The sequence below is a fragment of the Hyperoodon ampullatus genome (genome assembly GCF_949752795.1).
Source record: "Hyperoodon ampullatus genome assembly, chromosome: 7".
Taxonomy (NCBI): domain Eukaryota; kingdom Metazoa; phylum Chordata; class Mammalia; order Artiodactyla; family Ziphiidae; genus Hyperoodon; species Hyperoodon ampullatus.
Window position 1 is genome coordinate 40,149,735 of NC_136920.1, and position 288,358 is coordinate 40,438,092.

At 41.4% G+C, this 288,358-nt stretch overlaps 6 protein-coding genes and 1 pseudogene across 8 annotated transcripts; 2 read left to right on the top strand and 5 right to left on the bottom strand.

Annotated features, from left to right (window-relative positions):
* Window positions 1–34,983: 34,983 nt before the first annotated feature.
* On the bottom strand, window positions 34,984–36,177 carry FUT4 (fucosyltransferase 4; the record flags this gene model as incomplete). Its single annotated transcript, XM_079707531.1, has 1 exon — window positions 34,984–36,177. One exon carries the CDS (start codon window positions 36,175–36,177, stop codon window positions 34,984–34,986), a length of 1,194 nt encoding a protein of 397 aa, XP_079563657.1.
* A 4,695-nt stretch (window positions 36,178–40,872) lies between these two features.
* LOC307055558 (uncharacterized protein C11orf97 homolog) lies at window positions 40,873–84,944 on the bottom strand (the record flags this gene model as incomplete). The annotated part of the gene is made up of 5 exons (XM_079707784.1): window positions 40,873–41,030; window positions 62,968–63,093; window positions 71,106–71,210; window positions 76,115–76,314; window positions 84,913–84,944. 5 exons carry the CDS (start codon window positions 84,942–84,944, stop codon window positions 40,873–40,875), a joined length of 621 nt encoding a protein of 206 aa, XP_079563910.1.
* A 5,271-nt stretch (window positions 84,945–90,215) lies between these two features.
* ANKRD49 (ankyrin repeat domain 49) lies at window positions 90,216–94,995 on the bottom strand (the record flags this gene model as incomplete). Of its 2 annotated transcripts, none has more annotated exons than XM_079709226.1 (3): window positions 94,932–94,995; window positions 92,085–92,439; window positions 90,216–90,677 (listed from the first exon to the last, which is right to left on the bottom strand). In XM_079709226.1, the coding sequence occupies exons 2-3, from the start codon at window positions 92,340–92,342 to the stop codon at window positions 90,216–90,218; spliced, it is 720 nt and encodes a 239-aa protein (XP_079565352.1). In that variant the 5' UTR covers window positions 92,343–92,439; window positions 94,932–94,995. The 2 variants fall into 2 exon arrangements, with proteins under 2 accessions (XP_079565352.1, XP_079565353.1); XM_079709227.1 differs by lacking the exon at window positions 94,932–94,995 and adding an exon at window positions 92,826–92,858.
* A 1,046-nt stretch (window positions 94,996–96,041) lies between these two features.
* On the top strand, window positions 96,042–164,262 carry MRE11 (MRE11 homolog, double strand break repair nuclease; the record flags this gene model as incomplete). Its single annotated transcript, XM_079708582.1, has 19 exons — window positions 96,042–96,061; window positions 98,854–98,986; window positions 103,785–103,945; window positions 111,216–111,303; window positions 112,626–112,767; window positions 115,644–115,758; window positions 119,853–120,038; window positions 120,523–120,694; window positions 122,307–122,387; window positions 126,406–126,532; window positions 129,105–129,205; window positions 130,430–130,603; window positions 136,758–136,814; window positions 147,938–148,157; window positions 149,071–149,154; window positions 155,413–155,471; window positions 157,335–157,402; window positions 162,025–162,103; window positions 164,206–164,262. The coding sequence occupies 19 exons, from the start codon at window positions 96,042–96,044 to the stop codon at window positions 164,260–164,262; spliced, it is 2,124 nt and encodes a 707-aa protein (XP_079564708.1).
* Window positions 164,263–174,761: 10,499 nt separating this feature from the next.
* LOC307056290 (nucleoside diphosphate kinase 6-like) lies at window positions 174,762–175,501 on the bottom strand (annotated as a pseudogene). Its single transcript has one exon. The product of its transcript is annotated as a nucleoside diphosphate kinase 6-like (transcript).
* An 18,707-nt stretch (window positions 175,502–194,208) lies between these two features.
* GPR83 (G protein-coupled receptor 83) lies at window positions 194,209–206,494 on the top strand (the record flags this gene model as incomplete). Its single annotated transcript, XM_079709232.1, has 4 exons — window positions 194,209–194,574; window positions 199,223–199,348; window positions 202,489–202,622; window positions 205,870–206,494. 4 exons carry the CDS (start codon window positions 194,209–194,211, stop codon window positions 206,492–206,494), a joined length of 1,251 nt encoding a protein of 416 aa, XP_079565358.1.
* Window positions 206,495–255,333: 48,839 nt separating this feature from the next.
* IZUMO1R (IZUMO1 receptor, JUNO) lies at window positions 255,334–257,357 on the bottom strand (the record flags this gene model as incomplete). Its single annotated transcript, XM_079707785.1, has 4 exons — window positions 255,334–255,602; window positions 255,737–255,872; window positions 256,309–256,497; window positions 257,220–257,357. 4 exons carry the CDS (start codon window positions 257,355–257,357, stop codon window positions 255,334–255,336), a joined length of 732 nt encoding a protein of 243 aa, XP_079563911.1.
* Window positions 257,358–288,358: the final 31,001 nt, after the last annotated feature.

The window sequence follows — 288,358 nt, forward strand, 5'->3', positions numbered from 1 at the left end:
GATGCAGGGGACACGGGTTCGTGCCCCGGTCTGGGAAGATCCCACATGCCACGGAGCGGCTGGGCCCATGAGCCATGGCCACTGAGCCTGCGCGTCTGGAGCCTGTGCTCCACTATGGGAGAGGCCACAACAGTGAGAGGCCCGCATATCACAAAAAAAAAAAAAAAAAGAATTCCTGTTCAATGATTTTATTCCTGGGTTCATTGAATTGCCTGAGTTTTCTTGTAGCTGGTTGAATTTCTTTATAAATTATGAATTTATTCATTATTTGTTTATCATTTAGAAAGCAATGTTCTGTGTCTTTGAATTTGGTTGCTGGAGAATTATCATTTTCTTTTTATGAAATCATATTTTCTTTATTTTTCATAGTGTTTGACAATATGCACTTCTGCTTTCACACTTGAAGTAGCGGACTCCGTCCTTAGTTAAGTATTTATTTACTTTGGTTTTTACAGTTCAATAGGCTGACAATTAGAAACCTTTCCTTTGTATTCCAGAAGGTGGCGAAGTTGCTCAAGTTTTTGATTTCTCTGACTGGAGCTGTTTCTCAGGGCTGCAGTCAAGGGCACACACAAGGAGCTGGCAGCAGACTGGGGAGAGGTGTGGGCTTAGCATCTGGGGCTTTGGGGGTGTCCGTAGCCCTCACAGGGGGATCCTTGAGTGGAGGACTCCAAGAGGTCCATAGTTGACAACCAGCTGAAGGCCCCAAGCATACAGCAGGAAATGTGTTCCTTCAATGCCCTTTGATATTCTTGTCTGCCTCCTTCCTCTTTCCTCTCCCTCCCCCAAGTCACAGAGGTCCCTCCTCAGAAATCTGGGTGCTGCTGGAGAGAAATGGGTCCCTCCAGCTGCAACCAGGGTAGCAGAGCAGTCTGTCACTCACCACTTTTGCTTTCCATCTCCTCTGCTGGAGAGGTAGCAGCTGCAACTGCTCAGTTGTCCAGTGTGTTGCAGTGTCACCCTCAGGAAGGGGGCTGCCTTGGCCATGTCCTCCCTCTCCTGTGCCTCCAAACTCATCCCTTTCCCACTCTGATAGCATGCCAGTTTCTCCCATCAGGCAGGCTGGACCTCTACAAATTCTCTGTCTCCTGTGGTGTCTGCCCAGCTTTGCACTCTCCAGGATCCCATTTTCCTAATCGTGGTAAGTGGGGTGGGGCAGGCTTACCGACTTTCTTGGATTCGCAGCCCCCTCTGAGGTCCTATCTACCCACTTTTGGATGTGCAGGTGGTGTCCTGCTTTACAATACAGACACACTTTTGTTCAGTTATAGATGCCCCATTAGTTGTAAATCAAAGGGGAGAGAAGAAGGGAACAAGTCAAACCATGTGATGCTGATGTCACTCCCCTCCCTATGCTTTAATAGGGCTTTAACAACCAAACAGGTATCTCTGTTAAAGACAAGTATGAACTAGACAAGGTTATATCATTTGCAGTTATTGAAAAATAAGTCCCAGGCACCAATTGAGATCCTAGATTGGCCTAGTCGCCCTGGAAGGGGTGATGAAAACCATGACTAATTGGAACCAGCTGTTTGTCTTCCACACTCTGACCATGACAGACCCATCTTTCCTTTAGAAGCATTGACCACTGGAGAAATACTCGTTACCTTGTGGCTAGAAATGAGAATTTAAAAGAGGCACATGACTACTGTAGAGGTGGTATCCCTTCTTCCCTTGAGTTAGCTCTCCCAGGCCAGCTAAGAACAGGTACATAAGGAAAGGAGCTAAGAGTTATGACATAATCATATTCAGATCTGCCCACAAACAACAGCCCAGGGGAGTAGGCCCTGCTCACCTGACTCACTATGACCATATAATACAGCCATAGCATCTGGTTTTTTGGGGGTTTTTTTGTGTGTGGTATGCAGGTCTCTCACTGTTGTGGCCTCTCCCGATGCGGAGCACAGGCTCCGGACGCGCAGGCTCAGCGGCCATGGCTCACAGGCCCAGCTGCTCCATGGCATGTGGGATCTTCCCGGACCGGGGCACGAACCCGTGTCCCCTGCATCGGCAGGCGGACTCTCAACCACTGTGCCACCAGGGAAGCCCAGCATCTGGTTTTGACATGGGTTCTTAAAGACTTTTGTAATTAGTTTCCCTGGCATGGGCTCTTTTTTCCAACCATACCCTAGACTTTGTCAGGGTAGTTAGGGCTAATTTATCTGTTGCCCTTTTCCCTGGTTTCCTGGTATCTAGGGCTGCTGTATGGCAGTGGGTTCCAGAGTCAAGAAAGCACAACCCCAGTGGTGGCCCAGAGGCAGTAAATGTCTTACTGGGCCAGTTTTGCATTATTCCAGGAGTCATGCCAGAAGGATATAGAACATACTGTTTCAGCATGTCCAACATTCCTGAATTAAATCCCTAATTAAAAATAATAAATTAAAAAATACACATACACACACACACACAAAAGATAAATCCCTTCCAGGGCTTCCCTGGTGGCGCAGTGGTTGAGAGTCCGCCTGCCGATGCAGAGGACACAGGTTCATGCCCCGGTCCGGGAAGATCCCACATGCCGCGGAGCGGCTGGTCCCGTGAGCCATGGCCGCTGAGCCTGCGTGTCCGGAGCCTGTGCTCCACAACGGGAGAGGCCACAGCAGTGAGAGGCCTGCGTAACGCAAAAAAAAAAAAAAAAAAAAAAAAAAAAAAAAAAAAAGATAAATCCCTTCCTAATTAAAATACATATAGTGGTACCTTATTTTTTCAAACCCAACTCAAATGTCTCTTACTTCTTGAAAGCTTCCTGCATATCCAAGAAAACATTTTTCATTCTTTGACTTCTTTAGCATTTTGTACCTTTCTTTCAGCACTGACCACAATAGTTATTGGTAAGCTTGTCTTTTCAAAGTTATTATTTATTTATGTATTTTTGGCTGTGTTGGGTCTTCATTGCTGCGTGCGGGCTTTCTCTAGTTGCCGCGAGCAGGGGCTACTCTTGGTTGCGGTGCACGGGCTCCTCATTGCGGTGGCTTCTCTTGTTGCGGAGCACGGGCTCTAGGCTCGCAGGCTTCAGTAGTTGTGGCACACGGGCTCAGCAGTGGCTCGCAGGCTCTAGAGAGCAGGCTCAGTAGTTGTGGCGCATGGGCTTAGTTGCTCTGCAGCATGTGGGATCTTTCCGGATCAGGGCTCGAGCCCATGTCCCCTGCATTGGCAGGTGGACTCAACCACTGTGCCACCAGGGAAGTCCCTCAAAGTTATTAAATCATGAGTTCCTTCAGCACAGGAACCAGCCTGGCCTCTAATCCCACCCTGAACTTAACACAATTCCTTGAACACAGTAAATGATCAATAAATATTTGTTGAAATACTTGAATTGGAGTGTGGCTTTTAAAACTTTGAAGATTTGTTACAGAAGAAAGCAGAAATATAAAATAAAGAAAACACAGTCTGCAAAAATGGCAATAGGTGACAAAGGGCATAACAAGCAGAAACAGAAAAACACTTGCCCTCATGGAACACAAATAATTATCCTTCTGTTCTCAACAAAAACAACAAAGAGATATTATCAAGACTATAGGTTCTGGTTCAAAATGACCACGTAGGTGGATCCTGAGCTCACCTCCTCGTATGGACACACCAAATCTACAGCTATATATGGAACAATTAACTCTGAAAAAACAACCACCAAAACACAAACTAGCTGCTGAGTGACTTCTATGCATCTGGCAAACTAGGAAATTCCCGCACTAAAGGAGTCAGGAGAGGCTGAGACACAACCTTGACGTTACCCCACCCCTAGCACGGCTACCCACAATCCGGAGGGGACTCTCACAAACCCAAGTCTCTCCCTGAGGAGTAAAGGCTTTGAACCCCACATCTGGTACCCCAATTTTTAAGAGCTAGACCTGAAAGACAAGCCCCTAAAACAGCTAGCTTTGAATACCATGAGACCTACAAGGCAATGGTGAACTGAGAAACAGTCTACAGGACTTGCTTATGCAGATTCACCCACCCCAGGGCCCAGCACAGAGGCAGCTGACTGAAAAGTGCCCAGCCTTTCTGTGAAAGACACTTATTTGCTTAACTTACACCGTTAGCCTGAGGGACAGTCATCTAATTTAACATACGTCTAGGGGCCTACTGAAACAGTCTCCAAAGACAGAGATTGGTGGGTGCCATCTTTGCGCTCTCCCTCTGCCCTGCTCCAGCTCACGGTACCTCCCAGAAAGGAGCCTGTACCCTTGTCTGTTGCCTGGGTTTCTGTGGCTGTGGCTCTTTGATGGGCTGGCTCTGGTGGCCAGTGGGGCTTCCGTTTGTGGGTCCCATGACACTGGTACAACAGAGGGACAGTTCTTAGCCAGCTACCACCAGCAGGGCATAGCACAGACAGCTTACTGAAACAGCCTCAGTCTTTCTGTGAAAGAGGCCTATTTGCTCATCCTGGAGCTTTGGCCTGAGGGGCAGGATTCTGGTTTGGCACACACCTAGAGGATACCGAAGGGTTATTCAGGGACAGAGGCTGCTGGATGCCATCTTTGTGCTCTCCCTCTGCCTCACTCCAGCCTGCTGGTATCTCCCAGAGAGGAGCTTGTCGCCTGGAGTCCCACTTTTGTGGCTGCTGCCCAGGGGACACTTCTAGATTGCCTGGTCCTGGTGGCCAGTGGGGCTTATGCTCATGGACCCCATAGGACTATAATAAATGGAGACAGTTCTTAGCCAGCTACCACCCCCAGGACTCAGCAGAGAGGCAACAGACTAAGGAGCCCATGGAAGAGCCCTGTTAGCTCATCTTCACAGCTGTGGCCAGTCTTCTAATTAAACACACATCTAAGGGCTGACTGTCATTCTATCCAGAGACCTCGGAGGGCAGGCCAGATCCTCACACTCTCCCTCTGCTGTGCTTCAGAGTGCCAGAATCTCTCAGAGGGGAACTTGTACATGTGTCTGGTGCCCAGTTTGGGGGGAGGGGCTGCTGTCCAAGGGATGTGCCTTGATTGCCTTCATCTGGTGACCAGTGGAGCTTGCGTTCATGAATTCAATGGGATGGTAGCAAAGAAAGAAACAGTTCCTAACCGGCTATCACTCCACGGCTCAGTACAGAAGGAGAAGACAGAAATGCCCAACTCCTGTTGCAAATAAATTCATTAAGAAGGAGCAGTGTTGTGACTTCCCTGGCGGTCAAGGCGTTAAGACTCCATGCTTCCACTTCAGGGGGCATGGGTTCGATCCCTGGTCAGGGAACTAAGATCCCAGCTGCTGTAGTGCAGCCAGAAGGTGAAAAAAAAAAAAAAAAAGAAGAAGGAGCCCCGTTGAGGAGTAGCCAAGATGCAAGGTGGTGGAGGAGGAAGACCTTGAGCTCACCTCCTCCCACAGGCACACCAAAATGACAACTATTTACAGAGAAACTGTTGATGAGAAAAAACCAGAAGACTAGCCGAAAAGATCTTCTACAACTAAAAATACAAAGAAGGAACCCCAACAAGACAGGTAGGCAGGGTAGAGTCATGATATAGTCAAGAACCATACCCACGGGTGGGTGACCCACAAATGGAAGGATAATTACAACTGCAGAGTTTCTCCCCAAGCAGGGACGGGTCCAGGCAACACATCAGGCTCCCCAGTCTGGGGGTCCTGAACTAGTAAGAGGAGCCCCAATAATGTTTGGCTTTAAGGCCAGCAGGGCTTATTTTAGGAGATCCGTAGGGCTGTGCGAAATAGGGAATCTACTCTTACAGAGCACACACCAAATCTCACAGCTCCTGGACCCAGTGCAGAAGCAGTAATTTGAAACGAACCTGGATCAGACCCACCTGCTGATCTTGGAAGGCCTCTCAGAAAGGCAAGAGGCAACTGGAGCTCACCCTGGGGACATAGACACTGGCAGCAGCCATTTTGGGGAGCGTGTTCTACCACGTGGACACTGGTGCCAGCAGGTGCCATTTTGGAATCCTCTCCCTAGCTTATTAGCACTGGGATCTACCCCGCAACCCTCACCAGCCTGTTGGCACCAGTACTAGGATCCCTCCAGCCAAGCAGCTAGCCAGGCAGGGACGCAGCCCCACCCATCAGCAGGCTTGCTGCTTTGAGACCCCCTGGGCCCACAGCTGCCCCAGACCCAACCCTTTAAGACAAACTGGCTCGCTTAGTGGAACAAAATGGACTTCAGGGTCAGGTAGAGCTGTTTTAGAGTTCATAAAGAACAATCTGAACTTAAGTTACTTAAACTTTAGAGCTTCAATTTCCAAAACTGAATGATGGAAAATTACAATCTACCTTGTGAGGACTAGAGATAATATATGCAAAACTCTAAGCAGACTATTTAACATACAATAGAAACATAAAATGTTTATCATTCACTTCAAAGCAAAAATGGCAAAATGATTTTTAATGATTGATTGTGGCTTCCTGGTACACTGTCATGAGAACAGTATGAGTTTGTGATTTGACTCAAGATCCATGGCCCAGGGTCACTGAGAAATCTCTGTCTTGGGCTCAGTTAGAGAAGCTGAGTCACATTTAATTGTCATCTTCAAATTAAAACTCCTATTTGAGGGAGGGAATGGTAAATGGAGAGAGTAAAGTATAGTTCCATTAACTCTCCTGAATCTGTGAATCAATCACTGAGTTAAATTCAAACAATTGACAACTGTTCAGCCAAAAAAAAAAGGTATTTTACAAAAATCTGGAACAGTGTTCACCACCCACAGGCAAAGACAGAAGGCAACTAGCTATGGAGAGGAGATGACAATCTTAAAAGAAATAGGAGGTTACTGCAAAAAAAAAAAAAAAATCAGTGTCAAAAGACTAAAGATGAATATTTACTGATGGTTTTGTAACTTGTTCCCACTGTAGTACCTGGGACATGCTTAAAGTAGTCAGAAAAATATTTACAGAAATACATTTTGGATCAACAGAGCAGCAAGTATCAAAGTGGACAGCTGACGCCAATTGCCTAATTAGCATACCTTTGCTTTTCCTTCAGAATAAATATGTTTATGGCAAATGTTCTCTACTCTTTTTGCCTGGCGTTCATAAGGGAGAAGCATAAACAGCAGTTCAACTAAGTCATTACAATTACACCATCAGTTAATATTACAAAAAGCAGTTAAGTCACATTTCCGTGTTAAATGCAATTATTTTTAAAGTACACCTTTATTTTATTTTTTGGCTGTGCCGTGTGGCATATGGGATCTTAGTTCCCCAACCAGAGATCGAACCCATGCCCCCTGCAATGGAAGAGTGGAGTCTTAACCACTGGCCCACCAGGGAAATCCCTGCAATTATGTGTTATTACAAATATTACAATAAAGGATAGATCTCTCAAAAAATCATGTAATAGGTTATTAATACCATTCTAAATAAATTGCAACAAAAAATTTAAAAACTGTTTTATTCCTAGTATGGTAAATACTGCTTGATAAAACCTACATAAACAAACTTATCCTTAGGGTACTACCATATGATCCAGCGATTCCACTCCTGGACATATATCCAGAGAAAACCATAATTAGAAAATGTATCTGCACCCCAATGTTCACTGCAGCACTATTTACAATAGCCGAGACATGGAAGCAACCTAAATGTCCATCAGCAGAGGAATGGATAAAAAACAAAAGATGTGGTACAGGGAATTCCCTGGCAGTCCAGTGGTTAGGGCTCTGCACTTCCACTGCAGGGAGCACGGGTCAATCCCTGGTCAGGGAACTAAATCCCACAAGTTGCACGCTGCAACAACAACAAAAAAGATGTGGTACATAAATACAATGAAATATTACTCAGTCATAAAAAAGAATGAAATAATGCCATTAGCAGCAACATGGATGGACCTAGAGATTATCATACTGAGTGAAGTAAGTCAGAGAAAGACAAATATCATATGATATCACTCATATGTGCAGTCTAATTTTTAAGAATGATACAAATGAACTTACAAAACAGAAACATACTTACAGATATTGAAAACAAACTTACGGTTACCAAAGGGGAAACGTGGGTGGGGAGGGCTAAATCCAGAGTTTGGGATTAACATACACACACTGCTATATATAAGATAGATCACCAACAAGGACCACTGTGTAGATCAGCGAACTCTACTCAATAGTCTGTGATAATCTATATGAGAAAATAATCTGAAAAAGAATTAATATATGTATATGTATAACTGGGTCACTTTGCTGTACACCTGAAACTAACACAACATTTTATTTTATTTTAATTAATTTATTTTTTAAACATCTTTATTGGAGTATAATTGCTTTACAATGGTGTGTTAGTTTCTGCTTTATAACAAAGTGAATCTGTTATACATATACTTATGTCCCCATATCTCTTCCCTCTTGCGTCTCACTCCCTCCCACCCTCCCTATCCCACCCCTCTAGGTGGTCACAAAGCACCAAGCTGATCTCCCTGTGCTATGCGGCTGCTTCCCACTAGCTATCTATTTTACGTTTGGTAGTGTATATATGTCCATGCCAGTCTCTCACTTTGTCCCAGCTTACCCTTCCCCCTCCCCGTATCCTCAAGTTCATTCTCTAGTAGGTCTGTAACACATTTTAAATCAATTATAATCCAATAAAAATTTAAAAAAAATTATCCTTAGGGTCCTCACTAATTCTAAGACTATGTACATATAATATTGAATCAAAATGTTTTGAGAATGGACGAGTCAGCTCCTGGGGCAGGACTAAGGGAAACAGTGTAACAAAGAATGCTCAAGGCAGGAGGAGAGAGGTCGGGGCAAAGCACCAGGTCCTGGGTGTGGCTCTCAGGGTCTCAGGACCCGAGAGCAGTGTTTCTGATACAGAAAGCTCAGTGTTGGAGCATCTCCATCTCCCAGGAGGTTCACTTCTTCCTCTCACAATCTGTGTCAGACCCTCCTGCTAGAGTACGCGATCTTGCCCCAGTTCGCACTCCCATAGCGGGTCCGATTTCTGGGGAAGTCAATCAGGGTCACCGAGATTCTCGGGTAAGAGTCCGCACGGGCCGGGACTGATTCTTCCCAGACGCCCTGGATCCAGATCACGGCGCTCTAACCCTTCCTCTTGCTGCTCTCGGGGACGGGGAGGGGGTGGACGGACCCGGGAGTGCGGGATCAAGAGGGAAACGGCATCTGTGGAGGAAGAGCTAAGGGACCGCCTGGCCGGAGCTGAGGACCCCGGGGAAAGCCTCTTCTGCTCCGACCCTTCCGCCACCTGGACCCGGGCCCGGCCCTCCCCCGTGTCCCGCCTCCTCCTCTCACCCACCCCTAAAGTCGGGGCCTCTCTCTTTCCCGCTGTCCCTCTCCCCTCTTCTCGACCCCCCTCACCCTCTCCTCCCCTCTCGGCCGCGTAGACCTCGGCCCCGGCACCAGTGCGGGGGTGGGGAGATGGGGGCTCTCAGCGAGTCCCACCGCCATGCTCTCACTCTCTGCAGTGTTTCAACACTGTGTCCCAGCCGGTGGCGGGGAGCCCTGGTATTTCACCAGGAGCCCGAACACCTGCGCGGCTACTACAACGAGAGCGAAGCCTGTGAGCGACCCGTGCCTGGTTCTAGGTCATGATCCCCATCCCCACAGATGGACCGCGGTCGCCCCGAGCTTCGCTGGGAGGCTGCGGCACCCGCCCGCCCCGCCCCTTCCACCCGGAAGGAGCCCTCGACTTCTTTCACCCGGTTGCATTTTCAGTTTAGGCCAGCAGTCCCCAGCTTTTTTGCACCAGGAACCGGTTTTGTGTAAGACAAATTTTCGTTGGGGTGCGGGGGAGCGCGGATGGTTCCGGTGGTAATGCGAGCGATGGGGAGCAGCAGATGAAGCTTCGCTAGCCCGCTGCTCACCTCCTGCTGAGTGGCCCTGTTGCTAACAAGCCGGGGACCGGGACCGGTCAGCGGCCCACGGGTTGCGGACCCCTGGTTTAGGCTATAATCACTGCCCGGAAGTCCGGGAGAGGCTGGCTTTGGGGCGGGGCTAAGTGGGCAGGGCTTAACGTGGGCGGGGTTGTGTGGGCGTGGCTGGTCGGGGCGGGGCCAGGGTCTCAGACACTTGAGTGGTTTGGTGGATGCGATCCGGCCCGTGTTGCGCGCCTCCTGCGCTCGGTGCAGTGAATAGGATGCCTCTGACTGCACCGGTTACCTCGCCCTGAACGACGGCGCGGTCTGGGCTCGCGGAGGGCAGGGCGGCTCACATCACCCTCGCGAGCGGGAGGCAGCCGGTGAGGCGGAGCGCCACAGGAACTACTTGGAGCGGGAGTGCGTGGAGTGGTACCCCAGACACCTGGAGAACCTGACAGGACGGGGACGCTGAAGCGGATCTCCCCGACCTCCCCTTGGGCTGGGGCTAGTTTCCCACAAGAGGGAAAAGTGGAATCAGCGTCAGAATACCGCCCCTCCTGCTGCTCTGTAGAAGGAGAAGTCCACCTAGATTTTCATTTTCTGTACTACAGAGTGACTGGCCCAGAGGGCCCGCCTTTCTTTCTTTCTTTCTTTCTTTTTCTATTTTTGTTTTTATTTTTAATTATCATACATTAAAATTGACTCTTTTTGATGTACAATTGCATAAATTTTAACACATGCATAGATTTGTACAACCATCACCATAATCCAATATATAAATAGAACCGTTTAGTCACCCCCAAAACACTCTCTGAGGCTTCCCTTTTGTATTCACATCCTCCCCCCACTCCAACTCCTGGCAAACACTAATCTGTTCTCCACCACTACGGTTCTGTCTTTTTGAGACTGCTACATAAACCAAATAATACAATATAATTTTTTTTTTTTTTGCGGTATGCGGGCCTCTCACTGCTGTGGCCTCTCCCGTTGCGGAGCACAGGCTCTGGACGCGCAGGCTCAGCGGCCATGGCTCACGGGCCCAGCCACTCCGCGGCATGTGGGATTTTCCCGGACCGGGGCACGAACCCGTGTCCCCTGCATCGGCAGGCGGACTCTCAACCACTGCACCACCAGGGAAGCCCTATAATATAATTTTTTTTTTTTTGCTTTATAACAAATTTAATCAGTTATACATATACATATGTTCCCATATCCCCTCCCTTTTGCGTCTCCGTCCCACCCTCCCTATCCCACCCCTCCAGGCGGTCACAAAGCACCGAGCTGATCTCCCTGTGCTATGCGGCTGCTTCCCACTAGCTATATACACTACAATATAATTTTTAACGTTGGTTTCCTTAAAGGACTGTTAAGGAACACAGTCTCTCGCAATGGAGGGGGAGACAATCCCTGAAACAACTGATCAGCGGTTCCCTTTGACCCTGGCAGCTGTCTTGTGAACCAGGACTTTCTCAAGCCCTTGTTCTTTGCCTGAGAACATCCTTGGAGGCCTGATTCCGGTATTTCTAAGTCAATCACCCTCTACCCAGGTCAGGAGCAGCAGTCTGTGTTCTCCTTCTTAGAGACTTGGAGCCTCCTACCACAGGCTCTCGCCCTGATTTTAGAACTTTCCAAGGAGTAGACGATTATCCCAGATTCCCGAGTCCAGGCTGATGTCTGGGGTTTCTGCTTCCTCCTTCTAAACCAATTGTCCTGTCCATTCTCAGGATGGGCACGAGTGCTGCTTCAGTGGCCTGTGAAGGTAACCCAAAGTGTGAATTTTCTGAGTCTTCCTCCTCAGAATCCCCAAAGATGCACGTAGCCCACCACCTCATCTCTGCCCATGAGGTCACCCTGAGGTGCTGGGCCCTGGGCTTCTACCCTGCAGATATCGCTCTGATCTGGCAGTGTGACAGGAAGGTTCAGATCCAGGACATGGAACTTGCAGAGACAAGGGCTTTCCAGAAGCGGGCGGCCACGGGCATGCCTTTAGGAGAGGAGCTGAGATACATCTGCTTAGTGCAACAAGCCCATCACCCTGAGATGGTATAAGGAGGGGGCTAAGAGGTGGAGCTTCTCAGAGAAAGCAGAAGCCCTTCTGGACACCTTCAGCAAGGTCAGGGCTCAAGCCTGAGGTCTGGGCCCCTCATCTCACCATCCCCACCATGGGCATCTTTGTTGGCCTGGTTCTGTTTGTGGTCCCTGCTGTGGTGACTAGAACTGTGATGGGAAGGAAGAAGCAGGTCAGGTAGGGAAGGGAGGGAGGGGATCTGAGTTTTCTTATCCCGTTGGAGGGTTTTAAGCCTTAGGTAGAAGTTGGCCCTGCCTCATTAATGGGAAGTATCATCCACACACAGATACTTGCCCAGTCTGCAGCTAATTGCTAACGCTTACTTTTTTGTAAAGCACTTGTGAGAATGAAAGACAAAATTTTCGCCTTGATAGTTCTGGTGTGCAGACCTGATTCCTGACACTCAAAGATCGGAGGAGAAGGTCCCTGCTGAGGACAGACGTCCAGGAGGGCATTTGGTCCAATTCTTCTACATCCCCTTTCTACATGTTTCTCCGTCCTGCCCTGAGTCTTTGGTCACTGTTCTAGGAACTTCTCTGTAGTTCAGGACTAGGGGGTTTGTCTAGGATCTCATCATGGTCCAGTCTTCTCCCTGGCCTCTCACGTGATGTTTTCTTCCCACAGCCAAAAAAAGGAGGGAGCTCTGCTCAGGCTGCACCTAAGTTTGGGTGGGGATGGGGGTTGATCTCTGAGAACCTTGGGAGAGTGTAGGCAGGAGCCCACGGCCAGGACCTCACCCAGCCCATAATTTCTCCCTTAGTCACATCTCTGGGCTTTGACCACATCCTGTTTTTGCTCTAACCCCAGTCCGTGAAAATGGTCAGTGCTCTGATGTGTTTTTCACGGATCCTAAAGGTGAGACCCTGGGGGCCTGGAGTGAGGGAGGGGCTGAGGGGACATAACAGGGTTACGGAGATTCTTTTTTTTTTTCTCTTTTCTCTTTTTTGCAGTACGCGGGCCTCTCACTGTTGTGGCGCACAGGCTCTGGGTGTGCAGGCTCCGGACCCGCAGGCCCAGCAGCCATGGCTCACGGGCCCAGCCGCTCTGCGGCACGTGGGATCTTCCCGGACCGGGGCACGAACCCGTGTCCCCTGCATCGGCAGGCGGACTCTCAACCACTGCGCCACCAGGGAAGCCCTACGGAGATTCTTTGATTGGGACATTTTGAGCATGCGTGGACTGCTGAGAATGTCAACAGTTAGTGACTGGCCTGAATTTGTTCGCGATTTTTTTCTTTTGTGGTGTGAGACAGCTGCCTCTGTGTGAGACTAGTGATGCAAAATTTGTTCACTCTCTTGCCATGTGACGTCAAGGTCCCCTGACCTCTTTTTTCGCAGCAGGTATCTGAATGTGTCTGTGTTCCTATTAGCATAACGTGAGGAGGTTGGGAGACTGGCCCACCCCTGCCCACCAGGACCCCGTCTCCACATGACCTGTGTTCTCTTCCCTGGTCAGCTTTCCTGTTCCATCAGAGGCAGGGCTGGGCCATCTCCATCCCTGAATTGACCCCATGCTGTACTGAGTAATAATGTTTTACTTCCTTATGGAAAATAAAAAACCGGATATGAATTTCTCATTTCTAATTTGTGTCCTGTGGGGTTGATGGGTTAATAAAGGAGAAGATTCCTAAAGTTTGAGGCGGGAAATAAATGGAAGCACTGAGAACCTTCCAGCATGCATGTGTTTGCTGTTGGGGGCCAGGGTGGGATGGGGAAGACTGAAGAGCGAGCGTGGATGGGGCGTGTGCCCAGTCAGTGCTCAGTGCATCCTGGGCTTGGGTGTGGTCACTCCTCAGCTGGGTCATCTTCTCTGCTCCTTTGTCCTTGTCCCTTTGGTAGAACCTTGTCCCACCAGCACCTGTGATCACAGGGACTCAGACATCACCTTGTTCCCGTCCTGTTTCTAGGACCATGGGCAGTGAGGGCTTCATGTAGCCGGGTCAGCCTAGGTTCAGGCCTGGGTCCAGCCCTCAGCTCCCATCTTCTGTGTGTTTATGTTTTACCTCTGTGGTGTTTTTTTGGATTATGCCTGTTCTTTTTCGTGTTTAGAGTTCTGGTCTCATTCTCCTCGGCGTGTCCCCTCTTTCTGACAGCAGCAGGAGTCATTTTGCCTGTCATTGTCCCCACAAGTCTCAGGGAAGCCCCTGCACACAGGAGTCTCTGTGGTATTGAGATGAATTTTCAGACTCATCCAGCTCTTGCCCTTTTTCTAGGGGTGTTTCTTGGATTATTTTTCCCATACTTTACCAATTTTTTTTTTTTAAAGAACCAGATCCTGGAATGAGCAGAGAAGAGGGATCTGGTAGTTTCTCATCTTAATTAAATTCCTGTTGGGTTTCTAGCTTCTCTGCAACCGGCCCCCTCTCTGCCCTTATCTCTCATAATCGGAGTGCTGGCTCCAATGCAAACTCGTGGATTTATAGAGTCTAATTCAACTCACAGTTGCTTAGAAAATGGGACCTACAAGACTAGGCTCATCGTTTCTGAAGAGAGAAACTGAATTGTGTGCTGTAGTATGCAGGAGGGTTGGTGTGAGAGGGGGAGCTTGGTGGAGGGAAGGGAAGGCAGTGCTTGTGAGGAAAGTACAGGTGGCAATGATGTCAGTGTGAGTGGCTGCTGTGCTGCAGCTGCCACGCAACAGCATTTGGCCTAAGGTTCCATTAATAAAGATACTGTCTCTAGAATAGGGAGGTGCTCTACATTGATCATTCACTCAATGATATTTGTTGTGTGTCAGATATATGACACAGTATTTTTAGATCTAGGAAACCTTGGTGAACTAAAAACAAGCAAACATTGCTGGCCCTGTGGAGCATATGTTCTGTTGGTAAGAGGGAGACTGTATACTATAAGCATAGTAAATGAGGGAAGTGTTTATGTTAGAGGTTGGTTAGAGCTTTGAGGAAAGTGATTCAGAGTATACATGTGAGGGGGAGGGCAGATGGCTATTTTACTGGTGTGGTCAATGCGGGCCTCATTGAGAAGGTGACCTTTGAGAAAAGATTTGAAGGACATGAGAATCGTCTAAGAGGATATCTGGGGGAAGTTCTTTCCAGACAAGAAAAGCCACCAGTGCAAATGCACTAGGCAGGAGTCTGCCTGTGTGTTCAAGGAAGAGTGAGGAGGCCGGTGTGGCCAGAGCAGAGAGGAATTGACATGAGGTCTGATCACGTCAGACCTGCCTAGATCATGTAAGGCCTCAAGGATACTGGAAAGAGTTTGACTTCTCTCTGAGTAAGATGTGAAGTTTTAAGATAGTTTTGAACAGAAGACAGACCTGGTACGACTTCTCTTTAAAAGCATTAGTCTGGCGGCTGTGCAGAATTGACAGGTAAAGGGCGAGTGGCCAGAGGAAACTGTAGGAAACTAATGCAGTGTCTAGGCTAGAGGTGTCAGTTGCTTGTCTGGGATGTGAGCAGGGAAAATAATAGAAAGTGACTGGACGCTGGATATATTTAAAGATGGACTCTACAGCATTTCCTAATGGATTAAATCTGGGTTATGAGAAAAAAGAATCAAGGAGGACACTCAAAATTTTAGACAGTGCAAGTAGAAATACAGAGGGACTTTGGTGGAAATGGGGATGACTCCGGAAGAAGCACGTTTGAGGAGGTGACATCACAGGCATCTAATTTAGGAAAGTTGAAACTGAGATATCTATTAGAAAAAACATGCGAGGTTAGCACTTGGATATATGAGTCTAGAGTTTAGGCAGACATCCTGGCTGGAGAAATGGGAGGTGATGCCATATAAATGACATTTAAAGCCTGGAGAACAGAAGGTTGCCAAGGGAGTGATGACTATAGAAGAGAAAGAAACAGACCTGAACCCTGGAACTCTTCCCCGCCACACGCCACCGCCCCCACTCCCCCAAGTGATCTGATCAGACCACACACCAAGAACAGACTACACAGTTCTGACATGGCATCTAGAGGGCATGATGACCGGCATCACGGGAGTCAGTGGTGTGAACAGTGGCATCTGGGCTGGACTCCCACATGGCTGTGCATCAGCCTCACACATAGGGCTTGTTAAGTGATCCTGACACATGCCCTACATTCTAAGCTCATGGGTCTGGGGAGAGGCCTGAGTATTTTGTAATAAACCCACACGCAATCCAGCCAGATTGGAACTACTGAGGTCAGAGATCAGAGAGCACTCAGGGCAGGGGAGGGGTCTTCAATCTACATTTAAATGTTTTTTCCTGGGAAGGAATAAAAGACAAGACATATGATAGGTGATACATGTTGTTTTCTCTACCATGGCGTAGAGGCAGGTGGAAGATTTAGGAAATGGTTATCAGCTCAGCATAAAGAAAACCTCTTGAGTTGCTAAGAGCTTAGATCTAAAATGTGCTCACCACACAAAGGAAATGGTAATAATGTAACGTGATGCAGGTGTTATCTAGTGCTATGGTGGTAATCATTTTGCAAAATATAAGTGTATCAAAGAAACAGGTTATACATCTTAAATTCACACAATGTTATATCTCAATAAAGCTGGGCAAAAAATTCTCTGAATCCTTGCTCTCTGAGACTATTCCCTACATGGATTTCTTACTTCTTGGTGTGAACAACGGATTCCAAATTGTTCTAATTGAAACACAAATGAATATATATGAATATTTGTATATGAATTTGAGCCTGTCCTTGTTTTATTTCAGGGAAAGCCATAGAACAGGCTTGAGGCTATACAGCTAAGAAGAGGATCCAAAATCCCACCCTAGGTCAGGTCCCACAAAGGCACCACTGCCCCTGCTGTTAGGCCTAGATGCCACTGTTCACACCACTGACTCCCATGATGTTGAACACTGGACCCTGGTGCTAGGACTGCTTTCTCTGCTCCTCCCAGCAACTGGATGATGCTACTGCCACTCATGCCGTCTGTGCCAAATGCATTCTGCACTGTCCCAATCTATCCGTCACCAAGTCCCGAGTCAGAGACTGGCATGTGGTCACCTGACCGGTAAAGCTTCATGTCCTGTCCACCTGTGAGAATGTTTGGGAAAGTGAGCTTTCCTCTCTTATGGAGGGCGGTACCTGGTAGGAGGTAGTCTGCCTCTTACCAAGACTCTTTAAGTATGGAATTCTAATGTGGGAAGAGGGTACAGGTTCTGGGGGTGAGAGATGGAAAATGAATGACAGATTTCAATTTTTGGATCAGTGGTCTGAGACTAGAACTTGATCTGGTATGCTGTAGTTACTCAGGTTTGGTTGGATGAATGAGTGACTAATAAATGGCACCTTTCAACTTATTCCCTTGATGGTCTGTTATGGGGGTCCCCCTTTGGCTTATCACAAATAAGTGGAAAGGCACTGTTGAATGATGAAATGATTACTCAAAATCTTCTCCTGCACTTTGTCTCTTGCTAGGATTAAAAAACTAAGATCTGCAAGACTTCAGAAGATCTACCTATCAATCTATCTATCTATCTATCTATCTATCTATCTATCTATCTATCTTATCTATCTATCTATCTACCTACCTACCTATCTACTGACATTTTATATAAAAATTTCTATTTCTTTTTACATGAACATATTTCTGGGGAGAATATAACATTTATCAACTTTTATGTGACCCCAGTAAAAGTATTAAAAAAATCCTAGTTTAGACACTATGCTGCTCAATCTCTGGTCCATGAAGAGCTAACGAACAACTTTTTTAGCAGATCCAATGACATGATATAAATGCTCATCTTTTTCTTGGCAGTTATCGATCTGGGACAAATAAGGTAGAGGTTTACTTGCTTACACTCACTTTCAATTTCTGTATGTATCTTATTGTGGGCAGATAATAAACAGTTCACAAACCAGCACTGGCTCAGAGAACACAGAGAGTAGCATTGGTTTAGATGGACTTGTATTCCAGCACCTATCCTGGTGCCAGATAAATAGCAGAAATGAAAAAAAAAAGTTAATGGGGTTCCATTTCCAATTACGTGATAGGTTTTAAAGTTGTCTCTTCTACTAAAAGTGACTAAAAGTAATAGATAACATATAAAAGCATCCAAAAGAATACTAAAACAATCAAGAGAATAATGATTTAGGCCAAAAATATCAATGTGGCAATAATCCAGAGAGAAAAGTTGTTTTTATCCTTAGAGCATTTGCCAAATCTGGAAAAACCTTAGCTTTGATTTTCTCAGCCTCATGAGCTGTAACAGACAGGAAATGATGCCCAGAGCTTAATCACATGGGGAACATATGAGACACCTCTCCCTGAAAATCGGGGGATCCAAGATTCATATCCTCAGAGTAAGGGTGAAACAAAACAAAATCTGGGGCTTCCCTGGTGGCGCAGTGGTTGAGAGTCTGCCTGCCGATGCAGGGGACATGGGTTTGTGCCCCGGCCCGGGAAGATCCCACATGCCGTGGAGTGGCTGGGCCCGTGAGCCATGAGCTTGCGCGTCCGGAGCCTGTGCTCTGCAACGGGAGAGGCCACAACAGTGAGAGGCCCGCGTACCGCAAAAAAAAAAAAAAAAAAAAAGAAAGAAAGAAAAAACAAAATAAAACAAAATCTGCTCTATCCTCTAATATAAGAGTATTCTTAAGGAAATTTGCCTTTGAGCCAGCAAAAAAAAAAAAAGGAGCAAATAACTGTTTTTGAGAATTCCAACCATGAGCAAGCCCTCCTATGATTTGCAGTCTAAATCTGCTTTACTGTTTTGGGCCAAATAACCTCAAACCTTGATTTTACATTATAATGGCCCTGGATTTGTGATGACCCCAAAATTGGAAGGAAGAAACAAAAATCTCTAGAGAAATCTATATTTAACCTAAGTGTCAAAGAATTTACACAAATAATTGCACCAGGAGAAAGAGCAACTCAGAGCAAGAAATGTATGGAGAATAAATGGAGAAAAAGACTGTGAGAACCAGTATGATGAAATGAAATTTATAATTTAAGGCAGGACAAGAAAAAAATTAAACATAAAATCCTCTCTATGTGTTTGTTTGGGCCTTCTCCCTCCCTAATATACAGTGTGCATCTGTGTTACACATTAACCAGAGCACCTCAAAGTTGGGAGTGTCTGCTCGGCGGTAAAGATCAATTTTTTTTTTTTTCTGACGCTAGCAATGTAACTTCTTAAAAGAATAGTGTTCTTTCCCAGCTCTGTATCATGGTGACTTGCTGTTCGCTTTGTACATGTTTACCTGAACTATGTATCCTTGGTGAACATTATGTAAAATATCACTATGTCATTTTTTTTTTTTTTTTTTTTTTTTTTTCCGTACGTGGGCCTCTCACCGCTGTGGCCTCTCTCGTTGCGGAGCACAGGCTCCGGACACGCTGGCTTAGCGGCCATGGCTCACGGGCCCAGCTGCTCCGCGGCATGTGGGATCTTCCCGGACCAGGGCACGAACCCGTGTCCCCTGCATCGGCAGGCGGACTCTCAACCACTGCGCCACCAGGGAAGCCCTCAGTATGTCATTTTGATGTATGATCCTTTGTCTCAAAAATGTATATGACTGTATCTTCGACTTCTAACAGGAAGAACAGTTCTCAGAGCTTTCTGAGAATCTGCTTCCCAGGTTATAATATTTATTTTGGCTCAAATAAAATTTCCTTTTTCTTCTTAATTTGATAGTTAATTGAATTTTCATTGACAAGTAGAAAGAATAGGTGGTAAAAAGAAGCTAATAAAACTTCAATATTGGAATTAGGAAACGTAGAACATAGCATAACCGGGATTTTATATAAATATATAAATATATTGTATAATGTAAATATATATTATACATGATACAAGGAAAAAAATCACAAAATTGAAAATGCCTGCAGGAAAGAAAATGACAAAAGCAAGAGCAACTGCTAAGAAACTAACTCAAACATATAGTGAAAAATCATTACATAAATAACTTAAAATTTATAGTAGAATATATCTACTTAATAAAAAGAATCAGTGAAAGAAAATTGGAGGAAATACATGAGAAACAGAAAACAAAAAGTAAAATGGCATCATAAATCCAACTGTATCAGTATAAACATTAAATGTAAATGCTTAAATAAGTCAATCAAAGTGCAGAAGGTTGACTGAAAACAAAACAAGATTCAACTATCCTGTCTACAGTAGACACACTTGAGATTCAATTAAAAATAAAATTAAAGGGATGGAAAAAGATACCTCAGGCAAAGGGCAACCATAAGAAAGTTGGGGTGGCCACACTAATACTGGACAAAAGAAACTTTAAAAAAATACTAGTAGAGATAAACAGAAAAATTTTAAAATGATACAAGATAAAACAAATGATAATGATCAAAAAGATAAAGCAATTATAAACATTTGCACCTAATAACTGAGCACCAAATATATGAAAACAAAAATGACATAAAATTTTGTTTGAAAATTAGATTCAGCCCCTAAAAAAAGAGGTATGAAAGCCACCCATACAGTCTTTTTCCTTACTATTGGGCAAGAAACTACCTAAACAATCCTTTACAGAAGCTTAAAAATTTAGAATGGCAATATTCCATCCACCTGCACTCAAGGTAGTGCTTAGTAGAAACAAGTGGTCTTGGAGTCCAAGAGAATCAACCCAAGCTCTGCGGTGATAAGCTGTGTGACCTTCAGCAAGTAACTCAGCCTCTTAGTTACCTATATAATGAGGATCATAAATGTTAACCCCCAGGGAGTGTTCTGATTGTAAAATGGGATAATGCCCGTGGGAAAGTATGTGGGCCAGCTTAGATGGCCACACAGCAGTGTCAGTAAAGCTCACCTTCTCTGTGCTCCCCTTCTCCTTAGGGCAACCCTACACATGAACTCTCCCTGTGAAAGGAACTTCTTTCCTACCTATGGTGCAAAACTCTTATTTGAGCCCCAGCAAAGATTTTAAAATGCTGTATATCATTCTGAACAATGAGCCCTCATGTATTATAGAAAGTTACTTTATCTATTTGGTTACTTATTTATTTTCTGTTCCCTCCATATGGTTCCACCATGAGGAATTAAACTTTGTATGTTGGCTTCTTTATCCCCAGCAACTAATCAGGGCTTAGCACTTGGCAAAATATTTGTTGGATGTCTGAAGATGCTTGAAGAGTATGAGAAAAATCCCCTTAGCTTTTTCTTCTCTGGTTTATATTGTTCCATCACTTCACACTTCTCCATAAAGAACTTTTATTCCAGCTCTTTGTCTTTAATCCTGTTTTCCAAATGACTCAGCAATTTTGGCAATTATGAAAGCAGAATACTAACATAAAACAAAATCATTTATTCTCATGCATTATAACACACAGGAATAAACTTGAATCTTGGGCTTCCCTGGTGGCACAGTGGTTGAGAATCTGCCTGCCAATGCAGAGGACACATGTTCGAGCCCTGGTCCAGGAAGATCCCACATGCCGTGGAGCAACTAAGCCCGTGCACCACAACTACTGAGCCTGTGCTCTAGAGCCCGTGAGTCACAACTACTGAACCCGCATACCACAACTACTGAAGCCCACACACCCAGAGCTCGTGCCCCTCAACAAGAGAAGCCACCGCAATGAGAAGCCCACGCACTGCAATGAGGAGTAGCCCCCGCTCACCGCAACTAGAGAAAGCCTGTGCGCAGCAACAAAGACCCAACACAGCCAAAAATAAATAAATAAAATAAATTTAAAAAAAAAACTGTAACTCAGAATTTATTGCAGACAATGTGTCTATACCCTGAAAACTCAAAGAGATACATGGCTAAGTGGAAATGAAAAGGAACTTTGTAGTCAGTCTTACTGATTTGCTTTACAGATTGAGAATTAGAGAACAAAGCTGCCTGTGCTACTATGAATTAATCACCTTAATATCACATGAATCCTTCTCAGTAAATAAATAGCAGGACTTGCCTGTTTATTTGTATGGGGTGGTCTACTTGAGGTTTCCTGTGTTCTGACCCAAACAGTAGTACTGACTTAAAACCAAAGATGGTGCCACATAGAGTTGGCACATTTGCCATTTTAGTCTCCTGGGTAAGAATACCTTGAACCATTTCCTTTCCAGTACTCAAGTAAAAGGACAGTATTGTCAGGCCTTTAAACAACAACGAAGAAGAATGTTGTGGTAGCAAGTATGGCAACAAAAAAATAATACTTTCTTCTTATTTCTTAGGACATAAAAACCTGAGAGAATGTGGATAAGTGGTAGTTCAAGGGATAAAATTAAATAAGCAAACTCTTACCATATGATCCAGCAATCAAGCTCTGTAGTATTTACCTAAAGAGTTGAAAACTTATATCCACACGAAAACCTGCACGTGGATATTTTTGGAAGATTTACTCATATTCATAATTGCCAAAACTTAGAAGCAGCCAAGATACCCTTCAGTAGGTGAATGGATAAATGAACTGCGGTACATCCAGACAGTGGAATATTATTCTGTGCTAAAAAGAAATCAAGCCATGAAAAGATATGGAGGAATCTTTTTTTTTTCTTCCTGATTCAGTATTTGTAGGCTGTATGTTTTTAGGAATTTATCCATTTTTTCCTAGGTCATCCAATTTGTTGGCATCTGTTTGTTCATAGTAGTCTTTCTTTTTATTTATAAATTTATTTATTATTTTATCTTTATTTTTGGTTGCATTGGGTCTTTGTTGCTGCGCACGGGCTTTCTCTAGCTGCGGTGAATGGGGATGACTGTTGTGGTGCGCGGGCTTCTCATTGCAGTGGTTTCTCTTGTTGTGGAGCATGGGCTCTAGGCACGCAGGCTCAGTAGTCATGGCTTGCAGGCTCTAGAGTGCAGGCTCAGTAGTTGTGGCACACGGGCTTAGTCACTCCGTGCCATGTGGGATCTTCCTGGACCAGGGCTCGAACCCGTGTCTCCTGAATTGGCAGGTGGATTCTTAACCACTGCACCACCAGGGAAGTCCCAACATGGAGGAATCTTAAATGCATATTACTAAGTGAAAGAAGCCAATCTGAAAAGGCTACATACTGTATGATTCCAACTATGTGACATTCTGGAAAAGAAAAAACTATAGGGACAATACAAAGATCAGTGATTGCCACAGGTTGGGAGTGGGTGTGGAGGGGTGGGGTGGAAGGGATGACTAGGTGGATCACAGAGAATTTTTATGGCAGTGACCCTACTCTGTATGAAACTACAATGGTGGATACACATCATTATACATTTGTCCAAACCCACAAAAGGTACAACACTAGGAGTGAACCCTAATGTAAACTGTGGACTCTGGGTGATTATGATGTGTCAGTGTAGGTTCATCAGTTGTAACAAATGTACCACTCTGACAGAGGATACTGATAATGGGGGAGGCTATGTATGTGTGAGGGCAGGGGAATATAGAAAATCTCTGTACCTTCCTCTCAATTTTGCCATGAACCTAAAACGGCTCTAAAATATAAAATCTATTTTAAAAAATAGACAACTTGTTTACAGAATGTACAAAGATTTAATGGATTACTACTGAGCAATAAAAAGGAACTACTGACACATGCAATAATACTGAAGAGTCTCAAATGCATTACATTACGGAAAAGGAGCCATATTGAAAGGCTACCTACTACTCAGTTTCATTTATGACATTTCAGAAAAGCAAACTATAGCAATAGAAAACAGATCAGTGGTTGTCAAGAGCTGGGACTGGTAGGAGAAGCTGTGTCCAAAGAGGCATGAGGAAAATTTTGGGAAAGATGGAACTTGACCACAAGACCTGGTTTCTAGATCCTGGAGTGGCATTGTCATTGCTGTACCACCAGAATCACTGAACTGAATTAACTGAACTAACTAAATTTCATTAGGCTTAAAAGGCATGCAAATGAACATGGTGAACTGAACACATAAGACTGCTATCTGCTCTGGGAGTTGTAAACATATGCCTGTATTTCTTGTGTATTAATAAATCTGACTGACTGACTGGCTTTGGATTTCTAGTTTTCACACCACCACTCTCTGTTTTCAGATACAAAATTTATACAGATTAAGTTAGATTATAATAGTGGTAGAAGATACCAGGTTGGAGGGGGCTCATATTTTAGCACTGATCACCTATATGGCAGCACCATTCAGGAAGTACTAGTCTCATGGCTTACACAATATCAAGATGACCAGACAAATAGACTATCCAAAGTTACTACATACTGTTCCAATTTGATCATGGTTCTATAGGCCCAGATTTAATCTCAAGTATAATGTCAAATAACTATATACTATATATATATTTATATAGTATATATATGTAGTATATATATATACTATATAACTATATATATACTAATATATACTAATATAATATATATTATATATTAATATATACTAATATTATATATATATTCTAATTAATATATATATATATATACTAATATAACTATAATACTTCCTGCTCTGCATTGAGCTGAAGGAGAAGTGACAGGGATGGGGAGAAGAAGACAATATACTTTACTTAGATAATTATTGGGGATGGAGCTAGGTTTAGATGAATGAGACAAAAATGAAAAAATAATTAACTACACATGAGGGAAAACCTAAAAATTCAAAAGTACTTTTCATTTGTAATTTTGGCATAACAATGGTTTCTTCCAAATATCTTTTAAATTTAATAAGTTGGCTACAATATAGAATTCAAGTAATATAAATGATAGCTATAAATATGCACATAATGTGGTATGAAAAGAAAAACAACCAATTATCAGGCTGGTATTATTAAAATAGTATTGAAAGTCAATGTAATAATTTTGAGTTGTGGTAACTGGAATAACTATGCTCAAATTAAAAAAATTTTTTTTTGTTTTGCCTGTGTTGGGTCTTGGTTGCGGCATGCTGGATCTTTTTCGTTGTGGTGCATGGGTTCTTCCTTGCGGTGCGTGGGCTTCTCTCTAGTTGCGGTGTGCGAGTTTTCTCTCTCTAGTTGTGGCGTGTGGGTTCCAGGGTGCATGGGCTCTGTAGTTTGCAACACGCGGGCTCTCTGGTTGAGATGCGTGAGCTCAGTAGTTGCGGCGTGCAGGCTTAGCTGCCCCGTGGCGTGCAGGATCTTAGTTCCCTGACCAGGGATCAAACCCGCGTCCCCTGCATTGGAAGGTGGATTCTTTACCACTGGACCACCAGGGAAGTCCCCTATTGCTCAAATTTTATTATAGCTTCTAGTTATTTCTGTTTGTCTGTAGCTTAAGTAATATAAATCTATTAATAACAGAAACATAATTCTAGAACAAAGATGCCTTTGATGTGAACATAATTCCAGAGTAATGACACCATAACAAGACAGGAGACAGCTCATATTTAAGAGGGGACAGATAGTTCTAGTGTTCCAGTTTTAGAGAAACCCTTATAAGGAGAAATCTACAAATCTACATTATGTCAATAACACTTAGATCAAAATGCTTTAGCTAGCTACCAAATTCCTTTGCAAAGCGCTTTTTTTTTTTTAGTGTTATTGGAATTCTTCAGCTTCAATCCAAGAGAGCATCTCTTGAATAAACTCTTTTTTAATCCCTAAACTTCTGATTCTCTAAAAGCAAAGAAATAATCAGAAGCCCCCAGTGGGCAGCTCAGCAGCATCTTCCTGGCCCCCCATCATGCACACACCTCCCCTCCCCGTTCACTCAGTCAAAAGTCAAAAGGAGTTTGTCCAGGTTGGATTACAGCATCCGCCACAGACGTCAGAAACCCTCAATCACCATGAGCAGGAAGGCTGATCGCCAAAGTTACGGTACCACATTTTTAAATGCAAAATTGAGAAACAGGGATAAATATGCATACATTACAAACATGCTATCAACTGAGGCATCTAAGAAAATCCAGGGCCATGGCTGCAATAAGTCGAGAGCTGAAATCAATGGCCAGGGCTCCATATTGCTCTGGAGTCAGCACTATTTCTTCATATTACCAGCATTCCCTGTTGTTCCTTCACTGAGAATGCAGAGAACTAGAAAGCTAGTGAAATAATGGGGAACCTGGCACCAGAGGGGCCCATCAAGAAGAGCAGTTATGTTTTCTAGTCTCCTTCCCCAGCCCTACTCAGAAGACTTAGAATCTTCTCTAGCTTTTGCTAACCGTATCCACCTAGGGACTGGACCACATTTCTGCACGCCTAGCCCCTTGCTGTGATCCTGCTTTAAACCTCATGGACTGACCACCTGAAACAGCAAGGTTGCTGCTACCCATCTGGCCCCAAGTCATGTCCACCTGGAGACCCTTGTACTCAATCCACAAGATCACAACTGCTATTAACTTGATACTGGCCCTTACCATGAGGTCTCCAGGCTCTTGTCAATACCATGGTAAGAGCTGCTGGCAACCACCCTAAGGCATTGCCTCTAGTGAGTCTGTTGACCTGGTCTAAGCCCTTTGCAGTTCTGGCTCCTGCTTCTTTCCAAATGTCCAGACACTGAAGTCCCAGAAAGCTTCGTGGTAAGCCAGTGCTAAATATGTGCCCCCATATTTTACAGATGAGAAAATCCAGATTCAGAGTAGTTGAGAAGATTACCCATATAAGCAGTGGAAGATTAAGCAAAACTTATGTAAATTAGGACAGAGGGGCACACATCACAGTTACTGCAAAAGTTGGACTTAATGAAAGAGTACTATAACAAAAGACTTGAAATTAAATGGACATACATTAGAATCCTGGCTCAGGTACTATCTGCAGTATTGTACATGCCTAACCTGTTTGTTTCTCAGTTTTCTTATCTCTAAAATGGGGGTAATACCTGCATTAGTTATCAAATACCCCAAACGAACCCTAAAACAACAAACATTTATTACCTCATAGATCCTGTGGGTCAGGAATCTGGGCTTGCCTCACCTTGCGGCCTCTGATTCAGGGTCTCTCAGGAGGTTGCAGTTAAGATGTCAGCCAGGACTGGAATCTCAGGCATCTGGGAGGCCAGACTCAGTTCCTGTTGAGCTGTTGGGCTGAGGGTTTCAGTTCCTCACTGGGTTAGCCAGAGGGCCTCCCTCTGTTTCCTGCCCCAGGGTAGCTCACAGCCAGTCAGAGCAAGCAAGCTAGAAAGCAGGAAAGGGCCCCGGAATGGAAAACCAGGCTTTTTATCTCCTAACCTCTAAAGTGTCAGTCTTTCACTTCTGCCATATTCTTCTCTTCTTTAGAAATGAGTCACTAAATCCAGAACAAACCCAAAAGGAGATAATTACACAATGGTGTGGACACAAGGAGGAGGAGCCAATGGGGGGTCATCTTAGGGGTGAATCTTAGATTCATCTTAGGGACTGACTACCACAATGACTTTAATGTAAAGACTTAAAAAATAGAAAAAAAATATGTAAAGCATCCCGCATACAGTAAGAGCTTAATAAATAACACATATTGGTGAACTACAATTTCTAGCAAAGAATCCTTGTTTAAAACCACAAATGTATACCTCCCAAAGAAGGAGGCTTTGGGCTTCCCTGGTGGCGCAGTGGTTGAGAGTCCACCTGCCGATGCAAGGGACACGAGTTCGTGCCCCGGTCCGGGAGGATCCCACATGCCGCGGAACAGCTGGGCCCGTGAGCCATGGCCGCTGAGCCTGTGCATCCGGAGCCTGTGCTCCACAACGGGAGAGGCCAGAACAGTGAGAGGCCTGCATACCGCAAAAAAAAAAAAAGAAGGAGGTTTGATAAGTCCTTAGATGAGACTCATTTTTATCAGAAGGTGTTTCTGTTTGATCAGTAAGATGGTTGTGCCTCATTGTATTTCAGAATAAGTGTCAGGAAGTGGAACAGAGATTTCTAAAATGTTTATCTGACATTATAAGAAGGAGAAAATCATAGGGTCAGGGTAGGTGTGCCTAGTTGCTAGGAGAGCAAAGTCCCTTTAGAGATTAGTCATTTTGAAGGTGATGCTTAATAATGACATTTATTTTTAACTGTGGTGTTAGTGAAAATAATCAGGTAGATAAATGTTGAGACTAGAGGCTGTAGCACTTGTATTCTTCATAAAGAACATTAGGAAGACTTAGCCTGTGATGAAGGAAGTTCATTCCTGACATGTGATCCTCAGACCCCTCTGAGGCTACTACTGACAGTTTGCTTTCTGTCCCCTTAAATTCTGTGATTCTGCACATGATCTAATACGTCTTTCTGTGACGTCTTTCTTATGACAGCACTTACGTGTTAGAATTGTTTGTCAAAATGTCTGTTTCTCCCACTAGAACATACACTTTTTGAGTGCAGAGTCCTTGCCTTACTTAGTTTTATTTACATCCCCAAGTCCTGGCATAGTGCCTGCAGAGAAGACACCCAAGAAATGTATGTAAAATGTTGCTGAATGACTATTCTTTGCAAAAATAATTCAGATTAAGATTTTAGCACTTGATCTAATAGGGCATCATTTTTTAGTATATTTAGGGAAGCTTCAGTAATTTTCAGAAACATTCATTTGACGATCTCAAAAAATCCAATTCTTTACAACTTACTTGAAATAGTTTTATAGTAGGGTTCCCCATGACACTAATAAGGTATCAAATGTTCTGAATCCCCTCCATATTTCCCTCCGACTCTTCTTCAAAGAGGTCAATTGATTACGGCTATCTTAAAAAATAATAAATTTCTCTAAAAGTAGATATTGAGGACAGTTCAAGTATGCTGACTGGAAATTTAAAGGGAAAAAAAAACCCTAAAAGAAAAAAAACCTGCAATGAAAGTGATTTTTCCAAGATGAAAAAGAAGCAATCAGAAGAATCTGTTGTAACCAATCACGGGACAGTTTTATATTTCTGCTGAAATGTCACTTTATTCCTTGTTAAGTTCCTGACTCCTTGTCATTTCACTCCCCATTTGCCAACAGATGCTGCATTTCAAGTTGGAACAAAGGTTTCTTTTGAGGAAAGTGGCATCGAATGGTAGATTTTACTCTCTTCTCTCATTCTCCGGGCACATGTTCCTCCTTTATCGTACTTCTTTGTCATTTCACCCTCATCTTCCCTCTCCTCTTTTTCCATCGAATCTTGTCACTTTCTCTTCAAGCACTTCTTACTCATTTACCCCAACGTCTTTCCTTTTTCCTCTTCACCCCCCACATATATTCACCACCCATTCTGCTTTATATCGCATTTTTTTAACTCTTTCATTATTGAGTCCTCTTTTCTTGTCACACCTGCTTCTACCCTCAGCTGGCTATCATCATTTTTCAAACTCTATACTTAAATGAGCACATCAGTGTGCATCTATTGGAGAAGGGAAAGTAGAGAAAATAGTGTTTTTCCAAGTTCATATTTTCTCCTTTTAATAATTTGAGCATAAGCTGTTAAGAAGAAAGATGCCTCTGCCCACCATCACATTCCTAGTCTTTATTCTACCTCTTTTTTAAAAAAATTTTTTAAATTTTTTGGCCGTGCCGTACAGCTTGTGAGATCTTAGTTCCCCGACCAGGGATCGAACCTGGGCTCTCAGCAGTGAGAGCAAGGAGTCCTTACCACTGGACCGCCAGGGAATTCCCATTATTCTACCTCTTTTAAAAATGGCATTATTTAATTTAGCGCACAGGAGCTAGAGACAGTACAGAGGGCATCAGAGCACTCAGTGAAGTAAACTGGAATGAGAGAAAAGAGTACACTACTTACACCCTTGGAGATGAGTCACTAAGTTAAAGGGAAGAAGCCAGGCAAGAAAGAGCAGAGGACGAGTTTAATGAGACCTTGTGTAATTCAGAAAAGGCAAAGCCATCACATTTCAGTCACCATTCTAGAACCAAAGAACTTACAGAAACCCCTTGACCAAGAAACATCCCATGTATCACTGTTGAATACATTAGTGCCTGGGAAATATACATTATAAACAAGGAGTCATTTTCCATCTTTAATCATTTTGTCAAAATAATCTGAACATGGGTACATAAATACTTTATTTGTTATAAGAATGTGTAGCATAAAAGTCCCTGAGACATATCCAAGAATGACTTGAACTGTATTCAGTGCAATTATTCACCATACTAATTACCAAGGACTTGGCTCCTTTCCCTGATATTTAAGGCATGTTATTAAAAAAAGACATATATCATATATACACACATATATAAAATATAATAATTACATATTATATGTTAATAGATATATATTTTATTAATGCTACATCAGAGTCTCCCTCTCTGGTGCCTGGATTTTCTGCCAGTTTACTGATGCTGTGTAGTAAGTCATTTCCAGACTGTAAGGAAGGCACTTAGGGAGGTAAATTAGTTCTTTAAGCCCTAGGGCGCCAGTTAGTAGAATGAGGGCAATGGAACTAGAAGGTCCCAAGAGAAGATGTTGTCCAACCCCCTCCTTTTGCAGTTCAAGTGACAGAGGCTCAAAGGAGTTGTGACTTGCACAAGCACGGCTGGTTCTGCCGCTATTACTGTAACCTTAGGTAAGTCCTTAACCAGGTCCCTCTTCTGTAAAATGGACTGGTGATCATCACAGCTAACATCTTCCAGGTGCTTCCTGTGTGCCCGACATCGTCCTGAGTACTTTAAGTGTCTTTTCTAATTCTCCCAACACCTCCATAAATTATATATGATTACCTTCAATTAGAGATGAGAATATCAATATGCAGAAAGCTTAAATAACTTACCCGAGATGAGACAATTAGGAAATGTTGCAAAGCTGGTCTAGTAACCCAGGAATAACTGCTTCCAAAATTCTCTAATTCCGATTCGTAAATCCCTTCTAAGAAAACCCCAGCAGGTAGGTTCTCAAATTCCTCCTATCTCTAAAAGTCTAGAGCAGAGTTAACAAACTATAGCCCACAGGCCAAATCCAGCCACCGCCTTTGTTTACAGATTGTCAGTGGCTGCTTTTGTACTACCAACAGCAGAGGTGAGTAGTGGCAGCAGAGACTGTATGGCCAGCAAAGCCTGAAATATCTACTCTCTGGCCCTTTACAGAAAAAGTGTGCTGATCCCTGCTCTAGAGCTTTGAAAATTTGGAGCATCCTGTAACTGTATAGTACTTTACAATGTACAAAGCACCCTGGCAAACACATTTAATCCTTGTTTTGCAGGGGCATTCATGCATTATAAAGGAGGATGCTAATTTAAGTAAGTCACCTAATCAGGGCCACACACCCAGGTTTTGACTCCAAATTGCGAGCTCTTTCCATGAAGCTACTCTGTCTCCTCTAAACTACTACTGAGGAAGGGTTTGGAAACTGGAAAGGACCTGTGAATACTGAAAGCAAGTCAGACTGTCTTCTTGATGCAAATATTTCAGGCATACTTGTGTAATTAAAGTCATCGAGCACTAAAAATATTAAAATAAATTTGCAATACATTTGAAAGAAAAGTTTGTGAAAGCCATTTTGAAATACATGTGATGCATCTCTATGTATTTTTATATTAGCATATGTGAAATTTTAACCTGCTCAATTTAGAATGACTTGAAAAATGAAATCACGTAAAATGAGCAATTGCCGCATTTCTCTGGCTGCTTCATGAAATTAGCCTAAAAATATATTGTTTGTTCCTTACCCCAAATTTGCACATAAAACTGCAATTATACCTTCCTCATGCTAAGTATTCAATAAATACATGGTTAGTTTTAAATAGAGTTAATACCAAGGAGAACATTAGTAAAATAATACTTATTTAACAATATAAATTAACCAAAACAAAAACAATTAAAAAAAATTTCACAGAAAGCATAGTGCTTCTTCCTAGTCTGCAAATTCAAGCTCAATCTAAATGGCAGTAATGACTCTTGAAATAGTATGGCTGAGCTTTAGGGATTCATTTGAAATACATGATATGAGGCCACTTCCTTTTTATTTCAGATATATCCTGTAACATACCCTGAGATTTAATTCTATAGTCCATATAAATGGATATGGAGGCACCCTGAAATCACTGCAAGAAGGGAAATAAACCTATTTCTCTGTCACCAATTGAGTCACCACTATGTGTTAGGCCCTTATTACTTTACTTCCTGAACAGCTCATAAGGAGCTGTGAAGTCATTTCTTGCCCCATTTTACAGTTAAGAAAGCTGAGGCTCAGGGTTATTACTAATTTGCTCAAGGTCACATGGCTGGAATTCAGAGTTAAGCCAGATTACCTTCAAACTATCCCCCACTGTCCCACATAGATTCCCAATAACACCAAGACCATTGACCAATAAATCATAAATATTTATTTTAAGAATAGAATCTTTCCTTCTTTATTGGGGGTTCTGTTTTGATATTGTAATTCTGCCCATACTATAATATTTTAATGAGGAAACTTTATCCAGGGATTTCAATTTCTCCTTTTAAGGAAAAGGGAGAATTGAAGCACCTAGACTTTAGTGAGCTTTTCAAACAAATGCATAGAGATAAAAGTTACTTTATGATTCAGCTAATTGTACTAATCAAATGCAAAATTACTGTTTACAGCAGAATTCTGTATAAACCTAATTAATCTTGGACCTTACCCACAACAGTCACTGAGGGTGCTTATTATAATAAATCAAGGAGAAAAAAACCCCATTATTTCAGGCTTTAAATCAACTGGCTTTAGGGCTTCCCTGGTGGCGCAGTGGTTGAGAATCTGCCTGCCGATGCAGGGGACACGGGTTCGTGCCCCGGTCCGGGAAGATCCCACATGCCACGGAGCGGCTGGGCCCGTGAGCCATGGCCGCTGACCCTGCACGTTCGGAGCCTGTGCTCCACAACAGGAGAGGCCACAACAGTGAGAGGCCCGCGTACCGCAAAAAAAATAAATAAATAAAATCAACTGGCTTTCTAATAATTGATTTATGGTATTATTAAGAATGTCACTTTACTCCTAATTTATCCCTGCCCCCCAAATTAGGAGTTTGGGATTAACAGATACACAATACTATATATAAAACAGATAAACAACAAGGATCCACTGTATAGCACAGGGAACTATATTCAATATCTTATAATAACCTATAGTGGAAAAGAATCCGAAAAAGAATACATATTATCTATAATATATATGTTATATAGAATATACATTATATATATACTACATATATAATATATATATTAACTGAATCACTTTGCTGTACACCTGAAACTAACACAACACTGTAAGTCAACCATATGTCAATCAAAAAAAAAAAAGGGGGGGCTTCCCTGGTAGCACAGTGGTTAAGAATCTGCCTGCCAATTCAGGGGACACGGGCAGCGCAACTAAGCCCGTGCACCATAACTACTGAGTCTGCACTCTAGAGCCCGCAAGCCACAACTGTTGAACCCGCATGCCACAACTACTGAAGCCCACGCGCCTAGAGCCCGTGCTCCGCAACAAGAGAAGCCACCACATTGAGAAGCCCACGCACCTCAACAAAGAGTAGCCTGGGGCTTCCCTGGTGGCACAGTGGTTGAGAATCCGCCTGCCAATGCAGGGGACATGGGTTCAAGCCCTGGTCCGGGAAGATCCCACATGGCGCGGCGCAACTAAGCCCGTGCACCACAGCTACTGAGCCTGTGCTCTAGAGCCCACGTGCCACAACTACTGAGCCCATGTGCTGCAACTACTGAAGCCTGGGCTCCTAAAGCACGTGCTCCGCAATGAGAAGCCCGCGCACTGCAACAGACCCAACACAGCCAAAAATAAAATAAATAAATTAAAACAAACAAAAAAAAAACCAAAGAGTAGCCCCCGCTTGCCGCAACTAGAGAAAGACTGCGCACAGCAACAAAGACCCAACGCAGCCAAAAATAAATTAATTTTTTTAAAAAAGAACGTTACTTTAAACAAATAAGTTCTGCCAATTGATTTATCAAAGTCCACTATTTACTTTTTGACAGTGGTAGATTGTAAGAGCCTTAAAGAGAGGAACCTAGCCTTACACATTTTTGTTTTTCCCAAGCTCAGTGTTTCACGTGGTGCAGGTACATGGTGACACCTAATATGCTGTTCATTCAACAACTTTTAAAGTCAATGCATATATTTTCAAAGTTGGTCCCACAGCACAGTCTCAAGGGCACTAGAAATGTACCCACTGTACTACTGGGATGTACCCACTGTACTACTGGGCAGACCAGGAGGGGAACCTGGTGGCCCCAGGGAGAATTGCAGATTTCTGTAACAAAAGATAAAGTTTTTACTGCAGGCACTGATTTAGTTCTATTCCCTAGCAACTAAACATTTAACTTAAAACTGACAGAATCAAAAACTGCCATTAACAGACACCAGGAAACTATTTTCCTTTTGCATGATCCCATAATACAGTGCAATCCCTTTCATTGTTCTGCAGACAGGTAATGCCAGGACCCCATGGAGGACTGACTTTCCAGCTTTAAATTTCAGCTCCAGTAAAGACACAAAATAAATAATTTTGTGGAAAGTGACACTGTGGCTTCCTTCTCTTCTGTTTGTAAACACAGGCTGGTTTTCTGGGAGGAAGGGAGAAGAAGGTTGCTTCTGCTTTATTTTCACATCTGTAATTTTAATATGCTTTTTAAAAGATCCAGGTTATAGAAAAACATAGACACAGAAAAAATCAGTTAGCAGATGATTATTCACATTATAAAGGGATTATCCATAGGGTTCCATTAAATATTGCACTCTTCTAAAACAGTGAATTTGATTTAAAAGCGGCTTTTCGAGAATACATTTGTGTAAAGTGAGGTACACCAAATATTCATCCTAACTCTTCTCCAAGGACAATCCAGCATCTTGTTTCCATTCATAAAGCAAGGGAACAAACAACAGCACTTGTTAAGGAAGTCAGTGGATTCTTGGACCACCCTTCTCACCTTTCTTAGGAGATGACGCTTTGAGAAATCCAGGCACAAAGAGAAAGACCCACCTGTGGCCACAGTCCTTTCACTATCCTGCAACAAGGCCCTTTCTGAAACCAGGGGTTTGCCGCATTTGGCCCAGTCACGTGAGTGGAGGAGCATTGTGTGAGATTTGGACTCAGCACAGGCCACAAATATGGCCTGTGGCAGATGAGGAAATTCAGAGCCACTGAAAATTGTTTCTTGTAGGTAAGCTGTTTCTTCACCTCTGCACTGGTTACAAGGGGAGGAAGGGCCCCCATCTTCACCCCAGAGCTCAGATGCCCTTGGACAGCAGAGGAAGCCCAACTGCTAGTTGTCCAAAAACCATGAGCACCCAGGACCCTTCCCACCCACTCTTTGTGCTGAATAATATTACTTGGTAAATCAACTTTAATCTATGGGAATAGATTTAAAATGCGTGTTTGGAAAATACAGTCCCGTGATTCGGCAGTTAAGGAGATGCACAGCGGAGGATCCGGAGGATCCAAAAGCCGACGACTTGGCCTCCCTGGGTTACAGCCAGGGGAGGGTGGCTTCACCGCTGAAACCAGCCAGCCAAGTTAGGGACGCTCTTGGGCTGGTCCCCAGCCATCTGCACAGCCTGGCAGGCCCGGCACCAAGGCTCGTCCCAGAAGGAGGTGACGTGCACGGCATAGCTCCGACGCCAGCTAAAGTATCCGCGGTAGGCAGCTGGGTTTCGATCGAGGAATTGCAGGTAGGCCGCCAGGGAGGAGGCATCAGGGAAGTCGTCCACGTGGATGAAGGCACGGCGGGGCACGAAGCGCTCATAATTGGCACGGTCTGGCCCCAGCACCACCGGCACCGCCCCAGCCAGGAAGGCGTTTCGCCACAGCTTCTCCGTGATATAATCCAGGTGCTGCGAGTTCTCGAAGGCCAGGTAGAACTTGTAGCGGGCCACCGTGTGCAGCAGCCCGACGTCAGGCAGCGGCTGCCCTGGCCCGCCCTTGCCGAAGAGGTCTACGGTCACGTACTGGCTCAGCTGGCGGTAGTAGCGGACCCGCGCCTGGCGCTCGTCCCAGTTGCTCACCACCCAGGCCACCAGCCCTTGTTTCCGGGCCAGCGGCGGGACCAGACCCGGCGGCTGCTCGTTGGGATGGGTCCTGGGGTAGAGGTAGCCATAAGGCACGAAGATGTCCGAGTCGGCCCGGTAGGAGAGCGTCCAGTTGAAGAGGTTACCTGCCAGGCTCTGCAGCCCCGGGGAGTGGGTGGGCGACTCGAAGTTCATCCACACCCAACGCTGGCCGGGGGGCCTGGGGCCCGAGGCAGCCAGGGCTAAGGCCTCCACGGCTTCCTCCTCGTCGTCCATCAGCACCTGCTGCTCCTCCGCCAGGCGCACGTGGACGCCCCAGGGCGGGGGCCAGTCCGGGGGTCCCTTCACCAGGTCTCGGTGGTGGAAAAGCACTGCCTGGGCCTCCCCGTAGGCCGCGCGATCGGTGAGCAGGCGGCAGCCGCTGATGTTGAAGCGCAGCCGGCAATCGGGGGGCGGCCTTTTGGCTCTGTGCCGGCCCCCGAAGGGCTCCCACCACAACAGCACGCTCACCCGCCGCGGCGGGACGGAGGAGGCCCAGGGCAGCGGCGGCAGCTGCTTCCAGCAAACATAGACGACCACGGCGCTGCACACCAGGCTGGCGGCCATCAGCGCCAACTGGGCCTCGGACAGCCTCAGGCCTCCACGCCGAGTGCGCCGCCGGCCCCACCGCGCGCCCATGGCGAGCGCCGGCAGAGCCGCCACCGCCCGCCGCGCGGCCGCAAGCCCGGAGCGGCGGCGCCCGCTCTCATGCTTCCACTGAGGATCCAGCCTTCGTTGCTGGTCGCCGCCCGACCTGGAGCGGGAAAGGGCGGTTCCAGGATCTAAAGGCCCGCAGGTCTTGCTCTCTTCCTCACCACTCGCCGCCCGGCGAGGGTCCAGGGCGAGGGACGTGGACTCGGCGGCCCAGCCCGGCGCAGCCCTGTCCCTCCCCTCCACTGCGCGCCCGACCAGACCAGCCCGGCCAAGCCCCGGGCGCCTCCTGCGGCACCTCCGCCCACTCCTCGGCCCCTCCAGGGTTCCCGGACTCCACGGCAGCGCCCCGCCCGCTTCTCCGGATGCCGTCGCCGTGATTCCGGACCTCTCCGCGCACCCCACGCCTTGGCCTGGCGCTGGCGCTGGAGCTCTCGCCCGCCGGGGATTCCCTCCCAGCTGCGCCCGAGCGGCCGCCCAGATCCTTGCCTTCCAGAGTGAGGGCCCAGTTCATCCCTGGGCGCCGGCAGGTGGCGCGAGACCCTCCAGAAGCCGCAGCGCCGCGAGCGCAGGCGGGCACGGGAGGTAGGCGGCCCAGGGGTGCCGAGCCTCCGGGCGGGATCGAAGATCCGCTTCCTTCCTCTCGCCCCATCAATGGCCAGCGACGCCTGCCGGAGGGAGGGAGCCCGCGAGGCCAAGGAAACGTGCAGCCGACGCGAAGCCGACCTTGACCTCGTGACCTGCCGCCGACGCAGGCAGGTAGTGCAGTCAGATCCCGCGGCGCGGCCCACAAAGGTGGTGCGTTTTGTGAAACCAAGTTTTCAAGGAAACCCTACTGTCAGGAGAACATTCGCTTTGCCTACAGCCCCAACAGAGGAAAGAGAAGAATCGAAAGTTTTCTGAGCAATGAAAACATGTTCTTCTTCTTCGGTCCCCCACTGAATGAACGCTTCTGCCTGCTGGCTCATAGCTTTCTTTGTACCAGAGCTATGAATTTCCTGCCTATTCAGTGAGATGAATGAATGAACAACACCATTAATTTTACTAAGCACTTAAGAAACAGCTTAATATCTACACTCATGAAGATCCAGCAAAACACTCTGAACTATAAAACGATGACTAAGATAAATATTATAGCATCCAAGTTTAGGGTATAAAGGGTAAGTATCACAGTGGCCTCTTCAGGTTTATCAATGAAGCAACTGAGGCATCTACTTCTACCGTGACTTAAGGAGTTTTTTTTCCCTGATGGCTTGAATTTTAATTTCTGGATTTTGGCCTTCATTTATGTAATTAAACTTTTATTCAGCAAAGTTCTAAATAGGGCATGGGTGGGCTGCTGACCTAAGGAGAGGAGGCAGTTTTGAGAGAATTTTTAGATCACAGCGGTGCATTGGTTGTGCCCCAGCCCAGTGCCATGTAAGTTACAAGACGTTAGGGAAGAAGTAGACTTGCTGGGAATGGGGCCAACCTGTCGGGTGTTTTTGATGTTATGCCATTTGGATTTACTGTGAAGAACTTTTTCATTTAAAACCAAGTACAGATTGTAAAAGCTTCTATAAAAATGGTTTTATTTAGGTAGTTTCAAGTGGCATTACCTGCCCACCCACAGTGACAATTTGGGAGCTGAATGGACAGCGTTAGGTGCTCTGGCTGTATCCATCAACCTAGTGATACTTTCTCCTACACACCAAAAGCTTTTATAATGTTTTTATAGAATCATTTTTCAAGCTAGTTAAGCGAATTGTCTTTGAAATTAGAAATTTCAGTGATTCTCCACTCTTATTTTTAATTAGAAAGAAAAAGCTATAAATGCATGAATAACTTTTTTCAACCAAAGGAAGGAAAGGACATATTGGCTTTTCTTTTTATGCAATTCAAAAATCTATACCTTTATGCCCATTCCTCCCCCACTTCAGTTAAATAAGACATCATACATAGAGCCTAACATTGTGTTTGGCATTTGGTAAATGTTAGCCTGCTTGCTTGTATCCTCCCCCCACTCCCAATTTTCCCTTAGATCCTTCAGATATTCCAATTAAAGCAATTTTTTACTGGCAGAATGGCTCAGATCTCATGAATATCAATGTCCATTGTGTCCACTTATCTTGGTAGGGTGCAGGACCACAAACTGTCCCTACTTCAGTCATATCTTGGTGTATGCGAGGGGATACCAAGCAGAAGGTTGTGGCTGGATCAGTGAAAAAGTCATGACTTACCTACAAACTATATGCGTTCATTCACCGGGCAATGGTTTGTTCTTGCTTAAAAGGGATGGAGGGGAGGAGGCAAGAGGAGGAAAGGCTTTAAGGGAAAGTAATAAAGCCAGGTGTTCTCATTTATTCATTTAGCCAACTGGGAAACTGGGATGAAAAACACTATTTCTACCTTTCAGAATCTATGAGAAGTGCAGACAATGGAGAGGAAGGGATCTTGTAAGGTTTTGAGAAGGTGGTTCCTGGAATAATTAGGAATGATTAAAATGGGGGAGGAAGAGGGCTGAGACATTAGTCTAAACAGAAGAAGCAGCATATGCAAAGTCCAGACAGTGAGAACCAGGATAGTAGGTTAGGAATTACAAGAGTTTAGTTTGGCTAAGGAGAGGGGTTTTATCCTGAAGCCTGTAGAGAGTCCTTGAAAGGCTGTAACAAAGCAAGAGAGCAATATAATGAGATTAGTATTCTTTTAAAAATTTATTTATGTTAGTTTTGGCTGCGTTGGGTCTTTGTTGCTGGGCACGGGCTTTCTCTAGTTGTGGTGAGTGGGGGCTACCCTTCATTGCGGTGCGCAGGTTTCTCATTGCAGTGGCTTCTCTTGTTGCGGAGCACGGGCTCTAGTTGCACAGGCTTCAGTAGTTGTGGCTCGCTGCTTCTAGAGCGCAGGCTCAGTAGTTGTGGCACACGGGCTTAATTGCTCTGCGGCATGTGGGATCTTCCCAGCCCATGGCTCAAACCTGTGTCCCCTGCATTGGCAGGCGGATTCTTAACCACTGTGCCACCAGGGAAGCCCTGAGATTAGTATTTTTAAAAACTCATTTGTGGGAGGAGGTGAGTATACAGAAGAGGACGTGAGATGGGCTTCTGGTGTGGTGGTCATGTTTATTGATGTGGGCACTGGTTAATGGGTGTGCTTGGTTGAGGAAATTCATCAAGCTGTATGCTTACACATGTAATTTCATGTATGTATATAATATGTCAGTAAAATGTTGCTAAGAAACAAATCATTCTGTCATCACTAAAGAATGAGTTGGATATTAGGGACCAGGATAAGAGTAGAAGTATCTAGTCCAGTTAGAAAGCTCTTGCTGTAATTCAGATGTGAAACAAAAAAAAGCCTGAACTAAGACAGTAGCTGTGAGAATGAGATTAAATTAAAATTCAAGGAGAATAGATTCAGAGGTACTTAGGAAGCCAGTGTCTTTCTCCAGGAACCCTTCCTAGACACCCATACGAACACATCCAGGGTAGGTTACGTGCCCCTCCTGTGTGTGCCCATATACACATCTTTCAGAACATCATTGGGCAGCAATCATGGCTGTTTCAGTCAAACTCCATCTCTTGCACAGAACCAGGCATCTAGTAGTATTCATCATCTCAATGAATACTTGAATGAATGAATGAATGCTCTTAATGTATTATTGAAATGATCTGTTGGTATCACTGTTGCCCAACTAGAAAGTGGGCCAGTATCAGGAGAAGCTGGCTATGTGAATGACTTGCTGTGACCTTAAGAAGCTCCTTAAGCTTTCCGTGTAAAATGCTACACATGTATTAATCAGGACCCCGGGGACAAGCTTCGGAAACTCCATCAAATTAGGCTGGGTCTCATTGGCCCAACATGGACAGGGTGCTCATTCTCGAAGCAATCACTGTGGTCAGGGGATGTGGACTCTCTTTAGACCCTCTTCTGGATCTAGGGGGTAGAATCAGTCCCATATAAACCTCGTGGACTAATAGTGGGGTGAAGGTAGTTGCCCAAAAGAAAAAGTGAAGTGCCGTTCCCTGAAGAAGAGGGAAGGGATCGTGGGCAGAGGCCAAAACAACGTGTCTACCAGCCTTGTGCAAGGAATTATTATTATTCTAAATGAGTTCTAAATCAATTTAGAACTTTAAACATTCTATGATTCTTTTTAATTTGGTAATAATAAACAAATGTTTCTTTTGTGTATTTAAAGGCCTCCCAGTTTCCACAAAATATTACACAGGAAGAACTGGATTTCAGTCGCAAGCATGATGACAAGGTCAGGTATCAAGAAGGGCTTTTGGCCCCTGAATTTGCTAAAGGTGTTTAGAGTGGGGCTCTAAAATTCAAGGCTCATTTTTTTTCTTTTTTTTAATTTCTTTTTTAAAAATATAGAACACTTCACAAATTTGCATGTCATCCTTGTTCAGGGGCCATGCTAATCTTCTCTGTATCGTTCCAATTTTAGTATATGTGCTGCCAAAGCGAGCATTCAAGGCTCATTTAATCAAGATAGATGAGGGCTCCACTCACAATGGGGCCAAGAATGGCCCATTCAGTTCCAAAATTTAATATAGGACAGGATTCTCTGGGGGCAAGAACCAGACCAACTGTGGTTCCTCAGAATCTAACTTGTGCTTTGTTCTTCCCCAGGGAAAGAATTCATTTTAAGCCTGTCCTGCTGCTCCTCACCAGAGATGGTTGCTGTTTTCCAGGGATGCCTCAGAACATGTTCTGACTGCCTTGAGTCTGCCTGCCGGCACCAAGCTCGGTCAGCTGCAGGTGCATGAGAAACAGGCTACCCTCAAACGGGTGGCTGTTTTTCGTTGAGATTTCTGTGACTGAACATTGACCTGCCAAGTATACTTCAAATTTTTTTCCTGAAGAGATAAAAGGGCAAAGTTCCTCCCAGTATTACGTACTTACCGGGAAATGGGGAGCAGCCAGTGAGCAGGTGCAGCTGGAAAAGCTAACACGTATGCAAAAAAAGGTGGAGATTATTTCTTTTGTCAGATACAAGTTTTTAACTGTGTATAACTGGGCAGATGATTATGGAATGATTGTTAGTTAAAAAGTATTAGGAATTGTGTAAATTCCCCAACAATCCACAAGTTATTGTTCATTGCCCTATTAATTCCTTGATAGAAAAAGAAAACTAACACCAACTTTTAAGGTCATTTCTTTTTATCTAAGTGCAAAAATTTACTGCCCCTAAAAGATATTGTTATGAATAGTCAATATGAGAATTTATTACATTTATTTTAGGGTTTTACTTGTATGCACTCAAGTTCTTCCTGTATTCTTACTTGACTGAACAGGTAGTGCAAGAATTTTGGATATTCAGAAAAAGGTACGTTGTGAAATTCTGATTAAAGTCAGAAATATTCGCACCATATTTAAAATATTTATAGGGCTTACTTCTGCATTCTTCTTGTTAAACTACTCTTTCCTAAAATAAAGTTTATTTGCAGTCACATGTAGAAGTTATGGAATACAAGACTTACACAAAAGAAAATTATTTTGACATTGCAATAAACATGTTAATATCACACAGTGCAATGCCTGGCACATACGAGGTGTTTAATAAATGTTTGTTAAATAAATGAATAGATGAGTGAATCAATGAACGCCACTGTTAATTTTACTTTTCATGAGGCACTTATGAAACAGTTCACTTTCTTCATTCATGGTGAGTATGCAAAAGACTTTGGACTAAAACGTAATGACTAAGATAAATAATATAGCACAAGTGTAGGGTGAAAATGGTAAGTATCATACTGGCCTCCCCATATCCTCTTCAGGTTCACCAGCATTATCTCTGTACCTCACCTGAAGTCTACTTGGGTCCTCAGTCAAATGAGTTAGCTCAAATTCCGTACAGTCTCAGAACTCAAACACATCTGATCTGGATTTACTATGGTACTGGCTCCACATCAGAACTTATGTGTGGCCATACTCAAGGCAATCAGACCCTAACTCAAGACAAGACCCTAACTCAGGCAGGCAGCCCAACTCTCTACAGTTGGAGGAAGGGATTGTGACTACCCTCCCCTCCCCCTGCCCTGACCCCACTTCTCACACAGACCCAGGGCACACCTCACTAAAGAAAATGGAGAGAAGATGCATTTTCCATAGAAGTCAGGGAATTCTGTCTTGACCAGCAAATTACCTCCAAGCAGCCACTGAGAACACAAAAGTGGTCAGACCGGGTTCCATCACACTTGTTCCTGTGATTCTTCTTCTAAAAGGGCTCTGAGGCACTTGAAACATTAAGAAATACTTGTTGGATTAAAGTCAACAAAATTAGTGACATACAAATGATTTTGGAAGAGTGTGAGAATGGAAGGGTAAATGCATGTTGCTTATGCATGGCAAGGAAAAACCATTCTTGAAGAAGTGGGACAGCCACTTTTTATAGTTCCACGACCAGCATACCATGGCCAAATAAACCACAGCCCAGAAATCTTGCAAAATTCACCAGGGTGAAATCACAATAAAAGTGTTGGTTATGTTATTTTCAACCACTCCAAAAAGAACCTTTTGTCTGTATTTACCCTTAGCAATGTTTAAGCCAATTCAACAAATATTTGGTCTTGGGAGAAAGAGAAAGACAGGTGAATAAACACTGCCCCAACTGTCTGACGGCACTGCAGGAACTACTTCTATGCTGGAAGCACCACTGGACTCTTCAATAAAAGGGAACTTCTTTGAGTGAGCTCACTGTTCAAAGACTTAATTTCCAGGATCATCCAAGACAGCAGGGGAATAACAGCCCCTCTGGAAGTCAGAGAAGAGAAATTAGATGTGAATAAAAGCTGTAGATGCTGCCTGACCACCATTCACACATTCTCATTGTTCATCACTGAAAATCTGCTGTGCCTCTTTCGTTCCCTTGACACTCTCAAGGGCCCATTTCCCTGTCCACAGTTTGAGAAAGAACTTTGGGGATTGTTGTTAGAAGATTTTGATATGATGACCCCAGGATTGGCTGTGTTCCTTTAAAAGATAAAATACTGCAGTTTTTCTTTATTTTAATATATTATGATGACTCCTTTGTCATTATCAGCTTGCAGAGCTATTTCTCAAGTGTTTTCCAAGCAATACGGGACTGAGAATTGTTCTATATTGATATTTGGAGGGCTACATTAGGGTCAGACCTGGTTTGGGCTTAAAAACTTGCAAAGGCTAAAACTTCATGCAGTAACACTTACTGGATGTCAATTATGTGCCAGACACATGAGGTATATTTGAACAAACAGACAAAAATTTCTGCCCTTGTGGGACATGCTAGCTATCACACTCAACCCACCCATGTAAATTATAGCTTTAGAGAAATTCCAGATCTGAAGAATCCAAAGGTAGACTTCAGAAGCTATGATGTGTTAGGCCTTTAGTAACCCTGCCTATTTGCTTCTTGAGGCAACATTTCCTTGATTGCCTTGGCACTTTGTCATTTGTCACTTCTGAACTGATCAAGTGTCATTATCAGAGTGGAAAGTTCTTTCAGACACCTATCTTTGCAACTTTCTCATATCCATTTATAAATAGTTAAGCAAGGTTTGTTCATATTATCAAAGACGTTTTTCAAGTTAAAGGGAAGCAATGTTTTTTTTAAGGGGTGGGGTGTACACCTGGGTCTCTCCACCCAAAAGTTTCCACTCTATCCCCTTTAGTTATAGAGACCTGGAATTATGAACCGGAAGGAAGCTATTTAACCCACACACGTGCTCCAAGCAGGTATTATAATTAAGCCAGATAAAACTAAAGGCAGTTGTACTACTAAGGATTCTTTTCGTTGCCATTACAGTGACTTACTAGAGACAGCTTTATGATGACTGTTTCTTTTTTTTTGACCACACCGCGCGGCGTGCGGGATCTTAGTTCCCTGACCAGGGATCAAACCCGTGCCCCCTGCAGTGGAAGTGCAGAGTCTTAACCACTGGACTGCCAGGGAAGTCCCAGCTTTAGACCAAAAAAAAAAAAAGGGCAGGGTGGGGGACAAAATTTACTGTCATGTAAGAAGTGAGTCTCATAGAGACCCACCTTTTTTTTTAATAGTTGAAAAGTTTTATTAAAAATAGTAAGAAAAAAAAAGCTAATGTAATTAAGTTAAAGAGTCATTAGGCAGAAATTTCCTTAAATGATGAGAGACTTAACCCTTCCGTGAGTCCAAAGGCTCCTCCACCGAGGGACAGTCTCCAGTGATGCCCTGCATGTCCACTGGTTTCCAGGCTCTCATCTGACCAACTCACTGGTAGGTAAGGCCTTGGTGTCCTGCACCCAAGGCTAGTCTGTGACAGAGAGCTCCCTTGAACAAAATTTAATGTCTTGTGAGAAGGGGTTCTTACAAAGCCCAAGAGGAGGACTACAGGGCAGAGAATGCTGTCAGAATGCTACATCTGCTTCCTTCCCTCCACCCCGCCACCCCCATCAGCTTTCTGTGTTTCTCCAGTTCACTGGGCAGAATATAGTTCTCCCTAGCTCCATAGTTCTCCAACAGCAGAGTCTGACAAGCAGATTTTGAATCTGTTTTAAGTCTTTGGCAGCAAAAATCTGACTGGGCTACCTTGGACCTAGTGTCCCTCTAGTGAAATTAGCTATGGTCTGGGTCCAGAGCAGTGGTGGTCAGTAGGTGGTTTGGGGCAGGGAGTGGGCGTACTAGTTCTCAGAGAAATGAACACCTTTGTGAGCTGAACAGTTCTGGAGAGGTGTCTGCCTCTTGTGTTTGTTTTGATTTTGAACAGATGACCAAGGAAGGAACTTTCTCAGTCTTTCTATTATTTCCATAAACAAATGCTTCCTTATGTCTAAAATAAATACGTGCAAACAACTTATTATGAAAAACTATAAACACAAAAGTAGAAAGAAAAGGGTGATGAACCCCCAATTCCCTTCAAGGTTCAGTGATTATTAAGACTGCCCACATATGCTCCACCTAACCATTTTTCTTTTATTTCTGTTTTCAAGTAAATCCCGTATATCATCTTTCATTCCTTCATGATTAAGTATGTCACCTACAAAGTCCACTTACCAAAAGAGCTGAACCTGAATCCAATCAAGCCACAGGTAACTTCACACAGGTGGCACTTGGTGTCCAATTGTTGCACTTGTGTGATGTTAAGATTAATCACAGGTTCTTGTGGTACCCAGCCTTCTCTCCCAATGAGGAATCTCCCATCAACATTTGTCTAGGGCTCCCCTGGTGGCACAGTGGTTAAGAATCCACCTGCCCATGCAGGGAACACGGGTTCGGGCCCTAGTCCGGGGAGATCCTACATGCCACAGAGCAACTAAGCCCATGTGCCACAACTACTGAGCCTGTGCTCTAGAGCCTGCAAGCCACCACAATGAGAAGCCCGCACGCCGGAACTACAGAAAAGCCCGCGCGTAGCAACAAAGACCCAGCACAGCCAAAAATAAAAACCAATAAATTAAAAAAGACGAAAAAACCACATTCGTCCAATGGTTTCACCCATTGATGAGCAGAGTCAGTTAATGCTTTGGGGATTATAAAATGGTAGCTTCACTAATCTATCATTCTTTCCACATTTATTAACTGAAATTCTGTAAAGAGGACTTCCCTTAATCTACTAGGGCTATTTGGTACCTAAATTACCGAATTGTTCAGGAAAGGTAAGATAATAGATAATTCTTTCTTTTCAGTTGCTGCCTTTGTAAGTAAGAATTAATGCCTGTGCGATTTCTTTCTTTCTTTTTTTTTTTTTTGCGGTACGCAGGCCTCTCAATGTTGTGGTTTCTCCCATTGTGGAGCACAGGCTCCGGACGCGCAGGCTCAGCGGCCATGGCTCGCGGGCCTAGCCACTCCGCGGCACGTGGGATCTTCCCAGACTGGGGCACGAACCCGTGTTTCCTGCATCGGCAGGCGGACTCTCAACCACCGCGCCACCAGGGAATTCCCCTTTGCAATTTCAGTTGGTGTTTAGTGAAGCTGGGTTTGTTTTTGTTGTTGCTGTTTGCCTTATTCTCTCTCATTTAAAAAATATCCTTATGAACTCATGGCTTTTTATATATTCAGTGAGTGCCAATTTTTTTATGCTCAAATTTCCCCATCTTTGGCCAGAGGATTACTTCATGGTGGCTCCTAAGTCCCTTGGATATGACCTATTAATTTTGGAAACTTCCCTGTTTTCTGTACAAGATGTTCCAAATTCATCCTGGAGATTTCCTGCCTCAGATCTGAAATCAGACATTCCTTCAAGGAGCCATGACTTCTTTTTTAATCTAAGTGTTCTTAAAAATCAACTTTATTGAGGTACCACGGGTTAGGATTTCCATATAAGAATTTTGGGGAGACATAATTCAACCTATATTCAACATGGGGAATTTTTTTAAATGTTATGAACAATATGAATTGTTTTTTTGTTTGTTTGTTTGTTTTTTTAATACAGTGTGACTAGATACATGTTACAGTGCTGGAAGTAGGGCCGAGTAGGAGAGCTCAGGGAAGTCTTTTTTTTATTTTTTTATTTTTATTTTTATTTTTTCCATATAATTTTTTTATTTAACAAATTTAATCAGTTATACATATACATATGTTCCCATATCCCCTCCCTTTTGCGTCTCCCTCCCACCCTCCCTATCCCACCCCTCCAGGTGGTCACAAAGCACCGAGCTGATCTCCCTGTGCTATGCGGCTGTTTCCCACTAGCTATCTACCTTACGTTTGGTAGTGTATATATGTCCATGCCGCTCTTTCACTTTGTCACAGCTTACCCTTCCCCCTCCCCATATCCTCAAGTCCATTCTCTAGTAGGTCTGTGTCTTTATTCCTGTCTTACCCCTATGTTCTTCATGACATTTTTTTTTCTTAAATTCCATATATATGTGTCAGCATACAGTATTTGTCTTTCTCTTTCTGACTTACTTCACTCTGTATGACAGGCTCTAGGTCCATCCACCTCATTACAAATAGCTCAATTTCATTTCTTTTTATGGCTGAGTAATATTCCATTGTATATATGTGCCACATCTTCTTTATCCATTCATCCGATGACGGACACTTAGGTTGTTTCCATCTCCGGGCTATTGTAAATAGGACTGCTATGAACATTTTGGTACATGACTCTTTTTGAATTATGGTTTTCTCAGTGAATATGCCCAGTAGTGGGATTGCTGGGTCATGTGGTAGTTCTATTTGTAGTTTTTTAAGGAACCTCCATACCGTTCTCCATAGTGGCTGTACCAATTCACATTCCCACCAGCAGTGCAAGAGTGTTCCCTTTTTTCCACACCCTCTCCAGCATTTATTGTTTCTAGATTTTTTGATGATGGCCATTCTGACTGGTGTGAGATGATATCTCATTGTAGTTTTGATTTGCATTTCTCTAATGAGTAAAGATGTTGAGCATCCTTTCATGTGTTTGTTGGCAGTCTGTATATCTTCTGTGGAGAAATGTCTATTTAGGTCTTCCACCCATTTTTGGATTGGGTTGTTTGTTTTTTTGTTATTGAGCTGCATGAGCTACTTATAAATTTTGGAGATTAATCCTTTGTCAGTTGCTTCATTTGCAAATATTTTCTCCCATTCTGAGGGTTGTCTTTTGGTCTTGTTTATGGTTTCCTTTGCTGTGCAAAAGCTTTGAAGTTTCATTAGGTCCCATGTGTTTATTTCTGTCTTTATTTCCATTACTCTAGGAGGTGGGTCAAAAAGGATCTTGCTGTGATTTATGTCATAGAGTGTTCTGCCTATGTTTTCCTCTAAGAGTTTGATAGTGTCTGGCCTTACATTTAGGCCTTTAATCTATTTTGAGATTATTTTTGTGTATGGTGTTAGGGAGTGATCTAGTCTCATACTTTTACATGTCTGTGTCCAGTTTTCCCAGCACCACTTATTGAAGAGACTGTCCTTTCTCCACTATACATTCCTGCCTCCTTTATCAAAGATAAGGTGACCATATGTCCGTGGGTTTATCTCTGGGCTTTCTATCCTGTTCCATTGATCTATCTTTCTGTTTTTGTGCCAGTACCACACTGTCTTGATTACTGTAGCTTTGTAGTATAGTCTGAAGTCAGGGAGCCTGATTCCTCCAGCTCCATTTTTCGTTCTCAAGATTGCTTTGGCTATTCGGGGTCTTTTGTGTTTCCATACAAATTGTGAAATTTTTTGTTCTAGTTCTGTGAAAAATGCCAGTGGTAGTTTGATAGGGATTGCATTGAATGTGTAGATTGCTTTGGGTAGTAGAGTCATTTTCACAATGTTGATTCTTCCAGTCCAAGAACATGGTACATCTCTCCATCTATTTGTATCATCTTTAATTTCTTTCATCAGTGTCTTTTAATTTTCTGCATACAGGTCTTTTGTCTCCTTAGGTAGGTTTATTCCTAGATATTTTATTCTTTTTGTTGCAATGGTAAATGGGAGTGTTTTCTTGATTTCACTTTCAGATTTTTCATCATTAGTATATAGGAATGCCAGAGATTTCTGTGCATTAATTTTGTATCCTGCAACTTTACCAAATTCATTGATTAGCTCTAGTAGTTTTCTGGTAGCATCTTTAGGATTCTCTATATATAGTATCATGTCATCTGCAAACAGTGACAGCTTTACTTCTTCTTTTCCGATTTGGATTCCTTTTATTTCCTTTTCTTCTCTGATTGCTGTGGCTAAAACTTCCAAAACTATGTTGAATAAGAGTGGTGAGAGTGGGCAACCTTGTCTTGTTCCTGATCTTAGTGGAAATGGTTTCAGTTTTTCACCATTGAGGACGATGCTGGCTGTGGGTTTGTCATATATGGCCTTTATTATGTTGAGGAAAGTTCCCTCTATGCCTACTTTCTGCAGGGTTTTTATCATAAATGGGTGTTGAATTTTGTCAAAAGCTTTCTCTGCATCTATTGAGATGATCATATGGTTTTTCTCCTTCAATTTGTTAATATGGTGTATCACGTTGATTGATTTGCGTATATTGAAGAATCCTTGCATTCCAGGAATAAACCCCACTTGATCATGGTGTATGATCCTTTTAATGTGCTGTTGGATTCTGTTTGCTAGTATTTTGTTGAGGATTTTTGCATCTATGTTCATCAGTGATATTGGCCTGTAGTTTTCTTTCTTTGTGACATCCTTGTCTGGTTTTGGTATCAAGGTGATGGTGGCCTCGTAGAATGAGTTTCGGAGTGTTCCTCCCTCTGCTATATTTTGGAAGAGTTTGAGAAGGATAGGTGTTAGCTCTTCTCTAAATGCTTGATAGAATTCGCCTGTGAAGCCATCTGGTCCTGGGCTTTTGTTTGTTGGAAGATTTTTTATCACAGTTTCAATTTCAGTGCTTGTGATTGGTCTGTTCATATTTTCTATTTCTTCCTGATTCAGTCTTGGCAGGTTGTGCATTTCTAAGAATTTGTCCATTTCTTCCAGGTTGTCCATTTTATTGGCATAGAGTTGCTTATAGTAATCTCTCATGATCTTTTGTATTTCTGCAGTGTCAGTTGTTACTTCTCCTTTTTCATTTCTAATTCTATTGATTTGAGTCTTCTCCCTTTTTTTCTGATGAGTCTGGCTAATGGTTTATCAATTTTGTTTATCTTCTCAATGAACCAGCTTTTTGTTTTATTGATCTTTGCTATCGTTTCCTTCATTTCTTTTTCATTTATTTCCGATCTGATTTTTATGATTTCTTTCCTTCTGCTAACTTTGGGATGTTTTTGTTCTTCTTTCTCTAATTGCTTTAGGTGCAAGGTTAGGTTGTTTATTCGAGATGTTTCCTGTTTCTTAAGGTAGGATTGTATTGCTATAAACTTCCCTCTTAGAACTGCTTTTGCTGCATCCCATAGGTTTTGGGTCGTCGTGTCTCCATTGTCATTTGTTTCTAGGTATTTTTTAATTTCCTCTTTGATTTCTTCAGTGATCACTTCGTTATTAAGTAGTGTATTGTTTAGCCTCCATGTGTTTGTATTTTTTACAGGTCTTTTCCTGTAATTGATATCTAGTCTCATAGCATTGTGGTCAGAAAAGATACTTGATACAATTTCAATTTTCTTAAATTTACCAAGGCTTGATTTGTGACCCAAGATATGATCTATCCTGGAGAATGTTCCATGAGCACTTGAGAAAAATGTGTATTCTGTTGTTTTTGGATGGAATGTCCTATAAATATCAATTAAGTCCATCTTGTTTAATGTATCATTTAAAGCTTGTGTTTCCTTATTTATTTTCATTTTGGATGATCTGTCCATTGGTGAAAGTGGGGTGTTAAAGTCCCCTACTATGATTGTGTTACTGTCGATTTCTCCTTTTATGGCTGTTAGTATTTGCCTTATGTATTGAGGTGCTCCTATGTTGGGTGCATAAATATTTACAATTGTTATATCTTCTTCTTGGATCGATCGCTTGATCATTATGTAGTGTCCTTCTTTGTCTCTTGTAATAGTCTTTATTTTAAAGTCTATTTTGTCTGATATGAGAATTGCTACTCCAGCTTTCTTTTGGTTTCCATTTGCATGGAATATCTTTTTCCATCCCCTTACTTTCAGTCTGTATGTGTCTCTAGGTCTGAAGTGGGTCTCTTGTAGACAGCATATATATGGGTCTTGTTTTTGTATCCATTCAGCCAATCTGTGTCTTTTGGTGGGAGCATTTTGTCCATTTACATTTAAGGTAATTATCGGTATGTATGTTCCTATTCCCATTTTCTTAATTGTTTTGGGTTCGTTATTGTAGGTCTTTTCCTTCTGTTGTGTTTCTTGCCTAGAGAAGTTCCTTTAGCATTTGTTGTAAAGCTGGTTTGGTGGTGCTGAACTCTCTCAGCTTTTGCTTGTCTGTAAACGTTTTAATTTCTCCATCTAATCTGAATGAGATCCTTGCTGGGTAGAGTAATCTTGGTTGCAGGTTTTTCTCCTTCATCACTTTAATTATGTCCTGCCACTCCCTTCTGGCTTGTAGAGTTTCTGCTGAGAGATCAGCTGTTATCCTGATGGTGATTCCCTTGTGTGTTATTTGTTGTTTTTGCCTTGCTGCTTTTAATATGATTTCTTTGTGTTTAATTTTTGACAGTTTGATTAATATGTGTCTTGGCGTATTTCTCCTTGGATTTATTATGTATGGGACTCTCTGTGCCTCCTGGGCTTGATTAACTATTTCCTTTCCCATATTAGGGAAGTTTTCAACTATAATCTCTTCAAATATTTTCTCAGTCCCTTTCTTTTTCTCTTCTTCTTCTGGAACCCCTATAATTCGAATGTTGGTGCGTTTAATGTTGTCCCAGAGGTCTCTGAGACTGTCCTGTGTTCTTTTCATTCTTTTTTCTTTATTTTGCTCTGCAGCAGTTATTTCCACTATTTTATCTTCCACCTCACTTATCCGTTCTTCTGCCTCAGTTATTCTGCTATTGATCCCATCTAGAGTATTTTTCATTTCATTTATTATGTTTTTAATCGATGCTTGATTCATCTTTAGTTCTTCTAGGTCCTTGTTAACTGTTTCTTGCATTTTGTCTATTCTATTTCCAAGATTTTGGATCTTGGAAATAGAATCTTGGATCATCTTTACCATCATTATTCTGAATTCTTTTTCAGGTAGACTGCCTATTACCTCTTCATTTGTTAGGTCTGGTGGGTTTTTATCTTGCTCCTTCTCCTGCTGTGTGTTTTTCTGTCTCCTAATTTTGCTTATCTTCCTGTGTTTGGGGTCTCCTTTTTGCAGGCTGCAGATTCGTAGTTCCCGTTGTTTTTGGTGTCTGTCCCTAGTGGCTAAGGTTGGTTTAGTGGGTTGTGTAGGCTTCCTGGTGGAGGGGACTAGTGCCTGTGTTCTGGTGGGTGAGGCTGGATCTTGTCTTTCTGGTGGGCAGGTCCATGTCTGGTGGTGTGTTTTGGGGTGTCTGTGGACTTTTTATGATTTTAGGCAGCCTCTCTGCTAATGGGTGACATTGTGTTCCTGTCTTGCTAGTTGTTTGGCATAGGGTGTCCAGCACTGTAGCTTGCTGGTCGTTGAGTGAAGCTGGGTGTTGGTGTTGAGATGGAGATCTGTGGGAGATTTTCGCCGTTTGATATTATGTGGAGCTGGGAGGTCTCTTGTGGACCCGTGTCCTGAAGTTGGCTCTCCCACCTCAGAGGCACAGCACTGACTCCTGGCTCCTCAATTTGGGATGATTTGTTGTCTATTCATGTATTCCACAGATGCAGGGTACATCAAGTTGATTGTGGAGCTTTAATCCGCTGCTTCTGAGGCTGCTGGGAGAGATTTCCCTTTCTCTTCTTTGTTCCCACAGCTCCCGCGTCTCAGCTTTGGATTTGGCCCCGCCTCTGCGTGTAGGTCGCCGGAGGGCGTCTGTTCTTCGCTCAGACAGGACAGGGTTAAAGGAGCAGCCGCTTCGGGGACTCTGGCTCACTCAGGCCGGGCGGGAGGGAGGGGCATGGAGTGCGGGACGAGCCTGCAGCGGCAGAGGCCGGCGTGACGTTGCACCAGCCCGAGGCGCGCCGTGCGTTCTCCCAGGGAAGCCGTCTCTGGATCCCGGGACCCCGGCAGTGACGGGCTGCACACGCTCCCGGAAGGGCAGCGTGGACAGTGACCTGCGCTCGCACACAGGCCTCTTGGTGGCGGCAGCAGCAGCCCCAGCGTCCCACGCCCGTCTCTGGGCTCCGCGCTTTCAGCCGCGACTTGCGCCCGTCTCTGGAGCTCCTTTAAGCAGCGCTCTTAATCCCCTCTCCTCGCGCACCAGGAAACCAAGAGGGAAGAAAAAGTCTCTTGCCTCTTCGGCAGCTCCAGAGTTTTCCCGGACTCCCTCCCGGCTAGCTGTGGCGCATTAGCCCCCTTCAGGCTGAGTTCTCGCCTCCAGCCCCAGTCCTCTCCCTGCCTGAATTGTTTAATTTACCAGGTTTTCCTTTCAATATTGGCTACCAGAATCAAACTTGATAAACTTTAAATTAGAACTTAAATGAAAGAATATAGTGAAGTAAAGATCAGGATCAGGGGGAAAAGACATAGCTTAATGATCTAGGCACACTTACAACAGAAGGACCAAAAATCTCATTGTTAAGGAATCTGAAGCTGTAAATCTTTTTTGAAACTCCCCAGCGTATAAAGAAATAAACGGTTGATGGGGAAGGAAGAAAGTAAGGCAGACAGGCAGTCAGAAAGAAAAGAACGAAGGAAGGAAGGAAAGATGAGAAGGAAGAGAGGAAAATGAGAGGGAGTAAGAGAAGGGTGGAGAAGAGAGAGAGAAACAGAGACAGAGAGAGAGAAAGAGAGAGATTAGGAGCTAATCCAAATCTACATTGTTGGGACACAACTAAATCTTAGGCCCAAAGACACTGCACCCTACCCATGTCTCTGGATAATTAGTTTGGGTATATTTTTCTTTTTCTTTTTCTCTTTACATATTGTAATATTATTTCTTAGGAAATAGGTAATACTATTAAATAAGAATATAGAAAGCCCAATTAGAGTTTCAACACAATCCCAGCTGTAGGGGAAATCCTAATCTCTTTGCTTTTTAGCATTCCGAGAAGCAGTCCTTTCTTTCCTGAGATAATTTTCCTATGTTTTGTTTTGTTTTGTTTTGTTTTGTTTTGAAGATATACATAAAGAACACAAAACTTGGGCTTCCCTGGTGGTGCAGTGGTTGAGTCCGCCTGCCGATTCAGGGGACACGGGTTTGTGCCCCGGTCCGGGAGGATCCCACGTGCCGCGGAGCGGTTGGGCCTGTGAGCCATGGCCACTGAGCCTGCGCGTCCGGAGCCTGTGCTCCACAACGGGAGAGGCCACAACAGTGAGAGGCCCGCGTACTGCAAAAAAAAAAAAAAAAAAAAAACCACAAAACTTAAGCACACAGCTCAGTGCTTTTTACATGCAACACACACATACTCTTACTTGTGTAACAACTACCCAGATAAAGATATAAAACACAAGAGGATCCTTCATGCTTGTTTCTAGTCAATAGTTCCCAAAGGAAACCACTATTTTTCATAGTTAAATTTATCATTTTTGTTGTTTCTGACTTTCATATCATACTTAGTAAATCATACTTCTCCACCCCAATATTTTCTTTAAAATCTGCCCATATTGTCTTCTGTTCTTTTATTGTTTTATTTTATTTTATTTATTTTTAAATTGAAGTATAGTTGATTTACAATGTTTCAGTTGTACAGCAAAGTGATTCAGTTATACAGATATGTGTGTGTATATATATATATATATATATGTATATATATATACATATATGTATTCTTTTTCAGGTTCTTTGGAAGCTACTATTTTGACTTCTGTCTCTCTAGGTTAGTTTTACCTGTTTTTCAAAATCTGTACATGGATTCCTCCAGTATATTCTCTTTTGTGCCTGGCTTCTTTTTGTCATCATAATAACTGTGAGAGTCATTGATCTCATATGGTTTATTCTTTTTTGTTTTCTTGTATCTTTCCACTGTATAAATATATTATAATTTATCTAGTCTCCTGTTGATAGACATTTGGGTTGTTTCCATTTTTAGGCTATTTTGAATAAAGCCATCATAAACATTTTTTACTGTCCTTTTAAGTGGCATCATCTATTGTACAGGCATCATAAAAAATATGGGTTTGTATTTAAGAGATATCATTACCATTTACCATCAAAAGGGTATCTAAAAAGTAAGAAAACAAGGCTAAAAGTAACTGAGACATGGCAAGAAATAAAACATATATAATTACCTTGGTGCAGTCAGGGAAGATTATTTCATAGCATTTATTGTGTTTGTCTCATATATACAGCACATATTTACTATCTAAAAATTTTTTTAATATAGAAAATATAAAGAAGAAGATAAAGAAATTATTGCTCCTCCCCCAACTCCATCCCCAGATAACCACTGTTTGTATTTGGATATTTAACGAATATACAGTATAATATAGTTTATATATATATAGTTTATATATTGTGATACTATTTGTAGTCATCTTTCCTCCTTTAACATCAGCTTTGTCCCATGTCTTTAAATGCACTTTGAAAATATGACTTTAATAGGTTTATCATATGACCAAGAAAAGAATCTGTAGTTACTGATGGTACAGGTGCTGGATGGACCACACCATGTACAGGGAAAACCATGAGTCAAAAGCCCTGCCTGTGCACACAGTTTTAATCAGCATTTAGTCCCTTACTTACTTAAAAAAAATTTTTTTTTATTTTACCGTAGTAAAAATACTTTACATGAGAACTATCCTCTGAACAGATTTTTTTTTTTTTTTAAAGAAGATGTTGGGGGTAGGAGTTTTTATTAATTAATTTGTTTATTTTTGCTGTGTTGCATCTTCATTTCTGTGCGAGGGCTTTCTCTAGTTGTGGCAAGCGGGGGCCACTCTTCATCGCCGTGCACGGGCCTCTCACTATCGCGGCCTCTTGTTGCGGAGCACAGGCTCCAGACGCGCAGGCTCAGTAGTCGTGGCTCACGGGCCTAGTTGCTCCGCGGCATGTGGGATCCTCCCAGACCAGGGCTCGAACCCGTGTCCCCTGCATTAGCAGGCAGATTCTCAACCACTGCGCCACCAGGGAAGCCCCTCTGAACAGATTTTTTAAGTGTAAAATACAGTCTTGTTATCTAGAGGCACAGTGGTGTATAGCAGATCTCTAGAACTTATTCACCTCCTATAACTGAAATTTTATACCCGTTGATTAGCAAACCCCCCATTCTCTCTCACCCTGGCCCCTGGCAGCCACCATTCTATTCTTTGCTTCTGTGAGTTTGACTAGTTTAGATTCCTCGTGTAAGTAGAATCATGCAGTATTTATTCTTCTGTGACTGGCTGATTTCACTTAGCATAAAGTCCTCCAGGTCCATCCCTGTTAATTTCCAATCTCCTGTCGTGTGTGTGTGTGTGTGTGTGTGTGTGTGCACACGTGTGCGTGTGTGTAGACAGGACTGTGACTCTGGCTGAAACATTCTGGGAACTAAGGGGATTTGGGCTCTTGAAATGGACAATGTTGACTCCCAACTTGATCACCCTATTTCATCCAAAGACCTTCTAGTTTATTCCATCTAGAGTGTAAACATGCAGATTTCTATCAGGATTTGGGAGTCATCTCAGCTATGAGGAAAATATAAAGCATTTCCTCTTTGTTGTATCAGTGGGAGGAGGTAGAAATATTTCTTAAAATGCCAAGTTTAGAAAAATCAGATGCAACATGAAGGTAAGTAAATTGTGGTACTGTCATATCAGGACATACTATATAGACTGTAAAATCATGATTTAGACAAATATATATGATAAAGGAAAATGGTCATAATGTCTGACTAAGTGAAAAAATTCAGCCTATAAAATAGGTGTAATAGTATTTTTATTTAAAGAAAAACATCCTCATTGTATGATTTCTATCTCTATAAATATTTTGGCTGTAAACAAAGGATATCTTAATAAGATAAACCAGAGGATAGATTTCTTTAAAAATAAGACTAAAACATTGTCTTTTCAAAAAAATTTTGGCCAATTGAAAGTGGGGGTCTGGCTGCTCATAGGTCTAAAGCCAGTAAAGAGGCACATGGGTGGAAAGGAAAGTTTGCTTTAATTTCGGAGGCCAACAAGCTGGGGGGAAGGGCAGACTCCTGTCCAAAGGCCAACTCCCCCCCACAGACAATCAGTGGGCAAGAGCTTATGGGGAGGGGAGGGGGCTACATGCAGAAACAGCACAGTCAGCTCTGACAGTCATCTTGAAACTGGTCATACAGTTTGATCACCGTCATCTTGATTGTTTTAAGTACAGTTAATCTTCAGTCCCAGGATCGGTTTGTTCCCATTTCTTTGAGGCCAGTTCTTGGAATTGTTGCAGCTTATGTCATGGCTACAGTCTGGTCATCAGGTAGTTAACTTCTTCCACCTGGTGAGGGTTTCAGTATCTACAAAACAGCTCAAAGGTTATGGTTCAGAATATTACCTATAGCCCTTGTGAAGGAACTAAATGTTCCTTTGACTTAGCTTAATGACTACACTATTATTATTTAGTCTTGTTGGACTGTTTTCCTTTTTCTCTGCATTTTCTCACTTCTCAGATTAAACTTATTCTTTGGCTACAGTTTTTCCACAGACGAAAGGCAGATTGAGGACGTGGGGCTCAAGGACCATGGGGTCCTGCTCTGTTTCAGCATCTCATGCACCTAAATAGTGTTCCCAATCAATTTGGTTTTTTTTTTTTTTTTTTTTTTTTACTTCTAATCTTTTAGTCTGTGTGGCTCACAGATACTTTTGCCATGACTATTTGGCCAAATCAGGAAGTGGGGTGCAAGCCCTATGACACAAGTGACCCAGCAACCCATGGCAACTGTCCCTGGCCTGAACCCAGGAAGTTCAAGGATTCCAGAGCTAGGAGAATATAAAATGAAGAAGGAAAGTGAGCAAGTTGTAAACATCTTTAGAAAAAAAGCATTTTAATTTTTTTTCTGACCTCAGAAAGAATGCTTCTGTCGTATTTCATCAATAATGAAAACAGCCATTGGTTTAAGATTGTTATAGATTTTTATCACTTTAAAGAAGTGTCCTTGTAATCCTAGCTTTCAAAAAGTTTTCATTTAAAGATGCTTTTTAGATGAAAAGAAACAAAACAGATGCATCCTATTACATAGTAATTTAAAAATCATCCTCTACATTATTCATTATTATAAATAATCCTGGGATGAAAAACCCTGTACATGAAGCCAGTTTGGAAGATGTGCAGTGGGGCAATAAAGAACAGACCTTAACCCCAAAAGGACCAGGGCCCCAAAGTGGAGAAAAGAGAGAAGCCCTAGCAAGGAAACCGTGCCATGAAATCTGTCCTGCAGTGGGGAGGGTGCAGTGTGTGTTATCGGTTGATCAGGAATAGAGAGGCTGACACAGAGTCCCCAGCCCGAGTGGCAAGGCTAAGAATAAACTGAGGGGAGCTTGTGTATTGGGCAGAAGTAGAGTGGAAATGAGGAAGGAAATCCTTGAGCACGTGTTTGTAAAGTAACCCTGAAAGCCCACGTGCAAACAGGGCATCGTTTATAATGGGTGAATAAAAGTCAATACTCCCCAGCCACTGCTCCTTTTGTGTGGCATCCTAATATACATGCAGAACGGTTGATGGTAAGAATCTGGGGGAGGTTAAGCATTTAGATTCCTAAGCATTGTAAATGTTTTACCCCATTTTCAGGTAGTTTGGGGTGTTATATTTCTTGACTAATTGAAGATGTAATCTCTCCAATTTTAGCCACTGGCTCACAACACTCTTTTTTAAGTAACTAATGATGAGAGAGTTCCATTAACATGGTGATGGCTGGAACTGGCTTACATGTAGTATCTCTTAATGTGTATTAACTAAATGGAAATTTTTGTATTAAATCTGGAAAAGTTTGGATTTTGACTCAAGAGATTATTGACTGTTTCACAGTGTAAATATTTTTAAGTAGGGAAGAGACATACCCAGTCAACAAATCTTTGTTGAGCTGACTTGATTTATTTCATTAAATCTGAGAAATAAACTTGAGAACCAGGAACTGGAGGAAGTTTCAAGATGAGCTTAAGAGAAGAAGGAGAATGAAACGTGTATAACCAGAATACTAGGAAAAAGAACTTTTTAAGTGGATGAGGGAGTGTAAGTAAATCACAACAGTTATGTATAAAATGAAAAATCTGAAAAATCCAAAGGTCCAAAACATAGAGTAATAAATGTAAAAAAAAAAGTACAAACATATAAAGATTTTTAATAAATTACTCAGTTATATTTTAATGAGTGGGAAATTATATGTTATATATATATGTTATATATACCATACAATGTGATTCAAATATTTCCTATGCGTGTAAAGTAAAACATGCATAGGAAAAAAGAATACAAATATATCAGCATGTTATCAGTGGTTATTTCTGGGAATTGAATTACAGCTGGGTTTTTTTCCTTTATTTTTCTTTATTTTCCAATTTTTCTATACGGTACATATGTTACTTTTGACAATTGGGGGGAAAGGAAGGTTAGGGTTTTTTTCTCCTTTTTAACCTCTTTTTAGCCCAGTAGTATTATAGTATTTGTAAAATGGCCCCCTCCCTTTAAAATCTCTTCATAAATTTCCTGGCTCCTTACAATTTAGTGGACAAATTCTAGAGAAAGGATGAGCTCTACCAAGGCTAGCGTTAAAATGGTTGTCTCTGAGTCAGAGACTTTTCATCTCTGCCATTCATTTACTAACCTTTACCTATACCTGTAATTTCTTTTTAATGGATGACCATAATTACAGTGAAAGGTTAACATTTATAATGTTTTCCTTGAAGTAGACTCAATAAACATGCCTTTGTTTTTATCATATTTGACATACTTAATAAAATAAGCTGAAATAGAAGCCCAGTGTATCCTACCTGTGACAACTAAAAATAAATATATTTTCCTCCATTGTTTTCAGGTGCTTAGCAAACTTTACCAATAGTCTTTCATTGCTTTGGATTAATTTATAGATAGGAACTAATAACAATAATAGGAATTACAGGTTAATATACATTTTTTAAAACACATCTAAACTGTGAAACACGCGTGGCTTTCTTCTGTTTTTTCAGACATCAGGAGAAAGAGGTTTCTTCTCAATGGAAAAATTGTTCATCTTATCCTAAAGAAATAAGTGAACAAACAAGTAAGTTTTTACTTTGGGGAAATGCTCTTTAATTCCAACCCTGTTTTAATCTAAAATTGATTTAATTTTCTTAACAGTGTTTCATTTCGTAGAGCAGAATATAAAAGCCATACCCATGTGATTCAAGTAACTGGAGAAACCTCCGTCTTCTAGACCCTCATTACTCGAGTATAGTGTCTGAACAAGCAGCATCAGCATCACCAGGGAGCTGGTTAGAAATGCAAAATCTCAAATCCCATCCCAGATCGACTGTATCAGAAACTGCTTTTTGATAAGATACCTATGTGATTTGTAGTCACAGCCTGAGAAGTGCTGGGCTGGACAACTTTGTTATTATTATTTTGTTGTTGTTACATGCCACAGAATAAGAAGAAAATGATCAAAGTAAATGACTCAATCTTGTTAGTATAATGAAAGCAGGAGATGCTTCATAGTCTCTAACCAAAAACTGTTTTAGAATTTAGAACTACAATTAGATGATCATGATTCTAAATTTAAATTTTAAATGACGTGTATTAAATGTTGGAGAAGTTACAACTACAATGATCGTGTTGTTCATGAGAAAAAGGAAAAAAAGCACAAGTGAATAGGAAAAAGATGACAGTGAGGATTGCCCAAATTATCCACCTAAAGTACACATTATAGGAGAGGTTTCTGGAAATATTATATTCCAAGGAAAACCTCTCTTTGAAAGCATCAGTGTGTATATAAGATATGCACAACTTTTCATGACTCACACACTAAAGTCAATGGGTTCCCTTGCTTTTCTTTCTATTGTTTACATTGTTTAATTTAGCACTTCAAAGAGGGAAAACCATATACTTTTGTGGAGGGGGAGACGTGTGGGGTAGCAGCAAGAAGGTTCCGAACATACAGGAGGCATTCAACATGTATGTATTTCCTGTTTCATCATTCGTGCGGTCATTCTTGTGACTGATAGCGATTGAGCACCTACCATGCCAGGTACCGTGCTAAGTGCCAGACCAACAGTGGTGAGCGAAAGAGACATGGGTCCTGCCTTCATTGGGTTTCTGACAGTGTTTGAATTAATACTGACCAATTTTTGAGACTTATCTGTGGGCTTTGTTCATCTGTGATATTGCTGTCTTGCATCTAACTTTCCTAATTGATAATGAGACACATCTAATTCTCAGTTATCAGTTATCAGTTAATTCTTATGGATTCATCAGTTGTGATTTGTATAGCAGATAGTAGCACTTTATATGGCAAAATGCAGTTGGTAACTTACAGAGATAAAGCTAAAACATACAACAATGTCAGTTACATACTATAACATGACCACTGTAAGGGCTTGATGTAGGCTGGAGATAGAGGGCTGGGGGCCGCTAGGAAGGTAGTGTGGATGAGTATCAATGAGCGGGAGGTGTGAATAAGTTTCTCCTAAATCGTATGGGTGAAAGTAATGTAATTATGGTCAAAATCAAACATGTATTTTTTATTATATGCCCCCAATTGATAAATCGGGTAATCTGTTGCACTTCTATGTCTTCAAATGAAGGTAATTTGTTCTTCAAACCAGTCTTATAATATGGCATTTAGAAAATCATCTTTAAAATAAATTGCTTTGTGAGTTTTCTTGGAATGATGGATTTGCCCACTAGAGTTAGGACCTGACAAATTGGGTGGAAAGCTGAAATAAACAGCCCCCACTGGGCAAGTGTCCCAGACTTGGGTGGAACAACCATTACTTCAGGTCACTCACATCTCTGTGGATTTTGCATGTAGTTGACTCCCAGGTTCCTAACCCTGAATTCCCATGGCCTTGGCATATGTGCCTGTTTAACCACTACTATTCCACCCTTGTTTTCTGATGAGCGAATTCTCTGCCATGATGGCCCAAAGGTTGAAGCATAGTCTTGGAGTCAGATGGAAACAGGTTTGTAGTTCTGGCCTCACTACCCACTAGACATAGTATCTTGGGTAATGTAATGTCTCCAAGCCTCAGTTTTCTCACATGAAAAATGAAGATTGAAACTCTCATCTCATGTGACCCTGTGGATTACATAACTATAAAAGACTGCCATGCCTGGCACATGATAAAAGGTGGCTACTACTACTTTATTATTATTAAACCCAGGTCTCTATTACTGGTTCCTTTTTGCTACATGAATCCCCTTAAGTAACAAGTTTTTTGTTTGTTTATTTTTTCACCTTGTGTCTCAGTCTTTAGTGGCTGTATTTTCCTCCTACTGAATCCATATTCTGGAGGCTTCCTCCCTGGGGACCCCTCCTCCTTTGTGGCACTTGGGCTGAGCCCTCACCCCATTCCAGATTCACCAGACAGCCCAGGTCCTGTGTACTGTTGGCTCACAGAGTTGGTGGTGCCTCGTGACTTCTACTCACTAGCTGAGTGACTTGGGTAAATTATTCAAACATTTCTGTGCCTCAGTTTCCTCATCTGTGAAATGAACTGTACTTGTTTCATGTGATTGTTGTAAAGATTTAATATATAATTATATATGAACAATCTAGAATATGAAGTGCTATATAGCATTTGCCAGTATGACTCATATCTTGGTTAAGAGGACCCAAGCTTGGCACTTACCCGCTTCTTTCCTCTCAGCCCAGGGCTCCCTCCTAATTGTAGAGCTGTTTTCAGGACTTAATAGACCCAGTTGTATGTCCGTACACTATCTGGACATTGCTTGTGCTTCCATGTCAGAACCCCTGCCTTCTCCACATCCTGCCACAAATACTGCTGGCAGACATCGGCTGGGACAGTGAAGAATGAGTAATAGCTTTTTCCCCAAACATAATGTCTGTGAGGAACAGTCTACTGGGGCCAGCCTGGTGGCCTCCTACCTAAAATAGGGTAAAACTAATGGAACCTAGCAAAGCAGTTGCCTTATTCTTCCTGAATTCCCTCGTCTCCCTTTCCTCATTTCCACTAGTAAACGCAGATCATCTGTCTAGAAGAAAGGACAGTGCAAGATTCCTCCCCACTGAGCCTGTGTGCTGGAAGGTCTTCTGTGGATAAAAAGGAAAGGAAAGAGTCAGGAGCATAACTCAAGAGTGTGAACTTCTATTGTATCCGCGGGGTAAATTGGTTACTTAAACTATTACTATTTAAGTTCCACAATGAGGCAATGTAGCTAAACTACAAGTAACCTGAGAGAAGGAAGTCAAAAGAAGATTGGATTTTGACTGAGAGCTGTAAATAAAGCACACACCACTGGTTTATAAACCACTCAGTATCCTCCATGCTTGGGGTGGAAGTCAAGGGTATCCAGGTCTTACTTCGTAGCCCTCTGTGCCTCGAATAGTACTTGGCTTGTGGCAGTAAACTGTTTCTGCTTGGCAGTCCTGGCTTCAAGCCTCCCACAGAAAGATTCCTTTTAATGCTCCAAATCCCTTCCAGGGCCACTGTCAATATTTGCAAAAGCAAGATAATGATTATTAGCTTCTTCTCTTTTCAGCACAAAATGTTCGTAAAGTATTTACTTGGTGACTATTTTCTTTAGCCATTTGGGTGGAGGTTTATTTGTTTTGATTGATTAAACCACCCAAGGTCTTTAGCCTTTGTTTAATCTGTAATTCTAGCTCATTCACTGAATTATTCCCTATGCAATTAAACCTCTACAGTGTTATTAATTTAACCTTTCCCTAAAGAAATAGATGAAAAGTCAATTAAGAAATACAAATAGCAAGATGCAGAGAAATCAGGAATATATAATCATTAATATATGGACTTCATCAGGCAATCTTATCTGATTCTGCTTTAACTCCTAGAAGCACAAATATTTCCAAAGATAACATAACCCAAATTTACCAGAGTAATTCATCCAATAGATCCAACAATCTTCTAAACTAGTTGTTGTTTAATCTCCTCCTTGAAAGAAACAGTAAACTCACTGGAAAACATCATAACAAAATATTTATAATGTGATGTCTATGCACTGTGCAAGGCAAATTATAGTCCTAAATCCTGATACCATCAATAAGTATTGGTTTAGTAATGATTTGCACTGGGCTTTTCTCCATATCCTAAAATCACATGTTTAGATTCTGGGAATCAGTTAACAAGCATTTAGTGAAAATCTACTGTGTAGAAAACTGTGACCCAAGTCAAAGAAAGAAGTGAATTCAGGTAAATGTCATAAGTTGTTTTTCCCATTTCTGAAGCTGCAAATGTCAGTGCCCAATATTCTCCACAGATCCAAGTCTGCCCACTGGCATACACACTGACATGATCCCTCCCTAAAGGAGTCTGTACCATGCAATAAGTAGGGGCACAGCCTTTGAGTTCAGAGGAGATCTGGGTTTCAGTCTCTGCTCTACTGCCTACCAATTCTATGACTTTGGGCAAGTTATTTAATCCACAATGTCTCAGTTGCCTCATGGGGATGACAATAATATCTACCTTGAAGGATTATTATAGGATTTGGATGAAATGGACATGAGTGCTTTGTACTCAATAAATAGTAGGGGTTTTTTTTGTTTTTTTTTTTTTACAGGGACAATGATTTTCCTGTACAAGCATGGACTCAGATTCTATTTCCAGAAGCACAGTCACTGAGCTGACTCACCAGGCTGAATGTTAGTCCTTTCCCCTCCTTCCTGGCTCCTGAATGGAGTGGCTGGAGCTATCTGTCAAGATTCATTTCCTCCCTCTTCTTCAAAGACCTTCAAGGAAGACTCCACAATCTCCTTCTGCCAAGACCTTACAAAGTTCAAGCTGTTCCTTATATCTAACCCAAATCTTCCCTTACTGATCAAGCCAGTTTCCTTTCCTGCCCTGTCTAGAGACAGAAAAGGGTAACAAACTCTCAGATGTAGGAGTCCACAAACATTTATTCAATACCCCCCGTGACACCCTGTGAGAAACCAAGAAAACAGATTTAGATTTGTTCCGCATGGCGGGAAGGTCCAGTAAATGGAAAACGGTTAAAAATCCAGAGGTAGAATTCTGTAGAAAACCCACATCAAATTAAATAGAAGAATTGTACTAGTCTAATGTAGTTGGTTCTTTCAGATGCAATCACATTTATGGCTTAATAGAGAAAATACCTGAAATGTAAATGCATATGCCTAGAAATGCATGGAAAAAAACCCTCAAAGCAAAATGTTGTTATATGTAAGTGTTTACTGTACTTGGGGATAGAGGGTGCTGGGAAAAATAGCATGACTTTGATTTGATAGGATATTTGGATGAAGACATTACGGAAAGTGATATATTCAACTGGAGGAAAAGAGGACCAAAAAGAAGTGTGACTATCCTTTGAAGCAGCGGCTTCTTTAAAAGGAAATTCAACTCTCTCAGCTCTGGGCAAATGCTTTCCAAGAGGAGGAAAGAAGACAAAGGGGGGGGTGTGCAGAACGGGGCCAGAGAGACCTCAATGTTGGCAGCTTAACCTGAAAAGGAAAAGGGCAGCAGGCATAAGAGAGACGCTAAGGGAAGGGGATCAAATCCTTTCTTAAAGCTCGGAATCTTAGAGATTCTTCTTCTCTCTCCTCTTCTCATGCCCCCAAACCTCTTCTACTCAAAAACCTTTTTAGGTGTGTTTTTATCCTGAATTTTAAAGTTACAAAACCAAGTCTTTACGCTGAAAATCTTAGCCAATGGGATCTGACCTGGTCTATCAGAAGGTCGCCCTTTAAAAATATTTTTGTTTCCCCAGCTGTCTCAGGACTGTGAATAAGGAACATGGGAGCTTGAAAAGCCAGTTTAGAAATATATTGTCTAGGCTTCCTTTGTATAAACATGGTCAGAGGAAGAAAATTTTAAGTAATTAAAATTTATGTTTGGTGACTTCTAAGCTCCGTAATTATCTTTTTTTTTTTTTTTTGTAATTATCTTGACATGCCTTTGGTGTCTAGTAAGTTCCTTGTATATTGTAGGTACAAAAACATTTTTGTTGAATGAATTGATGAATAGCAAAAATATCCACACTTGCTGGGTAATATTTCACACTTCTTAAATTTGTACTAAACATAATAAACAAACCAGACTCAGCATTAAGTTTGCATGCATTCAGGCACATATAGACACAAATGAATGCATCTGAGAGTACACTCTTGAAATTCATTGGGAAAGGAAATTTATAAGAGAACACTAGTGAGCTTCATTAATCAAATTTTTCATGACTACTATAAACTCTGCAGGTTTTAGTCAGAAAAATACAAAAGCCCTTGCAATTTGAAAACATTAAAGTAGTACATAAATGTATTTCCACATGGTCCTCTATAGAAAATTTTCAAAATGTAGAAATAGCTTTAAAATAAATGGCAAAATGAATGCAATAGTCCCATAATGCATGTCTCATAAACCTACCTCTTCTTTTTAAAAAAGTTGTAAGGAGAGGGAAATCTTCAGGGAACCACTAAGAATATATGAATTGTGATGTTAGCTAAATCCTCACTTATCCAGAAGGTTCCATAGGTTGCCCAAATTCCATTTACACCTGACAGCAGATCTGATCAGAAAATTGCATTTCTTCTTTTCATAATTTCAGGATGATGAGACCCTGTAGATCCAGGCCCCTGTGCTTGGGGCAGGAATGTGTAAAGCCTCTGAAACCTCTTCTACCTCAAGTTTGAACTTAAACCTGGAGAAGATCGTGACAACTTTGTTGTTACTGAAGAGAATACTATTTGCTACCAGTACAGTTTCAAATCTTTTTTCCTCTAAGAAAACATAATCTTATATTTTAAAGTATATCCCAATGGCTAAGAGCAAAGACATCAGCTTCTGATGAGCTTACATTCAAGTATCAGTTATTCCACTGTGTGACAACAGGCAAGTCATTGTACCTCCCCCAAGCCTCAGCTTCCAGAGCTGCAAAATGGGAATAATAATGATAGGGACAGAGTACAGGGACAAAGTAGGTGATCCCGGGCTTCCCTGGTGGCACAGTGGTTGAGAGTCCGCCTGCCGATGCAGGGGACACGGGTTCGTGCCCCGGTCCGGGAAGATCCCACATGCCGCGGAGCGGCTGGGCCCGTGAGCCATGGCCACTGAGCCTGCGCGTCCGGAGCCTGTGCTCCATGACGGGAGAGGCCACAACAGTGAGAGGCCCACGTACCGCAAAAAAAAAAAAAAAAAAAAAAAAAAGTTAATCCCACGAAGGGATCATAAGTAAAAAAAAAAGTATAGGAGACCCCTATAAGTTAACGATCACTCAAGAAAGCAGGCTTGCTTAGCACCAAAACCATGCAACAGAAGCATGAGACGTGTCCCAAAACAATAAAACAATGGTGGAATGAGACCCACATCCTGTCCAGTGAGGTCAGTAAGTTAATGATTCCTAGGACATGCTTCTCTGTGCACACTAAAAACAAAAATACAAGGAAAAGGTGACATTAAAGTGAAACCTGAGATGATTTACCATATTTTAGTATATGTAACTGCCTCTTCGCTTATTTCCATTGCTCCACGATAGTCCCAGTTTGACCATGTAGGGACAAGAAAGCTCCTACCCAATGTGGAGGAGGAACTGATGATGGAAGCTTGAGGTCTACCCTCCCCACTTTTCCTTTGATATAAAACTGCAGCCCACTAAGTTCTTGGCGTGCCACCCTCTTGCCCACCCACTTGTAAATCTCACAAGTGTCCTATACTAATAAACTCTTTCCTTACCTGTCACTCTGTCTCTCACTGAATTCTTTCTACACGGAGACAGAAGCTCTACCAAGCTCCATGCTCTACTAAGTGCCAAAACGCATTCTGCAGTTTCAATAAGAGCACAGGGTTGTTGCAAAGATTGAAAGAGGTAATTTGTAAAAACTTTCATGTCCAGGAGACACACTGTGAATGATGGCCAATATAATAAATAAATAAATAAAATTATTAATGATTACCACCATCATCATCATCATTAGGGAGACTCCCTTCACTCACCTACTCCTCCCCTTCTCACTGAACCCATATAGCTCTATGTCAGGAGCCTGGAAGGACTCAAAAACCCAGAGAAGGGAAGGCTTAGAGGCCTGGCAGCCCATTTTTCTTGTTGTCACTGATGCCATTCCCCAGACCCAAGTATGGGGCGCACAGTAACAATCACCTGGGACATGTTGGCCATTGCAAGGTCTTCACAGTTCTTATTATTATTTATTTTTTTTCTAAAGAAGATGTTGGGGGTAGGAGTTTATTTATTTATTTATTTATTTATTTATTTATTTTTGCTGTGTTGGGTCATTGTTTCTTTGCGAGGGCTTTCTCTAGTTGTGGCAAGCGGGGGCCACTCGTCATCGCGGTGCGCGGGCCTCTCACTATCGCGGCCTCTCTTGTTGCGGAGCACAGGCTCCAGACGCGCAGGCTCAGTAGTTGTGGCCCACGGGCCCAGTCGCTCCACAGCATGTGGGATCCTCCCAGACCAGGGCTTGAACCCGTGTCCCCTGCATTAGCAGGCAGATTCTCAACCACTGCGCCACCAGCAAAGCCCGACAGCTCTTATTAACTGTTGTCATACACGACCACAAGAACAGGTGGGATAGCTCAATCACCTGAGGGTCCCTCACTGAACGGCTTTTTCCTGAGTCCCTTCTTGCTAACCAGATAACAATATTCTAAAATAAATGTAATGTTCACTCTGTTAAACATCCTTAAAACCTACCTTCTGGATCTTTTGACCTTTGGTTGATATTGTTCAACCCAAAGAGAAGAAACTTTTGACCTCTTACCAATTTCATTCAACCAAAGGAGAAGAAAAAAGGACAGAAATAACTTAAGTCCACTGCTTTGGGGTACTTCCATTATGGTCATCATTAGCTCAATCGGAAGTAAAACATGCTATCTTTTAAGTTGCTTAACTTCAGAACAAATGCCCCTCAATAGATGGTACGATTGAAACCAGGAGATTGAATTTGACCTTCAAGATCACTGCATTTGACCTTCAAGAAAAAGGTCATTTGCAATCTGGAAAAGAACAATTTCCCTGCACTCATGGAAGCAAAAGCCTATTTGGTATGGGTGAAGGAGCAAACGATAAGTAAAGAAGTGAAGACAATGAATGGGTCAAGCATACTTCCTCCTAACATCTGGGAATAGCTACTATATAAGTCATACAAGCCCCTCAGAGTTTTATGCAGAATTATGGGTGTATGTGACAAGGTGTGTTTTCCAGCAAGAGAGGCCATAGCTTTCTTCGGATATTTAAAAGAGTGTGTCACTGAAAATCTCCTTCTAGAAGGTCCAGTGGCTGACCCGAGCTGCCAGCCCTCTGGGCTAGGCTGGAAGAGTGTGGCACTCTCCCTGGGTGCTAGTTTCCTATTCTGGCCAAGGACGTGGGGATTCCAGCCATTAAAAAAAGGTGAAGAAGAAAAGGAAAAGAAAAAATATAGTAGGTTTTTGTTTTTCATCAATAGAGCCCTTTAAGACTCAACCTTACAGAATCAATCCTCAGCTTTGAAAGATTTTTCTAGGCTAAAATAGCACCTCCGTGCGACCTCTGGTGGATGTTATTAAAAATGCAGCCCCCCATGCCCCCCAAGCATTCTCCATTTTATATGAAGAATATTTGAAAACATTGCTTAGAAAAATGAATTTTTATAAGCCGAATGATTTTTCCTAATCATTTAGACAGTCTCATAATCAAATGTATCCATTAAGAATAATACAACATCCAACTAGTGTATAAATCAGCTTTTATGTAATCTCTGAAAACAATGAAGGTGACCCAAAATATAATAATATTAACTTAAATATTTTTTTTAATCACCAGGGAAGTAGTATATGTAGATTGGAGTTCAGAGAAGTAATTTAGTAGGTCATTTTGCATCCATCCATAGAGTTCAAACTCTAAGACTTTAAACTTTCCTTCAAGACACTATATGAACAAAATGAGCCGTTTTGTTGGTCTCTCTTTCCATGAGAATGGGTGACACAAGAAGCCCTAAAAGGTGTTTCTATGCTGGTTTTAAAACATAAAGTGGGAAAACGTTTTTAAAAAAAGAAAAAAAAAGACTTATTATAAAGCTATAGTAAGAAAGACAATGTGGCACTGGTATTGAGATCAATAAATAGATCAAGAGGACTGAATGAAGAGTGAAGAAATACAAAAAAAAATACAAAAAAAGAAGTGGGAAAATACACCATTGAGTCTGAAAAGATGTACCTCTGGGCCTGCAGCATCTTCTCTTAGGAATCCTTAGTGAATTTGGGTCCCATCAGACTGTTGTTCAACAGTCCTCCTCAGAAAATGTCAACTTCTCTGAGTATAGGAGTTGCGCCTTACAGTTCTTTTATATCTTCAAGCAACTGCTGGTACCCAAGAGGGTTGCAGTAAAAACCTGATGGTTTGAAAAGCATGAAATATGCTCCTAGCAATCATTGAGAAGGAACTATGAAAATGAGGGGCTCCAGCAGTTTCAAAATAACATCTATGAGGGATTCTTGAGAGCATATCTTTTTTCAAATGAACCATCAGTGCAAGCTATCAATGCCCAGGCCATGTAACCCATATACATGTGTATGTGGGATAAAATCCTTGGATGCTTTGACCGATTTAAATGACTTAGATTCTTCTGGGTCGGTGATTTGCAAAGTGGGGTCCCTGGACCAGCATCATCAACGTCACCCAGGAACCTGGTAGAAATGCAAATTCTTGGACCCCACCCCAGACCTTTTTTTTTCCTTTTTAAAATTTTATTTATTTATTTATTTTTGGCTGCACTGGGTCTTTGCTGCTGCACGCAGGCGAGAGGGGGCTACTCTTCATTGTGGTGCGCAGGCTTCTCATGGCGGTGGCTTCTCTTGTTGTGGAGCATGGGCTCTAGGCGTGCGGGCTTCAGTAGTTGTGGCACGCGGGCTCAGTAGTTCTGGCTTATGGGCTCTAGAGCACAGGCTCAGTAGTTGTGGCACACGGGCTTAGTTGCTCCACGGTATGTCTGGGATCTTCCCAGACCAGGGCTCGAACCCATGTCCCCTGCATTGGCAGGCAGATTCTTAACCACTGCACCACCAGGGAAGTCCCACCAAAGGCCTTCTGAGCCAGTTACTCAGAAGTAACTGATGGATGAGGCCCAGCTATTTGCTTTTAACTGATGGATGAGGCCCAGCTATTTGCTTTTTCCCAGGTAATTGTGATGCAGTCTAAACGTTGAGAACCACTGTTATTGGTCATACATATATTGATAAAGATAGAATATGTTATTGTGCTTTTCAGGCACTTGGAAAAAAATTCTACTTATCATTAAATAGAAATAACTCCACCAAAAATGTGGGACAGCAATGTAGATTCTGATACCTAGCTCATTTTTTCCCTAAATACAACAGTTTATTTGGAATAGGCAAAATAATTATAAAATTAGCCAAGAATTTCCCAGGGACCCATTTTTCTTTTAATAGTCATGGTTTTGCAATAAATAAAATAATCGCTCTGCCATCAGACAATTTTATATCCATTTTGCAAATATACCTCATTTGTTACTGAGATTACCTGCAGGTGGATGTTTAATGTGGCATTCATCTCTCTTAATATAAAGTTCTTCTTCCAGTACTTCCTTAATTCTCTTATGTGGCTCACAATATAAAAATTTCTTCCCTAAAAAGACATTAACAACTGGTTACTTATCATAAATTCTGCCCAACCTTCTAGCTACTACCTACATGAATAACTACTTTTTAAAGAGACAAGTCCTTCCATACAAATAGCAGACGATTCACCCTGCAGACTCTATTTTGGAAAGATCTCTTCCTCTGTAACTTTTAGTTTTGGGGGTAACTATACATTTGGGGGTTAAGTTTCAGATACCTCTTTTAGGTATTATGAAGTAATATATGAAGTTTTCTTCATTAGCTTGAAGAAAACTTTCATTTATTCAACAAATTCTTATTAAAGACATACTCTGTGCCAGGCATTTGGGGCAGAGGACACAGCAATGAATAAGAAAGATGTATGCTTGGAGCCTACATTCCAGATACATAATACAGAAGAGTCTAGCAGTATTTCATCATCTTTCTAAAAAAATTAATTAATTATTTATTTATTTATATCGGGTCTTCGTTGCTGTACACAGGCTTCTCATTGTGGTGGCTTCTCTTGTTGCGGAGCACAGGCTCTAGGCGCACTGGCTTCAGTAGTTGTGGCGCACCGGCTTAGTTGTTCCACGGCATGTGGGATCTTCCCGGACCAAGGATCAAACCCGTGTCCCCTGCATTGGCAGGTGGACTCTCAATCACTGCCCCACCAGGGAAGTCCCTCATCATCTTTTAAGAATAAACCTGGGGCTTCCCTGGTGGCACAGTGGTTGAGAGTCCGCCTGCCAATGCAGGGGACACGGGTTCGTGCCCTGGTCCAGGAAGATCCCACATGCCGTGGAGTGGCTGGGCCCATGAGCCATGGCCGCTGAGCCTGCGCGTCCGGAGCCTGTGCTCCGCAATGGGAGGCCCGCATGCCACACACACAAAAGAGAATAAACCTGAATTGTAGTAGTGAGCCACTAATGGACATAGGACTTTTTCCTGTCCTCTAAACCTGCCCCCATAAGACAACACTGCTATAGCTGAGGATGGATTATTTGTTCTAAGTACTTTAGCTACATTTCCTCTGCTCACCCCAGGGAGCGCTGCGCCATTTGAGCCCTTCCATCTCTCTAATCTCTCCTGTCAGCTTCTCTCTCTTGTTCTCTGAGCTCCGGCCACATGGCCCTTCTGTCCATCCCTACATGGAAGCCTTTGAACATTCTATTTTCTCTGCCTGAACTGCCTTTCTCCTAATTTTTTTTCCCCAGGTAACTTCTACCTGAATTTCAGGTCTATGCTGAAATGTCAGTTCTTTAAGGAAACTTTCCTTGGCTCCACAATCTGGAAATGCCCCTGGTTACTTTTTCTCATAGTGCTCTCCTCTTTTCTTTCATTTGATTTATTGCAGTGTGTGTACAGCCTCATTTACTTTATATACAATTATTTGTGTAACTATTAGTTTACCATATGTCTCCCTTACCAGGCCATAAATACCATAAGAGCAGGGATGTTGTCTGTTCAGTTCATTAGAGTCCTAGAACAGAGTTTGACATAATAATAGATGCTCAACAAATGTGTGTTCAAGCGGAACTAAGCATTGTTCAATTAGTGAAAGATTCTTCTATATGCATGTCTGCGCACGCGGCTTTGTGAGCATCAGGGAACCAGTATTTCTAGTCCTAGTGCCCAAAAGCTCAATCCAAGGAGCCATGGAAAACCTAACTAACCAACACAAAGATATGGCAGGTGTCAACTTTTCCCTACTAACCGATAGGGAACACAAGTAAATAAATTTGACTTGTGTGCAGACTGACCCAAATGGGGCAAAAGACCTGCTGCGTATGGCTGTGGGTCTGGTTCATTCCTGGTCATGAGACCCAAACACACCCTCAGGCATGAACAAGGCAGAGTTAGATACTTTCTGAATCTTGTTTCCCCTAAATTAGAAGTCATATGAATAAGAGATGAATGAGGGTCAGAATTACTCTAGCTTAACTTTGGTTTAAACTTTTTTGGTTAAATCATGATCTTCAGGCAGAAAAAGCATTTAAGAAATGTGGCTAAGAAAGAAGAAAAGGCTGTAATAGTTCAGAAGAGAGGAAGAGATCACTTGCTCTAAGTTCAAGTCTCTTGACAAATTTCAGCCCTTCTGTTATGAGAATTTATAGAGGAAATCACCAAAGGTTTTGAGGAATTATGAAAAATGAGAGAGTAGTAAAGAGCTAGTAAAGGCAAATATTCCCTGCTCCAAGAAAGACAGAAAGAAAGAAAGCAAGTAAACAAGCTGGCTAATAACAATTGCTACAATTTATTGAATGCTACCATGCCCTAGGCATCTTACATATATTATCTCTCTTCCTGACAATCAACCTATGGGCAGGTATAATTATTCCTATTTTATAGACAAAAAATTAACTTCCAGAAGTCATAAAAATTAAAAGCATGCCTACCTAACTCTCTCAAATCAAGTTACTAAACTAGATAGATTAGGGAGATGCTGTAGCCACAGTGTAGTATGTGCATTTCAGCAAGGCATTTGATAAAGTACATTTCTCTTTGGCAGAGAGTGCTCATGCCAAAGATGCTGACTGACAGATCAGGGGCTTCTAGAGACTCTACTTGGCACTGTTGAGGTCACCATTTAATTTGTTAATTTGAATATAGGAACTTTCAGCAAACTCACCAAATGTGAGAATGGCACAAACCTGGTGAACAGTTTATGTGCTGAATGGCAAACTCAGGACTCAAAGGGCCTTCTACACCTAGAATGAAGTGCTAAAATTCATAGGACGGTATTGTTGGGGATACATATAACAACCTGTATTTAGGACCAAACAAAGGAATTGCATAAGCATAGGACAGAAAAGGCCTGGGTCAAATGTTTTCAGTTGGACAGTGGGGGAAAGAGAAACTAAGGATGTCATAGGCTGCATTTGTTATGTGTGTTAATAATATAATGTGTCTGTCAAAACATCTCATGTAATTTTAGATCCACCTAATAGAAGTATAATTTTCAGATCAAGGGAGGTTATAGTCCCACCACACTACACTAACCTGATTGTACTGGATTCAGTGATTTAATAAAATGGAGAATACTGGGACAGTTCAGCCAGTGTGGTGAAAGTGCTACAAATTATTTTAAAGGTAACACTGAAGAAAAGAAAAAAAGAAAGGTAACACGGAGTCTATGAAAGATTTTGGTGGGTGCTCAAATAGCCACCACTATATAATTCAAAAATGTTTCAGTGGGAAAGCACCACATTTTATCTGTGTATGTTTGGGAGCAGATGTGTGATTAGGGAGTAGAAGCTGTACAGAGACTGGGGACCTTTCCAAAAAATAAAGATTGAAGACCTTTCAAAAAAAACTTTTGAAAATTGAATGGGTACTTTGTGCAGGTGTAAATATTCTGTCTCTACTTCAGCTGAGGCCAGGAACTCAGGAAGGCTGAGGCAGGAACTCTTTACATGCCCCCCACCCTGACTTTGTGAGCTCCTGAAAGTCTGGACACCCGCCTTTATTCATTACTCATTTCCCAGCAACCAGCCCAATGCCTGACATGCAAAAAGGACTCAATAGTTGTCAAATTGATGAGTGAATGGTTAATTCCACCTTTTACTCCTACAGTCACAGGGAATACAGAACCTTTAAATTATAGCATCTTTAACAGGAAAATTCCCAGATAGAATTTTAAGTCGGAGTAAGGAATTACTTAAGTATACTGAATACTTATATATACTGAATTTAGTTGCTCTAGATAAGGTCTCTGCATCTTGTTGACAATAACAGTAATGAGGTATCATAATCAGGCACATTGTGGCTGATGCTGAGAGAAGAGGTCCTTTCACCAGGTGGCAGCAGTTCTGTGGCTCCTCGGGGGGTCTCTGTCTCCCAAGAGGAGGGTGCGTGGTCAATCGAGTGGAAGCTGAGCGGCTTCAGAACAACCCTCGCTCCTCTGTTGTCCTGGCACAGAGGGAGCCATGGTGCTCTAGAGAGGCAATCAGGGAGGTGCTGCAAAAGGGCTGGGAACGCTTGCCTTCCTCTTTGGCCTATTATTTTCATCTTCATCATTCCTTACCACCTACTGAAGATCTGTGGGGCACAAAGGGCTGTGAAATATCTGTAAATTTATGGAACAGTATGGAAGAGCACTTGGACCTAGCATGGACTCAACCATGTTGGTTGTGACTGTGAACTAGAACTGCTTTTACTTATTTGAATGTTGTTTGTGTGTTTGGCAGGGCAGGGAGGAAACAACAGCAGTGTGTTAAAACGTGACCCATAATTGTGAGATTCTAAAAGGATCAGGTAATCATAATTTATGAACTGATAATCCAAGAGACGGTGATTTAAGTGTTTGAAGGATTTCTCCAGCACTGAGTGACGGTAGGCAAGTCACTTCCTTTCCTCTAGTGTAGACCTCAGTTTCCTGGTCTGTAAAATGAAGGAATTGACAAAAATGATCTGCATATTTCCGTGTGTGTATATAATTTATGTATTTAAAATATAAATTTCATAGTTTTATGTGTAAAATTTAAATTTGTATATTACATTTTACACATTTTTATAATTTAAACATATTTTAAAATATATTTAAAACTTAAATATATATTATATTTTACACATTTTTATAATTAAGATATATTTTATAATTTAATATTTTTAATATCATATGTATGTATATATACACACACACAACGATTTTCAATACCTTCCACGCCAATGCCACTACCAATTAAGTTGGAGGATACCTGGACTCAGGTAGCCTTTTATGAAGGAGGACTTGGGGAAATGGACCAGATGCCTTCGGCCACAAAACCATCACCCCTGCCTTTGCCAAAACAGCAGCTCCGCCCCCTCCCTCCAAAACCTTTGCGGCTTTAGCTAGTCTTACTGCGGTTTCCCCCAGTTCACCTTTCACCGCTTCTCCTCGCCCAAGTCCCGCCCACCTCCCGCGGGGTCCGAGGCTGAAAGGGAACTCACATTGCTTCCGGGACTCTTGGGGGCCGCGGCCTCCGGTCTCCCCGCGCGCCCCGCACCCCAGGCCTGCGGGCGGCCAAGGCTGCTCGCTGTCGCGGCCCGCCTCGGGCATCGCCACCGCGGTCACCGCCTCCTCCCCCCTCTTGCCGCGGGGGTCTTCTTCGTGGCGCGCGGCCGGCTGGCCTTCTCTGCTCCGCCGCAGACTGCTGGGGAACGCGAGGCCTCTCCGGTTGCCATGGTGACTGGATCCTCCCCGCCCCCAGCCGCTCCCAGCGGGCGTGTGCAGGTGTCCCGCGCGCCCGGGAAGGCGCTGGAGCTCTAGAGCTCTAGAGCGCAGGCTCAGTAGTTGTGGTGCACGGGCTTAGTTGCTCCGTGGTATGTGGGATCTTCCCCGGACCAGGGCTTGAACCCGTGTTCCCTGAGTTGGCAGGCGGATACTTAACCACTGCGCCACCAGGGAAGTCCCTATGAATTTGAATACTTTAGATGTCTCACATGAGTGGACTCATACAGAATTTGTCTTTTTGTTATTGGCTTATTTTATTTAGCATAATGTTCTCAAGGTTAATCCCTGTTGTAGCATGTGTTAGGAGTTCCTTCTTTTTTAAGGTTTAATAATATTCCATTTTCTGTATATACTACGTTTTCTCTATTCATTCATGTGTCAATGGGCTTTTGGGTTGTTTCCATCTCTTAGCTATTGTGAATAAGGCTGTAATGAATGTGGGTGAGCAAATATCTATTCAAGAACCTTCTTTGAATTCTTTTGGATATATATAGAAGTGGAATTGCTGGATCATATGGTAATTCTACTTTTAACTTTTGAGGAAACCATGTCAACATGGTTATACACATAGGAAATGCAAATGAATGTACAGATAAACTATTAGAATTAATACATTTATTAAGGTTGCTGGACACGTAGTTAATAAAGAAGAATAAATTTTACTTTCATTTATAGAAACAAAGAAATAGAAAATGAAAAGTTAGAAACAGTACTATTTAAATAAAATAAAAGCCACCAAATTCATAAGAATAAATCTTTTTAAAAAGGAAAGAACACCAGAACACTCTAAAACATTACCAAGAAAAAATAATGAATATCTAAGTAAATGAATGGATGTATTACATTCAAGAATTGTAACACAATTTTATAATGATGTTAATTCTCTTCAAACTGATCTATATTGTGACCTCAATCTAAGTCTCAGCAGGGTTGTTTTAATATGGAAATTGACAAGGGGATTCTAAAATTGAAAAGTAAATGCAAAGGTCCAAGAATAGCAAAAACGACCTTGAAGAATACAAACAAAGTCAGAACATTTACACTACCAGATATCAAGACTTATTATACAGCTACAGTATTAAGCCTGTGGTACTGAGGGAAGGATATATCAATTTGAACAAAATAGAGAGTCTAGAAACAGACCCAACTACATATGATCACCAAATATATGACAAAGATGTCACTGCAGTGTAGTGTGTGCATTTGTGTGTGTACAGGGTGGTCTTTTAGATAAGTAATATTGGATAGATTGGATATTCATATGGGGAAAAAATGAACTTAGGCTCCTATCACATATCAAACACAAATATTAAGTCAAAATGGATTATAGCACTAAACATAAAACAATAAAGTTTCTAGAAGATAACAGTGAAAAAATATGTTCGTGATCTGAGGTAGGCAAATACTTCTTAAATAGGAAATAAAAAGCACTAACCATAAAGAAAAACAATGAATAAATTAGAGGCCATTAAAATTAAGATCACTTCATTAAAATCACTACTAAGAGAGTGAAAAGTCAAGCCACACACTGGGAGAACATTTTTGTAATACATATATCCAACAAAAGACTAGTATTCATAAGATATAAAGACGGCCTACAAATCCATAAGAAGAGGGAAGACAACCCAAGAAAAAAGTGGAGGGAGTTCCCGGATGGTCTAGTGGTTAAGATTCAGTGCTTTCACTACCGTGGCCTGGGTTCAATCCCTGGTCGGGGAACTGAGATCCTGCAAGTTCTACAGCCAAAAAACAGCATATAACAAATTGCTCCACATCATTAGTCATCAGGATAATACACATTAAAGCTTCAGTGAGATATTATTACATACGCACTAGAATAGCTATTTAAACAAAGAAGCCTGACAGTAACAAGGGTTGAGAGAATATGGAGCAATTGGAACTCTCATTCCCTGATGCTAAGAGTGTAAATTGGCATAACCACTTTGGAGAATTGTTTTTGCAGTTTTTACTAAAGCTGAATATATAAGTACACCCTGTGGCCCAGCAGTCCTGACACTAAGTATATACAAGACTGTATGTACACCAAAGGCTTGTACTAGAATTGTTCACGCCAGCACTATTCATAAAATACCAAACTGGGAACAATTCAAAGGCTCTTCAAAAATCAGCAGTAAAATGTATATATAAATGGTTGTATATTCATGTAATAGAATACTACACAATGAAAAAGAACAAATCCCTGCTACATGCAAAAGTATGGATGAATCTCACAGATGTCATGTTTAGTGAAAGAAACACAAAAATATACATAATAAATGATTTCATTTATGTAGGCAAAACAAAATTATGGTAATAGAAGTTAGAATTATGGTTACCTTTTAGGGAGCACAGGAAGAGGGAGCACAAAGTACACTTGGGGGGCACTGGTTATGTTCTATATCTTAAGCTAGGTGGTAATTAAATGGATGCATTCAACTCCCAAACTCATTCTACGAGGCCACTGTCACCCTGATACCAAAACCAGACAAAGATGTCACAAAAAAAGAAAACTACAGACGAATATCACTGATGAACATAGATGCAAAAATCCTCAACAAATACTAGCAAGCAGAATCTAGCAGCACATTGAAAGGATCATACACCATGATCAAATGGGGTTTATCCCAGAAATGCAAGGATTCTTCAATATACGCAAATCAATCAATGTGATACACCATATTAGCAAACTGAAGGAGAAAAACCATATGATCACCTCAATAGATGCAGAAAAAGCTTTTGACAAAATTCAACATCGATTTATGATACAAACTCTCCAGAAAGTAGGCATAGAGGGAACTTACCTCAACATAATAAAGGCCATATATGACAAACCCACAGCCAACATTGTTCCCAATGGTGAAAAACTGAAACCATTTCCACTAAGATCAGGAACAAGACAAGGTTGCCCCCTCTCACCACTATTATTCAACATAGTTTTGGAAGTTTTAGCCACAGCAATCAGAGGAGAAAAAGAAATAAAATGAATCCAAATCGGAAAAGAAGAAGTAAAGCTGTCACTGTTTGCAGATGACATGATACTATACATAGAGAATCCCAAAGATGCTACCAGAAAACTACTAGAGCTAGTCAATGAATTTAGTAAAGTAGCAGGATATAAAATTAATGCACAGAAATCTCTTGCATTCCTATACACTAATGATGAAAAATCTGAAAGAGAAATTAAGGAAACACTCCCATTTACCACTGCAACAAAAAGAATAAAATACCTAGGAATAAACCTACCTAAGGAGGTAAAAGACCTGTACTCAGAAAACTATAAGACACTGATGAAAGAAATTAGAGATGATACAAAGAGATGGAGAGATATACCATGGTTTTGGATTGGAAGAATCAACATTGTGAAAATGACTGTATTACCCAAAGCAATCTACAGATTCAATGCAATCCCTATCAAACTACCAATGGCATTTTTCACAGAACTAGAACAAAAAATTTCACAATTTGTATGGAAACACAAAAGACCCTGAAGAGCCAAAGCAATCTTGAGAACGAAAAATGGAGCTGGAGGAATCAGGCTCCCTGACTTCAGACTATACTACAAAGCTACAGTAATCAAGACAGTGTGGTACTGGCACAAAAACAGAAATATAAACACATGAAAGGATGCTCAACATCATTAATCATTAGAGAAATGCAAATCAAAACTACAATGAGGTATCACCTCACACCCATCAGAATGGTCATCATCAAAATATCTACAAACAATAAATGCTGGAGAGGGTGTGGTGAAAAGGGAACCCTCTTGCACACTTGGTGGGATAAATTGATACAGCCATTATGGAGAACAGTATGGAGGTTCCTTAAAAAACTAGGAATAGAACTACCATATGACCCAGCAATCCCACTACTGGGCATATACCCTGAGAAAACCATAATTCAAAAAGAGTCATGTACCACAATGTTCATTGCATGTCTATTTACAATAGCCAGGACATGGAAGCAACCTAAGTGTCCATCGACAGATGAATGGATAAAGAAGATGTGGCACATATATACAATGGAATATTACTCAGCCATAAAAAGAAGTGAAACTGAGTTATTTGTAGTGAGGTGGACGGACCTAGAGACTGTCATACAGAATGAAGTAAGTCAGAAAGAGAAAAACAAATACCGTATGCTAACACATATATATATGGAATCTAAAAAAAAAAAAAAAAAAAAAAGAAAAGGTTCTGAAGAATCTAGGGTTAGAACAGAAATAAAGACACAGACGTAGAGAATGGACTTGAGGACATGGGGAGGGGGAAGGGTAAGCTAGGACGAAGTAAGAGAGTGACATGGACATATATACACTCTCAAATGTAAAATAGATAGCTAGTGGGAAGCAGCCACATAGCACAGGGAGATCAGCTCGGTGCTTTGTGTCCACCTAGAGGGGTGGGATAGGGAGGGTGGGAGGGAGATGAAGAGGGAGGAGATATGGGGATATATGTTTATGTATAGCTGACTTACTTGGTTATACAGCAGAAACTAACACACCATTGTAAAGCAATTATACTCCAATAAAGATGTTTAAAAAATGGATGTGTTCACTCTGCAGAATTAATTGATTTATGCACTTTTGTAGAGGTTTTCTATACCTCTTCAAAATTATACAAAAATTAAGCATATTTTAGTTAGGAAAAAGTTAGTCTGAAAATATTTTTACTCAGAAAAACCCAATGTGGTTTAGTTTGATCAAATAATAAAGAATCATGCAGTTATTGTTTTTCTTCTATCTCCAATACCAAAAACCTTGGAGATAATTCAATTGTCAACTGTGGTAACTCTATTAACTTAGGTGATATATTTCCTTCTTTTGCCTAAGTGGCTTTTGGTTTTCTATTTACAATTAGTACATGCATGTCACTAATTATACACCATCTCAAATCTTCTTGGGAATAAATATTGATAAAAGTAAGTATAAAATGTACTGTTTTATCCATGAATTGTGGTTACCACTTTTTTATTCCAAAAAACTAAAAATGAACAACAAAAACATAGTGGCTTATTCTTTTTCATTTTAGTTAAATGAAAAGACCAAAATATCCACTAGATGGAGGCAAAACCCAAGACTAAATTTTTCTGGTAATAAGTTAAAAATTATTTTTAATGTAAAAACATGAAGTCTTTATCAAAGAAATAAAACTTAATATATTGCCAAAATTTAAATATTACTTTGTGTTACTTAATGGTATATTAGTAAAAATCTGAGTGGATTAAGTTTTGCTTTCTGTATTTAAGTCTACAGATATCAAACACGTCTCCAGAAGTCATCTCAGTCTTTCTTCTGCTTAGTAATAAGGCAGTTGAATAAACAATGGGATATTTAATGTTATTGTTTATTCTTCAGAGAAGTAGATGCTATAACCACTTTGGTATGCTATTCTAGATTCCAACAGTCCTGATCTAAATTATTTTAAAAGCCAACAGAATCCTTCTTATTCTAAGTAAACCATCTTCTCAAATTTGTTGAATGCTGTCAAGTGGACTAATTATTTTAGGGCAAATATTTTGTTTACTACTGTATCATTTAATGGAGAAACTTCTCCTTGCAGTTATAAAGGGCTTTTTGCTTGGGATTTTAAAAATTCCAGTGAATTGGTGAAATGTATATTTTTTGGATAACTCATAAAACTCTGCAGGCCCCCAGGAAGATATACCCCTAGAATTTGGGGAGGAGGTCCTCATATATTCTTCCTTGCTAATGAAAATAACAAAAGGATGAAATTAGTCATCTCTGGGTGACTACTTTTAAAAATCAACCTTAAGTATAACTTATGCATAAAAGTGCATTCCAGGGACTTCCCTGGTGGTGCAGTGGTTAAGAATCCGCCTGCCAGTGCAGGGGACATGGGTTCAAGCCCTGGTCCGGGAAGATCCCACATGCCGCGGAGCAACTAAGCCCGTGCGCCACAACTACTGAGCCCGTGTGCCACAACTACTAAAGCCCACGCCCCTAGAGCCCGTGCTCTGCAGCAAGAGAAGCCACCGCAGTGAGAAGCCCATGCACCACAACAAAGAGTAGTCCCTGCTTGCAGCAACAAAGACCCAATGCAGCCAAAAAAAATTAATTAATAAAAAAAAAACCCTTCATTCCATTTAAAGTATAGAATTCAATGACTTTGGACAGCTTTATATACCTGCAAAACCACCACTGCAATCAAGATACAGAACATTCCCACCACTTTCAAGAGACTCTTCCTGACCCTTTGCAATCAAACTTCTGTCTCTCACCAGGCAACCACTGCTCTGAGGTATATAAATTAGTTAATTTTTTGCCCAAATGGCTATTCAGTTTTTCCAGCACTAACTCTTTAAGAGAACTTCCCACTGCATTCCTCAGAATCTTTGTCAAAAATCAAGTGACTAATGTATACCTGGATCTATTTCTAGACTCTGTTCTATTGTTCTATATTTCTATCCACCAATACCACACTGTCTTGATACTGCTCTTTCATAATTTTTTTTTTTTTTTAGCTGCACTGCATGGCATGAGGGACCTTAGTTCCCCAACCAGGGATCAAACGGGTGCCCCCTTCAGTGGAAGCTCAGAGTCTTAACCACTGAACTGCCAGGGAAGTCCCTGCTTTCTATAATTTTGAAATCAGGTTGTATAAATCCCCCAACTTTTTTTTTAAATTGCTTTGGCTGTTTGCTCACTTCCGCAGCACATATACCTGCCACCTATCAAGCTTTGGCTCTTATTATTTTCAACTAATGGAATTTGTGCCTATTTATGTTTTCGTGCCACAAAATGCAACTTCCTCCTAATAACAGTGGTTTCTATGTCCTCAAACACTACAATAAATAAACTACATAAAAATAATATTAAAGAAAATGGAATTTTTGTTGTTATGACTATTTGATAGCCTAACTGGTGTTACTTAGATATTAACATTCATAGATGAAAATCTATAACATTTGAACAAAGCTTTCTGGAAACAGTTCAAAGAAAATAAACTACATGTGCACCAAACAACGTCTTCTTTACTCAACTTTACAAATAGATATCAGATCAAAGGTGGTGGAATCACAAAGACAGGTTTGAAAGTTATCTCCCACTCTCACTGACTGCATGACAATTAACCTCCATAAGCCCACTTTCCTGTTCATACAATGACATCTTATCTCGTAGGGTTACTGTGAGGCTCACATGAGATAATGTATGTGAGCACCTACAGCACAGCTGGCACCCAATAAACAGGTGTTAGCTATTATCACAGTGGTTCAGGGTAGCACATTTTGGATATTTAAAAATTTTCATAAAGAAGATCAGATGAGACTATTCCATTTGTGCATTACATAAACAATGACTGGGGAAGGCTGATAAACAGATATAGAATTTTTTTTTTTTTTACATTATGACTTTGATATATTTTACCTTGTGATTCATTTTTAAAGTGAAAGTCATCTCTGTTGGTTTGCGATCTCAGGAGTTTCCTGGGTGAAATCTAAGATTGGCCCCCATGCATGGAGGATGAGGAGAGACCAAAGAAAGAGGCAGACAGCTGCAGCTTGATAGGTGGCAGGTTTAATAAGCATGGGAACTTACATAGGAAGCTTGTCTATGGAGGTTGCAAGATGAGTAGATCTCCATACCTGCCTGCCAGAATCTTAAAAATTTACATAGAGGCCTTAACTGGGTTCAGTCATGTATTCAGTCCAGGTGGTCTCAACAACACATTGCTCTCTCAAGGTCACGTCCTTTAAAGGTCTCTCATGGTGGGAACAGTAGGAAGAACATACATTCCAAGGACAAGGGAGAGGGTGAGGAGACTTCATTGCCCGGGTCCACATCCTTTCGATGACCTCCTCCAACAATTGCCAAAATAAATTATACTGCATGATTTTTATATTTAATAACAAACTAAAAGAGTTCTAGATTGGTAATGATATTAAGAGATTGTCTTCTATTTCCACAGTTATTGACACTTGGAAGCTGCCAGCTCCCTCCGCATTTCCCTCTTCTCTACAGAGGAGGTTGGCTTCTCTTAACCAGCATTTCTTTTAGATGGGGAAAGACTGTGCATCAATTTCATTGCCTTTTACCCAAGAATGCAATAAAAATTTTACATTTATAATGGTGCAACCTATTAAAAATCAGACTTTGTTTATGATCTCCCTTAATACTCAGAAGTTAGAATTTCTCTAAATTCTCTAGAATTTCTCATCTGACTTAAGGGATAAATTTCCTAGAGGCCAAACCTGGGAACAGGAGTGAGTTTTTCTGACACATGAAACTCAGTATGAAAGAGTTCTCTTTTTCTAATTGTATGTTTTAGCCCAATTTTTTGAAAGTCTTTGAAAGATCTCATTAACAAAATACTAAACATTTCAAATAGAATCAATGATTATCTAATTTTTGAATGTACACTGATGAATATTTGGAATGCCTAACCAAAATCTAAGGAAAACACACAATATGAATAAAATTTACCTGCATGCTAATAAAACAGCTTTGTGACCAGCCAAATTCTGAAATCTCCTGCCTTAGAGACTTCTGATGACATACAGCAGGAAACACTTGGCAATGTCTGGAGACATTTTTGATGGTCACAACTGGGAAGGGGGAGGTGCTGCTCCCATCTAGTGAGTAGAGCCAAGAATGCTGCTAAACACCGGATAATACACAGGATGCCCCCCCAAACAGAATTATCTGGCCCTAATGTCAATAGAGTGAGGAACCGTGACACACAATTACTTTTCTAGATGGACTCCAGAACCACTTCATTGTCCAAGGGTGCAGACTGGAGTCAAAAGAATGGATGAAAGGATCCTAATACCATTTTCTTCCTTTTGATTCTTCTTGAAAGCTTTGCATATCTTCAAATAAGAAATATACAAAAGCACATGGAAGCAAATCTGAACTCGAGTGCTTTTCCTAGTACGTGTCATGAAGGATCTGATTCGTATATTAAATCTTAATATTTTTACAGCAGACCTATTTCTTGCTCCTAGATTTGGTTCCTTTAATTGGGATATATTTTCTTCATGAGTTATTATATTTGGGTTTAGAAAAACCTGATAGACACCTGATTTTTTAATAATGGCAGGCTCACTTTTTTTTTTTTATTGCTAAAAATTGCCTTGTTTAAGCAGCTGTGTCTGGAAAAGGAACTCCAGTGACTACTCAGGAGACAGTTGTTCTTAAGAACTCACATTAATTCTCCAATGATGTTTTCCAAATTTTCAAGTACTGTCTAGCAGAGATGAAATGTTGAATATATCATAATAGAAAGGGAAGGGACCAAACAAATTAGGTAGTAGTTTGCCTTTAGATTTTATAAGCTATTTCTTTCATTAAGCACATTTTCTGGCCTACAGATTTCTGCAACTCTGAGATCTACTGGCTGATGGGGCCAATGTCATTAAATTCATGGTGACAACTATTAGATGTTCCTGAGTTTCAACTTAATAATTATAGTGATAAACCAAATACGAGTGTTTTTATATTTTTGTTCCATTTGCTCAGCATTACAAAACCCATCCTGAAAAGGGAAAAAAATTAGGCATGAATTTAAAGAGCCACTCATTTTGTAAGTACCAAGAAGCCGCACACAGAATGAGCAGTAAAACTTTGAGTTTCAAGGCCCTGGGTTCACGATGGAAATATATTTTCTCTCAGAATCTCATTTCTTCAAGTCCTTGTAATTATCTGCTGAAATTCTTTTTTTTTGCTTATTCCTTGAATTTTTCTTCTGTTGGAGACCTTTGACACCTCACAAGGCCTTTGAAGATGGGGTAGGCATTTTTTCTAGGAGTGGAGGTGTTTGGATTCTTGAAAGAAGCTCCTTGCTGCATATTTTACTAAAAAGTCATGAGAGAGGACTATAGGAATATAAAGGGAGAGCTTTGGGATCTTCAAGGATCCAAATACCTAAAATAAGAAGGGCATTTCTGCTTGAAATGCTGGAGAAAGGAACCACTCAATAGCATTTTTTTCAGTACCTGAATTTTTTGAGTACCTGAGATGTAATGTGGGTAGGTAGCCTATCCACATTACATCTCATTTATTCCTTACAAAATTGTAAGAAGATAGATACTATCTCCATCTTACATGTGAGAAAACTGAAGTTAGTTACCAAAAGGCACACATAAGTGGCAATCATGATTTGCACCCAGATTTATCTGCCTCAAAGTTCCCTGCTCCTCCTCTTAACCATTCTGTTTTCCTCCAGGGAGTATTTCAGGCATCTAGACCTGCACTGTTCAACAGAGTAGCCACTAGTCAAATGGGGCTAGTCTGAATGAGATGTGCTGTAAAATACACATGATTTTGAAGACTTACTACAAAAAAAAGTGAAATCTCTCAATTTTTAAAATATTTGTCATGTTGGAATATTTTGGGTGTATTAAATAATATGTATTATTATTATTATTTTTTTTTTTTGCGGTACGCGGGCCTCTCACTGTTGTGGCCTCTCCCGTTGCGGAGCACAGGCTCCGGACGCGCAGGCTCAGCGGCCATGGCTCACGGGCCTAGCCGCTCCGCGGCATGTGGGATCTTCCCAGACCGGGGCACGAACCCATGTCCCCTGCATCAGCAGGCGGATTCTCAACCACTGCACCACCAGGGAAGCCCAATAATATGTATTATTAAAATTAATTTCATCTGTTTTCATTTTAATGTGGCTACTAGAAACAAACTTAACATTACATATGTGGCTCACATTATGTTTCTATGTGACAGCACTGATTTAGATAATTTCCACCTAGGTTCCCAGAAGTGAAATTATAGGATTTCAAGGGGAAATTTTCAGGAATTTAGAACATTAATAGGCTAATTCAATCTTTCTTAGTTTACTGCCTTTGGAACTTAGTAAACATAGATTTTAAATTCCCTTTAGAGAATGCCCTTCATATTGCACAAGTTGAATGGTCATCTGGTAATCCTACGGAGGGACCAGAGCATCCCATGGTAACTAATTACAGTAAAGCCATCAACGATGCCATCATGGCTGATACCTCTCAGAGCCAAAGCAGCTCATACATTCCTAGAGCTATTCCAGGTAGGGTGAAGATGGCATATGTATTCATCAGGAACGGAGAATTGATACAGAGGTTTCATTTTGGTTTGGGACATAAGTCTCAGAGCAAGTGTTACTTCTCTGGACCTCTTTTGGTCATGATTTTCCAGCATAGTGGCGGATGCAATAATAGATGCCAATGAACAGAAATAAATGGATGCTGTCACATTTATAGTATAAAAACGCTAAGAAGTCCCATCAGTGTGTTAGGTTGTGAGCCAGAAAGCTCCCTGGAGAAGCATATTTAAGATATATAAAAGCAAAGCCAGCTAACTTCACTGTGGGCCTATGGATTATGATGTGTCCCTTGAACAATGACAAAAAGTCACCTCTTCCTCAAGCATATAAGTTAATCACAATTAAACTTTAGTTATGAAAAACATGGATTTTATGTTTTTAAAAAGTCTTTGGACTAACTCAAGACTAGAGGAAATTTTGTTTGCAAACGTAGCTATTCAGCCTTCTTAAAGAAAACTGGAAAACACAGGTTAAGTAATACCATTGACCCTTAAACACAAAGGTTAGGGATGCTGACCCTCTGTGCAAAAACCAAACTTTATCATCAGCCCCCATATCTGTGGTTCCGCATTTGCAGAACCAACTGTATGGGTTGTGTAGTATTGCCTTTAAGTGTACCCATGCAGTTCAAACCAGTGTTGTTCAAGGGTCCACTGAGTAGTCAAAAGCATGATTAGTGCATGTCTTCTGTGGACAGAGGACTCTACTAAATATTAAGGAGAGTATCAAATAGCTCTGTTATACACCTGAAACATATAAAATTGTATGTCAACTACACTTCGATTAAAAAAGAAAAAAATTATTAAAAAATGAAATTTAAAAAAACACTAAGGAAAGTATAAAGGAAGCAAACAATACAAATTCTGCCCTCAGGGATGGAAGGGATTTCTCTAATATGGAGAATTTGCTCCCAAGCACTGGCTGAGGGTTGAAGCCTGAAAAAAAGGGAGAAGTCACATCTCAGCTTCTTAGAAACAAAGCAGCTCCTTTGGAGCCATACTCAAAGGGAAAACTTACATAAAATCATGGATGCAATTCATTCCCAAGTAAGAAAGAAGCCATGGGCTCTGTGATTTTCAGATAACTAGGCAGCCTCGTTTAGCAGTCTAAGGGGGTAGTGGGGGTCTTATTCTACCGTCACTGTCTACCAGCTGTACCTTGTCATTTGGTATCACTAAATTAGGGCAGATTAAACAGAAAGCAACCTCTCACTTTCTGCCAAAACCCTGATATTGAAGATATTGATACTGATACTCTGAAACGGAGGCATCTCCTAGCCAGAGATCACAAAATAACTGAAGCACTCCTAAGTCTTAAGATACTGTTTGTCACAAAGATTCAGTTCATATATTATCTCTAACTTTTCTGAGATGATCCAATTTTGTTCTAACCTAAAAATTGCCACACATATCTGATTAAATAACATTATTACTTAGTCTAAGATGACTGGGTCACATGGGCTACGTCAAAAGAGACAAACCTTGGTGGAAATTTTAAAAATATAACCGAAGAAAAGGGCCATTGGTTTAGTTCCCTTTGCTCAGTGTGTTAGTTCTGGTGTGAAGAAGTTAAGAGAAAACTCCTTTGTTTTAGTCACAGAGGGGTTATGTAGTCAACGGGAAACTGCTACTGGAGAGATGGAGAGAGTACATGATAAATAAACGTATGCTGGATGAATAAACATGTTATGGATCCAAGGAAGATATACAGGTAAAAAAAGAATTCATTCTTTTTTTTGGTTGTTCAAAACTTTTATTTTTTTTGGAATATTTATATTTATGCTTTTGTCACTATCCACAATGTGGCTTTTAAAAAAGGCCTGAGCCACTTTGCGGTTCTCACCCCAATATAATCATCATCCCCTCATTCTTAGAATTCCTTTTCCCTGTCACTTTGCCTTTGTGTGGCTTGTATAAAATGAGGACCCTGGAAAAGAACACTTCCTGTGAACTTGAGAGACTAGATGAGCAGTGCCCAGCTCAGCAGGACCAGGGAGATAAAACTAGCTGGAGAGCAGATACGTTATGATCTGAACTAAGGTATAGTTGTGCGCGTGTCTGAAGGGTTGTGCTGACTCACCAGCAGCATAAGGAATATGCAGGTTGACCAGGGTGAGGTAGGATGGTCCACAGGATTGTGTGGATTGTGGGAGGGGGCAGTATATAAAATTCGTGGATTAAACACCTAGCTACTTCCTGAAAATGGCCTAGGTTCTAGAAAACAAAGATCTAGGTGTCTTGATTTTTTTTTAATTTACGAAGATTCAAGACACTAATATGTTCATTCTTACGGTTTACAATGAAAGCAAATGGCTATGGTGATGCAGAGAAGACAGCTGAACTGCACCAGTATATTAAGACTTTTAAACGAAATTCTGAGTTACCTGACCTTATAAAAATACACATTAATATACTAAATACTGCACAAAGATCTAGGATGGGGGAATATTTAAAAATACATTTCTCTTGGATCAGCACCAAAAATATCATTAGTTTTCTGTACAACTTGTGACAAGTTTTTCAGTATAGGTAAGTTAAAATGATTTGATAAAAATCACAAACACCACGGAAATCATTAAAGATATATCCAATCAACTTTCAAATACACTTTGACATCAAGGTCAGGCAATTCACTTGGAAGGATATTATCGTGAGTACCACTGAATTACTGTCCTAAGACTTTTGATGTCAACTTTGTAGGATGGGGACATTTCACATCTCACACAAAGGAGGCACTGGGACTTAGAAACTTAAGAAAATTATTAGAACCATTAAGACTGAGGTGAAGAATTTGTGCAGCCTTCCACAATTTCAAAGAGGTAGTGGTAGATGCTTGTCCTCCTGGCGATGTCAAATGCAGTTTCCTCCAGGTTGTTCTTCAGACCTGCTTTTATGTAGCGGTTCATCAGGAGGAGTTCAAGGGTATTTTTGCTGTCTCTGTTCCCAGCAGCAAGATGTAAGGGGGTCAAGAGGCCTTTTGTTTGGGCGTTGATATCTGCATCATGCTGCAGTAAGAAAGAAGCCACTCTGGTGTTATTCCACTTACAGGCACTGTGCAGGGGTGTCCAGCCATCCACAGTCACCGCATGAACATCTGCCCTGTGTGCGATCAGCTCCCGGACCACGTCTAAGTGTCCGCTGTAGGCTGCTCGATGGAGTGGGGTGTACCCATCTTCATCTCGAGTGTTCACGTGGGTGGCCTTTTCTGAAAGCAGTCTTCGCACTGTGGTCAGCTGAGAAGAAAATAGATCTTTTACAGATCCAACTCGAAATGAAACAATAAGCAAAGAAAATTAAACCGTCTAGTGGTGTTAGATTTAATTAAGTTAAATAAAAACTTCTTTGTTAGCAGATGACTGTAAAATAAAAAATAATATTTTTTTTAGGGGGGAACTGATTTAACAGTGAACAAGTCAGTGTTAACTATAAACTGTTGATTCTAAGAACATGATTCTCTGAATACCAAACCATACATTTATTCCTGGTCCAATGAAGGCTTATTGTATAAAAGCTATAGTCCTAGATGAATAATACAGGCTAGAATTGTATTAATATTTTATATCTCATCTGTGAAGAAAACATAGTAATGGAACAGACTGATCTTTCTGTAGTAGGATTACCACACCAATATACGTACTGTATAAAACTTTAAAAAATACCTACTGTATAGCACAGGGAACTCTACTCAATATTCTGTGATAACCTAAATGAGAAAAGAATCTAAAAAAGAATGAGTATATGTATATGTATAACTGAATCACTTTGCTGTACATCTGAAACCAGCACAACGTTGTAAATCAACTACACTCTAATTAAAAAAAAAACAAACTTCTTTTAACAGTAGAATACAATGGTAATGAGGAAGTCGAGATTAAGGAGCGCAATTCCTTCTAACTAAAACCACCTCAGATACATGTTTTCAGGAAGTGATTTTCAGTTTGGTCTGAGGACCTCTGGTGGGATGCAATCTGCTCTTGGCTTAAAAAGTTATCCAAAAATATAAGACCATTTAAGTTAGTAGTTATATTAACACAGACATGGGGGAACTTAGTAAAACAAGATACAAATGGCTAAGTGGGAAGAACAGATTTTGGCTGTTAAGCAGGGTCATCCTACTTGGACGATCCTGGGCAAATTAATGTTCCTGAATCTCAACTTCTTAATCTGTAAAAGGGAAGAATATGACATATCTTATAGGGATATATAAGGATTAAATCAATAATGTAGTAAGGCACATGGTATAGTTGGTATTTAATAAATGTTAATTCCCATCCTCTCTTTACTAAATACTTGTCTTTAGGATGATCCTGACTTAATATAAATGATTTAAAGATATAGATGACTGCTTGCTCTCTTTATAGTTAATTATTCTTAAAGATCCCCAAAATACCCATGTGACACTTTGTAGCTTACTATGTGTTTTCACGTACATTGCCTCTGTATAAAACCCTGTATGAGAGAGGCAGGTATTATGGTGGCCATTTTTACAGATAAGAAAATAGAGGTTCAGAAACAGTAGGATTTGCCCAAAGTTACAGACTAAAGCAAGATTCAGGACAGGTCTTCTGGCTTCCAATCTAATGCTTTTCCTACTAAATTAAGGTTTCCTCTTTAACTGTTCTTTTTTTTTTTTTTTTTACCCGATTTTTTTCAGCAGCCCAAAGAAGCAATTTGCTTGGATCTTTTTCCATTTTTTTTTCTTGCAATTGATACCACTCTTCAGTTTTTTCATCTTGCTCTTCATCTTCATCAGAATTCCCTACCCAGAGACTTTGGGTGCCAGTGGGAATAAGGTGTCCATGTGTTTCTAATAATTCAAGTTGGTTAAAGTGTTCAGAAAAGTCCAAGGAGTTCTCTGGGTCTGGTTTTCCATCATCATTTACTTTCTCTTTTTCCATTTCTACTACTATTCTAAATACAAAGCATTTCAAATGCCAGAGTATAAATAATCTTTCCAGAGATGAATTACATCTGCTTTATTTTATGCATCAAGATCTGAAACACAAACACAAAAATTAGGAGCAAAATTGTTATTGAGGCTTTATCAATAGCATAGATAAGTCTTGCAAATATACACAAATAAACCCTGTCTAAACTTTTTTGGTGTTTATTAATACCCTTAACATTCATTAAATATTGGAACTGATAGATTTCAGTTATCTTTATTTTTAATATTGTTTTTCTACTAAGTCAGTGGTTATAACACTATTTTGAATCTATTGGTTCACATACTATATTGTTTTATGCTAACAGTGATTAAATGCTTGAAGCTTTTAAATTAAAACTAATAAAGATAAGCACATTCACGATTTTTATAGACTAGACACACAGAAGCTATAAAGCAGGAGCAAAAATTTTTAGTTCCTAAAAAAACTACTTACAAGAATCAGAGATGCTTAGAGATGGAATAGCCCCCAAAGGACATGTGTCCCAATCTGTCATCAATGCAGATATCTTTATCATGACATCTGTAATAATCAACCTATTTCTACTTTAACAATTTCAGGCTTAGGAAAATTCACTGCTTTAAAAAGTAGTCCTATTCATTGACAGACAACTATAGTTCTTCTTGTTGGCTTCTTGGCTATAGTTCTTATAGTTGGCTTCTTGTTTTGAAACAGAACTTTGGCTGTCATTTACTCCTTCATTCAACAAAGATGAATAGAATGCCTGGTATGTGCCAGTCTCTGGGTACTGGGATTCAGTAATGAACAAGATCCACGTCTTAACCTCAAGAAGCTTCCTGTCTCGTCAGGGAGAATGGCAAAGACAGTGTTTAAGTGCTATGATAAGTCCATATCTAGATATGATGAATATACAGGAAGGTCATAATTAACCCAGTCCTCAGGGAGTAGAGAAGGCTTCCTGAAGGAAATGATATTTATTCTGCTAGGCTGCCATAACAATTTATAAACCAATATCAGCTTAAAGAGTTATGCAGCATATTAAACTTTAACCAATTAAACAAAATGAGAATATTTAAAAAATATTTCTCAGCTTCCCAACTATATTTGTCGAAATCTTATCAGTCTTTCATGACTCTTCTCAGATGTTGCCTCCTTCATTAAGTCTTGAGCCTCCAAATGAGATCTCTCTCTAGCTTCTACTTTTTGTGTGCTACATACTGTTTTATTTCACCACTAATTTTGTTCTTGTTTTAGTCTCTTAAAAGATTGTAGGCTTAAGGATAGGGACTATATTTAACTTACATTTATGTCCCACTTATATATAGCAAACATTAAGAAATATTTGTAGAATTAAACAGAATTAAAGCCCTGTCACTTGATTTTGCTTGGAATGGATTCTGAGAAATCTGAGAGTTAGTCGTGTACCCCTAAGATACTGATTTATTTCTACCTAATTTTCAGGAGCTTTAATTGATACAATCCTAATGCATCATCAGATTTTATTACTACTGCCAAGAGCATTAAAGTCAAGTTTAAACTTATCACGCATGACCAATACCTTCTCTGGACCTGTTACTTTGTTGCACAATGAAAGGACTGTACTAAAGGATTTCCAAAGACTGTCCAACTTTCCAGAGTCAATCGAGAGACGCTATCAGAAAGGCTTTATGTTCTAATATTTTCACTTTCCTCAAACTGTTCTCTGAACCTTGCAATACAAAAGTGATCACAAATCTACTCATTAAACACTTTATTAAATACCTTACTGTATAGTTCACTTGTCATTTGTATCAACCACAGTAACATTATAGCACAGATCTTATACCCCCCTTTCCTTTTCATAAAAACTTTTTATAATTTAAATTTACTGTTCCAGGTAAAATAAATTACATATAAAAATTTCTTAATGGATTTAATTTAAAAAGTCAAACCCAGGTGCATCTCCCTGATTCAGGACTTAAAGAGCCGATCAAGATACCTACTTGATGATACTCCACCAAGAACTAGGGTATGTTTTTTAAAGATCACATTCCATAAGAGATCTAAACTATGTTAACTCTTAACAACTCAGTGACAGGTGGGGCCGTAAACCCCATTTTACAAGTGAAGGCGCTGAGGTTCAGACAGATTAAAACAACTTTCCATGGAAATAAAAGGCCAAATTTTCTAATTCAGAAGTTTCACATTGTTTTTTAATGTACTCTATTTTACTGCTGTCAGCACAAAGCAATGCAGATGTGCTGAACCCGGGATCCAGGCAGACAATAAGGGGACGCAGGGAAAGGCTTGTAAACTGGAGTCCGAATGCTCAGTCTCTGGGGAGTGGAGGTGAGGGAGAAGACCACCAGTCCCGGCCCTCCAGCACCACTGGTCACTTCACAGGCCCAGGAGTCGCGTCTGCGGCCTTCCGAACTTCTACGAGCGAAGAAGCCGCTCCAGCCCTACTTAGGACCCACGACGCGGCCCGATTTGCAGGGCTCGGCAGGGGTCGACAGGGGACCCGCCCCTTTGGGCCCAGGAGTTCTTAGGTGGCGCCAGGCGACCAGGGAGCGTGGCCCCGGACAAGAAAGACCTACCCACCTTAGAGAGGGGAAAATCGCCGCCAGAAAGCTCGCTTCCGGGGTTCTTCCCCCGGGCTACTCAGGATTGGCTCCTGTATGAGGGCGGGTCCTCGCTGCAACTTTTTCTGCTACCTTACGGCAGTCAGCAGCCAATGAGAGGAGCTGAAGCGCCTACGTCATTTATGAGGTATCGCGAGAGAAGGAGGTGCTTTTTCTCTCCCGCTTAATTCAGGTTTATGGCCAAGCATCTTCTCAGGCGGTGGTGTTGCTTTTCTTCTCACGAATCTCCCTCCTTCCCGGGTAAAAGACAGCCTCGGGTTCCAGGGTGGGGCTTTGGAGAGTCCAGATGTGGGGTAGTTTAGGAGTCGCTTTCTGTATCTGCAGGATCGCGGGCGGAAGCCCAGAGAGGATTGACTCTGGGCCGAGTAGGCTCGGGAGGAGCCTGGGAGGTTTCCGCGTTCTGGTTTCTGAGGGTCCGGTGGTGCGGGGCTGCTGAGGCTTAGAATCCCCACCGAACCAGGAATCCGGACGTGGGAGGGGTCGTTCCGCGGTGGCAGCCCCTCCTCCCCAAAGATCCTGGCCATTTTCCTTAAACTACGTGTTTCTGCTTATTTACACTAGCTTTAAACGTGGACCCCCTATCTTTTCAAAACAAGCCCATTCCTTTAAAAATTTTTTTGTGTTTAAGCAGGAAATACGGGGTCGCCTCATGCTCCAGAGTAGCCCATGCATGCAACTTAAACATTTCTGCACATCCAGAGTTCGTGTGCTAAACCAGAACTATTGGGTGTGACCCTTTTTGCCCATTCATTTAACAAGCATTAGCTTCCCATGGGGCATAGAAAGGGAAACAGGAGAGGAGCTTAATCATAATGGTGAAACTAGAGTGTCACTGGAGATATGTTTTTCTGTTTTGTTTTTTAAGCTCTGAAAATAAAAGTATAGTAGGTGCTTAACTGAAAATGAGACACTTCCAAAATTGCCAGTCTGCTTTTTAAAAATGTGTTTTAAATAATATAATTTTGTTTTAGAATTTGGAATCGAGTGAGTTTTCTGACGTGTTTGAGCACAGGACCCAGGGGTACTTGGAGAGAGAAGTGGTCCTGGAGGAGCTGGACTGATCATAGAAATGAATCCTGCAGATGCTCTGTAAGCACCTGTCTTCCGAAGTCGTCTTTGTTGCTTTGGGTTTCTACAGTCTGTCAACTATGATCACCATAAAAGAAAACTTATTTAATAAATTATGAGTAAATAAAGACCTTGCCTCTGAATACAAGTGTTAGTCATCAAAATGAATATTTGGAATGGTTAACAATTCATGCTATATGTTTATTAACTAAAGATAATATGCAGCTATAGATTGGGGTTTTTCAGTAGGTTGGCATATTGCTATATAAGTTTATGTTCTTACGTTTTGTCTTAAACTATTGAAGCTATAAATATGCCTGAACTAAGTCTTACTAGCTAATGCAAGTCTTTTTTTTTTCTTTCTTAATTAATTAATTTTTGGCTGCGTTGGGTCTTCATTGTTGTGGCGGGCTTTCTCTACCTGCGGCGAGCGGGGTTGCAGTGTGCAGGCTTCTCATTGCGGTGGCTTCTCTTGTTGCAGAGCTCGGGGCTCTAGGCGCGCGGGCTTCAGTAGTTGTGGCGCACGGGCTTAGTTGCTCCGCAGCATGTGGGACTTTCCCGGACCAGGGATCAAACCCGTGTCCCCTGCATTGGCAGGGGGATTCTTAACCACTGAGCCACCAGGGAGGTCCTAATGCAAGTCTTTTAAAGCAGATTTTTAAAGAAGTAAATTGCTTTAGTACTGAATAAATTGGAAATGAATCTGACTAAAATGAAAATAAATAAAAGGACTAGAAAAGTTATGTGGAAAAAGCTTCAAACTTGGAATCTTTCACCCTTGTTTTAATATCTTTTTATCTATCTATCTGTCTATCTTTCTAACTATCTATCTATGTATCCATCTATGTATCTAATCTATCTAGGCTGCACTGGGTCTTCGTGGCAGCGCGCCCGGTCTTCCTTGCAGTGCACGGGCTTCTCTAGTTGCGGGCTCTAGCGCGCGTGGGTTTAGTAGTTCCGGTATGCGGGCTTAGTTGCGGCATGCGAGGTCTTAGTTCCCCAACCAGGGATTGAAGCCGGGCCCCCTGCATTGGGAGCGCAGAGTCTTAACCACTGGACTACCAGGGAAGACCCCTTAATTTCTTAATTAGCATTGTGTAACCTTGGACAAGTTAGCAAGCCTCTAAATTTTGTCTCCATTTCTTCATTTGTATAATTGGATTACAAATGACTCTCAGGGCTTCCCTGGTGGTGGCGCAGTGGTTAGGAATCCGTCTGCCAATTCAGGGGACACGGGTTTGAGCCCTGGTTGGGGAAGATCCCACATGCCACCGAGCAACTAAGCCCGTGCGCCACAACTACTGAGCCTGCGCTCTAGAGCCCGTGAGCCACAACTCCTGAGCGCACGTGCCACAACTACTGAAGCCCACGCGCCTATACTCCGTGCTCCGCAACAAGAGAAGCCAACGCAATGAGAAGCCCGTGCACCGCAACGAAGAATAGTCCCTGCTCTCTGCAAGTAGAGAAAGCCAGCTCACAGCAATGAAGACCCAGTGCAGCCAAAAAAATTTAAAAAAAAATGACTCTTAGATTAATTCTCATATTTAAGTGAGAGACCTCAAGGGAAAATACCTTACAAATTGCTATGGAAGTCTGGGTAGTAATGTGATCTGAAAGTATTCTGACTTACCTGTATGTGTATAGCAATCAGAACTGTACATATCATTTTGAAGTTTCTGAAGAGAAATCTTTTCTGGAAGATTCTCTTATGTATAAAGATTTGAATTTTGGAGATATATATAAAAATTTTTTTGAAGTTCGTATGGTTTAGTGAAAACAGCCTGAGTGTTAATACCGGGTTTTAGTTCCATTTCTACCATTTTGTTTCATGATAAATCAGTTAATTTCTCTGTATATAGCTTTCTAGTTTTTCAGAGATAACAATACTTAACCTATTTACGTGTGGGAGTTGAGATGAGATCAGGGATACCAAAATATTTTAAAGACAATTAAAAGTTATATTAAGGGCTTCCCTGGTGGCGCAGTGGTTGAGAGTCCGCCTGCCGATTCAGGGGACACGGGTTCGTGTCCCCGTCCGGGAAGATCCCACATGCCGCAGAGTGGCTGGGCCCGTGAGCCATGGCCGCTGAGCCTGCGTGTCCGGAGCCTGTGCTCTGCAACAGGAGAGGCCACAACAGTGAGAGGCCCACGTACTGCAAAAAAAAAAAAGTTATATTAAGTTTAAGAGAGAATTAATAAATATCATATTGCTGCTTCACATGGAAGTACTTTTGAATACTACCAAATTTAAATGGCATTGTAAATTAGTTTTGTTACTTGGCCAAAGTCATTAATGAAAAACTAACTTTGTGTGGAGAGCAAACCTCTTCAGGGGCCTGGATGTAAGTTACTAGTTTATTAGGATAAAAATCTACTTATAAAGTAAGGGGAAGGGCTTTTTAAATTAACCAGTTAATTCGAATTTTCCTGGGAAAGTGCAAAGTAGATAAATAACAAGTTTATATACTGGGATCAAATCCTCTTGGATTTTTGCTGCGGAACAGAGCAGGAGAACAACCAAGCTTTCAAATCCAGGTTACATAGTTTATGAAACTGGTTGTAATGAGGTTATCCATTTCTGAAGCAGTTACAGAAGCTTTTAAAAATGTGTGTACATTTGTTCTGCTTTGTATTAGTGGTAAGAAAACTGTGACGTTAATGGTCTGTTGAATGCTTAAAATTTTTGGACCTAGTTTAGGGCTAGAAAAATGATTTTATGTCATAACTGCTATTATTTTATAGATTTAGGTTTCAGTTTGCTTGAACATCCTTTTAACGAATTACATTGATGTGTTTCTTCTTCTTAAATACAGTGATGATGAAAATACATTTAAAATCTTAGTTGCAACAGATATTCATCTGGGATTTATGGAAAAAGATGCCGTCAGAGGAAATGACACGTTTGTAACACTTGATGAAATTTTAAGACTTGCCCAGGAAAATGATGTGAGTTTAGTTTGCATTTTTGCAATTTCTACCAAGTTCCCTTACTCAACTTGCTCTTTTTCCTTTAAAGATTGTTTAAAAGTGTGAGTGTTTGTTTTATAGGCCCATGTGTTCACACTGCCTGCTTAAATATCAGTATACTGAAAGCCCAGAGCAGATTTTGTGTGCTTTATTCCCTGAATTCAAGTAGGAGCTACTTTTGCAAATAGTCTGTAAAAATTTACAAATATTTACAGTGTTTACTGAGTGCAGTATCCTGTGGTAGTTTCTATTTGAAATGTAAAGATGACTGTCATAGTTTCTGCTTTCAAAGAACATGCAGCAAACAAATCAGTATGTGAGATATGATAAATGTCAAAAATGCTCAGATGCAAGAGCCATAAGATTATAAACAGCATTTCCTGGGAGTTTGGAGGTAGAAGAGATCACATTTAGATGAGGATAGCAAGATGAGGTGAATGAAGTGGCATTTAACTTGGGCTTAGAAGGATGGTAGGCTTTTAATGAGTGAAGAGCAAAGAGAGTGTACACCTCCCGTGAAGCAGTAGGAAGGGCACAGAGGTGAGATGATTGGTCCATTAGGGGTACAGCAGCTGTTCGGCTCACTGGTAGGGCGCATGTTAGAAAGCGCGCTGAAAGACTAGAAATGTGGTTTGAGCTGCATCAGGAGCTTCAAATACCAGATTGAGGAGTTCGTCCCCAGTTTAATAGAAAGTCTTCTGGCAACAGAGTACAGCATGAAGGCAAGATAAGTTGGAGGCTTTTTAAAAGTGGTGCCATGGAATGGAAAAGAGGAAGTGAATGCAGAAGATAATACAAAGAGAGGATTTGGATACTTTGGTTAGTCAGTCGTAGGGGGTGGGGATGAGGGAGAAGGGGATGACGGTGACTCTGGAGTGTATTATGTTTGGGTGGATGGTGGTACCAATAATAGAAGTAGGTTTTAAATAAGGAAGATTTCTTCCTTATTTTCATACTTCCTTATAACATCCTTCTTTATGTGGGAAGGTGATGAATTCTGATTGAGACCATTTGAGTTGGAGATTCCAATAGGACATTCAAGGAAACATTCCAGCAGACAGTTGAAATGTCCATCTCGAGCCCAAAAGACAGCTGGGGGATAAACATAAATTCTGGGGACTTGCAAACTTCAACCTTGACTTTTCCTCAGAGTTCTCTTCAGTTTTTCTGCAAGTCCTTTGGTTCTTATTCCCAAATGTATACAAGTGGAACCTCTCTACTATTTTCTACCTTCATGTCTGTAAACATAGTCCAAAACTTTTGTCATATTTTGCTGGACTGCAGTAGCTCCCCTTAGGTTTTTTTACTTCCATTCTTTCCCCCTACAGTATTCAGCATAGCAGCCAAAGTGAACTTACAAAAATCATGTCAGATCATGTCACTGTGCTGCTTATAATCTTCTAAGTGGCCTTCCACTGAATCTAGAATAAAAATTAAACTACATGGTTCAGTGTGATCTGGCCCCTGCCAGGAGACTTCATCTCCTTCCACTCTGCCTGGTTGGTTTGTGCTTCATCCATACAGAGATGTTTGTTCTACTCTGGTACCTCTGCATGTTTTTCTCTTCCTGCTCAGAGCACCTTGATCTTGCCAGGGTTGACTTCTCAGTTCTCAATTCAAGTTTTAGCTTTTTTGGAGAGGTCTTCCCTGATGTCTCCAAACACTCTTACCACATTACTCATTTTTTTTATAGCACCATCTGAAATAATTTATTGAATTATTTACGTGTTTATTATCTTCTCCACTAGAAGGTGAACTCCATGAGAATGAAAAATCTTTTTTGTTTGCTCGTGTGTATCCTAGTACCTAGAAAGGATCTGGCAAGCAGTAGGCACTCTTTTTTTTTTTTTTTTTTTGCGTTACGCGGGCCTCTCACTGTTGAGGCCTCTCCCGTTGCGGAGCACAGGCTCCGGACGCACAGGCTCAGCGGCCATGGCTAACGGGCCCAGCCGCACCGCGGCATGTGGGATCTTCCTGGACCGGGGCATGAACCTGTGTCCCCTGCATCGGCAGGCGGACTCTCAACCACTGCGCCACCAGGGAAGCCCAGTAGGCAGTCTTATAAATGTGTCTCCTTTTACCCTGAGGGCAGAGAAATTTGCAGTCAAAGAAGGTCTGTTTCCTGCCAGAGAATCCTCTGTCCTTTCTTTTCTAACTCTTAGGTGCTGAAGTATTTCTTACCCTGAACACGAGCTTTTTTTTTTTTTTTTTCTTTACCTTGTCCTTTCCTTCCCTTCCATTTCCTCCTGTTTCCCCTCCCTGCATCCTTTAATCTTAACTGCCCCCTCCCAGCTACAGCCCCATACTGGTACTTCCAAATGCATGTTTACTTTCCCCCATCATTTGTGTTTATTATTTCTTCTTATTGAAATCTAAATTCTTCCCGATTTTTAAGTCCTCTATTTTGTGGAACCAGCCTTATTTCTACTCTCTAGTTCTTTGGAATCTTTTTTTTTTTTTTTTAACTTTTAATGTTGAAACAATATCAATCTTACATAAGCATTGCAAGAATAGTACAAATAATTCCTTACCCTTCACTGAGATTTTCCTACACTTTACTACATTTGATTTATTCTCTCTCTTCATAAACACACACACACACTTTTTCTGAACCATTTGAGAGTAAATTACATATGTAACCACCATGCACTTATCAAAACCAGGGAATTATGTTGATTCAGTACGATCATGTAATTCTAAGATGCTGCCAGTTGTCTCGACAAAGTCTGTCATAGCAGTTTGGGGGCAGGTCAGTGGTGTCCAGATCCCAATCCAGGATTACATTTTGCATTTAGTTGTCATGTCTCTTTAGTCTCTTGTAATCTGGGATGTTTTCTCTGTCTGCCTTGTCTTTCATGACCCTGACATTTTTTGAAGAGTCCAGGGTAGTTACTTTTGCAGAATATTCCTCAGTTGGATATGTCTGATGTTTCCTCATGAGTAGATTCACTTTGGGCAGGAATACCACAGAAGCAAGTTGTGTTCTCAGTGATCCCTGGAGTCACAAACCAGTTTTTAAAAATATTAAAAAAATTTTTTTTTGTTGTTTGTGGTAAAATACACATACCATAAAACTTACCATCCTAAGCATTTTTAAGGGTACAGTTGAGTAATGTTAAGCACATTTGCATGGTTGAGTGACCAACCTCCAGAACTCTTTTCGTCTGGTAAAAGTGAAACTATATCATTTAAACAACTATTTCTCTTTCCCCTCCCCTGTAAAAATGTTTGTTTGCTTTGTTGTTTTTGTTTTGTTTCTTCTATGCCTTGGATTATGATCATTTTCTCCCTTTACTCAAATCATGTTTAGTTTTGAAGACCTGGCTTAAATCCCACATTTTTATTGAAGTCTCTCTGACTGTTGTCAGGGCAGAAATCTTTTCCTTCTTCCCTTCTAAGTTCCCTGGCTGGTCTAATAATTAAGTTGACGTAAGACAGATTAACAGGGTAGAAACAAATTTCATATGTATGGGAGCCCCACAAAAATATGAGACTCCTCAGCAGTGAAGTAATTGAGGCTTATCTGCCATCCTGAGCTAAGAAGGGGAAAGGAGTCTGGGGCTTTAAAGGGGAAGAAGACAATGCACAGGAAGATGAGAAGATCACATGTTTGGTAAACAGGTGTTTGCCATGCCATGCGATGTCTTTCTGATATCAGAAATTATCTCTGGTAATAGCTCTCTTCCTGGTACATGCCCCCTATCCAAATTCTTTTAGGCTGTTTAGAGAGAGGTAAAAAAGCTTTTTCTGACTCTGCTGGGTCTTAATTGCCTTCAGCTCAAAACAGTCCACATTGCCAAAGTGGTCCATTTTGTGGAGACATATTCTCCTGCCCTCACTACTGCTGCCCTCACTACATGGTGCTCTGTATTGCTGGGTTCTTTTGTATAATTTTGTATAATAAAGAACTTAATCAAGTTTCTTTAAGTAGATTGTACACTTTTGAAATAATTAAGAACTTAATCAAGTTTCTTTAAGTAGATTGTACACTTTTGAAAGTGTGTTGGACTTTCTTTCTGTGTGATTTCCCTTCTCTCTGGTTGTTCCTGAATGCTGTTCCTCGAAATCTTGTTTATCCTTCGTGGTGCAACTCGGATGCCACCATGTTAGCCCATTCTTCCCAGATGTTGTCCTCAGGTGAATTTCCTCCTCTCAGTTGGAATTAATTGTAATGTCATCTCTACTCCTGGTTTGTTTATATATCTGTTCTAGTGCGTGTCAGAGTCTGACTTACGTTTAGATGCTTAGCAGTTTGTCTCTCCTATTAGATTTTGAACATATTTAGGATAGGGATTGTCATTTATCCATCACACTCAGTATAGGGTATGGCACATTGTCTGTATTTAATGAGGGCAGGGACATGATATATTTTGTAGATTGCTATTTCCTTAGCTGCCAGTGCCTGTAGGGACTCCAAATAATTGTTGAATGAATCAAATGAATAATTTGGATTGAATCTGCTGTCCCTTCCATAGGTTTCATTAAAGTGCTAAGTTTATGTTTGATTTGGATAACTTTAAAAAAAGAAGTATGATCACTTTGGGTAGTGTGAGTTAGAAACTTGGTGTAGTAATTTGAAGATGGCCTTTTTGAAGGTGGTCTAGGAACCTAAGCTGAAGTCATATTAATAACCAGATTGAAAGGCCCTTTAACTAAACAAAATATGAAACTTTAAATCTCCACACATAATTGTATCTTTTACAAGATTTTTTTCTATCTCTTTTAAAAATTTTATCTATAAAACATACTAATTTTCACACTATTTTCTGTTGTTTAGGTGGATTTCATTTTGTTAGGGGGTGATCTTTTTCATGAAAATAAACCCTCAAGAAAAACAGTACATAACTGCCTCGAGTTATTAAGAAAATATTGCATGGGGGATCGTCCTGTACAGTTTGAAATTATCAGCGATCAGTCAGTCAACTTCGGTTTTAGTAAGTAAGTATATTTAAATGCTTAAATGAATGTTTCCTTATGATATTTAATATTACATGTATGTATAATATATAATATTTTCTGTATAAGACACATGAACACGGTAACAATTAGCCATTTTACCTTCACTATAAGCTATTTCCTTGGTAAATGTAGTTCTTTGAATTTTCTGTACATTGTTGTATTAAATTCTATTTCCCTAATTAATAGTGAGATGAGTAACTTCTCAAATTTTTTTTGTACATTTGGTATCTCTTCTGTTCATATCCTTTGTCCATTTTAAAAATCGGAATATTTTTGTCTTTTCCTATTGAATTTGCAGGAGTTATTTCTAGATATTAAGCCTTTGTTAAGCATGTATTTTTTCCCAGTCAGTGGATTGTCTTTTGACTTTGTTTACAGGACCTTTTGATGACAGAAATATTTAATTTTGATGTTCATAGTCAAACACTTTTTTTTTTCTTTAATATTTGTACTTTGGGGACTTATTTACAATATCCACCTAGAACCCCATGTCATAAAGGTACTCTGTTTTTTCTTAAACATCGTACAGGACACCACATTGCATTTAGTTGAAATGGTCTCAAAATCTCCTTTCACCTATGCCAGTCTTTTCCAGACAGTCACTGACACTTTTGAAGTGTACTGGTCAGATATTTTGTAGAATGTCTCTCAACTTGGGTTCTTCTCGTGATTAGACTAGGGTTATTGGTTTGGGGGAAAGAATATTCTTTATAGGTGAAGTGCCCTTCTCAGTATGTAAGGAGTACATGCTATCAACATGGCCTGCACTGGTGAGGTTAACCTTGGTCACTTGGTTAAGATGGTGTCTTGCAGGTTTCTCCACTGTCAAGTTACTATTTTTCCCTTTCCATATACTGTTTGTTAGAAGAGAGTAGCTAAGTCCAGCCCACACTCGAAGCGAGGGAGTTACGTTTCACTTCCTGGAGAGAGCAAAGAGTATCAAAGAATTTATGGGCGTGTTAAAACCACTACAGTAATTAGTAAATATTTTAGGGGAGGCTATGCAACTATTCTGTTTCTCCTTAAAGTTTCTCCAATAATTTTAGCATTTGTCAGTGGCTCTTGCCTACAGCAGTTTTAACTGTGGTGTCCTAATGGTGATTTTCTAAACATTTCCCACATTCTTTCTGCATTTATTAATTGGAATAGTTCTGTAAAGATTTGTCCCTTGTCCCCCATTTGTTTATTTATTTATTCAATTGTCTATATCAGTAGGAATTTATTCAATTGTTTATATCAGTATGAACTCATTTTTTTTCCTTTGAATTGTAATTTAATACTATTATAATCTATTTTGTTGCTCAAATAAATTGTTCCAACTTTAGCCATTGGGCACTCTTTCAGACCACCTCTTGGGGCCTTTCAACATGCCGTCATCTTTTTTCCCCCCTTTTTGGCACTGTAAGATGCTCCAGGCTAATTTTGTATTTTCTTTTCCCTAGCTTTAGACTCATCCATTTCTTCAAGGAGTCTTGGTTCCTTTTGGAATGGTATTTGGAAGCTAGAATCTGGATGCTAGGCATGCACATGGCTATTGTCTTGTCACTGCTTCTAGGCTCTCTCAGTGCACAGAGCTTAAATACACACACGCACACACACATATATTATACACACATGTATACATGTAAATGTAAAAAAATATATATATATATATAAAGTAACCCCTGAAAACAGACATAGCTATATTTATTTCTTATCTATTTGTATATATATATTTTAAAAATGAGTTTATATTGGGAGGTAAATTTTTGGAGATTTTTTTATGTAAGAAAATGGCTAATTTTAACTTCGGATTGATAATTTGGCTGAGTATAGAATTGGATTTTAAAACATTCTTTTAATTTTTAACATATGTCCTTGTTTTTAAGAATTCTGATCAGTCTTTACCTGTCTTCTATTCAAATCTAAAACTATTATTTTTAAACTGCTTCACCCACCCCATAGATGTGTTTACCCCATAGATGTGTTTACCTCTTTCTTTGCTTACTATTGCTGTTTCTTATGTTTCATTCCTTTTGTCTAGATTCAGTTTCCTTTCCGAAGTACAGTTTTTAGTAGTTTTTCACTGCCTGTCAGTAAACTCTTATTTTTTAGTGCTTTTGAGGAGTCTTGCTATCATTTTAGTTGCTGGAAAAGCAGTATAACATAGCGCTTAAAAGCATGGATTCTGGTATAAGACTGTCTGAGTCAAATCCTAGATCTGCCCTACCTTAGTTTCATTATTATAAGATGGGAAAATAATAGTGCTAATCTTACAGAATTGTTGTTAGGAGTAGTTGAGTTAATAAGAAAATTGCTTAGAATAGTAGCTGGCATAAAGAAAGCACTCAGGTAACCATTAAGTTTTTCTCATTGCCCTTAGCATTTTGCAGCCTTACTGTGACATATTTAGTTGTGGATTTAGTTCTATTTATCCTGTTTGGGCTACATGCATTTCAAACTAAGAATTTTTTTTGCAGCAATTTTGGAAAATTTGGAAAATTCTTATCCAGTATGTTTTCTGTTTCCTATTCTTTTTCTTTCTGAAAATTATTTATATTTTACCCACTTTTTAATATTCCCTATAACTTTATCTCTTTGTACTATATTTTGGATAATTTTCCCTCTGGTTTACTAGTTCATGTGAAAAATAGACCAAAAAAAAAAAAAAAAAAGATAGGGAAACTCTGAGAAAAGAAGACTACTAAGTACTGACTAGCTCAATTCAATCCCTATCAAAATTCCAATGGCATTTTTCACAAAAATAAAACAACCAACAGGTACATGAAAAGGTGCTCAACATCACTAATCATCAGGGAAATGCGTATCAAAACCACAATGAGATATCATCTCACACCTGTTAGGATGTCTGTCATCAAAAAGATAAGGGAGAACAAGTGTAGGAGAGGGTGTGGAGAAAAGGGAACCCTTGTGCACTGTTGGCGGGAATGTAAATTTGTGCAGCCACTATGGAGAACACTGTGGAGGTTCCCCCCCAAATTAAAGGTAGAATTATTATGTGATCCAGCAATCCTACCTCTGGGTGTATATCCAAAGGAAATGCAAATGGGATCTCAAAGAGATAATCTGCACTCCCACATTCATTGCAGCATTATTCACAGTGGCCAAGAGATATGGCAACAACATAAGTGTCCATCAGTGGAAGAAAGGATAAAGTTGTGATATATGTATGTGTGTGTGTGTGCAGATATATATGCACACACACAGCCATGTATATATATATATATTCAGCCATGAGAAAGGACATCCTTTCATTTGAGACAACATGGATGGACCTTGAGGGCTTTATGCTAAGTAAAATAAGTCAGACGGAGACAAATACTGTGTGCTATCACTTATACAGTATATGGAATCTGAAAAAGCTGAACTCATATAAATGGAGACTAGAATGGTAGTTACCAGGAGCAGGGAGTTGGGGGAAAAGGGGAGATGTTGATCAAAAAAATATATAATTTTCAGTTTAAAAATGAATAAGTTCTCAGGATCTAATGTACAGCATAGTGGTTATAGTTAGTAATATTGTATTTTATACTTGAAAGTTTCTAAGAGAGTAGATCTTAAATATTCTCATTACGAAAAAGAAATGGCAATTATGTGACATGATGCAGCTGTTAAGCTAGGTGTGTGTGAAGCTTAAAGTGGTAAGTAAGCTATAGTGGTTATCATTTTGCAATATATGAGTGTATCAAATCAACACATTGTATACCTTAAAGTTATACAATGTTACATGTCAATCATATCACAATAAAGCTGGAAAAAAGAAAGTATATTATAATGCTACAATAATTTAAAAAGTGGTATGACTCATGAATTGATAGGCAGATAAGTGGAAGAGTATAGAAATTCCAGAAATAGCCACAATACATGTGGGAATTTAGTATTTGATAAAGGTGGTATCTCGTATCTCCACAAAAAATATAGCTTATTCAATAAAAGAACCAGAAGAAACTGTTAGACATTTTTAAAAAAAGATCTGGATGTGAAAAAGACTTTTCTAAGTATTAACACAAACCCAGAATCCATAAAAAAAAGATTGATATGTTTGTCTTTGTAAAAGTAAATTTCTGCATGGCAAGAGCCTCCCAAAGCAAAGTCAAAAGTCTGGGTTCAACCAGGAAGAATATTTGCAACTCATGGCAAATTACGGTCTAATTTTCCCAGTAGTTAATAGTTAATAGTTAAGTAGTTCTTTCAAGTCAATTAAAAAAAAATCCATGACTTAATAAAAAATAGGTAAAGAATATGGACATAGTTCATAGAAAAGGAAATAAAGTAGCATTTTAACATATTAAAAGAATATGAGGGGTTTCCCTGGTGGCGCAGTGGTTGAGAGTCCGCCTGCCGATGGGGGGGACGCGGGTTCGTGCCCCGGTCCGGGAGGATCCCGCATGCCACGGAGCGGCTGGGCCTGTGAGCCATGGCCACTGAGCCTGCGCGTCCGGAGCCTGTGCTCCGCAACGGGAGAGGCCACAGCAGTGAGAGGCCCGCGTACCGCAAAAAAAAAAAAAAAAAAAAAAAAAAGAATATGAAAGATGCAAAATGAAGTATACTGATATATTTTTCTCCTATAAGATTGCTATAGGTCAGTAATTCTCAGTCCTGGGTGCACATTATCATTACCTAAGAATCTTAAAAAATACTGATGCCCAGTCTCCAGGTCATTTAATCTCTCTGAGTGTGTCTTGGACATTGGTGGATCTTCAAATATTCCTAGAAAATTCTAACATGCAGCTAGGGTTTAGAACCACTGGCATAGATTGAAAAAGCTTGATAATGTATTGGGTTGGCCAAAAAGTGCCTTCGGTTTTTAAGTAAAAATAAAAGACACATTTTTCATTTTCACCAAGAACTTTATTGAACAATGTATTCACCCTTTTGTTCCACTACCTTCTGCCATTTTTCAGGCAACTTCATAATTCCATCTTCCCAAAACTTTTTATCTTTTTGAGCAAAGAACTGTTCCAGGTGCCTTTTACAGTCTTCCAAGGAATTGAAATTTTTTCCATTAAGAGAATTTTGTAAAGATCTAAATAAATGGAAATCCGAAGGTGCAATGTCTAGTGAATAGGGCAGATGAATCAGAACTTCCAGCCAAACTGTAACAGTTTTTGCCTGGTCATCAAAGAAACATGCGGTCTTGTGTTATCCTGATGGAAGAGTATGCGTTTTCTTTTGACTAAATCTGGATGCTTTTCGTTCAGTGCTGCTTTCAGTTGGTCCAGTTGGGAGTAGTACTTGTTGGAATTAATCGTTTGGTTTTCCAGAAGGAGCTCATAATAGAGGACTCCCTTCCAATCCCACCATACACACAACATCACCTTTGGATGAAGACCGGCCTTTGGTGTGGTTGGTGGTGGTTCATTTCACTTGCCCACAATTTCTTCCCTTCCACATTATTGTACATATCCACTTGTCATTGCCCGTCACAATTTGTTTTAAAAATGGAACTTTTCATTACATTTAAGTAGAGAATCACATGCGGAAATACGGTCAGGAAGGTTTTTTTCGCTTAACTTATGTGGAACCCAAACATCAAAGCGATGAACATAACCAAGCTGGTGCAAATGATTTTCAATGCTTGTTTTGGATATTTTGAGTATGTCGGCTATCTCCCACGTGGTATAACGTTGATTGTTCCCAGTTAATGTCTCTATTTAATCGCTCTCAACTTCAACTGGTCTACCTGACCAGGGAGCAGGGAGCATCGTCCAGTGAGAAATCTCCAGCACGAAACATCTCAAACCACTTTTGACACGTTCGATCAGTCACAGCACCTTCTCCACACACTGCACAAATCTTTTTTTTGCATTTCGGTTGCGTTTTTACCTTTCTTGAAATAATAAAGCATAATATGCCGAAAATGTTGCTTTTTTTCTTCCATCTTCAGTATTAAAATGGCTACACAAACCTTCACCAATTTTCATAAGTCTTTTTTTTTAAATGCACACTGATATGACAACTGTCACACACAATCTAACAAAATTGTTTCAAATGGAGTTAAAGACAACTAAGCGCTACTAGAGCCATCTTAGGGAAAAAACCGAATGAACCTTTTGGTCCACCCAGTATCTTGGTGGAGTAGGGGGAATTAGTCTCATGGATTACCATTGTACTATGAGTAAATCATACAACCTCTGTGGAGGGAAATTGGCAGTAGTTATCAGATTTACAGATGCACGCGTTCCTTTTGACCTGACAGTTTCCTTCTAGATATTTTCCTATACTCTCACAAGGGCAACTTTGTACAAGATTACTCACTGTAACAATATTTGTAAAACAAAAGGCTGGAAATTGTCTAAATGTCCATTGATAGGTAACTACTTAAACACATTATAATAATCCATGCAGTGTCCAGCTAAAATAAATCACAAGGAAGCTCTTTATGTACTGATAGGGAATGATTTATAAAGTATGTAAAGTGATAAAGGCAGGGGGCAGAAATCTATATTGTGCTACCATTTGTTTAAGAAGGAAAATGTATTTATTTGCTTTACAGGTATAAGATATTTTTGCACAGATACACTAGAATTTCCTAATGTTATTTGCCTCTGAGAAGAGAAGCTTGGTGACTAGGGGCAACAGAGGGTGGGAAACTTTGAGTCATCCAGGTAGTAAGTGATAGAGCTGGAGTTGTTTTTTTTTTGTTTTTTTGTTTGTTTTTTGCGGTATGCGAGCCTCTCACTGCTGCGGCCCCTCCCATTGCGGAGCACAGGCTTCAGACGCGCAGGCTCAGCGGACATGGCTCACGGGCCCAGCCGCTCCGCCATGTGGGATCCTCCCAGACCGGGGCACGAACCCGCGTCCCCTGCAGCGGCAGGCGGACTCCCAACCACTGCGCCACCAGGGAAGCCCAGAGCTGGAGTTTTTAATCTAGGTCTTTTGGATTCCAGAGTAGATGTATTTCTTCCCCTCCCGCTTCTACAAATAAAAACCTTTTATAAAGGCTTTCAAAATTTTGAAAGCCTACTTCCTATTAATCAGATATTCACATCTTTCATACAATTCATAAGCATCATATATTTGTATGGTTTTCTTTTAAAGTGTAGTACTTTGAGATCTTTTGAAACTTGAATTGAAATGAACTGCTGCCTAGGACTTAATTTTATTAAAGCTCCAAACTAGTGGTCATTTGCCAGCTAAGATCATCCAGTTTGCCTATAACTGTATTCATTTTTTGGAGGAGGATAACGGGGGAAACAGCTTTTGTCTCTTACAGAAACTTTTCTTTCTTTCTTTCTTTTCTTTTAAGGTTTCCATGGGTTAACTATGAAGATGCCAATCTCAACATTTCAATTCCTGTGTTTAGTATTCATGGCAATCATGATGATCCTACGGGGGTAATTATTGGGTTCTTAGTTTGTTGAAATTTTAGAAACAATCAGTTTAGTTTGTCTTTGGAAAGCATTCTTTCACTTCTTCCCAGCGATTTGTAGTCAAATTGAGTCAAAAGTTCAAATTGACTTTTTATCATTCATATAAGCTTTTATACTGCTTTTTTGATAATTTTTAAAAATCTGGAATAATAAATGGCATGTGACATAAACATTTATTTCATAAGTGCCAAGGTTAACAATAAGTAACCAGAAGGAGGAATAAACACCTAACATTTGTATAATGCTTTACAGTTTACCAAGGGCTTTTGTATCTCTTATCACATAAATCTCACCTGTAGGAAATGAGGGTTTCATGAACAGTTTTAAATCTAAATTAGATCATCTTATTTTCTGTTTGATATGAAAGTACAGACTGTCCCTAGTTTATGAGGGTTCGACCTTAGATTTTTCAACTCTACAGTGGTGCGAAATGGATATACATTCAGTAGAAGTTGCACTTCGAAGTTTGAATTTTGAATATCTTTTTTGGGCTAACGATACGTGGGAAGATACTTCCGTGTGATGCTGGGCAAAGGCAGCAAGGCACAGCTCCTGATCAGCCACATGGTCATGAGGGTAGACAGCTGCTACACTTACAACCATTCTGTACTCATACAGCCATTCTGTTTTTCACTTACAGTACATTATTCAGTATATTACACAAGATACTCCATACTTTATTGTAAAAGTATTTATACTTTTGCCCAACTGTAGGCTAATGTACGTGTTCTGTGCATGTTTAAAGTAAGCTAGGCTAAGCTATAATTTTCGGTAGGTTAGGTGCTTTAACTGCATTTTTGACTTAACAGTATTTTCAGTTTGCGATGGATTTATTGGGACCTAAACCCGTTGTAAGTCGAGGAAGATCTTTAATAATAGGAGTCCTAAAATAATCTCAAAATATCTTTTTGTTTTATCTGGTCATTAATGTATTATAAATCACTACTTAGCTAGTCTTTTTTTTCTCACCTCTTAAGAGGTCTGCTTAATATGACAAGGCACTGATTTCATGGCTGTTTTTTATTTTTCAGTGGACAAAGACATCATAAGTTTTGATGAAATGTTAACTTTGCATTTAGCATGTGATTCCAGTTGCAGTGGGTCACTTGTAATAGAAAAAAGATAGCGAATACTTTTATTATTGTAATTTTGTTTTGAGAAGACATTATCCTAATGTAGGTTTTTGTAACTACTATATAAAATATACTTTTAATAAGTAATAATATGATATGCAGATTACTTGTTTTTAGATATACATTTATATTATTTGAAAATATTTTGCATAGGCAGATGCACTCTGCGCCCTGGATATTTTAAGTTGTGCTGGATTTGTAAATCACTTTGGACGTTCAATGTCTGTGGAGAAGATAGACATTAGTCCGGTTTTGCTTCAAAAAGGAAGCACAAAAATTGCTCTATATGGCTTAGGTAAGATGGTTTTATTTTACTATTTATGTCAATAAATGTTTAAATTTTAAGCAGGTAGGAAATCAAATTCCGGAGTTAACTTTGCTGCTGTTTGGGGAAAAGTGAGGCAAATCTAATTATTCCTTATGGGTGACTTAAAAAAATGTAGGAAGCTTTTGGTAGAAATTTTTTAGTATTTTATAAGCACCAATAGTCCTTGATACTTTTTTTTTTTTTTTTTTTTTTTGCGGTACACGGCCTCTCAACTGCTGTGGCCTCTCCCGTTGGGGAGCACAGGCTCTGGACGCTCAGGCTCAGCAGCCATGGCTCACGGGCCCAGCCGCTACGCGGCATGTGGGATCTTCCCGGACGGGGGCACGAACCCTCATCCCCTGCATCGGCAGGCGGACCCCCAACCACTGCGCCACCAGGGAAGCCCAATACTTATTTTTAATAGCAGTTTTTGTGGAAAAATATTTTTCCTTTAGTATCTATTTACTGTTTATTTTTTCTTTCTTTTAGACTCAGATAAAAATCCTGAACATTAGCATTTATACAGTAATTAGAAAAACTGCATTTTGATATCTTGGAAGTCTTTGAAAGTTCTAAAGTTTCACTGTCCAATACAGTAATCATGTAGATGCTGGGCACTTGAAATGTGGCTAGTCTGAATTGAGATATGCTATAAGTATAAAATACACATCAGAGTTCAAAGACTTAGAAAAAAATGTAAAATACCTTTGGTATTTTGGGTTAAATAAAATATCTTAAAATTAATTTCACCTGTTTCTTTTACTTGTTTTAATATGGCTACTAGAAAATTTAAAATTACATATTTGGCACGTTTTAGTGGCTCACATGATATTTTTATTAGACAGTGCTAATCTAGAGCTATCATCTACAATGCTCAGAAAATTTGCTTTATCAGCTTCACTATCTTCAATTTATTTAGTGTCCAGTAGGTAAAAGCTTGTTTTTGCTAGGCTTTATTCCATATGAATGGAAGACTATTTTTAGAGTGCATTCAAAGGCTATTTTTTGTGTCTTCCTTGGATTATGTTCAGTTTGATTTGTTTTATGGATGCAATAGTTTTATTGATTTTGTGTGTATAGAGTATTATAAAAATTACACTTCACGTTAAACCAACCTTAAAGTACCGCAAGAGAAATTGAGAAAAAATTTCACACTGTAGCCTCTACATAGTTTTTATTATTTTTTGAATGACTTTAGTATAATAGAAGCCTTAGAAAATCTTATTTACTTCATTTCTCTTTGTGTATGTTTTTTAAAGAATAATTATGATGGATGGTTTATTTAAATACTTTCTCTAGGAAGCTTCTCTAGGAAGCTTATAGTCTTTGCCCAATTTTCATAATTTTGCCAACAAGTAGAAAAGCATCGTGGTTATCTATATTTTAGAGATACGGAAAATGAGATCAAGGAATTATGTCTGATTTTGCAAGTGATAGAGCAGGAAGTGGAATATGCTTTTTTTAAAAAACTACTAACAGGTATTTTAATCACTGTAACGTTAGGGATCGTATCTGCATAAAATGGTTGATCCTCCTACTTTCAGACTAAGGACAGATCCCATTATGCCTCAGTCACTGCCAGAAGCAAACTGCTTCAGTCATCTATTTTCTCCCAAACTCTCATCTCATCCTGTTCTGTTTTCCTTAACTGGACTCTGTCTCTGCCCTCCACCCACTCCTCTCACCCCAGCTCTGTATACTCTAGAGCTCTTTTTAGTTAGTTAGCAGATTCCCTCATTTCGTCAGTCTCTGAATGCTGCCTGTACTCTCTAACCCTCAGTGAAACTGAGTGGCCCCTGAGGTTACCGTGTCCCACGTAGTTCTCTCATGGCCTCTTATGGGCTTTAGGGCAGAAGGGGTGGAGGGCAAGTCACTGTTCTCCTTGCTTCCTACTGATACCTCCTTTCCTGCCTGCAAACACCCTTGAAGCTAATTGCCAACTGGCTAAACTGCCTTCTCCATTCCCTCAATTTTCTTACTTGCCTACCTTCCAATTTTGTCAGTGTTCTTAGTGCTTCGACACCCAAGTAGATCAACCTTCTAATGCCCTGGATTTTTTTTATGTCTTGGCTTTTTTGTTCCAGTTATATGTTCTGCATGCCACCATCTATTTCATTGGCCACACTAGGAATTCTTTTTAGATGCTAGACCTCTTCTAGCTCTTACACTTATGTGGTGTTGGCCTTTCTTCCCAGGCCTTCCCTAATCACTCCATAAAGTAGCAACCTTGTCCTCCCAGTGATAATCCCCATCTTAGCATCCTGACTTTTTTCCCTTTTATAATATTTAAAATTGCAATTTTCATGTTTAATTGTTTTTGTTGGCCTCCTTCACTAGACTAAGGTGATCCTTTGGGGAATAGGAAGAGTTATTTAAAAGTCATTAAATTATTAAAAAGCACAGTATTTTTATTTAAAACATAATATACATAAGACAATTATTTTTAAATACATTTTTAATCTCATCCCCTGTAATATCTCTTCCTGTGTATTTTACAATGTATATGTTAAATCAAAAGTACATATATACTTAGAATAAATAAAGGGAGAGTGGGAAACAATATTATTAGAAATTTTAATAAGAATTTGAGAATAGAAAACTCAAATTTTTATTCCACATTTTCCAGATCTTGAAAGTATATATGCTTGACCTGGAAAACATTCTTCAAATGCAACTAACTGCTTAGCAGCTGTCAGGCATGAACCTGGAACACGTTCAGTTGTAAATAATGATATCAGATTTCAAATATCTCTCTAATAGGAAAATGAAATGCTTAGAGAAGCACATAATTTAGAAGCAAAACATATTCATTTTTTAAAACTGAGTAAGAAACCACTTTTAAAATAATGTAATATCCATTTCAGGATCCATTCCAGATGAAAGGCTGTATCGAATGTTCGTCAACAAAAAAGTAACAATGTTGAGACCAAAAGAAGATGGGAACTCTTGGTTTAACTTATTTGTGATTCATCAGAACAGGTAAAAGTAGTCTCTGAAAATTTTTGAGTCAAGTATTGAGGTTCCCCAGATCTCTGTTTCCAAGCTTACCTATTTCAGTAAAATGCTCCTTATGCTTTGAAAGTTGTCAGTGCAGGATCAGGCAAGACTTCAATATGCATAGTGTGACTGCATCTTGAAATTGTTTTTAGTATATATTCATACTTACAAAGAATATTTCTAGCATATGGATAAGGTATACGAAGAACCATAAAATGAATAATCCTAAATTCAGAAAGAAGTGGAACATTACCAGTACCCTACCCCATGCCCTTCCCTGACCACATCTTTTTCCACAAACTCCGGAGGAAGCACTATCTTCAATTTTTATTTCATTTGTCCATAGCTTTTCTTTATTGTTTAATCACATACACATTCATTATGAGTATTTTTTATTTAGTTTTGGTATAACTGGAACACCATACTTTATATTTTGCAGTTGGCTTATTTTGTTCAACATTATGTTACTAAGATTCATCCATTTTGATGCTTAAAAGTGTAATTAATTTTCACTGATGTATACAGTTCAGCTTTCTCTCCTCTTAGTGAGTGTTTTGTGTTATTTCCAGATTTTTGCTTTTTAAAACCTTTCTGTTAGGAACATTCTTATAGATTTTTCTTGGTACATATATACAAGTATTTTTCCAGAATATTAAATATAGCTAGATCAACTTTCTTTTGTTAGTAGTTTTAAGAAATTTAATCTGTTGGCAGGGTGTAGGTTTGATTGAAAGGAATAGAGATTTGAAGAAGCAAGATTTATTATGTGATCATTATAGTAAAAAAAAGTGTGAGATGGTAACAGTGATGGTAGTGAGAATGATATGTAAGGGACAAAGCTGAGAAGTTATTAAGGAAGAATCTAAAGGGGTTTGGAGCCTGATTATATAATTTATTATTTATTGAACAGATATTTATTGACAGCAGAATACTCTGGTACTTACCCATCACTGGTACTTGGTGAAAGAAAGGCTTTAGGGGGCAGTCTTATGTTGCCTTATGTATATTCTTGAATAAACAGTGTGAGTTAAAGGAGGAGCAGTCCAGAGCTTTGATATGTGTGGTCTCCATATAACAAACTGGGAGTTTGTTCCTTCTCTTGCTGAGGGCTTTCCAGTTCTGCTACACTTTGTACTTTCCCAAGGTAGGGATAAGTCAGAAGGAACAATTATCAGCGATTCCAAGCCAGAATGAAAGTTTGGAATGGCAGCATTGGTAAGGGGAATGGGTAGTATAATGTTGGTATGGCTGGTTACTGGTGATGTTAATAATCTTGATCATTCAATTAAGGTGGTGTAGACCAGGTTTCTCCCCGTAGAGGTCCCATTTTCTACTTTGTAATTAATAAATATTTTGGGAAAAATACATTGAGACTATGTGAACATCCTGTTTCAACTTAAACTTTTGCCCACAAATTTTAGCATCCATTGGTGGATCTTGTTTCCAGCAATTAATACTGTGGTGGTGTTTCTGATTTTTTTTTCCCTCATTCTTTTTATAATTATTGATTGAAATTCTTCTGTTAGGAAAATTTGTCCCTTCTCATTTATTTACTTATTCATTCATTCATTTATTTATGTTATTGTGGACTCAAGGATGTTTATTTAATTTTTTGAGTTATAATCCAATCCTTTAATTTTTTGATGTTGTTGTTTTTGTTGCTCAGGTTGTTTCAGCTCTGACCATTGAGAGCTTTTTTACATTGGCTTCTATGTCCTTTCAACATGCCCTCTTCCTTTTTGTTTTTTGAGCATGTCCTTAACCTTCTAGTACCACAAGATGCTCCTGGCTCATCTTGTATTTTTCTCCTCAAGCCCTGGAATTAACCACTTCCCCAAGGAGCCCTAATTGCTTTTCTTGGAGAGTGGTATTTTGAAACCCAGATATGGCCACTAAATGTGCTTATTGCTACTGTGGGTCTCTTAGCCCTCATGACTAGAGTTAAAGAAATATATGTATATTCACTAATCCATGCATACATGTCTGTATGTATACATGTGTTAAAAAAAAAAAAACAAGCACGAGTTCATACTGATCCGAATCCAGCCCTACAGGATTCATTTTTGTCTTTTCTTATTTGTGACTTCTTTCTCTAACAGTTAGAAACCTCGATTGTATTATCTACGGTATGTTTACTTACTTTTTTCAATACTGGTTGACATAACAAAGTAATTTCAAAATTGCTGACCCTTGTATTATCTACGGTATGTTTACTTACTTTTTTCAATACTGGTTGACATAACAAAGTAATTTCAAAATTGCTGACCCATAGCCCTGTGAGAAACAAATTTGCCAGATAGGGTACAGTGTTTGTATGTTATTTTAGTTCTTAGCCTTACTATATCTAGTCAAAAACACCACTTTCTAAAGTTACTTTGGTCAGTTCCTTTCCCCTTACCCCTTCATTGTGGTTATAAGAGTTTTTTTGTAATGCTGTTAGGTTCATTTGTCATCCTCTGCATTCTTAGGTACTTCTTTTGTTACTGTTTTCAGGGTCTTATAAAAAACAGGTTTTCTCATATTAAGCGAGAATTCTTGAGCCTTTTACATTTTACTTAATTTTCCATTTGTTTCTATATGTGGACCAGTTTCTTTCTCTTGCAGCAAAAGAAGGTAAACCCTGAGCAATTTTGTCATGCAAAATATTTCCACAAAGATGTTTTGATCAGCTTCTAGGTCACAAATCAGAGTCAGCCCACCAGCATAATCTTCCCTTTTCCAGTGCTCCATTAAAGCATAGTTACATCATGTCGTATTTGAGTTATTCTGCATTTCTTCAGTAATTGTGATAGGATCATAACATTTTTTACATAAAAACGTTTTTTACATAAATATTCCTAGACACATGAGCTTCTCTGATTTCACTTCCTGCTCTTCCTTGCATTCATTCTGCTTAGCCACGCTGGTCTCCTTGCTGTTCTTGAACTCACTGAATACCTTCCCACGTCAGCACCTCTGCCATCAGCTCATCCCTCTGCCTAGGACTTTCTTCCCATGCACACCTGATCCCTCCTCTAAGTTCTCTGCTCATTTGTCTCCTGTCAGAGATGCCTTCCCTGACCACCCTTTGTATAGTAGCCTCCCTTTTCCGTGTAATTTTTCCCTTTATTTTTCTTTATAGCACCTGTCACTACCTGACAAATTATATATATATATATATATATGTGTGTGTGTGTGTGTGTGTGTATGTGTGTGTGTGTGTATGTGTATGCATATACATAAACATATTGTATTATTGCTAATTTCCCCCACAATGAGCAAGGACTTTGTTCATTGCTATGTCTTCAGTATTTAGAAGAGACCTGGGAAACCTGACACATAGTAGACACACAGTAAATATTTGTTCAATGAATGAATGTCAGTTTGCCTTAAGTGAATGCTGATTGAAGTATTTGAACACTTTTACTTAAATTCTCAGTGATATAAGTCAGTATTAGGGAAAACTTTTTTTTTTTGTCTTCCTCTCTTTGGGTTTTCACATATGTTTTAATAATAGCAGCTAATCTAGGTATAAAATGAGAGTTTGAAAATCACATATTCATACAATATTTTATTTAATATTGAAAACTCTTATCTCTGTAAGACTGACATTCTCATTATTTTTATAGTCAGTAAAAGAAACATGTTATTTAAAAAATGATGGAACATATTTAGAGTTTTGACTTTATTTTACAAAGCTTAGACTAAACTCACTTCCCATTTTCTGTACTCTGGTATACACTCAGACCAATTTATAGGTTTTTACTATTTTTAGAGCTCATGCTTTTCTGACTTTCCCATAGGGGGAGTTATTCCTCTCTAAAGCCTTTAGTGATCTGCGTCTCTATGTAGAATTGACTGCTTTCGCTTTTGAGGCTTCTACTTGTCTGTGTCCTGCAAGTTTGTAAACCCTTTGAGGGCAGGAATTAGATACTGTCTTTGCATCCCCAATCCCTTGAAAGTTTCTGGCATATAGAAGGGATGTAATAAACCTTTAGTTAATGGAGAAAGAAAGATCTATACAGACTTACGTATTATGAAGTTTTTCTATATCTCTGGACACTTATAATAATTTATTTTTAAAAATCTTGGCATAGGAGTAAACACGGAAGTACTAACTTCATTCCAGAACAGTTTTTGGATGACTTCATTGATCTTGTTATCTGGGGCCATGAACATGAGTGTAAAATAGCTCCAACCAAAAATGAACAACAGCTCTTTTACGTATCACAACCTGGAAGCTCAGTGGTCACTTCTCTTTCCCCAGGAGAAGCTGTAAAGAAGTGAGTAATTATTATAGTTTTTAAATCAATTAAAAAAATTGCTATGATAGTCTAACCATCTCATAGGCTCAAGGTACTGATGATGCTGTTATTTATATGATAGATTTATTCATAAAGATTGATCATTCAATACAGTCTTACTGTTTGCCCAGATTTTAAGCTATTTTCAACAGGAGAAGATCCCAATGGTATTAATGATTTTGCTGCTCATTAGGCCAATGCAAGGCTAATGTTTTTATTAATTAAATTTTAAGTTAGAGTGCTATAGGAAAAATGATGTATGAATGGATTTTATTTTGGGGAAGAAGAATGTTTAAGTTTTTTCCTGTGATACAACATTAAGATTAAATTACTAAAAACACTTTTTAAGGGTGTGATTTTATAAATAATTTGTAGAAATTTAGAAATATGATAGTTTTGATGTGCACATTTTCCTGAGGAAGTTTACAGTGTGACTATGCTTTCATTTCCCTCCTCATTTCAGACATGTTGGTTTGCTACGTATTAAAGGAAGGAAGATGAACATGCAGAAAATTCCTCTCCACACAGTGCGGCAGTTTTTCATGGAGGATGTTGTTCTGGCTGATCATCCAGACATTTTTAACCCCGATAATCCTAAAGTAACCCAAGCCATACAAAGCTTCTGCTTGGAGAAGGTAATTCTTCTAGATAAAGGTCATTGAGATCTACTTTAGTTGAGAGGTTATTTACCTTGAATTAAATACTTCAGTAGAGTAGAGGGAAGTCATTATATTTGTTACATTCTCATGAAGCCTGTAAGGAACCACTGTTGTTTTATAAATGAGTTCAGTTGTATCAAATTTTTTTCTTTTTTCTTTTTTTAATAGGGACTTCCCTGGCAGTCCAGTGGTTAAGACTTTGCCTTCCAGGGCAGGGGGAGCGGGTTCGATCCCTGGTCAGGGAGCTGAGATCCCACATACCTGATGGCCAAAAAACCAAAAACATAGAACAGAAGCAATATTGTAGCAAATTCAATAAAGACTTTAAGGATGGTCCACATAAAAAAACAAAAACAAAAAACCCAAAAAACTAACATCTTCCAGAGGGAGGGATGTTATAAATAGAAGAAACTTTGTTTAATTAAGCCCCTCTCCCAGATCCTTTCCACCTTCTCAAAAACATATACGTAATCTTTTCTCTTTTTATCCTGATTTGATAATTTGTTCATTTTACTAATGAAAGCAGGCAGTGGCTTTGATTGGAGAATGGCAGGATGTTATGGTAGATGAGGAGAGCCTTAGCCTCTCTAATAATCTCCATTACGCTAATAATCTCTATCACACATCCCTTTCACCCTGAAATCTCCCTCCAAATAAAATCTTAAAATGTGTGCTATGAACCTTGTCACTTCACTGTAAGTGCCATACTTCCCACCATGCAGATTGCCATCCCTAAACCACTGCGGAAATTCTAGAGCCACTATGAAGTTGGGTGAATGCATTTAATAATATGGAACTTGACAGCTTAATAACATTAATTACTGACACTTATTCAGTTCTTACGCTGTGTAGGCTCTTCTGCTTTACGTTTTATTCTTATAAAAATCATTATAATGATAATGATAATTATCACTGATATTCATTGGCGGCGTATATATTCTGGACACTGTTGACAGCATTTTGCATTTAATCCACTGAATGATGCTATAGGTCTGTAGAGTCTACCATACACATTTTATAGAAAGAGGAGCTGAACCTTAGATAAAGTAACTCGCCCAGTGTCACAGCTTACTAGCAACATGTAACTCACATAACTGGAAAGTTTAAGAGTTTGCTGGTTTCAGAAAGACTAGATCCAGAAACTCAAATTAAGTAGTTTTCTCTGTTTCTGTGTCTAGTTCTGTGCCACCCAGTCTGATGGTTTCTGTCTTAAGCTGTGCTATAAAGAAGGCATTTTCACGTGGTGGCCCACAGACTTACATTGTCCTTACAGCTGAAAGAATCATTTTTTCCCAGTAGTTCCAAATAAACCCCTAGCATTGAGTTTCCCTGGACTGAGGTCATGTACTTGTCCCTGAACCCAATCTCTGAGGCCAGGGAGATGGAAAATGAATGGATTGTCTTGGCTTAGTCAGGGAGCCCGGGGTCTCTCAATCTTGGCACAATTGACATTTTACTGGGTAACACTTTGTTGTGGGAGCTTGTTCTGTGCATGATAGGGTTTTTACAGGTCCTCTCTGACTTCAACCACTAGATGCCAGCCAGTAGTACCTCTTCCCTCTAGACATGACAATATCTTTATTTTGAGATTGAAGAAATGCTTGAAAATGCAGAACGGGAACGTCTGGGAAATTCTCGACAGCCAGAGAAGCCTCTTATACGACTGCGAGTAAGTCCTCTTTAGATAAATTCAACTTTATTGATTTTCAGAGGAGAGTATTGTACAGTTTACATGGATTTTTTTGTAAAAGTACCAAAGAGAGTACGTATAGTAAAAAGAGCAGTCATCATTGGTGGAAAGAATAATAAAGCAGCCAGGATTTGATTTAATCATAGTTTCATTTTTTTTTTTTTCTCTTATTTTTCTCATTTTCTAAATAGTCTATTGTATTTGATACGTTGGCTGTGCTCTCTGACTTCGTTTACTGTTCCCTTCTCTCCCTCCCTTCCAGACACTTGGCCTTCTTGTAATTCCTCAGATGCATCAGACATGCTCTCTCCTCCTCCAGATCTGCTCAGATGTCACCTCAGTGGGCCCCAGCCTAATTAAGATTGCAACCCCCATACCCTCTCTCCAACACTCCTGATTTCACTTCCCTTCTCTACTTTTTCTTTTCCTTTTTTCCCACGGCACATCCTCCTAACCTACTACACCCTATTTATTTATTTTGGTTATTTTTTGTCCTCAGTTACAAAACTATCAGCTCTATAGAAGCACGTAACTTTGTGAATCTTCTTAACCAATGTATCCAAAGATCCCAGAACAGTTCCTGACACATAACAAGTGCTTGATAAATATGTGGAAAGAATTGATAAGTATTTGAGAGTATTAGAAAAGTCTAAGAAATTGAAGTGTTTCCTGTGCCTATAAGCCTGCTTATCTTTTCTATCATGATATATACAAACAAACAAATAACAACAGACTTTTTTTATTTGCCCCTCTGCCTTTCCCTTCTCCTAGCTCCTGCCCTTTCTGACTTTCTTTCAAAAAAATACATTGTCTATATTGCTCATGTAATATTCTCTTCCTCAATACACTATAATCAAGGCTCTGACCCCACCATCTAAGGTGGAAAAGATGACCTTCAATTGTCAAATCCAGTAGATTTTTGTCATCTTACTGAATCACTCTTCGGCATTCTCTACTACAAATGATGTTTGTCCCTTCCTGTCTTTCAGTTAGCCCTCTGTTCAGTCTAGGCATATGGTCACTTATAGAATGACAACTCCCAAATTTTTTTTTTTTTTTTTTTGTGGTATGCTGGCCTCTCACTGTTGTGGCCTCTCCTGTTGCGGAGCACATGCTCTGGACGCGCAGGCTCAGCGGCCATGGCTCACGGGCCCAGCCGCTCCGCGGCACGTGGGATCCTCCCGGACCGGGGCACGAATCCGTGTCCCCTGCATCGGCAGGCAGCCTCTCAACCACTGCGCCACCAGGGAAGCCCGACAACTCCCAAATTTTGACCTCCAGCTTAGACCTCCTTGTTGAGGTCCAAGAGTCCTTCTAAAGCCTTGTACTTAAGGGGTGCAGCCCTCAAACCGGCAACATTGGCATCACCTGGAAAATTCTTAAAAATACAGAATCTCAGGCTCCACATTAACCCCACTGAATTACATTTTTTTTCCACTGAATTACATTTTAAGAAGATCCCCAAGATATTTATATGCATATTAAAATTTGAGAAGCCCTGGGACATAGAGTGTGAAGGTAAACAGTACATTCTAGAACCAGACTGCTTGGGTTTGCTTCTGGCTCTGCCACTAGCTATATGACCTTGAGCCACTGGATCTCTTGTCCCTTGGTTGTACTTCATAGATTTACAAGATCTAAATGAATTTAGTAATCTGGCCCCTTCTCTCTATCCCGTTGTCATTGCTGTAGCTGAGGCCTGATTCTTACCTGGCCTGTAGCCAGCCGACTGCCTGACTCTGCCTCCAGTTTCCCCCTCTCCCCACCTCTAGCCTCTCCACACTAATGCCAAGATCATCTTTGGAAAATACGATCTTGCATGTCTTTCTTGCTGAAAATGACTTAATGATTTCCTAGCTCTAACAGGAATGAGTCTAAACTCTTGCATGGCATTCAGAGGGTTTACATGATGTGGTCTAAACCCACCTCTCTGCTTCTACCTCATTTCCTGCCAGCACCTCCTAAGCTCCAGTTATACTGGACTAAAAGTTGCTGTTTTCCTAGGCCCAGTGGAGTTTATTTCACTCTTTGGAATGTTTGCCCATGCTGATCCTGCTGCGTGGAATGCACTTCTCTCCTTCTTTTGTAATATCCCCTTTAACACCCACTTAAAGCTTCCCCTCTTCAAAAGAAGCCTTTCTTGACTTCCCTTCAGAGTCGTCGTTTCTTCCTTTGTGTCTTCAGTCTACTTTGTACATACTTCTTTTTTTTTTTTTTTTGAGTTTGCCAAGAAAGAGAATGGCTTTATTACGTCTCACTATCAGAAGATGTAATAAAATGTTATATATACGTATATATGTAATAATGTTTTATTAAATATTTTTTTAAAGTTTTTTTTTTGGCTGCACTGCACGGTGTACATACTTCTTACAGCACCATCACATTCTGCTTGCAATTACTTCTTTACATATTTTATCTTCCCAGTCAGCTTGTGAATTTCTTCACAACCAACCTGCTGTTTTACTTATGGTGGTACCCCTGGCCCTTAGCAGAGTGCCTACACATTGTGGACACTCAGTAACGTTTGCTTAGTGAACGAGTTTTGCGACTTTTAGGAGCAGAAAATTACAAATAAAACTAGGCTGGGGTACAGTTGTTAAAAATGTCTGAAGAGTTTTGGGGAGGCCCAATAGCTTGAGCATTTGGCATTTACTGTTTTAGAACATGGCAGCAGCTGTAGAGATGGTCTGGGTAACAGAAACAGAGTTGCTTCGGGGGAACCACATAGTTCTTTTCATCGGGGCAGAAGGTCCCATGTTCCTCATCTATGTCTGCCTGATACCATTAGAACCAACCAGACTTGAACTGAAAATTGGCATTCCTTTTTCTAAACACACTAAATTATTAATTCATTAAGGAAAACAGAAGAACAAATATTTTCACGTAAGTAGTATTCCAGAAGTACATTGTGTTGGCTAGAGGACGCTCACTGATTCACTAATGCAGTGAACAAATGTATGTTAAGTACCTTCTTGCTGCATGCTGGTGGGCAGGGAGGAGGGCCACAGTGATGGTAAAATAGACGAGGGTTACAGGAGGTGGAGGTGTGAGGAGAGACACAATAAACAAATAGCGAATACATGAATAAACTCTTAGCTAGTGCTAAGTGTGATGAAGAGTGTAAGTGGGGTGGAGGTTAGGAGTAATCTGGAAAGGCTGGTGTTGTGGTACAGTGCTGATTCCCAGAGCATACTTTGAGAACAGCTAGTTAGGAGAACAATTATATCTCTTAGAAAGAGATGTAGTATTTTTCTTTGTAAAGAGCTTGGTACCACCATAGACTTCTTTAGAAAGAGCCTGCCTTAAGAGCAATTATTAATTCTTTTATAAATAGAAACAGTCGGTCCTCTGTACCTGCACTTCTGCATCCATGGATATGGAGGGCTGATTGAACGCCGCCATTTTATATAAGGGACTTGAGCATCCACAGATTTTGGTGTTCTTAGGGATCCTGGAACCAACCCACTGTGAATACCGCGGGATGACTGTACTGTGTTTTGAAGGAAGGTGATCATTTCTCAAAGCTCACAGACTAGCTTCTTTTCTTCCATGGATTTTCCCAACATTTATTTTTGTCTAGTGTAAAAGCTTATCCCTACATGATAGACCAATTAACAAATGCATCTAGGGGCAGCATTTTGTTTTGGTAGAGAATCTCCTTCTGTTTTAAAAGTTTAAAAAAATTTGTTTAGAAATTTCACATCCTTTTCAGATGATATTCCTGGTACCTAGACTGCTAGTTTTATCATGGAGAGATGTAATTTTCTGACATTGTGGGAATTCTTACTGTATCTTGATTCCATCAAACAATGTTCTGCATAAGCGTAAACCTTTGAAGTTTTATTTTCTCAGTAGAATAAATGGTATAACATCATCATGGTCTTTAAAATGACATTAACATATTAACTTAATACTTAAAAGTATTACACATAAACATGAATACTGAAATTGGTGATCTGTTTTTTCCTAGCCTTCATAGCTTATTCTGTATTTCCAGGTGGACTATAGTGGAGGCTTTGAACCGTTCAGTGTTCTTCGCTTTAGCCAGAAATTTGTGGACCGGGTAGCTAATCCAAAAGATGTTATCCATTTTTTCAGGCGTAGAGAACAAAAGGAAGACACGGGTAAGCTATTTATCTTTACAAATTAAAAAATGCTCTTATAGGCTTCACATAAATCAATCTCTAGTAAAAGTATAAAACAATAATGGAAAATGTTTTATTATGATTCTTTCTAATATCTCAGACAAATAAACTGATAGTTGGAATAATTAAATCTCTTCTAAAAATTAGATAGCAATCATTTGTAAACTTGTGGATATCAATAAAGAAATGAAGCCTTTCGTAGTTTTTTTAAAACATGCTGCTGATTAACAACACACTTTAGAGATAAAGTGTTTAAATATCTATTATTTACTATACATTATTAATGTTCAGAGAATAATACTCTCAAATTTTGCAGGACTAAATATTTCAACTTTACAGTGTACAGTGATTTAAGAAGACTCCAGTCTTTTGAAATAAGAGGTGTCCCAGAATATTAAAAAGATATGTACTTAAGGGCTTAAGTTTGATGTTTCTGATGATCAGATAATTAATTTCCAATTAAAGTTCATAAAAACGAATTGCCCTTATTTTAGCATTTATCAAAAACCGGTCATCTGACTGAAACAGTGCTTCTTCTTAAGAAGTATTGGTCCTTTTAAATACAGAGGCTCATCTCCTTAGAGCTATCGAGTCAGAATTTTCATAGAAAAATATGGCCCTTGTTTACATGTATGCTACCTTGATTTTTATTAACCCCGATTTAATGGGCCTCTGTTTTTCGTAGTGAAATTGTGATCACAATGGTGTGTGCTGTTAATTCAGCCTGAAACAGTCATTTGGATATTTAAATGGAGCTCATAGAATACTGTTTTGGGGGGGGAAATCCATATCAGAGAATGATATTTTTATGCTATGAATTTTAGCTAGTTACTTACTGATGGTGATTTACTTTAATTGTCCATCCTTATCAATTCCTTGAATTTTTGGGGTATAGCATTTATGAGAATGTGGAGTGTAGAACCTAGTACCTTATGTTACTTGAGTTTCATCCATTGTCAGTTTTGTTCTGATGATCCCTTTTTTGTTCAAACATTAATTGCTGAATGGAAACAATGACCCTTTTGTATATCTTATTGAAAGCATGAAATTGTTGTTTTGGTCAGCTCTGCTACTTTAACTTTTACATGTGTGACATCATGCAAATTACGTAATCTCTGATGTTTTGTTTTCTTGTCTACAAAATCAGGATAATAACTGTGCCTGCCTCACAGGATTGTTGTGAGGATTAGATGATATACTGTGTGTAAATGGTCTTAACATAGTGTCTGGCATAGTAAAATATAGTAATCATATTTATGAAGTAATATTAATTCTCCTGTCCTGAAATTCCAAAAAGATTTCTATTCACTTGTCCTCACCACTTTGTAAGAGGCACACTGAACTTTGTGCCTCTTTACCCCCTAAGCCATTGCATAAACTTTTCCCTCTGCCTAAAATACTTTTTCTTTTTCCTTTTTTGCTTAGTAAGTCTTACTCATTCTGCAAGTCTTTTTTTTTTTAAATTAATTAATTTATTTGTTTTTATTTTTGGCTGTGCCGGGTCTTAGTCATGGCACGCGGAGTCTTTGTTGCAGCATGCAGGATCTTCAGTTGCAGCATGCGGACTTCTTAGTTGCAGTGCAAGTCTTGAGTCAAATGATAACTGCGTTTGCTATCTGCATGTTATTTTCAGCTTTCTTTGAGAAGAATTAATTTATTTCTTCTCTGTGTGTCATATTTTCTGTGCTTACCTCTGTTGTAGCACTTACCATCTTGTATTGTAATCATTTGCTATTATGGGCGGCATCCTGTCATTTTATCATTATGTTTTCCACACCAGGTCACACACGTGCTAGACAGTTAATATTCATTTCCCTGACAAAGGTTATGAGCAGAGCACCTACTGGACCCTATGCTTTTTGACTTCTTGCCCAGTATTCTTTTTATTCTGTACCTGCTGTTTTTTGAGACAACCATCCTGCCTAGGAATGCAGCAAATGTGCTTTAAACCTACTTCCCATTTGTCTCACAGAATATTAAAAAGATTTGTGTTTAATGGCCAAGATTTAATTAAATTAATAATTTTTGCTGTTTCATCAAGGACATGCTTATGTGAAACTGGCTTTTTGTTGTGTCTTGTTTTGAACTGTGAGCACGAAGTGATGACACTCAGTAGAACTCAGAGACACTGCCTTGACTCATCCCAAGGCACCGGCAGTTTTACCCATGACTACTTTTGTATCATCAGTGCAAATGTCAATACGGTGGAAGAGATAAATAACGTCTTAGTATTTTTATGAAAGTACGTTTGACCTTAAGCCCCCTGAACCAGTATGGGGGACTCCCAGAGATCTGTGGACCACTCTGTGAGAACAGCTCCAAGAGACATACTACTTGGAGATTTGGAAAAGAAATACAGACTTTGGGGAAATGACTCTAGATATTAGCAAAAATGACATATTTTTGCCTCAAAATTTACTGGGTTGAGCAAACTGACAGTTGCTAAAGTTTGGCCATACCTCCTTCACTGACAGCAACCTTCAGTGAGTTTGGTCACTTTAAAAGAGAAACTGCTACTTTTTTTTTTTTTTCATGGACTTCTTTTTTCTAGGAGAAGAGATCAACTTTGGGAAGTTCATCACAAGACCTTCAGAAGGAACAACTCTAAGGGTAGAAGACCTTGTGAAACAGTATTTTCAAACCGCAGAGAAGGTAATTTCTTAGTTACAGTTCTCAGTTTGGATAATGGCTATCTTATAATAACAGATTTTAATTTAAGATATGTGTAATTGATAGTTTAAACAAAATGAATCCTCAGTGTCTCCATGAAGTAAACAGGGTGACAATTACATTCATTTATAGTTATTACATATCAAGAAAAATAAGTGCTTAATTAATGTCAGTCATTAATATTGTTATTATTGTGTCTATTATTGTCAGTGTTGTTATCCTCTTTCTTTATATCACTACTACCTAAGTCTGAATCCAGGATTTAATTTTCTTGCATCTGGATGTAATTTCAGAGTTACTTTATTAATAAGCCACTGGATGGTGAAGCTATTCTTATTTTTGTGGGTATATGCCACTTTGAGATCCTCTGGTTGTATTAGCTTCCTATAGCTGCTGGAATAAATGTCCACAAACTTAGTGGTTTAAAACAACACAGGTTTATTACCTTACAGTTTTGTAGACCAAAAACCAGACACTGGTCTCACTGGACAAAAACTGAGATGTTTTCAAGGCTGTGTTCCTTTCTGGAAGCTGTAGGGAAGATTCCATTTCCTCATCTTCTCCAGCTTCTGGAGGTACCCGTGTTTCTTGGCTCCGGGCCCCATTCTTCCATCTTCAAAGCAAGCAACGCTGGATCTGTCTGGCCGTCATTTCCCCGGATACTTCTCTGTGACTCCCTTCTTTGGTCTCCCTCTTCTATTTTCAAGGATGCTTGTGATTACACTGGGCCCACCTGTATAGTCCCTGATAATCTCCCAGTTTTGTAGCCAGCTGCTTAGCAACCTTAATTCCATCTGTAACCTTAATTCTCCTTTGCCATGTAACATATTCACAGGTCCCAGAGATTAGGATGTGGACATCTTTAGGGGCCATTTTTCTGCCTACCACACTGGTTAACCTGCTCTCTTAGTCATCAGCTGCTATTTCTGGACTCTGTGTCCCAGCCTCTCAGGCCTCTGCATTTTCACAAGTCCTGTACCCTACTCCTGTTTCTTGTTTTTACTTTGCTTTTTCTGACCCTTAATATTTATCAGTAGGCTTAATTACCATCAACTGATTTATTTTGCTTTGCTGTGTTTTCCCTCCAATAACTAGATAACTTTTTTGTCTTTTTCTCTGGTAAAATTATTCTGTAATTTTCCTTGCTTATACAGAATTGTTTTGTAAGGAAGATGCTGCATCCAGTGATTTATATGTCCCTTACAGAACGTGCAGCTCTCACTTCTAACAGAAAGGGGAATGGGTGAAGCAGTACAAGAATTTGTGGACAAGGAAGAAAAAGATGCCATAGAGGAATTAGTGAAATATCAGTTGGAAAAAACACAGCGATTTCTTAAAGAACGTCATACTGATGCCCTAGAAGATAAAATCGATGAAGAGGTGAGTAACTAATTTGGGGTAGAAAATCTATTATTTAGATAGTCTCTCCTTAAGAGTAGCTCTAAGTTTCTTTCTGGTAAATCACTAACTTCACTGATTTGTTTAGTTTCCTCATCTATAAAATTGAGATCATAAAGTGAGGATTAAATTAGAAAATGTCTAATAAGTGTCTAGAACACAGTCTCAAATATGATTGATACCCAGTGAATGTTAGTTTTGTTCCCCATAGATAGTATCTTCTCTTGAAGATCATGAAAGTGCTTTAAAATGAACCTCATAGGGTGAAAATGTCTGCTTATCTCAATTTTTTATTAAGTTTTGATTGAGATTTTGAATTTCACCTAGGAAATGCAGTCTCTCTGAGCATAAAAGCAGAGGAAAAGCTCTTTAGATTTGACTACATAAAATTTTTAAATGTTTGCATTTCAAATTGTCAAAAAACAAAATGAGAGGGTATCAACATGGAGAAAATATTCGTATGTGGGCAGAACAAAAGGTTAATATTCTTACTACATTAAAGGGCTCTTATGAATCTTAAGAAGACTATTAAACATTTCAATAGAATATTGAACAGAGGACCTGAATAGGTGTTTCACAAAAGAAATATAAATGACTAATAGGCATATGAAACTGGTATTTAACCTAGGATAATCAAAGAAGCTCAAATTAAATGTATTTTTTATCTGTCAAAGTGGCAACAATTTGAGAAAGATAGTACTCTGCTGGTAGGAGTATCAGAGTTTGAACAGCTGCACTGAAAAGCATTTTTGCCTTCTTAAGCATGTCAAGAAGCTTAAGATTTGTCCTTTAACTCAGCCCTGGGAGATTTTCCTAAGACAATAATGAGATAGAGATTAGAATGGGGAGTAATTTATGTCAGTGTTATCCGCAGTGGGGAAAAGTTGGAAATGTTTTGGTAAAATAAATATTGGCACATATATAGTATGGAATACTATGCAGCTATTAAAAATTACACTTGGGCTTCCCTGGTGGCGCAGTGGTTGAGAGTCCGCCTGCCGATGCAGGGGACACGGGTTCGTGCCCCGGTCCAGGAAGATCCCACATGCCGTGGAGCGGCTGGGCCCATGAGCCACGGCTGCTGAGCCTGCGCGTCCGGAGCCTGTGCTCCGCAACGGGAGAGGCCACAACAGTGAGAGGCCCGCGTACCACAAAAAAAAAAAAAAAAAAAAAATTACACTTTTGAAGAACATGGAAAAGGATTTTCAGTGTTAATTGGGAAAAGAATTCCAAAGAGGTAAAACTATACACAATGTGATCCCAGTTATTTGTATTTTATATGTGAGTGGGTGCGTGTGTGCAAAGAATGGAAAAAGATATTCCAAACATTATCAGTGGTTATGCTCAGGTAGTGGGATTATAGGAGATCATTTTCTGTATTTTCCAAATTCCCTCTAAGCAGAAGAACAAAATGTTATTTTTAAAACTCATTCCCTTTTACTTTTATTTTTGTGCTTTTAGTCATTTAACATGATTCTTTTAAAGCCTTATGGTGTCAACTAATGTAAAACCAGTAATATTAAATGCCAGGTACTTCCACAGGGAAGGCAAATAATCCACACTCTAAAACTACTTACTCTGTGGCTCTGGGTGTGTTAGGTTCATAAATTTTTAGCATGGGTGGATTTGTCAGTCAAGTGCCATAAATATAACATGACCATACCCCATAAATATAAAATGCAAAACTGTAAAACTCCTAGGAGATAACATAGGAGAAAACCTAGATGACCTTGTATATGGTGATGACTTTTTAGATTCAACATCAAAAGCACGATTCATGAAAGAAGTAATTGATAAGCTAGACTACATTGAAATTAAAAACTTTTGCTCTACAAAAGACAACGTGAAGAGAATGAGAAGACACGCCACAGACTGGGAGAAGATAGTTGCAAAAGACACATTTGATGAGGGATTATTATCTAAAATATACAAAAACTCTTAAAATTCAACAATAAGAAAATTTAAAAATCCAATTTAAAAATGGGCAAAAAGGCTTCCCTGGTGGCACAGTGGTTGAGAGTCCGCCTGCCGATGCAGGGGACACGGGTTTGTGCCCCGGTCCAGGAAGATCCCACATGCCGCGAAGCGACTGGGCCCGTGAGCCATGGCCACTGAGCTTGCGCGTCCAGAGCCTGTGCTCCGCAACGGGAGAGGCCACAGCAATGAGAGGCCCGCATACCGCCAAAAAAAAAAAAAAAGGCAAAAGACCTTACCAGACCAAGGAAGGTAGTCAGTTGGCAAATAAGCATATCAAAAGATGCTCTACATCTTTTGTCATTAGGGAAATGCAAATTAAAACAAGGAGATATGCCACTACACACCTGTCAGAACAGCCAAATTCCAGAACACCTACAACACCACATGCTGGTGAGGATGTGGTGCAGCAGGAACTCTTAGATTGAGAGTGGGAATGCAAAATGGTGCAGTCACTTTGAAAGGCAGTTTGTCAGTTTCTTATAAAAGTAAACATACTCTTCCCATACTCTCCAGCAGTCGTGCTCCTAGGTATCTACCCAAAGGAGTTGAAAACTTATGTCTAAACAAAAACTTGCACGTGATATTTATAGCAGCTTTATTCATAATTGCCAAAACTTGGAAGCAACAAAGATGTACTTCAGTAGGTAAATGAATAAGTAAACTGTGAAACATCTAGACCAGGGAATATTATTCTGTGCTAAAAAGAAATGACCTATCAAGCCATTAAAAGACATGGAGGAACCTTAAGTGACTTACCAACTGAAAGAAGCCAATCTGAAAAAGTAACTTAATGTATGATTTCTGCTATGTAACATTCTAGGAAAGGTCAAACTATGGACATAGTACAAAAATCAGTGGCTGTCAGTGGTTGGGCAGGGATGGGATAAGGGGATGAAAAGGTGGATTCACAGAGGATTTTTAGAACAGTAAAACTACTCTGTATCAAACTGTAATGGTGGGTCATACATGTATACATGTCATTATACATTTGTCCAAACTCATAGAATGTACACCACCAAGAGTGAACCTTAAGGAGTTTAGGTGATATGGAGTATGGAGTGTCAGTATCGGTTCATCAGTTATAGCAACTGTACAGTTCTGATGGGGGATGTTGATATTAATAGGGGAGGCTGTGCATGTATGGGACAGGGCTATATGGGAAATCTCTGTGCCTTCCTTTTAATTTTGCTGTGAATCCAAGCTCCTCTGAAAAAGTAAATAAATAAAACAAACAAACCCTCCTTCCCACCCTCCACTCCCCAAAATGATCATCCACACCTGGAGTGACATGACTTTTGAGAGAGAGAGAGAGTGTGTGTGTGGGTGTGGGTGTGTGTGTGTGTAGCATGGTGGCTAAGAGTATGGACTATAGACCAGATGACTTTACTCGCTATGGAACCGTCAGTGAAGTATTTAACCTCTCTGTGCCTCAGTTTCCTCATCTATGAAATGGGGATAATAGAACCTCATTCAAGGTTGTTGTGAGGATTAAAAGAATACATGTAAGCCCTCAGTACACTGACATATAATGCCTGCTCGGTAGTTTTACTCTGATGCTCATTTCTCTTCTGTGAATGACTCAGTGCTTTTGATATATCACATGCCACCTCGAGCACTGTTACATGCTGTGCCGTCTTTTAAAAAAAATATTATTCCTGTATTCTTCCCCTTCTACTGAATCTTAACAAACGTGTTGCTATTTCTTTCAACAAAACTCTGGAGCCTAGATCCTATTTCCCTTTCGCTGTTATTCTATTTCTTTTTTCCTCTTTTATAGCAGAATTGCTTCACAGAGTTTTCTGTATTTGCTGCCCAGATTCTTCGCCTTCATTTTTCTCTTAAATCCATCTATTCAGGGGTTTCGACCCCCTCTTTCCAGTGAATTTACTCTTGTCAAAGCACCAGTGACCGCCAGTGCTAAATCCATTGTCTGTTCTCCATCTTAAATCTCACTTGACCTCTTCTTAAAACCTTTTTTCCATTGGCTTTTAGGGCTCCACACTCCTCTGGTTTTCTTCCCAGCTCATTGTCTGTGTATGCTCAGTCTCTGTTGATTCCTCTCACCCCTCCAGCCTCTTAAGTTGGAGTCTCCAGGACTCAGTCCTTGGACCCCTTCTTCATCTACATATTCCTTTTGTATTCTCACCCAGCTTCCTGGCTTTAAATACTGTCATCTGGTGATGACTTTTCAAAAGTCTAGCCCAAATCTCTCAACTCAAGGCTTATGTAGCCAACAACCTGCTAGACCTTCCACTCGGATGTTTAAGAGACCTCTCCAACTTCCAACATTCCCAGTCTGAATTGCTGAAACTTAGCCCCTGCTCTACCTGTAGGGTTCTAGTGGAAGCACTATTCTTTCATTTGCTCAAGGGATAAACCTTGAAGTTATCCTTGACTCCTCTTTTTCTGTCACCTATATCCTGTCTGGAAATTCTTTAACTCTACCTTCAGAATATATACAGAATGTGACTATTTCTCACCACCTTCATCTCTATCAGTGGTCCAAGGCCTGGCCATTTCTCCCCTAGATTACTCCTGTTGCCTCCAAACTGGTCTCCCTGTTTCTGCCTGTGCTTTTCCTCCACACTCTGTTCTGTCCTCAGCTCAGCTGAGCTGTTGGTGATCCTAACATAGTTGAGATGAAGTCACTCCTGCCTAAAAACAAAAGTCCTTACAGTTGCTCCCAAGGCCTTACTCAATGTGGTTTCTGTTACTTCTTCAGCCTTATGTCTCCTCCAGCCCAGCGACCTCCTTGCTGTTTCTTAAACATACCATGCTTCTGCCCCAGTGCCTTTGCATATATTCTTTCCTTTGACTGGAATGATTTTCCCCAGTTATTTGCAAGGTTCATTCCCTACCTTTTAAAATCTTTGCTACCTCCTTGCTTTGCTACTTTCTCCGTGAGGCCTTAGCCTCTCCTCAGCACTCTCTGTCCCTCTTCCTGCATTACTTTTCTCTGAGCACTTAACACCTTTTGCAAAGATTTCACAGGTTCACATATTTGAAAGGACTCATAAGACTCCACTGAACATACTCACTTAAAGTTTTTTTTTAAAGGCAACTGATAACAGTACAGCAAGAGAAGGAGTATAGGCAAGCATTAGGGATCTGAGAGATACCAGGCGTCTGTTTCTCACATCCTTATATGCACACAGCAAACCTGGGACAGAACACCAAGATCTGTGCAGAAGTTTCCAGGGAGTCTTTTATGCCTGTCTGGTCACATAATCAAACCATGCTGTCTAACTGCTCATGCAGGTTGAAATCCATCAGTAAATAATTTGGCCCTGGGAATGCCAGAGACTCCTCAGAGGTAAGGATGGAGCTTTCTCAGTCTAGCTGTAAATTAACTTAATCCTATACACTTTCTAAAATACAACATACCTTTTCATTTTGTTTCTTATTTTGTAACACACACACACACACACACGCACACACTGATTGTAAGCTCCATGGAGGGCAGAATTCTTGACCATTTTGTTCATTATTGTACTTTCAGTTCCTACAATAGCACCCGGCACATGGTAGCTTGGCTCGGTAAATATGTGCCGAGTAAATTATTAAATAAATGGAGTTTATTTCTAGCTCCATAACCATATTATAAGAGCTTTGTGAGCAGGAACCAGTAAAAAAGGAAGCTTTGTATCCTTCATGGAACCAGGACCAGGGTTGGCAGACAGCAAACATTTGGTGGTTGACTGTTAGCAAAATGGATCTTCAGGGGCCCACCTACTTCAGATACCATTTCAGAGAGCCTCCTGGATAACTTGCAGCCAGGTGCCCAAAAATGATTTGAGCAATGTAATAATTCAAACCTATTAAAAGAGAGGTTTCTGTTTTTAGCTCTTTTACTGAAGTATAACACCCATAGGACATTAGAATTTTTTCCTCTGCAGTCCAACAGGCTGTTTTTCAATGACGTGGAACATTTGGTCAGCAGGTAATATCATTTTGCTTAGGGCCAATTTTTCTTAGAGTGCATATCTGAATTTTTAATGTAAGTCACTGGGGGAATATGACTTCTTTATCTTTCGTGAAACAAAACTATACTTGAATTTCTGAATTTTATGTTGTAATGGAAAACATCAGTTAATCAGTTTTATATTTACATAACAGACATGTTTGTAACATGTTTGTGATTTATGCTGTTTCAATCCAGGTACGTCGTTTCAGAGAAAGCAGACAGAAGAATGAAGAAGACGATGAAGTTCGAGAGGTAATTTTTCTGAAAATTCCTTTATTATATGTCAGCTTGTTAAATCAGAATAACTAGTAGGTTTATTTAGAGTAGTCAGTCCACAGGATCTCTGTTGGGTGCGTAGGACTGAGCAGGGGTTGGCTGAGGACCGCTGCCTTTGACTTATTCCAGTTTGGCCTACGAGTGTTCGGCTTGCTGATATTCTCTTTTTTTTTCCTTTTGCTCTTGTCGAAAACGTACTTAATTGCACATGTGTGTATGTGGTGGGTGCGGGCATGGAGGGGAGGTGCAGGAATAGTAGCCCGAAGAGCTCTTTTTAATGAAAATAATTCCCAACTGCTATTAGAGCATCTTATCAGTATAAAATCTTACCCTACTGAGCTAATATTGTTTGGGGCAAAAAGAAAGAAACTTAGTGTTTTGGTTAGCAATGTCATCATAGGTAAATACACAGTGTCCACTGGCCTTTCTAAAATGTTGAAATTAGCCTGTTCACCCTCATCACTGTCTTTTCACTGTCACTTTGGAGATTAGGGACTTGAGGTTAGCAACCGTTAACTTAAACTTTGGGCCTCTTCTGATACTTGGTGAATTCATGATTGAAGTATATTTTCCTGTTTTCTAATTGTCCTTAGTGTTTGATGATTGCTGTCTAGTACTTAAAAATTATGTTACCAATTATTTACTTTTGGGCTTTTGTCTTGATTGCTTTCCTTCAGCATTTTGTATAGTACCTGTTGTGGGTAGCCATTCTGTTTTTTATTAGGAATATAAATATTGAAAAAGGTATAGTCTGTGTCCACCAGAGATTCTCAGTTTAGTAGGTGAGACAGATACATGTAGAAAGAAAATTTTAAACCTTATGACCTGAAGTTTCATCCTCACTGAATTCATACAACTGTCCATTTTCGTTCCCTAAATACTTCAGAACTGTAGCTGACAGGCGGTGAATTGGAAAGAGTTGAAACGTGACATATCCCTCAGATTAACTTTGACAAGTCCCACTATCTTCTCTGCTACAATAAAAAGGGGATAAATAGGAGCCCCCTCCCCCCTTTTTAAATAATATTTTTTGCCTTGGTTTAAGCACACTCCTTAGGCAAAAGTCAAGACCTGAGTCACTAAGGAGAGAAGAAAAAGCACCCTGCTTAAGGAGAGGGAGACTCTCAATTTACTCTTTTCCCCCCTGAATTCTTCCAAAGGAATCCTGTTTAGTTGACTAGAAGGTAATACCACAGCCTTTAAGGTCAAGCAGTTTTAGACTCTGATAGGAAAAATCAGTTATCAAATAATTCTTCTGTACCATCTTTAGAGGTCATAAGATAGACTCTAGGTTTTTGTGGGTTTGTTTTTTTTTTTTAATGAAACTTCCAAGTCTAAATCTGATTTACTTCATCATCCGACATTCCATACTTGCTATTTAGGATTTTTAACTGATCCAATAATGCCACTTACCTGGAATTTTAGGGAATAGGAAAGTGACATTTTTGGTGTTGTGGGTTTTTTCTTTTCTCTGTCTTACTATAGAAGTTTGATGTTCTGGGACACTCCTCCCCTCCAAATTGTGTCCCACTTCATTAGAATATGAAGAAATATGAACAGTATAGTAACTCAGTTAATAACCTTTCTTTAAAAAGAATATGCTAGGATAACCTTCTAAATGTCTAGTTGTAATAGGTTTCACAGGTCTCTTTCTCTTATACCACTTAACACTATCCATGCAGTAAGATAGGAAATTTTGCAACATTAGCTAACATTACCAGCAATAGTACCAGTATTGACTACAGTGTTTTCCCACACCGTGTCTTTCATTAATAGCCTTCAGTAATTGACTACAGAACTAAAAGCTACCACCATCCACTAAATTTCACACTCAACTTTCCCAATATCAAAGTCATTCTCCTAAATAAATGTATTGGGAAAAAATAGAACTGGTTACCTATTTGACTTTATTCATTACTATTTTCAAGGGGGAAAGGGAAATGGTATTTATTAAATTTTTGCTATGTACATTACTTATACTAATCTCAGTTTCCATTTTACAAATGAGGAGACTGAGACCAGACTTAAGGTCACACGGTGGGGCTGGATTTTGAACCTGTTCTACCTCCGAGTCTGGACTTTTCCACCATACTATGTCCTATCAAGGCTTTATATTATAATAACATTAATACAAGATATGGCCAATGAATAGCTAAAAATTTAAGACTTCTAAAATCATGCAGCACGTGAAAATCACTTTATAACAAGCATAGAATCAATTGCTTTTTAAATTTTTTTACAAGGTGATTTTTGGAAGCTAAGAGGAGAAAGCTATAGATTAGGGATCCCCTACCACATTTATTATATTTGTATTCATCTTATATAGAATGCCCTTAAAGTAGAAAAGGAAGTTTGCCAAATGGTAAGAATGAATGCTAGAAAGAAATGATTCTTGGTTCTTGGATTATTTGACTTAAACTTGATTAACTTCTTCTTTTTTGTTTTGTTTTGTTTTTTAGGCCGCACTATGCGGCATGCAGGATCTTAGTTCCCCGACCAGGGATTGAACCCGTGCCCCCTGCATTGGTAGCGCAGAATCTTAACCACTGGACCGCCAGGGAAGTCCCTTGATTAACTTTTTCAATTTCACAGATTACAGAAATATTTCTTTATAATGGATCCTTTATGTTCGAAATCACTAATCTCAGTTTTTCATTAGTCTTTTAAAGAGTAAGAGTGAACATTTTATTCAAGGATGGTAAGGAGAGGGTATGAGAAATTTCATATGGGAGTTTTTCAGAAGAAAAAACTTTGGAGTTCAGATTTTCAGCTATATTTTAAGACTGTAACAGGTAATCAGGGCTTCTTAGGTAATTTTTTAGTATACCATAGGGTATTATAAATTTTTTCATTCTCAGCATTCTATTTAGAACTTGACTAATAGAGTTTGGGACTTTCCCAAGCTGTGGTTCACAGTTTTGCAGAATTATTTAGTTCAGAATATGAATCCCAGTATCATACTTAAATTATTTAAACAGACAAACAAAGCATTAGTCCTTCCAGTAGAGAAAAAACATGCTTTAATGTCTTTTTGTTCACATAGAAACACTCTCAAGTATCTTCTTTAATTATAAGTTCATATTTAAGTAAAAGGCCAAATAGTAAATATTTTAGGCTTTGCAAGCCATATATGGTGTCTGCCACATATTTTTTTTTTACAGTCCTTTAAAAATGTAAAAACTCTTCTTAGTCTGATCCATAGTCCATAGTTGGACTGGGCCTCTGATTTCTTTCTTATGTTCTATCTGAATTTGAGGCAGGGTTGATGCCCTCTTTTAACCTGTAATACCAAGTGCTATTAACAGAGTGAAGAGGCAACCAATAGCATGGGAGAAAATATTTGAAAATCATATATCTGATAAAGGATTAATAACCAGAATATATAAAGAGCTCCTAAAATTCAACACAAAACAACCTAATTTAAAAATGAACAAAGGGCTTGAATAGATATTTCTCTAAAGAAGAAATACAAGTAACCAAAAAGCACATGAAATGATGCTCAACATCACTAATCACTAGGAGATTCTAATCAAAACCATGAGATACAATTCACACCCCTTTGGATGGCTATTATCCAAATATTAGAAAGTAACAAGTATTGGCAAGAAAATAGAGAAATTGGAACCCTTGTGCATTGCTGGTGGGAAGATAAAAGCTACTGTGGGAAACAGTATTATGGTTCCTCAGAAAATTAAACACAGAATTGCCATATGATCTAGTGATTCCACTTCTGTGTATTTACCAAAAAAAATTGAAAGCAGGGACTCGAACATGTATTTGTACACCAATGTTCATAACATTATTTACAATAGCCCACAGGTAGTAACAATCCAAAGTCTATCAAAAGATGAATGGGTAAACAAGATATGATACATACATCCATTGGAATATTCTTTAGCCTTAAAAGGAATGAAATTGAAGTATAGAATGGTATATACTATATCATGGATAAACCTTCAAAACATTATACTAAGTGAAGTAAGTCAGACATAAAAGAACAAATACTATGTGATTCCACTTACATGAGGTACCTAGAGTAGTCAAATTCATACAGAGAGAAAGTAGAAGAGTGATTATCGGGGTTTAGGGGGGTGGTTAGGGAATGAAGGGTTATTTAATGGGTATGGAGTTTCAGTTTGGAATTATGAAAAAGTTGTGGCAATGGATGATGGCAGTGGTTGTACAACAATGTGAATGTACTTAATGCCACTGAAATACACACTTAAAAATGGTTAAAAATGGTTAAAATGGTAAATTTTTATGTTACGTATATATTACTACAAAAAAGTGCAATAATACTAGGGTATATTTTTAAATCTCGCAAAAAGTATATGGAAACATTGTCTTGCCATTGGCCCTATGCCTCCACTCATGAGGTAAATTCATAGAAGTAATGTAGTTCAAAGATAGCAGTAAAGTCCACAGTCTGTTGTACAGAAAGATAAAGTATTATCTGAGTATAATGTTTGAGATGCTAAAATGAAGATGTAGTATTTAGACAAAGGCGAAGTATGAAATTTGGCAATGATGATAATTCATTCAAAGAAGTAATAATCATAAAAAGGCATGTGTCTTAAATTTTGCTAGATTCTGCCAAATCACTCCAAATATGTTACACCAGTTCCTCTCCCGACCGATAGTATTAGGGAGTGCTTATTTCCCTGCATCCTTGTGGTCATGACATATTACTATATCTTTTGATCTTTACAAATCTAAGTGGTGAGAAATTATTTCTTACTGCTGCTTTTAATTCATACTACTTGTATTACTAGTGAGCCTGAGCAATTTTTATGTTTATAAGTTGTATTTATATGAAACACCTGATCATGTTCTTTGCATAGAATATTTTTTTCTTTTGCCTAGGGCATTGGTCTTTCTCTAATTGGTTTATAAGAGCACTCGGGTGAAAGTGTGTGCACACTCTGTATGTGTGTTTGTGTAGTAGCAGAGTTAGGGTTTTTGTTATGTAAAAGAAGTATCTACTTGTTCCTGAGAGTTTTTTGTTTGTTTGTTTAAATCCAGAATGGGTAATGAATTAAGAGCTTTTTTGGCATCTGTGAAGAAGCGTGCAGGGTTCTTCCTCCTGTGTTCTGTTAATATGGTGAATTATATTATTTTCTATCCTATTATTGACCCAACCTTAGTATCACTTTGTGAAGCCCCTGATGGTAGGTGTACTGGTCTTTCCATGCGCCCTGAGATTCCTGTTGTTTGCTTTGATATTCATGAGTAAGATACTGTAATTTTCCTTTTGTATGTGCAGTCCTTTGTCAGTTTTCAGTACCATGTTATGCTGGCTTTATAAAAACCAGCTGGAAGCTTTCTTTCTTTACGCTCTGTTCCTATTGAAATAGCCATGGAATCATCTGTTCTTTGAAGATTTGGTAGAATTTACCCGTGAAACTTTCTGGTTGTGATCCTTTTCGGGAGTGTAGTTCTTTTAAGAACTTTCTCAAAATGTTGTTAATTAGTCTGTTGAGACTGTCTATCTTTTTTTGATTCAGTTTAGGTCATTTATTTTCCTAATTACTTAGAATTGAGCAAAGTGTTTTATCATAATTCTTTTAATTTTTCTTAGATCTTTTTTTCCCTCCATTCTCCTTTCTTTTCTTTAATTTAATAATTCATTTTTAAATTGTTTCATGTGTTCTGATATGCAATATTTTTATTATCATTTTCTAGGTATTCTACAATTTTGGTTTTGTTTTGCAGTTTGGAGTCCAGGCTTTTGTCTTGTTAATTTCTAATTTTATTGCATTGTGATTAGAAAGTATGATAATATTCTTTTTACTATTTAGGATTGATGTTTTTCTTAGCATCCCATTATATATCAGTTAAAACATTTCATGGGGTCTTGAAAAGAAGTATATTGTTTATTTTCAGAGTACAGAGTTCAACATGTATCAGTTAGATCTACCTTATTATGTAATTTAGGTCTCCTTTTTTCTTTTAAATATATATATTTTTTATTTTATTTTATAAATTTATTTATTTATTTTTGGCTGCATTGGGTCTTCATTGCTGTGTGCAGGCTTTCTCTAGTTGCAGCGAGCGGGGGCTACTCTTCATTGTGGTGCATGGGCTTCTCATTGCGGTGGCTTCTGTTGTTGTGGAGCACAGGCTCTAGGTGCATGGGCTTCAGTAGTTGTGGCACGTGGGCTCAGTAGTTGTGGCTCATGGGCTCTAGAGTGCAGGCTCAGTAGTTGTGGTGCATGGGCTTAGTTGCTCCGTGGCATGCGGGATCTTCCCGGACCAGGGCTCGAACCCTTGTCCCCTGCATTGGCAGGTGGATTCTTAACCGCTGTGCCACCAGGGAAGTCCCTGTATATATATTTTTTAATGTAGAGCTAGTTCTTGTTATTCATGGTAGTTGTATTCTATAAAGTCACTGTAAACACTGAGTGAACACTGAACTGTTGCTCCTAGGGGAAGTATAGGTATAGGCTCCTGCCAGCCACTGGTTACAACATTTTTGTTAACTGATTAATACATAACCCTTTCCATGTGTGTTTCTGTTTTAAGACCTTACTCAATATATATCATTGATTCATTAGCATTGGACTTGTGGCCCATTCAGCTCATGCCTTAATGAAGCGTATATGACGCATGTGTGTCCTCCATAAGGCACATCACAGCTTCTTGCACTTAGGAACCCTAGACAGCGCTTCAGCACTACACTGGGGGCCGTTTTAAAAGTAAAATCCCCAGCTGAAAGCACAAAATTGTGAACACGGCAGTAAACGTACTGTGAAAAGGATACTCGTTTAAAGAAGACTGAGTGTTGCCTCGTTCGACCTCATCTGGGAAGGTGTGTGTCAGGCGATTCAGAATTTGCACCTCTCTGCACGTGTCCATGAATGACCAGAAACGCATCAGGAGTTAGAAATAGACTTTGGCAAGTAGGTGAATTTGCATATACGGAGTCTAAAAATTATGAGGACTGACTGTACTTCATCTGGGACAAGAAAGATGAATTGAAATCTTTTTCAACTATTTTTTCTTTGTATCTTTTTGGTTGTATTCCCTAAAGTTTTGTTCTTTTGGAGTTGTAATGCCATGTTGAGCCGTTCCTGTAGTGACTTAGCTGTTGTTTCACTTCAGCCAGTTCATCAGCGTGAAGCTGGGTTACCTCCACCTCCCCCCACCCGCTGCACTCCTGCTTCTGCACTGCCTGCTCTGTGCTTATCTCCTCATCTAGCCCTGTCTCTCCGTATTTCATGGCACCACACAGAGCTTAGAAAAGCTCTAGATGCCTATTCTTAGACCCAGAACTAGTCATTCCAAGCAAGAGAGACTGTTGTCATGGCCTCTTGGCATGGGTAGATCAATTTTGGGGCTCTCTACACTGTCTGAAACTCTTCTCAACCTTCTCCCTTAGCCAGGCCAAATATTCACTATACCCATTAACTCCTTCTCCTAGGTTTTGTGTTTTGTGGGTGGAGCAATTTTCTAATTTTATTCAAAAAGGTATTTTTAAAATTTTTGTTCTCCTTGTTACATTTTGATAGGTTTCAAGGAAGAGATCAGGGCAGCATTGCTCTTATTCTGTTTTTAATCAGAAATTTGTATTCATTTCAGAGTTAGGATATTTCATTAAGTCTCAAACTTGTCTTTTCTAGACAGTTTCTTATCAAATTAAAATTTATTAAGTTAAAATCTTGGCCTTCAGGTTTTTATTATTTTCCAGGCTTTCAATTGTTTTGTTCTACCTAATTATTTTTACTATATATTTGTAAGAGATTATTGCTTATGTTTTTCTGATTATAAAAGTAATATTTTAGAAAACCTACATTGTAGCACGTTTGAAATATTCAAGAATAATGAAGAAAACAAAAAGCACCCTAAAATTTCATCACCCAGAGATAGCAGCTATTTTTGGTGAGTTTTTTTCTTTTTTCTTTAATTTCATGAAAAAAGGAATCACTATCTTCTATTTAAATCCATACACCTAAAACAAATATCATATAATACCACTTATATGTGGAATCTAGAAAAATGGTACAGATGAGAACTTATTTGCAAAGCAGAAATAGAGACATAGATATAGAGAACAAATGTATGGATACCAAGGGGGGAAGGGAGGGTGAGATGAATTGGGAGATTAGGATTGACATATATACACTACTATATATAAAATAGATAACTAATGAGAACCTACTGTATAACACAGGGAGCTCTACTCAATGCTCTTTGGTGACCTAAATGGGAAGGAAATCTAAAAAAGAGGGGATATATGTATACGTATAACTGATTCACTTTGCTGTACAGCAGAAACTATCAACATCGTAAAGCAACTATACTCCAACAAAAATTAATTAAAAAAAAATAAATCCATATACCTATTCTCAGTCTTCATCTGGGTTGAACTCTCAGCATCTTTTAAAATAAAACTATTTTTCAAAAAAAAATTAAGAAAACAAGTCCAGGGCTTCCCTGGTGGCGCAGTGGTTGAGAGTCCGCCTGCCGATGCAGGGGACGTGGGTTTGTGTCCCGGTCCAGGAAGATCCCACATGCCGCGGAGCGGCTGGTCCCGTGAGCCATGGCCGCTGAGCCTGCGCGTCCAGAGCCTATGCTCTGCAATGGGAGAGGCCACAACAGAGAGAGGCCCGCATACCACAAAAAAAAAAAAAGAAAGAAAACAAGTCCATTTACAAGAACATCAAAAAGAGTAAAATACTTAGGAATAAACCCAATAAAAGAAACATAAGACTTGCACAATAAAAATCATAAAATACTGCTGAAAGTAATTTTAAAAGTCCTAAAAAAAAGTACTAAATAAATGAAATGATATCCCATGTTCATGAATTGGAAGACTTAGTACTGTTTAGATGACAGTAATCCCCAAACCCCATCTGCCTTTTTTTCTTTTTTTTGGCAGAAATTGACAAACTGATCCTAAAGTAATGGTAATTAAAACAGTGTGGTACTGGGATAAGGCTAGACAAATAGATCCATGAAACAGAATCAAGATTCCAGAAATAAACTCTGACATTTATGGTTAATTGGTTTTCCAGAACGGTGCCAAGATAATTCAATGGGGGAAAGAACAGTCTTTTCAACAAATGGTGTAGGGACAACTGGATATCCATATGCAAAAGAGGCTGGATCCCTATATCACACAGTATAAAAAAATTAGTTCAAAATGGATCAAAGAATTGGAAAAAAAGATCAAAGACCTAAATATATGCACTAAAACCATAAAACTCTTAGAAGAAAATATAGGAGTGGATCTTTGTGACTCTGGATTAGGCAATGGCTTCTTAGATATGACACCAAAAGCTCAAGCAACAAAAGAAAAAATAAACTGAAATTCATCAAAACTTAAAACTTTTGTGCTTCAAAGGATGCCATCAAAAAGGGAACACACAGGGGCTTCGCTGGTGGCGCAGTGGTTGAGAGTCCACCTGCCGATGCAGGGGACATGGGTTCGTGCCCCAGTCCGGGAGGATCCCACATGCCGTGGGGCGGCTGGGCCCGTGAGCCATGGCCGCTGAGCCTGCGCATCCGGAGCCTGTGCTCCGCAATGGGAGAGGCCACAACAGTGAGAGGCCTGCGTACCGCAAAAAAAAAAAGGGGGGGAACAGACAACCCAAGAAACGGAGAAAATATCTGCAAAACATATATCTGATAAGGGTTCGATATTCAGAACAAATAGAGAACACTTATAACCCAACAATAAAAAGATAAATAGCCCACTTCAAAAATGGGCAAAGTATTTGAATAGACATTTCTCCGAAAAGATACACAAATGAAAAGATGCTCAACATGATTAGCCACGAAGGAAATGCAAACCAAACCCACACTAATACACCACTTTATATCCATTTGATCTTTTGTTGGGTCTTCATTGCTGCACGTGGGCTTTCTCTAGTTGCATCGAGCAGGGTCTACTCTTTTTTTTTTTGCAGTACGCGGGCCTCTCACTGCTGTGGCCCCTCCTGTTGCGGAGCACAGGCTCCGGACGCGCAGGCTCAGCGGCCATGGCTCACGGGCCCAGCCGCTCCGCGGCATGTGGGATCTTCCCGGACCGAGGCACGAACCCGTGTCCCGTGCATCGGCAGGCGGACTCTCAACTACTGCGCCACCAGGGAAACCCGCAGGGGGTACTCTTCACTGTTGTGCGCAGGCTTCTCATTGCGGTGGCTTCTCTCGTTATGGAGAACAGGCTCTAGGTGCGTGGGCTTCAATAGTTGTGGTGCGTGGGCTTCAATAGTTGTGGCTCATGGGCTTAGTTGCTCCTCAGCATGTGGGATCTTCCTGGACCAAGGCTTGAACCTGTGTCCCCTGCATTGGCAGGCAGAATCTTAACCACTGCGCCACCATGGAAGTCCACATCCATGTGATCTTGATGCTTGGAACATTCTTTTTGGGTGGCACGGGGTTCATGACACAAGATTATTTTTCTTTCTCTATAGATTCAGTTACTTTAATTGGTTCTTCACTAGAGAAGCAAGAATCTCATAATTGGTTCTCATTACTTGCTTGTAAAGCTCCTTCTGCCATGCCTCTAGATTCCACCATTCTTGCTCGGAGAAATAAACAGCCACATCCTTGAAAGTCAGAGGTGATGGAGCTTGGCTCGGCCATGGGCCCTTGCGGTCCCACCCAGCCCCAGACGGGGTTACGGCCAAGCCAGGTGTCCCAACTGCCCGCGGCACCTCCCCTGCGGCAGCCTCCAGCTCCCCACCGACCTCCAGGTTTTTTTCTTGTTATTTATCAAGAGCCCATTGTACAAAGTAGCTCAAATGATGACATTCTCTTACAAATGGTGGTGTTGCGTTAGGGGCGATTGCCAACATTCCTCTCAGTTCTGAAACTTTTGATTTTGTGAAATTTTATGGTTCTTGATACACATTTTCAAAAGGTCTCATTTTACAGATATCAGTAGTATTGTAAATTGATCTAACAAATCGTAGGCACTGAATTTGATTGATGGGGGAGAGAGCTTCTCCTGTTTTACATTTTTTAGCATGATTAGTGAAAAAGAATAGTTTAGACAGTTTGGCAATATGAAATGTCCATCTGAGTGACTGGATTAATGACTTTTAGGCTGCTGCATTGTCTACTGATGTGTATTTTCCTCTTGTCATCCCTCTTAGGCCATGAGTAGGGCCAGAGCCCTCAGATCTCAGTCAGAGGAAGCTGCTTCCGCCTTTAGTGCTGATGACCTTATGAGTATAGATTGGGCAGAACAGATGGCTGATGACTCTGATGACAGCATCACAGCAGCAGCCAACAAAGGAAGAGGCCGAGGAAGAGGCCGGAGAGGAGGAAGAGGGCAGAATCCAGTGTCAAGAGGAGGATCTCAGAGAGGAAGAGGTTAACACTGTGTACAGTCTTTCTTACACATTCACACTTGGCAGTTGTGTGGGAAATTCAGAATTGTGTTCATCTTGGCAGAATTGAGTTACACAGTCCTTTAAAAATTTATTTTTATAATGCATAAAAACAGCCTTTAATGTAGTTCCAACATGTACATTTCACATAAATAAATTCTGAATGGCCACATGCACATATAGTTTGAATAGTTCTTAACACGTTTTTTTTAAAGAATTTCATAGTGCTTCTCACACATTGGGAACATTTAATAGACATGTTTACTCTCACATGTACAAAGTAGTAGTGAGGCAAACACTTAAGGAAAATGTCTAGCTAGTGCCCACTAACCGCAGGAAGAAAACTCCAGATTATAAAAATTATTATTTTTGAAAACTGCCCCTACACAATTTGATTTTTTAAAGCAATCATTAAATTAATTGCCATCATTGTGTCTAATGTGATACTATTGTCATTGAATAGTCCAAATAATAGAAGATAGTCATCCAGTGACTTCCTGATGCATTATAGAAATCCATCCCTAGGAATAGTTTTAAATTATTTTTTTATTAAATATTTATCTGTCGGAATTTTAAGCTGTTAAAATGGGTAGTACTTTAGTTAAAAATCTCCCAGGAGAGAAATCCCCATCTTCTAGTGATAATTGTTTTCATTATCCTTACATTTATAAATTTTTTCCTTACATTGTAATTGGAACAATATGAACCAAGTGTGGCCTAAGAATAGTCTCTGAAAATTAATTGATCAGACTCTAGATGTTTCTTCTTATATATATCTTTGACATCTTACACATAAACTATGTTCTGACATAACTTTATTTAGTGGTGTTTAAAAAAAAAAAAAAAAAACTTAGCTACTGATGGACTTGTATACTGACCGCTCATTATTCTAACAGCAGGCGCTGTTCTGGAGACTTCTACTCGAGGCAGAAGTTCAAAGGCCACTACGTCAACATCTAGAAATATGTCTATTATAGATGGTGAGTATAGACTGCAAAAGATCACCTAGCAGGTACTTATAAATTCCAACACAGGAAGACTCAGGAAACCCCATGAGTAAACCTTACTGGTTTGTGTTGAATCACAGGATAAATTATGCTGATTTAAAAGACCTTTGCCATTCATGGAGGCTATTGAAGATGGTGGGCTCTAAAAATTAATTTTTATATCCTACTTTAGACAAATTTGGTTATTTCCCTTTTATAGAGGGATCACTAAGACATGGAAAAGGCAGTTGGTCAGTGTGTCAACAATGATTAAGAGAGAAGGAACTGCTCCTTAATGTACTATAAACTTTCTTTCCTCATGCTGCTTTTGTCCATCTCTACCTTTAGTATAGAGTCATGTGAGCTGTGTTTAAGGGAAGTTATAGTTAGGATTCTTTGAATTGATCTTGTGTATGTGCTGTGGTCTAAAAATTAGCCTCAAACTAAGGGAACCTATTTTTATAAACTTTTTTAATAATAATTTAATATAGAAATTTAATAAACTTTTTAATATTATAGTTTATGAGATCAGAGGAAGTTGTAAGTCAGATCTGTGAAAATACACATTAAAATAGGTGGTGATATATTTTTCTCCCTACCATTCAGAGTATATCCATATGTACTTTATTTATATTATCTTATTATTTGAGATTAATTTTTGACAGATTGGAGAGTTGGACTAAATCTCACAAGATGAAATTTATCAAGGGTAAATATAAACTGTATTTATGTCCAAAAGGACAGCTGCACAGAGAAGTATATGATATTACCAGGGAACCACGTAAGAAAGACTTAGGTCACTAAGGTTGTGCAGGTTGATCTAACTGTCCAAATCTAATGGTGCCTTAAGCACTATTAATAGAAGTAATGCTTCTTTACAGCAAGGAAGTTCTCCCTTGTACTGATCGGATGTATCATGCCAAGAATACTGTGCTCATCTTTTGGAACCATATTTCAAGAAAGATGTCAACTTTATATGATCATTCAGAAGAGAAACCATATAATATAAAAAATTTGATAGAAGGAACTTAGGATATCTAACATGGGAAAAATTCAAGTCTTTACAGAAATTAAGTTCTGTTATATCAAAGATCGAATAGATTTGATTTGTTTAGTCCTAAAGACAGTGGTTTTAAATCTATTTTAAGTTATGGATTCTGAAAGCTATGTCTCCTATCTTTAAATAAGTACTCATATGCAATTGTACTCCATTTCAAAGGGCTCAGGGACCCCCATGAAGCCTATCCATGGGCTCCAGGTTAAGAACTACCAACCCAATGAGGATAGATGGAAAAGCTAATCACACACAGATTTAAGTTTACTATGTGATAAAGTGGACCTGGAAGGCTTAAGAACAATTTCACCTACTCCCTCTTTTATAGACGAGGGAATTGAGCTAAGTAATTTGCCCTAGGTTGATAAAACCACTAATAGTACTAATAATAGCTAATACTTATGTGACAGTTACTTCAGGCCTCTCAACAGCTCAGTGGGATAGGCACTTATTATTTCTCTGTTTTACAGAAAAGGGAACTGAGGCTTTGAAAAGATAGACAACTTACCCAAGGTCTCACAACTAGTAAATTCTAGAGCTTGAATTGATCCCACATTCTCTGGCCTTCTGAGTGAGTAGGTAACCACTCTACTGTTAGTTTCCAGAGCAAGAGAAGATTAGAGGTTGAGCTACTACTGGCTCTCAGTAGAGAAGTCTTTGCATTATACGGAATAATCTATCAACCAAAATAAAGATGGTGTAAGCTGCCTCAGAAGGAAGTGAGTTGTGACTCCATCAGAGAAAGTTTTCAGTATTTTCTGGATGACAGATGACATTGGAGGAAGGATAAAAACATCAGGTCTCGGGCTTCCCTGGTGGTGCAGTGGTTGAGAGTCCGCCTGCCGATGCAGGGGACACGGGTTCGTGCCCCGGTCCGGGAGGATCCCACATGCCGCGAAGCGGCTGGTCCCGTGAGCCATGGCCGCTGAGCCTGTGCGTCCGGAGCCTGTGCTCCACAGTGGGAGAGGCCACAACAGTGAGAGGCCTGCGTACTGCAAAAAAAAAAAAAAAAAAAAAAAAAAACATCAGCTCTATTAAATGATTCTTAAAGAACCTTCTTATCAAAAGTTCTGCTGCTATGTTTTTATTCAGGGATTATTCAGTACTTGAGTAGGGCCAGCTGAGATCCTTATCTTTTGACTTTAGAAGTATATTGTCTCTGTTGCTGTTTAGAAAATGGCATTTAGAAAGATGCGGTGACATGCTTGGAAGGTGTAAGATGAAAGCAGAGAAGGGAAAAGGAAGTGAAAAAAGGCAGCACGGTAAACGATCTGGGATGAGTTCAACATGTAAAAAGCCTTGTGACTTTGGACAAGTCACTCACTCTCCTAGTTTGTTTACGTGTGCATTGTGAATAATCTTGCCATATTGGATTACTCTGGGGATTAAAAGCAAAAAGCCTTGAAATTCCCTGGTGGTCCAGTGGTTAGGACTCCAGTGAGGGCCTGGGTTCAATCCCTGGTTGGGGAACTAAGATCCTGCAGGCCACGCAGTACAGCCAAAAACAAAGGAAAGCCAAAAGCCTGGCACATAGTAGGCTTTTGTGAAATGTTTATATATATATATATGTAAGAGCTATTATAAAAAAAATAGAAAACAGAGGGAGTTAGAAAAGGATCGTGAGTAAAATATGAACACTTCCATGTTAAACTACCAAAAGTTGGTCAGCGTGCAACACAGAGGCATAGACTTTGTAAATTACCTGCCTTTACCTTAGCCCAAACTGCCTTTTATCATCATGGCTTTGTTGTTTTATGTGAAACTTTCCTTGACAACAGTGGGCAGAATTAATCACTCAGATTGAGTCTTCAGGTTTCCATTGTTGTCATTAAGAAATCAGCTATTGGGCTTCCCTGGTGGCGCAGTGGTTGAGAGTCCGCCTGCCAATGCAGGGGACACGGGTTCGTGCCCCGGTCCGGGAAGATCCCACATGCCGCGGAGCAGCTAGGCCCGTGAGCCATGGCCACTGAGCCTGCGCGTTCGGAGCCTGTGCTCCGCAACGGGAGAGGCCACAACAGTGAGAGGCCCGCACACCGCAAAGAAAAAAGAAATCAGCTATTAGTTTAGCTTTAGTTGCTTTATTAGTTGCTTTATTTAAAGTAATCTGTTTTTCCTCCGGCTGGCCATCTTTGGTGTTGTATACTTTCACTATGATGAATCTAGATATGTGATTCTTTTTTGATCCTGCTTAGGATTTATGGGGTTTCATGAAACTGTGAATTGGTGCCTTTTATCATTTCTAGAAATCCTTTGCTGTTATCCCTTCAGATATTACCTCTGTGCTATTCTTTTTCTTCTAAGACTTCAATTAAATAAATGTATGACCTATTCGCTGTGTCCTCCCACTGGAGGAGGAGTACTAACTTCCCAGAGTAGTTATAAGTGTTAAATGAGCCATGCATAACCATTACTGAGCACAGCACTTAGAAAGAATACAATAAATGACTGCTGCTGTTAGTATTAGTGACAGTGTTTACAATTAACTCATGAAAATGGATGTTTCTATAAATCAGTCTAAATTTGTCTTTTATGCAGTTGATTTGGTCCAATGGTTTTGCAGTTTAACTCCAACATTGGCCTTTTTTTGAAAAACGAAACTGACTTTTTAATATGGTCTCTGACGAAATAACCATGGAGTACTAACTATAGTTACTATAAGTTTGGGATAAAAGCAACTTTAAACTATAGCTTCTACGTTTGTATTATAAATGGAGGAATAAAGAGATAAATACAGGTTCAATCCTATTATAACAAGCTCCATGGAGTATAAAGATTTGTACAATAGTACCGGAGTTTTATTGGGAAAGGTAGATATTACACTTACACCCAGCAGCAGTTGTGAATGAGAGTTAACAGCCCAGACTTTTCCACTGAAGTTTGTCTGCAGAGGATAGTGACTAAGTTAATAAAAGAAGCCTCTGTCTTTGCATTTAATTTACCATGGTTACCACTGCTGCTACTCCATCCATTATGACTAGTGAAATCATTTGAATGCCTACTACATCTAGGCGCTTGCCAAAACAATTTACATTAACTACCTCTTTTTATCCTGTCAACAATTTTCAGCATGAAGTATTATTAACACTGTTTTATAGGTGGGGAAACCGAGACTTGAAGAAGCCAAGGAACTTGGCCACAGTCACCCAGCTAGTGAGTCCACATGGCTCTAACTCTAAAACCAGAGCTTTTAACCCCCAATACAGTATGTATTGCCTTCCTAACAGAACCGAGTGCTTAATTTTCTGATAATGTTAATTTATCACACAAATATTTATTGAGGATAAAAAGAAAGGAAGGCTCTTGTTTCTTCCAGGAGCCGAGAGTTTGAGGGGTCAGTTAGTGAATAACGATTGAGCAGAAATAGTTTTTGAAAGAGTCACGATTGCTGGCCTTTTCATTCAGTTGCCCTCTCCAGCCTTTTGCGTAGAGTAGGATGTGAGGCTAGTGATTGAGCAGGGTGGGTAAGAACTCTGCTTACGCCTTTCCTTTCTCCTCTCAGGTAGACATCCTAAGGTTGGGGATAGAACCTGGAATAAGAAAAATGAGGAAATCATAAATTTAGGCTAGGTGGAAAGATTCCTGAGTTTTCTGACTAGGAGAATTTTGGACTTTGTAGGGTTCTTTGAGCATTTGACTTCTTCAAGTCCTCTGTCTTTTTATCTCCTCTTGCTCTGTTGTCTAGTTTGGGGGTTATCTTGGAGGAAACCTTTTTTTTTGTATTAGGAAACTGGTAAGGTGTAGGAGAAAATTAAACCTCTAACTGGCTGTTTAAATTTTATTCTAGGTTTTTAATAATCTGCACTTAATTCCAGTGGGGGGGGATGGGAGGGTGGGGGGTGGTTACCCACACCACCAAGCAGTCCTCAGACACCTGCTGGGTGTCCTGCAAGTCAACTCAGTTCTGACACTACCTGCCCAGAGACAGCATCAGATCCCACAGGGGAAGGACTCAGTTCCAGAAGACTGCCCCCCTCTACTTCAGATGCCAGTCACAAGTCCAGGTTGTTATCTGTACTTCTGACTAATAGGCTATCAATCAGAGGTCCCCATGACTCCCTCCTTGGATTCAATTAACTTGCTAGAGTGGCTCACAGAACTCAGGAAACTAGTTTACTCACTAGATTACTGGTTTATTACAAAAGATATGAAAGGATATGAATCAACAGCCAGATGAAGAGATGTATAGGGCAAAGTCCAGAGCAAAGGAGCTTCTGTCCTCATTGAGTTTGGGGTCTAGGCATGGTGGCACGTGGAAGCATCTTGATTCACCACCTGGAAGCTCTCTGAACCCCCTCGTTTTGGGTTTTTATGGAGGCCCCACTACATAGGAACGATTGATTAAATCATTGGCTGTTGGTGATTGATTCAACCTCTAGCTCCTCTTCCCTCCCCAGAAATCGGGGATGGGACTGAAAGTTCGAATCCTCTATTCCTGGTTGGTTCCCCTGGTAACCAGCCTCCCTCCTCAGTTGTGGTCCCAAAGTTACCTCATTAACATAACAAAAAGCACCTTGATGGCTCTCATTGCTTTAGGAAATTAGGGTTTTGGGGGCTCTCTGCCAGAAATGTGGATGAAGACCAAACATATATTTCTTACTGTAAAATCAAAATATTATAGTTTTGGTCTCAGGAAAAATAAAAATTAACTAAACTTCATGTTTCTAACCAAGTTTACAAAGCTGAAAATGCAAGGATTCATAGGAAGGTTATCATGGAATGAAAGATAAGCTGTTTTCTAGCATTCCCTCTGGACTATTTCTTAGGTACTGAATATTTTTATCAAAGTAGAGGAGAATAAGGAAGTGCTTACTGGAGCCATGTGGCTCCCACAGGGAAAGAGATTGCCAACTATAAGAGAAGGAAGACCTGTGGAGGGTTACTTTCACTATATTTGGAGTTCAGTCCATTAGGTGATCAGATTTTATCCTTCAGTTATTTTTCTATAAAATATTTTTAGTGTAGGTGTATTTATGAATACTGCTTACTACTTTATTTGAGTAAACTGGGAAATCATATGAGACTGGTAGTTAGACATATAATTCCATCTCCCGATTTTAAAGCATATTAAGTGGTTTTATAATTAGTCATCATGGATTTTTGCAGATAAGACTTAGGAAACCTTCAGCTAAAGAAATGTGCAAATTTTTCTAAGCTTTTTTAAGAATAACATAATGGATGTTTCATCTTTTTCATTATAGCCTTTAAAGCTGCAAGACAGCAGCCCTCCCAAAATGTTGCTACTAAGAATTCTTCAGAGGTAAGAAAAAAAGTTTTCTAGTTGTGTACCAATTTATGTATCCTACATTATGATTGTCAATTCTTTGGTCTACAAAGTAAATAAAAGAAGAAAAAATGTGGAACATTAAAACTGTAGAGAACTTTACTGATTATCTAGACTGAGGGCTTCTAGGGTTTTTGCACGGGAGGAGGGTTTCTCTTTTTCTTTCTTTGATAATGGATCGCATGATTGGACACCCATAAATTTATGTACCCAGTAATATTTTTAAGGATAATAACGTTGAACCAAAAGAGTCCATGCATGGAAAACTATGATTGAAGTTGGGCGTTCAGTGCGTAGAGAGGTCTTATTTATTGCTGGCTTCCTTTTGTTACTTATACTCTCATAATACTCTGGCTTGTGTCTTAATGGCTGAAGCCAGACTCAAGACAAGCTACCAGGTCTGAGTCTACGGACCTCTGTGTTCAGCTCTAGATTTAACATGAAACTTCTGCTCTTCCTTTGGATTCCAAGAAGAGTCCAGAATGGACTTGATTCTCCTGTTACCTCTCTTTCAAAACACATGTGTCTTACTTCCCAGGCACCATCCCTGGCCTCTACCTACTAGATGCCTGGGGTTTCCCCCCTAGTTATGATAATCAGAATGTCTCCAGACATGTCCAGATGTTTCTGGGATGGGAGGGGGGGTTAAAAATCACACCTAGTTGAGAATCGTTGCTCTATATCATACTGCCCCACCAGTATTTTCTCAAATTTCACTCCTTCTTGATCTCTTGAGTATGTGACACAATTGACCACCTCCTCTTCCAGAAAACTTCTTCTCTGTTTTTTTGGTTTTTTTCCTCTCATTATTATACAATTATATATGGGTATACTGGTGCTAACTTTTATCCTGAGCTCCATTTCATTATTCCTATTCAACTATTGCCTGCTATCGCTTCAAGATCATGTCTGAAAACAAAATTATCATCATGTCCACAAGGTAGCTTCCCTTCTAGATTTTTCTTTTATAATGCAAGAACATGAGTTCAGAAAGAGCAAGTCATGGTAACTTTTTCTTTCATTTTTTTGATTGAGGTGACATAGTGGTAGATCAGGGGAATGCTGAAGGCATTTGATTCCTTCAAGGCACTTAAGACAATCTCCTGATAGTTTCATGGACAAAATGCAGAAATATTGGCTGGATTCATAGCCATTTGGACAACTTCATTTAATGGTCTTTGATTAATATTTCAATGTCAGCCTTGGGTGGGGGTGGGTCTCAAGTGCTGCTTTTTTCACTATTTTGTCTTTGGCTTTATCAGTTGGATGAAGACATGGCAAATGTGTGTATTAAGTGTCAAGATAACACAAAATGTAGAGGAATAGGTAGTAATTTGGATGATAGTATCAAGAATCACAAGTATCTTTCATGGGGCTTAAAAGCAGCAAGTGATATTTAACAGGGATAAATGTAACAGAAAAACAGATATCCGGTACTTCCCACACAGTCTTACACCTCATTTAAAATTGGAGATGAAGCACTGATGGCCTAGTTCCTCATTAGAACCCAAGAAAATCACAGGGCACTGTCCGCACATGACCCAATGTGAGTCATTCACCAATCTGAGTGCATGTTCCTTTAGGTACCCAGGCTGCCGTGGTAGCAGGAGAGAAGTGAGCTCACACATGTTGTATAAAAAAACCATTTGTAAATGAAGAGTGACAGTAGTGGGGAGGTTAGGCAGAGCTTTAGTTTTCATGGTTATTGCTTACATGTTATCTGCCTCCTTTTTTGTAACTTTTTGTAAAAATATATATTTTTTGACATTAGTTAATGCATTTTTATTCAGATTTTCCATTCCCACAAAGACTATTTGCTGTTTTGTTTCTCCCCCTTAGGTGATTGCGGTAGATGAGTCAGATACAGAAGAAGACATTTTTCCTACCACTTCCAAAGCTGATCAAAGGTCAGTGCAGTGACTTCCTGCAAAAAGGAACATCTGAAAAAATTAAAAATTATCCAGAATTCAACATATACATTTCTCTATGCTACAGAAGTCTGATTTTTAAAAAAAATTTATTTATGTGTTTATGTATGTATGGCCGTGTCGGGTCTTCATTCCTGCACACAGGCTTTGTCTAGTTGCGGCGAACGAGGGCTACTCTTTGTTGCGGTGTGCGGGCTTCTCATTGCGGTGGCTTTTCTTATTACGGAGCACGGGCTCTAGGAGTGCAGGCTTCAGTAGTTGTGGCTCGCAGGCTCAGTAGTTGCGGCACATGGGCTTAGTTGCTCTGTAGCATGTGGGATCTTCCCAGACCAGGGTTCAAACCCATGTCCCCTGCATTGACAGGCAGATCTTAACCATTGTACCACCAGGGAAGCCCTGGAAGTCTAACAGATTTATTTTCAGCTAGTCACGTACGTACAAAAGTGAAAAATAGATCAAGGGGTAGTTCGTGGAGTCAATGCAGCATTATTACAAGTTTTCACTGAAAATTTGAATAACTTGTCATTCATTTCCTTTTGCCTTTATTACCCAGTGATTTTCTTGCTGGAATACTATGTCCTCTCCAATTAACAGAAAATAGCTTTGTATTTTGTTAATATTCTGTTTCAGCTTTCAGCACTTCCTGTGTGTCAGGTACCATTCTGAGCCTTTGCCTATGAATTAGCTTATTTGCTGGTCACAGTCACTCCAGGAGGTAAATGTACTCAGCTTTCAGCACTTCCTGTGTGTCAGGTACCATTCTGAGACTTTGCCTATGAATTAGCTTATTTGCTGGTCACAGTCACTCCAGGAGGTAAATGTACTTATAACTCTATTTTCCCCCTTTTACCTTTGAAGAAAGTGAGGCGTGGTAGTCTACGTAACTTACTTAAGGTCACACAGCCAGTCATGTAGCCAAGCATTCTGCTCCAGGACTCATCTCTGCTGTTGCTGCTGCTTCTTCTTTTTTTTTTTTTTAATTTTATTGAAGTATAGTTGATTTACAATGTTGTGTTAATCTCTGCTGTACAGCAAAGTGAATCAGTTGTACATATACATATTCTTTTTCATATTCTTTTCCATTATGGTTTATCACAGGATACTGAATATGGTTCCCTATGCTATGCAGTAGGACCTTGTTGTTGATCCATCCTGTGTATCAATATAATAATTTGCATCTGCTAACCCCAAACTCCCACTCCATCCCTCTCCCACCTGCCTCCCCTTTGGCAGCTACAAGTCTGTCCTCTATGTCTATGAGTCTGTTTCTGTTTTGTAGATAAGTTCATTTGTGTCGTATTTTAGATTCCCCATGTAAGTGATATCATGTGATATTTGATTTTCTCTTTCTGACGTACTTCACTTAGTATGATAATCTCTAGGTCCATCCTCTGCTGTTGCTTCTTCACATAATAGATTAAGCTCTCAGACCTCTGTGCATGTAATAAGAATCATTTAATTGACGAGAGGAGATTTAGAAACGAACATTTTGGCAAGAAATCTGAAATCAGCCTTGGCAGATTTGTGTTCCTGATGACAGCAACTGGGTGACACAATTTATGCTGTCTTTGAAGAACTGTTTAGTAATGGCGTGGTTTGTATAGTTATTTCACTCATAATTTAAAGTATTTAGGCTCTACCACTTACTGAGTGTGGACCTTGTGCAAGTTTTTTTGACTTCTGTGCCTCAGTGTCCTCATTTGTAAGATGAAGATAATAATATTTACCTCAAAGTGTTGTTATGAGGCTTTAAAGTGAGTTAATATTTGTGAAGTGCTAAGTACAATACTTAACACATAGTAACACCTCTAGAAGGGCTTATTGAAGAAAGAACAGGCTAGGGAAATAGAACAAGAATAGTGGAAAGAATGGTAAGCAGTAAAAGCACTAATATTCTGGTAGTTGACTTTAAAAAGGAAAGAACTTCCAGCTGTAAAACTCCTTTCTGCTGGATGGGCAGTGGAAATCCACCCACTTTCCCCTGGAAAAACTGCACCAAACTCTACATGGTTGTACTGGGGATAAAAGGACCCTTCCAGATTTGATAGAGCTGGTGGCAACCCTCCCCCGCCGCCGACCTTAAAGCAGTGAGCAAGAGAAACCTGGCCCCATCAGGCCAGGTAGAGGAGGAGAGATGGAGGGGATTCTATTAAACCTTGCAGTGGGGGGAGCCAACATTTTGGGGGGCACCTTTTATGTAGGCTAATTTAACATGTTCTCTTATGCTTGTGATGCTGCTACAACTGACATAATTGGCTGAACATCTCTAGGTAGGAATTCTGACTTGTGCCTCCAAATTATATCTGTACAAACATGGAGAAGACTTAGAGCTCCTGGTACTCAATGTAATACACCCTGTCTGCCTTATTTTTGAGCCATCCACAGGAAACTAATCCAATTAAACATCTTTTGACATCCAGGACAAGAGTCCATTTATTTGACCCAGTAGTCAAAACTGAATAACGATTCTTCCCTTTCTGCCACTGCTTTCTGAGGATAGGGGACCTCTCATAGACTGGATCTGTAGGTGTGTGAGGTCCTCTGGTGCAGAACTGGGGGCTCCTGCTATGATCAAATGAGCCAGCATCTGGTGTAGAATGCCTGGCTTGTTTCTGGACACCACTGGTTATTTGTCTGGGGAGACATTAGCAAGCAGAGTCAGGCCTCAGTGGGTGCTTCTTCCTATAACCCCCCTCTTTCCCCAGCTCTCACAGCAACAGTGCCTCACCTGCTGTGGCTAGCCTTGGCACTGTGGCTTCATGCTTTTGATCTGCTTCTTCCTGTCACAGATATTGGAAACAAGTCAACAATGATCAGTTCCTGCTTAGTTCAAGTACAGAGAGTTGGAGACTTCCCGGGTAGATTGGTTGATAAATTCCTTGATCCTCTACCTCCAAAACTATGTTGCTCTTCAAGTTTGCTCGGCAAATCCTCCTGTCCTTTACTTTTGTGCCTAAGAGCCTGTGGATTTTTCTGTTTCCTTCTGATGCATAGATCTCTTGACTCTCAACAATTTGTCCAGACAAGACCTTTAGATATATTTTGTTTGCTATAGTAACATCCCGAAGCATGGTAATAAATTGTTGGCTAAGAGTTCTCAAACACTGCTTTTTTTTTTTTTTTTTTTTTTGCTTTATAACAAATTTAATCAGTTATACATATACATATGTTCCCATATCCCCTCCCTTTTGCGTCTCCCTCCCACCCTCCCTATCCCACCCCTCCAGGCGGTCACAAAGCAACGAGCTGATCTCCCTGTGCTATGCGGCTGCTTCCCACTAGCTATCTACCTGACGTTTGGTAGTGTATATATGTCCATGCCGCTCTTTCACTTTGTCACAGCTTACCCTTCCCCCTCCCCATATCCTCAAGTCCATTCTCTAGTAGGTCTGTGTCTTTATTCCTGTCTTACCCCTATGTTCTTCATGACATTTTTTTTTCTTAAATTCCACTGTCTTCCCAGGTGGCGCAGACTTTTTTCTTAAAGGGCCAGGTAGTACTTTAGGCTTTGCGGGCCAAGAGGCAAAACTGGGGATATTATGTAGGTGATTATATAACCATTTAAATATGCCCATTTCAAAATGTGAAGACCATTCTTAGCTCACAGGCTGTAAGGAACAGGTAGGCTGGATTTGGTCTGCTAGCCAAGTTTGCTGGCCCTGTCCTTAGATGACTTAAAATTTTTGTTAGTAAAAATACATAGGAATATGAGTTCCATCACTACAAGTTAAGCTTCATAAAAGTAGATTCCTGGGGCTTCCCTGGTGGCTCAGTGGTTGAGAGTCTGCCTGCCGATGCAGGGGACACGGATTCGTGCCCCGGTCCGGGAAGATCCCACATGCCGCAGAGCAGCTGGGCCTGTGAGCCGTGGCCGCTGAGCCTGCGCGTCCGGAGCCTGTGCTCCGCAACGGGAGAGGCCACAACAGTGAGAGGCCCGCGTACCGCAAAAAAAAAAAAAAAAGGTAGATTCCTGATTATCTTGCCTACTGATGTTTCCCAGGGCCTATCATAGTACCTGGCAGGGGTCAAGCACTAAGTAAATCTTTGTTATTCGGACTGGACACAAATAATATTAACAGTGAGGCAACCCTAGAAAGCGGTGAGCCTTTCCTGAGATCCTTTTATCCTGTTATAGAAACGTAACTGAGATTTGATTTAAAATATTTCAATATTGCCATAATTTTCAGGAGTAGAGGATGGTAGTAGATACATATTAATATATGCTAAGAACTATGATGTCAGCAAACATCTGTGGCATGCTTCATGTGTGTCAGGCACTGATCAAAGTGTTTAAGTATATAAACACATTTAATCTTTGAAAAATTCTTATCATCCTTATTTTACAGGTGAGGAAATTGCGGCACAGAGAGGCTAAGCTGCTTGAAGCCATGTAGCTCCTAAATGGCAGAACTGGGATTCAGACCCTGACATCAGAGTCCTTTTCATTGCCACTAAGCTTCTACTGCCTCTAATGTAGCTCGAAGGGAATGTGTTAGTTATTTTTATTCATGGCTGCTACTAAAATGAAAAACTTAGCTAGAAAGCCTTCTGTGATGAATTCTTTGGTTCATTTTCTCTGTTTTTCTCATATTTTGCCTCAGGTGGTTGAGCACTTCATCATCGAGCAAACACATGTCCCGGAGCCAAATCACTAAAGGGGTTGATTTTGAATCAGATGAGGTAATAAATGTTTATAAAATCTGAATAGGGACTGCTAAGCTAGTTGCCGAAAATTATTTCTAAAAATAGTTTCATTGATCACCTTCCTTTGAACCATAGTTAATATTGAGTCAATGAGTGGCCTCTGTTGAGTGCTCATCGATGGAAATACCTCAGATGTGAAAGGCCTGCAGATCCTTAACATATAATATCACTCAGCTCTTATTTAACTTGCCCAGTTAACAGTAGGATCAGAATAGTTTTTTCAGCTTCTGTTGTTTATGTTTGGAGAAATAGTGGTGATGATATCGTGAAAGCCTTTAATGTTACTTTACAACAGAACGTTTATTAAATGTTCACTATATGCTCTACACATTTCCTGTATATTTAAGGTGGTACATGGTGGTGTTTTTCAGTTGTGGTAGAAACACATAACATAAAACTTACCATCTTAACCAGTTTTAAGTATCCAGTTAGTTCACTAATATTAAGTATATTCACACTGTTGCACAACAATCTCCAGAACCTGTTCATGTTCCAAAATCAAAAATCTATACCCATTGAACCACATCTCCTCATTTTCCCCTCTCCTCAGCCCCTGCCAAGGGGCTCTTCTACTTTGTGCATTATGATTTTGACTACTCTGATACTTCATATAAGTGGAATTATACAGCATTTGTCTTTTTGTGCCTGGCTTATTTCACTGAGCATAGTGTCCTCCAGGTTCATCCCTGTTGTACCACATGACTCACGCCTTTGATTCTGAGCTTCACCTGCTGCCGTCATGATCTCTGTGTCCCAGCTGTGGTTTTGAAACAGCTTGAAGAGAAGACTCCCCAGAACTCAGGCTGCAAAGAAAAATGGCACCATGAGCTCAGTCTGCCTATTAAATACTAGCCTGTTGCCTCCAGGAGAGAAGTGGGCAGTTGTTGACCCGTTTGTTAATTCCAAAGCATCTAGATATACATGTGGTTATATGTTACTTACAGAAATTCATATAGTTCATGTTAGCTACAAAGGAGAACTATTAGCAGCTTCTCTGCTATAGTTTGGATTTACCTCTGGTTTATTAACGAGTTCTGCCTTTTATGGTAGCAGAAAATGAATCAATAAGTGAGAGCGAATTTGTGTTTCTCAAGGCATCCATATCTCACTAGAGATAGCTAATTTAGCGAACACTGGAACGTGTTAATATCACCAGCAGAGCCTAACACCAAATAATGATCCCTTTTTATTAATGTCTTAAAAAAAACATAAATCAAAACTACAAATTTGCTTTCTCTTTTGAATAGTTAGTTATAGAATGTATATCATTGATTTTATGTTAACCTCATCAAATTATGTATTTGGGGCTTATCGAAGGTTAAGTTTTCATTCTCTCTAATTAAATTCTTAGTTAACATCTGATATTCCTGCCTATTCTTACTATGCGTATAATCTACGTCCCAGCAGCATAGGAAGTCTTTGAAACTAAATAATTCCTCTACTTCTTTTTCCAAAAAAAAATATTTGAAAGATTACTTTCCTAGGTTGTTTCTTGTACCAGTCTGAGAGTAGCTGTCTATTTCTAGCATTAAATGGGTAATGGAAATAAAAATTACAGCTATTTCTGAATTAGGTCATGTGGCTTCATTATTTTTTTGGCTCTGAATTTCCAGAACATCAGATATACCAGTTATAAAATGTAAGTGGAAAAAAAAAAAAAACCTATTTAAAAACCTAATAGAAATGACTTGAAGAGTTGTTTTTTGTTTTTTTTGTCTTGCCCATGCCTTATTTGCTTTTATTAAGGTGAATAATTGAGAGAAATATATATGATATATATTGTGGGCTTCTATATATACACACATATAGAGCAGGATAAATTTTTATTTTTAATGCTTGCTAAGAATTTAGTTGGACTTTCATTGTTTTAACAATGAAATAGCTACTAAGGAAGGGAGGAGGAGAAAAAAATTGACAAACTATTCATATTTATAAAGGAAACAGAAAAATGAAAGCCTACCCCATGTGAAAGGAGAAAATGGCTCTTACTGTTATTGTTTTGCCCATAAGAACTTCTGTCTTGTTTCAGTGAAGCGTGGAACAGTCACTAATTTTACATTTGGATGTCATTCCAGGATGATGATGATGATGATCCTTTTATGAACCTTAGTTCTTTAAGAAGAAACAGAAGATAATATATTTAATGGCAGTTTGAAGTTTTCAAGATTCAGGAAAAATCGAAACGTTGCAAACTACGAGTTTGCCAGTTGAAGATTTTTTGAGTATTGCTGTTAACTGAAGAATTTGAATGATTCTTACTTAACAGAGAAACTAATGTATAAAAATTTATGTTTTTGAATATCATTTCCTGAACATGACTTCATTATTTGAGAAACTTCCCAGCTCAAGGGCATATAGAATAGCATTGGTTTTCCTTATTTTTTAATCTGGTTATTAACATTACCTGTTCTATAAACACTCCATAAAACTTAGAATGTTGTTTTTCTGACATACATCAGTATATGTCTTACCGAGTGAGAGCTTTGCTTAAATACAGTCTTGAGTAAGGACTAAAATAAATCTACCATTGTACATTTCTGCTTTATAATCAAAGACTGTGTCAGTATTTTAAGGTTATTATATTTAGCCAAAGTTGAGGAAAAGAGCTTATAGAATCTAGCCCTTTTTATAATTTTCATAATTTCTAGACATCCTGGATTTCCTGCAGGTAAAACAATTTATATGAAACAGTGCCTAAGCTCACTGTCTGTTACTCAGTATATGTTCTTTTTCTAATGCTTGTGATAGTATCAGCCAGAAACTTTGAATGATTACATATACCCTATAGTTTGAATAATTAGATATAAGTTTGTATCAAAAAATAAAGTCTGTCAGAATTATTGAGTTTTTTATTCCAGTTGTAGCAAAGATTCCAGAGGATTATGTTCCCATTGAATGGTGGTAATTTTCTCCATTATTTTCTATTATTAATGGTTCTTTTTCTCTCTCTCTCTCACCTGTTTCTAGGAGGAAAGGGTTAAAATAATTTAACCATATCTTCTTAGAAGCTATTGAAGAGGTTTTTTTTTTTTTTTTTTTTTTAGATAGAGTGGTCACTTGAACCTTATGGTTATATTAGATAAACATATTGAAATATAACTTCAGTGGACTATCAATGCCAAGGTTTCTCATTAATATTTTACCTTAACATTCAGCATGGGCAATTCCAAAATCTTAGAGAAGCAGTTCCTGTTACATTTTCTTACTTGTATTCGGGTGACCTAAGAATTTGACCTCTTCAGATTTAAGTTCAATAATCCCATTATCCTTTTTAAGACTCTGTTTAAAGACTCCCTGAGAGTATTCCTTCTTTTCATCTTATGGTGCAGCTATATATTCAAGACTCCTTGAGGAAGTTATAGATCTTGGTGGTACAACAGCCTGACATTTCTTTATATGTAGAAACAAATGCTAGACTGAGTGATATTCCTGATTATTGGCATATTCATACCTAGAATGTGTCAAACTATAAAAGACAGCATTTGCTTAGTGGCTGCCTCTATATCATATCCCTTTTAATGGGTCTAAGTCAGGAATTGCGATGTAGCCTTAGTTTCTTTAAAAATGTTTTCTGTGCCTCGCTTGAGCATAAGGATTATTTTAGCAGGTTGCGTTAACTCAGCAGAAGGCCTTGTCCTGTGAAAGATTCTCAGACACATCTACCCCCATCTTTAATATTCCCAGTATTTGAATGAAGCAAAGATGAAATCATGAGTAAGAGTTGCTCTCCATGGTGGGATGGAAGCTGGTTTGGGTAGCTGTCTGGGAAGACTCAGCCAATGGCTCTTCTCACCTGCCGATGAGATGTCACCTGCTGGGGTGAGGGTCATAGTGAGGGAGGTGGTCACTAATGCGACCTGACAGTTTCCTGAGAAAAAAAGAGTAAGGCTTTCTCCCTTCCTACAAACTGCTCTACGGTATGAAAGAGGTACTAAATGTGATTCTGTTAGCTCCTAGGAGAAGTGATTCCATGGCAGTGAGAGAGGGTGAAACTCTCAGCCAATTCAGGTCATTTTGTGAATAGCGTGTGTCACCTCCTGGAAATACAGTAAATAGGAAAGGAAAACCTTTTTGATGAATATTGCTGCATAGTTAAATATGCCACATATCCTTGATATTCTGTACTGATGCAGTGAAGTCTAGGGTTTTTTGGACAGTTTTCAGACACGTTGGGATAGGTGTGTAGCAGTGGTTTCCAGATGACTGCAGAGCCCCTACAGTTGCTCTGGAGGCTGAGAGAGGGCCTCAGTGAAAACATTTTGAGGGAAAAAATCCTTCCGTCATTTACCAAAGAATATCCCTCTTTCTGGCATTTTGTTGTGTATCAAAAATACAATAGTGCATTTACAATTCTAGGAAATAAAACTGGTACTTAGAAAATTCAAGCATTTAGGCATACGACTTTCAATTTGGGTACAAATTGGACATTTTTTCCCTAAACTTTTAAAATTATGACCTGCAATAACAGAAAAGCCATGTGCTTTAACAAATAATGATAAAGTGAGCCTCATGGCATTCTCTATACAGGTCAGGAAATAGAACTTGACCAATGCCTCAGAAGCCCACCAGTGTTCTCTCCCGGAAACGCGTCTTGACTCCTGCAATTCAGAAGTTCTTACTTTTGCCACAAGGTGGTGCTTCCAAATCTAAACTTAAGTCAGGGTAGTTTTGCAGTAAATTTGGAACCTGTGCATACTAAACTATGCAGTAAAACCAAAATTAGCTTTCTAATTTTATGCGTAAATTGCTTGACATATTTCACCTGGCTCAGCCTGGTGAAATTGCCAGGAAATTGCCCGTAAAATTGATAAATTTTACATGTAAAGGGTCAAGAAGAAAACGTTTTATGTTTTAATAAACAGAGGAAAAACTCTTTATTAGAAAAATGGAATAAAAAAGTCTCCCATTGTAAAAGTTTTCTGTTGAAATGTACTATATTTAAAAATAACGGGACTTCCCTGGTGACACAGTGGTTAAGAATACGCCTGCCCACGCAGGGGACATGGGTTCGATCCCTGGTCCGGGAAGATCCCACATACTGCAGAGCAACTAAGCCCGTGTGCCACAACTACTAAGCCTGTGTGCCACAACTACTGAGCCCACGTGCCACAACTGAAGCCCGCAATGCCTAGAGCCTGTGCTCCACAACAAGAGAAGCCACTGCAGTGAGAAGCCCTCGCACCGCAGCGAAGAGTAGCCCCCGCTTGACACAACTAGAGAAAGCCCACGCACAGCAACAAAGACCCAACATGGCCAAAAATTAATTAATTAATTAATTAATTAATTAATTAATTAATTAATTAAATTTAATAAAAATAACCATCCCCCAATGTAATCTGATGTCCTCTTTTGTATCTCATACATTTAATTCACAGTATTTTGTGGCTTTTTAAAGCTAACTACCATTAAGGTTATTATAAAAGATTTTATAGAATGAAGAGTTGGTTTTTTGAGTCCAAAGAGCTTCCATATTTTGAATGAAAAATGTCCACATTTCATCATTTGCTTATCTCATTTTCTTTTAATAGTCTGAACTTAATGTTTAATAGCTAGGTCTGAAAATACTAGTGATTTAGCTTAATCTCTTAAGAAGTCAGTTCACGTAGCTTGCTATTGCCATGACTGATAACTAGATCTGATTTTAGCTGTTTAAATCGTAAAGGCAATGCATATTTATTCTTCAAAATTCAGACATTGAAATTTTATCAAAACGTGTGTATTTCCCTATAATCCTCTCCCCAGACACAACCTCTCAACAATTATGTATATGGTTCTCCAGTTACTTTCGGCATGACTACTAACAAAAATTGTTGAATTAGAACCCCAAATTGTATAGTCAAATATTTTAGTCTCTGTGTCAAGGTATATGTTCACCTTGGTACTTTTCTTGACATCCTGATTTTTCCGTATCTTCTTTATCAAACTCTTTTAATTAAACCATCATTGCCTGTTTTAAGAGGTAATTGTACTGCTTTCCGATGTGTAATTTAAATGTTATCACTCAATAATAATTTGGGTCAAATAAAAGAATATTTAATCTGCGTGCCTTGACGTCGTAAGTGGTAAAGTGAGATTCAAAGGGCTCTTGGCTGGTGATTGCACATAATAGTTGATTAAGTGAAAGAAGGACAATGGATATTAGGCTGGTTGGCCCAGGCCACACTCTCTTCTGCCTGTCTCTTCTGCCTAGGCAGTGCTGATGATTCATGTACAGCTACCCAACACTAGTGCTTGAGTACCCTTGATCACAGTGCCTGTTTAATTTCAAGAGTTTCATGTTCGTTTTGTTTAAAAATCAGTATTTTCTCCACTATAAGCTTATAAAACTAACTTCAGCCGACCTATGATTGCATTTGAACTGATTGCGGGGTGTATCTGGACTTTGCGCAAATGCTGCTAAAGGCAAAAAGCCATTGCCTAATGGAATAAGAGGTGCAATTGCACGTCTGTTGGTTTTTTTGTTTTTTTGTGGGGTTTTTTTGTCTATTGGTCTTAATAGTCTGGAAATAGGACTTGTGAAATGACATCTATCCATCCATCATAGACATCTGAAAACGCCCAGTGGTTGATCATCCCAGTCTTGATTTCTGAGCTTTTTAGTAGTGCTTTAAAACCAGGTCATGTTTTTTAAACTTTTAATTTTGAAATAATATCAAATTTATGGAAAATGTGTAAGAATAATAGAGTACTTTTTACCTTGTACGCAGATTCACCAATTTTTAACATTTCATCATTTAAAAAGTTATTCTCTATGTGTGTATGTTCCACACATATATATTCATATACAAGCATGAACATGCACACTTACATATACTTCTTTTCAATCTTTTGAGAGTAGGTTGCAAGGGGTAATGATCCTTTACCCCTTATTATTTTCTTCAGTGTATATTCATGTGTCCTCAAATCTTATTCCCTTCCTTGTTGCCCCATCCCTGTCTCCTCTTTCAGCTCTATCCATTGTAGGTAAACAGTTTCATTCTTCTTTATCCTTTCTGCATTTCTTTTTGCTAAAAGTGGATATGTGTATTTTTAATTTCCCCATTTTATACAAAAATTTGTATGCTATATATATTCTCACTCAGAACAATATATCCTAGAAATTATTCCCTACAATTTTATAAAGGTCTTTTCTGTTTTTCATAGCTACACAGTACTCCATTGAATTTAAATACCATGGTTTATTCTATCATTCTCCTACATATGGGTATTTAAGTAGTTCCAATATTTACAATATATAAATAATAATGCTGCAATATTAACCTTATTAGTATTTTCATCTTTTTGGAAGTTTATCTTCAGAGTAAATTCGTAGAAGGTGGGATTGCTGGGTAAAAGGGTGAATGCATATGTAGTTTTGCTAAATACTGCCAAATTCCCTCCAGAGAGTTTGCATCGTTTTGTATTTCTGCCAACAATATGTAAGACTGCTTATTTCTCCATATCCTCACCATCAGAATTTATTGTCGAGCTTTTGATTTTTTGCCAATCTAGTGGATGATTATCTCCATGTAGTTTTAGTTTTCATTTCTGTTATGAATGAAGTTGAACTTGTATATGTAAAGGCCATTTTTGGTGCATTGCTTGTTCGTGTATTTTGTCCATCTTTCTAGGATTTTTAGTCCCTTCCCCCCAAATTAATTTTTTAAAAACTTTTATATTAAGGATATTGGCCCTTTGTCTATAATGTATTGCAAAATTTGTTTTCTTGCTTTCCTTTTGTGCTCTTATAGTTTCATTTCATTTAGATCTCTGATCCATTTAGAGTTTACTCTTGTGTAAAGTTGTGAGAAATGGATTTAATTTTATCATTTACAAATGACTATCCAGTTGTCTGTGCATCATTTATTAAAGCGGCCTCTTTGCCCCAGCAATGTGCTAGATTTTCATATGTAGTGTGGTCTATTTCTGGACTTTCTATTCCATTCCATTGGTCTGTCTCTTCATGCACTGATAGCACAAAGTTTAAATATGAAGGCTGTGTAGTATGGTATAATGTCTGATAGGGCTAATCACCCCTCATAGCTTTTCATTTTCAATGTTTTCTTAGTTATTCTTTTATGTTTGTTTTTCCAAATGAACTTAAGTATCAATTTTGTAGCTTCAGCAACAAAAATTTTTTTGGTTTTTTTTGGAGGAATTGCATTAAATTTATAAATTAGGAAGAAATGACATCTTGTATGGATGTCAAGTCTATTTTATATGTTTCAGAAATGTTCTAAATGTTCTTCATAGAGGTTTTGAACACTTCTAAAATTTAATCATAAGTATTTTGTCTTTTGCGCTGCTATTGTGATTATAGTTTTTCTCTTCCATTATATCCTTTTTAAAATTTTTATTTATTTAATTTATTTTTGGCTGCATTGAGTCCTCATTGCTGTGCGTGGGCTTTCTCTAATTGCAGCGAGCGGGGGCTACTCTTCGTTGCGGTGGCTTCTCTTGTTGCGGAGCATGGGCTCTAGGCACGCAGGTTTCAGTAGCTGTGGCATGCAGGCTCAGTAGTTGTGGCTTGTGGACTCTAGAGTGCGGGTTCAGTAGTTGTGGTGCATGGGCTTAGTTGCTCCACAGCATGTGGGATCTTCCCCAAACAGGGCTCGAAACTGTGTCCCCTGCATTGGCAGGAGGATTCTTAACCACTGTGCCACCAGGGAAGCCCTTCCATTATATCTTATAACTGGCTATTTTTATATATGAAAGCTATTCATTTTTGCATGATAATTTTATATCCTGCTAACTTGCTGAATTCTATCGTTTAAATTTGTTTTATCTTTGATGCGCTAGGATTTTCCAGGTGTAATTTTATGTGACCCACCAATAAAGATATTTTTGCTTCTTGTTTCAATTCTTATGCCTTTAATTTTTTCTCTTATCTAAGTGCATTGGCCTCCACCTCCATGTTAATATATCAAAAAAACTGGCAACGTGCAGGCAGGGAAGGTAAAGTTTTTTCTATACACTTCGGTGGAATGTTACCGAAGTTAAAAAACTGTAATTAAAAATAGCTCGGAAAATTCTTCTCCAGGCAAATTTTATAAATTTTCCAAATAATAACTTCATTCAAGTGGAATTATATGATGTGTACCTTATTGTGTATGACTTCTTTCTTACAGTGTGATGTCTGAGATCATTCATGTTGCAGCATGACTCTACTTTTTCATTGCTTATAGCAGTTTCCACTCTCACCAGTCCATATCCTTGCAAAATATTTGGTATTTTTAGTCTTTTTAATTTTAGTCATACTGATGGATATGTAATAGTATCTTCTTGTGGTTTTATTTTCATTTCTCTGATGACTAATGATGTTAAGGAACATTTCATATTTTTTGTGCAAATTTTGATGTCATCTTTTGGGATATATGTATCAGATATTTTGCCCATTTTTGAATGGGTTGTCTGCCTTTTTCTTACTGATTTCTGGGAGATATATTTTATACAATTCCTTTGTTGAGTATATGTATTGCAAAATCTTCTCCAGTGGCTTACCTTTTTGTTCTGTAAATGATGTGGTGTTGAACAGATTTTTTAAATTTCAACAAAGGTCAATTTGTCAATGATTAATGTTTCTCTGTCCTGTTTGAGAAAACCATTCTCTATCCTAAGATCATAAAGAGATTCTTCTGTGTTATGTCCCAGAAGCTTATCTGATTTGCCTTTCACATTTAACTCTACAGTCCAGCTGGGAGTTGATTTTTATGTGTGGTCTGAGATAGGAATCATGTTTCATTCTATTCCACATGGAGATGCACTGGCCTCAGCACCATTTGTTGAAATGACAGTCCTTTACCCCTGCTCTGCAGAGCTACCTTAGTCATTAATTAACAGACCATATACATACGGATCTATTTCTGAAATCTTTATTCTGTTCCATTGCTCTATTTGGAATTGCTATAGTTTTATAATGAGTTTTATAATAAGAACAAGTCTTCCATCTTTGTTTTTTTCCCCCAAGGTTTTCTTAGTAATTCTTGGCTCTACAAATTTTCAATTAAATTTTGTAATTATATATACTGCTTGTGAGCTAATATAAGGTCTTAACAAAAATACCTGTGTGGTTTCAGTTTGGTTATAATTTTCTTTTATTGAAGTATAGTTGATTTACAATGTTGTGTTGATTTCTGCTGTACAGCAAAGTGATTCAGCTATGTATGTATAAATATATATTCTTTTTTTAATATAAATTTATTTATTTATTTATTTTTGGCTGTGTTGGGTCTTCGTTGCTGTGCACGGGCTTTCTCTAGTTGCAGCAAGTGGGGGCTACTCTTCATTGCGGTGCGTGGGCTTCTCATTGTGGTGGCTTTTCTCGTTGCGGAGCACGGGCTCTAGGCACGCAGGTTTCAGTAGTTGTGGCTCGCAGGCTCTAGAGTGCAGGCTCAGTAGTTGTGGCACATGGGCTTAGTTGCTCCACGGCATGTAGGATCTTCCTAGACCAGGGCTCAAGCCCGTGTTCCCTGCATTGGCAGGCGGATTCTTCATGACTGTGCCACCAGGGAAGTCTCTACATTCTTTTTAAATATTTTTTTCCATTATGGTTTATCTCAGGATATTGAATATAGTTCCCTGTGCTATATAGTTGGTTATAATTCTTAACTGTTGTCAATTGCAGTTGATTTAATTTAAACCTTGATCTTATTCCCAGGCTTGACTAGATATTTCCTTTGATAGTCAAAGAAACCGATTTTGGTTGCCAAAGCTAAAGTTTGCTGGCTGAGATTAGGAAAATATCCTGTTCTTGCTGGTGTCTTCTTGTTTCCTACCTGAAATGTTGTCAACCTCATTTACCTGGCCTAATGTTCCTTTACCCATTGGTGGCATAGCCCAGTCAAGAGAGGGTAATAATGTTTCTTATGCCCCCACCTCACCCACCTTCTTTTCCTCCAACTTGTTTAAAGCATGTGCTGTTTTTCCCTCCTCTCCTGAAACGCTTCCTACATTTACAAAACAGTCAATCCGGGCTTTCTTCCAGTTCTGATCTTCACTACCCAACCCCCTCTGCCACTCCACCCACTAGTTTCCTTCCATCTTCATTTCCACTTCCTAATACGCATCTCCTTATATTCTGCAGGGGTCCCTTCTCCTCATCAGATGCAGCAGGAGCTACTAAAGGAATGAGGAAAGGAGGAAAATGAGGGAGAGAACTGTTTATTGAGTTGCTCTTCCATGCCAGGCCCAGGTGTATATACACATTGTCATTATTTAATTCTCATAACACTACATAGTAGGCATTATTACCCTTTTTTAAATAGCTTAAGATCACACAGCTAATAAAGGTAGGGCTGAGATTTAAATCTAATTCTATCTGAATCCAAATCTCATTCTTTCCACATGACCACACTGCCTCCCATGAACTGAGGCATGTCCTGACTTGCAGCTTAAAACATTAGTCTCAAATCCTAATGCATCTTTGAACAGAGACTATACAGAAAAGAAGGGCAAAGTCCAAAGTAGAATGTGAGCTAGATCTCAAGTTGGTGACTGGCCCAGACGGGGTGAGCACCCAGAGGAGAGCTTTCCCTTGGAGAGAGACATTTCAGGTGGTTACAGGGATTCATATTAAACAATGAGCAGTAAATATGGGTGACTCACTGACCAAGTTCTTATGAATATTGAAAAGTAAATGGTTTCCAGTTGGTCCAGATAAAATCTGTAGTAGATGATAGACAGAGAATGGGTGACCACTGGGATTCTCAGGATTGATTCAGTTAGGTTTAATGTGGCCATCAACTAAAAGCTTGTTTAATAGTAATTTCCCACAGGAAGATTTTCTATTTTGGGGTTTTTTTCTCCAAATCATATTTATTATTTTTTCTCTGATTATTAAAAAAAACTATAGGAAAACTAAAAAGTACTAAACAGCACAAAGAAAAAATATATATATAATTAATATAGTAAATGTATATGTATTTATGAATATAGCTGCTTTGTTTCTTTAAGATAAATTCTTAGATGTGAACTTTTTGGATGTAAAGTGTGGGTCATATTTTAAACACTTGGTAAAAACCTACAAATTCCCTTGTTGAATGGCCAGAGGACATGAATTTTAAAATGACAGACTGGAAATGCAAATAGCTAATAAGCCCAGGACTTTATTAGTAATTAAATTAACTTAAGGGACATATCATTTTTAACTATTGAAATAGAAGCTTTTCATTCATGCGATTTCTTTTTTTTTTTTTTTTGTACTTCAGGACAGGTTTAATTACTCCAGTTAAAGATAGAGAGATAGCACCTAGAGTAGTGCTCCCCGCCTTGAGGATTCAGTAGAACACTGACTTTCATTAAGGAAAATAGACCAAATATTGCTAATACAGAGCCACTGAGTTTTTCAGGCAAGTCAATTAGGAAAGCTCCTCCTTGAAAACGGATGAATAGTTCTCAGAAAAAAGAGGAGCCATTATTCCTCTGAACCACCCATGGACATTCCAGAGAAGAGGCAGATAGAGAGTTAGATTCTAGAAGAGATGGCAGCAAGGAGCTAGGCCCTTACGCAGGTGGCGGTGGCCAGCAGAGATGGTGCAATAAGCCCCAGGCCTCCCTGGTCCTAGGAGAACGCTCTGGACCAGAGCTCTGCGAGAAAAGGCCGGGTAATGCCACCAGTCCTCACAGACAGACAGGCCTCCTCTGGACGGTAGCACAGCTAAGGTTCCTCTTCTTTATACCAGCACTGTTCACTGAAGTCAAGGGAAAAGGTTGCAATCTCGCTAGTGGCTGAAACCACAGTCTGAGCCATGGGTTGTGTTACAGATGTTGGTGAGGCCAAAACTCCCACGAATTGAATCTGGGGCCACGTGGCATGCTCAAAACACTCTGGTGGGTCCCATCCAGAGGTCCCATCTGGGTCCTCCAGATCTAGATGGCATCCTTGTGGGGGAGGATTTAGGCTCAGATTGGCCCACTGGTCATGAACTCCACCAGCTGCTGAGAGAAAAAATGCCCTCCACGTTCTTGGTACAACTTCTGGCAATCTTCCTTTCTCCACGGAAATTCTCTCATTCGTACAATGAGGAACTTGTTGCTCTGAATCTGCTGATGAACAGCCTCCAGAATCAGTGGGTGAACAACTGCAGGCTTGATCAGGGCCAGAGTGAGGTGGAGAGCATGAGGGCTCCGCAAGATCGAGGTCATCTGTCTCCTGCCATCAGCCTGATAAGAGACCCATCAGGGCTGCACTCCCCACCCTTCCTACTCTGGAGGCCTCATTCATTCGATATTGAGTGCCAACGATGCATAGGACACTGAGCAAAGGCAAAAAACAAAAAACAAAAGCAAACAAAAAGCAAAAAAAAAAAAAAAAAACCCAAATAACAACAACCCACAATAGACATGACCTCATGGGACATTTAGTCTAAAATACATATACCATTTATTGAATTCTGTTTGCCAGGACTGTGCTAAGCACTTTATAAACATTACATCTAATCACCACAAAATTCTATGTGGTAGTTATTGCTGAATGAGGAAACAGATGTTCAGAGACTGACTCATATGTCACATGGCTACACAGGCTGAGGATTGAATCTCAACCTTGACTGACTCCAAAGAGCTCACCATTAGCTTCTGGATGAAGAGGATTCTTTCAGAATGCATTTCAAAAAATCAATTCAATGACTGGGTGTTGGTTAGGGCGCAGGGAAGTGGTGTTCTCATGTTGCTCATGGGAGTATAAACGGATATATCTTTTCTGCAAAGCAATCTGGTAAAATTACCATAAGCCTTAAAGAGTTTTCATCTTTATGTGAAATTCCATTTTTTGCACTCTACCCCAAGGAGAGAATCAGAAATGTGATCAAAGATTTATGTACAGACATATCTCAGAAATATTGCAGATTCAGCTCCAGACCACTGCAATAAAACAAATATCATAATAAAGTGAGTCACATGAATTTTTTGTTTTCCCAGTGCACGTAAAAGTTATGTTTACACTATACTGTGGTCTATTAAGTGTGCAATAGCATTATGTCTAAAAAAGAGTACATTCCTTCATTTTAAAATACTTTATTGTTAAAAAATGCTAACCATCATCTGTGCCTTCAGCAAGTCATTAATCTTTTTTCTGGTGGAGGGTCTTGCCTCGATGTTGAAGGCTGCTGACTGATCAGGTGGTGGCTGCAGAAGGGTGGGGTGACTGTGGTAATTTCTTAAAATAAGACGACAATGAATTTTGCCCCATTGATTGACTCTTCCTTTCAGGAACAATTTCTTTTTAGCATGCAATACTGTTTGATGGCATTTAGCCCACATAGAACTTCTTTCAAAATTAGAGTCAATCCTTTCAAACCCTGATGCTGCTTTATCAACTAAGCTGATTTAATATTCTAAATCCTGTGTTGTCATTTCAACAATCTTTCCAGCATCTTCACCGGAAGTAGATTCCATCTCAAAACACTTTCTTTGCTCACCCATAGGAAGCAACTCCTCATCCATTAAAGTTGTATCATGAGATTGCAGCAGTTCAGTCACATCTTCAGGCTCCACTTCTAGTTGTCTTGCTATTTCCAACACATCTGTGGTTACATCTGCCACCAAAGTCCTGAATCCCTCAAAGTCATCCATGAAGGTTGGAACCAACTTCTTCCAAACTCCTGTTAATGTTGATATTTTGTCTTCTTCCCATGCATCATGAATGTTCTCAATGGCATCTAGGATGGTGTATCCTTTGCAGAAGGTTTTCAATTGACTTTGCCTAGATCCATCAGAGGAATCACTATCTATGCAGCTGTAGTTTTACAAAATGTGTTTCTTAAGTAATAAGACTTGAAAGTCAAAATTACTCCTTGATCCATGGGCTGCAGAATGGATGTTGTGTTAGCAGCATGAAAACAACACTTATCTCTTTGTACATCTTTGTCAGAGCTCTTGAGTGGCCAGGTGCATTGTCAATGAGCAGTAATCTTTTTTTCTAAGCAGTAGATCTCAACAGTAGGCTTAAAACATTCAGTAAACCATGTTGTAAACAAATGTGCTGTCATCCAGGCCTTGTTCTTCCATTTCTAGAGCACAGGCAGAGTAGATTTAGCATAATTCTTAAGGACCCTAGGATTTTTGGAATGGTAAATGAGCACTGACTTCACCTTCAAGTCGCCAGCTGCATTAGTGCCTAACAGAGAGTCAGCCTGCCCTTTGAAGCTTTAAAGCCAGGCATTGTCTTTTCCTGTCTAGCTATGAAAGCCCTAGATGGCATCTCCTTCCAATATTAGGCTGTTTCATCTACATTGAAAATCTGCTATTTAGTGGAGCCGCCTTCAGTAATTCCCTTAGCTAGATCTTATGGATAACTTGCTGCTGCTTCTACATCAGCACTTGCTGCTTCACCTTGTACTTTTATATTATGGAGATGACTTCTTTCCTTAAACCTCATGAACCAACCTCTGCTATCAGACTTTTCTTCTACAGCTTCCTCACATCTCTCAGCCTTCAGAGAATTGAAAAGAGTTAGGCCTTGCTCTGGATTAGGCTTTGGCTTAAGAGAATGTGGGAGCTGGTTTGATCTTCTATCCAGACCACTAAAACGTTCTCCATATCAGCAATAGGCTGTTTCTCTTATCATCTGTGTGTTCACTGGAGAAGCACTTTTAATTTCCTTCAAGAACTTTTCCTTGCAGTCACCACTTAGCTAACAGTTTGGTGCAGGAGGCCTAGCTTTCAGTCTATCTTGGCTTTCAACACACCTCCCTCACTAAGCTTAATTATTTCTAGCTTTTAATTTAAAGAAAGATGTGTGACTCTTCCCTGCACTTGAACACTTAGAGGCCACTTTAGGGTTATTAATTGGCCTAAATTCAATATTGTTGTATCTTAGGGAATAGGGAGGCCTGAGGAGAGGCAGAGAGATGGGGAATAGCTGGTTGGTGGAGCAGTCAGGACGTGCATATTTATCAATAAAGTTTGCCGTCTTATGTGGGCATGGTTTGCAGCACCCCAAAACAACGACAATAGTAACATCAAAGATCACTGATCACAGATCACCATAAAAAGTGTAATAACAATGAAAAAGTTTGAAATGTTGTGAGAGTTACCAAAATGTAACACAGAGACAGAAAGTGAGCAAATGTTTTTGGAAAAACAGGCGCCGATAGACTTGCTTGACACAGCATTGCTACAAACCTTCAGTTTGTAAAAAACACAGTATCTGCAAAGTGCAATAAAAGAAATGCAATAAAATGAGGTATGCTTGTACAACAGCTTGAATATTTGATAATAAAAAATGAGTATATATATATATATAATATACTCTATATAATATACTCTAACAATACATATTATTATAATTTATAATAATATATGTAAATATGTAGAGAGTATATATACAATTATATATTATTTAATATATCAAATTAAATGACATAGTGATATAATGTCTGGAATTTGCTCCAAAATAATCTGGACCAGGGGAGGAAAAATAGATTGAACCTGGGTGATGGATACATTTAAGTTTATTATATCATATTTCTATATAAAAAGGCTTAAGTTATTTATAATAAAAGATGATTCCATCAAGCATTATTTATTACAGTGAAAAATATACCATGAGACAAAATATACAGCCGTTAAAAGGGATTTTCTTTGTTTTTTTTCTTTTGGTTTTTTTTTGTTTTGCTTTATAACAAATTTAATCAGTTATACATATACATATGTTCCCATATCCCCTCCCTTTTGCGTCTCCCTCCCACCCTCCCTATCCCACCCCTCCAGGCGGTCACAAAGTACGGAGCTGATCTCCTGTGCTATGCGGCTGCTTCCCACTAGCTATCTACTTTACGTTTGGTAGTGTATATATGTCCATGCCGCTCTTTCACTTTGTCACAGCTTACCCTTCCCCCTCCCCATATCCTCAAGTCCATTCTCTAGTAGGTCTGTCTCTTTATTCCTGTCTTACCCCTATGTTCTTCATGACATTTTTTTTTTCTTAAATTCCATATATATGTGTCAGCATACAGTATTTGTCTTTCTCTTTCTGACTTACTTCACTCTGTATAACAGACGCTAGGTCCATCCACCTCATTACAAATAGCTCAATTTCATTTCTTTTTATGGCTGAGTAATATTCCATTGTATATATGTGCCACATCTTCTTTACCCATTCATCCAATGATGGACACTTAGGTTGTTTCCATCTCTGGGCTATTGTAAATAGGGCTGCTATGAACATTTTGGTACATGTCTCTTTTTGAATTATGGTTTTCTCAGGGTATATGCCCAGTAGTGGGATTGCTGGGTCATATGGTAGTTCTATTTTTAGTTTTTTAAGGAACCTCCATACCGTTCTCCATAGTGGCTGTACCAATTCACATTCCCACCAGCAGTGCAAGAGTGTTCCCTTTTCTCCACACCCTCTCCAGCATTTATTGTTTCTAGATTTTTTGATGATGGCCACTCTGACTGGTGTGAGATGATATCTCATTGTAGTTTTGATTTGCATTTCTCTAATGAGTAAAGATGTTGAGCATCCTTTCATGTGTTTGTTGGCAGTCTGTATATCTTCTGTGGAGAAATGTCTATTTAGGTCTTCTGCCCATTTTTGGATTGGGCTGTTTGTTTTTTTGTTATTGAGCTGCATGAGCTGCTTATAAATTTTGGAGATTAATCCTTTGTCAGTTGCTTCATTTGCAAATATTTTCTCCCATTCTGAGGGTTGTCTTTTGGTCTTGTTTATGGTTTCCTTTGCTGTGCAAAAGCTTTGAAGTTTCATTAGGTCCCATGTGTTTATTTTTGTCTTTATTTCCATTTCTCTAGGAGGTGGGTCAAAAAGGATCTTGCTGTGATTTATGTCATAGAGTGTTCTGCCTATGTTTTCCTCTAAGAGTTTGATAGTGTCTGGCCTTACATTTAGGCCTTTAATCCATTTTGAGCTTATTTTTGTGTATGGTGTTAGGGAGTGATCTAATCTCATACTTTTACATGTCCCTATCCAGTTTTCCCAGCACCACTTATTGAAGAGACTGTCCTTTCTCCACTGTACGTTCCTGCCTCCTTTATCAAAGATTAGGTGACCATATGTCCGTGGGTTTATCTCGGGGCTTTCTATCCTGTTCCATTGGTCTATCTTTCTGTTTTTGTGCCAGTACCATACTGTCTTAATTACTGTAGCTTTGTAGTATAGTCTGAAGTCAGGGAGCCTGATTCCTCCAGCTCCATTTTTCGTTCTCAAGATTGCTTTGGCTATTCGGGGTCTTTTGTGTTTCCATACAAATTGTGAAATTTTTTGCTCTAGTTCTGTGAAAAATGCCAGTGGGAGTTTGATAGGGATTGCATTGAATCTGTAGATTGCTTTGGGTAGTAGAGTCATTTTCACAATGTTGATTCCTCCAATCCAAGAACATGGTACATCTCTCCATCTATTTGTATCATCTCTAATTTCTTTCATCAGTGTCTTATAATTTTCTGCATACAGGTCTTTTGTCTCCTTAGGTAGGTTTATTCCTATATATTTTATTCTTTTTGTTGCAATGGTAAATGGGAGTGTTTCCTTGATTTCACTTTCAGATTTTTCATCATTAGTATATAGGAATGCCAGAGATTTCTGTGCATTAATTTTGTATCCTGCAACTTTACCAAATTCATTGATTAGCTCTAGTAGTTTTCTGGTAGCATCTTTAGGATTCTCTATGTATAGTATCATGTCATCTGCAAACAGTGACAGCTTTACTTCTTCTTTTCCAATTTGGATTCCTTTTATTTCCTTTTCTTCTCTGATTGCTGTGGCTAAAACTTCCAAAACTATGTTGAATAAGAGTGGTGAGAGTGGGCAACCTTGTCTTGTTCCTGATCTTAGTGGAAATGGTTTCACTTTTTCACCATTGAGGACGATGCTGGCTGTGGGTTTGTCATATATGGCCTTTATTATGTTGAGGAAAGTTCCCTCTATGCCTACTTTCTGCAGGGTTTTTATCATAAATGGGTGTTGAATTTTGTCGAAAGCTTTCTCTGCATCTATTGAGATGATCATATGGTTTTTCTCCTTCAATTTGTTAATATGGTGTATCACGTTGATTGATTTGCGTATATTGAAGAATCCTTGCATTCCTGGAATAAACCCCACTTGATCATGGTGTATGATCCTTTTAATGTGCTGTTGGATTCTGTTTGCTAGTATTTTGTTGAGGATTTTTGCATCTATGTTCATCAGTGATATTGGCCTGTAGTTTTCTTTCTTTGTGACATCCTTGTCTGGTTTTGGTATCAAGGTGATGGTGGCCTCGTAGAATGAGTTTCGGAGTGTTCCTCCCTCTGCTATATTTTGGAAGAGTTTGAGAAGGATAGGTGTTAGCTCTTCTCTAAATGCTTGATAGAATTCGCCTGTGAAGCCATCTGGTCCTGGACTTTTGTTTGTTGGAAGATTTTTTATCACAGTTTCAATTTCAGTGCTTGTGATTGGTCTGTTCATATTTTCTATTTCTTCCTGATTCAGTCTTGGCAGGTTGTGCATTTCTAAGAATTTGTCCATTTTTTCCAGGTTGTCCATTTTATTGGCATAGAGTTGCTTATAGTAATCTCTTATGATCTTTTGTATTTCTGCAGTGTCAGTAGTTACTTCTCCTTTTTCATTTCTAATTCTATTGATCTGAGTCTTCTCCCTTTTTTTCTTGATGAGTCTGGCTAATGGTTTATCAATTTTGTTTATCTTCTCAATGAACCAGCTTTTTGTTTTATTGATCTTTGCTATCGTTTCCTTCATTTCTTTTTCATTTATTTCTGATCTGATTTTTATGATTTCTTTCCTTCTGCTAACTTTGGGATGTTTTTGTTCTTCTTTCTCTAATTGCTTTAGGTGCAAGGTTAGGTTGTTTATTCGAGATGTTTCCTGTTTCTTAAGGTGGGATTGTATTGCTATAAACTTCCCTCTTAGAATTGCTTTTGCTGCATCCCATAGGTTTTGGGTCGTCGTGTCTCCATTGTCATTTGTTTCTAGGTATTTTTTAATTTCCTCTTTGATTTCTTCAGTGATCACTCGTTATTAAGTAGTGTATTGTTTAGCCTCCATGTGTTTGTATTTTTTACAGCTCTTTTCCTGTAATTGATATCTAGTCTCATAGCATTGTGGTCGGAAAAGATACTTGATACAATTTCAATTTTCTTAAATTTACCAAGGCTTGATTTGTGACCCAAGATATGATCTATCCTGGAGAATGTTCCATGAGCACTTGAGAAAAATGTGTATTCTGTTGTTTTTGGATGGAATGTCCTATAAATATCAATTAAGTCCATCTTGTTTAATGTATATTTTAAAGCTTGTGTTTCCTTATTTATTTTCATTTTGGATGATCTGTCCATTGGTGAAAGTGGGGTGTTAAAGTCCCCTACTATGATTGTGTTACTGTCGATTTCTCGTTTTATGGCTGTTAGTATTTGCCTTATGTATTGAGGTGCTCCTATGTTTGGTGCATAAATATTTACAATTGTTATATCTTCTTCTTGGATCGATCCCTTGATTATTATGTAGTGTCCTTCTTTGTCTCTTCTAGTAGTCTTTATTTTAAAGTCTATTTTGTCTGATATGAGAATTGCTACTCCAGCTTTCTTTTGGTTTCCATTTGCATGGAATATCTTTTTCCATCCCCTTACTTTCAGTCTGTATGTGTCTCTAGGTCTGAAGTGGGTCTCTTGTAGACAGCATATATATGGGTCTTGTTTTTGTATCCATTCAGCCAATCTGTGTCTTTTGGTGGGAGCATTTAGTCCATTTACATTTAAGGTAATTATCGATATGTATGTTCCTATTCCCATTTTCTTAATTGTTTTGGGTTCGTTATTGTAGGTCTTTTCCTTCTGTTGTGTTTCTTGCCTAGAGAAGTTCCTTTAGGATTTGTTGTAAAGCTGGTTTGGTGGTGCTGAACTCTCTCAGCTTTTGCTTGTCTGTAAACGTTTTAATTTCTCCATCAAATCTGAATGAGATCCCTGCTGGGTAGAGTAGTCTTGGTTGCAGGTTTTTCTCCTTCATCACTTTAATTATGTCCTGCCACTCCCTTCTGGCTTGTAGAGTTTCTGCTGAGAGATCAGCTGTTATCCTGATGGGGATTCCCTTGTGTGTTATTTGTTGTTTTTGCCTTGCTGCTTTTAATATGATTTCTTTGTGTTTAATTTTTGACAGTTTGATTAATATGTGTCTTGGCATATTTCTCCTTGGATTTATTCTGTATGGGATTCTCTGTGCCTCCTGGACTTGATTAACTATTTCCTTTCCCATATTAGGGAAGTTTTCAACTATAATCTCTTCAAATATTTTCTCAGTCCCTTTCTTTTTCTCTTCTTCTTCTGGAACCCCTATAATTCGAATGTTGGTGCGTTTAATGTTGTCCCAGAGGTCTCTGAGACTGTCCTGTGTTCTTTTCATTCTTTTTTCTTTATTTTGCTCTGCAGCAGTTATTTCCACTATTTTATCTTCCACCTCACTTATCCGTTCTTCTGCCTCAGTTATTCTGCTATTGATCCCATCTAGAGTATTTTTTATTTCATTTATTGTGTTTTTAATCGATGCTTGATTCATCTTTAGTTCTTCTAGGTCCTTGTTAACTGTTTCTTGCATTTAGTCTATTCTATTTCCAAGATTTTGGATCTGGGAAATAGAATCTTGGATCATCTTTACCATCATTATTCTGAATTCTTTTTCAGGTAGACTGCCTATTACCTCTTCATTTGTTAGGTCTGGTGGGTTTTTATCTTGCTCCTTCTCCTGCTGTGTGTTTTTCTGTCTTCTCATTTTGCTTATGTTACTGTGTTTGGGGTCTCCTTTTTGCAGGCTGCAGGTTCGTAGTTCCCGTTGTTTTTGGTGTCTGTCCCAGTGGCTAAGGTTGGTTTAGTGGGTTGTGTAGGCTTCCTGGTGGAGGGGACTAGTGCCTGTGTTCTGGTGGATGAGGCTGGATCTTGTCTTTCTGGTGGGCAGGTCCACGTCTGGTGGTGTGTTTTGGGGTGTCTGTGGACTTTTTATGATTTTAGGCCACCTCTCTGCTAATGGGTGGCGTTGTGTTCCTGTCTTGCTAGTTGTTTGGCATAGGGTGTCCAGCACTGTAGCTTGCTGGTCGTTGAGTGAAGCTGGGTGCTGGTGTTGAGATGGAGATCTCTGGAAGATTTTCGCCGTTTGATATTATGTGGAGCTGGGAGGTCTCTTGTGGACCAGTGTCCTGAAGTTGGCTCTCCCACCTCAGAGGCACAGCACTGACTCCTGGCTCCTCAATTTGGGATGATTTGTTGTCTATTCATGTATTCCACAGATGCAGGGTACATCAAGTTGATTGTGGAGCTTTAATCCGCTGCTTCTGAGGCTGCTGGGAGAGGTTTCCCTTTCTCTTCTTTATTCTCACAGCTCCTGGGTCTCAGCTTTGGATTTGGCCCCGCCTCTGCGTGTAGGTCTCCGGAGGGCATCTGTTCTTCGCTCAGACAGGACAGGGTTAAAGGAGCAGCCTCTTCGGGCACTCTGGCTCACTCAGGCCGGGCGGGAGGGAGGGACACGGAGTGCAGGGCGAGCCTGCAGCGGCAGAGGTCGGCGTGACGTTGCACCAGCCCGAGGCGCGCCGTGCGTTCTCCCAGGGAAGCCGCCCCTGCATCCCGGGACCCCGGCAGTGGCGGGCTACACAGGCTCCCGGAAGGGCGGTGTGGACAGTGACCTGCGCTCGCACACAGGCCTCTTGGCGGCGGCAGCAGCAGCCCCAGCATCCCACGCCCGTCACTGGGCTCCGTGCTTTCAGCCGCGACTTGCGCCCGTCTGTGGAGCCCCTTTAAGGAGCGCTCTTAATCCCCTCTCCTCGCACACCAGGAAACCAAGAGGGAAGAAAAAGTCTGTTGCCTCTTCGGCAGCTCCAGAGTTTTCCCGGATTCCCTTCCGGCTAGCTGTGGCACATTAGCCCCCTTCAGGCTGAGTTCTCGCCGCCAGCCCCAGTCCTCTCCCTGCGCTCTGACCAAAGCCCGAGCCTCAACTTCCAGCGCCGCCCGCCCCGGCGGGCGAGCAGACAAGCCTCTCGGGCTGGTGAGTGCCGGTCGGCACCGATCCTCTGTGCGGGAATCTCTCCGCTTTGCCCTACCCAGGTATGTGGGGAGTTTCTTGCCTTTTGGGAGGTCTGGGGTCTTCTGCCAGCGTTCAGTAGGTGTTCTGTAGGAGTTGTTCCACGTGTAGCTGTATTTCTGGTGTATCCGTGGGGAGGAAGGTGATCTCCGCGTCTTACTCTTCCGCCATCTTACCCGGAAGTCTCAGTAAATACTTCCACGCTGATCAGAAGGGAAACTATAAGCTTCATTCAGAGTCCTTTGTGTAGGAAGCTCCGTAGGTCTTAGCAACCTCGTCAGACGATTTCTTTTTCCTTATCAAGCCACCTTTTCACTTAAAGGAAGCACTTTACGACTTCTCTTTGGCATCGAATTACCAGAATCACTATTCTAGCGTTCTGGCGCTGTTATTAAGTAAATAAGGGTCACTTGAACACAAGCGCTGTGATACCGTGACGGCCGACCCGCTAACCAAGATGGCTGCTAAATGACTGAAAAGGGATGTTTTTGAGAAAAATTTAGTAACATGGAAAATGCTTTCATAATGATGTAATCAGGGCACAAAACTGATAAAATTTCATTTCAACTATGTAAAAAATGTAAAGGAAACACACCAAAATGTTAATAGCAGGATTATGGTGATTTTTATTTTCTTATTTATGTTCTTTTGTATTATTTTACAAATACCATTTATACTCAGGAAAAAAAAAAGTAATGTACAGAAGAAAACAGTCAATCTTTACCTCTAACAGGTCCCTTACTATTGTCACTGTCGGAGATGGGTCACTGGTCTGATTAGCCATCTGAGCCCATGTGACCTGGGTGGTAGTTTTTGGTTATGTGTAAAGGAGGTTGTTGGAGAGGAAATAAAACAGCTGGCTTTGTCATTTATACCCTATGTTTCTGCAGGACACAGCCAGTTGTGTTTATGGGTGATATTTCCATTGTCAAGGAGTGACGGTCAAATTAACAGCTCTGCTTTAGTTCTATAAGGGTTTTGGAATTTTTTGTCTTTAAAAACATTCCATTGATGTTTTCATATATACATTCATTAAGTATTTACTAAGAGCCTGCTCTGTGCCAGGCACCATGCTAGGTTTGGTTTAAAATATGAAAAGAGCAGAGTGCCCGCACTGAAGGAAGCTCAGTCTAATAGGAGAAGCTGGTGGAGACAGTTACATCGTATAGAAAAGGCTGAGGTAGAGGTAAGCTCAGGATGAACTGTCAAACCCAGAAGTCATTTGCTGCTGAGATCTTTCACTTAGCAATTAAACTTTTGGTATAGTATAAATGGTATGGTCTTTTTCCTCACACAACTTAGATTAGATATTATTACTCTGCCCTTAATTTCAGGCTTTTATGATATTCCTAATGTGATAGGAATTTTTAAATAGTCTGACTGGTTGGCCAGGATCTGACCTTTACGTTCCAATCTTACATGTTTACTCCACTGCAAATAGTATTTTTTTCCTCAGAGAAGTATGATCATCATATTTCAAACACCACAACCTTCCTTGGTTCCCTTGCCTGCAAGCTGAATTTTTGACTGTAATTTGTCTTTATTATAGCATGAACTTTATAAAATAGAAGTCAGGGTAAAATTAATATGAGAAAAGGTGGCTTTTTTATTCAGGCACTCAAAACCAATGGCTTCAATTGGTAATTCAAAAATAAAAAAATAAAAAAGTCTTACGGAAGAATTTTTCAAGAGTGTAAGATCAGTGAAAGCTATTGCTTATATCCTGCGAAAATGAGTTGCAGATCTGGTGATGCTTTCTAGAAATAGCATTAACAAAATTTTTATTTGGTATTGCTATTAAAAAAAACCCACTAATCATCATTCCTCCCTTTATAAAATGCAATATTAATCAAATGGCTTAAATATCATGCTTAATTATCCTCTTTCACTTTCTGAAGATCTGATTTGAAACAAAGCACACAGCAGAAATTAAAGAGAAGGAGGAAAAAATAGCTCAAGAGTAATTAAGAGCATAGAATTAGAGCTGGTGCTAAGAAATATGACTCAACCTGTAGGATTACAGAAAATCTCCTTGTAACATTAGTTCCATGGCTCTACCTATATTTTCTTCTCTTTGTCTCCTCAAAAATTTATTGATGAAATCATTTTAAGTGGTTAACCAGCAATAGAACCAGAAAATACAGTTATTTTCTCAGAAGGCAGATTTTACATTGAGTTTAGAGGATGCAGTTTGTATAATTTTAAATGATTAAAATGTAGATATGTCCCTGGACCCTACTAAAAAAAAGGAGTATTCAGAAAAATTAAGATTTGCATCCTGGGTTGTCTAATTCCATGTTCAAAGCCTCTGTCACAGTCCTGCCCATTTCCCCTCTCTGGGTACTGGGCTAGGCTCTAGGAGGTAAGAAGATAAGAACAAGATCAATCTTAGCCTGGAAGAGCTGACATTTTATTTGGAAAGACAGATAAATTGCAAACTGACTACCACAAGGGTAAAGGTAACCTCAGAGAACAGATCACATGGTATGGGAGCAGTTTTATTTATTTATTTATTTATTTCAATCAGATTTTTGCTAGTTTATTTTTTTTTTTTGTCACTGAAATCATTAAAAAATTTTTAAACATCTTTATTGGAGTATAATTGCTTTACAATGGTGTGTTAGTTTCTGCTTTATAACAAAGTAAATCAGCTATACACATACATATATCCCCATATCTCCTCCCTCTTGTGTCTCTCTCCCACCCTCCCTATCCCACCGCTCTAGGTGGCCACAAAGCACCGAGATGATCTCCCTGTGCTATGTGGCTGCTTCCCACCAGCTATCTATTTTGCATTTGGTAGTATATATATATGTCCATGCCACTCTCTCACTTTGTCCCAGCTTACCCTTCCCCCTCCCCTGGGAGCAGTTTTAAATGAGAAGATTTGGGGGCACTGACTCTGCTTGTTCTGGGATTGTGGCCGCCAAGGGAGTCTGAGAATCTTCATAGGAGAGACAGCAATTGAGCTGGGTCTTGAAGAAGGAAGAGGAGACTTTCTGGCCTGGGGGGTGGGAGAGGGGATGAGTCTAGAGAGAGAAAAAACAGCATCTTCAAATAGATAGAGAGCACCATAAAATTGCTGGGCTGTGACAAGACCCCAAGATTCTAACCCAAGCAAACGGGCGAACAAGAAAAGGGGCTAATATAAGAAAATGAGGGAAGAGTGGGATATGGTGAGTTTAGTTTGTAGCTGGTTGAATTTTAAGTATTCCAGGTGGAAATGTCCAACCAACAGTTGAATATATAATGTTGATCTGGAGCATTCAAAGAGGTAGTAAGTAGAGGTACAATTTGGAGTGATTGGTGAGTGATGATGGTTCAACCAGTGGAGACGGCTGAGATCACCCAGGGGGACATTTAATTCAAGAGGAGCAGATAGTGAAGGATGGCACCCTAGATCACCAACACTAACGAGCAGTCCTGTGGTGGTTACAACAAATACTACTATTTATCTACATCATCGGTTAAATGGGCTGTTATGAGTTGGTCCAATACCCATGCCACCATTTATAAAGATTCCTATGTAAAAGTGCAGAGTGAGTTCAAGTAACTTACAAAAAAATTGGACCACAAACTGTAAGTTGCTTGTGTGTACTTCCTTTTACTTATCCTAAATATACCATTTTACCCCATGGCTCCAGTGTCCTGGAACTTGGAAACGAATTCCAGCCAACCAATTCCTGGAAACTAATGACCTGCCCACATGCTGTATGTTTTTATTCCATTTGAGACTATCTTCAGCCATAGCTTATATTTTAGCCCTACTTGGTTCATTTGTAGCTCAAGAAAGATGACATCCAACTTTTACCATTAAAACAAACTCTGTGTGACTGTCATGTACTGGCAATGGTGCTATGTGCCCTTTCTCTCCCTCTGCCACTGTGACTGTCACCAGAGAAGGACTGTGGGAGTGGCGACTTTTTAAATCAAGTAGGGCTTTTCAGGAAACAATATTGGTGTTCAGTGAACAATTGCTTGTGGTGCCAGGAATCTTGGTGTGGTGAGACTCTCAGAAACACCTTTCTAAGACCTCTGTGTGATACTGTTATTCTATAATTCTTTGTCTAGTTTTTATTAAAAATACACGTGGGCTTCCCTGGTGGCGCAGTGGTTGAGAGTCCGCCTGCCAATGCAGGGGACATGGGTTCGTGCCCCGGTCCGGGAAGATCCCACATGCCGCGGAGTGACTGGGCCCATGAGCCATGGCCACTGAACCTGTGCGTCCGGAGCCTGTGCTCTGCAACGGAAGAGGCCACAACAGTGAGAGGCCCGCAAAAAAAAAGAAAAAAGAAAAAAAGTACTCGTGAAATGATTTGTTATTTTTATTTTTTGTTTCAAGTCCATTTGAAAGAGTTAAACACTAAACTCTGCTCTCTGGTTTCTTTAACATGTATGACTATTATTAGGGACAGAAATATAATTACTATTTGGCACTGAAGGGGTTCAGAATGAGCATCCCTGAAATATGCCACTTTGGCTTATGGACTAGTTTGAGCTGAAGTCAATTAAGGCCCAGAAGATTCAGGAAGAGCTGTTGTTGTCACTGTTGTTTTACCTCCCCCTTAACTGCCTAAAAGAATTTAGACAGAGGGTCTGGTCCAGGAAGAGAACTATCACCAGAGATAACTACAGAGAGTGTGGGCTACACGTGGAAACATGGGGGAATCCAGCAGGACCTATCTGTTCAAAATCCTCTCTGTTCCACTGTCTCTGCACGGCATGGCAAACATTTGTTTACCAGACATTGGCTCTTCCCATTTTCCTGTGAATTGTCTTCCTTCTCTTTGAAGCCACAGACCCCTACTGCCTTCTTAGTTCAGAATATGGCATCTCAACCTCAACTGCCTGACTTTTAGGGAGCCTCTCACTGTCTGTTGGGATCCCATACGTATGTAATTAAATTTGTTTTTCTTTTGTTAATCTGTCTTCTGTTAATTTAGTTACTAGGCCAGCCAAAAGAACCTAAATGGGTAGAAGAAAATTTTTTCTCCCCAACAGCACATACTGACTATACACAGTGTCTTTGGTTCTATTCAGAAGGCACAAAAGAAGGAGCTGCTTCATTCTAGAAGCTCTGTGTCTTCCCAGATCTCTTTAGTTACTGCAGTAGTAATGCTACAGAACTGATACAGCCTCTGAGGGAGGAACTTCTCTTAATAAATTAGTCTTAATGTGAGGGGGTGAGGGGTGAGAGATGTTCTTTCATTAAGCACTAGGCTGTTCCAGAAGTTCAGGGTAAGTCGAGGATGGTGGTGCTTGGCTGGAAACTCAGGAGGCCCAGGCCTGGCTGAGCAGAGAGCCGGAATGCCTGGAGAAGAAGAAGAAGAAGTGATTCTAGAATTTATACCTACCCTTGTATATTGTGAGTACCCCCGACCCCTTCAGGGCATACCAGTCCAACTTCCACCTCCAATCTGAGGGTCTTCTCTGGCCTCTGGAGCCCCCTTCAGCTACCTACTTGGCAAGCAGGAAGTGTAGGAGAATTACCACATCCCTGGGAGCAGCGTTCAACCAGTGATTGACAGGAGGTGGTATGTAGACACCCCAGCTCCCTCACCTGGCTTGGACAGCTGACGTGTATGCTTTATACTGGCTTTCCCAGCAGGATTAAGCTCAGTTGCCCACAGTGGTAGCTGGTCTGACAGTACATTCTTTGTCAGCCACCTTCCCTTCCTTGTCTCACTTTTCCTCTTTCTCTACTCATGTTTGCTTTCACTTCCCCAATAATCCCTTGCACTGGAAATTTTGGCTCAGGATTTACTTCTGTGGAAAGGTGAGAACTAAAATATGTCACCTCGTCTTTCAGAGAGAAAGTTTCAAGCCCCTGGCACAAATGCCCTCACACCTACAAGGTGGGCATGGTGAGCAGGAAATCAACGTGAAGGCATGAGGTGCTCCAGATTAGTGTGATGTCCAGAGCACCAAGCAGGGTACTTAGACGACAGGGCTTGGAAGGACACTGCTTACCCTGGGTTTCTTTCTCTGTGCTTGATGCTGAGTAGCCCTCTTCTGCCCATACATTCTTTCTCAACACTGGGATTAATTCAACTAACAAGGGCTCCGTTTTCTAAATCACCATCACATTCAAGACTTGCCTCCCTGAGATGCTGCCAAGTCATCCTGATGGAGCATCCTGTCCACCCAATGTCTTGAGTTACATGTTCACAGGCAGTATCTTGGTTTCTTTCTTGTAGCTAAATATCTATTATTTCATGTGCCTGGCACCCCTGTCCCTTCTCCTAGGATCAGTCACATAATCCCCTATTCCAACCACGATTCTGTGAGACCCACCAGGTCCATCAGTAGAATCGAAGGACATCTGCTCATTACCTTCTCTTCCCAGACACAGTTGTTTAACAAAGGAATGTAAGGTGATGAACTGGAGACAAGAGTGGACGTCTTTGGACTTCTGATAATGGAGAAAGGTAGGCTAAAGGCTGTGGGAGGGGCTGAGGTCCAAGGAGCATCTTGGGTGTTTTTTTAGTGTTTGACTTCGAACACACCGAGAACTTGGCAATCATCCTTGCTTCCTCCCTCCAATCTCTGTCAACCCTGCCCCTCCCGTTGTCGACACCTGGATCCAAGTCTCCCCTCTGTTCCTGGATCACTTGAACAGCCTTCAAACCTCCTGCCTCAAGCCCCAGCACCTCTATTCTCCCGTTGCTAGACTGTTCTTTCTAAAATGCAGATCTGATCTTCTCAGTCTCTACTTGTAGCCCTTCTGTGAATTCCTGTTGCTCTCTGGAAATCATTCAAATCTTGATGAGGATTTCAAAACGGATGAGACACTTCTTGTTTGGGCCCCTGTCTACCTCTCCAGCCCTCTCTCTCCACTCAACTCTTTGAACAAAAAAACATGTGTTGCCTGTCATTTCAGCAAACAAAGACTGTTGCCCGCCATCAAGCCATCTGCCACTGCAAACCAACCAGAGTGTGCCCTGAGGAGAATTCAGGGTGGAGAAAAACAGGACACTGGCCCTAGATAGTTAAGATGTATGTCAAAGGAATGATTTCAATGAGCCCAGACTCTTGCATCCTCCCATACATAGAAAAACACTAAATTCATTAACTTGAGATGTGTGTTTTTTTTGATTAACAGTCATCTTTTGGTGTTTGTTTGTTTTTATTTTAACAAAAACTCCTCTATAGTGTTCATCCTCCCTTACCTCTCTGGAACAGTTCCTCAGAGCGATCTGAGAGGCTATCTCCTGGGCTATAATCTTCAGTGTGGTCCCTGAATAAAACAGAACTGGCAACTTCTAGGGTGTACGTTTTTCTTCAGTTGATAGCTCTTTGCGTAACATGCTCTAGCTCTTTCCACTCCTGTAGTTGTCGAATGAGCTATACTCACATTCATCTCGGTACCTTTGCACGTGCCATGATTCCCTCCTTATGGAATTCTCCATCTTCTTCCCTCTGCCTCCTCCTCTGGGACCTAATGTCTCTTGCTGGTCCCTTAGGACTGAGCTGAATTGTCACTTTCTCTGGGAAGACTTCCCTGATTCCCTCTCACCTAGATGAGTGCACCTTGTACTTTAGTATGGTGACACTTACCAAACCATTTTCTAATTGCTTATTGACCTGTGTCCCTGGAGCTCAACGGGGTACAGAAGCTGATGTCTAACTTTCCTGGAAAGTTTCCAAAGTGAAAGGTGGCTAGGCTTCCCCTCAAGGCCCAGTGAGAAAAGAGGACTTTGGTGGGAGGGGTCTGTTCTCCAGGGTTTAGGTAGGACAAAGGTGCAGGATTTCTCCTGAACCAAGTACCTCAGAAGGTACCTGGGCTTGAGTCATTTGATGGAGTCCCAGCCTAAGGGCACCGCTCAGCAGGGTGTGATGACAAAAAAGAATCTACATGGGGTTTGCCAATAGGACGGGTGAGGGGGCAGTTATAAGCAGTCGACCAGTTACTGCATATAGCACCCGAGAGTAATGTGGTGGGAGATCCCTACCCAGGTCTCTGAAAACCTCACTTACAGGAAAAAGGAAAACTTTCCACCAGGGCCAGAAAAGTTAAATAACTTGCTCAGGATTTCACAGCTAGGATGTGATAAAACTGGAATTTGACTCTGATTCCGTGGGATCTGGTGAGATGGATGGCGGGCCAGGGGTGACTGGGAGAGACTTCACAGGGGGGAGTGAAAGAACAGGTCAGCAAGATATCAAGACTTCCTGGAGGAGTAGGTGGGGAACAGAAAACAGCACGGGTAACATCCCTTACAGGTACAGCTTCAAAAACTGCCAGGGCAGAAAACTCAGTTACCCAGGAAGTGGGCACAGAGCTATTGATCTCCTTTGATTCTTGGATCACATCAGGAGAACTGGTTTGAAGTGTGTCCTAGAAAAACTAAGCCCCCCACCCCCACCCCCGGCAACACACACACATATTGAGTCTTAGTGAAGGGAAGGAAACAAAACCTGGCCAGCCTCCCAGGACATCTGAAGTCTGATCACTGAAGGCGCTTGGAGCAAGCCTACATCGATTGCCTTGTTCACCTTGTGCCAGAACTGCCAGGCCCCAGTGACCCACTTCAACTTGAAACCTGCCAAGCCTGACGCTCAGACTGGACCGGAGTAGCCCCGCGCGGAACAAGGGGTTGCCTAGAGGGGGCGGCCTCAGTCCCTGCCGCGCGCCCCCCGAAACCCCAACCGCCCCGGGGCGCCTTCCGCCGGCTCCCTTTCCGATGGCGAGGCTTAAGCAGAAAGCAGGCGGATGAGTGTTTTTAGGGAAACAGCCCTGACGCCTGGCTGGAGTTTTATTTCTAGAGCGAGAGCGGGCTGAGGCCGGGGGTGGGGAAGCCCGCCGAGCCGGAGAGCGTCACGGTCGCCCGGAGAGACGCCGCGCCGCCCGATAGGCAGAGGCACTCGCTCGCCCGCAGCCGGGGGGCGCAGCGGAGACACAAAAGTGCGGCCGGCGGCCCGGTGCGCGCCGATCGCGCGCGGGAGGCCGGCGGGGAGTGGGCGCCGGCCGGGCGCTGCGAGGCCGGGAGTCCCTGCGCACACAGCCCCGCGCCTGAGCGCACGTGCGCGGCCTGGCGGGACGTCCCGCCCGCCCCGCCCCGTCCCGGGCGCGGAGGCTCCTGCAAAGATGATCCCTCGGTGCGTGCTGCTCTGCCTCCTCGCAGTGGCGCGAGCCGCGGACGAGCAGAGTCCGGAGGCGTCCCTGGTGGGGCCCAACGCCTCGCACTTCTTCTACTGGAACAACTATACCTTCTCCGACTGGCAGAACTTCGTGGGCCGGAGGCGCTACGGGGCCGAGTCCCAGAACCCCACGGTGAAAGCCCTGCTCATCATGGCTTACTCCTTCATCATCATCTTCTCGCTCTTTGGCAACGTCCTGGTTTGTCATGTCATCTTCAAGAACCAGCGGATGCACTCGGCCACCAGCCTCTTCATCGTCAACCTGGCCGTCGCCGACATAATGATCACGCTCCTCAACACCCCCTTCACTTTGGTGAGACCGCGAGGGCTGGGCTGGCGCTCCGCTCTCTCCTCTCCCTGTCCTCCTCTCTCTTGCTGTCTCGATGTCTCTCATTTCCGTTTCTGTCTCTCTCTGCGTCCCTCTCCCTCTCTCCACCGATTTTCTCTCCTCACTTCCCTGCCGGTCCCCCTCTTCTGCCTGTCTTCCTGTCTTCATCTTTCTTAGTCTCCTCTCTCTTGCCCTCTCATCTCTCATTTCTCATCTCTCAACACTCCCCTCTGTTGGTCTGTCTCTTAGTGTGTCTGTCTCTGTCATTCTGTTTGTCTTTCTGCCTGTCTGTCTCTCGGGGGTCTGTCTCTCTTCTCTGTCTCTTGGTGTCTTCATCTTTTTTTCCTCTCTGCGACTCTTTCTCTGTCTCTTGTCTCTCTCTCATCATCTTCTAAGCCAGCGCTTCTGCAGCTCGTGGCATTGGGGTCAATGATTCGAGTGTCTGCAGCCAGCTGTGAACAAATGACCATTTCCTGTTTAATGTCACTGAGCATGAACCTGCTTGATGATGGTGCAGTAAATCAAAGCCCCTTGAAATTCCAGCATAGATTGTTAGGTCAACTCCCCCCGCCTCCCAACCGGGAGGCGGTTAAATGAGATGTCCCAGCATGAGATGTCCCAGCATGAGATGCTGCTTTGCACCAAGCTGAAATATCAAACAGTTGCTAGTTGTTAATGGAACCATGAGTGAATTTTCCTAAACCACTTATTTAAATTGCATTTGCCTTCTGTGGTTTGACAGCAAAGTCTGTGTGTGAAGACTGTGTTGTGGAAGAGATGAGGGTTAGGTGGGCTTGGGCCCCAGAGCTGGGGCAGCCTGGGGGCATCCGCACAAGGGTGGTGGGTGAGCCCCCCTTCTCGCTCCCACAACCTCCACCGAGCCCTGACTGCTGGGCCTTAGTGGTGTCACTTCTCTCCCTCCGTGACTTGGGACTGTGGTGCTCATGGATGATTGAAACTGGGAGGGTTATGACCAAGTAATCATCATGACTGTTACACCTTGTATTTCTGCAGCATGAGTTATATTTTTGCAATTTCTGGAGTAATCTTGTTGATACTTGAGTTATTACCAAACCATATCTCTTTCTCTTTCTTACACACACACAGACACACACACACTTGACCAGAAATAACAGACAAGCAAAAAGAAGAGGGTGAACTCCCACAAGCCTATCCACCTGTGTGAATGTCCTTCCAACCCTTATGTTTAAAAACTACATTTTCTCTCGCCCTCACTTATGAGAACTTCACTCACATTTTGCAGATAAGGAAACTAAGGCACAGAGAGGTTCAATGCCTTGTCCAAGGTCACTTGGCTGGTAATTGGCAGAGCCAGGATGAGAATTACTTCCCTTGACTCAAGTGCAGCCAGAGGTCTGTCCCCTAAGCCACTCAACTGGGACCTAGGGGGCAGGGCACCCTTGGACCACTAGTCCAAACCATAGACTTCTCCTGCTCTCCTTCCTGCCTACATTTAATAGATTCCTGGTCACTCAGGATGTTCTGGGGACTAGCCAAGGACAAAGGGACTTCCAGATACCCCCCGCCCCCCCCCCCCCATACACATACACTCCCTCCCCGCTGTCTTAAAGCACAGGACAATGCATCTCTGGCTCCTCCTGGATCCCCCTTGGCTTCTGACTTGACAATCTGCAGTGCTGGGGTTGGACTGGGCCACCCAAGATGGAAACTGGGAGGCCCCAGGGCATGGCCCTATGCTGCTGCCCAGAGCAGGATGCATGGCTGGATCTGCAGCAGACACAGGGCAGGTGGGGAGGGAGGCCAGGCTGCGGCTGAGAGCTGACAGCCCCTACCCGGAGGATGTCCTGCAAGAGAGGGGATGTCAAGGTCCTGAGAACCCACCCCCACTCCCGGTTGATCCAAAGCAGCTTGGCCTTCAACCTGACCCATGCAACCATCCCAATCCAGATTCCTGTCAGAGCTTCCAAGGCTCTTGCAACCAGGGGCGGATCTTCTAAGCCCTCAGCCAGGCTCCTTGAAGGGGTAAGATGTCCTGCCCTTGGGCTGGTTGGTGACGATATCCTTCCTCCCTGGTCTCCCTTTCTGTCCACTTTACGTTCTACATCGGCATGAAATCCAGCTCTGGTCATTGAGAGAAAAGCAAACAGTTATTCACAACTCCCACGGCAGAGCCGTACACAGAATGTGGTGGAGCCTGGAGAAGGTGATCGTTTACTTTGACCTGCCAGAATCCCACAAGAGGCTCAAAGGAGACTTTTCAGGGCACGTGGCATTTCGAAGGGGCCAGGATAAGTAGGCATTTCCCAGGCCTAGATGAACGTTCATTGCAGACAGAGGGACCCAGGCGAACAAAGGCAAGGGTGTCCAAGTTCACGGTGTGTTGAGGGAACGCTGAGCGGTTCACTGTAGCTGGAGCAGCGGAGGCAGGAAGGCCAGCGGAGGAGCCAGCAGGGCAGGGGGAAGCAGAGGTGGCCAGAAGCAAAGGCTGGGGCAGGGCTGCGAGCGGGCCTGGGTGCTCGTAAGGCATCTGGCCGTCTCTTGAAGGCCATGATGATTCTAAGCAGGCATCTGATTTTTGATTAACAAAATGTTGTCAGCAGCGTGAAGGCTGAATTACAGGGGGACAGACTAGAGGACGAGGAAAGCTGTCTGGAGGCTATCATGGTCCAGATGAGACATGATGGGGGATTCCACTTGAGCCACGGCCTTGGGACTAAAGAAGAGGGGATGGATTTGAAAGCCCTTCGAGGTAGCACTGGTTGGCTTTGGTGATTCATTGATTGTGGGAGGCGAGAAGTAGGAGTAGCTAAGGATTTCCTGCTCTGTAATGTTTCTGGGCTGCTCCGCCCTGCCTATTCCAGAGAGAGTAGTGTCCATGGTCTGCTGTCCCAGGTTCATGATCAGACCAGACATGTCCCTCATGACTCTCATCCACACATTCCAGCCAAACAGTTCCAACCCTTGTTCCCCAAACAGGTCCTGGGATTTCTGACCTAGTGCCAAGCACTTTGTTCTTATCTCCCCCTGGGCAAATACTACCTATTCTTTAACGTTCATCTCAAATGTCTAATATGTTATAATAATGGCAGTTAATAGTGTTAAGTACTTGCTATGTACTAGGCACTGTCGTACCTGCTTTACCTGTGTTATCTGCTTTACGTGTGTTTGAGTTTCATAACAATCATGTGAATAAGGATTAGCCCCATTTTACAGATGAGGAAAATGAGGCTCATTGGGCCTAAGTGCCTTGCCCAAGGTGGCAGCTATCACTAGCAAATACTCTGCTGTAAATCACTAGGCAATATGCTTCCTCTCAAGCTGACCTGCTCTATTTCTTTTGGTGTCTTCTCTCGTGCTCTCTGCCTCAGCACACTCCCACCCCACCTGGTGGCCCTTTGTCTGGGCCTTCTGTAGGGCACTGACTACTTTCTGTCTTGCATCTGAGATACCTGAGTCATCCTCTGCCCACATTGGAAGCTCCTTGATCAGAATCAAGGCCTGATCTCTCTTGGGCGTGGGACATTACTCATAGGAGCTCAGGAGCTGAGTGAGTGAGCAAATAGCCATGGAGGATGTGGGGTGAGGCCTAAGTCTGCTCCCTGGACCCCACATGCCCTGGGAGCTTGTCTTCTCTCCCTGCCCAGAGCCTGGTCCCTGCTCCCACCTCTGCAGGCCCCTGGGACTCCTTCCCAGATGACGTGTTGCAGGCCTGCTTAGCTAGGGTTCCAGAGCACAGCCTACGTGCTGTGTTGTGACTCTTCAGATGTGTCTCCTCCATGAGTCTGAACTCATATGAGCCAAAAATGAATTTTACTATTACCATAAAAATGGCTGCTATTTATTTCTAATCATATCTTTCTAGCAATCTGCCAGATGTGTTCCACACTTTGTAGCCTTTTTAAAGTTATTTTATTTTTTAATTTTTTATTTACTTACTTATTTTTTATTAAGTAGTTTTTTTTGTTTGTTTTTTCGGTTGCCTTCGGTCTTCGTTGCTGCGCGTGGGCTTTCTCTAGTTGCGGCGAGCGGGGGCTACTCTTTGTTGCTGTGCGCAGGCTTCTCATTGCGGTGGCTTCTCTTTGTTGCACAGCACCGGCTCTAGAGTGCAGGCTCAGTAGTTGTGGCACACAGGCTTAGTTGCTCCGCGGCATGTGGGAACTTCCTGGACCAGGGTTCAAACCCGTGTCCCCTGCATTGGCAGGCGGATTCTTGACCACTGCGCCACCAGGGAAGTCCCTGTAGCCATTTTTTAAAAAAAGTTGATCCCTACAATAAGATACAAGGTAGAGATTTTTAAGCCTTTTGTGTGTGTGTGAATGAGTAAACTGAGGTTCAGAGAGGTTACTACCTTGCCAAAGGTCACACAGCTAGAAAAGATTAGAGGTGGGAAATCTAACTCCAGAGCCCATGTCCTTCCCACGCTGTCCTGGCACTGAACAGGGCCCAGCCATAACAGCAGGGTCAGGGTTTGTTGAACTGAATGATAGAGAATGAGTCGTGCTGGAGAAAAGCACGCGTGACCCACAGTCCAGCAGCGCAGAGGAAGAAGGAGGAGGGGAAGGCTCCTGTGGGATGCTCCTCAGAGACCACAGGGAGCGAGTGTCCGTGTCAAGGCCTGTCTGTCTCCTGATGTTTGTGGGCTCATCTCTAGGTCCGCTTTGTGAACAGCACGTGGGTGTTCGGGAGAGGCATGTGCCACGTCAGCCGCTTCGCCCAGTACTGTTCCCTGCACGTCTCAGCCCTGACGCTGACAGCCATCGCCGTGGACCGCCACCAGGTGAGGGCACCCACCCCCCGATGCCCTGTCCTTCCCTCCCCGGCTTTGCTTTCCAGGGGGCTGAAGGCAGTGTTTTAGCCCATTTTTCAATGAGCATATTTGTCTTCTTATTGACCACTATGAGCATTAAATTAGGCATATAGCCCCTTTGTGCTAAGGGCTGCAAAACATTATTCCACGTTTGTTGCTCCAGTGAAGACTCACTGCTGGCATTTTGTGTGTCAGAAATGAATGAGTTTGTTTTGGGGGGGGTTGAAAAGCAGATCTGGAAAATCACAGATGAAAAGAGAGTGGCAAATGCAGGTCCGAGGCAAGGCTCCTGGCTGGGAGATGAGATGGATATTTCTGGACCCAGGTTGTTGAAGAGGTAAACAAGCTGGAGGGGGGCGGGCAGGTGGCAGGCGCAGGTGTCAGGTGGGGTAGGGAGGCCCAGCTCACTGTCCTGCTCCATCGGATTCACATGGGTCGATATGGTGAAGGGAGCTGGAAAGGACCTGAGGGTGCCCATCCTGGAGGAGGGCGGCTCCACACAGGCGCCTTGCTCATGCTGACTCAGTGAACCATTGTTGTACACTGGGTCTCTGCTGAGTCAAGGTGTGCAGGCTCAGGAAAGGGCATGCATAGCTTGCCCAAGATCACATGCCTGATGATTGATGAAGGTAGGAATAGGACTGAGGTCTGTCTGGCTCCAGGTTCATGCTCGGATCTCTAGAAGATCACTAGTCTGCTCTGAGAAGATGCAAGGGCACCTACAAGGCTGGTATCGTAAGGGCCACCAGGACAAGGAGGGAATTTATTCTGAGTAGCTCCAAGAGGTACAACACGACCAAGGGATAGGAAGCTTCTAAGATACAGACTCAAAGATGCAGCTCAATATGAGAAGAGTTTTCTAATTAGAAGTGTCTGAAGGTGGACAAAGCTACTGGGGAGGTGAGTTTCATGTCACCAGCCATATTTAAGCAAGGCTTGGATGAGCACTTGATAGGGATGTTTTAGAGGACATTCATGCATCTAATGGGGAATTGGACTTGGCAAACTTTGAGATCTCTTTAACCCTGAAATGCCGTCATTTTGGCATTTATGTTTCGGTGCAAAGTGTGAAAAGGTTGCATACAAATATTTCCTGCCTTTTCTTAACCTTCTCCCCTAATTCAACAAGAGGGACTCTGGATCACCTTTACTTGGACTATACCCACCGCATTTAACACAGCTAACTGAGGGTTGACCCTTGGGCCAAAGGCAGGTCTGAGGAGCAGGGGGCAAGTCTTGCCCACATTGGCCACACTGCTGTGACATATACCCACACATGGGATCCCGTCCCAGAGTCTACAGGTTCTTCAAGTGTCCAGGGCCTCTGACTGAGGCTTCCACTCCCTTTATCAACCTAAACCACAATGGCATGTGAGGGGCAAGGATGGCAAAGTCGAGAATGGAGATGTGCTGGGCAGCTTCTAAAGCCTAGTCCATTCCTCCCATAAAACCTTAAAAAATTGGGAGAAGACTGGGAGGACACAGCAGAATGTCCAGTGTGTCCTGGGATGGCATCCTGAGACAATGGCAGCTCTTTATGACCTCTCTTTCTGACCCGACTCACCTATCCCCAAATGGCTTTTTCAAGAAATAATGATTCCAATCTTGCAACCTAAGTGTTCATCAACAGATGAATAGATAAAGGAGATGTGGTATATATGTATAATGGAATACTACTCAGCCATAAAAAAGAATGAAATTTTGCCATGGATGGATTTGGAAGGCATTATACTAAGTGAAATAAATCAGCCAGAGAAAGACAAATACTGTGTGCTACCACTTATATGTGGAATCTAAAAAAATACAACAAACTAGTGAATATAACAAAAAAGAAGGAGACCCACAGATATGGAGAACAAATTAGTGGTTACCGATGGGGAGGGAATAAGGGAGGGGCAATATAGGGGTAGGAGATTAAGAGGTACAAACTATAGCTTATTATAAAATAAGCTACAAGAATATGTTGTCCAACATGGGGAATATAGCCAATAGTTTATAATAACTATAAATGGAGTATAACCTTTAAAAATTGTGAATCACTATATTGTACACCTGCAATTTATACATTATACATCAACTATACTTCAATAAAAAAAGGAATAATGATTCTAATCTTTAAATGAGGATGCTGTTAAATTCCCAAGTCTTTATTTAAACCTTTTAGGAGAATTGATTGGCATACAGTAGCAATCAATTCCAAGATGCTTTTCAGCCCAAAGCCTCTAACAATGGTTTAATTTGGGGCTTGGGAAAGCTGGGCCCCACTGCAATTTTAGAAATGGTTTTCAGAGACAGTGTGGTGAACCTCCAAATAAAGGGCAATGCAGCTTCCCATGATAAGTGGTGAGAGTCTCCTCCCGACATGTGTCGCCCTCAGACCCCTCGGAGCCCTTTGTAACTTAAAGGATCTGGAATCGTGGGCAGACGAGATGAGATCCTGAGGTGCCACGGCTGCTCCTGTGCCAGCCTCGCTGTGGGTGTCGTGGGAGCAGACCTCCCCCTTCACTGCTCCCCCCTCCTCTCACTGCACCAGGCTTCTGCCACGCATGACCTGCAAGAGGCATTTTTTTAAATTAATTAATTTATTTAGTTTTGGCTGCGTTGGGTCTTCCTTGCTGTGCGCGGGCTTTCTCTAGTTGCGACGAGTGGGGACTTCTCTTCGTTGCGGTGCATGGGCTCTAGTTGCGCGGGCTTCAGTAGTTGCAGCACGTGGTCTCAGTAGTTGTGGCTTGCAGGCTCTAGAGTGCAGGCTCAGTAGTTGTGGCGCACGGGCTTCGTTGCTCCGCAGCATGTGGGATCTTCCCGGAAAAGGGTTCGAACCCGCGTCCCCTGCATTGGCAGGTGGATTTTTAACCACTGTGCCACCAGGGAAATCCTGCAAGGGGCATTTGAACTGCCTGGAGTCTCTGAGTCCAGATGACACCCTCTCTGTACCCCTGTGGGCTGGACGGTGTGGTGGTGTAGCTCAGGGGCTCGATAATGAGTTAAGGGGTGCTTGACTCTAAGTAGGACCTACCTGCCTCATTGTGACAAGTGAGCTGCATCGACTGGATTTCTTAGTTGCTTCAAACTGTCTTCAGCCAGTGATGCCCGGTTTGCTTGTCTTCCAGGTCATCATGCATCCGTTAAAACCCCGGATCTCAATCACAAAAGGTGTCACCTACATCGCAGTCATCTGGACCATGGCAACATTCTTTTCACTTCCACACGCTATCTGCCAGAAATTATTTACCTTCAAGTACAGGTGAGATAAACTAGTGGGGAGCAGCCTGGGGATCCGGAGAACCTTGACAGAGGGAAATCGGAGCCCCCTCTGAATCTCAGAGTTACCAGTACCTGCTGCGCTGAGCTGTTCTCTCTGTCTCCTTCCCATCCTGTTGCTTCCAGGCCTGTGCGTATCCTCTGCACTTTTTCTGCTTTTTCTCATCTTTTCTTTGCAACACTTTTAGCTTCCTCTTTAGTCTCTGTCCCTTTGTCTGTAAGGTCAAGGCAATAGCAATCAGCTTCTGCCACTGGGGACAGGTACTGAGCTTCAGAATCACCCAGGCCCTGTTTAAAACGGTGATGTTTAAATTCTCTCGCACAGCCTACAAACGAACATGTATATCTCTAAGTGTCTCAGGCAGGATGCTCTACCCGCCTCCCCACTTCCTCCCATCTATCATATGCTTTGTCCTGTGCTCTCACAGAATGGAAAGCATTCAGTGTCTTGAAATTTAAACACTTGTGTGTGCTGCTAGTCAGTTAAAGGTGATCTCCCCTGTTAGACTGTGAGGTTGGGGGGAGCTGGCCCCGTTTCCGATTTTGCCATCTTGGTGTCCCTAGCATCTATATTACTGTCTTCCCATCACAAGCTCTCTGTACGTAGTTACTGAATGCATGAATGAGATTCGAGTGATCTTCATCAGTTCATTGTTGTTTCAGCTGAAGTTCCATAGAAACAGATCCTGAGATAAAGGAAGGTACATGTGCCTGGGATTTTTAAGAAAGTGCTCCCGGGGTAATGGGTAAGGCAGTGGAGAAGCTGGACAGCAAATGGGGAGAGACCAAGGGAGGGTGTGGTTTGCAGGGGGAGCTCTGGAGCAGACTGGTAACACAGAGTTTGCCTTCTTTGAGCCAAGGGAGCTGGGCTTTTGTATTCCAGGCCTTCCTGGGGGAAATGGAGATACGTGGCCACTTCCGGCTCGTAATGGATCTGTGGAAAGTATCTTCAGTGGCCTTAGGGTAGTCCTAGGCCCCTAGAAGATCACGGCTGACAGCTGTGTCTTGTCGGGTGGGCCGGAGCTGGGGGCCTGGTGCTCCAGACCAGTAAAGGGGATCTAGGGGGTGCACTGCTGGCAGGTCTTACCATGTGCTGCCTCACCTGAGACATACATTTACATACACTCCTGTGACATAAGCGGGGTCCAGAGAACAAGCTCTGAAGGCCAATTTCAACTAATTTATAAAGTCTCTGTCCCCGAATTCTAGGCTATCGAATGAATCACATACCCACCCCTTCCCAGCATTCAGACTCCCCAACTGCCTTCATATATGGAAGGCTATTTCTTTCTTCTGCTAATAAAAGTGAAGAGAGTTTTCTTTCTTTCACTAGTGATGGCCAGCTGCACCTATAACAAGATCAACAAGCTACATGGTATGATGGAAAAAAAGCAGCAATTTTGAGTTGCTGCTCAGAGATTTCACAGTACGAAAACCCTGCTCGCACCCAGAGTCTGGACATTTAGATAAAGACCCAAGCTTAGGATTCCTGCCACAAGTTCCTGCCTTGCTTTTCCCGGGGCATTTTTTTAAAAAAATTATTTTTATTTATTTATTTGGCTGCATTGGGTCTTCGTTGCGGTGTGTGGGCTTCTCATTGCGGTGGCTTCTCTTGTTGCAGAGCACGGGCTCTAGGCAGGCAGGCTTCGGTAGTTGTGGCTCACGGGCTCTAGAGCGCAGGCTCAGTAGTTGTGGCGTCGGGCTTAGTTGCTCTGCGGCATGTGGGATCTTCCTGGACCAGGGCTCGAACCCGTGTCCCCTGCATTGGCAGGCGGATTCTCAACCACTGCGCCACCAGGGAAGCCCATCGGGGCATCTTTTAAAATGACCACTTGTGAAAAATTAGTGACCTCTGCCCCAACCACCTTATAAGTAACAGGTGCTTGCTACCCTGCTCTCTCTCTCTCTCCTGCTCACCTGTGACGGGGGAGGGAGGACTGCCCTTCTCCTGGCTCATAGCGCCCCCGTTCTGTGATGTAAGTAATAGTCTTGTGACTTCCTTTGTGTGAGTGTATTGAAACTGCGCCTTCAATCAAAACGGCCCCTGGGTTTTTGCTTCCCCAAAGTGGAAGGAAGCTGCTGAGGGAGCTCCCTGCCACCTCATTCAGCAAATCATAATCTGCATATTCTTAACCCACCAGCTCTGGGTTTTCCAACATACACAGATGTCCCTAAAAAATTTCAAGAGGACTGGGTACATTCCATAGAAAATAAGTACTTTTTATCTGAGTGGCTGAAGGTGTATGAGTTCAGGCATTGCCATTCACATTCTCAAGACCCATTTCTTTGCCCCATTCCTTGGATCCTCTCTGGAATGGGAGTAGGTAGTACAATGGGAAATTCCAAGATTTCCTGAATCCATCAGGCTCCCAGGATGAGTTAATTCTAAGACTAGGAACACCAGTGTTGCATTCATTTATTGAACAAATATTTATTGGGTGTCTATTCTGGGCTAGGAATAATACAAAGTAAAGAGGACACAGAGTGATCTAGGTGTATTTCTCTTTTTTAAAAATTGAAGTATAGTTGATATACAATGTTGTGTTAGTTTCAGGTGTACAACGAAGTGATTCAGTTATATATATATATATATATATATATATATATATATATATATGAGTGTGTGTGTGTGTGTGTATATAAATTCTTTTTCAGATTCCTGTTGGTTATCTATTTTATATATTGTAGTGTGTATATGTTATCCCAAACTCCCAGTTTATCCCTCCCCCCGACCTTTCCCCTTTGGTAACCATAAGTTCATTTTCTATGTCTGCGGGTCTATTTCTATTTTGTATATAAGTTCGTTTGTATCATTTTTTTTAGATTCTACCTGTAAAGCAATATCATATGATATTTGTCTTTCTCTGTCTGGCTTTCTTCACTTAGTATGATAATCTCTAGGTCCATCCGTGCTGCAAATGGCATTATTTCATTTTTTAGGGCTAAGTAATATTCCATTGTATATATGTACCACATCTTCTTTATCCATTCATTTGTCGATGGACATTTAGGTGTATTTCTTACCTATATAGAATGCCCAGCCTAGTGGGAGAGCTGAAAATGTAGTCAGATAATTAGGCTGCTCATCACATGTGCTGTAACAGACGGAGCCCAGTGGAGGGAGATGCCAGTGGTTCCTGGGATGGGGCTTTTCCACGCTAATTTCACACCCTCCTTCTCTACCCCTCTCCCTCTCTGTCTCTCTCTGTCTCTCTCTCCCCTGCCCCCAGTGAGGACACTGTCCGCTCCCTGTGCCTGCCAGACTTCCCTGAGCCAGCCGACCTCTTCTGGAAGTACCTGGACTTGGCCACGTTCATCCTGCTTTACATTCTCCCCCTCCTCATCATCTCCGTGGCCTACGCCCGTGTGGCCAAGAAGCTGTGGTTGTGCAACACCATTGGGGATGTGACCACGGAGCAATACCTGGCCCTGCGGCGCAAGAAGAATAAAACCATCAAGATGCTGATGCTGGTGGTGGTCCTCTTTGCCCTCTGCTGGTTCCCCCTCAACTGCTACGTCCTCCTCCTGTCCAGCAAGGTCATCCACACCAGTAATGCCCTCTACTTTACCTTCCACTGGATCGCCATGAGCAGCACCTGTTACAACCCCTTCATCTACTGCTGGCTCAACGAGAACTTCAGGGTCGAGCTGAAGGCATTACTGCGCGTGTGCCAAAGGTCGCCCAAGCCTCAGGAGGAGCGGCCGCCCTCCCCGGTCCCCTCCTTCAGGGTGGCCTGGATGGAGAAAAGCAGCGGCCGCAGCGCTCCACTAGCCAACAGCCTCCTGCCCTCCTCTCAGCTCCAGTCTGGGAAGACAGACCTGTCATCCGTGGAGCCTATCGTGGCAGTGACCTAGAGGAGGAGGGCAGGAAGGGCCGGGGGGCGGGGCTCTGTCTCCAGATGAGGCTGGGAAAGGGCCTGAGGGAGGACAAAGCCTGGGAAACAGCCTGTCCTCACACCGCTTCACATGCTGGAAGCAGCTCCTGAAGAAGCCCAAGGACATTTGAGTGCCTAGGCAGCTCTGCCCAGGCTCCTCGACCTGTTAGATGGGAAAACGAAAAGACAACTCCCAGCTCAACATGTGTTTGTGAATTCCTGTCTGAGACATGCTGGTTCCCTGAGCCAGGGGACCCAGGACAGCTTCAGCCCCCATGGGGGCTGAGTCAGTCAACTGCCTACACCTGTCAGGCAGCTGCCTTACAGCCCTCCCACCACTGAGCACCCATGAAGGACCCTTGAGTCAGACGTGGGGAGTGGCTGACCCAGATGCACAGCTGTGCTTGAGAAAGGTCCATCGGCCAATGAAAGGTCAGCGAGCCAGAGCCGGCGTGGCGGTGTGTATGCCTCGCTTTCTGAAGTCGCTGGAGCTGGCTGAGTCCCAGTTCTGTGGCGGCCCAACACGTGACAAGAAAAGACCGACTGGGTTCCTTAAAATAAAGAGGAATTACTGAGTTTCCTTAAAACAAAGAAAAACTATTATTGAAACTTTGGACATTCAGAAAAGCACAAAGAAGAAAATAAAAATCACCCCCTTCTCCCACCAACTTCTGATAAGTTCTGTCAAAATACTGTGGCTTTCTTTGCAGCTTCTTTCTGTGTGTGTGTGTGTGTCTATGATTTTCATTTCATGCTGAATTACACTTTTCCATTTAGAAGTAAGCAAGAAACTGGGCATAGCCGAGAACTCCTGAACCCCTCTCCCAGGAATAGTGTCCACCAGAAGAGTTCAGAGATGAGGTGTGAGAAGAGCCCAAGGGGAACACTGTCCCAGAGCGGACAGACTGCCTTCGTCCTGCAGCCAGTGGTGGCAAGGGCCTGGCTGAAGGACCTCTCCTCGGATGGTGGCCATTGTGATGAACCGGGAATAAAACTCATCCAGGAGGCATAATTCCTCCTCTCCTGCAAGCACACAGAGCAAGAGGTGGTGAAATACTGCCCTGCTTTTGCAGGAGATGAGGGAGCAGGCTTTCCAACATGCTGGAAATACACCTCATCCTCCCAAGCTGTCTAGTCAGGCCGTTTCTCCTCCATGTCATCTGAATAATAAGGCTTCTTCACGCCAATTCTCACAAGACGACTCACTGTCAACATCACTCTCTCACGTGTCACTTATCAAACCCTATGGCATCGCAATGGTCCTTAGTAACTCAATTTGCCAGAGAAATCTCATTCCAGAGACAATGAGTGTTTTCATCACCTTCCATCTGGCCCTGAGTGACTCACTGTGTCATCCAGAAGAGAGACGCATTGGGCAGAAGAGAGCTTCATTCACCAGCCCTGAACAACTGCCGCTCTTACACTGGTTTGAGGTTTCTTTCTAGCACCAGAGAGATCCTGAAAGCAAAGCATGGTCATGGAGCTAAGAGGGAAACTGAGGCTCAGGGAGAAGGGGTTTGTCCAAGGTTCACTTAGATCTCTTGGCTGTTAATTGAACCTGAACTTGGTCATATCATCTGCTTCTCTGTAAGGAACCATGGGGGTTCATTATCCTATTCTCTCTATTTACGAGGATGTTTGAAAATTTTCAAGACATAAAGTTTCAAAAATAATCTTCTGAACAGTGGATAGAAAAGTGACTTTCATGGGACAGAGAGAGCCTTTTAAGCCCATAGAGATCCCCAAGTGGATTTTTTTCAGACCAAGTGGCTCCCAGGCCTGTGTGTATTGTCTCTTAATGCTGCCATGGAAATTCTTACCAGAAAGAGAACAGGCGACAGGGTTACAGAAAATTTGTCCTGCTCTGAAATCACGGGGAAGGCTTCACTTTGTTCCTTCCTCTCTGAGGGCATCTAGAAATTCTGCCAAGTCACAGAGAAGGCTCTTCTCTGGTGGAAGACCCTCCCCACTGGTGGCTCATTAAGTCTGGGTCTCCTATCAGCTCCCTGTCTCCCCCAACCCCACGTTCCCTGTGTGCCTCAGAGCAGAAGTGATTTGTGTTTGTGAATGTGACATGTGTAAAACTTGAATCTTTACACTGTGCTGTCATGAGGACTTTACTGTAAATTGCTCCCATCTCAATAAAATACATCGTGGGGGTGTGGCCTGTGCTTCCTGGACTTGTGATTAGGCCACAGTTGATGACCTTTAAAATGGGGATCCTCGAGGATTAGATGAAGAGAGCGTGGAGAGCCTTGGCCCTCACCTCTACATTTTACAGCTGAGCAAGCACAAACACTGAGCGGGTAAATAGCCAGTTGAAAACCTCTGGTTAGTGCCTTCTTCCACGGAGCTGGCTACCGAGGCCCCTCTTTTGTGAAATCTGTGAAATGAATCTGTGCTGAGTGATTTAAGCCGGGACTCCATCTGTTCCTTGGTGATTCAGGAGGAGGCGAAGCTGCTGCTCCTCCCACGCGCAGGGTGCAGTGGGTACCACGTTCCTGTCCACAGGGTTTCTGCCCCCCTGGACCTGGGCTCCCCTTGTCCGACCAGCTAAGTAAGCTGGGTAGGAGCCTCTATAAGCGGCTCTTTGCAGGAAACCGCCCTCAACAGGAAGCCCCTTTTCTTGTCACTTTAGCAAAGCTATATTGTAACTAACTCTTAGACCAGGCATGCGCATGCTCTACTCATCTCTGGCCCAAGCACACCTTTCACATCTTTTGATAACACAGTACCTTGTCTAACGCGTTGGTTCTTTTTGTAGATCAAAGAAGTAGAAATGAAGAACAAGTACTTAACAGATGACCAGATCTCTTCCCTAGCTTCCCCTTCAGTAATCTGAACAAGATAACATCTAGAGGGAGGTCGCGAGGAGTTGATGAGCCTGCACACAGTGGGGAATGTCCACGACTCTGACCCCCTATCCCAATGATTAACTGAGGTTACTTCCCTGTTTCCCTTTAAATCTTTCATGGCTAAGCAGAATCTTTGGAGGTGGTTTTTGGGGACACTGAGTGTACCATCTCCCCAGATTGCCAGCATTCTGATTAAAAGCATCTTTCCTTTCTACAACAGTTGTCTCTCTCCCTCTCTCTGTCTCTCATACTGACTTTTTTTTTTTTTTTTTTTGCGGTACGCGGGCCTCTCACTGTTGTGGCCTCTCCCGTTCCGGAGCACAGGCTCCGGACGCGCAGGCTCAGTGGCCGTGGCTCATGGGCCCAGCCGCTCCGTGGCATGTGGGATCTTCCCGGACCAGGGCACGAACCTGTGTCCCCTGCATCGGCAGGCGGACTCTCAACCACTGCGCCACCAGGGAAGCCCTCATATTGACTTTTGAGTGGTGAGCAGACAGACCTGATTTGGTTAACACCTCCACTGCATACATAATTAACCTGATGCCATCCAGAGCCCAGGAAATCAATGTTAAATAATTACACAGTAGGGAATTTACTGTGCCTAGGGGAACATTTAAAAGAAAATGAAAGGCGATGGAGAAAAGAGGGGAACTAGGATTTGCTGACACCTCCTATGTGAGACACTGCGCTAAATGTCTTGAGTCCGTGAGCTCATTCTCCCTCAGTATTTCTCCAAGGTGAGCATTATTATTTCTACACTGCAGATGAAGAAACTGAGGCTCAGGTAAAGATCCCAAAGCCTAGTCTTGAGATTAGGTTCTGAGAAGCCTTGTAGGAAAGAAACTTAATTTGTTTTTAATCTGATGTTCTATGAATTTCCTTGATTATGGGGCACTTTTTGGGGTAAAACCTAACTGTCCCCAAACCAGCGCTTGAGTTACATGCTTAGGGAAATGCTTGACTACATGGGTTCCAGGGCCCCTTGCAGCTCCATGGTCAGTGAATCCATGCTTCTAGAACAAGTAGAATCTCATGCTGCCTTGTGGGCTCACCTCTGGCTAGAAGCGTCTTGCCAGCAAACTGTTAACGATGCCTGAGTGGCCAGTACCCTGCTTGACCAACTATGTCAGGTAGCCAAGGTTAACAGCTGTCTCACAGCTGGCCAGGGCCTCAGGGTCCCCAGACAGCACAGGCAGACCTGGCTAAACCCTCACTGCTCCAAGCTGGTCGGGATGTGCCTCCAGGGCCCCTAGGGTGATGGAAGCTATGCCAGAGTGCCTGGGGCCAGGAAAGCCTGGCGGTCTTGCAGCATCCACTGGGGAAACATGCTTGTCCTAGAGTGTTGCCCAAAGATGGTAGAAGATGCTCCCAGTGCTGTGGGATCAGGTCGTCAGCATCTTGCTTTGGCATCTCTGTGTACCCTCCCCACACTCTCACCCCGGTGCCTCGCCCCTGCCATTCTCTCTCCTTTCAAGGCGTCGTTAGGGAAAGAACAAATACAATACATGCAATGCTGGAGGCATTTGGGGAAAAGAGTGACCAGTGATATTTAATGTGAGAAAGCCCTGGGGTTCAGGTTTTAGAGCCTCTCTTGCTGAGAATAAGCTGCTTCATGGTGACAAAGTGCTTGATGTTAATAGCCCCTCCTTGCCTCCTGTTTTTAACCTAGCAGGGACCCTGTCCTCAGACTGGTCATGAATTTAAGTTGCTCAGTGTCAATATGAGGAAGGCAAAGGAATCATGAACACAGGGTTCAGGATGTTGATGACCTCAGGTGGAGAAGGGGTAGGGGTTGGCACGTAGGGCGATGGGAACTGTTACCGCATCCAAGCTCGCTCTGCTCGCCGCACGACAGACCAATGAATCTGGAGACAAGGTGCTGAGGCAAGGAATATGACTTTATCTGGAAAGCTGGCAGACCGAGAAGATGGTGGGACTAAAGTCTCAAAATAACCATCTTATCGGGATTTGGATACCAGCTTCTTTTATAGCACAGAGAGGGGGAGGAGATGAGGAAGTAAAGTAAAAAGACCATACTTTTTGCAAATATCCCCTGGAATGGCCAGCCTCGGGGTCGGGATGTGTTAATTTCTTCTTTCTTGCAGCCATCCACAGGTGGAACAGGGTCGGGATGTTTCCCTGAACAAAGGCACTTTGGTTTGACATTCAAGCAGAGGGGCAGGGTTCCCTGAGGCAGGCCATTGTGTATAGACAGTGTCCTTTTAGTGAACAAAAGCAACGGGAAGCAAAGGTTAAAGCAAAAGAAACAGATCCAACATGGAGTCTGATTTGGCTTTTCCCTGTTAGAGAACCACTTGGCTGTAAATAATTGTCAAGATTCTAGCTTTCGTTTTGGGCAGTGGGTTCTTACTACCTGATTAAAAAATCATGAATCACATAACTAACCAAATAGCTAAAAGCAGATGGACCAACATTAAGAGTGTGCCATAAGCCAAGGATTATAGTTCATCCAATTCTGTGCCTCTGCAGTCTATACACAAACAAGCAGTAAGCCAAGAGAAATGGAACCTAGAGGTCCAAGCCTTCACTTTTCTTCCCTGCATCCTTCCAATCTAGTTACATCTATATTTGTATTACTAGAATATGCAAATAGAGTTCACAGCTGAGACAAGTAAGATATGACAATTATATTTCTTTTTTAAAAACAATCTTTTTTTTGGATTTAAAACTTGCCTCTATTTCTTTGCTTTTGTTTTCTATATCACAATCACTACTTCTGTCCCAATTTTTCAAAATAGTTAAAACCCCTTTGTGAGGTGACCACACACACCCTGGTCTGCCAGTACCCCTCTCCCACGCCTCCTGGGCCATCTGAGCTGCTTCTCCTTGGCTAGCTGATCTCTATGTTTACTTATCTCTATGGCAGCAGAGGACCTGCTTTCCCAGGACACCCCTTCTCCTCTCCCTAGTGGTTAGATGTTCCAATTTCCTAGATCCATTTCTTCCTCTTTCTCCGTTAACTCCTTACTTTGGAAGAGCACATCTTCCAGCCACTGCCCAAGAAAAGAAAAATTTCTTTTGAGACCTTTGTACGTCCCGAGATGTTTTTAATTCACACGTAATTAGAACTGCATCTGACTGAATATAGGGTAATAGATTGAAAATCACTTTCTCTCGGAATTTTGAAGGCATTTTTATTAGTTTTCTGTTGCTGCCATGACAAATTATGACCGCCTTAGTGGGTTAAACAGCACAAATGTATTATCTTACACTTCGGTAGGCAAGTCAGAAGTCTGACACAGGTCTCATGGGGCCGAAATTAAGGCGTCAGCATGGCTGCATTCCTTTCTGTAGGCTCTGGGTCTGATCCGTTTCCTTACCTTTTCCAGCTTCCAGAGGCCACCTATATTCCTTGGCTCATGGCCCCTTTCCTCCAGCTTCAAAGGCAGCAACATGGCATCTCTCTGACCTTCTTTAGCTTTGTTTCTCTATCTCTTCTTCTGTGCCTCCCCTCCACTTTCAGGACCCTTGTGATTACACGGGGTCCACCTGAGTAACACAGGATACTGTCCCATCTTAAAGTCAGCTGATTAGCAACCCCAATTCCATCTGCAACCTTCTTTCTCCTTTGCCTGAATATGTTCACAGGTTCTGGTATTAGGAGACGGACGTCCTTGGGAGGCCATTGTTCTGCCGACCAGCATTGCTCACCTACTTTCTTACACTTCTGCTGAGAAGTTGGATGCTTTTCTGATTCCCAGTTCTATGCATGCAACCCAAGGTTACCTACCTTAAGTAGAGGCCAAACAGGTGAGTCAAAAGGCTGTAATAAGAATCACTACTTCTGGGACTTCCCTGGTGGTGCACTGGTTAAGAATTCATCGGCCAGTGCGGGGGACATGGGTTTGAGCCCTGGTCCAGGAAGATCCCACATGCCTCGGAGCAACTAAGCCCATGCGCCACAACTACTGAGCCCACATGCCCCAACTACTGAAGCCCATGCACCTAGAGCCCATGCTCCACAACAAGAGAAGCCACTGCAATGAGAAGCCCGAGCACTGCAATGAAGAGTAGCCCCTGTTTGCCGCAACTAGAGAAAGCCTGCATGCAGCAATGAAGACCCAAAGCAGGCAAAAATTTTAAAAATGTTTTAAAAAGAATAAGTCTCTTTAAAAAAACAAAAGAATCACTACTTCTGAACCTGTCAAGTATTTAATATTGGCACCAACCTGTGTGATTCCCCCAGGGAGGTGATATTGCTTTGAGCTTATATTTTCACTGGGAGGAGGAGCTTCAGGTGCTTCCACTGGCACTGCTGTAACTGTCCTCATGTGTTGATTCTGCCAGTTGCTAAGTATTCTGACTGTTTCTTAGGAGCTCAGGATTTAGCCACAGAATAAACTCATGGACCCCGTGTGAGTGGGACATAAGCCACAATTCCACTTATCACTGACCTCCACAAGTCCCCACTCTCATCTATGAACCACAATGTCTTTTTTCATCTCTAAGAATTGGTATGACCCAAAAGCCAGTGTCCAGTTATCTCCAAATGTGTACCTTCGCCATTGCATAAGCCCCTTTGGAGAAGGGCCAGATAATTGATTAATGAGCTGAACCTGCTGATTGTTATAGTAACCATACTTTCTATGCCACTAAGAGTGAGTGCTACTACGTGGCTTCTGCCACCCCAGATTCCAATCCAAAGAACCTCACTGGAATCAGGAAGCCCATTTCAAAGTTACCATCCTCATATTCATTTCTGAGGCATGGAAGATATCCACTCTAGCACTTTTACATATGCCTGCGTTTCCCTGGCTGTTGTGTTTCTCTATATCAAGTATAGGTCTGGGCCCTCTCAGAGGACATATTTAGGGGTGAATGCATGGGTCACACCTGCCAAATCCACTTCAATATTACCATCTCTCACAGTCTTCACTTTACCCTTTCTAACTTATGCTTTATAGTATCTCAAATTCTTTTGGCATAGAACACTATGGAGCTCAGAGACAATAGAAACCTAGCAAACAATTAAAACCATTTTCAAGACTCCAAATAGCTAAAATTATCTTGAAAAATAAGAACAGTTTTGGAGCTCTCACACTTCCTGATTTTAAAACTTATTATAAAGTTACAGAAATCAAAAAAACTGTGATACTGGCATAAAGATAGTCATATAGATCAGTGGAATAGAATAAACCCTCACATATATGGTCAAGCGATTTTCAACCAGGGTGCCAAGACCGAAGAAGGAAAGGAGTCTTTTCAACAAATGGTGTTAAGAAAACTGGATATCCATATGCAAAAGAAAGAAGTTGGACCCTTTCCTTATACAATATGCAAAAATCAATGCAAAATGGATCAATTACCTAAAGAGCTAAAGCTATAAAACTCTTAGAAGAAAACATAGGGGAAAAAAATCTTCACAACATTGGATTTGGCAGTGGTTTCTTGGATTTGGCACCAAAAGCACAGATGACAAAAGTTAAAATAGATAAATTAGACTATACCAAAATTAAAAATTTCTGTGTATCAAAGGAAACAACAGAGTAAAAAGGCAACCTTTAGAATGGAAAAATACTTGCAAATTATATATTTGATAAGGTATTAATATCCAGAATATACAAAGAACTTCTACAACTCAACCACAACAATAACAACAAAATCCAATTTAAAAATGGGCAAAGGATTTGAATAGACATTACTCCAAAGAAGATATACAAATGGCTAAAAGCATATGAAAAGATTTTCAACATCATTTATCATGAGGGAAATGCAAATCAAAATCACAATGAGATACCACTGCACACCCATTAGGATGGCTACTATCAAACAAAACAAAATGAAAAACAGTGTTTGTGAGAATGTGGGGATATTGTAACCGTTGGACATAGTTGGCGGGAATGTAAAATGGAACAGCTGTTGTGGAAAACAGTATGGCAATTCCTCAAAAAATTAAAAATAGAATGCCATATGATCCAGCAATTCCACTTCTCGTTATATACCCAAAGGAATTGAAAGCAGGGTTTCAAAGAGATATTTGTACATCCATGTTCATAGCAGCATTTTTCACAAGAGCCAAAAGGTACAAGCAACCCAAGTGTCCATCAATGGATGAATAGTAAACAAAATGTGGTATATACACACAAATATTATTCAGTCTTAAAAAGGAAGGAAAGGGTTTCCCTGGTGGCGCAGTGGTTGGGAGTCCGCCTACCGATGCAGGGGACATGGGTTCATGCCCCAGTCCAGGAGGATCCCACGTGCCGCGGAGTGGCTGGGCCTGTGAGCCATGGCTGCTGAACCTGTGCGTCCAGAGCCTGCGCTCCACAGCGGGAGAGGCCACGGCGGTGAGAGGCCTGCGTACCGCAAAAAAAAAAAAAAAAAAAAAAAAGGAAGGAAATTCTGCCACATGCTACAACATGGATGAAACTTGAGGACATTATGCTCTGTGAAATAAGTCAGTAACAAAAAGGCAAATCATGTATGATTTCACTTCTATGAGCTATACAGAGAAATCAAATTCATAGAGACAGAAAGGGCAAAGGAGGTAACCAGAGGCTGGGAAGAGGAGAGAATGTGGAGTTGTTTAACAGGTACAGAGTTTCAGTTTTGCAAGATGGAAAAAAGTTCTGGAGGTTGGTTGTACAACAATATAAATGTACTTAACACGACTTAACTGTATACTTAAAAGTAGTTAAGGCGGTAAATACTATGTTATATGTATTTTAACCACAATTTTAAAAAAAAAGAATGTAAGTTGCGCATGAAAAACAAAAAGTCATTCTCAGTAGCCCAAGCTTAATCCACTGACTCTAGAATCTCTGGTGTGTGTTCCCATGTTGATAAAGTCAGCCTAATCTACATTTTTATTCCTCCCTCCCTCTTCTAGCACTCTGATAATCACTCTCACATATGTTACCTATGTATTTGTAGATTTCAATTATTTAAATCATGCAATTTGTTTGGCATGAAATATTTCCTCTGGGTTTGATGATGTCAGTGGTCCCTTATGGCCCCCTGGGATCTACAGGCAAATAGGAGGTATTAGGGCTGGGTCTTGAAGAGGCTTGACATTTCATTTCAAGGAATCCTCTGATGAGGTTAGTACCGGTCTGTAAGCAGGGGGGACCAGCTTCATCAGATGGGGAGGAGGAACTACTTCTTCATGCACAAGAGGCTCAGTGAAGTTTGGGGTTATTGGAGTCATCTTAATCCCCCACAGACATTCCTATTCCAATTTCAGGTGCTGCCTTTCCCCAGTAAATGCCTTAACTTTCACATTTGAGAACAAATGAGGCTGTGAATTCAACCTATATTGAATTCAACTTATGTTCAACCTATGTCTGATTAACCACTGAATTAGCTACACGAGCTCTGCAGTTTTGAGATATAGGAAATTCTTTTAAGGCAAGCATGGACTATCCTTCATTCTCTGATGTAAAATCTTCAGCCTGTCATTTTCTTTTTAAAACTATTATAGCTGAGTTAGAAGCAGCCATCCCATCTCACAGCTTGTCTATTTCTTATGTCCATTATAATGGTCAATCACTGTGGCCACCAAAGCTTTGCCTTCCATAGGCAATTCATTCCAAGTGACTATGGTGGATCACTTAAGTCAGGGGTCCCCAACCCCCGGGCCATGGACCACTGGTCCAGTCCATGGCCTGTTAGGAACTGGGCCACACAGCAGGAGGTGAGAGGCAGGTGAGTGAGCGAAGCTTCATCTGTATTTACAGCCACTCCCCATTGCTCACATTCCGCCTCCTGTCAGCATTATGGTGAGCTGTATAATTATTTCATTATATATTACAATGTAATAATAATAGAAATAAAGTGCACAATAAATGTAATGCCCTTGAATCATCCCGAAACCATCCCTCCCCTCCCCTACCCGCCCTGGTCCGTGGAAAAATTGTCTTCCACGAAACTGGTCCCTGGTGCCAAAAAGGTTGGGGATTGCTGATTTAAGTGACTGCTTAGCCAAAACATGCTCTGGATCACCTGAGCCTCTTCCTGTGATGCTAAACCAATCCTCATTGCCTTCAAACCTATGAAATGAGATAATGAATTTTGGATTCCCATTCCCTTGAAAGTCTGTAGCCTGCCACCATTTCTGGAACAATTTTTTTTTTGATTCAAGCATTTAAAAATATTTATTGAAGTATAGTTGATTAACAATGTTATGTTAATTTCTGCTGTACAGCAAAGTGACTAAGTCATACATATATATATATATTTTTTCTTTTTCATATTCTTTTCCATTATGGTTTATCACAGGATATTGAATATAGTTCCCTGTGATATACAGTAGGACCCTGTTTACAAATTTTTTATTAATCAACGTTCTTTGTTACAGAAAACATAACCCACTCTAGCTAGTTTAAATCCCTGGAAGAGCTCTTTGACCTTCACATAGTTCACTTCTGCCTTTCAGGTATCTGTGTATTTGCTTTCCAGAACCTGGGTCACATGAAGATTGCTAATTGCAAACATTATGGCATATGTAATTCTTAAAAAAAAGCATTCAAGGCTCTGTAGTATAAGAAAGCAGTTGGAATGGATGTCAAAATGAACCAGCCTGATGTAGCTCATGTAGCAAAGACCCATAGCAAGTAAACTCTCTTGGTCTTTGAAAGTCTAAAAATTACTTTATTATCACTCTGAAATGATAGTTTAGCTGTATAAAGAATAGCAGGTTGACATATTTTCCCTCAACACTTTGAGGATATTATTCTACTGTTTCTGACATATATTGTTAGTGATAAGGAGTCTTCTGTTAGAATGTTTTTTCTTTGTGGGTAGCTTTAAAGATTTTTATCTTTGATGTTTTTTGAACTTTTGCTACTAAGTATCTGGATGTATATTTGTTTTTATTTATTCTATTTAGAACTGTCTAATCTTTCACCATAAGGATTTATGTCTTTTTTTCAGTTCTGAAAAATTACCTGGCAATATCATATTAAATATTATCTCTCCCCATTTTCTCTTTTTCTCACCCTGTAACTCTTGCTTGCCATTCATTAGAACTTCTTATTAGATCCTCTTTGATTCTTAGTTTCCCTTTCATACTTTTCATCTCCTTATCTCTGTTTTCCATCCTATATGCTTTCCAGAGATCTTTTTTTTTTTTAATTAGTTTCTGCTTTATAACAAAGTGAATCAGTCATACATATACATCTGTTCCCACATCCCTTCCCTCATGCATCTCCCTCCCTCCCACCCTCCCCATCCCACCCCTCCAGGCAGTCACAAAGCACCGAGCTGATCTCCCTGTGCTCTGCGGCTGCTTCCCACTAGCTATCTACCTTACGTTTGGTAGTGTATATATGTCCATGCCTCTCTTTCGCTTTGTCACAGCTTACCCTTCCCCTTCCCCATATCCTCAAGTCCATTCTCAAGTAGGTCTGTGTCTTTATTCCCGTTTTACCCGTAGGTTCTTCATGACATTTTTTTTTAATTCCATATATATGTGTTAGCATACGGTATTTGTCTTTCTCTTTCTGACTTACTTCGCTCTGTATGACAGACTCTAGGTCTATCCACCTCATTATAAATAGCTCATTTCGTTTCTTTTTATGGCTGAGTAATATTCCATTGTATATATGTGCCACATCTTCTTTATCCATTCATCCGATGATGGACACTTAGGTTGTTTCCATCTCCGGGCTATTGTGAATAGAGCTGCAATGAACATTTTGGTACATGTCTCTTTTTGAATTATGGTTTTCTCAGGGTATATGCCTAGTAGTGGGATTGCTGGGTCATATGGTAGTTCTATTTTTAGTTTTTTAAGGAACCTCCATACTGTTCAGAGATCTTTTAATTCACCATTTCTCTTTAGCTGAATCTAGTCAAGTATTTATTGTATTTTTAAAAATTTAAATGACCCATTCCTAGTGTGACTACATACTCCTTTTTGAGACATATCTGCACTTTTCTCTTAATGTCTTCTCTTAGTATTATGGACACTATTCTTCCCTTTATCTTTTTGAACAGGTTAGTGATTCTTATGGTGAAGTCCGTCAGAGATTGAGCTAATATCTGTAGTTCCTTGGCTGCAAATCTTCCTGTTTGTTGTACCTGCTAACTCTCCTTTATGAGGGTGGATTTCCTTAGGTGTTGTGTCATTTTTGCCTAGGAGCTCATATTTAGCAGAAGTTGTTTTCTGGAGAAATGCTGTGGAAATACCAGGCATATGCATTATCCTGAGGAATGGGTTAGCATTTGCCTCTGTTGGGGGCCCCTGAATTTCAGATGAATTGCTTCACTGTGGTTTAATCAAACTTTATTTTTTGACTCCATCATAATTTTAAAATACATTCATTGATATAATAATTCCCTATCTTTAGAAGAAAGTTTGGAAAGTCTCTATGCCTTTTAAAAATAAACTTTTATCTTTTAAAATAGTTCTAGATTTACAGAAAAATTGTGAAAAGAGTACAGAGAATCCTCTTCTACTCCACACCTAATTTCCCCTATTAGAAACATCCTATATTAGTATGGTAGATGTATCACAAGTAATGAACTAATATTGATACATTGTTATTAACTAAAGTTCATACTTAATTCAAATTTCCTTAATTTTTACCTAATGTGCCTTGTCTGGTGCAGGATCCTGCTCAGGATAGCACATTATAGTCATCATGTCTTCTTAGTCTCCTCTAGACTGTGACAGTTTCATAGACTTTCCTTGTTTTTTGATGATGATTTCCTTGTTTTTGACTTTGAGGAGTACTGGTCAGGTCTTTTGAAGAATGTCCCTCAACTGAGATTTGTGTGATGTTTTTCTCATGATTAGACTGGTGTTTGGGGAAGGAGGTAAGGTGCTATTTTCGTCATATCATATCAGAGGTACATATTAAGAAAATGAATTGTATCACTATTGGCATTAAACTTGATCACCAGGTTGAGGTACTGTTTCTCATGTGCCCCCCCTCCACCACCTCTTTTTATACTTTATTCTTTGGAAGTAAGTCACCATGTACAGACCACATTTAAGGAGAGGAGTTATGCTCTACCTCCTTGAAGATGAAGTAGCTGCATAAATTATTTGGAATTCTGCTTTGCAGGAGATCTGTCTCTCCTTTCCCATTTATTTATTTATTTATTCACTCATTTGTTATCATCATGGACTCATGGATATTTATTGTATACTTCAGGTTACAATCTATTACTACCTTATTTATGTTGCTTCCCAAATTGTTCCAGTTTTGGCCATTGGAAACTCTTTCAGTTGGCTCCTGTATCCACTTGATATACCCCCATCAATGTGGGTCTTTTTAAAAGTACTTCCTTACTTTCTGTTACTATAAGATATGCTAGGATCATCTTGCTTATTTCCTGCCCCAGGCTTAGAATCAGCTAATTCTCCAAGTATTCTTGTTCATTTTTTTGGAGAATGGTATTAGAAACCAAGCTTTGGGTGCTAGGGGTGCCCATTGTTATTGGAGCATCTTTAGACCTTCCAGGACCTCTCAGTTAGAAGAGTGAGGAAATAAACACATGTATACTAACCTTGTCTATGTACGCATATCTATAAATATTTGTATATGTAACTATCTATACCTGTATTAAGGTAGACATGAGTTCATACTGGTATCTCCAACTTTAATCCATTGCCAGATGTATCATTTTAGCCTCCTCTCCTTGTGTATATCCTTTGCGTTGCAAACTCCCACTCCAACAGTGAGAAACCTGGCTGACACCATCTGCTATCCTTTTACTTAACTGTGTAAGTAAAAGTGTGCATGTACAGTAGTGAGGAGAGATAAGAGTACTACCTTGATGGAGTGGCTTCATCCTCTCTGGTATGGGCAGATGGTTAGAGCCAACTTTTTCTTGTAGGTGCTCTCAAGGTCTCTGCAGAGACTTTCCAAGGGCCCTACCCATCAACCACAATCCTCAAAACAAAGGAGATGTACTTGATTCCCTGGAACACTCTGCCCTCAGCCTCTGGTTCACATGCTGTAGTTCATGCTCTTTCTCATAGCTCCAGCTCCACTGTCTTTCTCCCATGTGATTCATGTTTGTTCACAGAAAAACACTTGGACATCCTTTTTCTATACATTAGAGCAATGCAGGCTATTCTACCATGGCAGCCTTCTGTTGGCTACACTACCAAAGCAATGAGGTAAAGTCATTCCTTATCCTGCTTTCCGTGATTGCCTGGACCCAAGTCAGACATTTGTCCACAGTATCCCCAGACTCCAGGGGACACATATCAGGCTCTCAAGGAAGCGCCTTCATTAGGCTTGAGATGAAGAAAGTAAAATCTCACACTTCCTTCCCATCTGAAGCAGGGGTGGGGGGTGGAGGGGAACTAATAGGCAACAGCTCTCTTCAAATAATGTTTTTCTATAAATTTCTCCCCCTCTTCAAATCCAAGTCATTTCTATATCCTTGATTTAGCTGAGGGATTCAAGAAGAGAAGGTATGGTTTGAGCTCTGTCTCACATTCACTTTGGCATCCATCTGATAGCCATAGAATTGGTTCCTCAGTGAAACTAAAACCAGAAGAGTCCAACTTTAACAACTTCTTATGTAACATAAGAATCAGAGGCTTCTAGCCTTGACAGAGCACAGGTACTCAACCCAGACATAGTCACTTCAAAGAAAGCTCTGTCTAGCGCTAAACCTCAAAAATGCTATATGCGTGTTTAGATCTTACACACTCAAAGTAATTTTATCAGCCAGAGGCTTGGTTTTCTTTCTGAGGGGAGCTGAAATCTCTTCACTCCCTTATTATACAAAGTTTTGCTGATGCGCTTTTTCTCACCTAAATTTTTGTTTTATTAAATTTCCTTACCTCTCCCAGGCCCTAAGGGTATTTGTAGGTCATCACTTTAGAACTTCTTGCTCCTTCTTGCAGATCCAGGCTATAGAAAACAATTTTTTTAAAACTGAAGTCTCATCCTGCAACCATGCTATATCAGTAATTCATTCTAGTAGATATTTATATATGTGTGTGTATATGTGAATATATATATATATATATTAGATGCTTTAGAATTGTCTATGTACATGATCATGTCATCTGCAAAAAAAGACAGTTTTACTTCTTTCTAATATATATGACTTTTATATCTTTTCCTTGTCTTATTGTACTAACTAGATTTTCCTGTACAATAGTGAATAGAAGTGGTGAGCATGGATTTCAGATGTTGTATTTTCCAGTTTTAAAATTTTCACTTCCGGATTTTGGCCATCCAAATGGGTGTGTAGTGGTAACTCTCATTGTTGTTTGGATTTACATTTCCCTGATGACAAATGATTTGGAGCATCGTTTCATATGCTTATTTTTCATCTGCATATCTTCTTCGGTAAGGTGTCTGTTGAGGTCTTTGGCCCAGTTTTTAATCGGGTTGTTTGTTTTCTTATTGTTGAGTTTTAACAGTCCTTTATCAGATGTTCTTTTCAAATATTTCTTCCCAGTCTGTGGCTTGTCTACTTATTCTCTTGACGTTATCTTTTGCAGAGCAGAAGTTGTTTTAAATAATTTAGTCCCATTTTAATAATTTTTATCTTCAAGAGCAATTGCCTGAACTTTTTATACCACCAGTACAGATATCCCATCCTTCTCCTATTTGATTGTTTTTTATAATTTCTATTTGTTTGCTGAGATTATCAATATGTTCATTCATTTTGAATATATTTTCTTATAAAATAATTGAGTAATTATAGTAATGGTGGCTTTAAAGTTCCTTGTCTGCTAATTGGAACATCTAGGTCATCTAAGAACTGGTTTCTATCGCCTGATTTTCCTCTAGCATATGGGTTACATTTTTTCTGTTTCTTTGAATTCCTATTGATTTTAGATTGATTGCGCACTGGATACCATGATGCTATGTTGAAAATACTCTGATTTTATGTTTCTCTGAAGGATATTATTTTTCTTATTTTGGTCTAGCAGGCAGTTAACTTGATATGCCCTGTGGTGGGCAGCAGCTGAAATCTTTTCTCAATCCCCCCAACTCCCACCCATTGCTTATCAGATGAGTTCTCTGGGGCCTCCCTAACACATGTATAGTTTAGTGGTCTGCCAAGAATTTGGGCTCAGTTTATATTAAGATTTTGTGGCTCACGCCTTCTGCAGCTTCTTCCCCACAGTTTCTCCCCCTAGCTTTCCGGGCACTCCACAAGCTCTGAGCTTTGTCTTGTGCTATCTCAAGGAGTAAGGCTCTGGCTTTCTGCCACCCCAAGCTTCCTGCATATTGGGGAATTTCTGTAGACAAAAAGTCTCAAGTTTCCAAGTCACACCATTTGTAATTGTTGTATTTTAAGAGTGGACCCTTGTCCAGTTTGTACATGCTTTTTGTCCCTTTTCATATAGATGTTTCAAAATATTTTCCCAGATTTTTAGTTGTGGCTAAGAGAGATTAATCTAAGCAAGCTATTACTGCCATAGCCAGTCTGAATGAGTTTCTAAGGTTGTTTCTCAGCCTAGGCTTTCTATACCCCAAGAGCAGTATGAATGTGGCCCCATATCCAGGTATAGAGCTGGGTTAGATTTCTAAATTCTTGTAACTCTATTTTCCACCATGGTCCATAAGTGGGAAGCTTCTATAGCACTTCACCTGGCCAATCAGTATTCTAGTTCCACTTCTACCATTCAACCTGATAGCAGCCACTTATAGGCTTGTAGCTTTAGGTAGAAAGTTCCAGCCCTGAGCCACCCCCTCCCCTGCTCCATGAATGTGGCCTTCATATTCACAAAGGCAATACAACCTCAGCATTTAAAATGTCTATTCAATCTTTTTCTTCTACTTTTATTTATTTTTCGGTTGCGTCGGGTCTTAGTTGCGGTATGCAGGATCTTTCCTTATGGCGCACAGGCTGTTTGTTGCGGCACGCAGACTTCTCTCTAGTTGTGGCATGTTGGTTTTCTCTCTGTAGTTGCAGAAAGTGGTGTGCAGGCTGCAGGGTGCGTGGGCTCTGTAGTTTGGGCACGCGGGCTCTCTCATTGAGGCACACGGGCTCAGTAGTTGTGGTGCGCGGGCTTCTCTCTAGTTGTGACAGGGGCTTAGTTGCCCCGCTGCATATGGGATCTTAGTTCCCCAACAGGGATCGAACCAGCGTCCCCTGCATTGAAAGGCAGATTCTTTACCACTGGACCACCAAGGAAGTCCCTTTAAAATGTATATTTAATCTTGATGTCCCTGTGGGCAGTTCTAAATCAACTCCTACTTACCAGTTTATCTGTTCATTTACTCCTTATTTATGGAATTTAGATTTTTTTCATTTCTTAGTTTTTTTGTTTTTTTTTTTACGGTACGCGGGCCTCTCACTGTTGTGGCCTCTCCCATTGCGGAGCACAGGCTCCGGATGCGCAGGCTCAGCGGCCATGGCTCACGGGCCCAGCCGCTCCGCGGCATGTGGGATCTTACCAGACCGGGGCACGAACCCATGTCCCCTGCATCGGCAGGTGGACTCTCAACCACTGCGCCAGCAGGGAAGCCCTCATTTCTTAGTTTTAAGGAACATTCCTATGTGTTGGTAGTAGGCATGGAGAATCTTGCATAAGCATTTGTTGCATTTTCAACAAAAGCCCAATAATTCACTTCGCATAAGGGTGTCTTAACGTATTTTTTAAAAATTCGGCTTCTATTATGCATTAACTACTTGAGGTATGGTGTGCAATTTAGTCAACTTCAAGTTAAAAGCTTACTTGGGGGGCTTCCCTGGTGGCACAGTGGTTGAGAATCTGCCTGCTAATGCAGGGGACATGGGTTCGAGCCCTGGTCTGGGAAGATTCCGCATGCCGCGGAGCAATTAGGCCCGTGAGCCACAACTGCTGAGCCTGCGCGTCTGGAGCCTGTGCTCCGCAACGAGAGAGGCCTCGACAGTGAGAGGCCCATGCACCGCGATGAAGAGTGGCCCCCGCTTGCCACAACTAGAGAAAGCCCTCGCACAGAAATGAAGACCCAACACAGCAAAAATAAATAAATTAATTAATAAACTCCTACCCCAAACATCTTAAAAAAAAAAAAAGCTTACTTGAGTCACCATAAACAGAAAATGCTATGCACATTTCAAATGAGAATTCTGAGGGAAATTGCAATTTTATAGACAAATGAAAACATTCAGAAATTATTCAAGTATTTATTGATATAGGCACTTTAAGTGCTAGAAATACAGTAGTACATTCTCACTGCAAACACTGTACTGTGAAGTGTTACTAGCCCTCTTTTATAAATGAGGAAACAGAGACTCAGAAAAGTGAGGCTGAAGTGAGTTGTCCAGGTTCACACAGTTAGTAAGAAGTTTTTACTGGCTGTTAGACCCAAGTGTTTCTAGCTGCAGTGGTCATGCTTTTGATCACTATTCTGTGCAGCTGTGGGTCTTGCCAAGAATTACCTAGTAGCATCTTGAAGACCTGAAGTAGATAGCCCAAGGAGGTAGCTGACTTGGGCCTTAAATACCTATCTATGAGACTCTTGGGGCTACTAAATGAATTTGGAGCTACCCGAGGAAGCCCCACATCACGTAGATTCTTGGCAGTCAGTGAGTTAAATCTGTGGTTTCAACAGCTCACTAAGGACCCCAGAAGTCCATGATGTGTAGTAGCTTACAAGTATGAGGCATGAATTTTTTTCATCCTTCAGAGTTTTTCAATATTATGTTTACAGTTTTAAAAATTATTGGACACAGAAAATATAAAAATAGGAACAAAAGTCTCTGGACCAACTACCTTTATACATTGTCTCACACCTCAGAAGCAAGTACATTTACCCATCTCAGTAACAGACGTGTACGTAAGGTTAAACAGAATACCATATCCCCTTATCCCTTGCAGCTAAGAGTAACCAGGTTATGACCACTATGGCCAAAAATATAAGCTAGTCTTCTGGTGCTATCCCTTCTCCCTTATTTTTTATTCCTGCCTAGAATGAGGAATTAATGCCCAGAGCTGCAAAATCCAATTTGCGACCATGAAGAAAAGGCCGAGAGAACTGCAGTGATGTTGGCCCTGACAGTGGGTATTTCTGAGCCAAAGACATCAGCTGTTTACACCTGCACTGCTTGTTATGGGTGATGGGGCTGGAGGGGAGAAGCAACTCTATTTCTTCAAACTACAGCAGTCAGATTTTCTATTAAATGAAGCCTAAAGCATTCTTAAATGGTTCACCTTTTTAACTTTGAATAATGTATTTTAAATTCCCCTTTTTTGAATTAGCAATTCTCTCCAATATCTATTGATTCCCTGCTATAAAGCATGAGTAATTGGGACTTCCTTGGTGGTCCAGTGGTTAAGAGTCCGCCTTCCAATGCAGGGGACGCGGGCTTGGTCTTGGTCGGGGAACTAAGATCCCACATGCCACGGAGCAACTGAGCCTGCACACCACAGCTACTGAGCCCACATGCTCTAGAGCCCACGCACCACAACTAGAGTCCGTGTGCTGCAACTACTGAGCCCACACGCCACAACTAGAGAGAAACCCGCACACCACAACGAAGATCTTGCATGCCGCAGCTAAGACCCGACACAGCCAAATAAATAAAGAAATATTTTTTTAAAAAATGAGTAATTAGTTCACTTGCAATCTACCACTTCTTTACTTCTCTTGGTCTCTGTCCCAAACCCTTACCGATTCCTACTTTTGTTGGTTAAATAATCATTTTAAATCTATCTAGGGGTATTATATTAGTTTGCTAGGGCTGCCACAGAAAATAAATCCAATAAACTACCATAGACTGGGTGGATTAAACATCAGTTTACTTTCTGACAGTTGTGGAGGCTGCAAGTCCAAGGTCAAGGTGCCATCAGGGTTGGTTTCTAGTAAGGCCCCTCTTCCTGGTTTGCAAATGGCACCTTCCCACTGTGTCCTCACATGGCCCTTCCTCTGTACAGACTTGGTGGGGTTGGGGAGTGGAGAGCCAGAGAGACCTCTGGTATCTTGTCCTCTCCTTATAGGGACACCAGGCCTTTGCCTTAGGGCTCTGCCCTCGTGACCTCACTTAACCTTAATTATGTCCTTAAATGCCCTGTTTCCAAATATAGTCACACTGGGGCTTAGGACTTCAACATATGACTTTAGGGGGACACAATTCAGTCCCTAACAAATATCATTATAAATAATTTGTTGAAAATTTCCTTCCTTGTTCTATTACCTTTATACCATTTATCTTGGTGACTTACCATGAAAAATGACTGAAGTAGCTTCCTACACTTGCATCTAAGAGAAAGTAATTGTGGTGGTCCGGAGATTAGACGTTCAGGTTACTTTAAAGAGGGACAGGTTAGGAAGGACTCGTCTTTTTTTTTTTTTTTTAAATTTTTATCGGAGTATAGCTGATTTACAATGTTGTGTTACTTTCTGCTGTACAGCAAAGTGAATCAGTTATATATATACATATATCCACTCTTTTTAAGATTCTTTTCCCATATAGGTTATTACAGAGCATTGAGTAGAGTTCCCTGTGCTATACAGGTCCTTATTAGTTATTTATTTTATATATAATAGTGTGTATATGTCAATCCCAATCTCTCAATTTATCCTTCCCCCCTTTAGGACTCAAGTCTTTTTTTTTTCTTTTTTTTTGGCTGCACCATGCAGCTTATAGGATGTTAGTTCCCCACCCAGGGATTGAACCCATGCTTCCTGCAGTGGAAGCACAGAGTCCTAACCACTGGACCTCCAGGGAATTCCCAGGACTCAAGTCTTTAATGTGAACAGGACAAATCCATACAGAAAAAAAAAAAAAAGATAAAAGGAGATTTTATGGCACTTTAGTGAGTGTCCAATTTGTTAAGTAGAAGTTAAAACTTCAGTGAAAAATGAAAACTTAATTAACTTAGATTGTGAGGTTGTATCTAGGAAACATATGACTTGACTAAACTGTAATTTGGAGGGCAGTTAGGTGCCAGTATAAACATTTTCATAAAGGTCATTCTGAGGATTTTGTCAAAGTCTTGGGAATAGCCCTTGAAACTGTCAATTACTGTCTTGTGTCAGTGAGACCTGAACAGCTTGTTTTTCTTCTTTTGAAGGAAAATAATCAAAGTTCAGTATATGTTGTTTGATGAATATTTTTCATTGGAACCATATGTTGCTAGAAATAGGCATATCTGTGGATGTGCAAGACACAAGGTTGCCCTCAAACTTTAGCATGAGAAAAAAAAAAGTATAGCAGTTAGAAAAGAAAGTACGAAGAGAGGAAAACAATAGCTTGGAGAGCATGCTAGATTTTTGTCTCATCCCCCCACCCTCCGAATTCTATTCAAGGAAAAATAGTTTTGAGCCTCAGTCCCTGGCAATGAATAATTTTTATTTTGCTCCCCGCTCCAATTTTATTTTCATGAGCTGGAGCATGATCTTGAAAATAATGAATGAATCATTGCTGCCAAGGAGTCCAAGGAAAGGCGAAGCTGTTTCTGATGAATGATGGTGACATAAGTATTTTGAAATAGCACTGTAATTTCATTTTCTTCTAAGTCTTTTTGAATAAACTAAATAAGAGTCCATGAGTTGAAATTACAGCAAGAAGCAATTAGGTCTTGACGGAAGAGAGAAGTTCTTGGGGCAGTCCCAGGGTGAGGCTTTAAGACATGGAACTCTTTCCTCAAGAAGGCTGAGACATCTCTCTCCTCAGGGGTACTTGTCTGGGAAGTAGGGCTCAGTGAAGAGTCCTCTGCTGGGTGTTTGTCTCATCCTGTGATTCTGAAGCCAGGAGGGGCAGGAGGGTGTGCTGGTTAATGTCGTGGCTCTGCTGGGGTTTGACAAACCAGGGCTTGAATCCATATCAGCCATGTGTGCTCTTGGGCAACTAAATTAACTTCTCTGAACCTCAATTGTATGACCTGTAAAATGGGCCACTTGAAAGGATGAAACAATTCATGTAAAGTGCTTGCCCTGTTGTAATTGTTCAATAAAAGGCAGCTGCCATTATTATCTGTAAGGTGCCCTACAGAGCTCAGAAAGGAAGGGTGAAATGAATTGACAGCGGTGGAGCAAAGACTGTGGCTGGTACCATATGCTACCAGGACCTCCCACTCACTCTCTCACTTAATTTTACAACTACATTGCACAGATTTATTCTTTCCATTCTTCATTCCGATGTGTTCCCATCCTTGAGGCTTTTGTTTTGGTTTGTGATTGGTTTATTTAGGGGGCATCACACTAAATGAGTTTGAAGGCCATTGCCTTGGAGCACCCTGTGGGCACCAAGGGGCTTAGATTCTTCCGAGCCTGCCTTGGGCATGGATGGACACTGCCCTCCTCAGCATGATTTTGGCTCTTAACACTAAGCTACTCCTACACTGAGGAGCCACCATCTCCTTTCTGATAAAATTGCTTCCACATTACAAGAAAGAACAGCTCTTTCTCCTCCTTTGTTATGACCGTCTCCCAAGAACCTCCTCCTGAGCAGTCAAACCCACTTGGTGCACCACAGGAGAAAAGAACGAGCTCTATTTTTTTTTTTTTCTGCTGTACGCGGGCCTCTCACTGTTGTGGCCTCTCCCATTGTGGAGCACAGGCTCCGGATGCGCAGGCTCAGCGGCCATGGCTCACGGGCCCAGCCGCTCCGCGGCATGTGGGATCTTCCCAGACCGGGGCACGAACCCATGTCCCCTGCATCGGCAGGCGGACTCTCAACCACTGCGCCACCAGGGAAGCCCAAGAACGAGCTCTTTTTGTCACACTCCTGGGCATGTTTATGTGTGCTATCGTGAGCTGGGCACATTAGAATTTCATTTTTAGTAAATACTCCTCTAGCTGTAGGGTTCCTTTTACAAAAGCAAATGTCTCAGTGACCACATAAATGATCAGTTATTAACGCATGAGCTCCTATTTGCCACCAGAGCTTGGACTAGGGTGAGCTAAGTGAGGTGCTGAGGTCACAAAGTTTAAGGAGGCCCTTGCACAGCCCTGAGAGTGAGTACCTTCTTAAGTTTTGCACCTTTGCACCTTGTTTGCCTCATCCTGGTTAACCCAGTGGTCTCTGAACTGGCCTGCACGTGCTGGTCTTGTCCCCTTCAATTAATTCTTCATGCCATGGTTTAAGGTGACTCAGCTGAGCCTGTCATCTCCAGATTGAAACTCCTTAAAGACCCCCATTGCCTGCAAAAGCCTACCTACCCATGTAGCCTCACCTCTCCTCTCTTTCTGCCTCAACTCCTGCTGGGCTGAACTACTAACTTGAAGTTCCTATGTGTCCTGGACATTTGCACAGCCAGATCCTCCTGCCTGGGAGTCCATCCACCCTTTATTTACCAAGAAATTCTTTTTTAACTCCAATCTATCTTTCAAGTATCAGCTGAGGACCACATCCCCACATCCTGACTGCCTAGTCTGGGTTAAGAGCCCCTCTTCTGTGAAAGCATAGAGCCCTGGTCTTCCTCCAGCCCCATTTTTTTAAATTCAGAATTACTTCTGTGCTTGTCTGTCTCTCCCATTAACTTGGTTGCTGCCTGTGGAAGGAAGTTAGACTTCTCTTGAGTGCCTAGCACAGGGTAATTGGGAATAAATGTGGGTCAGATGTCTATGTAGCACAGGTAATATTTTACAAATACTGCTGTGTTTCTCCACTCCCAAGAAACCTTAAGACATTAGAATTAGGCCATGAGACATACTGCCTCAGAGAAAAGGGTTGTAAATACCACCTAGAAGAAGACCACCAAGCAAGGAAGACGGAAAATATGATGTAAAAGGGAGCTCCTTCCACACAGGAAAAGGAAGGAGAAAGCCCCTGGGGTGCTGGGAAGATGAAAGGGAGAGAGAGTGAGAAAAGAGGAAGAAGAGGAAGAGGGAGAAGAAGAAGAAGGAGAAGGAGAAAAAGAAGGAGAAGGAGAAAAAGAAGAAGGAGAAGAAGGCGAAAAAGGAGGAGGAGGAGGGGAAAGTGTCCTCCCAACTCATGCTCCTCTCCCCAGACCTTGGAGGGGTTGAAAGTAGAAACACGTGAACAGGGCTTGGATGCCCTGCCTTCTCAGATATGGATTGAGGAGACTTTGCGCTTCACAGAGAGGCATGTGCCTTGTCAAACACAGCAAGGGAGCAGTAGAGCAGCAAGGATGGAGTGAGGGTGGCTCTGTGTGAATAGGATACACATACTTAATTATTTCTTATCATGCCACAGGTATTTCAGTGGTGGCACTTGCTCCTTAGGGTATCTGATCTCATTATAAACAGTGCCATTCCATTTTGGGGGGAAAAACAACAAGAGGGAACAGTGCCTGAGAGATGCTTAGAGCCTGTGAACTCATCAGCTATTCAGCTCTCATGTCCTACCAGTCATTTCTCATTAGGATACAGAGCCGAGAGACACACACAAACTAAACTCCTGGGGAGCAGGGAGCCTCTGTTCTTCAGCAGAAAAAAAAAAAAAAAAAAAAAGAGCTGCTATGGTAGAGTGGAGGTTGTGTGGAGCAATTACCCTGGTCTGTGCAAGAAAGAGTGAAGCAGAAGGAAGGCATCAGGTGGAAACCAAGGGCAGAGAGAAGGGAGCATGGAACAGAAGGGTCACACACCCACTTATTTATCCATGAGCTCATTAAATATGGACTGAGCACCTGTATTTGCCAAGCACTGTGGAAACACAAGTAAAACTGATAAGGCTGAATCTTTTTCTTTCTAGTCAAGGAGATTTTAAAGTACATAAATATATCACTATACAGTGTATTTTGAGATAGCACAGAAGAGGGAGGAGTTATTCTCTCCAGAGAGGGAAAGGCATCCAAGAAGGGGTAAATCTGAGTTGGTATTCCATTTCCACGCCTACTTGCCTAACACCAACTGGGTGTACTGCAATTCAGGTCTTACACTACCTACCCAGAGTTAGCACAGACCACACAGGTTCAGGGCAAACTCCTCCACAAGGCTATTCTCACTTGAGATGTCAGCCACACGTTCCAGAGGCCCCCAGGCCACCTGTACTTCTGACTTCCTGGCTACAAATTCAGGGTTTCCCGTAACTTCCTCAGGTGGGATAAATCACTAGAAAGACTCACAGAACTTAGGAAGGCACTCTACTTACGATTACAGTTTTATTATTATAGATACACATAGAGTGAAGTATGGGAGGGATGCAGGGCTTCTGTGCCCTCTCCCTGTGGAGTCCACCCTACTGGCATATGGATGTGTTCACCAATTATGAAGACCCACTGAGCTTCAGTGTTCAGAATTTTTATTGAAGTTTCATTTCATTATATAGGCAGGATCGATTACATCATTGGCCATGCAATCTCTAGCCCCCTCCCATCCCTGGAGGTCAGTCTGGCCTAAAGTTCCAAGCCTCTAATCATGTAGCTGGACTCTCTGGTGATCAGCCCATCCATCCTAAAGCTATCTAGGGGGTCCACTGGGGAATCATCTCATTAGCATAACAAAGGCATTCGTATCATTCAGGAAATCCCAGGACTTTAGGTGCCAGGAATTCCTGGACAAAGACAGACAAATTCTTCATCAGAGCACAGTTGGGTTTAGAACGTTGACCAGAAGTTCAGTAGATGGATATCCGAAGTGAGTCACCAATTTTTTATGTGACTGAGGAGACACTGCCAACCCTGGCCTCCAAACCGTCTCTCCTCACTCTGCATGATGCAGGAACTGTAATTTCTACAATTATGACCAATACTTGGGAGTAAGTCATTGACAGCTCAGTCTGTCAACCTGGAGAGAAGCTGAATGATCAAAGAACAATTCAAAATCAATTATCAGGTTAGTTCTGGTAGAGAGAAAGATCCCAGGAGGATCAAGTTTAGGGGGTTTGGGTTTAAACTTTGCCCTGGTAACTTAGCCATGAAATCTTGGGCAAGTCACTTAACCTCTCTGGGCTTCAATCTCTCTTATTTCTAAAGTGAAGGTTTCGGACCACATGCCCTCTAAAGCCTGTGGCTGACACTACATGTAGGCTAACCCAACACCCTTTTGAAAAGGCTAAGAGAATCTCAGAAGTGCTGGCCTAAACCGCTGAACCTAAGCCAGCCACCTACTTCCCTGAGACCAAAACATTGCCATGTGAGCAAAACAAGCCCCTATTTATCTGAGCAAGGTTAGTTGGACTTTCTGTTCTATGCATTTGAACCCCTTGCTAACTGATACCAGGTTCCTATAGGTCTGGAATTCTAAATACTTACTGAAGGCTGATAAGTCATAAAGCACTGTGTGAGGTGCACAGATAATCATTACATATAGTTCTGCCTTCCAGGAATGCACAGCTTCAGGGGAAGAAGGGCTGGGAGGTTCCATGGGCACTTTGCATCCTCTTTGAGGTCAGACTGGTTCAAATTCAGGCTTTATCACTTCTGGGCTCTGCAACCTTGACTGAGCTCCCAGGCTTGTAACCTCTTTCACAAAATGGGGATGATAATGCCTTTGTTAATGTGTACTACTGTCTGGAGGCTGAGAGTTTATCTTTACAGAAGCCTATTTCCCAGCACAGTAGGTCTTTACTGCCCTAAAACAAAACAAAAAGTTAGAATATGCTTACTCTCCACTGGTGTTCTGTATTCTAATGAGTGATTTGTCAAATCTGGTGAGTCACATTTTCCCCAGGGCCAAACAGCTCTTAACTACTTTGTTTATGTAGTTACCTTCCTTTGTTATATTCTGTATTTCCTCTTAATCTGCAGTGTTTTATGGCCCTCCTGATAGGAAATTGTTTCCTTTGTTGAATAGGTGGAATTTTTTTTTTTTTTTCTGGTACGTGGGCCTCTCACAGTTGTGGCCTCTCCCGTTGCAGAGCATAGGCTCCGGACGCGCAGGCTCAGCGGCCATGGCTCACGGGCCCAGCCGCTCCGCGGCGTGTGGGATCTTCCCAGACCGGGGCACGAACCCGTGTCCCCTGCATTGGCAGGCGGACTCTCAACCACTGCGCCACCAGGGAAGCCCGAATAGGTGGAATTTTAAATACAGGAACCCCCTGCTTTTCACAAGTTCACTAAGCACTGCTTCACTACAACCTATTTTCACTAACCAAAAGAAATCCAAGATGTGAATGAAAAATGTCACCTGCCATATTAATAAACAGAGGATGTTGCAGCCATCAAGCCAGCAGCCACTGCAGCAGCCCCCAACTGTGCACCCCCTCCAGATGGAGAAAAGCAGGATACTGGCCCGAGATAGTTAAGGTGTATGTCAAAGGAATGATTTCAATGAGCCCAGACTCTTGCATCTTCCCATACATAGAAAAGTGTTAAATTCATTAACTTGAGATATCTGATTTTCTTCAATTAACAATAATCTTTTGGTGTTCTAGTTGTCTGGGTTTTGTTGTAAAAACACCTGAAAATCCTGGCTTCTCCCTTATCTCTTCAGAGCAGTCCCTCAGAACAATCTGAGAGGCTGTCTTCCAGGCTCAAGTCCTCAGAAAATCCACCAAATAAAACATAATTCTCAACTTTTGCATCATGCATCTTTTTCAGTCAACAGAGGATTTTTGTTTCTGGGGGAAAAAAAAGGCAAAAATTGAAAATAGCATTCAACATTTGTTTTCAGGGAGCCTTAATAAAGGCAGCACACATGCCAGGAGCAAAAGCAACACTGCCAAACTCCTTTCCCAGGAACCACATTCAGCATCTCAGCATAAAGCCTCCATAGCTTTGAACTGTGTCTGTGAACATCCATGCTTTATCTCCATTTATTTTGTGCATGTGGTAGCAAGATGTATCCCCAGGTAATTGTTTCTTTGCTTTACACTATTTGGGCTTACAAAATGTTTCATAGGAACGCTGTACTTTCAGAGAGTGGAGAAAACCTGTACTACGGTGAGTGCCAGAAAGTTGGGAATGGTTGGAGAAGCAGAGAAGTTATTTGAATATCAAGGAGTTTCTAGAAAGCTGTGGAAAGAAGCTAAGAAATTCCTCAAGCAGCCACATATTGTTACCGTGTCCAAGCTCGCTCTGCTCACTGCACGACAGGCCAATAAATCAGGAGACAAGGTGTTGAGGCAAGGGATACGACTTTATTTGGAAAGCCAGGAGACCGAGAAGATGGCGGACTAATATCTCAAAAAAACCCATCTTATCAGGGTTAGGATGCCAGTTTCTCTTATAGAACAGAGAGGGGGAGGAGGAAATAAAGTAAAAAGCCCATATGTTTTACAAATATCTCCTGGAATGGCCAGCCTCGGGGTGGGGATGTGTTAATTTCTTCTTTCTTGCAAGCATTCACAGGTGGACAGGGCCAGGATGTTTCCCTGAACAAAGGCACTTTGGTTTAACATTCAGGCAGAGGGGCAGGGTTCCCTGAGGCAGGCCATTGTGTATAGACAGTGTCCTTTTAGTGAACAAAAGCAACGGGAAGCAAAGGTTAAAGCAAAAGAAACAGATCCAACATGGAGTCTGATTTAGCTCTTCCCTGTAACAATATCAGAAATCTCCGTGCTGGCCTCTTGGGTTTGCTATGGGATGGGAGGAAGTTGTATTTGATTGGAGAGAAATCTTCTGCAACTTTCTATCAAGAAAGTTGCAGAAGATTCTTTCATGACAAGGGCCGGATATGTACAATTTTTGTGAAATCTCCCTTCTCTGAGATGGACTTGAGACTTTGCATAGCCTGTTCCCAAAGAAACTTTGACTTTCCCCCTAACTGCCTTAAAGAATTTAGAGAAATAGAAAATTGGAGATTTTATAAACCCAACACAATGTTCACTTCTCCAGTCTTGGTTTTTACAGATAAAAAATGGAAAGTGCAGGAACTGGCAAAAGTGGATGGGTCACTCAGCCTGCAGTCTAGAAATTATTTATAAATAATAGTAATACAGTGAAACAAGTGAACAGCAAGTAGATCCCAAGTGGTGAGGGGCAACTTGAGTTCATGGCCCAGAGGTGGGGGGTTGGGGAATGGGATGGTACAGAGCCAGAGCAGGCTAAAGAGGAATTTATGAGATAACGTGGAGAAAGCATTTAGGACACTGCTGACACCTACAAGTGCTCAATAAACATTTTCTCTTCTTATTTTTCCTTTCCTTTCCCCTCTTCCTCCCCATCTTGCGTGAGCTGCAGAGGCAAAACAAGGGGGATCGGCTTCCCTGGCAGCAGCCCCATGTTGGAAGCAGGAGGGATGGGAGTGGAAGTGATGATGTTGAATTTGACCTGAGCCCTGTGATCCTGGAAAGCAGGGAAGGTTAAGAAATCTCCTCACCCTCTGTGCTCTGGGAAATGGTTTACTGCAAAGACCTACCCTTCCCTATATGACTTAGATAAGGCTCAGGGGAACCCCCCTTGTTATTCTATGACAAGGCCAGACATAGACATTCCAAATTCCCATTCTTGGCCTCAAAAATGATTAGATGAACTGTTTGGCCTCACTGATCCATAGGGACAAAATGCTGTTAACCAAACTTTGGTTAAAATTCTCTCATTTCTGAAACGCTATATGTTTAATGTATCTTATGATCATTCACAACACATATTAGCATAGTAAAAATTTATAGTAAAGAAAAAAAAAACTTTTTTAAAATTCTCTCATTTCCTCAGGCCCCTGAGCTTTGGCCCACCCTCAGCTTGAGCCAGCATATAGCCCCTCATTATGGTTTCTTTTGGAAAAGAGGCTGGCCTCAGGGTAAAACATTCTCTGAACTACTGCGTGGGACCCTTTCAACCCCCTTCACCCCATGGGTTTTTCCTAGCCTTGTATACTCTGCTCTACAAAAGAAAACTCCTTTCCCCCACACTCTTGAGATGCTTGCTGATCTTTTGGACAGTGTTCTCCTTATATAGTCCCTCTCCCCACCTTGCAATAATCCCTTTTAATAAAATCTTACATTTTTTTTTGACAGAATGTTGTGATAGACAGCTTCCAAGATGGTCTTAATGATCCCCACTCCTGGAATTCGCTCTTCACTCTTGTATAATCCCCACCCCTTGAATGTGAGATGGACCTAGTACTTTGCTTCTAATGAATAGAATACATGGCAAAAGCGATTGGATGTCCCTGCTGAGATTAGGTTGCAAAGGACTCTGATTTCTGTCTGAAATCAAATTTTCTGGCTGATTTCTGTCACAGCCTCTGGAACTGTGAAAAACAAATTTTTATAGTAGTTTATAAGCTACTCAGTCTGTGATATGTTATTATAGCAGCTCAGATGGACTAAGACATGAGTGATACTGTTCCTGGTGAATTTAAGGTTCTTGCTTCGTCTTGAAAGAATTCAGAGGCGAAGTGATAGGCAAGAAGTGACTATTTATTAGAGAGAATTATTTACAGAGAAGCACGCTCCACAGACAGAGTGTGGGCCATCTCAGAAGGTGAGAGAGCTCAGGAGAAACACACTCCACCGACACAGTGTGAGCCATCTCAGAAGGTGGGAGAGCCTTGAAATATAGTGTGGTTATTTTTTATGGGCTGGGTAATTTCATAGGCTAATGAGTGGGAGGATTATTCCAATTATTTTGGGGAAGGGGCAGGGATTTCCAGGAATTGGGCCCCTGCCCACTTTTTGACCTTTTATGGTTGGCCTGAGAACTGTCATGGCACTGGTGAGTGTGTCATTTCAATGCTAAGGTATTACAATGAGCATATAATGAGGCTCAAGGTCCACTGGAAGTCCGTCTTCCACCATCTTGGGCCCAGGTGGTTCTAGGCAGTTTTTGTCATGTCCTATGGCTATACCATTCTTTGAAAGGTTGTGCCCTGACCCATTCCCTCCTGTTTCAATACCTTTTTAGGGGAACAAAATTTGCTACCCCAAAGTGTCTCTTTGGCATGCAGATTATTTTAAGCTGAGAACAGTCAAGGACCAGAAGACTCAAGAAGAACCTTTGACCTTCCCCCTAACTGCCTAAAAGAATTTAGATAGAGGGCCTTTTCCCAGAATAGAGCTATCACCAGAGATATCTGCAAAGAATATTGGTCAGGTGTGATGGGGAGAAACTCGGCAGCAGCTAGAGATCAGAGTCCACTCTGTGTCCCATTGCCTCTGTACAGCCCAGCAAACATTTGCTTTCTCATCTGCATGTGAATTGCCTTCCTCCATTTTGAAGTCCCAAACAACTACCCCCAACATCCTCTTTGGTCTTTAGCTGAAAATGGTATTTAAGGTGAGGGTTTCAGCCATGTTGGCAAGTTACTCAGTTTTCATGGGGCTCTCCTATATATACATGTTATTAAACTTTTGTTTGATTTTCTCCTGTTAATGTCTCATGTCAACTTAATTCTTAGACCAGCCAGAAGAACCTAGAAGAGTAGAGGAAAATTTCTTCCTCTCAACACCTGATTGCATCCTTGTGAGTGACCCTAAACCAGAGGACCAGCTAAGCCACAATTGGATACCTGACCCACAGAAACTGAGTGGTAATAAATGTATTAAGCCACTAAATATTGGGAGTAATTTGTTACTCAGCAATAGATAACTAATGCAAAGTTGATGATGGGAGCCCACCACAGAGGTCTAGGATCTGAGGACAAAATGTCAGCCTCCTATGGGTGGCCCCTGAGTAGCTGCAAGAAGACAGACCAAGCATGGTGGTTAAGTGCTGAGAGACTGACTACACAGACAGACAATGGCCAGACCATACCTTACAATAGAACTCTGCAGCTACAAACCCTGGAAGCTCAATCACAGCCTCTGCACAATTGTCCCAGAATGGTGAGGACCTGGCCAATGAGGGCCAACTTTCTTATTTTTTGCTCTTACTTTCAACTCAGGACCAAGCATAGAAAGACAAATATGTTCCCCAAGTCAATTACATAAGATGTTCCCCTTCTGGGACTCCTGCTTCCCCATGCCAACAAACTCCAGTCAAAACATCCAATCCTGAAGCTATCCCTACAATTTTTATTTTTAATTATTATAGAGCTTTCACACTCCCTGCTTGCCTTTGAAAGGCAAATGGCAAGTGATTGTGGCTGACTCCCTTGTTATAGCAAGCTTGGAGTACTAGCTTCTGTTTGCTCTCATTTGGGTGGTCTTTGTTTATATCCACAGCACTCTCTTCTTGTACTCACATGTGTTCTGCTGCCTCCTACTGGACACCTGTTCTAGACATCCCTGCAGACTACTGTAGGAGCAGTAACCAAGCTGGTTCATGACCAGCCATCTTCCTCCTCCTCCACTCTATATGTTAGCATTCACTATGAGTTATAATGTGATTGCTTATTGACTGGAGCCTTTCATTTATCCAGGTTAGATGGGGAGGGTGTTGATAGAATGAATTAAAACTTCCCTTTCTTCCTCACTCCAGAGCTCAAAAGAGAAACATAGGTTCAGAATGAAGTTACGGAGCCCTCATTGCCAGACAGTGAGAGAAAGCTCTGGATTGTAACCAGGGTGGGGAGGGATGGTCTCTATCCATAGCCTGGGTTATTGTTTTCTAAGAAATAAGCCAAAAGAAGAAATTTGAACTTCTCTAATTTCCCATACTGGGAATAGAAAAGTCTAAAGAAAGAAATGACTCTGGGTGGTGGTAAAATACATTTCATTTCAGATACTTTTGGGGGGAAAAACATCTGCAGCTCAGAGTGTAAAACTCACCCTCCCCCACTGTTCTTCAATCTTCCCAGCATTTGACTGCCCCAAAGCTCCCTTGCCCCACTCCCTTCTTTCCTAGCAGAGCCAGAAGATAAGAAGACCAGAGTTTATCCCACAGTTCTGTTAAGCCAGATAAAGCCACTGACAGTCATCAAATGCCTGTAACTATGGAATTCTAATGTCCAACAAGGGTACTAGGGATTGATTATTCTGAAGGGAGGGTCAGGCAGGTATTTGAGGTGTGAAAGAGAGAGGATTATGAGAAGAAAAGAGAAGAAAAAGTTAGGAAATTGTATAGATTTTGAAGCTCCAGACAATAAGGTATTTTTTTAGAATGTCTCTCTCTTTTTTTTTTTTGTTTGGTTTTGCTTTTTTTAAAAAAATTGAAGTATAATTGATTAACAGCATTTCAGATGTACAGCAAAGTGATTCAGTTATACATATACATACATATATATATATATATATTCTTTTTCAGATTCTTTTCCATTATGGGTTATTACAAGATTTTCAATATCCTTCCCTGTGCTATGCTAGGTCCTTGCTGTTTTTCTATTTTACGTATAGTAGTCTGTATGTTAACCCCCAAATGCCCAATTTATCCCTCCCTGCCCTTTCCCCTTTGGTAACCATAAGTTTGTTTTCTATGTCTGTGAGTCTGTTTCTGTTCTGTAAATAAGTTCATTTGTGTCATATTTTAGATTCCACATATAAGTGATATAATATTTGTCTTCCTCTAGGTAGATAGTGTTGGAATTGAGTAGAATTGTAGGACATCCAGCTGGTGTTGGAGAATTGCTTGGTGGTATGGAAAAAACTCCACACACACATTGAAATTAGGTCCAGAACCAGTAAGGTCATATTATACTGCTTCACTATGGTATAAGAACCTTAAAATAATATACTTCAATTTCTCCCCTTTCAGCCTTTATACTATTGGGTTGGTCAAAATGTTCCTTTGGTTTTTTTTTTTGTTTTTTGTTTTTGCGGTACGCGGGCCTCTCACTGTTGTGGCCTCTCCTGTTGCGGAGCACAGGCTCCGGACGCGCAGGCTCAGCGGCCATGGCTCATGGGCCCAGCTGCTCCGCGGCATGTGGGATCTTCCTGGACCAGGGCACGAACCCGTGTCCCCTGCATCAGCAGGCGGACTCTCAACCACTGCGCCGCCAGGGAAGCCCTCCTTTGGTTTTTAAGTAAAAATATAAGACACATTTTTCATTTTTACCAAGAACTTTATTGAACAATGTATACACCGTTTTGTTCCATTACCTTCTGCCATTTTTCAGGCAACTTCATAATTCCATCTTCCCAAAACTTTTTATCTTTTTGAGCAAAGAACTGCCCCAGCTACCTTTTACAGTCTTCCAGGGAATTGAAATTTTTTCCATTAAGAGAATTTTATAAAGACTGAAATAAATGGAAATCTGAAGGTGCAATGTCTGGTGAATATGGCAGATGAATCAGAACTTCCCAGCCAAGCTGTAACAGTTTTTGCCTAGTCATCAAAGAAACACGCAGTCTTGCGTTATCCTGATGGAAGATTATGTGTTTTATGTTGGCTAATTCTGGACATTTTTTGTTGAGTGCCACTTTCAGTTGTTCTAATTGGGAGCAGTACTTGTTGGAATTAATCATTTGGTTTTCCAGAAGGAGCTCATAATAGAGGACTCCCTTCCAATCCCACCATACACACATCATCTTCTTTGGATGAAGACTGGCCTTTGATGTAGTTGGTGGTGGTTCATTTCGCTTGCCCCAGGATCTCTTCCATTCCACATTATTGTACAGTATCCACTTGTCATCACCCATCACAATTTGTTTTAAAAACGGAATGTTTTCATTATGTTTAAGTAGAGAATCTCCTGTGGAAATAGAGTCAAGAAGGTTTTTTTCACTTAACTTATGTGGAACCCAAACATCAAAGCAATGAACATAATCAAGCAGGTGCAAATGGTTTTCAATGCTTGATTTGGATATTTTGAGTATGTTGGCTATCTCCCGCAAGGTATAACATTGGTTGTTCTCAATTAATGCCTCGATTTGATCACTACCAACTTCAACTGGTCTACCCAACCGTGGAGCATCATCCAGTGAGAAATCTCCAGTATGAAACTTTGCAAACCACTTTTGAAACATTCAGTCAGTCACAGCACCTTCCCCATACACTGTATAAATCTTATTTTGCATTTCAGTTGCATTTTTACCTTTTCTTGAAATAATAAAACGTAATATGCCAAAAATGTTGCTTTTTTCTTCCATCTTCAATATTAAAATGGCTACACAAAAATTCACCAGTTTTGATGCTTTTTTTTTTAAATGCATGCTGATATGACAGCTGTCACGATACAATCTAACAAAATTGTTCTGAATGACGTTAAAGACGACTCAGTGCTACTAGAGCCATCCTACGGAAAAAAGATCCTACGGAACTTTTTGGCCAACCCAGTATTATTGTCATACATTTGACTTTTGCATATATTACAAACCCCAAATTACATTTATTATTTTGTTTAAACAGCTGATACTCTTTTAAAGAGATTTAAATAATTTTTAAAGCTCTTGTATATCTACTCATGTAGTTAATCTTTCCGCTGTTCCACATTCCTTTGTATAGACCTACATTTCGATTTATTATTTTCCTTCTGCCTGTTTAATATTTTGTATTGTGTGGGTCTGATAGTGATGAATTCTTTCATACTTTGTATATCTAAAAAGTCTGTATTTTGTCTTCATTTATTTTATTTTATTTTTTTATTTTTATTAGTTTCTGCTTTATAACAAAGTGAATCAGTCATACATATACATCTGTTCCCACATCCCTTCCCTCTTGCGTCTCCCTCCCTCCCACCCTCCCTATCCTACCCCTCCAGGCAGTCACAAAGCACCAAGCTGATCTCCCTGTGTTATGCGGCTGCTTCCCACTATCTATCTACCTTACGTTTGGTACTGTATATATGTCCATGCCTCTCTTTCGCTTTGTCACAGCTTACCCTTCCCCCTCCCCATATCCTCAAGTCCATTCTCAAGTAGGTCTGTGTCTTTATTCCTGTTTTACCCCTAGGTTCTTCATGACATTTTTTTTTCTTAAATTCCATATATATGTGTTAGCATACGGTATTTGTCTTTCTCTTTCTGACTTACTTCACTCTGTATGACAGACTCTAGGTCTATCCACCTCATTACAAATAGCTCAGTTTCGTTTCTTTTTACGGCTGAGTAATATTCCATTGTATATGTGTGCCACATCTTCTTTATCCATTCATCCGATGATGGACACTTAGGTTGTTTCCATCTCCAGGCTATTGTGAATAGAGCTGCAATGAACATTTTGGTACATGTCTCTTTTTGAATTATGGTTTTCTCAGGGTATATGCCTAGTAGTGGGATTGCTGGGTCATATGGTAGTTCTATTTTTAGTTTTTTAAGGAACCTCCATACTGTTCTCCATAGTGGCTGTACCAATTCACATTCCCACCAGCAGTGCAAGATGGTTCCCTTTTCTCCACACCCTCTCCAGCATTTATTGTTTCTAGATTTTTTGATGATGGCCATTCTGACCAGTGTGAGATGATATCTCATTGTAGTTTCTTTTTTTTTTTTTGCGGTACGCGGGCCTCTCACTGTTGTGGCCTCTCCCATTGCGGAGCACAGGCTCTGGACCTGCAGGCTCAGCAGCCATGGCTCACAGGCCCAGCCTCTCCACGGCATGTGGGATCCTCCCGGACCGGGGCACGAACCTGTGTCCCCTGCATCGGCAGGCAGACTCTCAACCACTGCGCCACCAGGGAAGCCCCTCATTGTAGTTTTGATTTGCATTTCTCTAATGATTAATGATGTTCAGCATTCTTTCATGTGTTTGTTGGCAATCTGTATATCTTCTTTGAAGAAATGTCTATTTACGTCTTCTGCCCATTTTTGGATTGGGTTGTTTGTTGTTTTGATATTGAGCTGCATGAGCTCCTTGTAAATTTTGGAGATTAATCCCTTGCCAGTGGCTTCATTTGCAAATATTTTCTCCCATTCTGAGGGTTGTCTTTTTGTCTTGTTTATGGTTTCCTTTGCTGTGCAAAAGCTTTGAAGTTTCATTAGGTCCCATGTGTTTATTTTTGTTTTTATTTCCATTTCTCTAAGAGGTGGGTGAAAAAGGATCTTGCTGTGATTTATGTCAAAGAGTGTTCTGCCTATGTTTTCCTCTAAGAGTTTGATAGTGTCTGGCCTTACATCTAGGTCTTTAATCCATTTTGAGTTTATTTTTGTGTACGGTGTTAGGGAGTGTTCTAATTTCATTCTTTTACATGTAGCTGTCCAGCTTTCCCAGCACCACTTATTAGAAAGACTGTCTTTTCTCCACTGTGTATTCTTGCCTCCTTTATCAAAGATAAGGTGACCATATGTGTATGGGTTTATCTCTGGGCTTTTTATCCTGTTCCATTGATCTATGTTTCTGTTTTTGTGCCAGTACCATACTGTCTTGATTACTGTAGCTTTGTAGTATAGTCTGAAGTCAGGGAGCCTGATTCCTCCAGCTCCATTTTTCTTTCTCAAGATTGCTTTGGCTATTTGGGGTCTTTTGTGTTTCCATACAAACTGTGAAATTTTTTGTTCTAGTTCTGTGAAAAATGGCAGTGGTAGTTTGATAGGGATTGCATTGAATCTGTAGATTGCTTTGGGTAGTAGAGTCATTTTCACAATGTTGATTCTTCCAATCCAGGAACATGGTATATCTCTCCATCTATTTGTATCACCTTTTTAAAAAAAATTAATTTATTTAATTTATCTATTTTTCACTGTGTTGGGTCTTCGTGGCTGCGCGGAGGCTTTCTCTAGTTTTGGCGAGCGGGGGCTACTTTTCCATGTGGTGTGTGGGCTTCTCATTGCAGTGGCTTCTCTTGTTGCAGAGCATGAGCTCTAGGCACACGAGCTTCAGTACTTGTGGCACGTGGGCTCAGTAATTGTGGCTCGCAGGCTCTATAGCACAGACTCTGTAGTTATGGTGCTGGGGCTTATGTGTTCCATGGCATGTGGGATCTTCCCAGACCAGGACTCAAACCTGTGTCCCCTGCATTGGCAGGCAGACTCCTAACCACTGCGCCACCAGGAAAGCTCTGTATCACCTTTAACTTCTTTCATCAGTGTCTTATAATTTTCTGCATACAGGTCTTTTGTCTCCTTAGGTAGGTTTATTCTTAGATGTTTTATTCTTTTTGTTGCAATGGTAAATGGGAGTGTTTTCTTAATTTCACTTTCTGATTTTTCATCATTAGTGTATAGGAATGCAAGAGATTTCTGTGCATTAATTTTGTATCCTGCTACTTTACCAAACTCATTGATCAGCTCTAGTAGTTTTCTGGTAGCATCTTAGGATTCTCTGTGTATAGTATCATGTCAGCTGCACACAGTGCCAGCTTTACTTCTTATTTTCTGATTTGGATTCCTTTTATTTCTTTTTCTTCTCTGATTGCTGTGGCTAAAACTTCTAAAACTATGTTGAATAATAGTGGTAAGAGTAGGCAACCTTGTCCTGTTCCTGATCTTAGTGGAAATGCTTTCAGTTTTTCACCATTGAGGAGGATGTTGGCTGTGGGTTTGTCATATATGGCCTTTATTATGTTGAGGTAAGTTCCCTCTATGCCTACTTCCTGGAGGGTTTTCATCATAAATGGGTGTTGAATTTTGTCAAAAGCTTTCTCTGCATCTACTGAGATGATAGTATGGTTTTTCTCCTTCAATTTGTTAATATGGTGTATCACATTGATTGATTTGAGTATATTGAAGAATCCTTGAATTCCTGAGATAAACCCCACTTGATCATGGTGTATGATCCTTTTAATGTGCTGTTGGATTCTGTTTGCTAGTATTTTGTTGAGGATTTTTGCATCTATGTTCATCAGTGATATTGGCCTGTAGTCTTCTTTCTTTGTGACATCTTTGTCTGGTTTTGGTATCAGGATGATGGTGGCCTCATAGAATGAGTTTGGGAGTGTTCCTCCCTCTGCTATATTTTGGAAGACTTTGAGAAGTATGGGTGTTAGCTCTTCTCTAAATGTTTCATAGAATTCGCCTGTGAAGCCATCTGGTCCTAGGCTTTTGTTTGTTGGAAAATTTTAAATCACAGTTTCAATTTCAGTGCTTGTTATTGGTCTGTTCACATTTTCTATTTCTTTCTGGTTCAGTCTCAGAATGTTGTGCATTTCTAAGAATTTGTCCATTTCTTCCAGGTTGTCCATTTTATTGGCATATAGTTGCTTGTAGTAATCTCTCATTATCCTTTGTATTTCTGCAGTGTCAGTTGTTACTTCTCCTTTTTCATTTCTAATTCTATTGATTTGAGTCTTCTCCTTTCTTTTCTTGATGAGTCTGGCTAATGGTTTATCAATTTTGTTTATCTTCTCAAAGAACCAGCTTTTAGTTTTATTGATTTTTGCTATCGCTTCCTTCATTTCTTTTTCATTTATTTCTGATCTGATCTTTATGATTTCTTTCCTTCAGCTAACTTTGGGGTTTTTTTGTTCTTCTTTCCCTAATTGCTTTAGGTGCAAGGTTAGGTTGTGTATTTGAGATGTTTCTTGTTTCTTGAGGTAGGATTGTATTGCTATAAACTTCTCTCTTAGAACTGCTTTTGCTGCATCCCATAGGTTTTGGGTCATCGTATTTTCATTGTCATTTTTTTCTCGGTGTTTTTTGATTTCCTCTTTGATTTCTTCAATGATCTCTTGGTTATTAAGTAGTGTATTGTTTAGCCTCTATGTATTTGTATTTTTTACAGATCTTTTCCTGTAATTGATATCTAGTCTCATAGCATTGTGGTTGGAAAAGATACTTGTTAAGATTTCAATTTTCTCACGTTTACCAAGGCTTGATTTGTGACCCAAGGTATGATCTATCCTGGAGAATGTTCTGTTCCGTGAACACTTGAGAAGAAAGTGTATTCTGTTGTTTTTTTTGGATGGAATGTCCTATAAATATCAATTAAGTCCATGTTGTTTAATGTATCATTTAAAGCTTGTGTTTCCTTATTTATTTTCATTTTGGATGATCTGCCCATTGGTGAAAGTGAGGTGTTAAAGTTCCCTACTCTGTTTAGAAGTGATCAATAGCAGAATAACTGAGGCAGAAGAACGGATAAGTGACCTGGAAGATAAAATAGTGGGAATAACTACTGCAGAGCAGAATAAAGAAAATAAAATGAGAAGAATTGAGGACAGTCTCAGAGACCTCTGGAACAACATTAAACACACCAACATTTGAATTATAGGCATCCCAGAAGAAGAAGAGAAAAAGAAAGGGACTGAGAAAATATTTGAAGAGATTATAGTTGAAAACTTCCCTAATATGGGAAAGGAAATAGTTAATCAAGTCCAGGAAGCATAGAGAGTCCTATACAGGATAAATCCAAGGAGAGACACGTCAAGACACATATTAATCAAACTATCAAAAATTAAATACAAGAAAAATATATTAAAAGCAGCAAGGGAAAAACAACAAATAACGTACAAGGGAATCCCCATAAGGTTAACAGCTGATCTTTCAGCAGAAACTCTGCAAGCTAGAAGGGAGTGGCAAGACATATTTAAAGTGATGAAAGGGAAAAACCTACAACTAATATTACTCTACACAGCAAGAATCTCATTCAGATTTGATGCAGAAATTAAAACCTTACAGAAAGCAAAAGCTCAGAGTTCAGCACCACCAAACCAGCTTTACAACAAATTCTAAAGGAACTTCTCTAGGCAGGAAACACAAGAGAAGGAAAAGATCTACAATAACAAACCCAAAACAATTAAGAAAATGGTAATAGGAACATACATATTGATAATTATCTTAAATGTAAATGGATTAAATGCTCCAAAAAACATAGACTGGCTGAATGGATACAAAAACAAGACCCGTATATATGCTGTCTACAAGAGACCCACTTCAGACCTAGGGACACATACAGACTGAAAGTGAGGGGGTGGAAAAAGATATTCCATGCAAATAGAAGTCAAAAGAAACCTGGAGTAGCAGTTCTCATATCAAACAAAATAGACTTTAAAACAAAGATTATTACAAGAGACAACGAAGGACACTACATAATGATCAAGGGATCAATCCAAGAAGAAGATATAATAATTGTAAATATTTATGCACCCAACATAGAAGCACCTCAATACATAAGGCAAATACTAACAGCCATAACAGGGGAAATTTGAAGCATTTTAGTTCTGAAATTGCCTTCTCACATTTTCTCTCTTCTCCTCCTATTCTAGTGGAAAAAGTAGCCCACTTCCTTCCCAAGGTTAATCCTTGTGTTTATACCCTAGTTTACCCACCACCCTTTAACTTGCCTCCCCAGTTCTTCTGTCCTCTTTAAAGTTTACCTCCACTAGCACTTTTTATTTATCTTACAAACCTGCTCCCCAACCCTCTCTGAGTCTCTTGTATGTTTCCTTCCTAACAATTGTCTCATTTGTAGTTATTTTAATTTGTATTGTTTACTCATATTTTTACTGTATCCCTCATTACTATTTAAGTTCCCTAAGAACTGGAATTATGTTTGCCCTGTTCATTATTGTATATATGGAAATAAATGAAGAGCAACCAGATAAGAACAAGCAAAACCTGTTTATTAAGAGCTTGCAAGGGAGTCAGCCACCATCACTTGAATTTTGGCAGAGCCAAAAGGCAGGCAGAACACTGGAAAGAATAGAAGGCTTCAGGTATGCCCTGATTGGAGGCTGTTAGCATGCGGATGTTGTAGGCATGCTAACTAGAAGTGAAGCATTGATGTGATTGGTTAGAGAAGACTCTTTGGCTTTCTCCAGTTGGTCTTAAGTTGGAAATAGGGGCCAAAATCAGAGATGCTATCAATGTTTAATCAAGTCTGGCCATTTAGAGCTGATTGTTAGAAGGGTTATTATTTGGCTTCCTAGACTGGTTGTTGTAGAAAATAATTTGACTTCTTGGACTGATTATCACAGATAGTAGGTTGGCTTCCCTCACTGGTTGTTACAGGTTATGGGGCATAATCTTAGTTTTATATACATTCTAGTCATTGTTCATTTGTATATTCAGTCCTTCAGTCCCCAGGACCAGCAGTGTCTAGCACAGAGTAATAACCCAATAGTTATTTATGAATTAATTAATATATGATGGCATTAGAATATGACATTAGAATATGACATTGCACCTCTGAGATACAGTTCTTTGCATTGCTCTCCTACCCCTAGCTTCTGCTTCCTGTCCCTTCACTAGCTTCTATTTGTAAGCAGCTCTTTGCAGGAAACTGCCCTCAGTAGGAAACCCCTTCTCTTGTCACTTTAGCAAAGCTACGTTGTAACTAACTTTTACATCAGACACCCCCATGCTCTACTCATCTCTGGCTCAAGCACACCTTTCAAATATTTTGATCACACAATACTTTGCCTAAACTCTTGGTTCTTTCCGTAGATCAAAGAAATAGAAATTAATAAGTAATTAACAGATGACAAGATCTATTCCTTAGCTTCCCCTTTAGTAATCTCGTGAACAAACTGTGTGAACAAGATAGCATCTAAAGAAAGATCACAAGAAGTTGACAAGCTTGCATGCAGTGGGAGATGATGATGAATCTGATTCCCTATCTCAATGATTAACTGAGATTACGTCCCTTTCCCCTTCAAGAACTTTCATGGCTGAGCAGAATCTTCAGAGTTGGTTTTGAGGGTATGGGTCTGCCTTCTCCCCAGATTGCCAGCTTTCTGATGAAAAGGAACTTTCCTTTCTACGAGCACTTGCCTCTCTCTCAGGTATTGATTTTCAAGTAGTGAGCAGCTGGACCTGAGTTTGGTAACAATTTCACCCGTCATCTTCCAACTTGCAGGTATGCAAGAGACACTCCACAAGTGTTCTGTTTTCCTCTCTACATTTTTCTTAGAACTCGTCTACTTCCACAACTCCAAGTAACACTTCCAGGAAAGTGATTCCAAAATGCTCAACTCCAGCCCTGACCTCTTTCGTGCACCCCAAGCCAATTATTTGATGGACATCTCCGTGCTGACATCCCACCAGCATCTCCAAGCCTATCAGTAGTCCCTCCTCCCTGGGAAGGCCTCTCTCTTCCTCCAGATTTTCCTATGTGGTTCATTTGTGGCAAAAGCAATACTGAAAGTGATTTCTGATTTTGGGGGAAGGTAAATCTGAGGATGGACTTGAGCAGAACAGAAGGAAGGACGGAAAATGAAAAATGGGTGATTGGTTTTGTTGGCAGGAACACTGCCTCCTTGGGATGCAAGAAGAGACTGGGTACTCAAGCTGTCTCAAGGGCTGGAGCTGGGAAATATGATCCAATATGAAAGACACCAACCTGGGACACCAGATAAGTCTCCAAATCTTGGTCCCCCAATAGCAAAAGCAATGGGACACTGGCGAGTACCCAAGGAAGCAGTAATTTTTGTGGAGTAGGTCAGTGGAGATTGGATGGGGAAAGGACTGGGCAGGGACATGGTGGCAGAGGAATGGGAAGGGTGGTCACCCTTTTCAGGCAGCAGAGGAGTGGTCTGGGAACAAGATCTTAGGGCATGAATGTCAGGCTGCAGGGACTTCTGCACTCGGGGAAGGGGTCTTACTGAGGAGATTTACTCAGAAAGGAATCTTAAAGCAAGGGATGCATACAAAAGAGGGCCATTTTGTTTTGTTTTTCACCTGCTACCTAGGACTCCCCAGAATTCTCTGAGGAAGGACTTGAATAGAGTTTGATGTTCCCATAGTGGAAAAGTGACCGGGTTGCATCCAGTAGAAGGAATGCCCTCTGCCATCTCCCCTCCCACCCAAGACCTAGCACAGCCTAGGCTAGGGAAAGGACCTCTTACAAACGGGAGTGTCACAGTCAAATTATCCAAGATGGTTGGTTCCTTTGAGATAGTTCTCTCCCACATTTCATCTTACACCTGCTTTGTGGCACTGTATACACAAGTATGGCCCAAACTTCTCTAGGTGCTATCTTCCTAATAGTTCCTGAACTTATACCTTTCTGGTCCACTGTCTCTCCTGTAGCCTGGCATAATACCTCCTAGAGCATAACTCACAATTAGGTTCCTATCACCTGCATTTCTTATTTCATTCCCCACATGCAAATTCATCCTACACATTGTCCTCAGCCTCCTTGTCTTCAGTTTGGCCCCAATTTTAATCTACTTATTGCACAACAATGCGATCTTTAAAAAATCTGCAGCTGCTGGTTATCGAAGGTGGACTGACTAACTGGGATCTCGCTAAAATGATTATTTCTTTAAAAAAATACATCTTTATTAGAGTATAATTACTTTACAATGTTGTGTTAGTTTCTGCTGTACAACAAAGTGAATCAGCTATACATACATGTATCCCCATATCCCCTGATTGTTTATTTCTAAGTGTTCCCTTACTAAGAGAGTGTGAAGGAAACCATCACTGAACAAGAGATTTCAACAAATATTTAGAAGATGAAAAGCACAGGAAAACACACCAAGAGAACCAGGGGTTGCCAGAGGAGGAAGAAGCAGCTGCAGCAAAAGGAGCTGACCTGTGGGGCAGAACCTCGGAGAGGCTCTGAGTTGGCGGGTGTGGGAGCAGAGAGAGAAATACTACGTGCTCCCTCCTGTGACCTCTGCCCAAATCTAGAGCTCAGGCAGCCTAACTTTAACCCCTGAGGTTGGGGGATCCTGGAAGACGTTCTCTAAGTTAAATTCTGGATGGTGCTGCAGTTTTACATATGATGAAATATCTGACGCTGGCACCCCAGAAAGAACCATCCATATTCCAGTATTTGAGGGGGTCTGCACTCCAACATAGCTCCAGCCAACTCAGTCTTGAGACTGCAAATGGACAATGGCCAGATGTATATAAAAATAGAATTCTAATCCATCAACTGCAGTAATCAGCCCAGAAAGCCAGCCTACTATCTATAAGTCAGAGTGATAGGAAGTTACACAACTATCTTTACAAACAGCCCAGGAAGCCAAACAATAATCCCTCTAACAATCAGCTCCACACAGCCAGGACTTGATTAATAGCTAACAGCTTCTTTGATTTTTCTCTCTCCTTTCAACTGAGGAGCAATCAGAGAAAGCCAAATATGCACCTCTAACCAATCACCGGAGGACCTGCTTTGTTAGCCTATCTCCAGCTTCCTCATGCCAACAGCCTCTAATCAGGGCACACCTGAAACCGTCTCTCTTTTCCACTCTAAAACTTTCTCCTTTGAGTCTCTGCCAAAATGCAAGTAATGGTGGCTGACTCCTTTGCTATAGCAAGCTCTGAATAAAGAGGCTTTGCCCGTTCTCACTTGGTGGGTTTTCATTATTTCCACACTCTGAAGCAAAGTATTCCAGTCAACAAACCCTCCCCATGTACCCAGAACTCCCCATCAGCTTTGTTAGTCAAGGGAAAGGAGACCCACATATACAACCATGGAGGACACCTATACCGCTTGGATAGAAAAATCAACCCAGTGCCTCATTCTTAAATATGGACACACAGCCAAGGTCACCACACACACAGAAAACCAGCAGCACACAGGAGATCAAGATAAACAAATTGACCTTGGAGAAAACAGGTCATTCAGAGACTAGAAACAAGCTTTAAAAAAATTCTAATTAGGGCTTCCCTGGTAGCGCAGTGGTTAAGAATCCGCCTGCCAATGCAGCGACACGGGTTCGATTCGTGGTCTGGGAAGATCCCACATGCCACGGAGTAACTAAGCCCGTGAACCACAGCTACTGAACCTGAGCTCTAGAGCCCGTGAGCCACAACTACTGAGCCCATGTGCCACAACTACTGAAACCCCTGCCCCTAAAGCCCGTGTGTAGCAACAAAGACCCAACACAGCCCAAAACAAATAAATAAAATAAATTTATTTTAAAAATTCTAACTAGATCTTCAGTGAGATATAAGAAGATATTACGGCCATAAAACCAAAAAACAGCAGGCTGTGAAGAACAAGAGAGTTAAAAAAAAAAGTTTCCTGGAAATTAAAAATGGATTTCCAAAATTAAAAAGATCGGAAGATTAAGTTGAAAAACTAACAGAACTGAGAGCAAAAAAATACTCTGAACGTGTGGCAGAAAGATAAGACACCTTTTGTAACTTTCTCATAGCTAGATCCGGCAGTGGCTAGACGTGAGCACCTCTGGGCAGGGGCCCTGGGGCCTAGGGGCCAGCTGCGGCTCTGTGGCTCAGTGTGTGTTAGAGATCATTTGCCCTATGTGTTTTAACCAAGTGCACGGATACTCTGATGAAAACAAACAATCTAGCTGCAAATCTGACGGTTCCACTCCACTGCTTGAAACCCAACACTCCTCACAACCACATATGGGGAGAGAGATCAGTCTCCTTCCTGACCAGGACCTGTCAGGAACCAGCCTCCCTCCCTCCATTCCCCACGTCTGCCCCAGCTCCACTCAACGACCTGCCAGGATGCTCAGTGTAAGCCTTACGAGCTGGGACTCTGGGGTCACACTTACCTGGTTTCAAACCCACACGCTTCTGTCCTAATTTGAAAAATGGGGGTGCAAGAGTACCTCTCAAGGCTTTTGTGAGGATCAAATGAACTAATGCATGTAAGGAGCTTAGCAGAGCCTCGGGCACAGAGTAATCAATAAATAGTAACAGGGCTTCCCTGGTGGCGCGGTGGTTGAGAGTCCGCCTGCCGATGCAGGGGACACGGGTTCGTGCCCCGGTTCAGGAAGATCCCATGTGCCGTGGAGCGGCTGGGCCCGTGAGCCATGGCCGCTGAGCCTGTGCGTCCGGAGCCTGTGCTCTGCAACGGGAGAGGCCGCAACAGTGAGAGGCCCGCGTACCGCAAAAATAAATAAATAAATAAATAAATAAATAAATAAATAAATAAATAAAAAGTAACAGTTATTAGGGCTCCCAGAACTAGTCTTCCTTTGTGCATCTCAACTTTAACCCTACTTCGACTAATTTTTATATTTATACCTAAAAACACTAAAAAACAAAAACAAAACCTCATTTAACTCTCAGCTTTATTACCAAAGATACACTCTCAGACACTTCATTCAATCCTCAACTCTCAAGAGGTGTTACCTATACATATTTTTGAAGCCACGATTGATTGATTGATTGATTGATTGATTGAAGAAAAATGAAAGGTCCTGCTTCGTACAGTTCATGCCTTGGGGACCCGGCTGGGTTTTGTCTCGCATTTCCTCCCTGTTCTCAGTGAAGTGACCCTTCTTCACCCAGGCTCAAGCCTCACCCTTTTTGTGAGGCCTTCCTAGGACACCTCCCAGGCCCAGGCGTTCCTGCAGACTGAAGTGCTTTGTCCGCACTGCTGCTGTCTGCTTCCTTCTCCAGACTCTGAGCACCTCACCTGCAGGACTCTCTTCATAAGTTTTAGACCTCGAGTGTCCTACCTGTAACAGGCTTGGGCTTTACGCAGTGAATGGGCACGTTCAAGGTAAGCGTGGGAGGGACGGGGGTGACATTTGTTGGCTTTTCTAACTCAACGGCAGACATATTAGAAGCCTCTCTTTGACAAAGGAAAGGTTGTGGGAAGGCACCATCTATGCTGGGAAGCTGCTGGGCTTCAGGCTCCAGAAGGTTCTGAGTGGGTGCGTTGGCTGTCGGTCCACTTACAGATGGGATGTGAAGGCTGTCTTGATGTGCCTTCTCGGGTTCAGTTCTGACTCTTCTCCCTCAATCTTTATGACATGGCACTGCCCGAGAAGCACAGTCTGTATCCCAAAAAACAATGGCACTGCCTTTTTCCTTTTCTTTTCGTAAGTTAAAATCATCTGGTCCAACTTTCTCATTCCTCCAGCAGAGGGAAACCACGACAGTCTTAAATGAAGGTCAAAGGACTTGCCAAAAGTCATACAGAAAGTGATATAAAGACATTAGAACTTAGGTTTCCAACATTTCAGACCAGCATGTTGTGATTCTGGAGTTAAAAAGAAGAGGGAAAGCCGAAAGCACTTGAGACAGCTGCTTCAATCTTGGTACCCAAAACAAAGCCGATGGTCTGGGTGGCACCACGGTTGTCCCGGCTTTGGGTCTTTTTTATGGTGTGTTGCTTATTGAAGAAAAGGGAGTGTTGAAAGTACTCCCACCAGAGAGCTGTTGTGAGGATGTAACAAGAGGGCCTGGCATGTGTTAAGAAGTTTATCATCATTAGGAAAGTAACAACCAACTAGGAGATTTCAGTGCAGAGGGCAAACCGGCTCTGCTTCTTGCAGCCCGACCCCTGACCATAGGGCTAGGACTGAGTGGGTCAGGCAGAAGGAAAGGTCGACTGCTGTTTTGTTGGAGACACCATCGTGGGAGGGGAGGCCAGGGCAGTCACCATCAGCTCTACTGGGTAGGGGGTGGGCGTGCACTGGATGAGAAGGGCCTGGAGCCCCACCTCAGAGTCCCCCATCTTTAAGACAGGAGGGGATGGTCACCTGTGGCTTCCCAGCCCCCAGCTGCCTTCCAGGCCAGGAAGGTGCAGCAGAGCAGAACCGAACGTGGGAGGCTCAGGCACAAGCCCCCAGCCTGTGCTGCTCATTTCAGGAAGGTCCTAAGGAAGGAGGCTGCCGTGGCCGGGCCTGGCCTACAGCTCGGGGAGCGCAGGAGTGTGTGCAAGGAGGAGGGGCTCTCAGGAAAGAAGCAGCAGGAACAGAGAGAAAGCCAGGAGCGTGTCAGAGAGCCCCCAGGACGGGGCAGGGCTGGCGAAGAGGTGGGCCACGGCCACATTGGGGTTGCCCCCGGCAGGCTTGAACCACTTCTGCAGACACCGCCCGCTGGTCCTATGCTCCGGGCTTGCCTTGAAGGAGTTGCTCCAGATCTTCTCACATAGGTCAGCCGGGGTGGGGAAGTAATGCAGGAAAGGGTGGCAGAGGGCCCTGGCAGGGCAGCGGGGCTTCCCTGAGGGGAGATCCAGGCACAGACACCTTACCCGCTCCTGTCCTCACATCCCCATCCTTTGCCCCGGGGGGAGCAGAAGGCTTGCGCCTGCCCTCGGGTGGGGGGCCTCCCGGGCCCTGCTTAGCATCACTCACCCCGACTCCAGGTCCAGCCGCCGTGCCAGTTGGATTTGCAGGTGTAGGATGTGCGGCAGTCAGCCCACCACTGTTCACAGTCCTCCCGGCACAGGGGCGCGTCCAGAATCCGCTCCGCCTGCCCATGCGGGTCCAGCTGGGTGCGGGCATAGCAAGAGGCAAGAATTATAAGAGCACCCATTTGAGGACTATCAATAGCTGCAGTGGAACTTGGGTCAGGTACCATCAGAACATATTCTCTTATGAAGTCACTAAATATTGTTTTACAAATGAGAATACTGAGGCTGAGTTAAATAGTTTGTACACAGCCCTGTTCCTACAAACAGAAGATGTGACTCAAATAGTCCCTCCATCCTGCTGTTCTCCTGTGACCACTCTCCATGCATGCCATTCTCTAGGGCCAGAGGTGACTTCCTCTCCATCTATGTCCCCCACAGCAGCCTCTGACGGCTCTTGTCCATAGGGGGGACAGCATCTCCTGTTCCTGCTAGCATCCTGGAGCTCAGGCTCTTATGAACAGGGCATTGATGGACGTGTCTCCTGCCCACCCACCCCCGCCCACTTCTTCCCACCCGCTGGATCCAAGGCCCCAGGTTGGGGGAGCACTCGTAGAAGCAGATGGCCTGCAGGAAGTGCTTCTCACAGTCCGGCATCATCAATCCGCAGTGAACCAAGCTGAAGTTGTAGAGCAGGGACACATCCAGGTGGGCTTGCCAGCTCGTGTTGGCCGTGCAGCAGGCACTGTCCTTCCAGGGGAGGCACTGAAGGTGGATGAAGAAGCAAAAGGCATGGGGAGTAGGGGCAGAGGGTTGATGAGTGTCTGGGCCAGAAAGGTAAGAATGTCCCCTAGAAGAGGACCCAGCAAGTGGGATGCCTTTAGGCCAGCTGCCCCTGGATAGAAGGAATGCCGATAAATTGTCAATATTCACACCCAAAGGACGCCTGCACACTGGCGTCTCCGCAACAGACTGTGAGTCCCCTAGGAACGGGGCTTTCAAGGTCTCAGATCCTGGGGGGACGGTAGCAGGGTTGTCCCCAAGACCCAGGGGAATGTGGGGTTGCACTGGGGCAGGGCACCTGCAGCTGAGAAGGGCTCATAGGTACATGCCAGCCCCACCCCTCCTCCCTCATCCCTGTCAATTGCCTTTAGGGACTTGGGTAGGGGTCCCTTAACTCTTATTTTTTTCCAGGGCCTGCTGGTGGGAGGGCAGAGGAGGGGACCTTGCTTGTTGGAATCTAGGCTGAATATCTATGAGTCTCCGGGATCATCATCTGCCCCTGCTCCCTGAGTGGCCGTGCAGCTCAGGGATGAAAATTGTAAATCATTTGGCAATTAGCGCCCCCCTCCAGTGGCCTTTGCCGAAACCCAACCTAGGGAACCAAACGAGTCAAGATGGATAGGGGTTCTTGGCCTTTGCGTCCCGTCCCTGATCTAATACGCCTCCACCCACCCTGCACCCCGTGCCAGTTCTGGCTTCCGTACCTCCTCGTAGAGCTTGGCCTCCGGGCTGGGCTCTGGCTTGTGGGGCTTGGCGTTCATGCAGACGTTGAGCAGCTCGCGCCCAGCCCACGTGGGTGGGACTGCCCACAGCCCCAGCAGGAGCTGCCACCAACACCCCATGGCCTGCTGCAGAGAGGAGCTCCGCCTGTGATGGAGAGGACACCTCAATCCACACCCTTCGTCATCCCTGGGAGCGGGCATGGGCTTGAAGCCTCCCTCAAGTGACCATGATACTTTGGCTGCTTCTAGAACCTTTATCTGAGGCAGCGTCATAAAATATCCAGTGAGGTCTGACACTCACCCCTAACAACCTACAGATGCAGAAACTGAGGCCAGGGAGGGGAAGAGATCAGCCCCAAGGTGAAGGAGGGTCACTGGTAGAACGGTTCCAGCTTTCCCTGGGGGAACTTTCCCTGGCCCTTCTCCACTCAGAGGCAGACTTTCTAACTCAGTGACATATGGGCTGGGAATTCAGAGCTTTGACCTTGAGTAACTGAACAAAGCCTCAGTAACCAGATCCTACATGGGGCCAAAGGCGCAATGGGACTGGGAGTGTGACAAATGCAATCCTTACCCCATAGAGTGCCAACCCTAATGCTAACTCCGGCCCCTCTGAAAGGTCCACACAAGGCCCACAGCTCCTCAAGCACCTGGCCTCCTCCCCAGTTCCCTGTGGCCAGAGTCCTTTCTCCTAGAGCAGTGGTCCGCCTCCTCCAGCCTCAACCCATCTCAAACCCAGCCTGAGCACAAGGCTGAGGCAGCCAGGTGCCCAGTGGCCTTGCTGGCATCTCAGAGCCAGGGAGCGTGCCCAGGCGTGAGCCACCTTGAGTCTTCCACATCCAAAGCTGGTCCCCATTACTGGAATGAGGAGGCTGGCTTTTCCCTTGATGTTTGTTGTGCCCTGTTTCCCACTCTGCCCTGGGTAGTTCTCGTAATGGGAGAGAGTAGAAAGAGAAACAAACACAAAGGGCAGAAGCACATCCTGCCCCAAGCACCCCATGATCCCCACAGCCTTCACCGACCCAGGAGCCCAGGCCCGACGCCTCTCAGGAACCGGCTGTGGACCCATCACGATGAACCTGAAAACCTGTGGCTCAGCTCAAGTTGAGTGCCTCAAACATCGGAGGGGGAGATGCTAGTTCCACCTTCTGAGCCCATCTCTGAGCCTAAGTCTAAAGCTGCTCTCTCCCTGCAGCTCCAGTTTCCAGCACGGCCGCGGCCACGGAGTATTTCAAAGAATCAGGTGTGTCAGGTGAATAGAGGAAAATGCCGCCTCTTCTAGCATTTTCTTCATACTCACTTTCAAAGCAGGAGCGGCGCTCTCCCGCCTCCAGAGATTGTGAGGCTAAGGAGACGTCTATGATCCTGCCTATTTATTACCCCTCCGGTTCCTGTTGGGTCCAGGTGCAGGAGCAGAGTTCCAGGTGGCTGCGGTTAACAGCATCCGTCTTACCCACGTGTTGGGGTCTTCCGTGGGCAGAGTCAGGAGGGTTTCTCTTTCCCAGAGAAACAGACCCCGTAGAGGGTAAGGTCCTGTGCTCTTTAGTCAGCTACTGAGCTCTGCTCTCAGCTCTGCTGCTTACTAGCTGGCCGACCTTGAGAAAATGCCTTAAACTCTCTGTCCGTTTCTCTACCTGTAGAAAGGGCTGTTACGATGGAACTGTTGGGGAAAAGAAAAGAAAAAGTTCCAGAAAAGGACTTGGCATCAAGCCTGGCAAAGATAAATCTAAATGGTTTTTCTTCTTATCCTTTTATCCTACGAAGCCTTTCTCTCTCAGCCCTATTCCAAAGCTCTACCTGACCCTTCATCAGCTCAGTTACCTGCCATGGACCACCTGGGGTGTAATGGTAGCGATATCTTCTCTCAGCCCACAGGAGCTAGGCTTCCTGCTGGAGTGGAGACTGGGCAGCCCAGTGATGCAGAGATGAAATGGGGCCTCAGGGACCCAAGGATTTAAATGTATGTCCCAAGCCAAAGCAAACAAAACCCCCAAAAGTCCCTCCAAACCCAGGAAATGGCCTCCGTTAGCATGCAGAGACCGCTGTCCTGTGAGAGATTCTGCAACTGTCCTCAGCAGTGATGAACTTCACAGGAACACCCTCCTCAGCTAAGGAGAGGCCGGAAACTTGGCCAGGACACTTAGGAGAGTCTCAAAGATGATGAAAATGATGGAAAAGGAGCCCATTTTTTTTTTGCTTGTTTCTTGTAACAATTTCCCTCTCCAAAGAGAAGGAGCCAAAGTCACTGGCGTTTTCTTGATACACAGGAAATTGAAGCACAATAAAAGCATTTTGTAATTGAAGAAAGCACGTTGTTCAGCTACATAGGTGATGTGCAGACATGAATTAATCATCATGCTGGAAAATTACATTTGCCACACCTGGGTCATCCCAGCCACTGAGTTCTGAGCGCCACGAAGGACCCAGGCACCGGGCTGGAGCCTTCAGTATATGGTCTGGCTTACTCCTCACAATGACCCCCTGAGTGAATGCCCTCCCCCATTTTACTTGTGGGGAAACTGAGGCTCAGCTGGGGAGTGGCAGAGCTAGGATCTGAACTCAGGTAGCCATGACTCCATACCTGGTGCATGAGGATCAGGTGAGGGGAAGACCTCCAGGACTGAAAGGGTAGATGCTGTTGGGGTCTCAAGTCAAGTCTGTTTAAAAACAAACAAACAAAAAGTCAAATTCCATAATCAGATTGTATGTTGGGAGACACGTGCGGGCTTTATCTGAGAACAGAAATGATTACAGCCCAGCCTCCCACATTCCTGCCTTAAACAGAGTCAGGAGTCTCCTTTTTTAGGGTCTGGTACCAAGCAACCCGGGTCTCTCCCCGCAACATCCAGGGGAAGAGCAGATGTGAGTGTCTTGTTCAAGGCATCACAAATATTCAGGAGGCCCTAAGGCTTGACGAGGTAAGAGAGTTTGGGTTTAACATTAATCGTCAGATGGCTGTGGACATGGCAGGGACAGGAATCCAGCAATGAAGTGCAGCCCTAATTACTGAAATGGAAAAACAGGTCCTCTGGTAAACATCCTTCACACAGAGGGATGGAGGACGAGGGGGAATGTGCCGGCGGTTGCTGGGACAAGGCTGTAGGAAATGAGCTGAAATGACAGCCAGCGCAGGTGCCAGGGGAGGGATTGCAGAGCTGCTTCTCGGAGCAGGCTGACACCTGTGCTCCCAGAAAGGCAGTTTGCGGCCCTTGAGGAAAACTCATTTTTGCCTTATTGTGATCGAGTCTTCCAGAGAGATCTGCTTTCTGACAGATGGCTGATAAACCAAAGCTGGCCGCAGATGAAGCCGTTTGAAACTGCTGGTCACAAGCGATTTTGTTCTTAAACAAAACAGGACAGTTACATTGCCAACAGCAGAGTTAGAGTGGCGTCTGGAGGGTTCTGAGGGAGGGGGGGAGGGCAGAGCAGGGAAGGACCAGCCCAGCCTCTGGTTTGGGACCACAGCACAAGGCGGGCAGCGGTAACGCTCTGCTCCCTACACCCCAGGTCGCCCATGGTGCTGAAGCCCACAGACTTCCAGAACAGACTCAGAAAGCAAAGAGCTAGTGCTAGGAATTTCCTGAACCCGAGGTCAGAGGCCAGCGGAGGGGACATTGGTAATTGGAGTTCTTAGTGGATCTTATGACTCCTTCCTCTTTCTCCAAAGACCCCAACACCATCCTTGTCTCAACTGGTAATTGGTCTGTAGCTAAGGTAGGTAAAACGGGGCTGCTGTTTATCTCAACCTCTTCCTTCCCTCTAGATCCATCATCCCATTACCAAAGCGATTGATTTAACTTTCTAAACACCTCTTGAATTCCAATGCTTTAATCCCAGTTTCTCTCCCTCCGATCTGGGCCTTGACCATCTCTTGCCTCCATGACTGCCAACAACCCCCTAATGGACTCCTTTGCCCCTTTCTGAAGCTTTATCCAAGCAGCAGCCAGAATGATCTAATATCCAAGGATTTTATTATAAAAAATTTTAAACATAAAGAAAGTTGAGAGAATTTTTCAATGAACCCCCATATAGCCACCTCTTAGATTTTGCCATTACCATCTTACTCTATTTTCTTTCTTTTTTTTAATGAATTTTTAATATCAGTGTGTATTAGGGTTCTCCAGAAAACAGAATCAATAGAATGTATATGTGTATATGTATATATTACATATATATATATATATATATAGAGAGAGAGAGAGAGAGAGAGAGAGAGAGAGATTTTGAGGAATTGCCTTGTGCAGTTACTGAGGCCAAGAAGTCCCATGATCTGCTATCTACAAGCTGCAGACCCAGGAAAGCAGGTGGTATAATTTAGCTTAAGTTTGAACACCTGAAAACCAGGGGAATCAATGGAGTACATCTCAGTCTGAGGTCAGGAAGAGAAGTCCCAGTTCAATCAGTAAGGCAGAAAAAAGGAGCACATTCCTCCTTCCTCCACTTTTTGTTCTATTTAGGCCCTCAATAGACTGGATGATGCCCACTCCCATTGGGGAAGTCAGTCTATTTTACTGAGTCCACAAATTCAAATGCTAATCTCATCCAGAAACACACTTGCAGACACACCCAGAATTAACATTTAATCTGGGCAGCCTGTGGCCCATCTGAGTTGATACATAAAATTAACTATCACACAGTGTCATCATCAAATGGAGTGACTTTTTGAGTCACCTATAACATTTTTTTTTAGAGATTATCTTTTATCTAATTTATTTGGGATACAGTAGTTTTTGAATCTATGTGTGATGCAGTCATTGGAATTTTATCTCAAGACACAAATGTCATTTACACAAAACCAGACAGTTGGTTTTTAAAAATTTGTTCTGTAGGCATATATCATGGGTTAAATTGTGTCCCCCCCAAAAGATGTAGAAGTACACCAAAATGGCAGACCAAGGGATTGAGATTTTAATCATAAAAGACTCAGATCTATGACTTGGAACTCAGAAATATTTCCAATTCAGTGTCTATTCTCCAAGTTGAGGCAGGACTGTTACCAAAAGCTCGGCCTCTCTGTACACCAGTGCCAAATCAAATCCTGGAGACAGAGTTTTGGGCGAAGTAGAAAAGGATAGCTTTATTGCTTTGCCAGGCAAAGGGGAACACATTGGGCTTCTGCCTCGAAAAACTATGTGTCCCCTATTTTACTCTATTTTCTTTGTCACACATCTAGCCAAACCATCCAGCCCTCTAGTCATCCACCAATCTTATTTTTCATGCATTTCGAAGTACATGACAGACATCTGTGTACTTCCTCCTAAAAAATTTCAAGCATGCCTATCGTTAACCAGAGTTCAACATTTGTCTGCAGGGTTTTTTTTTTTCTTTCTTTCAGAATTAGCTTTTCAAAAGGTAAAGATGGTTATAATACTCGCACGTTTAAGACACTTCAAGACTTAAAATAAGCCCCAAATCATGGCACGTGGACCCTGGTTAATCTGGTCCCTATTTACTCTTCCATCCCAATCTGTTGTCTTTTCTCTCACCTGCACTGTGGGCATTCATTTCTCCTGCTGGTCTGTAATTGTCCTGCTCTCTTACTTGTCTTCTCTGCCTGGCTTTTCTTTCATAGCTCGTCCTCCGTGGCTGGGAACTCCTGCTCACCCCTCGGCTCCCAGAACGGATGGCTTCCCCTCAGGGAAGTTTGTGTGGTCCCCCTGTCACCGCTTGTCATTGTAAACACCTGCCTGCAGGGTGGTGCATGCCTCTTGGCTGCGTGCCTGGCCCAGAGTGCCCAGTCAAACATGCATGCTGACATGAGGAGGAGCACTTGAGTAGGAGAAACACTGCATTTTTCTTCTTTTTCTTTTTTTTTGCGGTACACGGGCCTCTCACCGCTGTGGCCTCTCCCGTTGCGGAGCATAGGCTCTGGACGCGCAGGCTCAGCGGCCATGGCTTACGGGCCCAGTCGCTCCGCGGCATGTGGGATCTTCCCGGACCGGGGCACGAACCCGCGTCCCCTGCATCGCCAGGCGGACTCTCAACCACTGTGCCACCAGGGAAGCCCAACACTGGCTTTCTTAAAAACACTTTCAATTCAGATACTTCCCTGGTTTAACGTGACCTAGCTCTTCTCCTTGCCCCGCCCTCTTCCTGCCCTTCTCTCTTCCTCACTCTCCTTTATCCTCACCTCGCCTGTCTTTTCTCACCTCTGGTTTGAAGTGACTTCTTTCTTCTTTCCTTCCTCTCTCCATCCACCGCTCCCTCCTTGGCCCCCATCTCTCCCCTGCCCTTCCCTTCTCTCTTTCCTTCACTCTCTCCCTTCCCATTCCTTCATTCTATCCTTACCTACCCATCTCCCCTCTAGTTTAAAGTAACCTCTCCATTTCCTCTTGATTCCCCCTCTCCTAACCCATCTCCTCTCTCACTCTGTCTCCCATCTGCCTTCCCTCTCCCTTCTGATTTTTCTCCCTCACGCTCAGACTTTCAGATTGGGCCATCTTCAGTTTCTGATGATTTCTGTGAGATTTCAGAGTGTTGCTGCTCGGCCCTTTCATCACCACTTGAAGAAGGTCCTTTTTAGGTCTAATCACAGCAAAGGAAATGAGTGTGAAAGCTATCAGGTGTTGAAGAGAGTCCAGGTAAGAGGAGACAGATAGATAACATCAAAATCCTATGGGAAAGAGATTAGCTGAAAATCAGAGATGGGAGAAAGATCACATAAAACAAGTATCTTTATTTGCCTGTTTGTTTTTCTACTTGGATTGCTAGCTCCTTCTCTCTTCAGCGTGAAGTTTCCCTGGTGCCAAGGTCCCGTTGTTACATTCAACCCAGGCTGCTGCTGGGTCCACCAGACAGGGTTACTACTAAGTAACTAAGGTTTACATGCAGTTTTACCATGTGCGACTGAACTCCATCATTTTCTCTTTCAATCCTCCCAGCATCCCTCCTTCCAACTGTCCCTTGACCAAGGGTGAAGCCACCAACTTGTCTCTTGTCTCTTTCTCTTCCCAGACATGCTTCCTATAACACCTGTGCATGTTCCCTGTGGTTCCTCTGTGTCACCTCACATTCATCAACCACTGCCATTCAGTTCTACTCACCACCCCATGGAATCCACTCTCGCCAAATTCACCAGCAACCTTCAAACTGTTCTATCCAATGGGAAGGGTCAGTCCATAGCCCACTTGACCTCTCAGCTGCCTTTGACCAAGGGTATCCCTCCTGCCTCTTGAAACTCACCTTTTTATTGATTCCCAGGGCTCTACCCTGTCCTGCTTTTCCTTCTCGGTCGCCTTGGTGGCCTCCATTTCCTCCATGTGTGTTTGAGTGTTTTCTTGAGCTCTGTCCTTGGGCCTCTTTTCTTCTCACTGTACGTATGCTCTCTCTGCAACTTCATCCCCAGCATGGCTTCCATGATCACCTATATGCAGGTAGCTCCTGAATCTCTCTCTTCAGTCCTGACCTGTGTTGTGTGTGTGTGTGAATGTGTATGTATATTTATGTGTATATGTGATCTCTGTTTCTCCCTCCTCTCCCTTTTTACTCCCACCACCCCCAATAGTTATAATAGTTAAAATCCAGTAGTATTTTACTTGGATTTTCCACAGGTACTTTACATTCAATATGACCCACCTGTTCTTATCCTCCCATTCAATCTGCTTTTCCAAGCTGGTTGATGAGACCCTATACCCCTAGTCACCCAGGCCATAGGCCTGGAGTTGTCCTGGCCTCCTCTTCCTCTACCACACCTCATGCAAACACTTGCAAGGCCCTTTATGGTCTGGCCACTGGTTACTACTGACCCCTCTCCCTCCCATTCCCATCCTCACCCTGCAGGCTCACCATGCTGGACGACTTGCTGCTCTTCGAACGCGCCACTGCTCTGGACCTTTGCACCTGCAGCCCCGTCTGCCAGGAACGACCTGTCCCTGCTTCTTCACTCAGCTTCTTAGCCTTTAGGGCTTCACTCAGGCATTATCATCTCTAGAAATCCTGCCTTTGCCCATCCCTGGTGTAGACACCATGGCTTTCTGAACTTCTTTTTAGTATTGCATTTATTACAAGGGAGTATAAACTTCTGCAGATTTGCTTGCCTCCCCATTTTGTTCTGAGTTCCCTGAGGGTGAGGACTTTACCTTGTCCTTCTGTCACTAGCCCTAGCACAGCTTATGGTGCACAGGAGAGCCTCTGAGTTAATGAGTGAGAGCTCTGTGCCAGGCCTGATAGTCCACAGGGGCCTGCACCTGTCTGTAGCATCCAGTTCTTCTGAGCCCATGGACAGTGCTTTCCTCGTAGTTTACCTTTCAACACCCATCCTTGGAATGTCCCATCCTGCCAGCCTAGTACGTTTAAAATTGAAAGTATGTTTGAACAGGCACAAAACTCTCAGTAGCTCCTCTCAGAGGATTGAAACACACCTGCACGTGTTTGTTTTAGACTGGGACAATTTTGCGTGGTTATAATACACATGGTGCAGTGCGTTATAATACATATGGTCCACGCCTGTCCAGGCATGGCTGCTTAGAGCATGACTCTTAGCATCACTGCATCCCCCCTCCATCACCCCCATCCCACCATCTATGGGATGTGAGCTGAAGCTGGTATCAGCCTTTGAATTGTACCCATAATCCTAGCCTCCCTGGTGAGAGAAAGAGGCAGGGTCCCAAACTCCAGCTAAAGGGAATTATCTTTTTTTTTTTTTTTTTTTGCAGTACGCAGGCCTCTCACTGTTGTGGCCTCCTCCGTTGTGGAGCACAGGCTCCGGACGCGCAGGCCCAGCGGCCATGGCTCACAGGCCCAGCTGCTCCGCGGCATGTGGGATCTTCCCGGACCGGGGCACAAACCTGTGTCCCCCTGCATCAGCAGGCAGACTCTCAACCACTGCACCACCAGGGAAGCCCCTAAAGGGAACTATCTTTAATACTTTCAACATTCTGTGATCACGCTTGCTCCAGGCCTGCACACATGCTTTCCCCTTTCAGCTGGGACCTCCCCCTCATCCTCCACACTCTCAGTACCTTCCCTTAGCTGATGCCTTCTTATTTTAGGTCTCAATTTAGAGAGGTCCACGTTCAGGGAGGCCCATGTCTGGATTAGGTGTTCTTCCTGGTGCTCTCACAGCCCTTGGGTCACCTCTATCAGGATGCCACACTCTGGTAGAATTGCCTGCTGGCTTCTGTGTTTCCAGTTAGACTAAAGCCCCTGAGCCAGTAGAGACTGTTGCTGTAACTGCAGTTTCACAGCGGTAACTGCAGTGCCTGGTACACAGTAGACACTCAGTAGGTATTTGTAAAATGAACAAGTGATTTTCTTTGGTAAGAAAGCTTCTCTCATATGATTCATTTTTACAAAGCATAACAGGAAAAATTCTGGGAAACCTCAGTATTATTGTGATGGTCACAGTTATAAGTGTTACGTGTATGTGATGTGCAGACTTGTGGATTTTCACCCTTTAAAAAAAGTTGTTTTTCCACCCTCATTCACCTCTCACTTCTGAGTAGATAACTTGTGCTTGGAGGTGTCATCTTGCTCATCTTTCTGACTCCCTGCAGCTCTGTTAACCATGTGGCTTGGCAAATTGCTTTTTCTCTTAGGCACAATCTCTCTCAGTACACAATTTCATGTGTAAAGAATGGAACTGGATCAGTTTATATTTCATAGATTAAGGAAAATGTACATCTTTCTAGATTGTTTTAATCTTTATGTCTTTGTCTTACATTAAAAATGTCTGAGAAAATGTATAGAAGGGTTGGAAGGTCCATATGTGTTTTGTGGTTTATAGAAAGAAAACAGTGGGAAGTAAATAGTTTTAAGGTGACAAATATTTGACTCTTTATGCCCTTGTGCCTATAAATGAAATGCTAGAGAGGGGGAAAATCAATTTTCCAAAAGACTATGGGTATATTGCCTCTGGTAATGCAACGATTAAGCAGTTACCATTGCTAGAAAAATATATTTTGTGATTCTTCAATGACCTCTATTATAAGTCAATATGATATAACATGTGAAGTGTTGAATGTTTTATGTTTACTTAAGACTAAGTTCTCTGGATAATGTTAATGGTTGTAAATATTACAAAACTAGATTTTAGCTTACTAAATGTCTCCTCATACTTGAGTTGATAATTCTGTTTTGATCAAAGCCTGTGGAACGTCTGGTTGCCATGGATACTGGGGCTTAAGAGGAGCCATTGAGTCATCTCACTGTATTGTTCTTAAAGATAAAACACTGCACCCATCTGCAGAAATGTAGAAATTCTCTTAGCGTCTCCAAATTCCCTGGCATGGTGGTTTCTTTGGATCTGGAAGAAGTTTCCTGGGGCTGTTTCTACTGTAGGATGAATGGTCCCTTTGTGTAGAGTGAAAAGACACAGGCTATGGACTGTGGTTATTCTGAGAGCTGTGCCTTCCCCATTCCAAGAAGAAGGGGAAGTCAATTGAGGTTTCTCAAGCATCACTCTGTTCCAGGTCCTGTAACCAAACTCTTGATAGACCTCATCTCATTGCCTTGTCTGCTAGTCAAGGGCAAAGATTTAGTCTAGTTCAATACTGTATACTATGTAGTTTATATTGATTAATACAAATGATTGCTGAATGAATGAGCAAATAACCATGCATAAGTATTATAAACCCCTTTTACAGATGATCTCAGAGAGGTTAATTGAGTTGCTCAAGGTCTTATCTCCTTATCATCTAATGTAAGATGTATAGCGCAGGATGTCAAAGGAGAAGAGTGAACATCATTCAAGGATCTGCAGCCTTTTCTGGGGAATGGATTAGCATATTTTTGGTTGTACATAGGATAGTTGTATCACGTGAAAGTACGACTTTGTCTTTCTTGGAGATTAAGTATGATTTAAGTTGTGTATAGGTGCTAAGTTGACAAGAGTGGACTGTGGTGGTCAGTTTTCTATGTCAGCTTGTCCAAGTTATTGGTCTCTTTGATTCAATCAAACACTAATCTAGGTGTTGTTATAAAGGTAGTCTGTAGAACTTATTAAAGTCCATAATCAGTGGTGAGCGATTAACACATATTTGAGTCTTGGTCTATCTAACTTCTAAGTTTGTGCTCCCCTGTTTTACACTAAGCAGGTAAAAAATCTACTGACTTATTCCTTGACACTTAAATCTTATAATAAAATCTGCGAAGTATTGAGTGCCTGCCATGTGGCAGGACTGAGCTAAGTATGTCACTCAGGTTATCACACAGCAATCCTAAATGCTATCACCCCAACTATGGTCATAAAGAAAGTGAGGTATAGAAAACCTCTGTATTATGCTTAACTCCTTCCTACACCATTCCCTAAAGGGTGTTCCCTGAAGCTCCAGTCTCTAACACATGAGATTCTTTTTGTGACCAAAGAGCTTGGGAAATATTCAAGCTATTACCACTTCCTGAGGACTCACTGTGCATGCATAATGTCTTACAGACTCTGAGGAGTCCTGTAGTAAAGACATTTCTTGAACTCCATTTAACCCGGCATTTCCAAACATATTTGACCACAGCAGCCCTTGTGTGTATTATAGCCACTAACAGCATGACATGAGTGTTCTGCCAATCACACTTAGAGGAATGCTGGCCTGCCACATGGCACTAGACATCAGTTTCACAGCAGCAACAGTGGAAAATGTGCTCAGACCATATCAATCTCCTGGGTCATACCTATTATTTAGATAATGCTTCATTACATTTTTGCTAAAAGTCTTATGTGGGCTGAATTTCTGTTCAGAGAAACTTCATTTTGCCCATGGACTATGTGTCAAATTCCAATGCAATTCTTGGATCTTTTGGCAGAATTGGAGAGAGAACCTACAAATTCTTTTTTTGTTTTTCATTTTTTTCTTGGTGCCATTTTGATTTTCTCCTCATTTCTTTTCTGTATATTCTTTACTTTACTTATTTTCTTAGTGGTTACGCTGGGGATTACAATTAACATCCTAAATTTCTGAAAGATCAGAAAGAGAAATTAAGGAAACAATCCCATTTACGACTGCATCAAAAAGAATAGAATACCTAGGAATAAACCTACCTAAGGAGACAAAAGACCTCTACTCTGAAAACTATAAGATGCTGATAAAAGAAATTGGAGAGGACACAAAGAGATGGAAGGATATACCATGTTCTTGGATTGGAAGAATCAATATTGTCAGAATGACTATACTACCCAAGGCAATCTACAGATTCAATGCAATCCTTATCAAATTACCAATGGCATTTTTCACAGAACTAGAACAAAAAACTTTAAAGTTTATATGGAAACACAAAATACCCCAAATAGGCAAATCAATCCTGAGAAAGAAAAACAGAGCTGGAGGAATCAGATTCTCTGATTTCAGACTATACTACAAAGCTACAGTCATCAAAACAGTATGGTACTGACACAAAAACAGACATATAGATCAAGGAACAGGATAGAAAGCCTAGAAATAAACTCACACACCTATGGTCAATTAATCTATGAAAAAGGAGGCAAGAATATACAGTGGAGAAAAGACAGTCTCCTCAATAAGTGGTGCTGGGAAAACTGGACAGCTACATGTAAAAGAATGAAATTAGAACATTCTCTAACACCATACCCCAAAATAAACTCAAAATGGATCAAAGACCTAAATGTAAGGCCAGATACTATAAAACTCTTAGAGGAAAACATAGGCAGAACACTCTTTGATATAAATTGCAGCAATATCTTTTCTGATCCACCTCCTAGAGTAATGAAAATAAAAACAGAAATAAACAAGTGGGACCTAATTAAACTTAGAAGCTTCTGCACAGCAAAGGAAACCATAAACAAAATGAAAAGACAACCCACAGAATGGGAGAAAATATTTGCAAATGAAGTGACCAACAAGAGATTAATCTTCAAAATATACAAATTCTATATCAAAATGCAACTCTATATCAAAATAACAAACAACCCAATCAAAAAATGGGCAGAAGACCTAAATAGCCATTTCTCCAATGAAGACATACAGATGACCAAAAAGCACATGAAAAGATGCTCAATATCACTAATTATCAGAGAAATGCAAATGAAAACTACAATGAGGCGTCACCTCACACCAGTCAGAATGGCCATGATCAAAAAGTCTACAAACAATAAATGCTGGAGAGGGTGTGGAGAAAAGGGAACCCTCCTACACTGTTGGTGGGAATGTAAATTGGTACAACCACTATGGAGAACAGTATGGAGGTTCCTTAAAAAACTAAAAATAGAACTACCATATGATCCAGCAATCCCAGTCCTGGGCATATATCCAGAGAAAACCATAATCCAAAAAGATACATGCAGCACTATTTCCAATAGCCAAGACATGGAAGCAACCTAAATGTCCATTGACAGAGGAATGGATAAAGAATATGTGGTACATAAATACAATGGAATATTACTCCTTCACTTCCTATGCAGATCTTTAAAGTATGATGTCATTCAGAGTGAAACCATTTTAAAACGTATTTAGCACACATACACTTTAGAAACACTTTAGAAACAAACCTACATGTTCTCATTCATTGCCTTTTTGTTTGTTTGTTTTTCAAACCTGTGCAGCTTTGAAAGGCTTCCTTTTTGTTCCTTCTCACCTTCAGCTTAAGACCATTTCTCCAATCCTGCTCTTGGCCACAGCCAGCAGTCACCTGTTTATCAATCTTCTCATTTTCTCAGCCTATACTTCCCCAGTACACACTCATTATCTCCTCGAGAGCAGCTGACCCCAGCTTCTCTCTCAGCATCTGCTGAGCCCTCGATCTCCATAATCCCTTTTCTGCCCAGAGTCTCCAGCATCTCCCAGTTATTAGAGGATTCTGCCTTCGTCTCTTCTGTTGCTTCCATGCTGGTGGAGGAATAATCACAGCCTTCTTTAAAGAGGGGACATTAACGACTGGTTAGTACTGAACAGGCTTTCAAAAGTTTCCACTAGAAACAACTATAAGACGTTTAAAATCATATAATTCGGGGCTTCCCTGGTGGCGCAGTGGTTGAGAGTCCGCCTGCCGATGTAGGGGACGCGGGTTCGTGCCCCGGTCTGGGAAGATCCCACGTGCCACGGAGCGGCTGGGCCCGTGATCCATGGCAGCTGAGCCTGTGCATCCGGAGCCTGTGCTCCGCAACGGAAGAGGCCACAATAGTGAGAGGCCTGGGTACAGCAAAAAAAAAAAAAAAAAAAAAAAAAAAAAATCATATCATTCAAGTCAGCAAAGAAAACTGTATACATTTAAAATTTTCTCTAAGGTCAAATACTTAACTAATATAAGGAGGAGCTGCCTCCAAATCTCAGCTCCTTCTTATATTAGTGCTATGATCGTTGCACAATACCTTGACTTTCTTATTGGGAAATGAGCATATTACTAGTACCTATCTCATCATACTCTTATGGTATATAAATAATTTACTTAAAATGTTTAGAACATTACCTGACATATAAAAAGCACCAAGCAATGTTATCTATTATTATCATTATTTTTTTTTTTTTTTTTTTTTTTTATTTTTATTTTTTGCTTTATCACAAATTTAATCAGTTATATGTATACATATGTTCCCATATCCCCTCCCTTTTGCGTCTCCCTCCCACCCTCCCTATCCCACCCCTCCAGGCGGTCACAAAGCACCGAGCTGATCTCCCTGTGCTATGCGGCTGCTTCCCACTAGCTATCTACCTTACGTTTGGTAGTGTATATATGTCCATGCCGCTCTTTCACTTTGTCACAGCTTACCCTTCCCCCTCCCCATATCCTCAAGTCCATTCTCTAGTAGGTCTGTGTCTTTATTCCTGTCTTACCCCTATGTTCTTCATGACCTTTTTTTTTCTTAAATTCCATATATATGTGTCAGCATACAGTATTTGTCTTTCTCTTTCTGACTTACTTCACTCTGTATGACAGACTCTAGGTCCATCCACCTCATTACAAATAGTTCAATTTCATTTCTTTTTATGGCTGAGTAATATTCCATTGTATGTATGTGCCACATCTTCTTTACCCATTCATCCAATGATGGACACTTAGGTTGTTTCCATCTCCGGGCTATTGTAAATAGGGCTGCTATGAACATTTTGGTACATGTCTCTTTTTGAATTATGGTTTTCTCAGGGTATATGCCCAGTAGTGGGATTGCAGGGTCATATGGTAGTTCTATTTGTAGTTTTTTAAGGAACCTCCATACCGTTCTCCATAGTGGCTGTACCAATTCACATTCCCACCAGCAGTGCAAGAGTGTTCCCTTTTTTCCACACCCTCTCCAGCATTTATTGTTTCTAGATTTTTTGATGATGGCCATTCTGACTGGTGTGAGATGATATCTCATTGTAGTTTTGATTTGCATTTCTCTAATTAGTAAAGATGTTGAGCATCCTTTCATGTGTTTGTTGGCAGTCTGTATATCTTCTGTGGAGAAATGTCTATTTAGGTCTTCTGCCCATTTTTGGATTGGGTTGTTTGTTTTTTTGTTATTGAGCTGCATGAGCTGCTTATAAATTTTGGAGATTAATCCTTTGTCAGTTGCTTCATTTGCAAATATTTTCTCCCATTCTGAGGGTTGTCTTTTGGTCTTGTTTATGGTTTCCTTTGCTGTGCAAAAGCTTTTAAGTTTCATTAGGTCCCATGTGTTTATTTTTGTCTTTATTTCCATTTCTCTAGGAGGTGGGTCAAAAAGGATCTTGCTGTGATTTATGTCATAGAGTGTTCTGCCTATGTTGTCCTCTAAGAGTTTGATAGTGTCTGGCCTTACATTTAGGTCTTTAATCCATTTTGAGCTTATTTTTGTGTATGGTGTTAGGGAGTGATCGAATCTCATACTTTTACATGTCCCTGTCCAGTTTTCCCAACACCACTTATTGAAGAGACTGTCCTTTCTCCACTGTACATTCCTGCCTCCTTTATCAAAGATAAGGTGACCATATGTCCGTGGGTTTATCTCTGGGCTTTCTATCCTGTTCCATTGATCTATCTTTCTGTTTCTGTGCCAGTACCATACTGTCTTGATTACTGCAGCTTTGTAGTATAGTCTGAAGTCAGGGAGCCTGATTCCTCCAGCTCCATTTTTCGTTCTCAAGATTGCTTTGGCTATTCGGGGTCTTTTGTGTTTCCATACAAATTGTGAAATTTTTTGTTCTAGTTCTGTGAAAAATGCCAGTGGTATTTTGATAGGGATTGCATTGAATCTGTAGATTGCTTTGGGTAGTAGAGTCATTTTCACAATGTTGATTCTTCCAATCCAAGAACATGGTACATCTCTCCATCTATTTGTATCATCTTTAATTTCTTTCATCAGTGTCTTATAATTTTCTGCATACAGGTCTTTTGTCTCCTTAGGTAGGTTTATTCCTAGATATTTTATTCTTTTTGTTGCAATGGTAAATGGGAGTGTTTCCTTGATTTCACTTTCAGATTTTTCATCATTAGTATATAGGAATGCCAGAGATTTCTGTGCATTAATTTTGTATCCTGCAACTTTACCAAATTCATTGATTAGCTCTAGTAGTTTTCTGGTAGCATCTTTAGGATTCTCTATGTATAGTATCATGTCATCTGCAAACAGTGACAGCTTTACTTCTTCTTTTCCAATTTGGATTCCTTTTATTTGCTTTTCTTCTCTGATTGCTGTGGCTAAAACTTCCAAAACTATGTTGAATAAGAGTGGTGAGAGTGGGCAACCTTGTCTTGTTCCTGATCTTAGTGGAAATGGTTTCAGTTTTTCACCATTGAGGACGATGCTGGCTGTGGGTTTGTCATATATGGCCTTTATTATGTTGAGGAAAGTTCCCTCTATGCCTACTTTCTGCAGGGTTTTTATCATGAATGGGTGTTGAATTTTGTCAAAAGCTTTCTCTGCATCTATTGAGATGATCATATGGTTTTTCTCCTTCAATTTGTTAATATGGTGTATCACGTTGATTGATTTGCGTATATTGAAGAATCCTTGCATTCCTGGGATAAACCCCACTTGATCATGGTGTATGATCCTTTTAATGTGCTGTTGGATTCTGTTTGCTAGTATTTTGTTGAGGATTTTTGCATCTATGTTCATCAGTGATATTGGCCTGTAGTTTTCTTTCTTTGTGACATCCTTGTCTGGTTTTGGTATCAAGGTGATGGTGGCCTCGTAGAATGAGTTTGGGAGTGTTCCTCCCTCTGCTATATTTTGGAAGAGTTTGAGAAGGATAGGCGTTAGCTCTTCTCTAAATGCTTGATAGAATTCGCCTGTGAAGCCATCTGGTCCTGGGCTTTTGTTTGTTGGAAGATTTTTTATCACAGTTTCAATTTCAGTGCTTGTGATTGGTCTGTTCATATGTTCTATTTCTTCCTGATTCAGTCTTGGCAGGTTGTGCATTTCTAAGAATTTGTCCATTTCTTCCAGGTTGTCCATTTTATTGGCATAGAGTTGCTTATAGTAATCTCTCACGATCTTTTGTATTTCTGCAGTGTCAGTTGTTACTTCTCCTTTTTCATTTCTAATTCTATTGATTTGAGTCTTCTCCCTTTTTTTCTTGATGAGTCTGGCTAATGGTTTATCAATTTTGTTTATCTTCTCAAAGAACCAGCTTTTAGTTTTATTGATCTTTGCTATTGTTTCCTTCATTTCTTTTTCATTTATTTCTGATCTGATTTTTATGATTTCTTTCCTTCTGCTAACTTTGGGATGTTTTTGTTCTTCTTTCTCTAATTGCTTTAGGTGCAAGGTTAGGTTGTTTAGTCGAGATATTTCCTGTTTCTTAAGGTGGGATTGTATTGCTATAAACTTCCCTCTTAGAACTGCTTTTGCTGCATCCCATAGGTTTTGGGTCGTCGTGTCTCCATTGTCATTTGTTTCTAGGTATTTTTTTATTTCCTCTTTGATTTCTTCAGTGATCACTTCGTTATTAAGTAATGTATTGTTTAGCCTCCATGTGTTTGTATTTTTTATAGCTCTTTTCCTGTAATTGATATCTAGTCTCATAGCATTGTGGTCGGAAAAGATACTTGATACAATTTCAATTTTCTTAAATTTACCAAGGCTTGATTTGTGACCCAAGATATGATCTATCCTGGAGAATGTTCCATGAGCACTTGAGAAAAATGTGTATTCTGTTGTTTTTGGATGGAATGTCCTATAAATATCAATTAAGTCCATCTTGTTTAATGTATCATTTAAAGCTTGTGTTTCCTTATTTATTTTCATTTTGGATGATCTGTCCATTGGTGAAAGTGGGGTGTTAAAGTCCCCTACTATGATTGTGTTACTGTCGATTTCTCCTTTTATGGCTGTTAGTGTTTGCCTTATGTATTGAGGTGCTCCTTTGTTGGGTGCATAAATATTTACAATTGTTATATCTTCTTCTTGGATCGATCCCTTGATCATTATGTAGTGTCCTTCTTTGTCTCTTCTAGTAGTCTTTATTTTAAAGTCTATTTTGTCTGATATGAGAATTGCTACTCCAGCTTTCTTTTGGTTTCCATTTGCATGGAATATCTTTTTCCATCCCCTTACTTTCAGTCTGTATGTGTCTCTAGGTCTGAAGTGGGTCTCTTGTAGACAGCATATATATGGGACTTGTTTTTGTATCCATTCAGCCAATCTGTGTCTTTTGGTGGGAGCGTTTAGTCCATTTACATTTAAGGTAATTATCGATATGTATGTTCCTATTCCCATTTTCTTAATTGTTTTGGGTTCGTTATTGTAGGTCTTTTCCTTCTGTTGTGTTTCTTGCCTAGAGAAGTTCCTTTAGCATTTGTTGTAAAGCTGGTTTGGTGGTGCTGAACTCTCTCAGCTTTTGCTTGTCTGTAAACGTTTTAATTTCTCCATCAAATCTGAATGAGATCCTTGCTGGGTAGAGTAATCTTGGTTGCAGGTTTCTCTCCTTCATCACTTTAATTATGTCCTGCCACTCCCTTCTGGCTTGTAGAGTTTCTGCTGAGAGATCAGCTGTTATCCTGATGGGGATTCCCTTGTGTGTTATTTGTTGTTTTTGCCTTGCTGCTTTTAATATGATTTCTTTGTGTTTAATTTTTGACAGTTTGATTAATATGTGTCTTGGCGTATTTCTCCTTGGATTTATTCTGTATGGGACTCTCTGTGCTTCTTGGACTTGATTAACTATTTCCTTTCCCATATTAGGGAAGTTTTCAACTATAATCTCTTCAAATATTTTCTCAGTCCCTTTCTTTTTCTCTTCTTCTTCTGGAACCCCTATAATTCGAATGTTGGTGCGTTTAATGTTGTCCCAGAGGTCTCTGATATTGTCCTCTGTTCTTTTCATTCTTTTCTCTTTATTTTGCTCTGCATTAGTTATTTCCACTATTTTATCTTCCACCTCACTTATCCGTTCTTCTGCCTCAGTTATTCTGCTATTGATCCCATCTAGAGTATTTTTCATTTCATTTATTGTGTTTTTAATCGATGCTTGATTCATCTTTAGTTCTACTAGGTCCTTGTTAACTGTTTCTTGCATTTTGTCTATTCTATTTCCAAGATTTTGGATCATCTTTACTATCATTATTCTGAATTCTTTTTCAGATAGACTGCCTATTACCTCTTCATTTGTTAGGTCTGGTGGGTTTTTATCTTGCTCCTTCTCCTGCTGTGTGTTTTTCTGTCTTCTCATTTTGCTTATGTTACTGTGTTTGGGGTCTCCTTTTTGCCGGCTGCAGGTTCGTAGTTCCTGTTGTTTTTGGTGTCTGTCCCCAGTGGCTAAGGTTGGTTTAGTGGGTTGTGTAGGTTTCCTGGTCGAGGGGACTAGTGCCTGTGTTCTGGTGGATGAGGCTGGATCTTGTCTTTCTGGTGGGCAGGTCCACGTCTGGTGGTGTGTTTTGGGGTGTCTGCAGACTTTTTATGATTTTAGGCCACCTCTCTGCTAATGGGTGGCGTTGTGTTCCTGTCTTGCTAGTTGTTTGGCATAGGGTGTCCAGCACTGTAGCTTGCTGGTCGTTGAGTGAAGCTGGGTGCTGGTGTTGAGATGGAGATCTCTGGAAGATTTTCGCGTTTGATATTATGTGGAGCTGGGAGGTCTCTTGTGGACCAGTGTCCTGAAGTTGGCTCTCCCACCTCAGAGGCACAGTACTGACTCCTGGCTCCTCAATTTGGGATGATTTGTTGTCTATTCATGTATTCCACAGATGCAGGGTACATCAAGTTGATTGTGGAGCTTTAATCCGCTGCTTCTGAGGCTGCTGGGAGAGGTTTCCCTTTCTCTTCTTTGTTCTCACAGCTCCCGGGTCTCAGCTTTGGATTTGGCCCCGCCTCTGCGTGTAGGTCGCCGGAGGGCGTCTGTTCTTCGCTCAGACAGGAAAGGGTTAAAGGAGCAGCCTCTTCGGGAACTCTGGCTCACTCAGGCCGGGCGGGAGGGAGGGGCACGGAGTGCGGGGCGAGCCTGCAGCGGCAGAGGTCGGCGTGACGTTGCACCAGCCCGAGGCGCGCCGTGCGTTCTCCCAGGGAAGCCGCCCCTGGATCCCGGGACCCCGGCAGTGGCGGGCTGCTCAGGCTCCCGGAAGGGCGGTGTGGACAGTGACCTGCGCTCGCACACGGGCTCCTTGGCGGCGGCAGCAGCAGCCCCAGCGTCCCACGCCCGTCACTGGGCTCCGCGCTTTCAGTCGCGACTCGCGCCCGTCTGTGGAGCCCCTTTAAGCAGCGCTCTTAATCCCCTCTCCTCGCGCAGCAGGAAACCAAGAGGGAAGAACAAGTCTCTTGCCTCTTCGGCAGCTCCAGAGTTCTCCCGGACTCCCTCCCGGCCAGCTGTGGCACACTAGCCCCCTTCAGGCTGAGTTCTCGCCGCCAGCCCCAGTCCTCTCCCTGCGCTCTGACCGAAGCCCGAGCCTCAGCTTCCAGCGCCGCCCGCCCCGGCGGGCGAGCAGACAAGCCTCTCGGGCTGGTGAGTGCCGCTCGGCACCGATCCTCTGTGCGGGAATCTCTCCGCTTTGCCCTACCCAGGTATGTGGGGAGTTTCTTGCCTTTTGGGAGGTCTGGGGTCTTCTGCCAGCGTTCAGTAGGTGTTCTGTAGGAGTTGTTCCACGTGTAGCTGTATTTCTGGTGTATCCGTGAGGAGGAAGGTGATCTCCCCGTCTTACTCTTCCGCCATCTTACCCGGAAGTCTATTATCATTATTTTTTACATGGTGTTCTGGATAGCGGATGAGTAAGGCTCAGACAAATTATAAGAAATCAGACAATTGCTAGGGTGTTTAGGAGAGAGGAAAAGCAAGAGAGCATCTAGAAGGTAAACCCTTTAGCTCTCACCATGAAGCAGGGGGATTATATCCATATCCTCTGGTCTTTCCATGCCTTCTCCCTAGGAATATGGTAGGTGGGCAGTCATGGTTGTAGAATAAGTGAATAAATGAATAGATGAGAAGTGAATGAATAAGGGAATCATCAGTAATGGAACAAAACAAAATTTCCATAGTCTTTGATGCCCAGTTTCTCATACTTGACCCAAACACATAGGTCTACTGTGTTCTAGTCTTTCTCAAATTAAGAATACTGTTGGTCTCTGTCCAGCACCCCCTATCTTCCTCCCACACACACCAGAAAGAGGATTCTCAGTTTGTGGCTGTGCTTTCTTGGCTTTGTGATTCTGCCAAATGTCCTCTGTGCTCCACAGGTCTGCCCCTTTGCTTCTCTTCTCCAGGAAGGACAGCAGGAATCCACCTGTCCATCACAGAGAAAGCTGATGCTATCAGCAGGTCTTGGCATTGTCCTGGCAAGAAACAAAGATGGTGCCATGTGTCTCTGCTTTCCAGAAAGACTGGAGGACAGTCACAGAAAGACCGGGTTATTCAAGAGGAACAGGACTGAATTTTCTTGCAAGAACTCTTAGACTTTGGTTTTATGATGGAGAGAATTTCCATGTGAGGCTATAGAGTGTTAACATACCTGCTAGGTATTTCTGTTCTGTTCTGTTATATTGACTAAAGTAAGTCCTGCTTTTCTGATATTGTACTGACATACAGTACAGTGGGATGAGACAGTGAGCAGGTATAATTTCAGAAATCTTTCAGGAGTGACCTGGTACATAGGCTTCCCTTCAGTTTTCCTAATGCACTGGAAGTGGAAGGAAGCCATGCCTGCTATTTGGTCAGACCAAACTGTAGGTACCAACAATTCAGTTTAACACAGAACACAGTGAATTTGGATTACAGCAATTGCAACAATCTGTTGTTATACTCAAGTACATTTTCTTATTTCTTGCAGCCACTAAGGAGGAAGGGACAACCTAGCACAAGGGGTAAAAGAGGAGGAGTTGTCAACAACCATATGTCAAGGCGTCATGTCAACTATCAAGTGCTTCACTGCCATGTTAGTTTAATGGCACTTATTGTTATTTACAAAATTTGCAGATGGTGCAAGCCTAGGATGTAGAGTTAACCACAGGGCTGGCAAACCCCATCAAAAATTACCTTGACCCATTGAATCCAACAAAATTAAAAGTGAGAGGGGTCAATGTCAGGTCCTACCCTTATATCCAAACCATCAACTGCACAGACGAGTCTGTAGATTACAGCAATTCAGAGAGCTGGCTTGGGGTCAGACACACCTGATTTGAATCCCACTTCTACTACTTATACTATTGGGCAAATGGGTAGACTTCTATGAGCCTCAGTTTCCTTACCTATAGCATTTGGTTGATTATACTAGCCTTGAAGGATTATTGAATAATTCTATAAATTAAAGCTTATTAAATGCCTAGAACTTTAGTTAGTACTCAGTGAGTTGTTTCCCCTCTCTCTCTCCACTCCTCACTGGCTCCTATAACCCTCCAGAGCCTCTCAAACTCCAAGGAGGTCACACTCCTGTTTTGTAATCTCTGCATCAGGAACAAGGTGAAGGGAAACAGGGGTCTGCCCCACCTCCAATTCAGGATGTGTTTTGTTTCACTTCCTCCTAATATTTACCTGACAGGATTTTGACTCTTGGCCATTGTTCAGTTTGTTGATGATTTCCATCCTTTTTCTTTACCTTTCTCTCCACAATATTCTTCCTGATGTGTCCTGGGTACTTGCAGGGTCTCTCACTGTGGGGAAAATGGAAGATGAAGTGGTTAATACCTCTTGGGATTAATGCTAACACCACTTCAGTGATTCTTTGCAATTCTGTTGTCAGGCTTGTTTTAACACCACTTCCAATAGCTTCCTCTCCCATGGCAAAAAGGAACACAAAATGGTGATAATGGTGATGAGGTGTGTATTGGCAAGAAGAAGGGAAGGGAAGGAAAATATAATTGTATCACAAATCAGGCACTTAGGCAATTTTGTAATTTCTATAAACACATTTACAGAAAATACAGGCAATTGAAATCCACAGTCAGAGCTTAAGTAATAGTATCTATCTCTAGAAAGTTTTTACTCAGACTGCATAAAAAAGTTCATCACAGGTACTTTATCCCAAAGAATGTGTGTAATGAGGGACCCCAGGGCCCAGAAGCCAGTATTTGGTATTGGAAATTGGAGGCTTGGGTTCTAGCTGTGGCTTTCCCATCGATGCTCTGTGTGACCTTGGGTAAAGTACCCGCTCTGGCCTCAGGTATCTCATCTTGCAAATTCGAGACAATGTGACCTACCTGGCAGGGCATGAGCATTAAATGAGAGAATGTGTATAAGATGCCTGACACAGGGCCTGCCATGTTGAACAGCTCCTTTTATGGATCCTAACACCTTCATTAATACATTGAGGAAAGCGGGGCCTCCTTGATACCTCACTGCTGCTGAGAAGAGGACATGTTTTGAAACAGACCTGATAAATGTAAAGTGTTCTTGGGGTTCAACACAGGATGGTCAGCTTGCACACAGCTCATGCTCGGCAAACGTTTGATGCCAGTAATGATGACAGAATCTTGGGGAACTCTTGGTTTGGTACCCCTGAGAAAAGAGAGTTTTGAGAAGAGTTCCTTTCTAGCTCTTTGGATGTGTCTGCTTCATTCACATTTACATTCAGGTGATCTCCAAATCTAAGAACAAAGTTGTGGGCTTGGCCACAGTTTACTGTGCCATCTTTCATGTTAAAACAATCCTTCTGGTCTCTGATTTGGTGGAAAAAAATAGGTAGATCCATGGGTCTACAGGAGCTCAGGAGCTCAGTAGGGGGAACGTGGGTCTAAAAGGCATAGAAATTAAATTTCTGAGGCCTGGGAACCCCATGGAGTCAGGGAGAAGGCTTATCACTTGTACCTGATCTTGCACCTGACGCAAAGTTGGTACTTAATAAATATTTGTGCCATGAGAGAATGAAAGAGATTAAGTCCTGTGCTGGTAGGGGTGGGAGACACTCTCAGAAATCAGTGGAGCTGAGTTCTGCTATAAATTTTATAATTGTATAAGTACTACATTTAACTACATGTAGGGCATGGCCAACCAACTCTGGCAATTTGTAAGTTTCGTTAATAATGGCTATAATGTATTAAACAGTACTTCTAAGTCCAGCACTATGTTAAGCACATTACAAACATTATTAAATTTAATGCTACAACACTGTGTCAAACCAAACCCCACTGGTTACCTACCCTTTAGCCATACCTACCTCTTACTCGGTAACTAAACCCTGACTTTTTTTTTGCTGAGCCACAATGTGCCCAGCACCAGGATATGAACTCTGGTTGGTTTAAGCCAATAAAAACAACACTATTCTCCAACTTCCCAGCTCCCTTGCTGTAAGAGCTGCCATATGTTCTGGTTCTGGCTAACAGGATCTAAAGGGAATATCAAGACAAGAACTACTGGCAAGACTTCTATTAGAAGGAAAGATGTAGCTGCCTTGAATATAAATGTGATATCTGGAGCCACAGCAGCCATTTTGCAAGCATGAGGCAATAAGGATATAGGAAAGGCCAAAAGAATTAGGGAGATATTATTGAGATATTGAATCAACACAATTAGTCACCACTTCCAGAGCTCTTGTTAAGTGAGAAAAACTATATTCTTTTCTGTTTAAGCCACTTGAGTCAGGTTTCTTTACTGGCAACAAACTGATGCAAACCGTGTGCTATAGAATACTATCATTTTCATCTTTGGATGAGAAGATAGATTAAAGTAACTAGCTCAAGGTCACACAGCTGGTAAATTGTGCTAAATTCAAATCTAGTTCTATCCAAATGTAAAGCCCGTCTTCTTGCAACCTAAATGTCCATTGACAGAGGAATTGATAAAGATGATGTGGTACATCAATGGAATATTACTCACACATAAAAAGGAATGAAATAGTGCCATTTGAAGAGGGGTGGATGGACCTAGAGATTGTGAAGTAAGTCAGAAAGAGAAAAACAAATATCGTATAATATCACTTATATGTGGAATCTAGAAAAATGGTACAGATTAACTTATTTGCAAAGCAGAAATAGAGTCACAGATGTAGAGAACAAACTTACAGTTACCAAGGGGGGAAGGAGGGGTGGGATGAATTGGGAGATTGAAAATGACATACACATGACTATGTATAAAATAGATAACCAATGAGAACCAACTGTATAGCACAGGGAACTCAATGCTCTGTGGTGACCTAAATGGAAAGGAAATCCAAAAAAGTGTGGATATATGTATACGTATAACTGATTCACTTTGCTGCACAGCAGAAACTAACATAACACTGTAAAGCAACTATATGCCAATAAAAATTAATTTAAAAAAATAATAAAGCCTGTCTTCTCAACCACTTTGCTGTATTTAAATTAACAGTATTGTCAATATAAAGTCATTTTTCAGTCCCTGGGAACTCTAAAGAATAGAGTAACACAAAAGCAGAGAAGAAAAGAGGAAAAAGCAGGATGTCCAGAGTCTTTGCTATATATCTGGGGCCCAGGCCTTTCTGAGCTGGGATGCTGATCTCCAGTAAGAGGCTGGAATAACCCTGCAGACTTATTTGCTACCACATCTGGGAGCTTTCCCAGCTGCTGAAGAAGACAGGTGGTGCCCACATGAGGTGAGGTCAGAGGGAAGCAGCTAGGACTGAGGCAAAATCTCAATGTCCAGGCTCTGCTGAGGCAGCAGGAAGCAACTCTGGGGAGCTAGTTCGGGAACTGGATTGAGACCCAGCCTTAATGCTGACCCGGTGGGCATTGGATGTCCAGCCAGACCCTCTGCACAGAGTCAGGGGTCACGGCAAATCAGGGCAGATGAGACAGGAGCCAGAGACTGCCACTAGTTCACAGAATACCTATAATATTAGCAGGAAGCAGGGAGAATCTGCCTGAAAACCATACCCCAGCATGCCCAGGTCATGATGAGGCTGTGGGCCTGCCTCAGGGAAGCAGCTAGACCTGCAGTCCCAACCTTTTCTACTGGGAAGTGAGGGCAAGGATGCTTTCACTCTACCCTAACCAGTAGAGCTGAGTTCTGCTATCAATTTTGTGATTTAGTAAGTACTATATCTAACTACCTGTAGGGCATGGCCAACCAACTTTGGCAATTTATAAGTGTCATGAATAATAATGGCTATCATTTATTAAACACTACTTACAAGTTTGGCATTGTGTTAAGCACTTTACAAATTATTAAATTTAATACTTACTACAGTACTGTGTCGAACGAAACCCCACCGGTTACCTACCCTTTAGCCATACCTACCTCTTACTTGGTAACTAAACCCTGAGTTTTTTTGGTCTAGGCACCTGAGAACAAAGATGAGCACGTGTCTGTACAATGTGCCAGGCTCACAATCAGGTCCTTCATGCACATTATTTCATTTAATTCTCACTACAACCCAATGAGGTAGTTGTTAATATTCTCAAATTGTCAATTTTTAAAAACTGAAGCTCAGAGAGATTAAGAAACTTTTCCAGGCTTCACAGCTAGAAAATGAAGCCGAAATTCCGCTAGATGTCAATTTGTCTCCAAGGCCACACCCTGCTACACCGACTCCCAAGGAGCTCAGAGTGGAAGGAAATATGTGGCACAGAGAAAGCCATTAGTGGTTCCTCATGTTTAATAGTGGTATGAAATCTGCAGGGGAGGGGATTGATGGCAATCCTAGAATTAACAGCCCTCAGCATCCATTAGGGTCAGCATCTGAGATGGCAGGGTCCAGAAGGGGAGTTCTCAAAGCCAGGGCCAGGGCCAGGGGAGATGGCTCCTTCTTCTGAAATCACTGTGGTTCTGATTCAGATGGTCGAGTACAGACACATTTTCCCCTCTGGGTTTCTTCAGTACCCAGGAGCTGTGACCCAGGACCTGTGTCCAGCAACAGACTGGAGATGGAGGCAGAAATGTGCTTGAGCGTGTCAGCTCTAAGGATGAGAGCAGAGGTTGCCGGAAGCAGATCAGATGTGCAAACAAGGTCAGGTGTGCTCCTCCAGTGGTTACTCTGCTGTGTTGATCTGATTCTTCACGGTTCTGAGTTCACGAAACAGAATCTCCATTCCATGCCACTGAGTCCCTACGTGGGCGTGGTTCCTGAGCCACGTGGCGGAAGCCTCTCAAGAGAGAAACAGTAACCCCGGCAGGCCCCAGGACACCCACCCTTTCCTGCACATGCCTGCTGCAATCACAGCAAGTCCTCTTGCACCGCAAGGCTTGGGTTGCGTTACCCTCCCTTTTCCCTTACCAGACCCCTGCCTTGCATCCCTCCTGCCGTTCGCTTTGGAGCCGAACTCCCTTCACTACCCAGAACTTCAGGCCGGCTCTCCCTTCCCAACCCAGAGCTGGCCTGTCCCAGTGCCCCAGTTCTCCCTCAGCACCACCCCATCCTGAAACTGATCCCATTCCCACCTTCCACCCTCTCTGTGACTGTTCCTGATCCCACAGAGTCCTGGAGTATGGAGGGGCCTGGCAATAGGTAGTTTGGGAGAAAAAGATGCCAGACAGGGGAAGGGATCAGGCAAAATGGAACTCTGGATAAACATCTGCAAGGATCATTGTTACACATGATGGCTAGCTTCCAACATGCTATTAGATTTGGGCTACATGAAGGGTTAAATTACTTGAAAATCTGTTTTTCACATATAGACAAATATATACTTTCCTTCTTTTTAGTTATTTATTTGTTTGTTTATTTATTTATGGCTGCGTTGGGTCTTTGTTGCTGTGCACAGGCTTTCTCTAGTTGTGGTGAGTGGGGTCTGCTCTTTGTTGCGGAGCGTGGGTTCTAGGTGCATGGGCTTCAGTAGTTGTGGCACGGGGGCTCAGTAGTTGTATGCTGTAGGTGCACGGGCTTCAGTAATTGTGGCACGGGGGCTCAGTAGTTGTGACGCGTGGGCTTAGTTACTCCGCAGCCTGTGGGATCTTCCCGGACCAGGGCTCGAACCCGTGTCCCCTGCATTGGCAGGCAGATTCTTAACCACTGCGCTAACCAGGGAAGTCCCCTAGACAAGTATATACTTTCTTAAACAGTTTTTCACGGTGCTTTTTAAAAAAAATAATTCTGTTTAAAAATTAAAAGTCAGGTAATTTATAGCAATAAATGAAGCAGAAAGAGAAGCTCAGTATATTTATAGAAGCTTGTTTCATATCATACCACTATTAAAATATTCAGATGTACAATTACAGAACAAAAATCTACTCAGTGTATGTAAAGGCAGATGGTTCCCAGCCGCAGCATTTCTTTGCACTGAATTTTGGGTCATAAAGCCCTTGACATCAGGTCTTCCATGCAGGTTTTAGGCTGAGTGTAAGCCAGCCTGATCCTGCTGGTTAAAAACAGCAATATTAGGTTTTTTTTTTTTTTTTTTTTGCGGTACGCGGGCCTCTCACCGTTGTGGCCTCCTGCGTTGCGGAGCACAGGCTCCGGACGCGCAGGCTCAGCGGCCATGGCTCACAGGCCCAGCCGCTGTACGGCATGTGGGATCTTCCTGGACCGAGGCACGAACCCGTGTCCCCTGCATCGGCAGGCGGACTCTCAGCCACTGTGCCACCAGGGAAGCCCAGGTTTATTTTTTTTAATGTTATTAACAGAACACTTATACTTGGAGAAGTTCAAATAGTACAAATTGAGGTAAGTGAAAACCTAGTCTCTTAAACCCTGCTGCCCTATCCCACCCCTCTAACTTCTCAAAGGCAAGCACTTTTAACCATTTCTAAGTTTACTCCTTGTTTTGGTTATTACCATCATTATAGATGAGTCAGCCAGTATTGACCTCCTGTCAATGATGGTGAATTTCAACCATTTGCATTCTCCTCCACATTATCCCATGAGCTCCACAAGGGCAGGAAACGTGCCTATTGGCACTACAGACATGCTCAGCACTGTATCTCAGGACCCAGAGTGATGCTGGCATGTGGAGGGCATTTAATAAGTAATTTTAGAATGAACTAAACAATATATTCAAATATGTACTTCTGGTTCAGTAAACCTGACAGTGTCATCACTGGGTAAGTGGACACACTAGGGCTGATGCAACATCTTTCACCTCTTCTTTTGTCATTTACACTACTGTATCATTTTTACAAGGTTATACGATTTGAATTTTGTTCTGTACCTATAATTATATCTCTCATGTTTTATCTACAGATCAATTTCAAAAAAAGTAAATAAAATGTCATCACCAATATTATACATATTTTTCACTTATTACAGAACCAAATTCTTATGAAATCATATGTCACTAACCCTGTGCAATTCCACGGAGAATGTTCCAACACACGGACCAAATGAATTCTCCTTTGACTTTACACCATTGCTCAAAATCATGCCATTTAGTTCGCTTCATCTTTGTGATGGGATTTTCTCGCACATGTTTGTTTTTCCTCGAATTTCTAGTTCTTTCTTTTTTTCTTGTCAAGGGGAAAAAGTGACTTCCTTATTAAAGTATGAGATTCTTCCACATCTTTAATACTATTTGTTGATTGAAATTTATTCTTTGAGATTGTCATCTTGGAGTCCTTTGACCTCAAATTCTAATTTGGGACAATTGTTTTATAAACTCCCTGTGCAGCTGTCATCTGTCTTTACATTGTATCCTTGAAATAATTCCATATTTTGGTAGATCCTCCCATTCATTTTTTCTTAAATTCTTCTTTTTTTGTTTCATTTTTCAGTTTCCAAGTAGATTCCCGTCTTTTTTTTTTTTTTTCAAGAAGACTATAGGAGGTAAACTCTTCAACTCCTTGCAGTTCTGAAATGAACTTAGTCCCTGTGGTGACTGACTGGGGCAGGAACTGGCTTCAATTGTGGATCTGGGGCTTCCCTGGTGGCGCAGTGGTTGGGAGTCCGTCTGCTGATGCAGGGGGTGCGGGTTCGTGCCCCAGTCAGGGAGGATCCCACATGCTGCGGAGCAGCTGGGCCTGTGAGCCATGGCCGTTGGGCCTGCATGTCCGGAGCCTGTGCTCTGCAATGGGAGAGGCCACAGCAGTGAGAGGCCCGCGTACTGCAAAAAAAAAAAAAAAATGGATCTGCTGGAGGGCAGGTGCACTCACAGACTGACCTTTGGTTCAGTCTATCTCACAGTAAACATTCTGGAACATGCTGGAGTCATCATCAGCTACTTGCTCCTGGTCGGCTGGCAGGAAAGAAGAGAGTTCCATACAAAATAACACCAAATAGGGCTTCTCAAATGGAATGTTCACCTGAAACAGGTGGTGCAGTAGCAGCCGTGTACCTTCAGGGAGATGTGAAGGCAGAGAGTTTGTACTCCGACTCTGCTGCTGGCCTGTGTTCTGTGCGACTGTAAGTTGTATCTTCTGTCTACATGGAAGGACCCAAATGCTCTGCTTATGTCCTCTGCCTCTCTCCATCCATCCCTTGGGACAGCCATGCCACTGGGTGTAGGGTCATGGGTTCTATTTTCTCAGCACGTTGGAGGTATTGCTAGAATGTATTCTAGCTTCCAATATTGATAATACAGTGTCTATCGTCGATCTAAGATTTGGGCCTTTGTAGTTGACCTACTTTATGTGTGCTTTATTTTTCTTTATGGCAGCTTTTAGGAGTATCTATCCCTAGTAAGATTTTACACTGATGTATATGTATCTTTTTGTATTCATGCTACTCAGCTTATGGTGGACACATTTCCTTCTGAAGATTTGAGTGTTTTTTTATTTATTTTTTTGCCTCTGAGAAATTTATTTTTTTACTTCCTTAATTATGTCCTCTTTTCATTAACTTGTTCAGTTTTCCTGGGATGGATGTTGAACACCTGGTTTGGTGCTTCATGTCTTTCATGTTTTGTATCCTTTTTCTTTTGTTCCATGATCTTAACAGTTTCCTTAATCTTATCATCCAGCAGTACTACTGAAGTTTTATTGCAGAAATCACATTATTTTCTGAATGTCCTATTTTCAGCAGCCTATTCATAC